The sequence below is a fragment of the Anopheles coustani genome, chromosome 2 (genome assembly GCF_943734705.1).
Source record: "Anopheles coustani chromosome 2, idAnoCousDA_361_x.2, whole genome shotgun sequence".
Lineage (NCBI taxonomy): Eukaryota > Metazoa > Arthropoda > Insecta > Diptera > Culicidae > Anopheles > Anopheles coustani.
The window spans coordinates 63,487,699-63,755,632 of NC_071289.1; the positions used below are offsets into that span (position 1 = coordinate 63,487,699).

At 42.9% G+C, this 267,934-nt stretch overlaps 9 protein-coding genes across 12 annotated transcripts; 4 read left to right on the top strand and 5 right to left on the bottom strand.

Moving 5' to 3' along the window:
- Positions 1–61,257: 61,257 nt before the first annotated feature.
- Positions 61,258–62,319, bottom strand: LOC131264798 (uncharacterized). The gene has a single exon (XM_058267064.1). The coding sequence runs from the start codon at positions 62,317–62,319 to the stop codon at positions 61,258–61,260; it is 1,062 nt and encodes a 353-aa protein (XP_058123047.1).
- A 4,167-nt stretch (positions 62,320–66,486) lies between these two features.
- On the bottom strand, positions 66,487–68,980 carry LOC131262627 (F-box and leucine-rich repeat protein 13-like). Its single transcript, XM_058264674.1, has 2 exons — positions 68,744–68,980; positions 66,487–68,661 (listed from the first exon to the last, which is right to left on the bottom strand). The coding sequence occupies exon 2, from the start codon at positions 68,652–68,654 to the stop codon at positions 66,930–66,932; it is 1,725 nt and encodes a 574-aa protein (XP_058120657.1). The 5' UTR covers positions 68,655–68,661; positions 68,744–68,980; the 3' UTR covers positions 66,487–66,929.
- A 170-nt stretch (positions 68,981–69,150) lies between these two features.
- Positions 69,151–69,807, top strand: LOC131262639 (small integral membrane protein 12-A). Of its 3 annotated transcripts, none has more exons than XM_058264690.1 (3): positions 69,151–69,187; positions 69,288–69,435; positions 69,523–69,807. In XM_058264690.1, exons 2-3 carry the CDS (start codon positions 69,306–69,308, stop codon positions 69,651–69,653), a joined length of 261 nt encoding a protein of 86 aa, XP_058120673.1. In that variant the 5' UTR covers positions 69,151–69,187; positions 69,288–69,305; the 3' UTR covers positions 69,654–69,807. The 3 variants fall into 3 exon arrangements, with proteins under 3 accessions (XP_058120673.1, XP_058120670.1, XP_058120671.1); XM_058264687.1 differs by having other exon boundaries at positions 69,162–69,187; positions 69,261–69,435; XM_058264688.1 differs by having other exon boundaries at positions 69,174–69,187; positions 69,270–69,435.
- Positions 69,808–69,959: 152 nt separating this feature from the next.
- LOC131262623 (transcription initiation factor TFIID subunit 2) lies at positions 69,960–74,261 on the top strand. 2 transcript variants are annotated; one of them, XM_058264671.1, is made up of 7 exons: positions 69,960–70,039; positions 70,111–71,931; positions 71,999–72,622; positions 72,694–73,086; positions 73,150–73,525; positions 73,559–73,894; positions 73,963–74,261. In XM_058264671.1, exons 1-7 carry the CDS (start codon positions 69,996–69,998, stop codon positions 74,194–74,196), a joined length of 3,828 nt encoding a protein of 1,275 aa, XP_058120654.1. In that variant the 5' UTR covers positions 69,960–69,995; the 3' UTR covers positions 74,197–74,261. The 2 variants fall into 2 exon arrangements, with proteins under 2 accessions (XP_058120654.1, XP_058120653.1); XM_058264670.1 differs by having other exon boundaries at positions 73,150–73,894.
- A 2,142-nt stretch (positions 74,262–76,403) lies between these two features.
- On the top strand, positions 76,404–200,566 carry LOC131262628 (cyclin-dependent kinase 14). Its single transcript, XM_058264675.1, has 10 exons — positions 76,404–76,893; positions 116,079–116,156; positions 162,776–162,970; positions 180,323–180,519; positions 187,564–187,655; positions 194,313–194,487; positions 197,658–197,919; positions 198,010–198,222; positions 198,328–198,507; positions 199,357–200,566. The coding sequence occupies exons 1-10, from the start codon at positions 76,647–76,649 to the stop codon at positions 199,431–199,433; spliced, it is 1,716 nt and encodes a 571-aa protein (XP_058120658.1). The 5' UTR covers positions 76,404–76,646; the 3' UTR covers positions 199,434–200,566.
- On the bottom strand, positions 143,493–144,633 carry LOC131262635 (venom allergen 3-like). Its single transcript, XM_058264684.1, has 3 exons — positions 144,594–144,633; positions 144,015–144,525; positions 143,493–143,895 (listed from the first exon to the last, which is right to left on the bottom strand). Exons 1-3 carry the CDS (start codon positions 144,610–144,612, stop codon positions 143,640–143,642), a joined length of 786 nt encoding a protein of 261 aa, XP_058120667.1. The 5' UTR covers positions 144,613–144,633; the 3' UTR covers positions 143,493–143,639.
- Positions 147,632–148,632, bottom strand: LOC131262636 (antigen 5 like allergen Cul n 1-like). The gene is made up of 3 exons (XM_058264685.1): positions 148,593–148,632; positions 148,007–148,517; positions 147,632–147,887 (listed from the first exon to the last, which is right to left on the bottom strand). The coding sequence occupies exons 1-3, from the start codon at positions 148,609–148,611 to the stop codon at positions 147,632–147,634; spliced, it is 786 nt and encodes a 261-aa protein (XP_058120668.1). The 5' UTR covers positions 148,612–148,632.
- A 4,819-nt stretch (positions 200,567–205,385) lies between the features above and the next one.
- Positions 205,386–218,549, top strand: LOC131262624 (puromycin-sensitive aminopeptidase). Its single transcript, XM_058264672.1, has 5 exons — positions 205,386–205,516; positions 206,449–207,026; positions 214,351–215,988; positions 216,587–216,864; positions 216,946–218,549. The coding sequence occupies exons 1-5, from the start codon at positions 205,435–205,437 to the stop codon at positions 217,514–217,516; spliced, it is 3,147 nt and encodes a 1,048-aa protein (XP_058120655.1). The 5' UTR covers positions 205,386–205,434; the 3' UTR covers positions 217,517–218,549.
- A 44,616-nt stretch (positions 218,550–263,165) lies between these two features.
- LOC131262630 (protein ERGIC-53) lies at positions 263,166–266,632 on the bottom strand. The gene is made up of 6 exons (XM_058264679.1): positions 266,392–266,632; positions 265,790–265,944; positions 265,532–265,704; positions 264,305–265,165; positions 264,117–264,242; positions 263,166–264,038 (listed from the first exon to the last, which is right to left on the bottom strand). The coding sequence occupies exons 1-6, from the start codon at positions 266,594–266,596 to the stop codon at positions 264,002–264,004; spliced, it is 1,557 nt and encodes a 518-aa protein (XP_058120662.1). The 5' UTR covers positions 266,597–266,632; the 3' UTR covers positions 263,166–264,001.
- Positions 266,633–267,934: the final 1,302 nt, after the last annotated feature.

Below are 267,934 nucleotides of genomic sequence, written 5' to 3' on the forward strand. Positions count from 1 at the left end.
CTTTTATAAATTTTATTTGTCAAATGATCTTATTATTTTTCGACATAAAAACCAAAATTCTCAATTCACACCAATATTGACACTATAACGCCCAACTTTATGTCACAGCACTTTGTTGCAGTTTGGAATCAAATGTGAAACACCAAAGAAATTCGGCATGAATTGTTTCGACAGTAAATATCAGAAAAGATCAAACGTTTTCACCTCGCCGGAAAATTGAGTAAGGAAAGGTGGCTCGGGACTTACCTTTCTCCGGTGAAATGTCTTTATTCTTCGCATTTCCCGTCCGTAACCACGGAAGCCAACGGTTTGCTATTAAATTTCAATCACAAGCTGACTAAGCGTTGCAAATTAAATGTCGTACTAACCGGGTTCTTGTTCGTGTATCCACGTCGTGCGGAAAATCAAAGGAACCGGAACGGAAGAATTGTGCAAACCGACCGATTGTGTTCCCGGTTTCGTAACGCGGCAACGTGTTCCTTGCCAATTTAATTTTTGTCATTCGAATGGTACGGTTTCTTGAGCCAGGCAGAGCGAAGGGAGTTCCACGGAGTAAGCGTAACTGCTCGTGAAAAGCGTTGAAACGATATCATTTACCACTTTCTCGAATATATTTGTAAACTCGAACGATTTATATCTTTTTTATTTGCATTATGTTTTCTCGTTTGAGAAGGTATGTTTGATGGAAGCCATTTGTCGATCAAACTGGATGAACTTAAATTGAACCCGGTTGTTTTTTCTGTATCGACAACCTCATTTGAATTTAATAACAACATGTCCTGCACAGTAATCTGTGCTGGACATGTGCTGATTTTTTCCACCAGCTCCAACATTGTACACAAAATCCTGCCCAAAATCCATCGGTCAACACATTCCGCATTGGAAAACCTTAATCCCTTGTTTGACCGGCAAAGCAAATCCGTTGCACGAGTGATTGTACCGGGAGGCGATCATGCGAACCATTTCTTCCGAAATGCTCTCCGACACGAAATCCTACACCAGGCTTTCCCAGGCGAAGGGTGGGTCGCTACCATGGCGCTTGTCGAGAAAGTGTAACTTTTCATATCTCATGCGTAATAACAAGGGTGCGACAAACCACGTGTCGCACTCCATTATTGGCACCTACGGTAGGCGTGCAGTTCTTACTAAGGGACGCACGGGACAGGGATACAGAAAGAGCCACAAATCCTCGGCAACAGTCCTTGGAAGAGGCACAAATCCTTTCCAAGAGGGGTGATGTAGGAAAAAAACGAAGGGAGTGCGTGTCATTCGGTTGCGGAAATCCTTCTTGGGAAGGGAGACACATCGATTTTGCTGCCGGTTGATGCACTTTACGGAAACCAATCATTTGTTCGATGATCCAAAGACACATGTAGCATTTACATGCACGCTTATTCCCAATCAATGCTCCCGGGAGACACGCTCTGGTTTATCAGCTCGGAAGTGTAGGGAGTCCAATTCTGTGCCCTCGGGCGTTCTTGTTTTGCAACTGACAGCTTTATTGTACTCTCCCTTTATTGTACTTTCTTTTACATAAATTAAGCGCAAGAATTAGTTTATCATTATGTGTTTCGTACTTAATTCAGGAATACGAGAATTAGAATAATTAAGGTAGAATTTTGCAATTCGATAGAAAAAGATTTCGTTTTATTAAGGTGGTGGGCATTACGTTTACTAAAAATCGTAATAATACTCAAAGTAAATATTTTCACAGAAACAAGCTCGCTCCACCAGACTCTGTGTAAGAATTATTATTATAAATTCATAACGAACCGTGGCAAACTTCAGTAAGTACATACAAACTCTCTGTCACAATGACTCTCTATTGCTCGGTCTCTCTGTCCCACTTACGGCCTGTTACCATTCTCGTTGGTCAAATTTTGCGTTCATGGAAGCATAACTTTTTAACAAGTGGAAAGATTTTTGTTGCAAGTTTATCATCGCACTTTCGCTGCCAAAAGAAAAACCTTCCTAAAGGCGGCAAGTGGAAAAAGAATAATAAAACAAAAAAGTAGCACGAGCCCGGAACATGTCGGGCATTCTGCAACAATTGGTTTGAGTGTCACTTTTAATTTGTTGCTCGAGGCCAGCGGTGTCGGAGTCCGCTCTCCCTGCCGGCGGAGGACGGAGGGCGCTGGAAGTGCACTGTTATGAAACGCATTATGGACTTCACGGCGTTCGGCGTTTTTCCGGGCACTCTTCGCGAGCATTTGTCTCCGGGAACGCTGGGAAGTTTTCGCCGGAATGAATAAATTCATCATCATCTCTCACGCCACTCGACGCGTGATTGGGATAAAATCCAATTAAAATTTATACAAAATTTCATCAGCAGCACAATTATACTAGTTGGATGCTGGACAGGCTGGTAGGAAAATGCGAGAAGCGTTGGAAAAGCGAGGTGTTACGTTGAATGCTGCGCATACAATAACTGGTTGGTGGTGTAAGTGTATGCATGGATTAACAGTGAACACAATTTTGTTAACTTTTTCCATCATAATTAATACAAGAGTAAGAAATTCTGATATCGTTGAAAACTCTTCAAATACTCTCGTCAACACTTCAATACAATTTTATTACAATTTTTTTTAAACTGCTTGAACACAGGTAAAATGTTATTAAAAACATATAGACTTTTTTTCAGAAATTTCATTATTTATCTTAACATAAACTATCTATAATTTAAATTCAAATGTGTAACCAATTTTAACACACCCATCATTTGTGCGCGTATTGACATGCGAACTCGTTAAGCGAAGCAGCAGTAATTTTGATCATTACCAATGGGAACGGTTCAGTGGAGCATAAACGATGAATCGTGGAAGTCGACCCAACCCGGCAGCAGATCACCATGGCAATGGAACGAGTTTTGCTAGTGACTGATCGAAATCAGATTCGAAACACGCCTCCCAGCCATCATTATCACTGTCGAAATATGTTCCCATGACAACTTCGGGTTGCAGGTTGTATTCGAAATGGAACAAAAACCCAAACAAGAAATCAACACCTCATCCACTGTGAGATGCGCATTTCGAATTGATGCAAAAATTAACGAGTTACGATGAAATTCATATCGTTTTAAATGTGAATTTGCTTTTTCAAAAGCTGTAAAAAGTAACATAGTGTAACTTAAACCAACCAAATTATTAAAAAAAAAACCACTGTACTGTTTGTTTTAATGTTTGTACTGAGTGATGCGCATTTTGAAATGATGCAAAAATTAACGAGCTACGATGAAAGTTATAAATCGTTTCAATTTTAAATCTGAAAAAGCTGTTAAGAGTAACCGAGTGTAACTTAAACCAACAAAATTATATCAAAGGAACCTTTCTACTGATCTTTTCAATGTTTGCACTGAGTGATGCGCATTTCGAATTGATGCAAAAAATAACGAGTTACGATTAAATTTATGTCGTTTGAAATTTAAATCTGAAAAATCTGAAAAGAGTAACACAGTGTAACTTAAACCAACTATTTTATTTCAAAAGAACCTTTCCACTGATCATTTAAATGTTTCATCTAATATTTGAACGAAAAATCGCTAGTACAAACATTTCAACTTGATGATGAAAATCCGTGTTGCACTTGAAATATATATTGCAGCTTTAAACGTAAGCACTGGACATTTTTACTATTATTCGTTTGTGAGTAGTAATTTTATTTCAGATACACCACAAAGTTGAACCGGCGAAACATTAAACCATCTATACTCAACACATCCTTCTTCGGAAGTGTTTTCAGAGCACTAAACCAAGAGCTGTAAAACGATACTATCTCCCTTTGAGGTGTCATCGCGTCGAACGGATTCGACTGATGGCAAAGATAAGAATTTACTCCCAGCAAATTACTGCCGCAGGTTCTAGTTAAACGTTCTAGAAAATCCCTTCAGGTAGCTGTTAGGAGCGTAAAATTTTGCTCAGAAAGATGTGGCCCCATGATTGCTATGAACAATATTCCATAAAATTTTAATTCCGTTTACCTTCGAAATGAGCCATCCCGTTTGTATGTCAACCTGGCAAAGGTTGAACCGATCCTGAAAAGGGCCAGTACTTCCCGGAATGGAATGGAAAGGTAAAAAAGCCGTCATTATGTTTGAGTGGCTCAGCAAATATACAAACTTACAAAGAGTATGGACATTTGAATCGAAAGTAGGGTGGAATGTTTGCTGGGTGTGATGAAAAATGTTCACAAAAGTGATGATACTCCAACAGCTAGAGAAATATAAAAGCTTCTCGATTAAAAAGTGGTTTATGGAAAAATCTTTGCTAGTTTCACAAGTTTTACAGTTGCTCTGTCAAACGATAGCGAATGTCATTGAAAAATAAAACTAGATTAATCCTAATAGATTGAAAAATAACTTGATTCCATAAATATTTTAGTTGAGATCTGGTCATTGAAATTAAAAGATAATCTTCAAATCACTGTTGGTTTCGTAGTAAAGATTAGCTATACCATTATAAAATCATTCATTGTACAACAAGCTTCAAAGAAGATTTTAAAAGATTACAAACCAAAAGGTGAATGAGAAGCAATCAATTTTGCGTAATAAAGTAACATCAAAATTGTCTAAAAACAATTTTCGAACCTTTCTTACCCGAATTGCTTTTTAACCCCTAATTTTTGTCGCAATCCTTTCAGTTGGAAAAAAGCACCACTTTCAATAGAAAAAAAACGATGCAGAAGCAGCCTCCAAAACCCCGATCTGGAATGTTTACCTAAATGATTTAATAACAAAAGTTTTCCCACACTTTCCCGCTCGTGCGAGCATAGGATTAAGCAAACAATAAAAAGGAGATTAAACTTACACCGGAAGGATAGGTTGGGCAAAAAGGCAAACATTTTGCCAAGAAGCGCGAGTGCGGGAAAGAAAAGCAAAAGTTGCGCTAGAGAAAAAGATTGACTACCGAGCGGTTGGCTAATTCCTCGGATTTTCTGACAGATGTCGGAGTGATTAAGTAAAAAGTTAAAGCATTAGAAGCGAAATAAAAGCACGAACCAGGAAGCATTGGGAGTCGTTTCACCATGCATAGGGACGCGCCATGCATGGGGACATACACAGGAATCCTTTGGAATCTAGTGAGTATAAATACCACGAAGAACTTCGAAGGAATGAACTTTTAGGTTTACTGATGATCGTTCAAACTTAGGGAAAACTAAATTGGTTAGGAACGAACGTTTTCAGCGACGGGTTTTGGCACTTCATATAAAAACAAAACGAAAAAAGTGAAGGAGAAGAATAAAATTCAAAGAAAAACAATTACCCCATTAAAAATCGATTCATGATTCAAAACTAATAAGTCGATCTGAAACAAAGACGTCCAAGAATTGAATTCTCTGATCTTTATAGTAGCTTGTGGATATGTTATGCCTTAAAATATAGCCGAATCAAAAAGAGAGTCCTCCTTTTTATACTCATCGTATTTACGATCCATGGTTACATAAAGCATCCAACAAAATAAAATGTTTTACAGTTTGCTACTGTCGTCATACCTTTTGATACATTTCATGGTGGAGACGTTCAGTGTACACGATAAATGTAATAGCTTCCTAGTTCCATGCCATCTATTATGGCAGAAAGCATCTTGCCATGCCAACAAGTACAACGAGCTTCCTTGCGCAAATCTTTGTCGTTACTCCTTGTGGTACTTCACGAGTTAAAAAAAATTATGAGTCATTGCTGCGTGGAAACAAGTCTTTCTCCACGCAATAAGTAGCTCATACAAAGCCAAAATGTATGGTCAGTTTCGATTATTGGCGCACCGAACCTAACGCACCCGCTACGTCGTCTCGAGAGTACTTTCGGACGTCGTCGTTAGATGCAGACATCGTCGTAAAAATCGGCACAACAAAAAGGCCTCTCTCACCATGGAAAAGTTGGTCATCGATCGGAGAACGCGTTATGTTGGGGGTTTTATGTTGTCACGCCCTCTACGTTTGCGTTTCTGCCGGATATAGTAAACGGTGTACACAATGGTGTGCAGACGACGCACTTCTTCTTTAAGGGAAATCATATATTTTGGTTTCCTTTGTCCCATATTTTGCCCTTCCTCCCAATGCCGAAGCGAAATGCAACAAACAAAGAACCTTTGATGCTGGTTTAATAACGGAAAAGCATAATTCACTGTCGGTGATCGTCTCTTTAACAGACGAGCTAGATGATTTTCCCGGAATGGTTTGAAATAGTCGATCACTTTTGACCTACACCGCAGTCGGAGTATTTTCTTTTGCTCTAGCGAAAGTTGGTTTACTTACAGCTTTTCCGCAATAAACATGTCTGCCACTGACGGCAGCTTGATGCATTTCGGTCTCATGCTGACTCCGGCAGGTGTGTGGTGGCACACTTTCTCCCACCCATGCTTAGGTGGTAGAGGGTGGATTGTGGCACTCTGCTAGTCTGCGAAGGTACAAAACCAATTTACTTGCACAAAACTTTTTTCCGTCCGAAACTACCAGCGTTTCACGGGAAGGAAACCAGGATGGAGTCGTCAACGACAGATGTTGTCGGAAGCGAGGAAAAAGTTGGTATGAATTTTCAAAGGAGGTAAACGGAATATTAGTTCATTGCTTTTTGTTCTGTAAGATGAGAAAATCAGTAACGTTTGCAGCATTGACTTAGCTTCAGCGGCTATGTATAAGAATTAAAATATTCTCTTTTCGAGCTTCAAAACGCCCAAAGATCATTTAAAGTATTATAATTGATTAATCTATTTAGATCATTTTCCCCAATCGTTTAATATTACTTCCTTACGGAAATGCAAACGGACCACGGAAGTCATGATTAAATTGAGTGAACTGTGTTTAATTTGAATGAAAATGCGTCCATTGTGGTGTGCATCCCCGGAACATTAATGAGAAACATTATCCTACGAAACATTAACAGCTGCGCCACAAGCAAGCACACTTTGGCTTAAAAGAAACCATCGAAAGAAAAATCACCCGTCGTTAAAATTTGGTGTTTGTTTATCTCCTTCCTCCGCGGGAAAAGCATACCGAACGTGTCGGAATCCAATGGCCAAATTCAAAGATTAAAGATAAAGGTGGTGCGTACACTGCGGTATCCTCTCGCCAAGAATATGAATTGGTTCAATTCAACGTTCCTTTTCACGGTGGGGAGGAAAAAAAACAAAGATTTATTAAATTTTATTCCTACATAACCATACTACGGTGGTCACGTGGCCGTGGCTTTTTCTCTGGACCCACGGTGCGGCCAGGATGGGTAGATGATTTAAAATTTATCACATTCTTCCCCTCTTCGGTAGCGAGTTTGGTATGCAATAAGAAATATTTGACCTTTCCGCGCGGAAGCGATCGGAGCACCACCATCCTCCACCTTTTCCTCCCTTCGGTGAAGCCGGAATTTTCTTAATGCTAATTAGTCGATCCAAACTGGGTAATCGACATTTACCAGGCGCTCGGCGAGGTTCGGTGAAGGTACCCCATCGGGAGGGAGAGAGAAAGAGGGAGAGAAAAAGTGGGAAAATGAGCAAAGTTTTCGCAGTGGAAAGTCAAACAGCGGGAAACGGGAAATTGAATAAAGTAAATTATGCGATGGACATAATTAAATTTAACGCACACCAAGCCACATTCGGAAAATTTTTGGGAAGTATTTAGAGCAGTGAATGTGGATGTTTGCATAACCTTAAATTTTTAAATTGTATTGAATAAGTTTCGCTTCACGCTTGATTTGTTCTTTTCCGTTACTCCGTTTTTGTGTGTAATATTCGATCATAGAAAAAAGCGTCTAGAACAGCTGTCAAATAAATAGGAGATTTCTCCATATGACTAACATTGATAAATTGCATTGTCTAGACCAAACAAGCAACAATAAAAAGCAATTCACATCAATCATATAGTACCAGTTCAGACCCCGCAATAATTCGTTGTTCATTTTATTGAAATATACAAATCGATTGTCATTTGTCAATATATCCCCATTTATCAATTTATAGATGAAAACAATTCAGCCTTGTGACTGAAACATTAAAAAATTTCGACTTGATGGAAACATCAAACTATAAACCTTAAGCCTATTCAGTATATTTTTATGATAATAAAAATTTACCCACAAACCTATAGATTTTGAGTATGCTTTACATTTCCGGAATTATTGTCCTTTCCCAATCAGAAGCGTGATGAATCCTGCCGGGCGTGATCGTGACCCACACCGAGAAGGCCGACCCACTTTGCACCACCCGTTTTGATTCGATGATGATCGAAATATTCAATTAAACTAGCTTTACTTCAATTAGCAATCAGCTTAAGTCGAGGAGATTGGAAAATAATTAGCATAAATCATACTCCAATGATGGTCATGCTCTTTGATTACCGGTCACCGGATGGTGGCGGTGGAGCGGAGGTAATCAATCGGTTCAACAAATTGCTTCGGTCAGCGGAACTTTGGATCAGCTTGTTGGGGAAGGAAGGGTAGCGGAGGCCATGTCGGCTGAGCAACATGCAAATGACCAGGATTTGAGTTTAATTAGCATTTTCTCAACACAAATACAATGTAGCGCTACATGAAATGCTCTGTTGACACAATAAATGGCAGTATGGTTTTACCGGGCAGGAGGATACGTTATTACAGAATTAATTATTGGGTCGTAGTCAAGCTTAAATGTTGAGAATTGAAATGGCAGTCCGGGGAGGAAGGCCAATTGCTAATTTTAAATTGCATTAAAAAATGTAAAGACGATTTAATGTATTTTGTATGACAGAAGATTCAAACATGGACTAATACACGAGTGGCGCGTGATCCATATTTATAAACGTAGGAAACACGGAAATTCGACATACACTTTTGGTTGCCAGCCCTGGTTCGCGTCGCTGTGAAAGTTCCATAAGATGATGAAAACCGAGGCTGGACTATAATAAATGTGAATCCGAGGGTCGTCTTTGGCGCAAGAAACACGCGCGCCGCTGAAAATCGAAGTCTGATTGTTTACCACCGCTGAGTTGAAAGTCAGAAAAATGGGCCTTCCAAGGAAAACAGACCAATAGAGAGATAGAGAGAGAGAGAGTACACAGATGTACACCGGCCGTATACGGTTTTCTTCAAGCTCAGGTAGCGAACACTCAATACAAATCGTAGATGGCGATCGAACTGAGAGCAATCTCGATGCAATGCGAATAATGATCAAAACGAAAAACTGATACATAAATACATAGGGTAACTGTACCAAAAGTGGTGCACTTAGTAATGTAAATACCAATTAGGTGTAATTTACGAGTGTTAAGAACACAATATTCTACATATTTGAATCAATTATGATCGAAACATGCCTTTTCTTCTGAAAAAACATCTATTTTCACCGTAAACTATACAAAATACACGAAAAAAAGCGTATTTTTCTTCCTAGTCGGTTGCTCCTATTATGGTGGTATGGTTCCTATAGTTGTGGTATAGTGTTCCTATAGTGGTGGTAGTACGAAAAACTTGAATATATTTTGACTATTACTTATTTTTGAAGCATATTTCAAACAGAACGTAAAATACTCCTTGGCCAATGCGTTGTGATTGAAAAGACTGTATTGTTTTACCGAAATATGTCCAATTTTAATTCATAAAAAAATGCTCTGAATATTACAGCTAAAACTATAGTATACGCTTTATAGCGTATCCTTCGCCCGCTTTCTTTTTTCTTTCCTCTGCTTCTTCTGCTGAGCCTTCTCTCCAGTTCCGCTTTGTTTATTTTGTAGAAACAGAATAAAACCTCTAAATTTACCTGATTATATTGGCCAAAACCGGAATAAAACTAAAATAAACTTGTGAAAAAATCTATGGCTACTATTGGAACAACTTGGGTTTTTGTGCCTATAGTGGCACTATAGTAAAAACTATGAAAATATAATAAAATTATGCTAAAATGCACTAAGTTCGAATAAATCAATTATATTGGGGTATGTCAGTAGCGAAATCATATAGTTTTAATGATTTTGCAGTTATTTATAGCCTTAAGGAAATCATGATATTCGTTATAGATTCTTGAGGAATGCAGCATGTTGGGACAACCTGTTTTGAAAATATGAATTTTGGAGCTTCTATATTACGGAATGAGATGGTTCATCTTTTTAACACTCCGCAGAAGATCAAAGAACATTTCATAGAAGAACAAATAACTCCATTGTATATATATCGGCGTAGAGCTAGGATTTTATTCCGCTACAACCACTATTGGTACTAGCTCCACTATGGGTGCACTTACCCTATGTCATTTAACTTACATTATTTTTTATTTTTTAGTACGTTTAAGGAAAAACTGTTGTTTTGAAAATTTATTTTTTCATTTAATTTATTTTTATTTGTACGTTGGAAGCTTCGAAGAGCGAACGACGCGTAATGAGCCAAGTGAGAATCTTGCTTCTCAACTTTGCGGGAGGGGTGTGGGAGAGGAATGAAAGGGAAGCAAAGTGAGCTGCTTGCCCATTTACAGATAGGACAATACATACAAATCGTTCGACGTACGCGAATACTCATTTAACGTTTTCGCTCAACTGCGAATAGAGAACCCATATCCCTCCAACTTAAATTTGTTTCTAAACCACTTCAAGGCTTCTGGAAACGTGGGTTTGGATACTTCAATAGTTTTGTTTTTCTTAATTATTGATGGATCCGTTTGGGCAGATTTTTTGGAAACGGTTTTTTTACAGATTTTGCCCGATTTGTCACGTGGATTGGGAAGGCAGATGGTGTTTTCTGGGCATCCGCCATTTTTTATGGCACACGGACTGTAGAACATCGGGCAGACATCACCTACTGGAGTAAATAAGGAGTTTACATACTCCACTGCATTTTTGGGTTTTAGTAAAGGTTTTCGACGCACCCCGTCCTGGTTGATACTTTCGATCATGTCACTATAAAATGGAAAGAGCAATGTTCATTAGTTCATCATCAATGTACACAAATCAGAGTAATACTAACCTGTCGTAGGTCAACCAAAAAAGTGTCTCATCAGTTGCGCCTAAATAATAAGCGCCGGTAACATTGCTGACAATCGTGCGGATCCGCTTACTGTGAGTATCTATACAGTCGATCTTGGATGTTTCTTCGTTTACGTAACAGAGTTCTCCAGTGGCGATCGAAACTTTTATATCTTTGATCCCTCGAGTTTCTAACAACAGTTCTGATTCTGACCCATCGAGATTCGACCATATAATCCTGCGTTTTCCAACCGTTCTGAACAGTTTACCTTGCAGCGGATTAACAGCGATTCTAGCATTACCATCGACATTGATCATCACCGTTGTCCGCAAGTCCGGGTTATCCATACTAGCTACCTCGATGATGTCCTTTTCGTAATCAACCCAGTATAGACGACGTGAGATCCAGTCTACTGCCAAATTTAATGAGTCGAGACCCTTGATAAAAGGTTTCTGATCCGTTCCATCGTACTTTGCACTGAAAATTGACTGTGTCTCACGTTCAGTCCAGTATAGACGGCCTTTAGCGCAATCTTTATCGAGTCCGCTCAAATATTTTGAGGCCAGGACCTCTCGACCGTTGAACGCTGTATCATCATTTAATGAAAAGCGCCTGATGCTCACATTTTCCTCTGAAGCTAGTACCCAAAACAACAAATCATGTTCAAAACGAGTCGCAGCGTTGCATTCTGTGTCTTTTTCAATCGTACCGTTACATGGCTTTAGATCCTTTAGCCGCTTTGCCGTGTTTGTATATCGCATGATCCATTTTCGATATTTGGTAACGTCTGTAAACACCGTAGGTTTGGAACTGTCACATAGAGTTTTCGTCACGTTCGGTCTTTTAGGACTAAATGACACTAATCCTCGTAAATACCACGTGGCATTAAGTTTGAAAAACATACCACCTCCGCTATCACCGTTGCAAGCACTGAGATTACCTTTTCCACCAGCACAGTACATTTTGGTTGTTAAGTATTTTCCATATGTTGCATTATCATACAAAACACATGTTTGTGAGTCCAGTACTGGTATCGTTGCCTGTTGAAGTGTGTCAGATGGTTCATCATCTTTGTCCAAACCAAATCCAATCACTGTTCCTTGCATTCCAAATATTTGATTTGCATCAGTATCAGCGTTCCAAATTGACACTGGCCGTACGTAGTTTGTTATTTTAATATCAGCCGTTAACTTTAGAATTGCAATATCGTTTGCAAAACTGGAGTGGTCATATTCCGGATGGATAACAATTTTTGCAACATTTAACTCTTGTAGATCTTCGGTTGTTGCATCTCTATATTTACGACCACCGAACACAAACATTTCATGTTTACTCTTGACACTACCACCATTAACAACACAACGAGCAGCTGAAGAATAAAAACAGTTATGAGATGTTAAATAGGTATTTCCATGAAAGTGCAAAAATATGATTACCAGTGAGGATGGTGTTGTTGTCAACGATAGTTCCCCCGCAAAGTCCATCTTCGCTGAATAAAATGGCATGCCAAGGCCATTGCCCCGGTTTAGCAACCTTGCCGTGTGCAATTCGTTTACTAGCGTCGTAATTCATAATTATTGATGGATCCGTTTGGTTAGAGAATTCGGAAACGGTGCTTTTACAAATTTTGCCCGATTTGTCACGTGGATTGGGAAGGCAGATGGTGTTTTCTGGGCATCCGCCATTTTTTATGGCACACGGACTGTAGTACATCGGGCAGATATCACCTACTGGAGTAAATAAGGAGTTTACATACTCCGCTGCATTTTTGGGTTTTAATAAAGGTTTTCGACGCACCCCGGCCTGGTTGATACTTTCGATCATGTCACTATAAAATGGAAAGAGCAATGTGCATGAGTTCATCATCAATGTACACAAATGAGTGTTATACTAACCTGTCGTAGGTCAACCAAAAAAGTGTCTCATCAGTTGCGCCTAAATAATAAGCGCCGGTAACATTGCTGACAATCGTGCGGATCCGCTTGCTACGAGTATCTATACAGAAGATCTTGGATGTTTCTTCGTTTACGTAACAGAGTTCTCCAGTGGCGATCGAAACTTTTATATCTTTGATCCCTCGAGTTTCTAACAACAGTTCTGATTCTGACCCATCGAGATTCGACCATATAATCTTGCGTTTTTCAACCGTACTGAACAGTTTACCTTGCAGCGGATTAACAGCGATTCTAGCATTACCATCGACATTGATCATCACCGTTGTCCGCAAGTCCGGGTTATCCATACTAGCTACCTCGATGATGTCCTTTTCGTAATCAACCCAGTATAGACGACGTGAGATCCAGTCTACTGCCAAATTTAATGGGTCGAGACCCTTGATAAAAGGTTTCTGATCCGTTCCATCGTACTTTGCACTGAAAATTGACTGTGTCTCACGTTCAGTCCAGTATAGACGGCCTTTAGCGCAATCTTTATCGAGTCCGCTCAAATATTTTGAGGCCAGGACCTCTCGACCGTTGAACGCTGTATCATCATTTAATGAAAAGCGCCTGATGCTCACATTTTCCTCTGAAGCTAGTACCCAAAACAACAAATCATGTTCAAAAAGAGTCGCTGCGTTGCATTCTGTATCTGTTTCAATCGTACCATTACATGGCTTTAGATCCTTTAACCACATAGTTGTGTTTGTATATCGCATGATCCATTTTCGATATTTGGTAACGTCTGTAAACACCGTAGGTTTGGAACTGTCACATAGATTTCCCGTCACGTTCGGTCTTTTTGGGCTGAATGACACTAATCCTCGTAAGTACCACGTGTGATTAAGTTTGAAAAACATACCACCTCCGCTATCACCGTTGCAAGCGCTGATTTTGTTTTTTCCACCAGCACAGTACATTTTGGTTGTTAAGCAGTTTCCATATGTTTCATTATCATATGCAACGCATGTTTGTGTGTCCAGTACAGGTATCGTTGCCTGTTGAAGTGTGTCAGATGGTTCATCATCTTTGTCCAAACCAAATCCAATCACTGTTCCTTGCATTCCAAATATTTGATTTTCATCAGTATCAGCGTTCCAAATTGACACTGGCCGTACGTAGTTTGTTATTTTAATATCAGCCGTTAACTTTAGAATTGCAATATCGTTTGCAAAACTGGAGTGGTCATATTCCGGATGGATAACAACTTTTGCAACATTTAACTCTTGTGAATCGTTGGTCGTTGCATCTCTATATTTACGACCACCGAACACAAACATATTATTTGCACCTATGACACTGGCACCAATAACAGCACAATGAGCAGCTGAAGAATAAAAACAGTTATGAGATTGTAGGGATTGAACTGAGTAAGTTAGAATTATAAGAATTAAACGAATTGACCGAAATAAATAATTGGTGATGAAAGGATTGCGATGCGACGAAACGTCAAATTCGAACATATTTTGGAATCATTCGCTAGATTGTTGGCAACGGAAATTAGGAGAGTGATGGCCTACTACTGAACCGAGATAGATCTGCATATTGAAAAACGAAATCGAATGAATCATCAGTCTTGGGATTGATTTTGACGAGAGTTAATAGTTTTCAAAATTTGATAGTACATTGGGGTTATTACATCGATGTAAATTCCTGAGATGTACAACCACACGAATACATTTGCATAACTTACGCTTTTTATTTCGTTTATTGCTATTTATGTTGTTTGAATACGGTTGCTTTGCATTCATATTAATGGACAAGGTAAAAGTTTGAATATTCTATGATACATGTATACAAGAACTCGATCTCTCCTCCTCCTAGCATAAGCCATGTGTCAAGCAATATTCGAGATACGCGGATTTCTCTGGTCCCCATTATCCCCGTAAGTCGGATATCGACTACAGTTGAATTTGGAAGCTGAAAGATATTTACACTGTACCCATAAAGTCAGTACACAGCAGGGTAAAACAAAAACAAAGGAGATTTACTTTGTAAGGAACCAATTTTTTTAAAAAGTAAAAATGAGGGATTGTTTCTTGCACTATCCTTTTCATTTTGATGTAATGTGGATGCGATACGAATTTGGGCTCCCGAGATATGGTCAAAATTGTGCCGTCACACCCTAAACACGCACCAAAAAAGTGAGTACACAGCAGAATGTTTCATTATGTTTTGTATTGTACAAGCTGACCCAACGAACTTCGCCTCGTCCCATATTAACAAAACAAAGTATTGAAACTCACGAGAAGCCCCATAGATTCGGTTCATGAAGATGTCGACACATAACAATAACAGATCCATCTTTAAGTCGCGGCATATCAGACAAATCCAAAGAATGTTTTAAAATTCCAGTGAACGATTCACGGCTTCGTGTTCATATTCAATACGATTAATCAATTTATATAAGCGCCATTTAAATGGTCCAGCTTGAGTCATTAGCATAGGTTTTTTAAGCAGCAAAAATTGTACGTGCGCTAAACCAATCGTAGTTTCGATACTATGGGGCATAGTTCACATAAACATTTGTGATAAATCATTTTTAGTTGAAGCGAATTGGCAAATATCGGGTTGCAAGCCCACGACACTATTCACCCCTGGTCACAGCTTTGCGCAACCGCATGCGGTTGCGTTTTTTCCCATGGGAGAGATAGGAGCTGTCATGGGCTGTCACCGCAGACGCAAGACCTTGCGGTTGCTGTACTAAAAAATCAAACGAGTTTGATTCTTGCCGCAGACTCTTGCGTTTTTATATGTCAACAGTAAATTTTGTTCCTAGTAGACTTTAATGAGATTGTATGCTCATATAAGTGGTATATTCAAACATTAAAGTATTATTTTTGGCAAAAAGCTGTGCTCGTTTGACAGATCAAAAACGCAACCGCATGCGGTTGCGGAAAGCTGTGACCACAGGTTTCACGAAGCAGAACATTTTTAATTCGACGATTGGTGTTGGCATTTGAATTTCAGTCGATAGAATCCTACTCATATGCAAACTCACATTTTCAATCAACACCTATGCTTTATTATTGATCATTCATTTTTTTATTCAAAATTTACCTTTCAAAAGCAATATGAAATATCTTCGGCGATGTCATTTTTATACGTATCTCACAATCAACGGGACTTTTTATGGCATCGTCGAAATAATCTTAATATTAAGTATAGACACTTTAGTTATTGCAGTTCATTCATAGATTCCAGTGATTATTATATTTCAGCAAGTATAACTGTGTTCTCGCAAAGTTGCAAACCATACTCATCGCTGTCCGCAATGGCTCAAACAAATCGAAGGTATTCGTTTTCGATGGGTTGTGTAAATTTATTCTAAAACAAAATGAAAACACACCTCTATGTCATTGCATAATCATTTCTCCAATGCATTTAATTTATATGCGAAGTAACTGCGAATCAGACAATAATCTCCGAATAGAATCGCTAAGCTGGAATGTTGTTTCTTGTGTTTTTTTTGCTTGCTGTACTCGTGACTCAAGAGTTCTTTGTAAAATCTTTAACCATTCTTCAAATAAACTGAACATTAAAATAAAAAACAAAAACTGTGGAATGCACAACAACGTATCGGTTCGTTTGATACTTATCTCATCTCCTTCAATGCCAAAAAAAACGCCATATCCCTTCAGGCGATGTTCCTGCAAAATTGTTTGATAGATTTCCCTTAACTTAAATGCCCAACATTCATATGTGTTTAGCAACAAAGCCCTTTTCTGGCAATGAACAAAATACATACAACGCCTATCAGAACCAAATATACGTGATCTAGGCTATCGCTTGTTGATTAACCGAGATGAAATTATTCGATGATCTGTGAATTCCGACTCATGATTTGTAACAATTTTAATCGGAATGAGTAAGAAGGAAAAAATCATCCCAGAGCTTCGTTACGATTGGCCAAGCGGTTTCTTAGTTTAAGTTATCGTTCGTATATTTGATTTGATTGTATGGAAAATGCAATTTTCACAAATCTTTCCATTTTCCGGCTTTTCCTTAGGGAATATTAAAGCTGTCTTTTCTTTAAACCTTCCATTAATAAAAACGAACAAATATTCTGATTACATCGTCAAGATAGGCTTAACTGATTTTGAGTTTTAGCATTAAAAACAAACTGATTTTTATAAGTTGAAATTTTTTTTAATGGAAAAAAGCATTTATCGAGTTTTTTGGGTTTCTTAAGCATTTTTCTAACTTGCATTGTTTTTATTGGGCCAAAAGAGACAAATCATCAGAAGACTTTGTTGGCATAAGTTCAACCATTTTCGTTAGAGAAGGAAAATTTAATTTTTTATAGGGAAAAAGCCGTTTATACCGAATTTTCCCATTTTCCGGCTTTTCCTTCGGAATTTTCAAATTATCTTTTTTCTTAAACCTTCCTTGAGTAAAAAGGAACAAATCATAAGAAGATGTCATCAAGATTGGTCCAGCCGATTTTGAGTTTTAGCATCACGAACATACAAACATTTATTTTCATAGATATAGAGAAGAAGAAGAGAAGAAGAAGATTTTGCTTTTGGTGTTTTGATGGTTGTTTGGGGTTTTATGACATAAAATCTGAACGTTTTATTCAGTTAAACAGTGATTGATAACAAATTCACACTTTGACCCAAAATGGCCAGAAAAGGAACTCCTTTGCGGAAGAGGTTTGATATCATCCTTATATAGATATGTGAACGGGGTATACATGAACTTAACACCCTTGTTTATGTCAGTTTTGACAGCTGGGAAATAAGGGAGATCATTCGAGAATTGTCACCACGTGCTACGGTCAAGTACTTGCAGATCCGAAATTTACAACTAAGAAGATAGGGGAAGGTGGGGCAAGAACCATTTCAAAAAGAAAACGAGAAAAAACCAGCATCTAATATTTTGTCACTATTATGTAAGGTATGGCATGCTTTGATATTATATTTTTTAAACGACCAGGCCTTCTTCTTCTTCTTTTTCTTCTTCTTCTTTTCTGGTCCGCTCACGGTTGAGCACGTCGTGCTGACATGGCCTGGTCACCAATCGTTTTCCAGGTAGCTCGGTCCATGGCTGCAGCCCTCCAACCCCAGTCGTATCCGATGTCTCGGTGAACTCCTCGTCGTCTCGTGCCGGGCGGGTCCTTGGTGAGCACCTTCTTGGTGGGGCATGAGTCCGGCATCCTCATGACATGCCCCAACCAACGAATCCTGCCGGCCTTCGCCACCGTCAGGATGTCCGGCCCACCGTACAGCTCAGCTAACTCGTGGTTCATCCTTCTCCTCCACACGCCCTGCTCACACACACCGCCAGAAATAGACCGGAGCACGTGCGGCTCAAAGACTGCGAGGGCGTTGGCGTCCTCAGTGACCAGAGTCCAGGATTCATGCCCATAGAGAACGACCGGTCTAATCAGCGTGCATGGCACACTTAGTGCGTGGGAGAAGCCATCTGGACCTCAGGAGTTTGTGGAGCCCATTGTAGGCACGATTCCCCTGAACAAAGAGCCTGCGGATTTTCGCAGCTTACGTTGTTGTCCGGAGTTACGACAGTGCCGAGGTAGCCAAACTCCTCTACTACCTCAAGTTCGTCGCCGTCCACTGATACACTGCTCCCCAGCCTGTCTCTGACACTATCAGAGCCTCCGACGAGCAGGTACTTTGTTTTCGTCGCATTGATCATTAGTCCAATCCTTGCGGCCTCGCGTTTCTGTCGGGTGTACGCCTCGCACACCGTCCTAGTGTTCCGCCCGATGATGTCGATGTCATCCGCGAAACAGAGGAATTGGAGAGAGCGGGTGAAAATCGTGCCAAGGATGTCGAAGCCTGCGCTTCTCATGACACCTTCCAGAGCGATGTTGAATAGAAGGCAGGAAAGTCCATCATCGTCCTTAAGAATGTTGCCCTCCTTGCCTCGACACATTGCGACGTTTGGCGTGTAGCCGCCTCGTGTCTTCTTCAACATCCTGTAGAACTGGCGAGTTTCCCCCGACTGAATTAGCTGCTGCATCAGTTGTTCATCCGACTCCTCGAAGCGGCGCTTCTTGCTTTCGAAGAGCCGGGTTTGCTGTGTCCTCAGTCGTTTGTAGTGTTCCACGTTCTAACGGATTTCGTGCTTCAGCATTCGGACGCGCGCTGCGTTCTTCTCGGATAGTGCCCGCCTGGCTTTTGGCCCAGTGTCTTCTCGGCTGTGCTGCTGATGACACGCTCCACCATACGCCAGTGGTCATCGAGGGATATCGTGGCGATCGTGTTGTTGTCCGGTAGCGCTTCCCCAAACGCTGTCGCGTAGCCCTCGGCAACAGCAGGTGTTCGCAGCCGATCCGTGTTTAGGCGTGGGGTAGGCCGGTGACGCAGTGTGTTGACAGCGCAGAGCTTCTTCACCATAACCAGGAAGTGGTCCGAGTCGACGTTTGCGCTCCTGTACGTACGTACGTCGATGATGTCCGAGAAGTGCCTTCCGTCTATGAGAACGTGGTCTATTTGGGAATATGTCTGCTGTGGTGATCTCCAGGTCACCGAAATTTATGAGCCGGAGGCCGTTGTCGTTGGTTAGTTGGTGGACACTAAAGCTTCCAATCGTAGGTTTATAGGCCTTCTCTCGCCCGACCTGAGCATTTAGCTCACCGATGACGATCTTCACATCATGTTGTGGGCAACGGTCGTACTCCCTCTCGAGCTGCGTTTAGAAGGCGTCCTTGTCGTCATCACTGCTACCAAGGTGAGGGCAGTGCACATTAATAATGCTCAGGTTGAAGAAGTGTCCATGTATCCTCAACCTGCACATCCTGTCGTTGATCGGCCACCATCCGATCACACGTTTCCTCATAGCACCCATAACAAGGAACGCCGTACCGAGCTCGTGCTTAGCTCCACTACTCTGGTAGATCATGCAATCGCTGCGGTAGCGGCGCTCTGAAACTCCCTTCCAGCGAACCTCTTGAAGTGCTACTATCTCGAAGCCGCGGGCTCTCACTTCCTTTGTGAGTATTCTGGTACTCCCGGGTGAGGTAAGAGACCTGCAGTTCCATTTACCGAGTTTCCAATCGTAGTCCTTCTTCCTTTGCGTAGGTCCGGCATGATTGCTCCAAATCGGTGACTTTTCAATGCAATCGAACAGAGGGTGGCTTGCAAGGCCTCTCCTCCTGCCTCCTATCTCGTCGTTGGAACAACGCATCCTAGCTGTTTTACGTCCCGTAGGATGCCAGGACAGGGTGTACAGCCGGAACTAACATGGGGAACAGACGTTGGTTTGAGCTGCTCCTAACATGGAGAACAGACGCTCACGGATGGACTACTAGCAGATAGCAGTCCATTCCACCTCTCAATTCAGCCTTGCTGCCCATCCACCCAAGGGGATGGGATTCCCCGTCTACCAAAGCTTGGATATTTAGGCGACAAATTACCGTTCTGTACGTCGCGGACGTATTGAGTAGGAGTTGAGGAGGAGAGCCTATGGTAGTCTTCAGAAAGCATCTGATCCAACCCTTTTCAGGAACAAGGCCTTCTTATACTACCTAATAATGGTATTTAACGAATTCCGAATAGAAACTGTTTTAAAATTCTTAACATTTAAAATAAATTACAAAAAAACGGACGGTCCTCAGATAGGGGCAAGATACACCGGCCGAGGTGGGGTAAGACGCCCTAGCATGGGGCAGGACGCACTATCAAAACAAGAGTAAATCTAAGTTCGGTGAACGGATCCACGCATTCTTGATTTAAATATGTCTTATATTGAACATGTGATTGAGTTTCATAGTAATGAATATGGGGCTGTATGGGTGCAAGAGGGGTAAGAAATCGGCAAATTCGTCTTCTTGGCGTAACGACCTCTTGGTCATGCCTACCCGTTAAGGGCTTACGAGACTTGTTTCCCTGTTGTACGTGGATAGTCAGTCCTCTCGTACAGGGGAGGGTCCGGTCTCGGTTGGGATTCGAACCCACGCCGTCGAGGTGGTGAGCCCCGGCGCTCATGGGCCGATTTTCTAACCGGCTCTACCGCTCGGCTGTCGCGGACCCCCAAATCGGCAAATTATAAAAGCCAAATTGATCAGTATGTCACCATAGATCTTTTTTTTTATAAAAAAAACATTTATTCAGGTGTGAACAAAAACTTTTCTTATATACTATTTGTTAATACTACATGTTGGACTGTCATTACGTTACATATACATATGTAGATAGATTTACAATGAACATGAGAGGACGTCTGCATCAATCGCAGCATCATTGTTTCCAATGATGTGGATGATGTAGTTTGAAAAAATGGAGAGTATTGCACTACGTATTGCACTATCCTGTTTAGAGCAGGCCAGTGCAGGTCGAGAAAACGAAAAAGGTACCCTGGAGCAACTCGTTGCAGTCGCGTTTGCAGAGTGTCCCACGCTAGAGCAACACGAGGACATGCTGCAAACTTGTGCTCCAGGGTCTCAACAGCGGGACAAAACGGGCATGCTGGTGTGGCGGCTCTGCCGGCTCGGTAGAGATGTTCCCCGTGTGGTATCTTCCTGTTTGCCAGCAGGTATAGGGCGAACCGTTGTGCTGATGTCAGCTTCCTGGAGCTTATATTTCCCCACACTCTTCTACACAACGTGTGTGGGGAAGCTCCAACCACCCTTGGGTCCGGTAGGGCGTCTGTTGCTGCGCGTCGCAGACCTCTTGTTGAAGGAGATCGTCTGAGGATCTCTGGCACGTACGCCAGGTGCTGGATAACCTTGCGGAGGCAAGGGTCCGCGACAGCCGAGCGGTAGCGCCGGTTAGAAAATCGGCCCATGAGCGCCGGGGCTCACCACCTCGACGGCGTGGGTTCGAATCCCAACCGAGACCTGATCCTCCCCTGTACGAGAGGACTGACTATCCACGTACAACAGGGAAACAAGTCTCGTAGGCCCTTAACGGGCAGGCATGACCAAGAGGTCGTTGCGCCAAGAAGAAGAAGAAGAAGAAGGCAAGGGTAGGACGACGGGACAGCGTTGGTGTCGGGTGGGTTCCCAGCATTGGCGATATGCTCAGACCCGATCACCAAGCATTCCTGCTCCGGAAGGTTCCGGTTTGTTAGCAGCGCCTGTGTGGTGATGGTGGGAATGTGGAGGTTTAGACCACGGTCTCGTGGCAACGCTAGCTGGTGGAGAAGTACCCGGATGCCACCAGATCCGTTCCACAACAGTGATCCAATAATGTGAGAGACCTTCGCCACATCCTGCTGCCGAGCGCCACAGACCGACGCAACAAACCACAGCCTAGGGAGCAGAAAGATGTTAAGCAGCAGCACCTTTTGGGCCAGGTTCAGGTCTCTCACACGATGAAGCCAAACCAACTGACGGAACTTCTGGATCACTACGTCCTAGTTGTGCCCTATGGCCTCGTGGATGTTGTTGGAGAATAAGATCCCAAGGAGCCGGAGACGCTCCTCGGTGTGTAACCATGGGACGTGGATCCTCGTTGCTGGAGTGACGTGTCCGATCGCGATGGTCTTCCCCATGTTCAGTCTGGCCCCTGAGCACAGGCCGAACGCCTCGAACGCCTCTCTGACCCGCTCGATTTTGGATGAGGAGGAAGTAATCACTGAGACATCGTCGGCATATGCATTGATCAGGTCATCCTGATCGGAGCAAATGCTTTCGAGCTCAGTGATAAGGGGATGAAGGTAAAGGACAAACAGAAATGGAAAGAGGATCGCCCTGTCTGACGGAACGTTGGATGGGGAAGGAAGAGGACAGCTGTCCATTTACCAGTAGACGGGAAAAAGACCGCTCTCCAAGTGACATCTCATACACTATTGTGAACACAGTTTTGAACACTTATATTGGACTCAGCACCCAAAATTCAATTCTCAATCATGCGCCACATCCGGTTCGATATGACGGTAAAACTATCGTTTCCCGATAAAATTTCAACACCGTGCTGGTTTTTCCGTTGATAAACCAGTCTATCTACTGTTATTTGGTTTATTTCATGTAAAATAGCACCTTCATGCTAACTTGTTGCTCCATTTTCGTTAAATCGGATGACATCGGACAACTTCTGCATGGGAGTTCCTTTTCTGGCCATTTTGGGCCATAAAAGAAGTAAATATATTATCAATCACTGTTTAACTGATTGAATCGTTCACATTTTATGTCATAAAACCCCAAACAACCACCAAAAATCCAAGCAAAAGCATAATACATTTCAAACCATGATGAAACATTCTGCTGTGTACTCACTTTTTTGGAGCGTGTTTGGGGTGCGACGGCACAATTTTATCTCGGGAGCCCAAACTCGTATCGCATCCAAATAACATCAAAATGAAGAGGATAGTGCAAGAAAAATTCCATCATTTTTACTTAAACAAATGGTTCCTTACAAAATAAATGGCCTTTGTTTCTGTTTTAGCCTGCAGCGTACTGACTTTATGGGTACAGTGTAAATAGAGAAATGATTCATGCAAATCACGACAGAGATGTTATATAGGTATGTCCCTAAAAGTGTAAAAAAATTTGATTACCAGTAAGAATTGTGTTGTTGTCGACGAAAGTTCCCCCGCAAAGCCCTTCTCCGAAGAATAACGTGGCATGCCATGGCCATTTCGCTGGTTTCGTTTCCACGCCGTTATGAATAAGCGGAACAATATTTGTTTGAGCTTGAGAATTACAGTTGCATAATGAAAGGAAGAAATTCATAAACTGCATGCAAGAAACAGCAAATTTTAGAAATTTGAAATTTCTGCAGGATGATATTGTCCAACGTTGCATTTTTTTCCAGTGTACACACTCTTCACTACCACCAAACACCGATCTGCACAGGTTGAAACCAAATACACGACTGGTGGAGCGTTCACCTTGAGCATAATAAAGACTCTACCACACTTGCCACATTGTGGAACGCTCAACTGGCAAAACTGGTTTCAGCGCTCGGCAATAAGTTCAAGGCCACCTTTTTTGAATAATTTATTTTGTTTGGAGATTTTAGCGTTTGAAAATCTATATAGGCTGTTGAACGTGGTGTGATAAAGTTAAGCATTAGAATAGAAATGATGTAGTAAATTTGATCGTCGACTCTGAATGGATGAACGGCACGAATTTTAGTTTCTTGAATTCAAGCAGCTACAACAAAATATTTTATCGAATACTTTATTTAACTCCTAAGTGTTTCAAAAACTTCATGCTGAAAAGGCTGTAAAAACAGATCTTCAGCGAGAAGAAAATCAACCAAAATCTGATGTTGTGTTTTATGATAAATAAAGAGCTGGATTTTTAGACGCTCAAAAGGACGTCAGCTATCATGACGAAGTTCTGCTATTTTTTGTAGCCTAATGTATTAACCTTTTAATTGTTATGCGAGGTTGTTTTGCTTGGCGCCTAATACGATAGATTTTGAGAAAATAACTATCGATGATAAAAAAATAAACGCACCTGTTGGACTCAGTTTGAATATGCAGGATGAGCAGGATATAGGATTAGAGAGAGGTTTAGTGACCACACTTACATCGGTCGATTCTGATAGAAAAAACGGGTTTTGACTCCTGACCATACCTGCTTTTTGGTATGCTGTAGTGTGGTCCCGCAGTAAAGTTCCAAACCAAAAAATAAAACATACTTCGCAATCTGCTTCCCGATCATCCCTCGATCATTTTATATTCGCAGCTCAACTCCGTATCGATCGATCGGATGAGAAACCCTTCCCGACCAAATGCCGTTGATGGTCGGGGCAAGTTTTTTCACCGCGTTTCGTACCGCGAAATTTTTATTAATATCTGTTAAACCGGATCTCAGGGGGCCAGAACTGGTCAGACCTCATCGAGCCAGATCTACAACTTGTATAAGAATTATAATATTTGTGCATAACTTCAAGATCAAAGCAGTAAACGTATGTAATTTGGTCACTGAAACGTCAAACCGCCGAAACATCAAACCGATTGATTTGTATCTTCACCAAAATTATACGTAGCATGTTAGCAAAACCAAAAAAGGCTTTTTTTCGAAAAGATAAAATTAGTAGAACTGGCCATGTCTCAAAATTTTCCAATGCTAATACTCTGATACAAAATTCTACCCCTTATACCCTTATTCCTAGTCTAGAATGTATCTGTAATCTTTGCCCAGACTTTTACTGCCAAAATAGGCTCTGGCAGGGCGTTTGACATAAAAATGATGTGCGCTCGTGTAATAACGCAAAGTTCCACAAAATAGGTTTTGCAGTTATTTTGTCATTTTCATGTTTGAATTTAGCGTATTGTTCATCCTAGAGTAATGAACAAAATCTGTTGCAAAAAGCAAAAAGTAAACGCCACTTTGACATATAAATTCCAGTCGAAAGAAAATCGGAACCGGTCGTGCCCGGTTCCGTAGGGTCCATTGTTCGGAAGAAAGAGACGACCAGCTGACGGACGCGGCTGATAAGATGATAAAAGGGGCTTCAGCCGGGACAATGGGGCTTTTCGGTTCAGAACAGAGACAGGAAAAAACACGTGTAATTTTTTAACATTCGAGTCGCTCGAGATAAGAAAAATAAAAGAGGACCAGTGTTTAAAAAACGTGTTAGATAGAAATAAATAGAACGAAAGAAAGAATCGGACCGAAAACCTGTTGCAGGACGCAACAAAGGGTATTAGTGTCATAATACTTGTTAACGCACTTTTAACCAAGTAGGTCCCGCGAAGGAAGACCTCCTAGCTTGGTTGTCGGTGTGGAACGGGAAGTTATATTTCTGCCGGCTAATTGTCAAAGTCCCTGGACTCTAATACTTTCCAGCTAGTTGCCTCTGCGTGTGGTGGAGGCCTATGCTTTGGAAAGGGAGACTGGGTGCTTCAAGCTTTCGGATATGGCAGTGAGTGAGATAAAAACCAACGAGGTTACTCTAGTCGGAGTTTGATTTAACAATAAATTTATTTCAAAATTGATTCCGTTTATATACCAGAATTTCTTCATGACAAATACCATGAAGAAATTCTGGTATATTATACAATACAATGTTTAATTCTGGCTTATACAATACAATGTTTTAAATGTATGTGTGTGGCAGATGGCAAGAAGGATTCGTGATCCTTATTTTGGGTTTTTCTTCCTATCCACTTTATGATGCAACGCATTGCCTAAATCAATGCGTCATGTCCCTTGTCCATTTTCTATGTTTATTTGGGATCAGGATCGCGATCGGTAACGGGAGTTTACATGTGGGTTTGTTTACAGCGCCGATCTACATATTGATTCCGTTGGTACATTGCGTAATCGCTGTTCCCTATGCCACGCGTTCGGTTCGTCCTAAACAAATGCGCGATCGACCCATGCGGTCGATGTATGTTGATTTGGGCATCTCGATTCCGGTACGTCGTGTCCTTCTCCGAAAGTTCTTTATTTGGACAAACGATCGTACTGGATACTGAAATGTTACAATTTATGGTGGGATTTTGCCTATCGACCTTTTCGTCTTCCTTTTGGTGCACCGTTTCTTATGTTTTATGGTTCTGAGCCGTTTGAGTTCAAATTGGCCGTTTTATTGTGGCTTGTCCTCGAACAATACTATTATTTAAATAAGAAATAGAATTCTATGTGATACCTTATCTGTCTTAAAGGAAAACTAACAGTTGATCATATGTTATTCTGCAAAAACCAAACCCAAGCAGTTGGTTCCTTTCTTTAATTTTTTTTCAAAAACAATTCCAATCAGATTGGGGATGATAGATGGAGTAAAATGCATACCATAAGACGTTAATAAATAGTACCAGGCTAATATCATGGTGGCAAAACAACTCTTACCAAAGAGCAAACTTTCGTTGCATGACCGGCCGAAATGAGCTGGTGTAAAGTGGGTCAAGAAGCATAAATCATCGTTTGCAAAGTTTCGAAGCCGATAACCGGGTCAAGTTGTTTCGTGGGAAGGATAAAACCTTACGGATCGCTTTCATATCATTTTATAAATATGTTTGGTCGTTAGGTTATGAAGCAAGAGAAAAAAGCAGATTTTAAACTTTTTCAAAACCGTTTGCAGAGCGTTCGATTTGTTTAAGCTTTTTTCCCCTAGTTTATACAAAACAACTTATAAAACATAACTTTTCGGATATCATCGACGACGCAAAAGCTTGAATTTTCCAGTGTGCATCATTGGGAATCGAATGCCCCTCAAGCCGAGTAATCCTGTTTACAAAGCGGAAGTGAAAACTGTCCAATGATTTACTATCGAACGCTCACGCAAACAAACAGCGGCCAAATTTCTCACGCCAGCCAGCTCTTCGTCACATGCCCACGGCGATCCGTGTAAATGCAGGTCCCACTGGACTGGCGTGTGCTTGGTTAGGCTCTGTAGAGAAAGCATAATTTGCATAATTTTCGCGCCGTATCTTGTTTGTCGGTCAAACTAGGCTTGAATGATTCATTTGCTTTTCTCGCCACCTCTCTCTCTCTCTCTCTTTCTCGTTTTTGAGTTTGACAATGGAGCGCTTTGCGTTTATCAAAGGGATTCCGCTGGTTGTGCCGGTTGGAAATGCAGCGTGATGCTTTGGGACACCTAACGGATTATTTATGGGTTGAGAGCATTGGAAAATATATGCTTTTCAGTTAGAAAGGACATTTCGGTGGGCATTAAACAAACGACTACACGATAGTTGGATGTACAATTATCCTTTTCAAATGTTTTCAGTTTCGGGTTGATCACATTTTTCGTTGAATTGATAAAATAGTATATTTTTTCACTTCTATTTTTACAATTTTAAATATTTTTAATTTTTTCCCGAATGAAACTGATTGTATTTTTCAGACCGCACAATTTTGTTTTGTTCTTTCGTGTCACCAACTCCCAATCAACACAACAGAAAATCCGCGTTCCCATTAGAACACATTTCTGCACCGATTTCCTCTCGGTTCAATTGTTTTAGTTTTCAATTAAAATCCAATTGCAGACGGAAAATTTCCTCCAGACTGCGCTGCGATGTGCGCACACAGGGGAAACTCGGGCGAAAATTGCTGCTAAAACAATGCCAAGACCGATTGCAATTGTTGCTGCTGAATGGTGTTGGCAAAGAGTTAAAAACTTTATTTCCAGTCCAGTCTACTAAGCCAAGACATAAAATGAGTGTCTATATGTTGTTAAAGGGTACATAAGTTTTATTTCTATTCTGCGTTATTAAAGTTCAACATGCGATTTATTGAATGTTTGCAATTTTTTCTGTTTTATTTACTAAAAAGATAAGACAGGAAAGCAATGGAACACGTTAATAAACACACTCCCTACTCAATGTGCTTGTTATTTGAGAACATTTGATATTGAAAAATGCCTCGTAGTCAGTATGTTTTTTACTTCATTTCTACTTGCATCAACAAAAGCTAAAAACCCACCCAAGGGAGAAGAATTTACGCCATGTCGCCGTGATTGACAGCAAAGTGGCAAGAATTGCATTATCACGTTACAGAGTCAAATGGCGCTGACTGAGTGGAACGATATGGCGTTGAGCGTCGTGTCATACCATTGGGGTTATTTTCTATTCCTTTTTATTTTTATCTTCCATTTTCACTCCAAAAATGGTTGCCCCTGACACCCTTGGTCGCTGTGCAGGAAATGATACGAAATTTAATTTGTAACACTCACTCAACTTTAGATTGCTGCTCGTTGCTTTTCGCGCGCCCTTATGGTGAATTTTATTGTACGACTGAAAGGGTACATTCGCCCAAACGATGCTGTGATTATACATGAATACTTGGAGGTTTTCCTCCTTACAGCTCCTTGGTTCAAGTAAAATACATCGATTCGAAATTTATTTGGAGTTTTCAACAATTAACACTTAATGCTCCAACAAACGAATGGCCTTTGAAACAAGTCAAACAAAGTGAAAACATTCTCATACAAAAGCTTGTGATTCGATTGGCCCAAATGGTAGGCTCGATGAAAATGAAATACCGATCATGGTAACCACATTGGTGGGCAATCTCTAAAAGCGATGAAAATGCTTTCATCGAATGCTTCGCTAATCTTTACTTTTGGCAAATGGCACAATAAAGCAAAGCTGCAAGTGTTGCTCGAAATAAAATATTTAAAAAAATGTAATCCTCCTAGAGGTTCCAGCACAGTGCTGTTTTCGATTACTTAATTCAGCTTTTATTAAAAAAAAAATGTTGTGCTCTCTGTGAGAAGTAACATGTTCTCTGTTAGAAAATTCGATTTCATTCGATAATCTTCGGTCAAAATCTAAATCGTTTCGTTCGATAAAAACAGCGAAACGTTATCTGGCGCTCAGTCCAATCCACCATCACGGCCTCGGACTGGCGTTGATGCCCAAAAACAATCAATTTCGCTTCATTCATTGCCCAGATCGCTTCCTGCGAAAATGGCGGGCTCGTCCAAGCTCGTGTGTCGTGTCTGGCCATCCGGCAGGAAAATGTCGCTTTTCAGTTATCCTCAGCTTTTCCCCCGGTTTTCGATTTTCGCCCGGACACTCTCGAGCACACAGATTCCTGGGCCCGGCGCCCTTTCCGAGTCCGACCGAATGGAATCCCATTCGGTTTGATCATGTGCAGTTTCGGATAATTTATGTATGAACAGACAAACAGGATCTCTCTCCATGTCCTCCGCTCTGGCTCAAACTTATGACGGCCAACGGCGATGGCATCGGGGCCGGATGTCGAGTGAGTATGGGACACTTTTAACGTGCAGCCGGGTGGCCATCCTTTTGTTCCATCCAACACTGAAACGTTTTCCGATGTGTTTCCCCCACCCCAGGCACCGAGGGTAAAGTAGAGTGGCCCATGAGTGTCGGGGTGGTGAGATGGCACTGGATCCAACTCGGGCAGCCGCATTGTTAGAAAACGGAAACATGTGAAGTGCTGTATTTTTTCATCCCTTTTCCGGCGACCACCGCAATCCTGCGGAGCTGTAAACTGCAGGGCCAAATGCCGCTACAACATGCATAATGAGGGATCGGCAAACACTGATCCGTGCTGACCTTCAACGGTACCGGATTCAACAACGATGGCGTTCTCCCCATCGACCTCGTATATGGAGACTCGTATCATTTTCATTATACTCACTTCCACGCCGTTCCACGCCGGGACGGGTTTCCGCTTCGATGCTCTTCAGTCACGAAAAACCCCCATTTTCGCTACTGTCTGTCTCTCGGTATTATTGACTCACTGCGATGGCGTCTAAAACAACTCGAAGTAAATTTCATCGATGCAGCATAGCAAACCTGCACAGGGCAGCGACAGAACCGACCGACCAGCAGCGTAATTAAAAGTCAATTATATTCTGTTCGATTTTCAATACACTTTTTGCCGTCCGCCGGTTTACCATCATCATAAGGATCATGCAACTTCATTAGAAACCATTACCATGCACTGCCGAGGGGTATTTAACATTGCCAGGGGAGGGGGGGGGGGGCATGGGCGTGTTCAAATAAACAACTTTTTCATGTCCCTTTAACGACACACCGTGGTAAACTTATCCGCAGGCAAACTTTTTCTCCCAAAAACAATTTCGGAACAACTTTACAAAGTTACACCCAACCATGAATTAACAATCCACCCAAGATCGGGTGTGGTTGCCTCCCTCTGGCTTTCTGTTATGAGCCATAGCAGTTTGTGTACTTTTTTATTCACCTCACTAAGACCGTGTTTATCATGTTTCTATTCGTTTTTATCTCGCAAAGATATAGTTGGCGTTCCAGACAAAAAGCAAGTCGTCGAAGAATGGAAAACCATAAAAGAGATGGCACTTTGGTTCAATGTGTGTTTGTATTTGTGTGACTCCACGTTTCATGAATGTTTCGCAGCATTCGAAGTAGTTTTTCTCAATTTATGGTGCGTATCGGACGGCATAGATTAACATTTGAATCGGTTTTTATTTGCTAGGATTTCTATTGTGCAGTTGTGCGAGTAGGTGATCACTTCGTTTTTTCCAGATTTCTGTCGATAGACACACAAAAACAACCTCTGTCATGTACTATTTCGAATTCAGCTGGTGGATAAAGAAAATTCAATGCGCTTTGGCTTAAAATGCTTTAGGAAAGATACTGTTAGAACATTTGTTGTACTCTATGTTGCGTTATTTAAATCCGATTCAGATTCATAAATTTAGAATCACTTTATTTAGATTTTGAAATTCATTAAACAATTTTTGAAATAGGTTCATAAAAAGCCCAGAAAGTGAAAAAAATAGAAGAAAAGCTCCCCTGGTTTTTGTTTTTGTTCTCTCAATTTACGTCCATCCCTAATGGTTCATGAATCAATCTGAATAAAGTTTCGGCGAATGATTCATATGAAGATTCATAAGAAGCAACACTAGTTTTGTATAATAATTCTTTGTAAATATTTTAAAATATTGAATTAGTATTAAATAATTAAAAAATATTGAAAAGTTATCTGAATACATGAAGGTCATATTAGAAAAAAAGAGAATGTTTGTTTCACCGAAATCATTCTCGAGTAACAATGTTTCGAGGAAAATGCAAACTTCATCCCTAATACCACTTTAGACGCAGTTCAATGAGCCGTACAGTTGCCAGATACTACCTGCCAATTAGTTTGCGTTGTAACGCTTTGATCAATGATGTCGAAAATCAAAGCAATTGAATATGCACTGGAAGCGATGATCTTGTGCGTCTGCTACTATGCAACGTCTGAGACTGACACCTTTGAAACAGCATTCGAGCAAGAGTAGCTTAGCATATTGTCTGTCGTTCAGCATATTTTAGTAACAAATGAATTAATGTGTAAGGCGGAAAATATTTCCTATAACTGTCAAAAATCAAATTATTTTTGAAATTTTTGCATATTGTAACTTTACTATTGGAGCAGTGTGTTTTCTTATTTTATACATACGGTTCATGGTAAACTTCAACTTTAACGATACCTTTAAAAGAACCGCTTAGACGTGCGACAAAAACGTCACTACAGGGAAGTAACGCTGGGCTTCTCCGTGCATCGCCCGATGGTTCCGTTTGAGCAACTAATGACGACGATGACGTGGCGCATCCTGGAAAGGATTCCTTCCCAAAACCGGCAGAATGCAGATGAAAGTCACAACCTACGCGGCCCCGTTTTTCTAACGCTAATGCATTTCCGCTGTGCCAGCTTTTCATGTGCTGCCAGAAAGAACCTTTTACACACCCACACCCACACACACACACAACAAATAGCCATCGACCCGGCGAGATTCTTTGGCGAATGTTTTCCCTCGCGATGATAATGATGCTGACGAGGCGTTTTATACGGCGCTACCCGAACTCGCCTGCATGCCGAGGAGCGTGCTTTCTGATGGAAGGAAAAAACAGCATTACTGGAAAACTACATCGTCGGTAAATCCAAGTCACTTGTCGATAAAAGGAATCTTTCGGAGAGAGAGAAAAAGAGAGTGAACCAACAAAAAAACACGACGACAGCATTGCTTGATTGAGTAAATTGGTTGGTTTTTGCTTGGTTGTTTCAGCTCGACCCAAAGCCAAGATGGAGACGGTCTGATGCGCGTTTTGTAGCTCAATTGAATGAAGGGAGCAATAAAAGCTTCCAACCAAAGCACGAGAGCATGATGTAAAAGGAAAAACACGATGCCTTGATACGATCAAACGTTTCTTGTAGTAAAACTAAAACTGTGTTTTATTCGCCATGAAATTTCAAAACAATTTGAGTCTTTGTTTGTGAGCACGTCCACGATGAGTACAAGTTCATTCCCAATTTATCATGGGATGTTTTCCCTGCACAACACAGCTGGTGTCAAGTAAATCTGCCAAAACTGACTTTCGCCTATAAATCGCACGTGGAGCGGCAACTGCGACACAAAAATCATCGCTTCACTGGTCCGGGTCCATCGGTTCGCTAGTTTCTTCGCATCAATGGAAATTTCGGTAGCTGAAATGTGATGGTGTCGGCTACATGATGCACAACCGCAACATGTCTTGCATAGATTCGAGAAGCATAGGTCCACAAGAGGAACATAGCGTAGAAGTTTGGCGGCCCTTGGCTAGGCAAAGCGTATGACACAATTTTGCCAACAGCTGGCTCTTTCGGTCCAAAATATTGCCACCGTACCGTGTCACGGACCATGACATCGTGAAAATGTCACCCGCGTACACGGCTGATGATGCAGAGTGGTCTGAATTCCGACAAATAATGTAGTTCGCAGAGGTTGATGGTCCTTAAAGCTCTGTGGAGGGGTTTAGGACTCGACAAAGTTTTGCTCGAAAACATTCTGGAGGACAATGTTGGATGAAAGTATGACAAAATACAATATTTATTTGATAGAATCTTGTAAACAAAATATTTCATAATATAATAAGTGGTGTTTAAAACACACAAAAAATAAATATTCACTATTTATTTTTGTACCGATTTCGTCTTCCAACCTTTTATCCCATTCCCTTAGCACCATTTCAATCGTACCGAAAACTCTCGTCTGATTCATTCAAGCTGTGACATTCAAATCTGCTTAGACAAGTTCGCCCATTCTGTAACTGCCCTGGCTCGTTGGCTCGAGCCTAAACTAATTTCTGCTTTAGCAACAATCGAGTGAACCGTAAAATGTCCACTGCCTTTAGTGCCTTACAACAAGGGGTATGGCTGGTTCGGGTCCAAATACCTGTCGGCATGATCAACAGCCACCGAGCGAGCGTAAAACTCACAGGGACGGAATAAACTGACACTTTGTTGCTTCCTGCTAATATGATTACGAGTGGCGTAGACGAGAATCAATTAGTTCTCTTTGTTGGTTTTAATTAGATTGCGAGAAAACAGATTGAATTTCGAGCAGAATTCGATTTGTGTGAATCAAACGGTGTGTTTCAAACACATTATGAACCGTGCATTCACAATTTCCATTTTACGAATGAGAAACTTTCCATATATTGTTCATGAAACCTGCAGAATTCAAGTACATAAAATCAAATTGTAGAACAAATTTAGTTTTCATAATGTTTTATGAAGTTAATAATGTTCAACTCATCTAATGTAATAAATGAATTTTCCTGTAAAATGGTCACCCAAAAGTATTGCTTTTTTCAAACATATTAATATTATTATCACAGAACGCATTAATACAGCCCCATTTTAAAGTGGTTTATTTTCCAGTGGCTCACTTTTCGGGCACGAATCTGGATCATCCACTCACCACACTTGGGATCCTTTTTCCGAGCACAAACGGGCGACACATGTCAGAACATGCTCGCCTTATACATCCGAGACGAGGATGTACCATGTTCCATATGTATTTTCCCATGTCAACAGCACCCGGAACAGATTTTGTGAACGAACGCCAGGACATTGATAATCCTGCCGCTAGATTTTATTTTATTTTGAGTCTTCAGAGCAATCTTTCTTTATTCGCAGTTCGGTTTTTATCGAGTGTTCGCCTGCGGTGTGATAGCCGTTCACCAGATCTGGTTCATCGCCTGACGATGATGCACATTTGAAGCCTTCTTGCAGTCTGATGCATAAAACATGGTATTCCTTAGCTTGTGGATGAAATTGCCTGAATATTAAAGATTTGCATCGTAAGAGACTGAGATTGCAGTGTTACACAGTTTCAGATGAAGGTTAGAAACAGCTTTGATTATTCATTTTTTGTATACTACTTTTCTACAAACTGAACGACAGTGAATTCAAATAGTTATAAAACTTTGGTTTTAATAAAAATGAGAAGTTCCTTTGCAATTTCTATGCTGAAGTCAGCAATCCATTCTCGTTCTTTTTATTGTCGTCCTCGAACGCAGAATGTTTTCGCTATGGAGTTGAACTTATTGTTCAAAACTAAGTAATACGTTCCACAACCACCAAATCGAATTGGTTTTCCCTTTTTGTCAACAAAAACAATCCTCTGGCTGGATTCTCAGTTGATAAAATCCTCTGGCAAGATTATCGCGCTCATACTAAAACCCCTTTAGGAAATCAGTCGATTGTAATTTGAGTTAATAACTTAGAGAGCTAGCAAATATATTCAAATTCATGTAGTCTAACGAAAAAGTATACTACTACATACTAAAAAGTATATTTAATACGTTGAAAAACTACGTCTATAGCCATTTGTTTAAGGATAGGACATATTTTTGGGAGCAAGATTGTAACAATCGTGTTCAATCATCAATCCTTTATTATTTTGCGCATTGATGATTTATGCCAACATCAATTTGTCGTCAATTTATAGGAATTTTCAGAAAAGAATATTTGATAATGAAATATTACTGATTCGTTTACTGTAACTCACAATTTATTGTCGCGGAACAATTTCAAATCGCAAAATAAATTGTGAAAACCAAGAAACGATTCCCTCCCTAACATATCAAACATTTGACACAAAATGAGGTGAAAATTAAGCAATCGGAAGAAAATGAAGCGGCTTCCATCTTCCACCCTCTCGGGAAAAGCGGGTAACAAAAAAAACTTGGTTTCATCAGATTGCCCCGAACGCGAACCCCTCACAAAGTCACTACGTTTTCGCATTTCCAGTACCATTCAGCACCAATCAATCCCCCGTGGAGAAGAAATGGGTTCCCGGTTGGAAGTTGATGAAATGCTTTGAACGAAAGTTGAATCGAAGTTTGACACGTTCGCTTTCACGCTGAAATGTGTTTTAATGACACCTTATTCTGCTTCGCTGTTTATGCCAAGTTATTAATTTGGAGAAAACTTCATGAGCTTAGGGAAATAAATCGATTGATGCGAACGTATCCAGTGTTAAAAAATATACTTAATTGTGGTAAAACAACGAAACCCTTCGACTTTGAAAATGTTCAAAAGCAAACTGATCAATGGAACAAAGTTGACCCGGTTCGTTTCACGACACATTTTCCGGGTGAAATAATGCGCGAGAGAGGAAGCAGCTTGATGCCATTTTCCACCACGATGAAAGTGTTAGTTAAAAATTAATAACAATAATGAGACTCTTTGTCGCACCGAAAGATGAAACCAGCCATCTTTCACAAAGGGCGGACCTTTGTGTCCGTACGGTCGGAATTTCCGTCGGCGCGGAAATGGATTTGAAAATGATCCCCTTGACACCGATAGCACTTCCGCAGTGCAGTGTTTGGTTTTATCTTTTATCTAGCGAGCGAGAAGGGGTTAAATTTACGGAAGCGGATGAGATCACGCCGTCCTAGACAGTGTCTCTTAACGTTCAATGGAATGAGAAGTTTGCGCAAACATAAATCGTATCATGGTTTGCAACGAAGCTTAAGAAGTATTTAACCTTGATTCAGTAAGTCATGATTTTTTCGCATTTTGAATCGTTTTGATTCTCACTTTTTCCGCGTGCAACGTCTGTGTTATTTAGATATTTTGTTCAAATCGTTTCAACCGACTAGGGAAGTGTTTGCGAGAAAATAACACCCGGACAAACTTTTCGACACCTCGACCATCAAAAACTTTGCGATGCACTAAATTAAAAGTTCATCCGACACCCGGGACGCGACGACATAAGAAGCGATATTGGGAAACTTTTATTTATTTCGAAGCAGTTTCGAACCGATACCACCGGACGCCTCGTGACGGACAGCCAACGTTGGCTGCCGGGTTTGGTGGTGTATGCACGATCATCATTAATTTTGAATTTTCCACAACGCCATTTGCAGAACTTTTGGCCCCGGCCAAAAGGAGAAGCGTAAAATAAAATTTTGGCACAATCGGCCAGACGGTGGTGAATACTTTTGCATGGAATGAAAAGGACATCAAACACAGACAAACGCTATACAGTAGCGCCATCAACACCCGTACACATCACACAACGGTTGACCGAACCGTCTACAACACGAACCCGTACAAAGCGGATGACACTTTTCCTCTGGCCGGATTCTGAAACAAAAGTATCCCTCTGCACGGAAATGAGCGGTGCGGTTCGGCCTGACGGAGAGCGGTTACGGGAAATGAAAACCCTTTTTCCTGCGGCGAACTTGTTTGCTTTCACGGGCATACCGATCGCCGTATGGCGAGGTGCGGTTTGGCTGCAAAACCGAAAATATTCAACTTTCCAACGTGCAGCGTGCCGGGAAAGGGACGGATCAGGTGCAAAATGGGCCAGGGCGACACTTGGCTGGGGTTTCGGTTCCGCTTCCGTAGCGTGGACAAAGTAGAGGAGAGAAATGAGAAAAAGGTCTTACCGTTGGCGTGGAACGTTCTTCCTGCTTTCCTCCCGGTATAATGATGTGTCGGGTTAAATTATTTGCTTTTAAAGCTCGAGCACAAGCTGCTTGGGGGAAGGAAATTAAGTTTATTAATAATTTGCATCCCTCGCTCGTCACAAAACGCAAGGCGTGAACAGATCAAACGGATGCTTGTTTATTTTGCAACGTATAGCCTTTGTTGTTGTCCTTTGCATCTTACCTTTTTCACGTTCGGTTAAGCAGCGTTTTGCTAGCGCCACTTTCTAACGACAAAAGGTCATAAAAATCTTAAAACAGTAACTTATGTAATGAAATATGAACCGTATCAATGAAATATAACAAATGTTTAATTTAATCACTCAAATAATTGAATCCCATAAGGTGAAATGATAGGTTACTTTTACGACGTCACGCCAAAGAACCACCATAACTTTCTCTGCTTTTCGTTTCCATTGATTTGTGCTGCAGAAGCTTTGTTTGGCATTTCAAGTGTCTCTAAACGTCAATAAAGTACCACCATAGCACAACCAATGCCAAAGCCAATCGAGATAAATATAGAATTACCAACGAGCTAATTCCTTAGCGACGGCTCGTTTTATCGCCGTTCTTCACTTTGGTAGTTTTTGTTTGGCTGTCGTCGGGAAGCGTTAGAATGTGAACTCGGAGGTAATTCCTTTTCTGCAAGCTGTTTTCACAACTTGCGAAATGTCTTCACGGCAGGCAACCCACCTTCGGTCGCTATTGCTCGTGAAATCTCTTCACGAAAAGCTCAGTGGAGGATTGATTTCTCTAATAAGCAATGTCACGCATCGAGCAAGTTGGGGAAAAAACGCGAAAGGATTCGTCTAAGATCAGTTTTACTAGGAAAAGTGACTGAAGTGAAAAACAGCTCAAACTGTGAAATAGATATGTGTGTTTACAATTAGATATTTGCCATCATGTAGAGTTTTGTAGTCAGTTTCTTTACTGAAATGTTTTCTTCTGGTTTTAAAACATAAAAAGTAAAACAATTTGAGATAGTTAAAAAAAACTATTCCTAAACTAAAATGTGTTCGTTTAATATATTTTAAATAAGCTTATATCGTAAATATTTTATTTATTCAATGAGAAACAAAATGACCTTCGGAGGTGAAGGCCTTCATTTTCACAATCGTTCCGCAAATAAGTAAAAAACATTCTAGGAAAACTATCACAACAGTACCAAAATGTAGTTTTTTTTACAAATCGCTACCTTCCTTTATCATGGGAATGATTTCATAATCCTTGTTCAATCCATAGTTCAACCATTTTATTGATCACAAAGTTGTCCAACCCATTTCGAAAATCCCTCGGGAGTGGAGTCAAAAGTTTCTTTTCACACATTTGTGCCAGCATATCAGTTGTTTCCCCTCTTACAATATCCGGTTGCCTCGAACAGTTTTTCGAAGCGGAGATAAAATTGGATTGCCATCGATACTTAACGGTAATGAAAGGTCACCAAAAACTTTTAAAAGCTTCAGTGCTCTCAGAGCGGCAGTATTCAACCGTTATTTGGGTTGCCATTTATTTTTATATTTTATGCCCACAAGCTTATTGGAGTGAAGGATAAGGAACGAGTGTAATTATATATTTTTTTGTAAAAGGCTTCTGCACAATGTTTTCTGTTAATTCAATTAACTTGATAATGTTAATTTGTAAGAAATGGTCATTAGGAGAACATGAAACAGGTGGATCAATAAATTGTATTTTTGTAACAAGTATTGTGTTATTCACAAAAACACTGACCAAACTTTCTGTAAACAGTCACAAAAGAAAAACAAGACACATCAGCATGGTGAAACTTTTCCATAAACAAATCGTTTATAAGCAATGCTCACCAATAAACATCAACAACCTTGGCGCTCAAGATAGACCAATATTTACGAACGGATGTAGCTACACTTTCCTATAAGATAAATATTTAGTTTGATCAATCTGCTAGGACAACTCAACACCGACGACGGCTTGTGAAAATTTTGCTTAAACAAGAAACGAAAACGCTACTCCAGCGTTCAACAATGAGTACCTCAACAATGAAAGTAGATTGGGGAAATTTGAAACCGCCCCCAAGAGCATGGTTCTTAGTAGATAACAATTCTCTAAGGCAAACGGGACGGTTTGTTTGACTGTTCCGGGGTTTGTTTTTAATGAGATAACTTTCTCCTAAGTTCTCGCTGGTGGGAAAAGTTTGAGCGATTTCCTAAAGCGTGGAAAGAAAGAAAGAAAGCAAACTTAGTTGATCAACTATTTGATGCTTGAAAAGTCATACATTTATTGTTGCTTTTTGTTTTATGAAGCTCGCCAGGCTGGCGGCAGCTTTGGCAAGCAAGGATTTCTCCTTAGAAATGAGGGAATTTTATTTCGTTCCACTTGAAATTGTGCTAAGCTCATATTCTGGTAAGAGCGAACTCGAATTATTATTGATGAAGAGGAAGAAAAGTTTTAAAAATAATGCTGCTGCACGCCCTGGTGGATCTTTCTAAAGCACCGATAACAAATGGAAAAAGAATTAACAAAAAAAGTGGAATATGTGCTGTGACTCTTTGTCACATTCCTTGTCCCTAGTGTGGATTGGAGTAACTACACGGGCAAAGAATTGACAGACGATGGGAAAATACTTTCATCCTGATAGACAGTAAATTGGCTACGAGTTGTGCTGCCAGGTTGCAGGAGCGAGGATTGGAAAAGAAGCCAAGGCAACATTCATCCATTCAGTTTTGCAGTAAGCCTCCGAAAGGTGACGGCAAGGAATTTCATTTCGAATTCTGCTCAACGTTCTTGGCTCTAGTTCGTTGTAGACACTTCGCAAAATGAAGTGCAAATCTATGGTTCACTTCAAATCAAGAATTTATTAGCGAAAGGAAATCGTGAATGATTGAAACAAATGAAACTCTTATCTTCACATATTGAGCACGTATTGAAGCCTTAAGGTTTCCTATGTTATTGCTCTGGAGCTCGAAACAGATTTACCGACTACATGCATTTAAATCATGATGTGTTCTCTTTTTTGTGTGCTTGGAGTACCAAAATAGGCATTAATGGAGAAATAGTGGTCTATAATATGCTATCCAATCCATTGAAATATTGTGATATTGTTACTCTAGTTTCATATGATTCACAAACCAGTTCATGAATTTCTATAATTGGAAAAGTTTTTGGGTTGAACTGGTTAGTTAACAAATTCTTATTCAAATTAATAAAAATATGGTTATTCTAAATAGAACTATTCACCATCGAATTCACCAGCGAAAAACAAATTTTTAAAAATTTTTGTTCTAGATTGATTTTATTACAAAAATGCTTGTTAAGTGTAAGATCATTTTGGCAGTTCCGTGATGAGCGTCGCGAAAACCATTGAATTACCTTTACACGATGTCGTGATGAAGGATTGTTAATCACTAAAATTTAAACGATGGGTAAACACGCCAAGCAGTTTTTTTTATGTGGTATCAACCATTCCCTTCTGGGTCCGATAAATACCAAGAATCCGTCACAGCAATCTACGGCAAGATTAATTGCCGTATTTATCGCGTCGTCGATAAGGTTGACAAATACTAACAGCAGGCTGGAAATAACTCTGACCTGGACTTGCTAGTCTATTAAATAAGCCTAAGAGCGGATGTACAATGATTGGGCTGCTTCCACACTTACATTGAAGCGTGCGTGAAACGGGATATTTTTAAAACGCCTGTGTAAGAAAAACATGATATCAAAAGAAGTGTTGCAAAAGAAAGCTAGTAACAACATGCTCCCTGCTGCGTAGCGGTTGAGAATGTTGTGTAATGACTTAATTCAACGTACTTTGTTTGGAAGGGAATGTTCTTGTTCTAGCCGGAAAAATGATCATGCATGTGTTTTTTTATTCGCAATGGTCACAAACAGGAAAGTTATTACGGTCTCAGTTTTAAATTGAAGGGTTTGACAACAACATTAAACACGCAACGAATTCCCCTACCATGGAAAACTATGCAGACAGCCGAGAGGGATGTGTTTCTTTAAAATTGATAAAAAAAGTTTACAAGTACTTATTTTAAGTAGTTATGTTTGTAAATTTTTACAGATTTTTTTAATAAATTAGTGCATCACGTGAAAAAAACAAAAAGGTTTGTAAAATACATATTAAGACAACTAAAGAATCAAAGCAAGTATTGAAGAATATTTCCTTCGAATAAAACCTCAAGCCGATTGCCTCCCTTTTTCTATCGTACATCAAACCTTAAGTTTGTAAATGAGGGTTTCCAGGATGACTATAAATGACAGCCTAAGCAAGTGGAACCTAGTCTCGAGAGATTGCGTTTTACGACAAGGCTTAGATTTCCGAATGCGCACTCCGCCCTTCCTGTGCAAGGGAAATGTTTTTCCCGGGCCGGGGGGGAAGGATGCATTTGCGGAAGGGATGTACAAATTGCGGTTTGCGATAATTACCGATCCCTCCGGTGAGATAATCTTTCTTTGATGCCCTTCAATTAATATTCATGAATTTTTCAACGTTCCTCACCGACGAAGGGTCCGTCCTGCGTAATGTGGTAGCGCAGTGAAGAGATAAATAAGCCATTCGAAGGGCAACAGGAGATAGAACCATGGTGATAAAGAAAGTAAACGTTGTGCACATGTTGTTGCATGTACTAGATTGGATGCCATAACTGTCAACTTCAACAATTGATATTTTAATCCTGTTCCTGTTGTGCTCTTGCTTGAAGAACTAATGTATGCAGTTAAGTAACGTCGAGAGAATACACTTAGGAAAATCACATCAAACATCCTTCAGATCACTATCACAAGTTCGTATGAACGACCAGTCAGACCAGGTCCGACCGATAGGTTAAGCAAATATTTGCGCCAAACATGTTAGCTAGAAAAAATACTTTAAACCCCTCAACGAACCCAAGAGCCAAAATGGTCCAGCTCCAAGGATACCAAGGAAACCCTCCACTGAGGTCGAGAGTAGAGTAAACCCCATACTCCCTTGTCAGGTAATTTTCCCCGACATGATCCATCGCCCGAGGGCCCGAGGTTTGGAGGACTACAAGAAACCTGAGCATCATCATGCGCAGCGAATATGTTGAAAACCAATTATCACGCTCACCCAGGACGGATCCAATGGATAGGAGTTGGTGGGGAGTGGGGGGTTATGTCCCGGCTGCCATAAAGCATAGGAGCGAGTTATAATCCCGGACCGAATGTTGTTTACCCGAGGCTCATTGATTTTCGGAAGTGCTGCTCGTTGAAAATGCGCCACACTCCAACGGTAGTAAGTGAGCATTAAATTTATGTAAAACGCCATGATGAGATACTACATCCGTGCTCCAAACGCGACACCAGAGGCAAAGCGACCGCCACCGGGGTTTGTTCGTTAGGTGAGCACGTTGCGAGGGTTGGTTTGGAAAACAAGACAGTTGTTCGCAGGAACGCTTAGTTATGGGGTGGAAAAGTTAACTCTCCTTTGTCGTTTTGCTATTTAAGGTTCACCGGGAAGCATGTTGGGGCGTTTGTTTGATTCAGTGTAGAATATTAGTAGCTTGAAGTGTATTTGCTTGCGAGGAATGTTGCAACATATAGCTTTAATTATAATAATGAGATTTCTTCCTTCAGACAGCTGAACTGTTGAGAAGATATGTATGTGGATACAATAATATATTTTCTCGGCACACGACAAAAATATGCATTATCTTTCCTTCCGAAATCCGATCTCAACGGCTTAGATCAAAAGAAAACTTTTCCCCATTAAGGTTTAGTTCCGGTTATGAGAAAAGCAATTCTTGTGGCACACCAAAAAAGCGACACGTGTCTCACCTGCTATGACTACCAACGTCTCGAAAGACAATACGATACAGTTGAGAATTGAGCAAGGATCCTCAGACACCGCACGAGCTACTTAACCCACTCGAATGTAAATGGAAGTAAACTGGTGAAAATGAAACGCTTGTCGCCGATCGGCAACGAAAGTCATCTAAAATTCTTTCGAAGGAGAAAGCCATTCAACAAGTACACGGTGGCGCTTCGGCTGCCGGGTTGAGAAATGCCGGGGAAAACACGCCGAAGATGGTACGAAAGATCCGCGCATGCCTTTCCGAAAAAGAGCAGATGGAACTAGACTGAGCGTAGGATGGCGTGTCTCGCCGAAATTTGGAATCCATAGAAAAGGTGTACAAACCGGAGGACATTGTGTTTCAGTTTCCGTTCGCCATTGAAGAAGTAAAGGAATTGCTTTTCTAGGTAACGTCTTCAAATTAGAACTGAAATATGGTAATCATGCCTTGAACCTAAAAATCAAGATCGTGAATCTACAAGTGCAAGAAGTTATTTCCAACTTTATAGTTGGAGACGTCCTTCGTAAAAAAATGTAGCATTTCGATAAACAAAGGATTCCCCATCTACTTACTCTTTCGAAGTACAAAACTATAAGACCACACCAATATTTACAAATAAAGGTGCATCAACCTTTCCAATGTTGAACGATCTCTTTGTAAAGACGCTGTGCTTCACTTTAACGATGTTTAATGGCCATGATGACGCAGCAGAATCGCAAAGTTGGCAGAAATGGAAAATGTGCATCAATAAAATGCTGTGTCAAAATTGTGAAAAATGATTCTCCAAGCCAGATGCATATCATCCGTCCACACACTATAATTCTACGATGTGGATGTTGCCGGCCAAAGAAAAGAAAATGTAACGTAAAGCTAAAAGCTTAAATTCAGTAAATAAAATAAAGTATTTCAAATATCTATTGGGATGAATTTGATTTAGTTGTTAAAATTTTCAAAAGAGACGTAAGTGTTCTCATCAAATGTGCTCAATTTCAGCTTTGTATTGCATGGCTTTGCGCGTCTTTGTGTCACTTTTCAAAGTCTTGGCTTATCTCAATCTTCGACTTTATGAATTTGTAAAGCACTGCAAAGCGTTCTGCAGTAGTTTAAAAATTTATTAAATTCCAGTCATAATATTCATTATTTTTATTCCTGTCGTTAGCTTCTCAGAGTGGAGTCAGCTAGCCCTAACCGCATTGCAGTTCTCTATCGCAATCTCAACGTGTATTTCATTTTTATAGCCAAAACGATGCTGATAATTTTTTATTCAAAAACGATAGCATCCGAAGATGTTCCGATTATATGTGGATAATCGTGTCGAAAAAACAGCACGTACTACACATGTTCTTTTAAAACAGGGAAGTTTGGGATTTTATTAGAGGAATATGGTGGAGGCATCGCATCCAACTATAGAAAAAAAATCAAATATAATATGTTTAATGCATCCGAAAAACATATACTGTATGTAAGTCATTTCTAATATCGCACAACCTGAAGTTAACTATATAGAAAAATGTGGTTTTTACTTAAAACATTTCAAACAATACGCAAAATAACAATAAATTACATATGCTCTTGCAAAACCTATTAGCCTTAAATTGACTTTGCACTAGATGCAGAATTTACGTTAATTATTCGCATGCAGATTTGTGAAATTGTTAGCGAAACGAAACAAAGATAACTCAATAGCCCTAAATTTGAAAACATTGAGGCTCATCGACTTTCGACATTGGATAACGTAAATTATAGGAGCAACAGAAAACCATGCTTTTTAAAGGTGCACAAGTGCAACCCATGTGTATTTTGAAAAGCACGGTGTATTGACCCGTAAACGAATTGAATTATAATCTTTGGTTTTCAAATAATTGTTGGTACAAAAAAATTTCTACAACTTAAGCATGGTAGATTTGAAAAATAAATATTCACGGGTCACTGTGATGTGTTTCAGTTGCTGACTGTGATTCAGTCAACTCAGGTATAAAGTTGTGTACCATCCATACACTCTACGGAGCAAAACATTATTTCAATACCAACTGAACTTGTTTTCCCGTATCTTCGACCGAAATCCTTCAAATGACACCTGACCAAACTGTACCGAGGAAAAATGCAAAAATGCTTATCAAGCGGACAGGGGAGCGAGGAAAACAATAGCCTCCATCACCAAGTCATTCGAAATCTGTACAACATGGCTAACACACTCGTCGGTACTGATGTCGATGCATACACATTGCGAATGCATAGAATAAAACAAGTTGTCGATAAACGGAAAAACGGAGCCCGGCCTAACAATAGAGTTTTCCAGGTGCCTGGTCCTGGACATGCTACTCGAGTGGCTTCCTGCATCGAAGTTTGTGCTTTTTTTTTGAATCCATGCTGCATCGAGCAGATAAACTATACTAGGGGCCCGGAATGATCGAAATGCTTCTGTTTGCTTCTACTCGGCGTTGAGAGGTGAACGTAGGCGACTGCATTGGTATGGCTCTCGGTATGTGGAAACGAAATCGGTAGAATATCTTAGTGTCCGTTCAATGGCGAGACTCGACGATGGCAAACAATAGATTTTATCTAGCACAATAGAACTGAATAGATCGGCACGAAAAGCAGCGTAAGGTTTTCAAATATCTGCTCACAATTTACGGTGGAAATCTTCTAATATGTGAATTTTTGTTAGTTTAAGTTTGGTTCGAAAGTAAACTTATTCAGCTCGCTTTCTTAATTTGCTATAAGTTTGAAATGGAGAAAATAAAACAAAATGTCATCAATTTCACCAAGCAGGGCAACTGAATGAACATCGATAAAATAATTAATTTATAATTTATTTTCAATTTTCTAAAACTATAATAAAGAATCATCTTTTCGTGAAATCATGAACATATGTCTTAAAGTGTTGTTGGCAAGTAGGTTCATTTCTCTGAAAATTCCCACGCCCGAGATCAAAACAAATTGGTTATCCAACACATTTCCCATCTCGCATAAACATCTTCTGCAAAACATCTTTTCCGGGACGGTTTCCCTCGGGCGACGGGCTCGAATATCTCCATACAAAAGACAAATTGTCTGGCCACGATCACGACCGAAGCCTGCCTGTGAGACGGTGCGGAAAAGAGGCACCAAGCGATTCTTTAACTTGTAAACAATCTGTAGTACGTGCTGTGGATGCTAATGCAAATTTGTTGCTGCTGGTAGCTCGACTCGGCTGCTTCCCATTTGTTGATAATTTTTCACCGACTTTTTCCACCCGGCTCCAAGCTTCGCCGTACGTCGTCGAGCCTCGAGTTTCCGACCACTTGAGGCACGCATTTTCCGAATGCCGCAAATGGCTTTGGATCTCACTTGGAGCCAGCGTCTTCGGTTAGGCATGATGTACGGAAATGCTTTCACGTGAAGAAGGTAGGATAGGAAGGAATATCATGTAATGAAGTGAACCTATAAATGACGACTTTTACTTTGGAAGGATGTATTTTCTTATGCTTTCCATGTCTTTCGTGAATTTAATCTGTGTGATGATTTTTTCTGTGTGATGATTGAACAAGCTTTTAAAATAACGTAGAAAGTAATTATGCAATTTTCAATATTATCAGCATTCCTTTTCGATGAAAATAAGTGTGTTTTATCTGATCTCTTGAAAAACGTGGTAGCTCATTTTATTTTTTTTCTGAGAAATAACATTAACTCATATATCAATCAACTAAAACCAATTCGAACCGATACCTATGTATGCTTCGTCCCTGTTCAAAGCTTTTCAAATCCGTTTTAAAATATTTGGCAGTCACCTTCCGAATGTTTTAACTGAGGAAAACCATTTCACCTTCGAACCTTAGATATCTTGCTAATTCCCTTCGTAAACCTGGTTATGGACCATTCATTCGTTTAGCATTACGCCACCTTTGGACGATTTTCAGCATGCTCTCTATGTATTAGAAATTCGTTTGAGATTTTCAAATCACCAAAACGCATACAAACAGCGAAGGTGCGAAATGCAAATCCGTTAATCCTTTGCTGGTGAATACGATTGTTTAAAACCAGCCAGGAAAAACTGTCCATGCAATGATGCCCTCGGCCAGCGTTAGTAGCTGAATAGATAAACCCTTCCGGATTACCAAGCATTTCTAATACATGGTCCATGTGTGTTAGCGATGGTGGAAAACCTTTACTCTGTTCCCATCCGAAACAGTTTTTTTACAAGACACAAATGAAAACAAAAGAAAGGACAGTGAAAAAAGTATCTTTTTGTGTTTTGAATTTAGTTTAGAAAATTTGAATTTGCAACTAGATAAATCCTGAATTTAAGACTAAAATTCTTTAATATTCAACAATTCAAGCACAAAAATCCGTTTTTTGATACCGAAGATCATCGCTAAAATTCCTTGTGATAACTATAAATCATATTGTTAATAAATAAATAAATAGTTATATGATGAATAAAGACATGTCAACATTATCAACAGAGTATGTAACATACACAAGTGGCAAGAGATTCCACGTCGGTTTCACAGTTATGACCGATTTTATTGTACCGCTTATCATCATCAGCTCCCGATGGCGATGTCAATAAACCAGGCAAAACTAATTAAACTTGGTTTGAACCATGGCCTTACGTAATCCCCAGTCGATCGGTTCTACTTCGGTCTGCAATACGAAACCGAACATTTGTGCTGCTCCGGTGCCGGCATGTGGTCATGTGTTACGTGTGTCCCTCGGTGTCCGGGTGGTCCGGGCCCGACATGACACCGAGCATACAATTATACATCACCGGATATAATCTCTTTTCCAATCATGTCGAGCATCACTTCGTGCGAGGAATACACCGGAGGCTCGGCCGGCCTCCTTCCAAACACCTGCACCGAAGGTTGCCCAGTGCGTTTAACATTGATTATCATACATCCTTCGACGCAAGGACGGGAACGAGAGCGGGACTTATCATTTCTGCGGCCCGCTGTATGATGTTGTGCAGGTTTTACGCTTTCCGCGTGTCTTCGATAACAAATTCCCTCGTGCCGAAGGTGCCGGACTTGTCGGCTAACGACACCGTCAAGGATCAAAAGGGAGGGGAGGGGGAAGGGGGGTGGGATTTAATAATAAATTGATTAGTTCTCCAGTTCATACCTGACCGGGAAATGATCCAGGCAAATGGCCAATGGGCAACCACTTCCCAAGTGGCAACGTCTTGAGTAGCTCTCGAAGAACACGCACCCGTTTCTGACTGAGCCGTTCCGAAACGGAAAGCGGAAACGATCCGCAAGGCTGGGAAAACAGATCGTTACGATGGTCCCTTTCCCTCGGGCACCATTCGCAACCGACTGGCGAGGGAGATCGAGCGGAAAAAGGAGTGAAAATAAAGTCTTCAAGACTCACCACCATCCTCCACAACGCCGTACCGTAGACGGGCGAGGAAAATCAAGCATGGCAACACGTAAGAGGATTATCGCAGTTGGTACGAGATGCACCCGGGCTCGTGCCTCGTTTTCCGACCTTCGACACCGTCCGAGACGTTCCGGGAGGAAAGTTGTAAGAATATAAAGTCTACCATAACACTAACGACTCCATCGGCGAAGCGCATTCGGTGCCGGAAAATGGTCGGGCCTGATGTCCGATAGAGTTTCCCGATTTTAGCTCTCCCATTTCGCCCCGCGGCAGCGAGGCAGGATGTAGGAGATTTGTCGTATCGATATCCGATGGCGAGCCGGCTCGAGAAGATCGATGGCAGATTGATTACCCGGTTTCACCCGAGGCGAAGCGGACGGGCGATGGAAATCTCGGAAAATGCATAATAGCCAACAAGATGCTCTAACAATCGGTTGCAAAGATGAACGATTTAGTGTGGTTATATTTTCCAATCGCAGCACTAAACCGGAAAGAGGAAAAACATCCTCGAAGATGTTTTGAGAACAGGAAAAACCAATACAGCTTGATTGATTTTAAGATTTTTGTTTTGTGTTAATATTTTTGTTTTGTGATGATGTTAATCCTTTTGTTTCTCGGCATTCAAAGAAGATAACGTAATATACAATAAATGTTTAAAAGTCACCAAATGAGTAATTTAGTTCTTAAAAAATAAATCTTGCCTATTGCCTACAAATCTCTCGAGTAAGATGTTGATCAACAGCCATTTCTATAAATGAATCTCGGAAACTCCCATAGGATGTTCATTATCTTTGAACGAAACAAATAGTTACCACTTAATCTACACCCGAGCCAAGTTGCCACGGTTTGCAGAAGGCATCAATTTAATTTATCCTCCGGAAATGGAGCTCATATAGCCCGCATTCGCTCACATGTGTGACACATTTTCCCGGTACGAGAGTTTTCCACCAGGGCAATCCCCCGGAATGCCGAAACGGAAATGAGCCTATAAAAAACTTTCACCGACCGATTGCGGGTCGAAACACTCCCATCCTAACGCTTATCCCCGTCGCAAGGGTGGATTTTCCGGGCTTACGTGACTTTTCGTTGCCGCATCCGCAAACTGTGGGGCTATGGCGACACATGTGTTGCAATGAGAAAAAAGGAAAGTACTTTTTATCTACAATTTTTCCCTTCTCGGGTATCGAAAGGAAAGTGTTAACCCGCGCCGCGGGTCACAATTTGCACGAAGTTGGCGAAATAATGAAGTTTTTCGCAACAGATTGTTTCAATCTCTTTCTGGTGCTGAAAGTGTTTCTTAGGGCTCCATCGATCCAAGGAGGTGATAATGTGATTTGTTTGGAAATTTTTCGTTTGGAATTTTGCGAAGAAACAAAACTTATCCTAAAAATTGTATTCACAAAAGATCCAATGAATTTGCAATGAAAAAGTATTTTTTAAATTTTGCATTTGTTTTGAAATGGATTGTGTGGAAACGTATCTATGTTATTCAATAAATTAACGCTTAAATGTGTATAAAACCACGTTACATTTTTATTTGTCATTAACTCTTGAATAACAAAGTTTGCTTATGTCAGGTTAAGCATACTATCCAAAATATAGAACTCACATATAAACAGTATTGCTCAGGCAGTTAGAGCAACCTAGATAAAACAAATTGTTGTAGTTTAATCAATTTCATATAATTCCTCATAATAACAGTAAAACTCCTTCTACAAACAGTAAAATGTTCCACATCAAGATTGATCAAACGTAAATTTTAAACATCAACAAAGCGAACACCAAAAGAAAAAAAAAGCAAACTCCAAAGGCTCGTGGAAGGACATCTTTGCTCCTTCGGGTGCTTTTCACTTGGTACGTTAGCACCTTCACCTTTCATTTAGCATAAATCCTGAAACTGCTTGCTTTTAAATGTCACGAACCATGAAATTAATTGCTGTGGCGCTCTCTGGTTTCCTTCACGACTCCGGTTTCGTTTGAGGGCAACGTTTTACTTGCTATTTGTTTTTTTTTCTTCCTACCTTCCTTCTTTCCTTCCTTCCTTCTTATCGTCAACAGTCGTCCTGCCATCGTCGTACACGTTTCAAGTTTCATTGCATCCGCTCAGTCTTTTCCCAGTTCACGAAGGGTCGTTTTTGCGAAGTAAAACTGGCTGACTGCCTTCGCCGTCTGATCCTACCTTGGGCCAATAGATTGGCTTACAGCGAAAACAAAAAAGGAAATACTAAAATAAAAGGTGAAAAGGAAACCATTTCGGTCCGAGGACATACCGGGTCGGATGTATTTGTTGGCCCTGTATCGCCCTCGCACCCTTCCCCCGCAGCGGAAAGCTACACCATGAGTGCATCCATGAAGGGAAGATGGTTGGATAAACACACAAACACGCACGTACACGGAATGAGTTTAATATCCACTCTGTCACATACATGGTACCGGACTTCCGGTTTCAGGCTTAAGACAAATCTCCGGCCACCTTCAACGGTCGATTTTCAAGATTCCAAAGTTCGCAAAGTGCGAAGCGGAGTCGTAGTTTTTCCGGCCGCAATCTGACCCTCGGTTCAATACAGGAAAATAAATTACTCTTGTGTTATCGCACTCACTTCCGGCCTGTCTACGGTGGGCCGATGCAAGGGAACGGTTGTTTTTCCTTAACAAGCGGTTTTCTGCACGAATCGTTTGACTTTGCAGAAGATCGATGGAGGTTGGCATTAAAATAATATTGGACACATTTTATAAAACGAAACTCAAAAACACATAACAAAAGCTCAGTTCTTTGCACAAAAAATGAACCGAATAAGTTCGAACATTACTTCACCTGAAAGCAATCGAACCGCGTGACATCTTAAAAAGTTGTTTCCGGCCAATATTCTTTCCTCATCAATTATTATGAAGCCTATCATAATTTATGATCTCTTACGAAGCACTGCAATTACCACCCGGAAAACCAACTTTTCGCCATCATCCACCGACAATTCGGAGTCGAGTGAAAATGGCATTCCGGGTACGGGAATGAAAAATAAAACCCGAACCGGATCAATTAGTTTTCTTTCAAGAGTGCAAGCTTTGCCAACTCGCTCGCTGTCAGGAAGCACTTAAGATTTTATTACTGTCCCCCCGAAAATAGCTTTATGAAACGGGTCATTAATTTAATGAGGGTGCAAGGATGCCCTCGATGCGAATGGGTAACGTGCCACATCGGGAGGGACAAAGAGCGAACTGGCTCGTGTATTCCTTGGAACCTTGGAAAAGCTCCACGGAACACAACGATGCTTGTTGGGGGTGAAGTTGATGGCGCGAAAACTTTGCAAAGACTACTAAAGTAAGAGTCGTAAAACATAGTGCATTATTGATGTACCACTTTGTGGGTGCTGTCGAAATTGATTTTTATGTTTAGCATCAATAATAACTCACTGCTGGATTCTTCTGCAACGCGATATACGGGCTCGTACTTGTTGGAAGCTTGTGACTCCCATGCACTTATGACATTTCAGTGGAATTAATGTCTAATTCAACAAGGAATATTTTCTGTTTTAAAATCACATTTTAATCTCCAAGTTAATTATGCTGCTGATGGGTTCGTAGATTTCAATTATTTTATATTACAATTTAGAAGCGGTTTTGTTACTTATAAACCTTTCCTTAAACAAAGACATATCAGGAAACAAAATTTGTAAATTAAATTAGATCTCTTTCAAAAAGTATTTCGATCCAAATTAACATGGAATGTTATGTTATGTTCAAATTTCAACATTTTTTACTTTGCAAAATCTACCTGTCCAAATAACGCTCTTCAAATTATCCGACAACCAACAAACCCGGCCAAACTTATAATAACGACCGTTGGCCAGAAGAAAACTTTTCCTACGGAGCGTATGGATCAGGTAAAATTAAATACCTTGTGTTTGACACTGACGTAAGTTTCGTCTGGACCGAAGTTGTTTTCGTGGGCGAGCGGGGCGACTATTGGTTTCTGCGGTGTGCGGCATCAAACCCACGTCAAGCGGGAACGTATTTGTCCAACGCTAAGCCGTCCAACGACCGGTACTTATTTGCGACCCATCGGACGCTATTAATAATTTTTCAATAACTTTGCCAAGTTTCAAACTGTTTTTGATCGCGCGTAACGGACACGTTGGCATCTGTAGACTTTGCTGAGACGGAATTCAAATTTAACGTAACATTGGCGATTTTTTTTCACACTTTTAACCTTCGTTCATGACGATAAGCAATAGGTTCGGCTATGGTCATTCATCCGGAAATGAGTTTGCCTCATCAGTCGATTACTTTATTTATCTTTACACGCGTGCGGGTGTTAAAGCGAACTCAAACAATTCGCCGTCCGCTAATTTCATGCATTATTTATCATAACCGTTCGGCTGCAGACTAACGAAGTGATTTTATGCTCTGCTTGATGGATTCATTCATCGAATCCTACTGCGAGGCGAATAAATATCATCCATCATTGCGTTGCAGCGTTGGTTAGGGTATCGAAACGATAATAATTGACAAACTAATTTCACCGATGGCAGTGTATTTACATTTTGCAATTGTACGCTTATTTTCCCTTCGCTCCTGGAGCCGGTCGGGCATGTTTTATTCATCAACACACGACGTGATAAATCGTGCGGAAAATTCAACAACCTACGATGTACTGTAGAAAGCTGATTACTGTGTGATTTGCATTAGCTGAATAATTTAATTTTTTTTTTTCATTTTTCAAGCAGAGATAGGAAGCATCATTTTCAGGAGCACCTTTTGCATGCGAAAAATATAGACTTAAGGGAACTGGAGCGACTCGGAAGTTGTCCTAGTTTATGAAAACGCCCAAAGAAAATTTCAGGCTCCGATGTGGCGAGCATAGTATCACGTCTTTGAGGCAAACAACAGCATAACATCACGTCCCAAACCGGTTGGTGTTTGCCCGGAAGGACTTTTTTTAGATGGAAAAATATTTATCAAATTGTGTTGTATTTTTTCCAATTATCATGAAAAAAACGTTATGTTCGAAATTCCCGACAGTTTTACCTTAATCAAGTACCGTGTTTCTTTTTCGGCTATCTTTATAATGAATGTGGCCTACGGTCAGGTATTTTGAAGGTATGTTTTCCTCTTGCCTCTCGCATCTAATTACCTTGCATTCCATAGAGCAACGACTCTTCATTATAGAAATACATTATTCTCAACATTATATAAAACATCATTAAGCGAAAGATGCCGACATTCTCATTACCGCGACAAATAATGTGTTCAATAACTCTTCAAGAGAAGATCTCGGTACCTTACCCTAGCTTATCAAGTTTAACCAGCGCCAAATTAGTTGACCCGAATTAGCGGTCCTTGATAGCCCGCACGCTATCAAAGAACGCCACCATCGGCTTGTCCATATGTGGCGGTGTGTGGCGTGTGTGTCAGGTTGATTGAAATTTAAAACATCGCTCCCACGTGTGCGAAATGTGTGCCGACACACGAACTCGACCGCGCTCTCGCTGGTCCCCGCAGCAAAAGAGCAAACGATTGCCAAGTGCACCGACATTATCGTTTAAGGATGACACCGGAGCAAACCCGGCGTGGCGCAAAAGACTTGCTGCAGCATAACCTAATTGAATTTATGCACTCTTACGTGGCGGTGCAGCAGCAGCACCTAAATCCGGTATATTTTTTTCTTCCACTGCCGTTTTTCTCACCCTCGCTTTCGGTCTCATTCGCGCCAAACCACGAATAAACCACGGCGTGGAATGGGTGGGTGGACGGTGGAACTCAATAAATCTTGTGCCATGCACATTACTCCCAGCGCTCCCATTCCGGGGCCGGGGATGCCCGTGCGGTCGTTAGGATGCAAAATATGCTTATCTAGTGCCATTTTTTCTCCACCACACGCTACGACCGGCCGGCCGCATCGCAAGCCCCGGCAGAACAACATTTCGATCTACCGAACACCACGCAAAAGCACCGAGGACTCGGACTCGGTGGGCCGAGAAGAAAACGAAAACGTACGCCGGCAGCAAGGTGGGAAAACAAATCAACCTCAATTGAGACAGCATGGCAGACATTTTTATAATATATCCTTGCCTTCGGTCGGTGTTTTGTTGGACGGGTCATGACAACCGGCGCGAAGCTATCGATACGTGGTTTTTACCCCCACGAATGAGGTGGATATGGTCGGAAAGAAATTTCATAAACTATATGTTTGAAAGTATATAAACAATGCCAACTCAGGACAAATAATGTAACCACAAAAACTAATTTAAATTCAAACCAATTCCAAACCAATTTAAATATCAATAAATAATTTTGCCTTAATTGTCTAAATTATTTCGTTAAGGCATTGCATGTTGCGCTCAAATTAGTATATTATTTTGAAAAAAAAAAAATTATTGACATAACAAGTTTATTAAAGTTTAAAAAAATAGCTACGTAATATATTTACACATTTTATGTCTTGTATGTTTTTGCTGAGGAAAGGCAATAGAATTAGAAATCTTTTTCAATCGATCCTTCCCCTTGGAGACGACGCCGTCAGTTTGCAGAAATATTTCACCCGAAAGAAGCTCCATTAGATTGCTTCAGATTTTAGCAACAAATGGGAAGTCATTCGAGACAGGATTGGTGGAAATGGTCGATCAGCTTTAGCAAAGAAAAATGCATCAATTTGTCTTTTCAAAAGACTGGTAGCGAGCAACAAGTAAACCACTCCTGGGAGATTGTTTAGAAGTGTAATAAATTCATATAATTTAACTTTATTGAAACCCTTTTCAAAAGTGATGTGTATTAGCAAGCGTAAACCTTTTTATATGTAGTTAGAAATTGTATTGAACAAATAAATAAAACGAAGCGATTTACGAACGAGTATGAATACGATCGCAAACACAAACAGGTCCAAAACAGTTCCGGTTCGTTATCTGGCACCAAATTGCAGTGAAGTGCCTGTCAGCTCCGGACTGCTCCACACAGACGTAGCCACAACGACAAATTGATTTCATACCGATGGAAGCAAGCAGGGAGGGGAAAAGCAACCTGGGTAGATATTTTGTTGATCGTACCGATCAGCCAAAGCCGGAATGATTGACGCGATGAAAACAATCTTTTCATGTCACTCCCCCAAGCCCAAGCGTGGACATGGCCTTTTTCACGAGCGTTATCGAATTTCCGTGCCATGCAATGTGCATAGGTGTGAATGGGTCCCGGGTGCACGATTCAATGCAGCTGTATGGCGTGCTGATGGAATTGAAATTTGAACGTCACACCTTCGCCGGGCGCTGGCCATAAGCCGGTGGAAAGCGATCGATACGCATCCCGATGGGTGAGTGCATTATTGCCGACGTGGCCTTTGCCGGGTTTTCCTGCACTTCAACTGGACCAAGGGAAAGCAGGAAAAACGGGGCAAAAACTGGTCAACTCACGCAACTCCATTCAGGAAGCTTATGGGTGATTATGGGTTGACGAAGTGTGTTTCATATGAATTAGTTTAACAGAAAACATTCAGAAACAATTTTTCAAATCGAAATTGACAAACCTATTTTTATACTTTTATTTTTACTTCACTAATCGAGATTTTTCAATCTACACACATAGTTAAAAACTACAAATAACAATTTCAAATGTTTACGGACTTACAATTTGTCTTTCTGGCCAGAATTCCACAATTATAAAGATTTAAACTAGAATTGTGTAAATCTGATTCATATTCATGAATCTGAATGAATCTCTGCCTTACAAGGGATTCATGAATTTTCGTCGAGAGATTCATGAATCCGAAAGACACACCAACTGATGAAAAGTCACCAGCCAAAAATGGGTTGAGGGACCCCCTTTTTTTTTTTGGTCGCATTGTCCACGCCTAGAATCGGGGAGAATCGTGATAGATCCATGAAAGATTCATTAAGGTTTCGAAAGAATCATTAAGAATCCATCTGAATGAATCTTAGGTGAAAGATTCATATGAATGAATCTCACCAAAACTGACTCGCTAAACTATTCAGCTACATCCAAGGTGCATGTAAATCAACCGAACCAATCATATTTTCGACAAACAAAATGCATTCATTTTATAATATGCGGGAGTACCGAATTTTAAGACCGCTTCAACGATTTTACTTTCTTTGTGACTTTGACAAATGTAAGCTCGACAATCAGGGAAATAATACCCAATATCCATCCGTAGCACAAGAAATAAAATACTGGCACAAGATCGCTAAAGAGCAGCACAGACGAAACGTTCAGTTCTGTAGGCGTTCGAGCAAGTCTCCACGCTTCACGCATAATTTTAAGAATAACTCCATTGGCGTATAGCTGACCCAGGTACTCTGCAAACTTGGCCTCAAACCTGGACCATACGCTAAAGTAGTAGCACATTTGAATCTCCATTAGAGGTTCATTTAAAATATAGAAGTGGGACGAATTAATGAGCGATTCAAACGAACGGTGGTTGCGGACCATATCCGCGGCATACTCCGTGACGATGTAGGCGTATCCAGGCTCATATGAGAACGTGTAGTTACTGATACGTGTACCAGTTATCTTTTTGCGCATACGCTCTGGGAAGTCTCCAGGAAGTGTACTTATGAAGTTATCGATCATGGATGGCTCGTTCAGTAGTGTTTCCGATTTGAAAAACTGTTCCAGTGTTTTCGGATCCTCTTGGTATCTCAGCAGAACCATAAACGATGTCACCTGTCCCAGGTATGCTTCCAACAGGATAAACTTGAAGATTTGAACCGCAACGACGAGCACGGCCTGAAAACGACGTGATTGCTGCCCATCGCCAAATATAATAACCATTATTATATTCAGCTCCAGCTGTTTCCAGAATATCCAATTGAGTACGGCGGCAATTCCAAGAATTAACAAAAACATATACCAGACCGCCGGTTGGTAGGGCTTAAGGAATTGTAAGTTATAATTGATCCGCTGCACTCTGGGCATCAACAGTTGAAACTTAGAGCGATGCTGTAGTGCAGGGATCGGCACACGTTTTCCAAAAAGGGCCAGATGATTTAAGAAAAACCGAAGGCGCGGGCCGGATACTTTAAACGATGCTTTCATGTTTTCAAACCCTTTTTAATGGAGAGAGGAACTTTCTAAATAGCAAAGTTACATTAAAAGTGGGAAAAGATAAAGTATTTAAAATGTTATCAATAAACATATAACAGGAACACCTCGTTGAACAATTTTCAACTTCATTTTTGGGGAAAAAACAAACCTGGCAAATCCGATAACAATTGCGATGGATTTTTTGTATGAAGCACTAAAATATTCTTACGGGCCGGATAAAACCATTTGGCGGGCCGGATTTGGCCCGCGGGCCGCACTTTGCCGACCCCTGCTGTAGTGGGACCTGGGGTATTTTCACCGCCTCGTTGCATGCACGTCGCGTCAGGTACATATCCATAGTTCCATTATGAAGCATTCTATAAATATTGCGCAGGTCTAATGGGTTGAGGGAGGAATAAGAAATCTGGACACCCATCTTACGGGCAATAATGTCTGCAATTTCCACATCAACACCCATAACGGTTCGATTTTTTGTCACAATCGTATACGGCATGCTACTCATGAGCTGTGTTCGGAATCTGAGGCCCTTCAATCGTCCAGCGAAGAGCGAGCTAAATTTAATAACTGATGAAATGGGAATGTACTGAGAATCTTTCATGTACCCAATCGATCCATCAATCTCTGCAGCCGATGCGTGTAGTATAATTACGTATTCTACCACACTCACGACGTTGAAGAAGTATTCAATTTCTTTGAAATCTGTCTTTAGTCTCACATTGTACTCGAGCAGAATAACGAATTTGGCTTTGTAGTGTTTTGACAAACCAACAAACGCATCGTTGAGCTGTTGGACGAGATTAAACTAAGTAAGACCAAATTATTAAATATACCTTCTAATGCCTGTGTTCAAACTCATTTCCACTTCCATTTGCATACCTTTGGGCCTACTTTCAACTCTAGGAACACGAGGCAACGCTCTCGAACGGATGTATTCATTCCACTCGCACTGCTGAATACGAGTTTCGGGTAGGGAAGCCGGTGGAGAGCTACCAGCGCCGTATTGTCAATTCCCCACAGGATCAGGGTGTCCATCCTTTCCTGCGTGGCTTCGCCGAAACCTTTGCCAAAACCTTGTTCGGCGATATGTTCCAGCACTTTTAAAGCTGACTGTGATGAAGTCGGGTGGAAACACCGTAGTGACAATAAAAATAAAGCAACCTTTATTCTTGACATCTTGCTGCCAAATGGCTGGTGTTGGCCATGTACGGAATTATTTGTAGGTTGAGAAATTGTTGCCGTGAGCAAACAACTAAATAGGTTAAAATGTGATCCAGTATTGACAGAAAACATTAAGTTGGATTAAGAAATAGTTTACCTTCGAGGTTGTTTTGAGCCAAGTGAACATTCATGTACCACCCTCAAATGTCAACTCCATGTAGGCTCCGGTTTTTCCCCTTACATCAGGTGAAACACGGGAAATCAAAAACACTAACAAAAACATTGCTGCATCCCGGTTCAAATTTGTTGAATTATAGCTCGAATGATGCGTGTTGCGCTCTGCTCTGCAGTGGAAATTAATGACGCAAACAATACCTCACAAATTGTGCACTTCTAGGCAGATGGAAATTATGCAAATCGGTTTTGCTCCAAACGCAGGCCAACACTCGCCAGCAAACCGGAATGGCGTTAGATAGTGCCGGAAGGACTTGTTTGATCTAAAATGCCGCATGTGGTTAAAAGGCACCGAATTCTAGACGCACATACACACACATACACACTACTAGGCGGTAGACGGGTGCAAAAGCCAAGCCAAGCCTAGGAAAATGCGTGGCATGGTTCAACAGCAACAGCAGCCGATTATGGCACGGTGACACAAACCCGGTCGATGCCCACCTGATGATGTATGGAAGCATCCCGGTATTTGTTTGGCAAACGCCAACAGCTGAACCATTCGATTGCTCCCTTTTCCCATTCGAATTTACGGTTCGGGTCGCAAATTGTTGCAAAACTGGATGGAAAGCGTCCGATGGATGCTGATACGAAACTCAACGAGGGCGAGACAGCACACTGTTTGTATAGTTCCTTATATTTGTTGGGCGTACTAGATAAGTACTGTTGGTAGGTTGATTCCGTTACAGTCACAGAAATTCATGAAAAAATAAGAGACATAAATTAAAGTTTACATAAACTAGACACTTAAACATTCCTATAGATTATTAATTTAATAAAGAGAGCAGAACGATCAAACTTACGTGGCTAGAAAAAGCTGAAAAATTAAACTTTGAATAAAGACAAATACTATCGTGCCGCAACGTTGCAGGTCATCGAGAAATTGATAGGTTTCAGACAAAATAAAAATTGTTCTTTTAAAACTTTTATCGAAAATTCAATTAAAGTATGACCATAACTAAATTGAACCAAAGAAAGCGCGCTACTGTGGCGCCTCTAGTGGCGTCAGCCGGAAACTAATATTTTTAGTAGTATTAGTAAACAATAACAATGAAGTTGTGAAAGTTTCAGACCTGTACTATTTTTTTTCGCTAAATGCCGTATAATGGAAATTGATCGACCAAAAATAGCTCCGCACAAATAACTGGAAAACCAAGGCAATTGAGCAAATTGAATAAGCCGGGAACCCATAAAAAAAAACAATAAAAATGACAAGTATTTTTCTTTTGTACAATTATGCATAACGATTGTTATAAAAATAGGTGTTTAGTATTCTAGTGTTCACTGTCCTTATAAATTCACGTATTTTGTGTTTTGGTTCCTGCGCTCGTATCGTGGAAAGGGACACCGTTTTCGCAACGTCCGTTCACTTCTTCTTGCCAAGAACATCTCTAACTGTTCCAACAGTTCGTCTAAAATGAAGTTTTGTGATTGCCCAGAGTTTTTCGATGGGGTGAAACTCTGGGAAATTTGGTTTTGGTACCAAGTGGATCTTATTGGTCCAGTACCACTCCAAGACCACCTTGGAATAATGGCAGGTCGAAAAATCAGCAAAATACTTCATGTGAATTTATAGGAACAGGGAACATGTAAATAGTAAAAACCTATTTTTAAAACTAACCTTATGTATAACTGTGCAAAAGAAAAATACTTTTAATTTTTCTTTGCTTTTATTATGGATTCCAGGCCTTGTCAATCTGTCCACCGGCGCTCCAGTGATTTGTGCGGAGCTATTTTCGGTCGATCAATTTCCATTATTCGACATTTCGCGAAATAAAATAGTACAGGTCTGAAACTTTCACAACTTCATTGTTATTGTTTACTAATACTACTAAAAATATTAGTTTCTGGCTGACGCCGCTAGAGGCGCTACAGTAGCGCGCTTTCCTTGGTTCAATTTAGTTCATACTTTAAATCAAATTAAAATTCTATGTAGACCGATATTGAAGATTGTAATTTTCTGTAAAGTGCAACATCCGCAAGACTATAAGAAAAATAAGACAGACTTCAACTATACTCGAACAAACGTAGATATTCACATGAATATATTCTTCCAATACTTCAACCATTGCGATCAGAATACGTTGTCGATAGTCTCAAGAGAAATTAAACAGCTGACAAAACAAAAGCGTCGCAAGTGAAGAACATAGACACGGGGGCACACAACACCGGAATGTTAATAGAACGACATGTTATAAGAAGACTGCTTTCCGAAAGATCTTAGAAGATCTGCTTCCCGAAAGACCGAAAGAACGTAGAATATTTTGCATCAAGGCGGCTTAATTTCCATAAGACAATACACGGCTTGTGGAAGCACAGTCTTTCCCATTCGAGGCAAAGTGTTGGGCAAGACCGTTTCTCGAATCGAAAGTGAATGCTCAAAACCAATTATCACGATAAGCGTATCTTGCAAAGGGATAGTGTAGTTCTTGGGTCGTCGGAGCACTAGGACATGGGATGTTATTTAAAACAAGCGAGACTTTTAGATGAAGATGTACGAAAAGTGAGACTGGTAGGAGGAAATCGATCGATTATGATAAATTTGTGATGTACGAAACACAATAGTACATCTAATACCAGAATTACTAGTGACGATGCAAGAGCTAAGACTTTTTGCTATTGAACATCTTCATGTAGTGGTTGGTGAAAGTAGGAATTTCATAATCAAACATAGCAAAATAATTTACTTACATTTCAATTTGAAAGCCAATGTTTAGAAGAGTTCCCTTTCAACATTATTCCATCCCGATCAGTTTCTTATGCTCTCAGCTATCGATTTTTGTGATAATATTTTTGTATAGAACGGAACCGGCTGGACCACATCAGTGCGATGGAACAGGCCCTTCTCTTCCAGAAACCGTGGCTTTGGCAGGGCAGGTCGTTCGTTCAGGTAGTCCACGAGATACTTCACCGATCGCAGGTGGCAGATGTCTCGAAACAGTCGCTCCAAACTCATCAGATGCTCCGGTACGTCTGGCTGTTCCACATCTTCACCGCCTTCGTGCGCTTCTCCGACCGGTCGAAGTTCCCATGGCAGCGCACGGCCGAAGGCAATTCTCGGTCCGGTTCCGCTTGCCGACCACTTCCGGTTACGGGCGCGAACTTCGGCGATCCGATAATCCAGGGCCATCTGTGGCAGATTCCACTCGGCAGCGACCGACTCCGCCACGGCTCGAATCTCCTTCGGCGCAATGTTCAGTGCACGCGACGTTTCATCGGTCGACCCGCTGGAGAACAGCTGCTTCACGATGTCCTTCGTCAAGGTGGACCGTTCCGCACCGAGTCCGTTCATCCAGCGGACGAAATCATCCACACCCGCGTCCATCTGTTGATCCACCCGTTCCGATGCTTCCTGGTTGCACGGTTCGGTTTCGTACCGCTTCGAACGCCACAGGATGCGCTTCCGAGTCGGCTTCCGGAGAAAGTTGCCCATCCAATCTTCCACCCGCGGTGGCAAGGGACGCGGTTTGCTCTTTGGCTCGATTGTCACCTGCATCTGCACGGCGGCACGGTCCGGTTGGGAAACCATGTCCTGTGCTTCGTGGCCGCCTTTTGCATTCTCCCGGTGCCAGCCGAAGGGTGGTGATGAAAAGTCCTTCCTCCTTACCGCCTCGATGCACCGGTTCGTTCGCTCGGTCAACCGGCGGGACAAACTTCGGTCCATTCTTCGGTCGATTGGGTTTCGCTTCAGCAGGGTGATGAAGTTTCGCTCGAAATCGTCCACCATTTTGCACGTTTCCTTCCTGTCCGTTCGGTCGCTTCGTTCGTACCGCGACGGACGGATACGGATCTTCGACACTGGGGTGGCCATCGGGGACACGTATCCATCCATTGGACTCGTCGACGGGAGACGCGCTGTCAACGGTTGAGCTCCGGATTGCTACGATTGGAACATTTATCTCCACCGGTCGCTCTGCTAATGAAATGGAATTTAAATTGGAGGTTATTGCAAAACAATTTCATCACATTACGGTTTCGAGTTGTTGCGGTAAAATGTATCTCACATCGACAAGTAAGATCGATTGGAACTTTCAAAGTAAACCCATGATTAAAAATGGAAAGAAAGCAACTTTTTAAAACATTAAACTGACGGCGAATTGTTTCATAATTTTATTCATTCGTGTACTCTTTCTATCCAGAAGTTATAGTTACAAACTGTACATGAACTGTATACAAAATTTATACTGAAAATAAGAGATGTTTTAAGAACAAAATATCGTTTATGTTTCGATCACTACGAAACAAAGGGAACACAACAGTCAGCAAATAAACCATTGGAGCAATGCAGAAACACTAGGATGACACAAAAACAAATGTGATCTCTTTCTCTTGGCAAAGGTTTCACGCTGCAGGCACATGGAAGACAGACCACAGCGGGTGAAAATATAAATAAATATTTGCCTACAAAAAATGCCTCCGGAAGCTCTTTTTTTTTTTAGACCGACAACGAGAAGCGCTGGTATAAGAGAAAAAAAATAGAATATTATTAGCGTCAGCAACAGAATTGCAATTTTCAACAGTGAAAAGGAGCTGTGGACGTATGAATTTCAATATGAACAATAATTAAAGAAATTTGTTGCGAACTCTCTTGGATTTAAATTTAATTGAAGTTGCAACAGTTTCAGCTTGAAATGTGTATATTTGTTGACTATTATTATGTTCATTGATCCACTATGAAACTTGACGAAATTAAGTATAGAAACATCAAACAAAGAATCTTTATGGTCTTTGACGCTTGCGGAAAACGTTCTTTTTCGATTAAAAACATTTTTCACACACGGTGGAAAAACTTTCAATTGTCCGACGCACTCTTCCACCTATCAACGTGTCACACTATCCTTAAATAGATGAAGCATTCCGCTCCGTCGTCGTCCTGGTAGGGGAGCAGGAACCAGCAGAATAACTTCTTGATTGGAATATTTCACAACTTCTCACCTTACGACGGGCAGCGCACCCGACGCTGCCGCCCGGAGCCATTCCAGACAAAGTTTTTATCTATATGACCAAACTTTCGTGTCGAATTGGCCACTTAGCATCAATTGCACCGGTGCTTGACACTTACATTGTGGACAATTTTCTCCATCTTCTGCATACTTCTTTCTCAGAAAAAGTATACCTTCAAGAGTGGGTTACAGTTTAGCCTGCGGACACTTTTTCATTCTAGAATTTCCCGCTCCCGATTTGTTTGGAAATACTTTGTTGTGCTTGGAGCGAATGTTGATTTACATCAAGGGATGGAAATTTAATTACACTGTAGACCACGATAATCTTGTGCGGTTTCACACTATACCACACCGTATCCTTTATATCCATTCGATTAAAACAAATAATTACTCCGTATCGATCGATAGAGGAAAGTGTTCTTTTGCATATAAGGACCGTAACTTTGCAGCCCATTTCACTTGTCGATACTTTCCGCGATGAACAAGACCGTACTATTTACCCTTTTACTTTTTAATTTCTACAAAAGAAAGGAAGAAGTTGTTGAAAGTTTGGCGAACGACGCCATCAACTCACCACTCCACAGTATACGCCAGATTTATCAAGTCAACGATCGGGATGATGCGGGGACACGGTTCAGTGAGTTACTTCCGTCGGTAACCCTGCGAGGAGTGGGCAGAACCAGATGGCCAATTGAAAATGCCATAATAATCGTGAGGACAAGCAAGGTAACTGTTGAGGTTTTCTTCCAATTATCAGCTTTCCAACATTTGTTTTCGAATTGCAGAGTTCATTCGGATACGTGCTTGAAAACCTTTCCAAATCGATGGTGGATGTCGAGAAACTGTTTGTGGTGGTTGATCTTGAGCTTCTGCCAGCTCCAAATCGTTCGGAGTTGGTTGTTGAACAGATTGGCCACATGCTCTTTCGTCGAGGGATACTAAACTACTGCGTCTTAAGTGCCTCAACGGTGCCACCATCGGAGAGTTCCACCATCTCCCTATCAAAGTATGACGTTCTTCTGAAACGCCTCATACTGTACAACCCCAACGCCACATCCTTTGAGGTGCTTTTCCCTCCAGTCCTTCACTCCCTGCAGGGCCACCACGTAAAGGCACTTTTTTTCCGACAACTTTCCTTATGCCTACAAACTCGACGGCCGTTGGGAGGGAAACGATGTGTACTTGCTAAGCCTAGCAAAGCGTCGCTTTCGGTGTCGTGTGGACCGTGCGGTGTTGAACATTAACCGTGCCAATGCGTTGGGCCTAATGGAAACGGTTCAGATGGAGCTGGAGAAAGGAACGGTTGACCTGCACATTCCGAGGGCGCATTACACCAGAAAGAACACCGGCATCCGTCAAGCACCGGCGTACGAATGGGAGTCGCTGGTGCTGGTGGTTCCAAAGTCGGACCAGCTGAACTTGGGCAACATCATGCTGCAGCCGTTCTCGGTGGAGGTGTGGACGATGGTCTGTGTCTATCTGCTGGCGAGAAACTGTTTCAAGATCGTTTCCTTCTTGAAATACAGAAGACTTCGTCCGGTGCGGTTTCCCTGCCATTGGTCTCCATCATTAGGCAGCGTGCTTACCGTCGGCGTGGAGTTGATTACCTTTCTTCTGATCGAAGGCTATCTCGCCAAGATAACTGAGTTCTTGCTATACTGTCGCTTCAAGCAGGACCCGCAAACGCTGGAAGAATTTTTCCTTTCCGACATTCGCGTAGTCATACCGGAGTACATGGATCCACTGGTCGCTACCTTCGAGCCGCACGTGGCCACACAGCTGCAGACTAAAATGGTACGTCCTCGGGAGTTCGCCCAGCTGCCGGCTAGCTGCTGCGCCCGTATTCACACCCTCCAGCGGGCGGAGTACATCATCCGCACGCACAAGTACTGGAACGAGGAGGTTGGCCGTCGGCAACTCTACATTCTACCAGATTCCCTGAGCACGATCTCGATGAGCTACCTGCTGGGGCCAAACTTTTCCTTCCGGAACTCCTTCGAACAGTTCATCCTACACGTGTACGAAAGTGGCCTGATGACGCAGTACATCCGAACGCAGCGGGAGTTTGTGGCGCTTTTGGAGCGGAACCACGTTTCGAAGGGCTGGCTTACGCTGGAGGATCTGTTTCCGTTGTTTTTGCTGCTGGTCTGTGGTTGGTGTTTGAGTTTCGTGTCGTTTGGGTTAGAATATTCTTCCTTAAGAGTAAGCCGATACTTTTGTCGCAATAATGTTTGAGACTGCACACCAGATAGTGTTAAGGATTTTGGGCGTAGGCTTAAATAACACAGATTGCAAAGGATGCTGCATAGTTATTATTTCTGTTTTTCCTCCATTAAACCTTTGCTGTTAACCGAATTGATACTCGTCTTGCAAATACCAATTTCACTAGATGAATTCAAATGCGATAACTTTTCCAAAAGAATCTTTTCAAATGTGCAAATTACGCTCAATATTAACCAAAACAACAAGAGTAAATGATTTAAAGAAACTGAACGCTGTATTTAGCATAGGAAATTGAAACAGTTGAATGATAATCGCTATGAAAAAAGGCGATCGAACGCTCGAAATTTCACGGTGTTTCTGAAGTAACACTGAAGATTTGTTGGAAGAATTCAGAACATCACAGCGTATAGCATAGCGTTATATTTGATAATTTATCTTGTACAAATTTAAATAAATCTTGATCTTGGAGCTAGAATGTTTATAGTGCTATCATCAGCTTTGGCATTCAAATTACGTGCCCATCATGGAGTTTACTTTTCATTAGTGTGTAGAATGCCATCCCATTCCCCAGACAAAACTAAACTCCATTTACTATTTGTTCACATGCTCGCTCGTTCCGATCATCACCGAGCTGTGAAATAACCATTGGGACCCTGTTTATTTGCTTAGGAGCATTGGAAGAACTTTGAATGCAAGGCGGCTGAAATACCCTTTCGGTTCTTTTTTATGGTTGGATTATCAATCTGGACATTATATGACTGATTCGAGCGAGAAATGTTAAAACCTTTCGAATGGAGAAACACAACTTTTATTAAGAACGAATTTTATTGTTTATCGTTTCTCGAAGGAAAAAACGCCTCCCCGCAAACACTTCTAAGAAAATTTATTCGGTTAACCACAAAAATATATATATGAATATATGTCTTACGCTAAATTCATCTAGTCACGATTGCTACTTCGGTTCCGGGTTTCACGCTAATATTCACAATCGCCAAACAGAGTCAAGCCAAACGGGGTGAAACAGCCAAGCGTATGCGTTTTACATCTTTTTGTATTTTTAAATAGTCGTCATCACTCTAAAACAGCATTCAGTACGTTGGGAAACGTGGGAGGGGAGGGAGAGGGGTCTGCATCGATCGGCGATGCGATTATTGTTGTCTGCACCAAACTTCGAATGGCGCTGGGCCATTCCAGGGAGCCTCACGAACGGCGGGTTGGTAGGGGGCGGTCGGGCGTGCGCCCCGTCTTTGTGCAATCACGTCTCGACATGCTCGTGTAGTGATCGTAACGATCGTAACGTGCTCAAACGCTTTTTCGCCTCAACCGTCAGTTGCGGACAGTTCAGAACGTTGAGCCACACCAAACTCCGGCAGTAACGCATGATATGTTCCACGGATAGATCCGTGATCGCTTTGCAGCCCTCCAGGTTCAGAAGCCTTAATCCTTTCAGATCTCGACACAGAAACAGTACGGCATTGTCGCAGATGCGCTTGCACGCGTCGACGAGGACGTACTCGAGCAGGGGACACTCGCGTACCATCGACTCGATGCCGGCCTCGGTGATATGTAGCCCTCGGAGGTCGATCTTCTTCAGCAGCGGAAAACTCAGCGCCATTAGCGTCTGATCCGACAGATCCCGACAGTGGCTGAGGTTAAGGTAGCACAGCTTTCGCAGGTTGGCGATCGGGTAGAAGCGTATCCGCTCGAACGGCATCACAACGGTGTCGAACACGTCACGGTTGAAGAAACTGTCGCCAATGTCGAACGTACGCTGGAGGTTCAGGTACTCCAGGCCCTTCAGGTGCGAAAATGCAAGCTGCAGATCGTGAATGTTCTCGTACGTGCACTGGTACAGCGTAAGGCTACGGATGTTGGGGCAGCGCTCGAAAAACCGCGGCAGGATGTTGCGCGAAAACGTGGCCGCCGAAACGTACAGCTTCTCCAGGGCGGGATTTTCGTACGCGCTCAGATCCAAGTTACCCTTGACGTGCGTGGAGTCGGTAATTTTGAGATAGTTGAGCTGTTTAAGGTGCGCCAAAAAGGACAGGTGCAGATTCATGATCCGGGCGACGCGCAGCTTGATGCGTTTCATTTGTGGCAGGAAGGCACTGAGGGCTCGGAGAAATTGTTCGTTCGCCGAAAAGATGTTGTCCAGGTTGAGGTGAACGATGGACGGTTGTGCTCGGGCCAGCTCCAGGATGTCACGTTCCTTCAGTTCGTAGCAGGACTTGAGGGAAACCTTCCGTAACCGGAGCGTCTCGATGCGCCCAATCTGCTGGAGTATTGCGCTGTTAACCTTGGTGTAGCTCAGTGTGATCGCCTCGAGCGTTGTTCGGTGATGTGCCACAAAGTCAACCAATTGTTCGCCCCAGTGCTCGTACGAGGAAAACGTTAGCTTGAGTGTCTTCAGGTTGGGACTGATCTGTTTGAAGGCGCGAAACAACTCGTCATACACGAACGACGACCGGAAGGTAAGCGAATGCAGTCGCTCCATGCGGAAATCGAATGGCACCTTGTCGATGCTGTAAGTAAGAAACTTGATCGATTTGAGCGTCAGCGACCGGAGGGTGGTCCGCGTGCAGCGCATCATGTTGATAAGGGTTTCCACGTCGTACACTACACAGTCATTGAGCGTTAGTTCCACCACGTGGTTCCCCACGGACCACCACAGGCTCGGGGACCAACGGATTTCGCATGCCTTCAGGCACACCTTCTCAAAGGTGCTGCGGGTGTTCATCAGCATTGTACACTCGGTGCACCCTTCGTATATCAGGGTGCTCCTTAGCGAAAGCACGAAACGGTTCATCAGCGAACGATTGTTGGTAACGATGTCGTACCATTGCGGGCATGTCTGTCGCACCGAGGCCAGATCGGGCATTCGCAGGTTTTTGAAGATTGCGTACAACACCTCGGGCGGAAGCGACTGAACCCCACTGGGTGCACCTCCGCCAACGCTACTATTGTCGATGGACACATCCATCGTACGACTGCAAGTACAAACATGGCCTTTTTATTGTGGATAATATGCTTTGTGGTGGTTGCGTTTCGACGTTCTTCGTACTCACTTACCCCCAGCAACTGGGAAGGCAATGTTGTAGAACTGTAGAACGCAAATACGACCAAATCAGCACGATTGAATAATATCGAACAAAGAGACGCAAAAAGTACGTACTGCGAGTTGTTTTCAATCACAACTTTTTGCAGCCCCATTTATGTTTACGAACTGGTTTATGAGTCTTGTTTGAATGTTTCATAGTTACCCGTGTAGTGAAACACATGGTCAAGATACTTTTTGGCAGTACATAAAGCGACACGTTTTGCATCAAATAAAATTTACGATAGTAAAAGATACTGGGCAAAGACAAACTGCCTCAGCTTTGCTTCAACTGACCATATGCTGTAAACGCGATTTATGTTCTACCAGCTGATTGTCATTTGAAAACAGACTGACAGCATCCTGTTAAAAAATCAAAACATTGCATTGCAACCCGGACCGAAAACAATCTTCTCAAGGTAAGTTTTATTTCGTCATTTGTGATAAACTTGTGCAGTTTTTTTTCCAACGAGCTAATCTCTTTGTACGCAGAATCAATAGCATCCCATTTTGTTGAAGAGTATTACAGAAACGACCATGTGGCCACTGATTATGCAATTCTTCCGGTCAAATGCGGCGTACATCACGCTTCCAGTGGCAACAATAGTTGGTGTAATTGGCTACAACATTGAAAGCCTTCTTTCGGATAAATATACCCCGTACAGTGGTGAGTATGAAATTATTCAAAATGGTGTGATCGAGCAAAAAATTACTTACTCTATATTAAATGATTAACAACCAATGTCGCTTGTAGGTTCTATTCAGGAAAAGCGAGCTGAACGTATTACTGATGAAAGTAAACTAAAGGATGCAACGAATGTTGAAAAGCTTGTATACAAAGAGAACGTTTTAGGGCGGAACCTTTCACCATCGTTAGAAAAATAGAAATGAAAAGATGTTTATTTGATAAATGTAAGCCCCCTTGCACTATGTAATTAAAATATAATCGCCGTTTGCATCGACGTTCCTACTAAAACCTTACTATCATTTGAAACATAATGTGAATTGTATGGTTACGATCTTCATCCAATGGCATATTTACTATATTATGATCAAATGGCTTTCAAAATCCTAACAAACATATGGTGCACCTGCTTTGGTATACGGCACTGTGTTTTGTGAAGCTGCCAGCATTCACAAAAAACTGACAGCTTTCATCAGCATCAACATCAATATCGCGTCACTTGTTTGGAAAGATGTGTTGTGCGTGTTATTGCGGCTGAGAAAATGAAGAAAGAAAATACAGAAGTGACCGAGCGTCCGTTTAAATTATAAGTATCCTTATCAACTGCCACCCCCGCGGATATGAATAGAAGTCTGATAGAGTTTTTCCATTGTTTACAGCGCATCAAATTTTGAGTCTGACCGGCATCAACTTTGAGCGCAAGAGCATCATCGGCTTCGTTGAGCTGACGATTGTGCCAACCAGCGATTGGCTACCGGTCATTCGCTTGAACTGCCGCCAGTGTCGCATCTATCGCGTAATCTTAAACGACAGCTACGAGGCCGACATACACTACTTCGATCCGTTCCAGGACATCTGTCAGGGGGAAACGAAAAACAAATCGTTGGAATTTTTCTCCAAATGCCATCTGGATGTGGCGCGCAAGACGGATGCGGACGAAAACAAGGGCGAACTTGCGGTGGTTGTGCCACCGGAAGCGAAGCACCTGATCGGCGATGGCCGGGGTTTGCGCATCGGTATCGAGTTCTCGCTGGAGGACCCCCCCGGTGGGGTGCACTTCGTCATACCGGAGGGCGAAGGTACAATGGAGGAACGGGCGGCGCATATGTTCACGTACGGGCATGAGAATTCGTCCCGCATGTGGTTTCCTTGCATCGATAGCTATGCGGAACCGTGCACCTGGAAGCTGGAATTTACCGTGGACAAGAGCATGACGGCCGTGTCGTGTGGCGAGCTGGTGGAGGTGGTCATGACGCCGGATCTGCAGCGTAAGACATACCACTACACCGTGTCGGTGCCGGTCTGTGCGCCCAACATTGCGCTTGCCGTTGGACCGTTCGAAATCTACGTCGATCCGCACATGCACGAGGTGACGCACTTTTGCCTGCCCCAGCTGATGCCACTGCTGAAGAACATCGTACGATACCTGCACGAGGTGTTTGAGTTCTACGAGGAAGCCCTGTCGACCCGCTATCCGTTCTCCTGCTACAAACAGGTGTTTGTGGACGAAATCGACAACGAGTGCAATGCGTACGCCACTATGACCATACTCTCGACGCACCTGCTGCACTCCATCGCCATCATCGACCAGACGTTCCATTCGCGAAAGGTCATGTCGAAGGCTATCGCAGAACAGTTCTTCGGTTGCTTCATCACGATGGAAAAGTGGTCAGACGCGTGGTTGGCGCGTGGTATCGCCGAATACCTTTGCGGGTTGAACTCGAAAAAGTGTTTCGGAAACAACGCGTACCGCAGCTGGATCCGGGATGAGCTGGACGAGGTGGTCCGGTACGAGGAAAAGTACGGTGGAATCATTCTCGACTGCAGCCAGGCACCGGCCCCGCCGGCCGTATCGAGCATCAGCAACTCCCCGGCCGCCCCGCAAAAGGCGTATAATGACAATCCGTTCTACTTTCCCATCAAAAACCTTCACACCATGTCGCCGAAGTACATCGAGATGATGCGCAAAAAGGCGCACCTGGTGATCCGCATGCTGGAGCACCGGATTGGACAGGAGCTGCTGCTGCAGGTGTTCAATAAACAGCTCGCGCTGGCATCGAACGCCGCGGGCACGAAAATCAGCAGTGGTCTGTGGGGCCATCTGCTCATCTCGACCAACGTGTTCACGAAGGCCATCTTCACCGTGACCGGTAAGGATATGGCGGTGTTTATCGACCAGTGGGTTCGCACCGGAGGGCACGCCAAGTTTACGATGACCTCCGTGTTCAACTCAAAGCGTAATACGATCGAGCTTGAGATCCGTCAGGATTGCGTCAACCAGCGAGGCGTCCGTAAGTACGTTGGGCCGCTGCTGATTCAACTGCAAGAGCTGGACGGCACATTTAAGCACACGCTGCAGATTGAGAACATTATTGTGAAGTCAGACATAACGTGCCACTCGAAGAGTCGACGTAACAAGAAGAAGAAAATTCCCCTATGCACTGGAGAGGAGGTGGACATGGATCTGTCGCCGATGGCGTAAGTAAATGAGTAGTTAGTTAACCTTTTAAGAAATGCTAACAAGCTTAAATTGGTTCCATTATAGAGAATCTCCAGTTCTTTGGATCAGACTGGACCCCGAAATGACGCTGCTTCGCTCGGTTAACATAGAGCAGCCCGATTTCCAGTGGCAATTTCAACTGCGCCACGAGCGTGACGTCACGGCTCAGCTGGAAGCCATCAAGGCGCTGGAAAAATATGCCACGGCCCAAACGCGCCTCGCGCTTACCGATACGATCGAAAACGAGCGCATCTTCTACGAGGTGCGCTGCCAGGCCGCCCTCTGCCTGACGAAAGTGGCCAACGCAATGGTTACATCCTGGCAGGGCCCGCCGGCCATGCTAACCATCTTCAAGAAGTCGTTCGGATCGTTCAGTGCGCCGCACATCATTCGGCAGAATAATTTCACCAACTTCCAGCACTACTTCCTGCAGAAGACGATCCCGGTGGCGATGGCCGGGCTGCGGACGGCACACGGTATCTGTCCGCCGGAGGTGATACGATTTCTGCTCGATCTGTTTAAGTACAACGACAACTCGAAGAACCATTACTCGGACAACTACTACCGGGCGGCGCTGGTTGAAGCGCTGGGCAACACAATTACACCGGTCATTTCCGTCGTCCACCAGGGAAGGGCGCTATCGTCCGAGAATTTGTCTGCCGATGCGAAGTATACAGACTTTCTGCCTTGGTCCACGGTTCCAGTGAAATTAATTTGATTATATTTTTTCGTTCTACTAGGTTGGTTCTCGAAGAGGTCACCCGTATTCTGAACCTGGAGAAGCATCTTCCATCGTACAAGTTTAGCGTGTCGATCGCGTGCCTCAAGGTGATTCGAAAGCTGCAAAAGTGTGGCCACCTACCGACGAACCCAAAGATCTACCGAAGCTATGCCGCATACGGGCAGTACATCGATGTGCGCCTGGCCGCGATGGAGTGTCTGGTGGATTATGTGAAAATCGACGGCCGTTGGGAGGATCTACAGCATCTGATGGAACTGCTGGAGAACGACCCGGATCCGATGGCGCGCCATCAGCTTGGACGGTATCTGATCGATGCACTTCCGTTCGATAAATCCAACCGCCATCGGTTGGATAGGGAGGAGTTGGCATTGCGCATTTGGGATAACATGAAGTATGCCAAGGGTAAATAGTTTTCAAAGGAAAAATATTTAACTAAGATTTTATTTAATTTCAGTTCGAAGCTATCTCATGATACTCGTCTACGGTGCGATATGATTGATTTATACTACACCCTGTACAGTATCCGGCTGCCACACTGTCTGGCTAATCAGGAGCTAGAGTCCATACTGCGCCCGCAAAAGCTTGCGTCCACCTTTGTTTCCAGTTCGTCGTCCTCCGATCGGCCGAATCGACGCAACTCGTCCACAACGGACGATATCGAGGTCGGTCCTTACATGGTAATGAAACGGGACCGTTCCGCTACCCCAGAGCCACCGACGGTGCCGAAAGAAACGTTCGATATGATTGAAATCGGTGACACGCAAGTTATGATACCGAGAAGCCGCGAGGAGTCACCGTTTGGGCGGACGGAAAGCAAGATTCAGGAGGATGCGGAAAACGAACGTGTGGCACGCGAAAATCAGCTCATCATCGAAACGGTCGAGGCGAGCATCAAAACGGAAGTGGTCGAAACTGAACCGAAGCAGACGGGTGGCGTGAAGGAAGAAGTTATCGATCTGGACGAACCGGATACGCCGACGCCAGCGGGCACGGCGGACAAGGAGCCACCGTTGAAGAAGTTAAAGACGGAACAATTCTACTCGGACAATTCCATCTCGCTGCCGGGAATTAACACCGCAGGCATGCAGGGAACGGGGCCCACCGGTTTCGAGCCGGGTATGTTTGGCAGCATGCCGAGCGCATTTCAAGATTCATCCGCACTGGCTGATTCGAACAGTTCCAAAACCGACGGGAGCAAGGTGAGTAGCGGAAGGCTTTGTGTGTGTGGCAAGCACATTTTAATGTTTCTCCCTTGTTTTTGGCACAGAAAAAGAAAAAGAAGGACAAGAAAAAGCATAAGCATAAGCACAAGCATAAGCACAACAAGGATAAGGACCGCGATCGGGACAAGGACAAGGACCGTGAACGGGGCAAGAGCAAAGAGAAGGATAAGAAAGATCCTAATATTGTGCGCGTCATCAGGGAGGAAACACAGGAGACGCTTAGCTCGGCGGATAGTTCCAGCCGGGACAGCAATCCCACGATGGATTTAACACTCTAATTCGTATCTTATTTTAAATTACCCAATAAATTTGTCGTAAATATTTGCTCCGCAATCCACGAATATTAACGAACGAATTTTACGAAATTTGTTTATCCGGTTCAATCTAGTTTGAGAAACCCAACAAAACTCCATAACCCTACAGTATGAACGGAAATAGTCCAGGGGATTTAACTGTGGCAGTTCCAGAAATTTTTCTCTCTTTAGATCGACTAGTCAGGAAATCTCTAGATTGACTATTTATGTGACTAATTCGACTCAAATCATTGTGAGTCGATTCAAACAGTTTAGGAACAAGTCAGAATCGAATCAAATCGAGTCCCAAACCTATCAAATCTGATTCAAATCCTAATCGAATCAAATCGTTAGAAACCGTCAAATGGGATTCAAATCTTTAGAATCTGTCAGATGGGATTCGAATCTTTGGAATCCGTCAAATGGGATTCGAATCTTTGGAATCCCTCTAGGGATCGAATCTTCAAATCTTCCGAATCCCGATTCTGCCAACACTAGTTGCGTGCTTCGGTCGATATGACATTTCTGTCGTTGGTGCTGCGGTGTGAAACAGCAGAGGAATTAGCAGCACCCTCGTTGTTGTCCTGAAACAGTACGGGTACTACTTCTTCGAACCGGACCGTACGGGCCACATAACAACAATTATCCTTGGAGTGGCAGATCCAAGATTGTTACGCAGAGATATAGCCAACCGTCGGTGTCGGTGCATCGTAGCCTAGTGGAACGGATGTTGCAGCTGATGGGGCAAGTTTCGACTCTTCTGCAGACGCAGCAAGCGGTGTAGTTGGTGGGCTGTGCCAAATGGCACCGTGAATCGCGTATTTTGCTGCATCCGCGTACCCACTGACTTCAACTGGTGCGTGTGTGTCGAGGCTCCGGTGCAAGAACCGGAATGGCGCTGTAAGGTTTCGCGTGGCCAACGTGCGGGCACACTGCCAGCTCTACGATTCGGTCGACTTTTGCCCGTTTCCGTGCGCTGCTCCAGCATCGATTCGCTGCGAACGGACAAGCGAGGGTTCCGCACGTAATTTTCGGCACTGCATCGGCCAGATGTGAAGGTTCACCGAGCGTCCAAGAGACAAATTGCTTTAAGAGAGGGGGAAGGCATAGCGGCGTTGCCGGTGCGGGTCAGGTGATCGAACAGGTAACGAACGCAGAGTGGTGGGCATCTTTCGGTCGCGCAGTAAGGTGTCAAATAACGCTGCAAGGAGCCTCGAACCGCGACGAAGATCGCACAGGGAAAAGAGTGTACCATCGGGTGAGGCGTGTGTGACCCTGCTGCTGTCGTTTCTGGCGTGGCCATACCAAATGCAAAAGAGAACGAACCGGAGGGCATACCCACCGCGTCAACCGTTGCCATACAAGTTCCAGCAGCGAAAACGAAGCCGCTCAAGACGAAGACGTTGGCGACAGTAAGAAGCTGCGAAAGTAAAGCAGCGAGAAGTGATGCTATGCTTGCTTTGGCTCGGTTTGAATGTCATGCTGTAGCGGGTGCCAGAGCAAGACCGGCCGACATTGGAAGTGACCGAGGGTGTGAGCGAGAAGTGCAAAAGAAATAGCAAAGTGCACCGCTACCAAGTGGAGCAGATGACAGCATTGGAGGGCGCCTGCAGTGCGAGCGAGATGGAGGAGCCATTCCAAAAAAGCGAAGAGAGAAAGATAAACCCAACAAACCTTCGCTGAAAAGAAGTTAAAATAATACGAAACCAGCAGATTTTAGATCTGCTGCCCGTGTGCTGGTGGTAAAGTGGTACAAGATTCGGAGGATTTTTCTTCGCCACTATCCGGGCGAACCCTGCGCTATGCAGGGTGTTGGTTAAACGATTCAGGTGCATACTGTTTTTGTTTTGCTGCAAAGGGAAACAAAAACGGTCGAGATCCGTGCAGGCAACCTTTCCCAATGTGCAACCGGGCCAGAAGAAGCGGTGAGCAGGCAGTCAGTCAGTCGACCGTCGGAAGCTGGTTCTTGCTGTTGTTTTTGTTGGCCACGGTATCCTGTTCTTTTTCTCTCTGTAACTCCATTGGACGAATTCCGCTCCTCCCGATGAGCCTTTCGTCCTGTTTTCACTTCATCCTTCAGCCTTCAGGCGGTGCTAGGTTGTTCACAGCCTGAGTGAGCGTGAGTCATCTTTCGTTCTGATGGAAGAATTTTCCAGTGTAGGAATTTGGTGCATTTCGAGGCTCGCAAAGTGTTGTGTGTTTATGCGTTTGTGCTAGCGCAGCCTACTCATTCGCGTTCCACACCATCCCGGTTGTTTTTCTTTCTGTAGTGATTCTTCTACGGTTATTCTTTCCCATCTTCAGTTGGCGACGATCGTGTCCTTAGTTGAGAGTGAATAATAATTTCAAGGAAGGCGGGGAAGAAAATAGCAAAAAATAAATAAATCGGGTAGAAGTGTGTCCGGCAAAGGTGTTAGTGGTAGCAAAATTCAAGAATGTATTGCAACGTAGATAAAAGTCAGTCTACGGCCGGCGGTAGTGCTGGTAGTGGCAGTGTTCCTAGTGTAGGCGGAAACGTGATGATGAGCGGTGTGCTGGGATTAAGTGGCAGCATGGGTGGCGGAAGTGTGGGTGGTGGTGTCGGCGGTGGCGGCGGCGGAGGTGGCGGTGGTGGAATTGTCGGAATTGGTAGCGGAAATGGTAACACTGTACCACCCAACAACATGAAGAGTGCTAAAGAAGGTGAGTGATTTTGCTTGTAAACTTATAAAAAAACTTTCATTTTTGGGTTTATTTTTCAGTTTGATATTTAATTTTCAAAGGCACGACATAAGCTTTCGACTGCCAGAGAACGTTCTTAGACGTAAAAACCACATTTGGTACAAGTCCGACAAGACACTGGCTCACGTTGCTTTTATCGGATCTAACGAAGCCAGAGATTTTGTACCTTTTTTCCGTTTCAACCGAATTTGTCAAACCGTGGGTGGACCCGCTTAAATGTTGTGTCCATAAACATTCGCGCAGCGTAGTCGTCAAGGTTGCAGATGGCCGTCCTAGGTTCAGACGGGCCTCTAAAAGATGTCAATCTTTTTTTCCTCATCGTCGCAAATGTCCATGACGATCGTATAAACCACGGAACCAACAACTGGTGTCCGCTTGGCGTGTTACGGTTGATTGAATCGTGATTTACGGTTTCAATTTGTTGTGCGTAGCTGTATTTGTTGCAAATTTGGCAACTTGTTAGTTACTTCCAAAAACCGTCGATTATCTTCTGTGTTCCAGTTAACCGTTCACCGCTTATCGTTGGATTTCGTCTACAATAGTCCTCTTTATTCGTACCAGACTTCTTTATCTAGATTTCACTGTATTTGTTCTGAATTTTAGCACCAGGGGAAGGTGAAAATCGCCCACCTTCTTATCTCACCTTCTGCGATAAGTTGGTATGTCAACATCCGCCCCGATCAGCCTGTTTTCTTCCGGCTTATCGAAACCTTGGCCTCGATAAAGCGATTTACCGGTACCGTTTTTAAACGAAAACCGCCCCGAGCAAATGTAAGCGCAGATTTTTTTCTGTAAGATAAAAGGGCTAGTAGTGGCGGACCATTGATTTCTGTGTAATTTTATGTGATTCAGAATTATCGGTATCACAAGTTACTTAAGGCGCAATGGAGACGACCCGAGAAAAACCCGGTATACCTTCGGCCACAATTGTCCACGTCTAGCCGGTTTGCAGGGCCCAAGAAATATCGAAGACCTGTGGGAATATGTAAAAAACAACGCATCGGACAAAGAAACGCGGATCACGCAAAAGAAACTGCAAAAGTGAATGAATCGCCCGTTCGCCATTTGAGTCATGTGAGAATCCGGATTCTGGTTTCAGCGGGAATTCTACACTCGCCGATGATCGCTAGCGTCAACAGACGGTATCCGTTTTGTTTTTTTCTTTCTTGCCTTTCTTGCTTGGCTGGTGGAGAAAAAGGGCACAGACAGTTACCGGTCTCGCTGAAGCCATGGTCAGTTGTCATGGACTTCATTGTCCGTTTTGTTACCTCACTATGTTTTCCCTCGTTCATTTTTCATACGTCGGATGTTTAGTGTAATTAAAAAAAACATTTACCGTGCTTTAGAAACAATTGGATACTTTTTCATGTTGTACTTAAATGTCTGTCAAGTAAACCTCTAAAATCATCTGATGCAAACAGCACAGTTTATTGCTCCACTAGTGTGAAGATCGTGTGCTTATATTGCATCGGCCGATCGCTGTCGTTTGCAGAAACTTGAGAGCCTTCTTGCTCGCTTCCTTGTCGTCTTTGCTGCTTGCGTGTTTGGTGCAACCTCGCGCAAAAGAAACCCGCATTCCGTTTGCCGATGAGCGATGAACTTGACCGGACCGGAAATTTCTCAAATAATTACCACTTCCTTAGCGAAAGAGGAGAAAAGTAAAGCAAGGATCGTAATTCACTAGTTATTTATTTTACACGACAATGTATTGTCAAGATGCATGGCAATAATATTTAGGTTTGTTAATATGGAATTTAAGTTCTTCCGTGAAAATGCAATGTATTTGTGAGGAATTTAAATTGAAGCATTTTTAATGATGTTGTTACTACATGGTAGGTTTTATTTTCTAAACTCACCTCAAAGCTATGAGCTATAAGTTCGCTATAGGTACAAAGCGTTAGGAAAGCAAATAGTTTGCGATATTTGCTAGTAAAATTACTCAAACATTCTAGATAAACACCCGACCATTTGTGTATGATTCGTTATTTTTTGGAAGAAGTAAATTCGTGTTGGCTATTGCCAAACTTTGAATGCGTCACGTGGTTGGAAATTTTAAAAACTTTTTTATCGAACAAACGTGATGGGATGTACTGCCGCATTCAATGGTTTTATTTCCCTCCAATCTCGTTTTTGTATGTTCATTTCCGGTTCATGCTTTTTGTGCTTTCATTTCATCGGATAACCAAACCCTACATTTCCTTCTTTCGGATTTCGAGGCAGAATGGGGAGGAAAATTGATAACGAACAACAAAAAAACACACCCCAACTACACTGAGCGCGAATGCACGGAATGCAATATTCTCATAACGATCCAGCTGCATTCGCTGCGGAACCAGAACAGGCGGTTAAAACGACGGATACGACAACCCGTGTTGCCCGTCGCTGTGCTCATAACCGCTGCCAACTGCACCGGAATGAGAAAATGCATTCAGTTTTGCATGCACCGATCGCTATCTAATCCATTTGGCGGAAAATTTGTGCCCGCCTCGTGCGAGATTCATTCCCCCAGCCTTAGTCTGTGCCTTACGGAATCAAAAGTGCCACGTGGAGCAGAATGTTCTTCACCACCGACATCCATATCTTTTGGATCAAAGAACGAATTAATCAAATCGAACTGACCGCATGATTTACTCTAAGCACACACTAAGTGGCACTCCAGCCATTCGTGTCGTAAGGTTCCGGTGAAAAGATTTATTGAAATGAAAAATTCAGTACCACGGAGCAGCGGATTAAGGCTTACTCAGCAGCCGGTTGCAACCACTTCATCGATAAATGCACCTTTCCACAAACCCAGCAGCAAGCAGCAATGATAAAATTTGAATTGAAAGTTTTAATTCAATCTCTGATTCGCTGAGTCCTCTACTCTTAAGTGTGTATGCTTTGCGTATGCAAAATGATTGGCAAATAATAAAGGATCATAATCAATTTCACTCAGCATCAATTATCGTTTTATTTTACCCTCTGATGGAATACGTAATTAATCCAGACTAATTTGCATGCCAAATGTCAAAGGCGACACTGTAACCGCGCCACAAACTCCCGATGCATTTGTACCTGTTTTCTGAACGAGTGTTGCATTACGCAAAGATGACATTTGCTGCTAATTTACATGCAGAGTATCACCATGTCTATATTTTTGTTGAACTGTTGTTTCTGTTAAGTTTTACATAAAGCTGCAAAATGAAGTTCCTCACCATATCAGCTAGCGTAATTAATAGTGAACGGTTTTTAACAAAATATCATTGTGCGATAGAAATGCATCATCTTCCAGAAATGTTTCCCTTCGTTGCAATGAGTTTTTGGCCTGCCCTCTGTACCGATAGGATGTCTCCGTTCACGCATCATTAACTGCACGGAATGGGAACCATTTTCCTGACCGCGCAAACACCGCACGCCCACCCCACACCCCGGTGTACCAATAAACGTCAACCGCAACCCCGAGACATTTTCACGCCTAATGTGCGACCACATTGATGCCGAACGGGGCGGAAATCTTTCGTCGTTAGCGCCCTTTGGGTGAAGTTTTTGATTCGGTTCCGACTGTTCCGGTGGGATTGTATTTTGTTTTTTTAGTTTTTACTGAGTACGATTTGTTTTTTTGCTATTCAACCACGATATAATTATCTCTACCGTGAGAACCAGCTTCCGAAATGCAAATGGTCGACGAGAAAGGGAACATTGATATCGGCTTTTCCCTTTGGGCAGCCTAGACGATGGAAAACAGTACGAATTCCTCTGTATTTTTGTCGGTCCAACTTTTCTAAAAGTGACATTTTTTAACGCACTCCGAATCGACCTGGTGAGAGACGGTTTCTCCAAAGGAATGTTCTGCCAGCTCCCGGTTGGCGCGTTCTGCCGGGGAAGCTGGCGCGCGGCTCAGTATTTATAGGCCGCACTGTGTCCACCGAGCGTTGGTCGCGCTAATTTTCCGATGGGAAGAAATTAACGGGCGGTTTATTTTTGTCGGTGAACAATTTACGCACACGCACACCGATCCGTTCCTTGCCACTGGACGGGGAAAACCCAGAAAAACAGTAATTACTTAGCATTTGTCTACCGTAATGGTCATGAGCATGGCTTGGGAGTACGTACAGCTTGTCATGTCAACACGTGGCTATTTTGTAAGAACGTAGTAAAATAAATTTATTTATTGTTTATTACTCTATCTTGGCTTATTCCTTACACTTGCATCATACAAGAACGTGTCAAAGTTATCACAAATTATCGGACCAAATCAGTTGCATCAACATATCTGTTCCACGTGATAGCCACTGACGTCTGTAGGTGGTTTTCTTATGCGAGGAAATTATATTTATGCCTCACGTTCGATGATCCTGAGCAGTTGGTCACGAAATGCAAATCCAAACAGACCACCATTCTTACCCATACACTTACCGTCAAGTCGATCGACAGCAAAAAAATGAGGAGGAATATCACGTGCCGTTATACCTCGCAAACATCGCGTGACAAAAGGAAACTTTTGGCCATTTGTCTTCATTTAGTTTTGCCAACAAAGGTGAAACAACGAAAGTTTCCACGACGGTGGTAGACAGTAGGAAGCAAACTTTTCCGTAAGCCATCACATCCATCCTGTGGAGGAAAATCTCAGCTCCTTAAAGACTGGAATAGTTCTGCTGGAAGTGTTTTTTGCACATTAATCATTTCACTAGAATGACCACAATGATGATGATGATAGTAATGAAGTAGGGACTTGTAGTATCTAACAAGTAATGACCAGTAATTGGTCAGGTGAAGGCTTCGAAAAACATTTTTACAAGGTGTTTACTTCGTTTAATGGTAGTAAAAAATGTTAAATTAAAGTAAACTTGATAATCATTTCTAGTCTTATCAACAGTAATAGAAATCACAGAAAAGTAACCAGAGTAAACGTAACAAAACAATAAGTAAACGTAACAATGTTGATCTTAGAGAGCATTCAGGTGGCCACCATCCTTTTGCCTAATTCTTCTTCTTCTTGGCGTAGCGACCTCTTAAAGTCATGCCTGCCCGTTAAGGGCTTACGAGATTTGTTTCCCTGTTGTACGTGGATAGTCAGTCCTCTCGTACATGGGAGGGTCCGGTCTCGGTTGGGATTCGAACCCACGTCGTCGAGGTGGGGAGCCCCGGCGCTCATGGGCCGATTTTCTAACCGGCGCTACCGCTCGGCTGTCGCGGACCCCCAAACCTTTTCCCACCATCCTTTTGTCTAATTAGACACATAATTAAAATAAATAATTTTATAAGATCGATAAATGTTTGAGTAGAAATGAAATAAGTAGAAAATTTTCAGTCTAAATGCCGTTATCTGCATCTATAAAAAAGCAAAACAAATCGATGTTCAATTCACTAATTCACTAATTCATAGATAAAGTTCAAAAATATCTTACCGGTGGTTAACGATGTCTTGATGGGCTAAACAGGGTCCCAGACCAGCTTGACCATTCTTTTTAAGTTTAAGGGGACACTCGGCAAATTTATGTTTGATCTACCCATTTAAATACCCTGTGTACTGATCTTTTCGACACGTACACCGGTTAAAAATACTCCTTTATACTTAGCTCCGCGAAATAAAATTACGGTAATTGACTGATTGCACTCTTGTTTTGACATCGTCACGTTTTACGCTTCCTGATTATTATTTCTTGTTTTTTGATACCTAATACATGAACCTTTCCAGTGCTGCCAATGTTTTTGTTAACATTTTTACGCTAATACGAGAAATATTTTCGCAAAATTACTGCAAAAAATCGTCACACACATTGTAGACGAAATAAACATTGTGGTACGCTCAAGCTACATTGTGCCCAACCTAGGCTCAATAGACCATGAACGGTTTCGAGCAGATCCAAAATCGATTATCAAGTTTATGGAGCGCATCGATTCCTGAAAAGATTGCTGCTAGTTTCATATTCTGTTTAGTTCGATTAAAATTGTACGCATGACTAACGCACTCAAAAGATGATGGATATTTTGTTTTCAGCTCTCCTGTACCGATTTTTATTTACCTGACTAAGGATCAGATAAACTCTATCGGTATAATCCCATCGATCCCCATGAGCTAAATGTGTGTCGGAATTTGTAATTGCCTTGGGATGTTGACAGTGACTTCCGAATGCGTTTCGCAGTTGTTGCTGTTGGCAGCATCCGATGGTTGTTGTGTAGGCAGTGATTAGCGCCCGACACTCCCGTCAATTTCGTGCTAAATGGTCCGTGCGGTTGACCGCAGTGCGAGTGCTGTTTGATTGGTATTGGATGTTTCTATTATCAGCCTATTTGTTCAAGCGGACTAGCAAACATGGGAAATTATTTAGAGTTGCCAGGACTGGTCGAATTGCGCAAACACTTTAGATATCGCTTAAAGGTGCATGCTATCGTTGTTCCGATCAATATCTAAGTAATTATATTGCGCGAATGCACATTTTGTGAAGTTTAAAATAGAGAATGTGAACTTTGCCTATATTGATCAACAATTATTTCATGTTGAATTGCTTTACTCTTGGCCACATGATTGTCTTTCTTACTCCATGTCAGTGTAATGAAGTTATCGTCACAACTAACCATGTTTAAAACTGGCTTTCATCGTCAATAAAACTCATCCAGGCTGTAGCTGAAAGCTTGACGGACTAAATTGGCCTTTGTAAATTGTTCAGCACTGCTGGAAAAACGTTAAAACTTGTGTGCTCGAGGGAAGATTGATTTTTCTTTCACCATTCCCCGTTGTGAATCACAACGAACAACTCAAAGGTAAAGTTTCATACAATCCACACACACACTCAATCCAAGTTATTTTAACCCGGGATAAAGCCAACAAAGAACTCACTAGGCAAAGTCCAGCGAACAACAGGGTTTCTCCCTTTTCCGTTCGCTCGGTGGATGCCATAATCTAATATGGACGGTAAAAAACAAACAGCTATCTACTCGGCCATCAGCGTGGGTCCGAAAAGAAGTGCCCGGTTCAGATGCTGTGGAACGATGCTGAGCCCTCAAAAGCGGGCTATCCGCCTTCCGCTGGGTGATAAGGCCGGTCCAAAGTCAGCCGAGTTGGGCTAAACGGTTTTCCGGTCCAGTGCTTTGCTTTGTTCCGGCCAACCCTAAAAAAAAACAAAAAACAAACAGATGCCAATGGGCCGTTCTCGCTCGGTACGATGGAAAATGCAAGGATAGGTTCCGTCAGTCGAAAGGAGGGAACAAGAGATTGGAGGCCGGTACATGTACTTCAACTTTTGGGTGCTAACCGGAGCAGAAGTGAGGCGGTTGTAATTGGAGCGGATCCTTCAGGAATCCGTAGACATCCGGAGAACGGGGTGTGAGTTAGGAGTGTGTTAACAAGTCAATTAATAATTATTTTGTTTATGCCACAGACCTATCCTTCCCCGTACTCGGTGTTAAACTGTCAATATGCCTGACCAACACAGTATTTCTACTTCTGTTTTACTACATTTTTATTCAAAAATGGTTTACAGTTTTTGGTCATTTAAATTTATTATGTTTTTACCATTGGAACTGGCTTCGTTAGAAGAGGTTTATATAAAAAATTTAGAGTTAAACTCATCTTGCAAAAAATAAAAATAAAAGCAAATCTCACTCACTAAATTTTTTCCTGGTATTTTGATTAACCCATCGGGACATTCCTAGTGGTATTTCTGTTTTGTTTCAAGTGGGTTTCCAATCTAGTCTGGATGCGTTTGGAACTCCGAGGGAAAAAAAATACAACAAACAACTTTTCACCGCCTCGACTCTGGTGCATCGGATTTCGGAATTCGGTACTCTGACATAAATTCAACCCCGCTCTATCTAGATTTTTTAACGCACCGGAATGTCACCGTCAATCGGTCGGTTTTTGTTACGCCTCCGCCGGTCGAAGGATAAATGGTTTTGACAGTGCGCAGGCAGGAAAAGGTGTGGGCCACTGGCGACATTTTCCGGCGAGAAGTTTGTTTTCGTTGAACAGACCGAACTGTCACGGGCGGAGATATTTTCATTAGCCATTTGGCCTCTTCGCTTGTCAGTGAATTTGTGGAAACGGAGGGAATTGTTAAAATACTAACGCACACAGGTCGAATGGAAGACCTTTGGAGGATTTTAGTGCATCGTGCTAAACCATAAAGTTTATTTTCCGCTTTCCCTCTCGGTTTCAGATTGACCTATGTTTTAGATGGGAGATAAATATTTGTTTTGTGTTGAATGTTCACGAGGATCGTTTTATATTTTTTAACTTGATTTGATTTTTCCAAACATACTCCACCATGGGATGTGATTCAAAAACTACGCATCAGGAAAACAGTGACCCTTTTCCCAGTTTTTAGTCAAAACATACTCTAAACTCTTCCGAGAAGCTGCCCGCTTTTCCCTTTTGCCCACTGTGTTCGCCCTGTCAGGAGCAATAACGCTTGTCCTCGGAGAGCGAATGGAACAAAATTTGGGTTCATTTGAACACAGCTGTGTTGCATATCCACTCAAATGTAGGACACTGCAGTCTGCACATCGTTTTCGCAATTATGATGCTGTCCCGTTGTTGTCGTCATTCACACTTTGCCCGGGAACCGGGGAACGTATCCGTGTTGCTTTCCAACTCTACGGAACGCTACGGAACGAAAGCTGGATGCCCTTTTTATGACCGGCGGGGAGAGCAAGCTCCCTTGGGAAACCCGATAGGAACGAGACTAACGCGAATGGACAGCTTACTTTAGTTCCGTGTACCAGGGGGATCGTGTAAAAAACAGACAAGTCGCGTGAAAAACTAACATCAAAGCACTACAGGAAGTTTTTACATTTGCTCGCGATTAGGGTAGCAAACATTGCCATCGTTTTGAGAGTAGTTCGCAAGGGTTAGAAGACGCTATAAATAGAGTTCACCTAAAACTGGGGCATTTTTTCACTCCCAACTAATTAACTCACACTGGTTATGAAAAGTAAAATAACATTGTCACATAGTTCGTAAAGTAAGTAAGTTTTTGAGCAAACAGTATCTACTTTACTGTCACAATTAACTTTATGGTTTCAATTTTTTTTTTACTCTACTTTGTGTTTGAAATTTTCCACTCCGTGAACATTCAGTTGTAGCATAGTTTCTACTTAAAAGCACTCCGTTCATTCTATACGGTTTCAGATTGCCTGTCTTAGAGTTCCGTTTCAGGGCCTGAATCCTGTACAAATTCTGTTTATTCCAGCATCAAAAGCAACTGCCAGTGTTGATGCCACTATTTTGTGGTGTGGAAAGTGACATAGTTCATTATCGGATCCTTTCAGGATTTGACCACTTCATTGATCGAACTATCGATTCTCGTTAGTGGTTAGTTGTTTGCAGATGCTGGAGATGGTGGTTCAGTATGGTTTATTAGTTTAGCTTCGGTTGGTAATTGAATATTGCTTCTTGGATCAAATATGGCAGTATGGCACATTTATCCTTTGGAATATGAAGAAGTTTATTCTCGTAAGCCCTAAAATAAGCTATCTAACAGACTTTACCCTGGCTCGAGGCAGGTAATTAAATCATTGTACCAAATAAGAATAAAAAGATAAGCAGCACATGTTCAGCAGCAGATGAAGATTTTACACATAACACTCTCTTTATATTGGAGATACCGGCTAGTCATGGTAATGAATCGAAAAAAAATCATCTTATATTTATCATTCATCATTACAACATTCTTAAACTTCATTACAAATAGATAGGTTTTTGCAAATTCTATATAATTTTAAACTAATTCTTAATTTTTTTATTCGTTTCTTTACAGGTAATCAATCGAATTACATATAGTATCTAGGAAATCGAATCGTCTGCATCTAGGATAAGTACTTTATGGTATCTACTCCTTATCTCCATTTGATCGCCGTTACAGATGTGAACAACATCTGGCACATTTATTTAGTAATCAAATATTTCGTCAAGCGGAATAACCATTCTCATGAATGTTACCCTTTCTAATCTTTAAGTAAAACCCTCCCACACCCCTTCGCCAAATGGCAACCCTCTTCCTTTGCCGCCGAGGAGAAATTAAATTAATTTATATTCATCCTAGGTCCACCGTTCGTTGGCGGGTTACGGCGGTGCGTGGAAAGAGGGTTTCGAATTTGAAAGTTATGACAGTTTTTGGTCGATTAGAAAAAGCGTGTCGGATAGTGTTATCCGCTACATGCGTCATTGCCTTGTCGTCTTGTTTGTTTTTTTGGTACATCCCACGTGAGCCAATGTTTGCAGATGACGGTCTCGGTCTCATCACTCGTGGTAGCATAAATTTTCCACCGGTCTGAACCTTTGCGCGGGTTTAGGATTCCTCGCCCCTTGGTAATCCCTTTCGTGCGTCTCCTTGTTCCAGGCCCCGGACAGATCGGATAGACACGTGACAGGTGGCAGGCCAGGAGATTGGGTAGCTCTTTACCCTCTCTTCTTCGCATTCCCCTACAGTATTGCATACTCATGGTGCTCTTTAGTTAAATATGTCCAAAATTATGGATGAAATCGAACGCACTTTACAAAACTTAGGGTTGAAAGGAAACATGATTGAACGGATCGACTGACTGCAAGCTGACAGGTGGTAGTTTTGTATTTGAGCTTCATTGAATTAATTTATTCAGTCGTTCATTTCCTCTGGGAATCGAATATTTTTCACTGTTAAAGATCACCCTGCGCCCTCGGGGAAAACTTTTCTCCACTCGGTGGAGTTCATCCACAATAAAAACCCCACCCCTTCAGTTGCAGCAAGTATTGGTTGACTTGCCGACTGTAACGACATTAGCTACAATACATCTGTCCTTTCCACAAATGGTAATGAGGCTTGCGCGAGTGTTCGTATTGCACTCGGGGTGGAAGATCCCTCGTCATTCTAATCTCGCTGGTCGTAGACCCGGACGGATGCTGGCCATGAATTAAACGTCTCCGCTTTCCACCGGTAGACATGCATATTTTATGGAAATTTGTAATCACATGAATTCCATCATCAATGTAAATGTTTTTCCACCATCCACTTTATCCTTGCGTTAAATTTAAGCGAAGCTGGGTTAATGTTTCTTTTGTACAATTCCTGTTCTCTTCGCTGTGGAATTTCTTTTTTTTTGTTTCGTTTTGTACATTTGACTGTACTATTGAGCATAACCGTGGGATGAATTAAAAGTTTTACACAAAATCTCAGGAGAGGACCAAATGGTTCAATGCATCATCGCAACTGGTTGGTAATAGAAAAAATGGAATCTACCTTAGATTTGTTTCAGTTTTGCTTGCGTCTACTCAAGTACTTTTGTCCTTTTAAACATGTACGCTGTTCACTCTGAAAGCTTGAAATACACTCCTACACATCAGAAAATCCACTGTAAAAAGCAAAGGTGAAAGAATAAAAAATCGAACAGCGTTGTACATGTTTTTATCAAAATACTACAACCGTCCGGAGCTATTCTTGTATCCTATTCTGTACAGCAGCAACCTGTTCAAAGTGGAAAAATATATCAACTGTTTCCAGGTAACGCCGGCAGGCAAATGTTCGTGCCAACGCCATGCAAAAAACAACCCCGGTTAATCCGCATGTCGAGGCCAGCTCTCGTGGATTAGAGTGGAAAATTTGAAATCGTTATCCAGTTTCCTTCCTATCCCAAGGAAATCGTCTGCTGTCAGAAAAAATAACAATTTCTACCTCAAGTGGACTTTGACTCAACATTAAGGACGCTTACTAAATTGTATTTGCCCTCCTTCTCACTACACTTTTCCGGAGGGCGGCGCTTAGAAAACGATATGTTACCCGGTTAACGGAAGTGCGCATCGCTCGGCCGTTACTCATCTCGGAACATCATCATTTATGCTAGGGTTAGATTCATTTCGGTGGTCTACGGACCGAGATGGGATGGATTGCGCTTTTTATAAGCTACCTAAAACCCTTCCTACAGCCCTACAATGTAACTTTCACCACTCGAGTAGCTCGAGAAGCTACAAAAATCCAATAAAAGGTTCAATGGCTGCTGTTCACGGAGAGAGTAATGTTTTTTTCATTTCGTCCCTCTAGCGAAGGGAAGCTTCGAGGTGGATGAAAAATTAAGCTTTTTACGATCTGCCAAAATTGAGTTCGAATGAACCGAGGCCGTAATCTAGACGGGGCATGCGTTATCTAGTGTAGGATCATAAATTCTTACAAATATACCGCAAGGTGTCCCATTTGATTGAATTGATTTAATGCGTCCAGAAAAGGGAATAGAATGGATGAATTATGTGTGAATGGTTGGTAAAAAATACACCATTTTATGATTAAATGGGTTCCAGTTAGAAACTGGAACTTATAAAAACAAATTTCGTAAAATGTTACAATGTGGCGTACAAATTCCGTTTTTGTTACTCTTGTTACTATACGTGTTTTTTTCTATACGTTTTATAGTTAAGGCAGGCAAAACGCTAACGGAAAATCATGGAACCTTTGCATCAAATAAATTGTACTTCAAACTAACCCCGCGGGTGGGCCTTATATTGCTCGTTTTGTGCAAAACATTGTTGCACACTGACCGACAAAGAATGCCCGTTTCTAGGTTCTTTGCTGGTTATTGTCGCTTTTTCGCTTCGTTCTAAACCACTTGCAACCCATCACGTGCCGTTGCAGTACCACGGATGTTGATGATGGCGATGGCGATGGCGTGTCGTGACCATTTCACCCACGTTTTGCATCACGTTTTTGGCACCGTCCGATAAGTACGTGTTAGGCACCCCAAAGCGCACCGAAACGGGATCGATAAGTGGAAACTATTGGCCTCGATGGTGGTGATCGGTCGGGGTTAGTTTTGTGTGTTTAGTGTAGGAAAAATTCATAACGCAATTTGACGGCACGATTCGTCACAGTAAAACTGGCTAATTGTTGTGGTGTTGAAAGCATGAAAATATAAGGCCAACTGGAGGTATGCTATTCAGTTTAAAGTTCATGAATATTTTATATATATTTTATAAAGTCTATTTCAGAACCGTAATTCGTACGTGATACAGATGACTCTGTAAAATAGAGAACATATTTTTATGTTCTCTTTGTGATTTCTTATTTCTTGTTATCCTTTTCCGCTACCGAGAAAAGATGTTAGAAAGATCATGAAATATATGAAATTTCTTCACTCTATTTGACTGAGTTTAATGTATCAGTTTCATTTATTCATTCTTTCTTTTAACTCTCATATCGCACCATCTCTATTACGTTGCGGCATCGCATCCATCAAAATGTATTAGAATCTTTTTCCAACAATTGGATTCGATTATCATTAGACAGTGCCGCGGCTCGCAGTAACCTACCCTACCCCCGTCCACCATCACAGTACGAACGCAAGCGAGGACTTTTCCGAGCTTCGCACTTTGCAGAATAAAATTAGCGCGAACATTAGCGCACTTGCACCCGAACCAGCACGGGAAGTAAATCCATAATGATGTTCGTTCTCGCTCGTAATAGCTTAATTATTGGCGACATGCCGCTAATTGGATTCGTTTACACCATCCACCCACCACCTGGTGCTGGTTTCCCTAGTTTCCACGAGAGTGTGATTCGTCCTTGCGCTCGCTCCAAGTCAAACGCGAGCTAAGCTTTTGGCGCACATCGCGCCTCTGGGGTGGTGGGAGGTTTTTCTTTGCCGCTTGGCATCTTTGTATCGAGGATGTGAAAACTGTAAAGAATTGGTCTAAAGTTAATGAGCTATACGGGTATGTGTATGAATACGATCGTTGTTATGATTGATCCATAACATATGGAGGGTATTTTTCTTTCTACAAAATACAAAGTTAAGACCGATACAAAGATGTCTGGTATTGTACTCAGTTGTTGAAATTATTGTTTTTTATTAAAATCTCACTGTTTTTTTTAAATATTCGCATCACTATTTGTTGTTACTTATCCAATCTAGAAATTTACTGGAATTAATTATAAGTTGTGGCATTTGAAAAATGTTATGCTTTTTTCTTGCAAACAATAGAATACAGGTGACTTATCATTCCCTTGTGCTCGATCCTCCTATTGGAATTGTATTTGCCATCCTTACCTCTAATCAAGTGATTAGTTTTATTTCCCACAAAGTAAATGATCGTCGACCTAAACACGTTTGTTTACGGTACGAGTTATAAAATATAAAACGATTTACAATTTAGTAGTGTTTTTTTGTTGTTTACTAGATTAATCAACTTTAGCGTATCATAAAAATGCATGACTTTTTGTACATGTATCAATATTTGATGAACCGTGACCTAATTGAGTTTATTTTGGATCAATGATTTATAAGATAGAATTCTTCCTAAAGGAACACACGTTTATTCAAATCATTCCTTGAGTCCAGTATTTATTCAACGAAAAATCTTTTCTCAACTTCATTTAATTTTATTTACAAAATCTGGCTCACGTTCGTCGGATTTATTTTGCATTTTAAGAAACCCATCATCATCATCTTCGAGTTCAAGAAAACTGTTTCGCGCGAGTGCCGTCATTCAGTTCGGCGCGGGGGTAGCTATTTTCTTTGGCGTACGGCCGTCACTTGCACGTGCAGCCGTTGGCAACGTGTCACCGAAAGGGAAGCGGAACGGGATAGTTAGTTTGTTTTTCTTCCTATGACGGCCTGTCTGCCATTGACTGTCAACGCGCGGCCCCGCAGGACTTTCGCAAAACGCGTCATTCGCTCGGGAGAATAGAGTCATCCCGTATGTGATTTCCGAATTCCACCTTTCCCGGTGCAAGCTCCAGCTGATAAATATGGCATTAGGGATGAAGATGTTCAGCTGAAGACAGTGATTTTGCTTATAATATTTTTTGCACGATGCCTTTGCCAAACCTGGTGAGGGGTCATTTATTCAACTCGTGCGCACTCACGGATCGGTTGTTGATCCGCGAGGGGGTCTCCCGCCATCGATCCCCAGCATTGGCGCGATATTTACGCAAATGGGTTTTCGATCCGACATCTGGGATAGGGAAAAGAAAAAGAAACTCCCAAAAGGCTCATCCCACCGCGGTCTGGGAAGCCGCGGTTCAATCACATGCTGGTGCCACGGCACGACGGGAAACTATTTGCATGCACGCGCGCACTCAGACGGAAATGGTAAATAGTATGTCGCATGCAAATGCGCCCGACGCTCAGCTCACCTCACTCAACCTTCCATCGGCCAATACCTGGAGGAAGCAGTGTCATTTGCCGACGAACCGGATACCGGATGGAGTCGTCATCGATACGACGGGAAGGTTTCTTTTTCTCTTGTGTGTGCTTTATGTTGGGTTACAATTTTTCTTCTATTTTCTTACCCGACATGTTTCGCGAAACCACGCTCGCAGATGTCCAGCAACAGCCGAAACGTATTTTGTTGATGCAAATAAAACATAAAGTACATTTTTGTGTAATGTGTTGAAGTAATGCAGATGCTGCGATCATCTGGGATTTAGTTCGTTTGAATATTTCCTACCGTCGGCGACGCACGGTTTTGCCTAGACTTTCAACGTCGCCGCTTTGTTTCTCGCAAACACCTTATTTGCTGCAAATAAAGCCCTCGCCACACTCGCGTGCGTAAGCAACAGAGGTCAGAGGAAGAGAAATGGCACTTGGAAGATGCAATCGGATGGTTTCCGGAAGGTTTTTCTTTTTATTTGCAAAGTGTCTGACGTTCTTATGCTGCTCTCCCCCGGTTTGACCGGCAACACTAGAGCCGAAGACGAGCTCGATAGTCGGAACGATAGAAAAAGGTCCAGGTGCTGCAGAAGATATGGTAATTTAATATGCAAACAGTATTCTGGCCCTCGCACTCTAGCCCCTTAGCAACGGAATTTTGATTTGTACGATGATGATCATCACGTGCCCCCCTCCTTTCAATTGCTTCCCCTAATAGTGCAAAATGCGAAAAGCAATAAGACGGGTTTGATTCGTTTTTTTCCCTATTGGACGCCAAAATCAGACCCAGGAATAGTTGGCAGGTGATTTTGTTGAACTCCCAACATCGTAATGCTACGGTTTTATGTCTTTATCGAGTGGGCAAATGGCGACAAATTGTTTCCTGCTGCTTTGCTTCCTATGCATAATAATGGTGTCCATTTCGTTAAAGACAATTTATGTGTGGAGTTTAGGAGCTAAAAAGCTGTTTCTTTAAGCTTTTATGTTTTTCAAATCTGTCTCGAAGGGAGATTTTTTTTTGCAATAGGCTTAACAAACTGATCAGGCATATTTATACTAACTCTAGGTCACTTTCATGTTGGGGACCAATCTTTCTAATGTTGTATCTTCGGATGAACAATAAATAACAAAATTGTCATCTAACTATAATAACACAAATGTCATGAACTCAAACTACACAACTGACTAAAATATATCAATTCTACATACTTTGCAATTTCTTCATCCTATACACCCCCTTCTAAATCGTCCATTACCGATGTCAATATCTTCACAAACAAAAGCATACGTTTAAGCCTGATCAGGGTCAAGATCAGATCAAATTCTAGTATCTAAGTAAATGTAGAATGTAGGATGTATAAACAAATCGTTGATGCTCGTTTTGCTCGAGTTTTTAAATTGAACAATTTTCCCACTGAACTTCATCAAAATGCTACCTAGGCAACATACAATTCCAATTGGCTCAAATGTTCTTACAATTAATGAGGAAATATGAGATCGAACTCGTTAAAAAAATTGTTATACATGTTATAATGTAACAAAATGAATTAAACGTAAATATACTGTTTCTACTATAACTGCTACTGTATTTTCGGATTAACTTCTAAACATTCTCTACTGTTTCTCCATTTCTAAACAATTTGTTACAGAATTTTGTTTTTGTGTGTGACTTTCATTTAAGTTTTTAATTTTATAATTCATCATTTTTTTATACCCTACTTATCTATTTTTACTTTTTCGCTAAGACGCTAGGAATAACTCCTTTGCCATAAGCTTCAACAATGAGTAACGTAAGGTTCAGTTTTGTCTATAGCTTGGGTCTTTTTAGCAATTTATGTGATTATCTCCTAACATATGGTTCTCATGCTCACTTGTATTTTTTTCATTTACCTTTAAATTTACCTTGAGCATGTCTGGCATGTCTTTTATTAGGTTGCTTGGTAGTCTGTCTTGCAAATCAATTGACTAACAAACAATGACAATTGTAATGGTAACCATTTAACGCCCATTAACCAATGTTATACATCATTTGCACATCCATTATAGTAATGGATTGTCGATGGAAACAACCTTCCGAGCAGAACCGGATGGTGCTGATGTTGCACTATTCGGTCCGTATTGCACAAAAAACGGCTACTCACACTGTACCATGTATGTGGATGCTGACGTATCTGCTGCCGATGACTATGCAAAACCGCCTACAGTATCGTCGACGGGCGCGCTGCTTACGTACGTGTAGTGGGTCGCCGTCGACCTAACATTAAATTATGCACCCAATGGTTGCGAGTCGTGCCAAACTTCGAAACCGGCATCGGCAGCAAGAACATAAGCACGACTTGGGCGCGATCCTGATGGATTGAAGTGTGATCTATGTGACTAGTTGTGTATGCTAAACGATATGGGTTCGTGTCTCATGTGACACCGGTGCAACCAGTAGAGAGGGATAGGGGAGGAGGGAGGGAGGCTGCCACACGGCGGCAAAATGAAGTTGGCTCATGCTATCGTTTTGGGCAGCGGTCACGGTGGTCTATTTATAATTTGTGACAAGTTTTAAACGTTGCCAAATAGACGATGCCCCCGATGTAAAGCGACACGCACCTCCACACACACCTCCAAATTGGTAAAGGGCATGGCAATCGGATTGATGTGAGAGAAAACATGGGAAAAGTGTTGCAAAACATGATTAACCAATTAAATCGGTATGGCAAAACATGTATGTTTTTTTATTAATGCGTTCTTTATTCTACTGCGAACTCGAGGCTTCAATTGGCATTTTTGCACAACTATGCAAAGGCGTTAGTTTTTGATTTATTGCAGCTGCTACGATACAATTGTACTAGAGTTGTGACTTATGAATCTTTTGAAATGAATCTCACATTTATATTAATCTTTCACCAAAGATTTATTTAAAACATTGATGAATCGTTCTAAACTTAAACAAATCCTAATGAATCTTTATGAACGATGTATCTTTAGGATTTATGAATCTCTTATTTAAAGATCAATGAATCGTGTATCCAAAACATAATGAGTCATTCAACTTCATGAGTCTGAATCTCTGTAACTCAACTCTAGAAAACATCTGTATTCTTTTTCGCAATCACCTATTCTTTCTTTTCATTAATTTGTATTCGTCTTTATTTTGAAACTTTTAGGACCGGCAATTTATCTTTTAATGTTTGTACATATGTTCGTTGTCTGCTTAAGATCTCTTGAATCTTCAAAACAGCTGCTATTTTATTTATTTTCACTTTTATGTTCTCCTATAAAATATACTTTATTCGTTATTTTATTCGTTGCAGCGCAATGTGTACATTTTTTACCAACTCGATCAAAAGATGGAATGTCATTCGCTTTCTTTTGTTTCCCCGAGAAAAGAGAAACCCATACTCTCATGGCCATCTCCACGTCCATAACTGCACGCGCACAAATTTATGCTGCGGCAGGTTTGCTCGAATCGTAATTCATCATCGTTCGTCCTAATTTATGCACATCAAAATCAGTTTTGATGAGTTGAACAGGTGAGGTAGGCACTCGTAGTTCAAGAGAAGAAGAACAAAAAACCACAAAACACCACATTCTCTTACACAATGCCTGGGCCACGGCTACAGTCGACACTTTTGCGCCCCTTCACTCTTCCTCGTTGTCCTGTTGTACAGTTCTTGATGACGTCCTGCGTGGCTCTTTTGGACTGCTGGCGCACATCAGGCTGCCACCGAATACCGGTATTCCTCCCTAACCCAAAGGGATTTTTGCAAGGAGAGACAATAGGACAACTGAGAGTGCTCCTTGCGTCAAGTGAACCGCTGGAAAATGGGGGAACTAGAGGGAATAAAAAAGCGGCCGGATATGTCGCGTGTCCCTACGTCACGAAAACGCCTTTCCCTTTGGTCCGTAGTTCGGCCCGATGTCGTAACACCGAGGTCGGGTGGTGGTGGAAGTTTGTTTTCGCTCTTCGTTGCCTGTTCGTGCATTTTCCTTTTCCACGTCAGGGAGTAGGTTTTCCACCCATACAACCGTGCGAATGGGATTGTTCCCCTCCGTGTTTGACAGACTCCGAAAGGACTCGCAGTGGTTTACCCTTTCGGGCGAGGGGTGTGTGTATATGTGTGTGTGTGTGCGATACGACCACCACCGTACGACGTTTGTCGGTATAGAGTTGCGTGGGTACGCTGTCTTGTCTGCCAACGTGTAGGGTATGTCTAGGGCATCTAACCCCCGGGTGAACTGAACAAGGGTCGGTCGGTCCTACGCTGGATGATTCATAATATACCGCGCTTGCCCTACTTGAACTTCGTGCCACGCACGAACACAGGTATCGTGAGCAAATTTTGTTCGCTTGTGTAGTAGTAGTGTAGAAAGAGCACACATCCCTATGCTCTCCGCTTCTCGATTGTTGCAGCCTCGATGGGAGATTCACGCTCTGTTATCGGTATTTCTATGCTGTCGACTCTCCCCGTCTTCAGTTCCTCGCGTGGGTGATATCAGCTTCTGGTAGCAACATGCCTCGCTAAGACCTAATGCTCCCCTGCGAAGCCCCTGTTCGGTAGAAAACGAGAGAACTCCAACTCCAAGAGGCACACAAAGGCTTGCAATCCAGGGGCTCCTCGGAGGAAACTTCTCCTTATCGCCGCATGGACCGATAATGTTGCAACAGTGCATGACGTAAAACATGGTTTGTTTACCAACTAACGTGGAGGAGAAAATTCTTACTTCAATTCTGAGTAGCTCTGAAGATGGTTACCTCTAGTATTACCAGATGGTATTTCATTTCTCGAACGTCTATCAAAGGCTGGTTGTTTTCCCCATGAAGTCATCAAAAGGTTGGCACGCAATCCACGCTAGCTGGGATACCCGCCAACTCCTCCAATGGACCAGTGCCATAAGCGCGCTGTTCGCCATTCACCACTTCCCTCTGGAACGCACACTCTGCTACTCTTACTTTCAATTAACCACGGCCCCACGGATGCTCTCCCTTCAGCTCAAACAATCTCGCGAGTTCGCGGAAGAGAGCGCTTAGTGTGCTGCTCTGCTGCAGAAACAACGCGCCGCTGCGCCGTTGTTTATGTCCACATGGTGGTGTTGGTGCCGTCGCTCCCCCGGGGGTGGGCCGGACCGACATCATCACCGTTCGCGCGCGGGTGCTTCGGCCCGAGTCAGCACAACGCTCCGGTCTCAGTTCGGTCTGGCCTATCGACAGCTTCTGGCGTTTTGTGGCGCGTCGTTGCAGCAGCAGTAAAGTGCGCTCAGTAGCGAGTTGGTTGTCTCGGCAAGCTGTCGTCGTCGTCGTCGTCGTCGTAATAGTCGTTTTCGTGTGGCACAGTTAGACATCCATATATCCCCCCGACGTCGGTGTTGAAGCCCTTTTAGTAGGTCGTCGCTGCTAGGTGCGGAACCTATTCAGGTGTGTTGCGTGTGTTCCGTTCCGTTGCCGCACAACGAGCGGTTGGTGCGATGCAATAGGAAACTCCGAGTGCGAGTACTACATACACCCCTTCTCATGAAGGGCGTCATATCACGCCATCAGCATCGCTTCTTTCTGTGGCCACTTCGCCAATTCTGAAACCCTCTTGGTGGAGAGCACCGGACAAGACGGGGCAGAATAAAGTGAACCCATTTGTGGACAGCACGGCTATTACTAGCGCCGTAATTCGTGCAAAGTGAAGTCATCGTTGTCAGGCCTGCAGCGACCGGGGGAGTGCGTGAGCATTCATTCGAACTTTAGCGGGGAGGAGCGAAGAGGAGCAACCCGACAACAATCTAGTTTGACAAACTGTTGGACTATTCGTTACGATCCCTCCGTCCAATTCCCATTCGGTCGTGCAGAGAACGGTTTGTTCCTGGTGGACAGTTGTCCTCATACCCGTCAGTATGTGTGAATTACGTCAATGGGAGCCACTAGTGATTAGTATCAAACTGCTAAGTGATTAATTAGAGCCTGCCGGAATCAGATTTCTGGAGCAAACGAACTTCCCTATATCTGAAGTTCGTTCTTATAGTTCTTAACGCAAAATCATAGTGCTGTGAGCAAATCAAGAATTTTAGTCCGAAGTGGCTGAGCTCTATTAAACAATTTTAGTGAAAAATACAGTAAGTTTAAAGGTGTATTCATTTCAAGTGTTCCGATAACAAATTACGGCTAGTTTGGGGCGTTGCATCCGGGATCGGTCCACTCCGGAGTAATCGAAATTAGTATATCAATTATTAAAACTTGACGTTTGCGTGTCTCCATTCCTGGTGGGATTGTTGTGTTTGAATTCTTTTGAGAGAGGTTTTAAAAGTTAGATTGTCCATTCCCAAGTAAGTAAGTTTGGCGTGCATGTGTATCTGTGTGTGTGCGGGTGTATCTGACACGCTTCCCTCTTGTGATCGTGTGCGTGTTGTGCGTTCGAGTGAATATTCATTACAACACAACACAACCGGACGATTTCGCGTCCGTATTTAAAGTGTCCTGCATCATAATCATCCCGGGTTCTGCATGGAAGTGATGGGCATTTTGGAGGGAAGGTGCTGAAAAGTCTACCATATCCGTTAACCGTGATTTTTCCCCCCTTCTAGTTTTCATCCCTTCCGACAGGTTGTGGCTCGTGCCAGACCCCTTCGGGTTTATTTTTTCGGGGAAACAGTGAAGTTTGGGCCTAGAAGTGTGCGGTGTGCGGCTATAAGGGCACCAAGTCCTGAACGGAATTCTCGTGTGGAAGTCCCTTGCATTTTCCACCCCTCCGTTCACCGATTTGTGTTGTGAGTGTCAGGTTCGTGCGATACCTAGCGTTTTCGACGGCGGGAAAAACGAGAAACCACGCTATTCGCGAGTGTGTGTGAGAGAAAGAGATAGAGATTGAAAGATCCACAGGGGTTTTCCTCGTCGTAGCAGGCAGCGACGGTTTTCGATTGTGGAAAATTGGTTTTCCTTCTTCTGCTTGCGCGGCCCCTCCTGGTGAACGTCAAACCAAAGTGAAGCCTCAACTCCCCTCCAGTTTGGTTCGTTGCAGCATAAAGAAGAAAGGGGTCGCGCTCGGCAATATATCCCCGTGGCCAATCGGCGTTTATCGTGGAAGGAGGAGGGAGAAGAAAGAGGAGTGAGTCGGCAGCGACAGCGACCGCTTTCACCCTCACCCCGTGAACCCATTTGTCACACCGAACCGCCGGACCACCCCGTGTCCAACACAATCCGCCAGAATTGAGCCGCCTATGTACATCAAGAAGGATCAGAAAAAGGAAGGTACGTCGACCGGCCTGCTGGCTTCATTCTTTTTCCTCAGCCCTTTTCCACCCAGGGGTGGCCACCGTTTTTTCCTCCCGTTTGCATGCAGTTGGGATGTGATAGGATTTCGCGTCGTATTTTGCATTCCGTTGTCTCCAGTTCCAACCCGCTCCGTGCCGGGTTCGAATGATGAAAAACAAAGAAGTTAGAACCCGCCGCACCCGGGTAAAAATGCTGCTCAGTATCGTTAGGTTTGCTGATGGTAGAATTAGAATGTTCATTGCGCACCCCAACGAGGGAGGGTGGATTTGTTTACAATTTATCCGCGAGTTCCCTTGCATCTGCTTCGATCAGACGCGTTCCAGAAGACCGAGGGTTCACAGAAATCCAAAGCGAACGAAATCGAGGTTGATTACGAACGTTCTCAATCGACACACGCTGGCGGCATGGAAACTCCAAAACGGCAAGTTATGTTTCCACTCGTTGCTCTCGAGCCAGAGTTCACAACGGGAACTGGTGAGCTAGAGGAGTCTTCCCTCGCGTTGTTTTCTTACTACGCTTTACGCCGGTCACTTGAAAGCCTATCGAACGCATGTTTAGTATCCTACCGAAAGATGGACCAATGACAGAGTAATGATCTCACAGTCGGGTGTTTATCATGCGGGTCCGTTGTTCGTTTTCCATTTTCTGTGTTTAATTAACGCATTTCATCAATTGAGGCACTCGATTTGTTCTTCCTTTTTCGCAAAAGCGGATTGCGTTGGAAAAGAGCAGTGACTTATGAGTCTTTCGGAAATATTCATTCATTTCATCTTTTATGCTTTGTCAAAGATTCGTGAATCTCGAAATATACATGTGTCTGGCGACCTCACACTGGTGAATAGATTTATTAATAAATCCAGACTGTTAAAAGTCATTCAAATCCGTGATTCTGGATCAGAATTTCATAACTCCTTTTTAAATTCAAAGCCTTAAAAGAGTTGGACAAAATTTAAAAACGGGATAGTACCAATTATTTGAGATAATAAATTTAGAGCACAGCTTGGGGAATCGAGTACAGTACAGAAATTACCAATAAGTATTTGGTGAATATTCTGTAAATAATTATTACTTCTCGCTTCAAGTGATCAAGTGATAGCTATGGAAATCCCACGCCATAGCATTTTTATAAAGAATTGTCCTTTTTCAAAACATTTCAACCAATTTTTCATGTTTTTCTTACTGCAACACCAGGGGTTTAAATTATTTAAAATTGCAATCCGTAGAATGGTGTGGTATTCGTTTGGACTACGATGTTTGCATATTTTGTTGAGTTTAGATATTATTTTCATGAACATGTTTTATTCTTGGCGAAATCAGTTTGAACGCTTGCTTGTGTACTAAAACAGAATGATATTAATTATACGAAAATTTGCTTCACTTTTCACTCATTGTAGATCCTATTGTTTACCAAAATAATTCAATTAAGTTCGAAAGTATAACTTATCAATTTTACTGTTTATCAACCTCAAGCTTTAACAAACTCTATGAGACTAATACAAATAAATTTGAATATTACATTTCCTTATCTTAAACCATGATTCTCCAATTTGTGAAATTGTTGGTTTCGCATACAAGTAAGTTACATCCAGTGTGTTTAATGATAAACATAATCCGCCACAGAAACAGCTGGTTTCACTTTCCAACGAATCGGAAACATGATTTACTGTAATTTGCCTCACCAGGAAGCGGAGTGCAGCTAGCTCTGGCTTTGGTTGGCTTGGCGGCGTACGCCCCGGATACCGTTTCGCCAATTCTGGCCACCGAAGGGGCGGGAACACATCTTCCGGGTTCACCGTCGGTCGTTTCGATCAACCTGTGTGCGGTAGAAAATGGCTTGGTTGCCCGTATCTGCACGACTGGATCGCAGACGCACCGCATACACGCACACACAGCGTACGGTGCTCCATTCTCTGCTGGTCGTGGAACGATCGATTAAGCCAGATAATTTCCACCATTGTATTTCGTGGCGAAATCTTCAACTAACCGCTCGCCTCACGCTGAAACCTCCTTCAGCTTGATCCAACGCAGAGTTTACGTAAAATCGCTCCACGGTGGTCTTCTTTTGTTCCTTCCCGGGTGGGGGAAGGTGTTTGGAGTGGGTTTTAATCTGGGTTCGCCGGCAGCAATGCGTCTTTGCGTGTGCATTCGGCCTGCGACGTAGGGCGAGATGAATTTGTTTTGTTTTTCTTAATGCGCACGGTGAGAACTCACTCGGGGAAGGAAATGAAACTCGAACTCGATCCGGGTTTCTGTTGGTTGGCGTACTCCAAGCTGCAGAAGCCAACACCACTGCTGTCTGCGCATGCATGTATGCTCGGAGGTCCGATGCTTCCCATTTTCCTCCGCTTCGTAGGAAGGAAGTCAACACCAGCCAGCGATCGGCCGGTAGCCCTGAGCGCGGGTCGTTGAACATTGAACTCAACCTTGCTCACCTTAGAGCCGCTTCGCCGCCCAGCCGGCATCCGCCAGCCCAACCGTGCGCCGCCATCTCTGTCTGTCCGCAGGCGAACGTCATCGTCGTTATTCGAAAGACGAAAGGGACCCGTTTCACACGTTCACACGCGCGCGCGGACCATCCGTGTTCGGACTTCTTCAAGACGGAACCGGCGATGGTTCTTTTGGCCGGTTTCTTTTCTTCCCCCGGTGCCAGGTGAGGTTTGGGCTCATCAGCATAATAAAATCGTACGTGTGACTGGCCTGCGGCTAGCGTCGGTCGACCGACGTTGACGACAGTCGCGACTTTCGGAGGCAGTCGTGTGTGGAGTGCTAAGTCACAACTCTTCGGAGTGTGCAAAAGAGACGAAAGCGAACCCATAGGAGATGCTTAAGATGGTGCAATAATTTTTATGCTCACAGCTTGCACGACTTGGGTTGGGAAGAACATTCGTTCTATTCGTTTTCTACTTTGTGCTAAATCAGGGGTCGGCAACATCTGGCCCGTAAGAAAATTGTTGTCCAGCATAAAGAAAAACAAACATCTTAATTATTGTCAGATTTGTTCACTATATCACACTTGCCTTCAAGTTTAAAAAAATCGTTGAAACTTTTGAACGAAGTTTTCAGTACCAGGCGACATCCTCATATCCTTTTATTTGACTTTTTCGATCGATTTACTATTTACCGGTCTACATTTTCCCAGTCCCGCGAATCTCGTCCATAATATAGCTAAAGTTTATTTTTCTTCCACAATAACTATATTCAAGGAGTACAGTTTTCGACACCATTACAAAACGAAATATGGTTCACAATATTCAAAACATCCCGAAGCTTGGGATCATATTGATCGGTCGGTAAAACCTAGCTATGGCAAATAATTAGAGTAGATGGCTAGTTTTTCAGCATAATAAAAGAGATTTATTTAAAACATAACAAAAATATATTTTAAAACATAAAACAAAGACCCAAATGTTGGAAACGTACGAAACTCAACGAAAACAAGTATAAAAGTAATTGGTTGAATGTATAAATTTTAAATATGTTTTCGTATGTGTATGTTATTGCCAGATTAGAAATTTAATAATTTATTCAAAAAGAGCTCAATATTACTTTCAAAACATTAAATCGTCTAAGGTATTTTTCCTTGTCCTTTTCAGGAAACTTGTGCCGACTCCTGTTCTAAACAATATTTTGTTAGTTTATGACAAGTAACTATGTAGATAGTGTTTGATTCTTTTTGTTTTTTAACTGATTTTGGTATGCTCATTTCAAAATAAATGTATATTAAATCAAGGCTGGGAACAGATGGAATATTTTTCTGCCTTTAGCAGCAGTGACTCTTGACATATTTTAAATTTCATTTAGTTCGTCAACTGTTAATTCCTCGCTGGTGTGTTTTATCCGACATCATTCGTTCACTAACGGTTGGGTTGACATTATTTAATATTCCCCTGTTTGAGTGCTTTTTTAAACCGCTTCTGTCCAAGGCTTGTTTTTGAACCGTCATTAAAGTGCCTTTTTATTTTAATGTGTGTGCATCTTTCGGCCGTGGCCAGAATGTGCACTTTTCCGCGATCCGAATCCGCCCGCGGCGTAACATTCGACGTGGCTTGGGGCTTATCGAGCCGTTAATCATTCGAATAAAAAGGCGAAAAAGATGAATTATGAAATAATTATTAACACCGAGCACGGTCCCGTCCAGCCGACGCGGGCGAATCATTTCCTCTGCCCTCACCGCTCGCTTGTTGTGGCCTGTCGGCGGCGATCTTGGTGACAAAAAAGTTAACAGAGTGAATAAACCCTGCAGGCCGGAGGAAAAAATGTTTCCCTACTCTGACCGGCGCGGGAGGCTGACTTTTTCCAACTTTCAAAAGCAAATTAATTATGACGATGGCAAGTACGATGCCGGACGTGCAACGAAATATGATTTTCCTAAACGAAATCATTCGCCTTAATGGTCCGGTGCGTTAGTTCAAAGCTTGGCGGGGGAGGGAAAAAATATATTTGCGTCAAAAGCAGCTGAATGCCCGACTTTTTGTTCAACTTTTTTTTCACAACAACAACCGTCGAACGAAAGTATTTGATTCAGATATGTTCTCCCAGGGCCAGGAGGGTCCGGCATTGGCGACGGACGAAACGAACGAGAGAAATTATTAGTTTTTTGTGTGTGACATGATTATCAAACCGTTAAGTTCGCTTTTTGCTGCAAGAAAAACGATAAAACCAACGCTTCGTCGCTATGGAAAGTTGATGTGAGATCACTGTTGCGTTCATTTTCATATGAATAACAACGATGGTGGAACTAGTTTCTGTTTTCCCTAGTACGTTTTTTTCTCACATCATCGTTTCGTCTCTGACTGTTCATTCATTGGTTTTGCTCGCGTTGGAAGAAGTGTTAACGAATTGCTGAGTGGATGCTTCTTTTTTTCCCCCGTATCATCCATATTTGCTCCGCTTTGCTAATTGAACGTCTAATTAAAGCTAATCATTTCTCGGCCCGATGTTGCGCCTATTTACGCTGCTCTCGTCAAGAACTGGCGAGTAATTAGGCCCGTGCGCCAGATTAATGGTGCACCGTCAGCGGGTGCGATCCCGGAAGAAAGTAAGGCCCAGGCGTTGAACCTCAAAACATGTATTGCGAGCCTTTTTTCGATTTAGATGCGAATCGCATAATTTTTTTGGCAATGTTTTTGGCATTCGTATGAAAATAAATAAGTTTCTGACTGATAAGTGTTAAATTATGGTTTGTTGCAAATTGGTGAACATTCCTTCCAATGTATAATCAATCGGTCACTATAGGTTCCTTTTTTATTTTTTATTACATTATAAATAGCATTTTTCATGTATGGATTCATTCAGTCAATCATAACCTAGACTTATACACTGTGTTTCAAAATGATAGCAACACATAGTTTTCTTGTGTTCAGGGCTTATGCGAAACATAAGATGGTTTTCAAACAATACACAGATATTAGTGAGTATTTAGTGAATAATTTTTATTACTTTTTTTTTATGAAAACGGAAAACATCCTTTTGGTATTAAGAAATTAAAAACAGTGGAATTCCACAGTTATTGCAACACCTAGGGTTTTAATCAAATAATGCGTAAATGGATAAAAACGTGAAGGTTTAGTAATCAGTGGTTCGTCCATTACGATATATTAGTTGGAAAATTCTTGATGGCATGTTATTGGTCAATTTTCCCAACGTATAAACTAACAAGGACCACCCATTATTTCGGATAGCATCTTCAGCCTATGTATGTGCTGTCTGATATTTTAATGAACCTTTCCAACTGACATTCTCCAAATAACGAATAACAAATAACATTGGGTTAGAAGATGCGTATATAATCTTGGATCTTTCAAATATTTATCATTTTTGTACGCACATAGCTTTATTTTTATTTTCTGAAAAACAGAACTGAAACATTCTATTCCATTAAGAAATATGTTTCTGTTCCTTTGTTTTTCTTACAATCATTTACATTAACATAAGGTTTAAAATTACTAGGTGATGCTGTAGTTATGGAACGCAGTGTAAAATCATATTTTATTTAACATTCGAAGAAAGAAAAACATACAGCCATTCATTAATCTTCTGAAGAATCCATCCACACCTCAAAGAGTAAAAAATAGGACAGTAATCTAGTTGAAGGCCATGTTCCGACCTAAAGTGTGCCAAAGACCGCGCAAAATTTTACTTCCCTGGACCATTTTATTATCATCTACCATCGTGCCACGGCGCAATATATTCGTAGAAACGTCGGTCTGAATAGTTTAACAACATTTTTTCTTCTGTCCACTTCGTGACCGGTGGTGCATTGGCTCGTTTGGTTGATCTCTTTTTTCCGCACTGTCCGTATTTCAGCCACTTTTGGGAAGATCCCAGGGCATACGTTCCAAACTAGCGGGAAAGATACAACCCTCTTTAGATCGTGCCACTCCGATCGGAAGCCTTTTCGTGTGCTTTCCGTCATGTTAAATTGCTTCACGGGGTGGCTCCTCCGTCGCTACCAGCTGGTGTGGCATGCTTTTTCCTATCAGGACCGACTCTCATCCGCCCCGAAAGTGCGGTCTTCTTGATGCTACTTTTTTTGTCAAGATTTTGACAGTTCCCAAACTTCAACTTTCAGTTCAACGGCAACCTGACGTAACCGTGTTATAGGTCATCATCACCATCATCATCATCATTAGTGTCATCCGCTACCGAACATCATCTGTTCGTTCTTGTACCCCCACCTAGTCCGTTTCATTCTCCTACTTCCAGAGCGAACATCTTGGGTTTGATTTGCAATTTTGCCAGTAATGGCTCATAATCATCATTAGCCCGAGCTTTTGCGGGTTCGCTGATGCGGATTTTTCTCGCTCGCGTTCCGTCACGAATTGTTGCGCTCGTGGTCGCACTGCCAAGTGGTAGGATGCCCTACTTTACCGGCAAGATGATGATGGTGGTAGTCCTCCGAAAATCCAATCAGCTCTTGTTGGGTCACGGTTGCATAACGAAATTGGTTGAAAAATTGAGGCGATAAAGAAATTTACTACACAGCAATAGTAACCGATTGGAATGTTTCATGAGACTTTTCTTTTCATGTTTTTGGGTTTTGCAGAATTTTCTTTTGGTTTATAAGTAGTCTCGAAGTACAATATTTCTGATCCCTTGATATCCTCTTCTCAGGGTGGCCACTCAACCGGGAAAACCGGGAAAACCGGGAATCAACCTTGAATTCAATTTTACCGGGAAAAAACCGGGAAAACCGGGAATTTCGCCGAAAAAACCGGGAATATTTTTCATATAATATTTTTTTGAGATTTACATATTTTATTCTCGTAGCGTAATTATATTTTCATGTAAAATTGTCACTACATTTCAATTGTTAAGGGCGACATTTGTTGTCAACTGTTTGAAGGTCCACTGTATCCGTATTGCGTTTTCGTTTCTTCCAGTGGTGCCGGCGTAGAGGCAAAGCGAGAAAGCATGATGATTTTGTCGCCACGGAAGCAATGTGTACGAAAGACAAACGCATCGAGGGTTAACATTGGTAACATGGTAACGGGGATTTCCAGTTGAAATTGTAAATGCATTGATCATCTGTTTAAACACTCGCTATGAAATAGCAATGCAACCAAATGTCTTTGTATATGCTTCAGATAGTAGCCAAAACAGTTACTTTAAATCTAGTAAATCTACTAGCTGAAAAGCTAATCGCTTCCTATGATATTGTACGAAAATATTCACAGCGTTCAAATCCGTCGTTTGAAATTTCGATTGCAAACTCCTGTCCTTCTACCAATATTTCCTGATGAGATCCTTTATCCTGTTGAGTTTATAAGGTTGCTTGTTTCGGGACGATCGCACGCGGTGCAATCTCTTGCTTCACTTGTTATGAATGTGTCACTATGGATGTACCTTTCGGATGTGATCTGATCGATTTATATGCTTGCAGATATACGGAAATAATTATGTATGTTTCATTCTATTTGTCAGCAATGGTTTGATATGGATAAAGGTTTTTGTTTTACCTTTAACTGTTAACCACTCTCTAGCTGGTGTATTGGTTGTTTTGGTATGGGATCTCATTGTATTGCGGCATTCGCTAGACGAGTGTGCTGATCAGTTTTTATTCTTGGTGAAATGTAGCTCATTTGAGTTGTTGGTGTGTTTGCATAAAATTTTGATAACGTGAATCATTTGTATCGACGTGTTTATGAACGTGTCTTTTGATAGAAATATTAGAAGATGTACAACAGGTATGCTACATCTCCCTTCTTTTGTTGAAAAATGTTATGATTAAGCAAATTCTATGAGCGAAGGAAAAACATTTTTCGTTTCTAATTTTGAGCCGAATTAAAAATTAATTTGTTATTTATGTCATTAATGAAGTTGTTCTTTAACATTTTTATAAGGATTTTCTTTTAAAATATATACGCTCAAGCAATGTGTGTTGTTGCAATGAAAGTTCAGTTTACGATGCTCTATAATCCCAAACCGTATGTGTTGTCCCTGTTTTCCTTCGGTTTTTCAATAGTTTTTGTTTTTGAAAATTTTGAAGTTATTTCCTTAAAGTATTCTTTAACACATAACTTACATGCAGTTTTGACCTACCTAAAAAACCATAGAGACATATAACAGCCAAGTTTATCTACTATAAGCAATCGAAATGTAGTGAACCTGCATAAACTAGAAAAAACCGGGAAAAGCTGGGAAAAAACCTGGAAAACCGGGAAAAAACCGGGAATTTGAAATCATAATCTGAGTGGACACCCTGTCTTCTGAGCATTTCGTTCTATTTGATTTTTATATGACCCAGACATTGTTTTATGGCATAGAAATAATCAAATTATTGAACAATATTCCCGAAGATGTAGTATATCTGAACGTTGACTAACCATAGTGTAACAAATTTATTACGTAATCTATTCATAAATATCCTTAACCTAGACAATCCAGTCGCATAAGAGTTCTAGGCTTGTGTTTTTCACTGATGCTCCATCCCTTCCGGCATCGGTATCAGCTGGAAGCGTCTCTGGTCGTCGTTGTCCGGCGACTGAATCACTCCGACGTGTTGGGTTTCCTGCGCGGCGCAAACATCATGGCTGCGCTTCATCAGCCGCACGATCGTTTCCTTCGGCTCGCACACGTAGATTTTCTTCTCGACCAGTACATACCCTCCACAGCCGCATCCACCGCCCGCTTTCGCATCCGTCGCGTACGTGTCATACACGTTGCGCTTTTGGGGAATGGAGTTCTCCAGCTCCGGCGGTTGGGGTAAATCTTCTGGTCGCGGTACTGACTCCATTTCCACGTGGACCAGCGAGGTTTGCTGCTGGGACGAGTCGGCGTTGGAAGCGACCGGCTGTAGGTCCTCCTTGGTAGCGGTATTCGATGCTCCTACGCCGGTGGTTTCCGCTGTTGCGCCAGATCCGGTGGTGGCCACATTAGACGACACTTTTCCCTTGGGTTTCTGCTGTTTCTGCTGAAGAGGCAGCGGTAAGGGAAGTGTTTGGGCGGCCGTGGGCTGCTTGTTGTGCACCTGCTGCTGCACCACTTGTCCTAAGGGCGTGGGCTCGGCAGACTGCGGTGTGGTAAGGTAGGTGACACCAGGGAGCATAGTTTGGCCGGAGCGTTTCACTATCGTCACCTCCTCGGAGCTGTCAAAGTCTTGTAGACCGTAGGCGTACGGTGCTGGTGGGAGATCCCGTTGAATGAAGACCGGATTGGTAGGGTCTGCCGAGGTGCGTCCAAGTATGAGTCCTCCTATTCCTAGACAAAGGCTTAGATACACCAGAGCTGATGTACTCGTCCTGCGTGTTGTCCACCGCGTTCGGATGAGTCGTTGAATGTGAGTTTGTTTCATCGCTCTAGCGGGATATTTAGTGCCTGTATTTCTCATCCTTATTCTCCTCCAGGGACGTTGTTCTAGCAGCACTCGCTCACGGACAATGTGGACAACGTTCCGCGGGGACCATCTTTAAATATTCGACCCTTCGTCCATACGGTTATGTAGCCACCAACTGATAGCCTGAACCTCATCCACTGTATCTAATGGCTTTTGTTGTTCGGTTCACCGAAAGCCAAAAATCCCATGAGCCGCTGCTAGTTTCTGGCGCGCGCGGTGTCTTCGTTTGGTTACCACACTGCCTGACCCTTATCTGGTGAGTGGCGTGCGTGGAAAACGTGTCTTTTTCATACGTCGTCGCTGTCGTCGTCGACGAGAGAACGCTTGCCCACCACTTTGTCCTCGTTCGACGATTACGCAATCTCACACCGAGAGTCGCTAGAGCTCGACGGTACTTGAGCGACTACCCGGCGACGTTTTGGGTTAATGTGTGACGCTTATCGTGTGGGTAGGCGTTATGAATGCAACCTAGGCTAAATTGAGCCCCGATGCAGTTTTTCTCTCAATGGTTTTGAGGCGAACCTCAGGTGCATGACTTTTCTGCGCAATGTGTGAATGTGTCGCGATATGAGATTGTGTAATGCTGCAAAACCGGTGCCCTCTGTAGCATGCGATTAGATTATTTCCTTCTGAACGAGATTGGTCTCTTTTGCCGCGAACAATCGCTGACCAAAGTTCGTTCTTTTTAACGATTTGTTTTTCTTTTTTATCTACAAAGGCTACAGCCAGTTTTTTATCGTTTGAACTGTTAAAGTTTCAAAGTTACTAAAGACTTTCACTCCATAAAAACAGACTCCATTTTATCATTCAGAAGGGCCGAAACATGTCAAATTCATTCATTCAACTAATTATTATACAGTCGTTGCCACCTATGTTTGCCTTTATCCCATCCATGATTAAAATGCCGCATCAACTTCTACCTTTAACGCATCTGAGTTTGTCTCTCACTCGTCAGTTTTTGTTTCGTGTTCGTTTGGTTTTGTCTACTGATTCCAATTTTATCCCTATTCATAAATTTGGTTATTTAGAATTAAAACAAAACTAAAGATTGTAAACAAACAAAACAAGAGACGTTTAGCAGCTATGAAAATATTTGTATATCTTCGATTTAACCCCTTTTTCGGAACATTAATCGGAAAACCGACAAAAAATTCTTGGTTATTACCATTGTTTGTCAAAAGTTATTTTAAAGCATAAATTAGTTGATGTTTACTTTTCATAAAGTGTACTTATCAATGAAAATGACAATGACTTTTATGTTTTTGTGACAAACTCAGATGTATTAGAGACAGAAGTTGATGAGCTACTTCAAAACATGGTGCCTTCGAGTAGTGGCTGTAAGTCAATTAAAAAGTCTTCCGGGAAAACAAGATCGTTTCGATAGACTTAAAGATGTTGTAAGTGTTTTTCTCAGTTTATACTAAACTAGCTCGAAGCCCCGGCGAAGCTCGGGGAGGAAAAATGTGACTAAAGTTTTTATTCTTGGTTCATTTTCTATGCTACATTCAGATTGCCTACAGACATATAAGTAGCTGTGATATCACTCGGAAATTTTCTTTCATCAATAGTCTAGGGGGCAAAGTGCATGGGTGTTGTTCCGGAGGATCGGAGTTCGAATCTAGGCTAGGAAAAACTTTTTTGTTGACGGTTGTAAAAATTTTTTTTCATGATTTTTTTTAGATATTTAAATTACTTTTTCAAATCTGATCATATTTTGTTACATAGATTTCAAATTATCATAACCATTATTAAATTAACAGCTTGGTGGTTCAATTTATTTACATAGCCATATGTACCTGTATTTTCCCTATGCTAATCAATCGTACAACTGGTGTACTGGTAGTGGTGCTCGAGCCTTGTATCAGAGGTTTGGTGTTCGAATCCCGAATGGGACTATCTTTTATAGTACGAAATAAAATTTTTCTTCAAAATCTACGTTTGCCATTCAAGTACCGATATTTCCTCACTATTCCTAACTTGTGCTATGGTTCCTCGGCAAGACTACGGCTTCGCTCTTGGTAAACCCGTGTTCGAGTCCCGTTTCCACTTAGAGTCAGATTGTAAAAAGCATGCTTCACGTGCACTGTAAAATAGTAGGGTTTATTGCCTCATCTCATCACGGGACTTTGAAACTGAGATTTATAAAAGTAAAGATTGACGATCTAATTTTGCTCACCGCTCTTCTTTACGTTGTTTGCCAATTTTATCTCAACAAATCTGAGAAGATGCATTCGTGGAACTTGATTTTGTAAGCAAATAATTTTTCATTCATGTCTGCCTCAGCAGAGTTGAGTTCAACTTCACACGCTGCTCCGACTGTTTACGTAATGCTTCAGTTTCGACTGTTTATGTTCCCCATGAACTCCATTATCATCACCTGACACCATGCTCATTTTTTTTTCTTCTTGTTTCCGACGTCAACAAGAGGTGAAGGCAACGTTCGTCTGTCTCGTACCCCTTTTCCCTCATCCGCGGGGCATTCCTTCCTCTGCACGTTGGTAATGAGTCATAAAAACTGGCCAACTCTTATCTGTCGACAAATGCCATCTTCGTTCGTGCTTCACTGCAGCTGGTCGATAATCGATGCGAAGGGATTTACTCTGTCTGTCGATGGTTTTGACTTTTGCCTAGGTTTTTCAAAAAGCGAACCACTGGGTTTCACAGAATAGTGGTTTAAATGCGTGTGTTGGTTAAGTCTCGCTCAGAATTGTCCAAATTGGTCAACAATCACGTTTGAAAGGCGGTTCTGATATCTACCTAGCCTAGGAATGTAGTGTTCCTGCCGGTTTTAGCAAGTTTATCTTACATCTCTTCGAACGTTCCAGCGTTCAGTCATTTATATATCGCTGGATGTTTTCAACGCCTCACCTCGAACCAAACGGACATGCCATACAAATGCCATTGTTCTTTCCAAAGCGTACACGGAAACCTCCGACAGTCACATAATGCTGCAAAAAATATTCACAATTATCAGCCCGATAAAAATCTCTCCAGTCCTTCCTCATGCACCGTAACTATTCCGCTTCGTTCGTGTCGTTCTTTTAATTCATTTGTCGCTGGCGCGTTCCATCTTAAACGATGCGCCATATTTAATTAAAGATAGTTACCCACAATGAAGCGGGCTACTACCGGGAAGAGGAACTCAACAGAGGAGGCGATGGTTCGCTAAATTGTCGTGATGAGTAAACTTCTCTTCGTCAACGTCGTTGAACCGGCACCGACCGAGTAGTTCTCTGTGGTAGCTTCTATCTGGTTGATGGTTGCAACGCTTGATACACTTGCCCCTTGCGAACGGGTAATCGCGAAAGTGCATCGTCGTGTGTTGCGGAAGGATGCCTCACGGCGATGGCAGCGAAGCCCGTTATCGGACGAAAAACAAAATGGATCGTTAGCAAGTGATGTGATAAGACAAACTTACCATCGTCCACCTAACAAAGGAGAGGTTGGGCATGTAGTGGAGATCGACCCGACGTTCAAGAGGATTCAGCACTGGCCGGAAGGTGTCATGCACCGAAGGTACTTATCAGCACTTTCTCGGTCAGCTACTGAACCATCGCGACTATCTGTTACCGGACCCTTGCCGTCCGTCATCCTTTACCCTCGGCTCAATAATTGCTCGATGAAGTTGATGAAGATGAAAGACTCTTGGCGGATCGGTCTCCTCGGGCCACTCGTTAAATGGGTTTGACATAGGCTTGGAGTACACTTGAGAGAGTTCAAGAACACACCATCACCGTTTCGCGGGTTGATAGTGTTACCATTTCCCGTGCAGATAGCGATGACTGGCGGTTGGCATCTAGTGGTCCAATGTCCCTTGGCAAAATGAATCATTTCAACTCGTCATAACCCAAGCGAATAAATTGAGCTCTTCGCGATGCCTGAGCACGCCCAAACGTTTCCGTTCTTGCAACAGACATTTCTGCATGGCTTAGATACTGCGAGGTTTTAGCTTCGTCGTTCCTTCATGTTCTAAATTAAATAGTATGTAGTACGAAACCTTAGCTCCAGGTTATACGGGCTCCAGTTCCACGAGGTGTCGGATACTCGTACGTCCACATCTCCCATTTGTATCTCGAAACCATTCGTGTCGTTCTGTTGTGGGGGAGAAGGTATCAGAATCACCATCCACTCGTGGTCGTTCGTAATGTGATCTGCCTGTTTACTGTTTATGTTTTCATGCTCCGCCAATGCCCTGGGAGAACCATTCCATGCTCTTTGATCTCAGCCCCGATCTTCGCACCAGACCGGCCGGTAGAACAACAAACGTCGTTTGCCAATGCTATTGAGGATCTTTATTTCGTATCGATCAGAAACACGATCCAGTATCGTTTCGTTTGGATTTCCGGATCGTAAACACGGCCCCGGCGAGACGATTGCAAACGGAAAGCGAATGGCATCGTAAACAATACCGCGTGCTGCGCTCGGGTAAACAATAATATTTTGCCCGTGTAGCCATTCGCACGTTCATTCGATGCTCCGTGTCGTTGCGTTTTATACTCTCGGCATTGTCAACTCGGCTAGCCTTGTGTTTATTACATAGTTCTTACACATTAAATGAGTTATCTCATCCACTGTGTTCAATATTATTGTTTAGCAATATTTACTTTCATTTTATCAATGTTCAACAACGATGAGCTATTATTTTCTTCAACTCTCCAATGAAGCTTTTTTACATAGTTTAAACATTTATGCAAGCTTGATTAGAAAAATCAATTTAAACGTTTGCGTATTTCGCTTATCGTAAACTTTATTACTGTTTCTCAGCATCAAACTAGAATTTTTAAACGCAATTTATCATGACATCGTTAAATGTTTCATTATCATAACTTCTATTGGACTTACCAGCTCTACATAGTTAATTTATACGTTGTTATCCAATTTATGTTTTATTTAATATCCACAAAAACCAATTTGCATTAACAATTTTTCTATAGTTGAATTGCATTTTTCTGATAGCTTAACAATTCAATACAATTCTAATTGAATTTGATTTTATTTTTATGTGTTTGAATATATTTCAAGCAAAATAAAGGTAGTATGCTCTTATTTAGCTTCCAAAGCTTGCGTGTCTTTCATTCCAGTAAAACTTAACTACAAGTACATCTATCTTTCCAAAATAGTAGTGACGATAATTTTTTTGAAAAATGGAAACATTTTAAAACAACAATAATCTATAAATTTAAAATATACAACAAATCTTTTGTAAAACCACAATCCGAAAAAAAAGGAATTTATTTATCTAAATTGGATTTTGTAAGTGCTCGATGATGATGTATGTTTCGTAAAGCAGTTTCCTTCGTTGTGTGTTGTTAGCCAAATTAACAACCCTTACGGGAAAGATTAGACGTATTTATAGACTTGTCTTTTCAATTACTGGAATTTATAGCGCCGATTGCGCCTTTAAATCTAGTTTTTTTTTCAACGATCATGTCATTGCGTTTAGATCGACAGTTGCAAACCTAGCAAAGGCTCTCATCAAACCACGTACAATACTGCCAGCAGTTCACAGCCTGGCCACGGACCGCCGTTTGTCAATCAGCAGGTGACGGCCGGAGCAACACGTTCGACCTTTGGCTTTCGGTTTACGCTTTAACGGTGGACGGCGCGGAATGTGGACGGGCGGGCGAAATCGAACGCGAATGGTGAAGGTGAGATGGGCAGCAACCGTGACAGAGAAAGAGGACCGAGGGCGGGGGGTACTGGAGAGGTCACACACTGTTTGGAATTTGAAATTGAAACTCGACAATTGCTTCCTTTTTTCGCCACCGTGAGTCGTTTTAATTCATCGCACGACGGCGACGACAATTACGCGGATCGCGCCGCGGATTTGTGATTGCATTCATTGGCACATGAAGTTGCAAAAAGGAAAAAGATGGAGGTAACGAAGTGTACGTGTGATACCGCTGCACCGGGAAGTTGTGCTGTGTCCGTTCGCGCGTGTGTAATGGAGCGATTGCGTTCCGTTCCAGCCAAGGTGCATGTGATACGTCACGCCGTAATGCGTCGTGGCACGCACGATGCTGCCACTGTTCCCTGGTGAGGTGGTAAATTTGGGATGAACGGAGTGTCTTGTTTTTTCTTCTTGCACAATGTTCTCCCCTAAGGGAGAGAGAGACCTACATTTTTTTCCCTCAAGTTCATCGGGTGTTCCGCAATAATTAGCTATGAATGGAAAACAAACAACAGCAGCAGCAAGCTAAGCGGAAAAGTTATGGCACGCATATCCATCCACCTTCACATGGAGCGGTACGTGCTTCATGCTGATGCCCGTTTTGTACTCGCTATGTACGATGCGGTTTCGAGCGTTGGCATGCGAGGTGACTCAGTTGAGGCGGTCTTGAACAGAAATGGAGGAAAAGAAACTGGTTCCACTTGTCAGGTGAACGATCTTAATAGTGACTAGTTGAAACATTCCTCATGTAGATTATTTACCTTCAATGTAACGTATCAAATGCTTATTTTCATTAGTTATTTTTGTTTGTGTCTCACATGTTTTTAATTAATTCAAAAAAGTTGTACCAAGACATTTTTATGAAATTGTTGTTTCAGAGAAATGCGATGAAAATACTGATTACGTAACAAGCAGAAACCTTTCTTAATGTGTTTATTTGTTTACGCTTTCATGCTTTATGTTAAGTCTATTCCCGTTACACAACGGCGTTCTATTACCGGCACGGTATTTTTAACATAAAGTCCAATGGAAGTTTTTTAGAAAGTGGTTTGCTGGCAGCCAATTAGAAGAAAATCATCCAGTTGGAAGAGTTTAATGAGCGGTTTCATCCCACAAGTGTCGGTTTAAAGCCGTATTAACATACCTCTCGATATCAAATACAGAGAGAGGTGTTTACTCAAATATTAGATTTTACTTTAACCGGTAGTATAATTAGTATAATTTTTACGTATAATTTTTACGATTACAATTTTTACGATTTACTTTTCTTACTAATATGTTAATGCTTCTTCTTCTTTCAGGAGTCACTATGCGTGAGAAAAAAGGAGGTGCTCTGCAGAAGATCAAAAAGCGGTTATCGCACAGCTTCGGCCGATTATGTAAGTAATCTCAAGAAATGTTGTAGTTGAATCTCTGTGCATTATCCTCGATATAAATATTCAAAAAGTCGTTCGTATTTATTCCGAAAAGATGCACAATTCTAAGAATTTTCTGTGCGTAGACAAGAATATCCAACATGCATAAAATTTCGGGTATTTTTGTAAGCAATGTTTTCTGTTTTCCCAACGCGGATGGAGGATTTGATTTCCGTTGGTCTGGTGTTTTTCAAATCGCTCCCAAATCTAGGTCATCATAGTTGTGATTGACATGAGGGAAGAAATGAAATGAGCTTCTCTCAAAACGACGTGGTGTGAACCATTGAACAAGGGAAAAAAAACATCGAATCGATTTTCATCCATGCAGCATCGACCGATGTGTGTTTATCTTCAGCTGGGTTTGCTGTTAGTATTCTTTCCTGTTTGTGTGTGCTTGTGTGCGAGATATTCAGTATGTGTGTGTAAATTTTCCGATCGAATATGGACACGGACTGAACCAATTTACATTCCACCCTAAAGAGTCAGATGCCACAAAATGTTTGGGGTATTTTATGCCATCCTTAAAAAGTACACTCTACTTACTTCTGTCTCGATCTTCATCGAGTACCCTTTTTTTTGCCGAAATCAAAGGGTGAAAATTGGCCGTCCAAAATCAAACCAAACTTTCCAAACCACATACCACGTAAGCAAAAGTCGACCCGGACAGCTGCTAAGCTGAATCTGAAAGTGAGATGGAAATAAAGAAGCGGCTGTGGTGGAATTGAATCAATAAAACTGTTTATTTATAAAATTGTTTCGTACCACCTTTTACCACCCTTTTTTATCTCCACCTCCTCTCATGTTGCTCGTGTAGAACTCGCCAACGAACGGGCCGAGAGACTTTTAAACTAACGAACGCACGAGAAAGGATAGGATCGCTTCGGTTAGTGGCGTAAAATTGGCCGCAATATTGACCGATAGTGTGTTGGTGTTAAAAGTGGCCAGTTCCGGTTTCACCCCTTGCTGGCGATGTTTGATAGTGAGGAATGGTCTTTAGTGGTAATACCATGAAGTGGAGATCGCTTTTTTTCTGATTCCCTTGAGGAAAGTACTTGTACGGAAATTTGTCTAACATTTACATGGGTTGTGCAAATTATGTGAGCGTATACGGAAAAAGTAGGGTAATACATGCGAGCAAGAAAGTAAAAATCAATACTTTTGGAATGTTTAATGCTGTAAATTAGCAAAGTAAATGTTTTGGTGAGTGTAGTTTGTAACCGTCGTTATTATATTTATTGGAGTTTGAGTAAACTTATGTGCAGCATTATAAAATGAATTTTTATTTAACCTCTCTCGAAACTGTATTATTTTTACTTGACTTGATCATCATACAATCGTTTCAAAACTTTTTAGTCGTGTTTCAGTATTGTGATTTTGCAAACGCTGGTCTAACAAATTTTCGTAAATTACAATGTACGGTATGTATTCAATTACACGGTGCAATGATTTTCCAACCCTTGTTAATTGTCCGCGTGAGCCACTTGCTACATTTTTGGTAGCACGAGATGGGTAAAATTTGCATGTTGCAAACATAATCATTCGTATCCTCCTTTTTCCCTCTGGTTTTATGCTACATGCTTAATTTTTAGCTCCGTTTTTTTTTGTGGAAACCCCCTATACTGTATAACCATTTTTAATGTAATGAACTATACTTTACAAGAAAATATGCACAAACTAAAGAACTGTTGAGAAACCTTTTTCTGTGTTCATGTTTAACGTTCCGTTGAATCTGTTCATCATCACCAAAAAATAAAGTATCAAAACCATGTACAATTTTTTGGTGGAACAGATGTCGACGTGACGACAGGCAACATTTGATTGGTGAGGGAAAAAAGCGATTACGCTGAAATGGATTTAAAAACAGCCCAAATCGACTGACCCGCTCGGTTCGGTTAATGGAAATGATCCCCGCGGTTCCCGTTTGATTTTCTCTCGGGTAGTGCGAGAAAATGGATTGCACGTTAGTACGCAAATTGTTAACTACAAGTTGATTCCCTCGTCTGACGTGAAAACATGTGTTGTTTCATTTTTATTAGCTCGTTTGTGCAATTTATTGTTGTAAATCGTTTTATTCCTCTCTCTCTGTAACTCGTTGAGTTTTTCATCATGCTGTTCTTGGTATTTTTTTATATAAATTATTTTTATGTATACATATTTTGAAATTTACAAAACGATTTATTCCTTTTCTTTTCTTTTCTTTTTTGATATGGTTTCCATTATAGCGCACATTTCAATTGTATTTAATACCCTTACCATTTATCACCTAAACTATTTATGCTGCCGGCTTATGACCCCTTTATTAATCAAGAAATGTATGGTAATCCGTATTATGTGCGCAGCTTATAGCGCAGTACTCATACACACCTTTGTTTGCTTTCCATTGGCTTCTGCTCTAAGAACTTTCCCGTCGCTGCCTTGCCTTGCACCGAACCCGTTCGCTGCTGATGAATGGTGTGCGTTATTATCTGCTCGTAGCATCCTCTTGTGTTTGTAAATTACTTTTTAATTAGTTTCACTTTGTTTGCCGAACTGGTAATTTCATTTCCCCGCTAAACGTATGCCACCGCACGCAAAATTGTGCGGAAATCAGCACAAATCAGAGCCCAGCAATAGCGTCGGGCGAGCAGACGGGAAAGAGTCTCGGTCGCAGTCGGATGATCCCGGTGGTCTACCTTTCGCTTTGCTGCGCATCGGTTTCCGAATGAGCTCACCGGCAAAAAGTGGAAATTGCAATTTTGCCGTCAAATTTTCCCTTCACGCCGACTCCAAATGCTATCCCCCCCAAACGACCGTTCGATGCGCAGGCTAACGTTCGTGCCGAATGATAAGTTGGAACTGACGGAAGGGTTTTTTTTCGGATTTTACCAGCACGTCACAGCCAGCAGTATGATGAGGGAAGCTTTTCGTTTCCATCGTAAAATTTCACTACCCATTTCCCGCAGCGCGTTGCAAGCTGCGTGTGGATAGCCAAAGTTCGCTTTTATGAATCCGGTTTTGTAAAATATATTTCGATATCATTTTATGAAGCCAGGGAGCCGAAAAAAATAACACGAACCTAGTTCCAAATCCTTCGCCGGTTTCATAGTAATTGACGCGAAAATGCACTTGACCACGGCCAGCTTCCGGTTTGTGCACGGCTAGACTGGCTTGCCACTAGCATTTAGAGATAACATATGCACATGGCAGTGTGGTGTATGAGAAGAGATAATAACACACGCGGTAGGGATAATGTTCTTTCAACCGAAAACGACGGAAATGAATGGTTGAACGGACGAGCAAACTGTCGGTTGCAATGACAAGCTGGAAGTAAAGAGTAAGCTTCTGTCCATAGACTATCAGATTCGACGGGATCTCATTTGCCATTCTTCGACAAAATTTTCCCACTAATGTTATGATTCGATTGTGCGAAGCTATTGGTAAAACAATGGCTTAAATCGGACGAAAAATTAATCTTTAAGTTCATAACTTGGTTACACAATTATAATTTAATGTGTTTGTTAACAAGATAGAATTCGACAGTAGTCAATTATTTGAAAGAAACTTCATTTAATGTGAAAGTTTTTGCCTGGCGTCTGAAAGTTTGAGAGTGTCGTTGGCATAAGATCTTTATTTGCATGTGATGTTTAGTTCCTTCACACTCGAATACTTTACTCGTGAATCTTGCTTGATCGTTTTAACGGTATTTTTAAATAGTTTTTGAACACGTAAATGACTGTTTTGTAGTATATTTGTTTATTTGTTTATTTGTATAACGGACAGTCAAGGTCTCAATTAATATCCAAAACTAGTGTAAATGGAAGTAAAAAATTATAAAACTTATATAACTTATTAAGCTTATGTAAAATAGGGGTCCATTGTAAGCCGCAACTTAAAATTGTTGGCTATTTTTTATGTTTTTAGTTTGTTGATGAACCTCTCTATCATTCCGCTAGCTCGGTGTGAAGCAAAAACGACCAAAATGACCGCTACAAAACATTCAAACATGCTCAATTTGGTTCTCGAAACTGGAACAGAACAGAAAAATCTGATTTGGATTTGGATGTAGCTTAAGATTTTAATAAAATTCTTGTTTTGTTTTGAAAAAATGATCAGCTGATATTAATTCAGACGACATTAAAAATGAAAATTTTATATAGGTCAAAATGTGACCTATTTTAATTTTGATATAAAGTTATATAATATTCCTCGTACTAGGTTGTATGAAAAGGTTAGGTAAACTTTGTTTTTTTTTTTAAGATTAGATGTTTAGATTTTATCTATTTTTCTGTGCATTATTATCAGTTTATGTTTTCTTCCTTTACAATTTCTCGATCGATTTAGAGGCGAGGTGAAATATTAGCTTTGAATCTGATGTAAGATTAATATTTCTTCTCTTGGTTTTACAGTATAAATTTATTTATTTGGCCTCAAAAACAAGTTATTGAATGCTCTATTATATCATTGAGAATCATTTAATGCGATAGTTCATTTCTCGTTAATATTTTCTTGTGGAAATTTGAAAGTTTGGTTGATAAAACATTATTATTGACAATTTTTCTTTCGTGCATGAACTTTGTAATGCTCTTCCAGTTTCTATGAAAATGCAAAAGGTAATTTTTTTACTTTCGATGCTTTATGTTTATCTTTCCTGTTACTCTTATCGTCGATGCATACATATTTATTTCATTACAAAAAAACCCTTTTCATGGTTTTTGCACTACGGTGTGTGAAAAACTGCACTGTTCTGCTTTTTTCGCAAGAGAAAATGTTTATTCCGAACAAGTTGAAGCACAAGTACCACGATTCGGAAGCGGACAGTTTTCTCTCGACACGTGGCCCGTGCAGATGCAACGTGCGCGCACTTGCGAACCAATTCGGGTGAATGGGCGGGAGGGAGTGTTGTTAAAGCTACTGCTGCAGCAATGGTGGCGATGAGGCTCGTTTGCATGCAAGCAGCGCTGTGGTCATCCTAGCGACACAAGTGTTCAAACATGTGCAAAAGGGTGGAAAAACGACAAGGTAATAAATGCACGAGAGTCGGATTTTTTGTTTTGCTCCTCTACTTTTTTCATTTCGCGAAAGATTCGAGAAGTAAGAGTGGTGCATCGGAATGTGTATTCGCTACATTTCAGGAGTTAAAAAAATATATTGAATGTATGGGAGTGGTGTTTGGGTTGGGGTGTGGATGGACCGTGGGTGGTACAATATTCCTCCCGATTCCACGCTCGCCAAATGTTCCACCATGCCCCGGTCCGATCGCCACCAAACGAACGGCACGATGAAGCGATTGGCAGTAAATGAGAGCAGAGACAAAATTTGTGTAAATTATTTTCCACCACCACATCTGCCTGGTCGGGAACTTGCATGTGCATCAGCGGTCCTCCGCTTTGCCAGCCTTCTCGCCGCCTCGTCGCCCTCCCTTTTGCTTGGTTCGGAGATTTTTCTCGTGAACGATAGGAACATGTGTATACGAACACGGCGACAAATGGACCCGATGCAATATATTCATCGTAGAAATGCTGGAAGCGGAACATAATAAATTGTGCACGATGTTGCCGTTTGTACGTTCGCGTGTACCTAGAGGAAGGTGAAAATTTTCCCTGCGATAGACCGAAAGACAGACGCAACCGTGGGTGTGTGTGTGTGTGTATGTATATTACATGGGGTGGTAGCGATGGTAAAGGGCTGGATATTCTCGTAAAGCGCAACGAATGGAAACACCTGCACACAAAGTGCACAACACACTCCGGAGTTGGGTGGACGCGTTCGGTTGAGTGCAGTTGCAGCTGCAGTGCATAAAATGCGACACCAACATGACACCCCACCGTATCCACCCCATGTGATGTGCTCTGCCGTGTCGGACAGTATGCAAACTCCCTTTCTGCTGGAACATTTTCGGGTCGGTCGGGTGCATCGGGAAAATTATTCCCCAGGGGGAAGGAGCGGTTGCATACGAGCAAAGACTAAGGAAATGAAGTTTCTTTGATGTTGTCCCGCTAGCCGGTCTTAGCACGTGTTTATGGTTGTATATTTATGTGTGCTCGAGTGTTGGCGAAGAGACGGGAGCAAAGTGTAGACGCCCTCGGCTCAGCGCGGTGTTGAATTTAGGTTCCCTGAGCCGGACTATTTGCTGTGCATTTTATGCTTCCGTGCAACGGTGGGAAGCATGGTGAGGCTCAGTTTGGTGAACTTCATACGAACCGGGGCCGTTTGTTTTGCCAGTAGATTGATTATAGGTCTTAGCGTTCCGCGGTGGTTGGGTTGTCGTGCACGGGGAAAGATTTTCCTGGCGATCCAGTTTAGTTATTGATTGTATTAGAGAGTTGAAAGGAGAGAGGGTTGATTGAATACTCCATTAATATTGGCTTAGGTTTCATGATCCTAATGAACGGTTGACTAGTTTAAAAATGACTTTCAAATTATCTTTACTAAAATGTTTGAACATTTCTTTTAGAACATATTTTTGCATTGTTTTACAATTAGTGTAGGTAAAAGCGACGAGAAAAAAATATTTACAACGTTATGCTCTACTTCTGGTGCCTACATTTGTGTTATGCATATGTTTTCCTTTCACTTTTTTTTATTTTAATTTCAATCATGGTGAGCAAAGTTCTTTCACTGTTTAATTTTGAATTGATTACATTTCTCTAGAAGGCTTTTCTTACTGAACAAAAAAACTTAACATGATATTCTATGATTAGATATTCATGACAAAAAAATATACACTTCTGTTATCATGTTTGCATCGTTGCCTCCTTCAAAATCACCGTTAGTTTACTAATAAAAAATGTAAATTTTGCCAAAACACTGCATCATTTGTGCATGTTATTTAAAGGAAGTCACACACTAGAAGCACTGTGTTGGAAACGTGCCCTATTTTAGAGTGAGAACGTGATCCTGCATGAAAGTAGTCTTCGTAAGTAGATATTCTCCAGCTCGAAACGCAGCAAAGATATGGCGGAAACTGAAGGCCGGAGGGGGTGACGTTGAACAAGATTTTTGGTAAACCGACGCCGCACGCACGGTGGATTCGTTGTTCAGGTACGCCATGTGAACAGCGTGTTTGCTCGTTAGAGGTACGGCAGAAATCACTCTTCAAAATCGTGTACAACATTTTCTACCAGTTTTGAGTCGCTGGTGTTTGTTTTTGTGCAGCGTAAGAAAACATGTTGAGCGTTCCTTTTTCCTGCGTTAGAGCGAGGATGTTTTTCACCGTTGTTTTATTAGATCACAATGCTGCCAGCGAAGGCTCAACGGCGCGTTGTGAGGAGCGCAACCCAACCGGTGTACAGTTTCACATTATTTTTTTCTTCTCGAGCCTGCGGTGGCAAACATGTGTTGACTTTCTTTGCGCAGGGCTAGTAAACATTTCACTTAACCGCTTCGCAAAGCTTGCCCGAGCTTCCTGCTCAAAGCCACACGTATACTTCATGATGATGTTTTGCGCCCGGTTGTTCTCGGATAAGATTTACGCCATGTGCTTGCATGTGGTGGTTGCGGTCTGGGAAGGATCGCCGAGAACTGATTCGAATACCGAGTCACCCGCTATTCAAACAGATCTGCTCCTTCCAACATCCTACCACCGTTTGGTGGAAGCGTTGCGTTCGATCGAGACCTTGTTCAGGACATGTTTATCATTCTGCTCAGTTTGAAGCGCGTGATTTTGGTGGAAATTGTGGTTGTTTGTTATGTTCTACCGCAAAGAAGACCCAGAGGACATGAAACGTCTACTGACGGTCCAAGGGGATGCGATTATTTGACAAGTTTTGGTGATGGAACTTCGGTTAGGAATGTTGAACTAATTTGGACCAGCTCTTGATGTCGTTTATTCTTCAAAATAATTCGAGGAAATGATGCTTTCTTCAAACAACATACGGTTAAAACAATATCAGTTCAATATCCCTGATATCCTTACTTAGTCTTAATGCTTATCGACACTACTCCAGCATCAACCTGTGCCCACGTTTTTCCGACATTAAATTCTATTACCAGTTTGAACAGAATCCCACAAGCGACAGCAGATAGCAGAAAGGAGGAATTGGGTGGAATAAAATATTCAAAGCCACGCACGCCAACTCTCAACCATCTTCCATTTTGCGTATGCCAAACTGTCTGTCGAACCCCGGTCACGGCGTTCGCTTCAAGCATCTACATCCATATGCATACAAATACTCTACCACCATGGTCGCCGCCATGCCTTTGATGTGTGTCTTCAAATTATGCTACATCATAAAATATTGATTGCGCAACAGCGAGACAACGGAGCGCGTTTTCCTCTTCCTTGCATCGCTCGACGAGCGGAACATTCCTTAGCTGGATGGAAACCAAACTGTTTGAGTGGATCCTCCGATGGTTTATGCTTTAAAGGGCACAATCTCTCACCCTCCCCCTCTCTCTTTGTTTCCCTATGGAATTGGTTCGCTTTAAGTGTAGCAACATCGCGGTATTGGATCGTGGTGGATGTAAAACCGCGGCGTAGGCAAATTGCACAATATGACCCACGAACCGATGCGCCTGCAATTATGCATTTTCAATGAAGCACTTAATTGGAGAAATGATAAACTGCTTTACCACTTGCGGTTGATTCGATAAATTATGTCGCAATTGTTGTAGCGTTTGTAGCTTTCCATGTACAATATGTTGTAGCTTTGTTTCTTGAAATTACTTTAAATCGTGTATTCAAATAGTTTATTTAAAAGAGCTTAGCAATAAAACCATCAGGTTATTGTGAAATAAAAACAATTAAAATGTTCCGGCAGAATATTTGAATTGAAAATAAAAATAAGTTAAAATAATTCTTTCGGAATTAAAAACATTATTGATATGATCATTTAACACCAATTATATTTTTTATATTAGATATATCAGTAGTAGGTGCACTACTTTTTTTATACATTTCAATATATAAACGAGAAATATTCGTGTAGTAGCTCACAAAATAAATCGTATGTCCTATCCGGATTAATATTTTGACATGAAACTTGCCAGAGAAGTCAAAAACACTACTAAAAAAATAACAATTTGCCAATTCTTTTAACGCGCACAGTTTGAGTACTAATGTCATCTAACGTAGTAGTATGATTTTGTAATCAATCTCCTAGCTGTAAATTGCCGAATCAGACACTTAATTTTTTATCATACGGTCCGATTTTTCTTTATAGTTAAGGCAAAGTATGTTTGTTTCATGTTCCACTCATCAGTTCTAGCTGAAAAAGCAAAATCGAAAAGTTTGCAACATGTTGTGAATATTTTATGTCACCTGCGATCGCAACGCAGTCAGAGTGCGGTTCTGGGCTTCCTCGCTTTCCCAGGCAACGTTGGTTTATTATTGGCCCGGTACGCTAGGCGGGGCTAGATAAAATCGAAATATGTCCAACTCCGAACCCCCTTTCCTTCCTGCGACATTCGGAAAAATGTTTGCACACCTACGTACCGTCCCCCAGATCCTTGCAGCGAGAGTGAAATGTATCACTGGAGTGTGAAAATTGGCACCCCATAAACACACGAGCACAGCTTTTGCGTGTTTTCCATGTGTTTCCCCGGCGATAAAAGGTCATTGACAGCCAGAGGTCGGTCCAGCTCAGGCGAATGCTCGGCAATGAATTCCCCAGTGTTACGTGTGGCAGGACTTTGCATGCAAATGAGTCATGGAGAGAGTTTCATTTATGCAAACATTATGGTTAGAGTGGAGGTCCGGAGTTCGGCAAGCATGCCGGGTTTGTTTTATGTTGCTTGATCAGTGTCAATAACGCTGCCAGTGTCGAGCCCCTTTCGTTCTAGGTGGGACGAATGCCCTCCCGGTTTTTGCATGTCCACCGCTGGATGGGGTATTGCAAATGGAAAATTATATTGACCTCTGGAGAGTTCGCTTTGAAAGCTTTTCCGATATGCCGGCTGAGTTTGATTGATTGATTTAGCGAGTGATTGAAGAGTGCGGTTCAGCCATTCCGGTTTGCTTAAGCAGTGGTTTCAATAATGTCGTTATTGGTTTAAGGTATTATTGTAAAGGTGCACTTTGTTCGGTAAACATCTATCGAAATGGAATCAATCAATACGGACAGCATGATAGAAAGGATCGAACCTCACTCAGTAGAGTGCTTTTCTGATATCGTATCGATCTTTTGCCCTGTTGAAACAGTCTTGGAAGTTTTAAATTTCGGAATTCAATCAAACCAATTTGAAGTGAAATTTTCCATGAGAAACTTTAGTTCAGGCGTGGCCCCAATGCATGCATAGCTCTATGATTTTGTAATGGTAATTTCGGGGTCTTAACTATTGCAATTCCAGCCGCTTTTTCCCATAAATCTCCATCCTCCTGTCAAACAAGTTCTTTTTTAATTTGATCAACTACCGGAACTTAAATGTTGAAAAACGTTTGAAACAAGCAAAAAAAAAAAAATTTCAACCAGCAACGACGCAACCACAAGGATTTCCTTTCTCTTTTCATTGGTGACGCTATGTTATTGTCTGGCATTTTGCTTCACGATCATCTTCCAAAATTCACCCAACTTTCGCACGGCGACACTGGGCGTGCCCGGTTCGATTGGTTCGAGCTTACGGGAAAGTTCGTGTGTGCGCTTGAATTATTCATGACAGCCCGACGATCGGCTTTGTGTGTTGGTAGACCAACTAAGAAAAAAAAAAACACTCTCCTTCCTGTTTTTAGTAGCTAGAAGCGTAAAAATGAAAATGGCATGGCGCAAAACGAAAAATGTCCGCCTTGTGGTACAGAGAAGAACAGAAAGCAAAGGGCAGACGAGCTTTCGTAAAAAATGCCAAAGATACGGAAAGATAAAAATCTCGCCTTGTGCATTCAATCTCTCCGCTTATTTTTTCCCGTTTGGGTGCGATCGGTGGTTAAACTAATAGTTTTTGACAAGCTCCCTAGCCGTACGGTTGAAGGGACTGGCTTTTGTTTTTCTCGAAAGTCGTTATTGCATAGAGTTTCCATCGTGCACTACTGGTTTCCAAAGAATGCGAAAAGCGTATATTTTATTGGATTAGTATCGCTTGGTTGCGATTTTTCATCAAAGCCACGTTCATGTTTCTTTTGGACGTTCCTTTGTTTTCTCTTTTCAACTGAGTGATGTTAAAAAAAAATTGTATGGCATTCTTTTCGTGTTTTTGTGTTATTTAAAAACAGAAGAAAAAATTAACATTGTAGTCCTCTCCGTTTCCCGCCCATCCATCAAACACCATTATAATACGTGTCGCTCGTCCAATGAAGCTGTCAATAATAATTTTCATTCCCGGCGGAATTTTCCCCGGACACTTACCGTGCCGGTCGAGAGTATCTTTTTGGCTGCTTTCTGTCCTGCATTTGACGGCCAGGAATCGTTGGATGCCATCGGCTCACCGCACATTCCTCAACGTTATTGGATAGCCAATGAAGTGACAAGCGGGTGTCAACTCGTTTTCCCACCGGCCGCAAAAGGATCGCAAGTATCATCCTTCTGCAGGAACAGGCCGCAGTTTGTCATCATCTGTTCAGTCGATAAAATGTGTACCGCTCGGGGTTGTTCCTCGATATATCGTGCCTTAATGCGATTTTAATGTCAAAAATATTTATAATAAAGCTGTCGGAAACCGATCTGGAGAGATGCAACGTTGACATTGTGTGGTTAGAAACATACATAGATTTAATTTTATGCCAACGAATAACTTTGGCTAGAAAATGCATCGAATATATCATGAAAATTATTAGTTTTGGTGGTGTTGGTTTGTACTGCTTTTTCATTAATAAAAATTTTTGTTGTGAAGACACCACGAACGAAAATGATTATTTAAAGAGCAGAACATCACTTTAAGCGGAAAACTCATTTTTCCTCGTGTCAAATCCATCTGGAGGAAATCCAACGTCTCGCTTCACCGTTTCCGCCTCCCTGCCGGGTATTCGTTTCAGGGAACTGAGTTGAAAAACTTTTCTAATTTCACAAGTGAAAACCCGTCGAGTGACAATTGAAAAGTTTTCCCACCCGAGTACTGTTGCTGGTGTGAATGGAAAGGAAAGAAACGGTGAAATGAAACATCCATCGAAAGATGAGAATTGTTTTTCGGGCTACAAACAAAAATAAAAATGAGCCAAAATGTTGCGAACAATATTTTGGAAGCCATTTTCGTTTTTGCCTTCCGTTTGGCAACGTATATTTTTCGCACAAATTCATCTGAAAAGCAAGCCTATTTGGCTCTTTACCCTAATAAAAAAATTCACTGAATAACCTTGTATAAATTAGAACAAAAAGACATTTAAAGAATAAATCTTCAAATTTACCACCAGGGGTCGGCATTCGTTTCCTGCAAGGGGCCAGATGCTGAAATGGAGTCCGCAAACGCGGGCCAGATACTTAAAACGATACTTTAATGTTTTGAAAGTGATTTTACACCATTTTTGGAGGATTAATTTTTTTACTAGGAAAATAACATAAACATTTGGAAAAATTTATAAATTATTTTATTATTAAAAAAAATCATCTGGCGGGTCGAACTTTTCAGACCCCTACTCGACTTGATTTATGTGGGATGAACCTCTGTTCATAATATTTTGTATTATGTTTCAAGGGTAAGTTCGGTTTTATGCTCTCTGAATAAGTCAGCTATTTGATTCCGGTAATGAACCCGGAAAATTAATTGGGAGCTTGTCAGCTCGCAGTAAATTGGTCTTGGCGATATCTTCATTCTTTGAAATATTAGAAATTGAGAGAGGTTGTAAAATGAGCTAAGTATAGGAAATTTACGGGCCTCATTCAAATTACAATGCAAGAATGTCTCTAAGATAGACACCCTACCATTACTGAATGCTGGAAAAACGATGATGTTTCCTCGTAAGTAATTATAAAATTTATTTGCTTCGGAGATAAATAATAGACACTTGTTACCGTACTGAAATCACCATGTGCCATAAAACATCCTGTTTCTTGTGTGTGGTGTTTATAAAATGTGCCTTCGTCTTAGATTATGCTTCACCGCGAATATAAAACTGGCGATCCGATTAAAACCCATAAGTATCGAGTGATGAAGATGTTCTCCGCGTAAGAATACGATCAACCCGGTGAGAGCGACGTTGTTTTAAGAGCATCAAGAGCATCGGCGGCAGTCGACAGCGCCAAAGCAAGTGCGTCGGGTTTATGGTACATTCTAATGACGGCGTGTCACATCGAGGGCATGTGGTAAGAATTTATGCTTGCACAGCATATCATCTTCCGGCTGTGCTGTAATGCAAACCACATTAAAACGGCAGAAGGAAGCTGCAAACAGCATGTTTGTTTCTGTATATGTGGTTTACTATGTAGTCTTCCCCATCATACATACACTAAATTTATCTCCTGTACCGGTGCAGAAAAAATGCAGGAAAAGATGAAAACAATTAACTTCCACCATCTTGAGCTAATGGTTTTACGCTCATTTTCCTTCGTGCTCGCATTTATTCCGGTAGGGGGAAATGTTCATGTTCACTATAGGTTTTCTGAACATCGTTCTTGGTAGGTTTTTTCTGTGTCAGCTTCAAATTTAAGCCCCACAGCAATGTACCTATCAGATGTGGTTTTCTCTGACGCATACCGTTTTTCGCCTTTTTTCGGTAGCTTAACGCCGTGTGGAAGAGATCTCACGAGATAAGTTAACAGCGGTTTTGTATCTTCATCAAACGTCAACGAAACATGCCGTGCTGTGTGAACGTTTTCGGAGGTTATACGGAGTTGAATATTTTGGCATTTTCAAACCTCGCTAGGGAAAATCATCTTGATTCATTTTTCAAATTTTGTAACGCTACTTTTACAATGCGTGGGAATTTATTACCGTCACCAGTTGGTTTGGTTTAAAAAAGAATTTAACCTACATCACATTTATGAAAGATATGGTTTAAGAAGATGCCACAGTACCATTCCATGCAACAATAAATAAATATTGTAAGCTGTTTTGGAACGTTGTAGAAATTTCAACTGGACTGCTGTCATTACGCAATCCTGCGTTTTTCAGTGCTTCAGAAAAACCCTCGACCGACTCAAAATGATTGATGGTAGACTCTCTTTTCGGCAACAAATTCATCCTTCCCGTCTGGCGAAATGGAAAACTTCCTTTTCTTTTCCTTCGGAATACCGATTATCTTCATCTTCCCTTCTCGCCCTTTTGTAAGTTAGCGAATGGTGCAGAGATCTAGGATCGATTTAGGAAAATCCTACCTCCCTTCCTTTCCTTACCAAGGACAACGTAGGCGAGAGCGGTGGACAAACATTTTCATTCACGTAGGCTGCATTTTCCTTCCCCCATCGATTTCTGCGTAAGGCTTGCTGGCACAATTGTGGGAAGGTTGGAATGCCGGGAAAGGGTCGGAACAGCCAGTAGCACATTGAAAACATCCAATGAAAATTGTGTAATAAATGGTTTTATCTCCTGTCGTGAAGTCGTGTCGGGCGGTGAAATGGGATCGATGAGGGGCAACTTTTGGCAATCTGGTAAGGATCCTTTGTGGGGGAGGGAGAGGAGAATATCCCACACGGTTTCTCGTAAGAGTCAACGACAACAAGCGTTACAAGCTAGGAAAAGTTGATTTTCTTTCCTCAGCCGCTGGTTTATGGGAGCGGAATTCCAGTCACCCTCCGAACGAACGAACGAACGTTTTCCGTCCCCCATCTTTTCGGTGAATGGATGGATCTTTCCCTCGCGAAGAGACGAATGGAATAGGGGGGTTAAACCCCATGAAGAGATTTTCACTACCCTTCATTAAATGATAATCCGCGCTCATCATCGCGGTGCCATTTTTCTTTTCCTATTTCCTACAACGCTCTCGTCTGCAGGCGCTCCGCGGGGTATGCATGTTTTATGGGGGGGGGGAATATGCCCGTACGTTCGCATTTTCGGGAAACCCTGATCTTTTACACTACGAACAACACCTCCAAGAGCATGATTGAGAAAACGAAAATGGAAATCGTTTCATTTCGACCGATTTAAATCGATGAAAATGTATCCAATGAAATGTTTTCCCTTCCTCATTGCCAAGCTTATTCAACCTTCGTCGATACTGTCAGCGAAGCGATTAGTGAATGCAAATAATTGTTTATCCTCCCAAGGAAAAAAGGATCCCGCTGGTTCCATTGTTTTTCCTTAAAGCATTGCAATGCTTGCACTGTTTAAAATTTCCAATCAATATTTACATATTCTGTTTATTGTAAGGGGAAGCTGTTTGAAACTTTGCCTTTGTCTGAGTGGGAGTTTCATCTCTTTTGTTTGCTTTTGTGTGAAATCTTAGAAAATGATTGGAATTAGGAGAGCTTTAAGTTTCTTTTGATTGAAATTTATTTGAGTTTCAATGTATTCTTTTATTTGTATCATTTTAATGTTGTTGTTTTAAAGGCACGCATCTGGTAAATCGCATTTCACTAAACCCTCGAAAGTCATGGACCGGTGCCAGATTTATTATAGATGGTTGTGGGTGTTTGAAAGACCCTTCTCGACCACACCAGTTACCACGGAGGGCACATAACCACCCCCGGGGGGTGATTAGTGAGGGATGATAATTATCATAAAAGAGTCATTTTTCAACCTCCAGAGAGCCACATAGCTTCGGCTGTAGGTGTTGAAATGAATCGTCTTCCTCCCGCTCGGAAACCGATCGGAAGGATTTAAAAAAGGACCCTTGACCGGTCGACGCCAATTGCGTCACGCTATCCCTGCTCCCAACCGACAAGGATGAGGCTTTGGTTTCCCTCTCTCGAGTCAACTCTGATGGGGGTTGAGGTTGGGATGCAGGAAAAAGGATTAAAAGTCACCGAGGCACTCTCCATTTTCTAGCCTTGCCGCTTTCATCCAGGGGGGCAATGTTTTCGCAGGCTGGCAGGCTTAGAGCAAACTGGCAAATGAAAAATGATCCCAATGATCCACGTGACGCATTTATCATGTTTGATTTACTTCGCTTGGAGGTTGCCGTTTCGCTTTCGGTTTCCTGTTGTCCAGTTGTTTAATGGTTGTCCTTTATCTTGCGGACATTTTATCTTCACCAAATGCGACGAGCGAATCCCTTCCCGCAGCTTTACAGTTCCGGTCGTCCTTTTTTCCTTTCAAATATCGTTTTAATACATAGCCTGAAGAGGCGGCCTGTTTTCGTTGCATGTATTTTAAAGCTTAAAATTAATGTGAATATATTGCTTGTGGTATTCGAGCTAAAGTATTATGCCGTGTACTTCTGAAATCTGATCAAATGTAGCCTTACATACTTCTTATTCTCGGTTTTCCATCCGTTCTCAAATGATTGTTTTCTTTCGTCGTAAAATAATGGTTATTTGGTATCGTTCGTGTGGAAATATAGTAATTTCCATATCACGTTGCTCGTACACGAGTTCTTAACTAAATATGTATCTAGAGCAAAAACAAAACAACAATGGAAGGTTTCGATTTGCAAAGCAGTTTGAATTATTCATGAATACCACGTTATCCATTGCCCATAGCTACTTTAAGATGGATGAAAAGTGTACTGTTACGAACTTTTTTTTATAACATTGGTAATTGCTGTAAAAATAAATGTCCAAAGTAATAAGTAATACATAATTTTGAAGCAGCAAAAAAGACGTTACACGACCATTACCCTGCAGCACCGTCATCATCACCATCCCCAGCGGTTACTTCCCAAAAACAATTGTACAAACTCATCCGGAAGCATCTGAGAGTCGAGTCGTTCAACGTTCAAATCGTCCGTTCCCCTCTGTGAAAACTGAGTTCCACCACATGCTCCGACGATGATCTTTTCCCACGTTGCCGGGGTAGGGAAACCTTCCTGCTTTACCGTCGAATCATGTAGCGCGTGTTTTTGGCGACATTTATTCCATCACTCCACTTCCCGCCCTCGTTTATGAGGCTGCAACATTATGGGAAGTTTTTATTTTTATAACACGCGTACTGAGCAACGTCTAATGGGCCCATCGTATGCTACCATTTGCAAACACCGCTCGATCGAGAGGGTGTGAGTGCTTTCCATTTCTTCGCGGCTTCGATGGAAAATTGCCGTCACTCGTTGAACGATTTTCTCGAACCACTATCAATTCGGTTTCGTTTGCTAGGGATGAGCGGAAAGTTGTGTGTTGCGCTGGCTCTTCCCGTGTGTTGAAAGGGGGAAAAGGGTTTCCGTGTACATCCGTGAATGCTCCTCGGGGTCATATATTCGACCCTCATCCGTGCGCGATATAAAATTCCTCGAACGATTGATAACAATCATAGCCCTTTCCTTCATTGTGAATCATTTTTGTCGTTTTTGTATTTGTATCTACGTGAAACGTGAAAATTCAACCTTCTGTAAGAACTAAACATGGTAAACATCATTTGTGGCACTGGTGGGTCATAATTGTAACTTCTGATTGAATGGATTAATCGATACTTGTTCTGGATTTAGCTCGGAGTTTTCCCTTATAGCTTCAGTTAAGCCCTATGCTGCTGTTTTCCATTGATTTTACCTGGATATACGTTCCTAACTCGCTCAGAAAATCTCTCTTCCGTAGTCAGCTCGTTTCAACACATACTTTCACAAAGGTACGCCGATTTCATTTAAATCCATTTCCAAACATCACGGCCACTTCTGTTGCCACATGTGCCTGGGAATTGGCGGTGGCCTGCTAGTATTTGCATATTTAACTAGTACTACCGATCTTTATCTGCTTGCCAACACGCCCTCAAACGCGCTTCCTAGACCCTTGTAGAGCTGGTTGGTGGTTTTGCCAGGAAGAGCAATGGTGTGTTGGGAGCATTTAAATACGTTTCGTTACTCCTGAGGCAGATAAACGCTTTTTTGTTTCGTTCATTCATTATCGCTTATCTTGGTTTCAACTTCGCCCCTCGCCGGTGGCTCAAAGTTTCCGAAAACCCCGCACGTTGTATCTTCTGTGCTTTTTTTTTGCACTTCACGACGTTCGCGGCTACTTTGTTTACCTTGAATGAATTTCCACCTGCTCAAGGCGGGCGGTGCTAAATGTAAAGAGATGGTTTTGTGCAAGAAAGTAAAAAAACACACACATCCTTAGTGGCTGCAGCGGTAAATGGCGGAGGTGTACTGCTCCAAACAGCAAATGGTTCAGCTTGTTGTCTGTTTGTTTTCAAAAGGCATAATTATCAGGTAATTAAAATTTTATCGCACACTCTCCTCTCCTGCAGCGTCCCGCAGGGTGGCTGTTTACAAGTGCCTGAAAGAGCACTTTCAAATCTAAAGCAACGTAAGGTTTAGTGGGGAAAAGGAAGGCGGGGGAGGTGTGTAATCGTTAAGTACATAAATTAGCATACATACACTAATTTGAAGATCTAAGATGATACCGAACTCCGAATTCGAAGTTAGGTTCTTGTAGCAAATTAAACGATAGCTTCAGTTTCTTCGTTCAGTTTCATGATTATGCAATTAAATAATTTGTGTTCGTGCAAACGTTGTACTGTTTTTTAGTTTACAATAGTTTTCGGAAGTACTTAATTTGAATTTCTTGTCTCTAAAACTACTCGCGATGGTCATTTAAACATTGCAGAGGTTGAATGAACAAAATACAGACTAAAATATCAATAACAATCATGACATAATAACAAAACTAATTATGTCGAATCTGTTTTTTCCGAACAATATCTGTTCGTTTAAAAATGTATCCATACGGAACAAAGGGATACTTACATGTAGTGTAACTAAATAATTATTTTTATATTTATTTTTAAATCAACGTATATCGAATTATTTTAAAACAAGTACTGAAAGTAGTCAGTATAAAAACAGTATTAAGCCAAAACATAAATTCGTATGCTCTTTATTATAGTTCTGATCCTTCTTTTGCTTTTTTTGTGACGCACCTTTAGATCCTTGCTAAAACCGTACCCGCAATGATTCACTGTAGTTCGATGTGTTTTTCCACTCGCTTTGTAAAGCTGTATATTTGCGGTTACAAATGACGGAAAAAAAATCCACAACCACTGCTTGGGATAGACGGCGGCTGTGTTTGCGGCTCTAAATTGAACTCGCTTTGCCCGAGTTGGTGATGGTTTTTGTACATCCTATACGCGGTACGGAAGTTCGCGACGACCCTCCCTTGTGACATGTGTGACGTAGTGGTCATGTAACAGAGAACAGATTCTCGACCGCGCTCGGGCCCTTTCCAGAGGTTGTGCCCCATTCTTTTCGGTTGATTGGCAAATTTATGCTAAAACCACCTGTGCGCGCACCAGGGGTTGTTATGTTTCACCCAGGGAACGGTGGGCCGATGCTGATCGTTCGGCGTTGAAGTTGGTGTGAGCCCCGCTCCGAGCATTCACTGTGGTTCATTTGTGGCGCACTTTTATGCTTGGGGCAACGGCATCGTGCTGCGGTGTCTGCGTTGCACCGTTCTGCAACCCGCTGGTGTCTAGCATAAATTTGAATTGAATCAATTTACGATCACCTGCTGTTGCTGCTTGTTGATTGGGGGCGATGCCGATGGTGGGCCCCTGTTTAGCCGATGGTCGACGCCCAACGGTGGGGTTGTATTCCAGCTCCAGCCTGTAGGTACCTATGCAGGCGTTGCAGACAATTGTGTCGTTTCCGGTGGCGCATAAATCCATTTAGTTCCCGGCTCGCTTGTCCGCGCGCCATGATGGCTCAACGCAACGCAACATTTGAGCGCGCTTGAACACTAAACTGAAAAAGAATCCCTACCACTCCTGACTGGGGTCGCCGTTGCGTCTAATCCGCTGTAAAATTTATTAGAAGCATGTCCTGCAAAATTGATTTATTAATTTCTCGTACCATCCGACGCCGATGACTCCATCGACGGCCATTGAAGAGCCAGGCTCCTCCCCCGTGGGGATGGTTTTAGAAATGAGCACTTTCGGATGAATTTGCACTTCCATCTCCCCGAATGCCCTCGGAAGGGTAAGCAAAGACTCACTCCATGGCAATGTGAGTCGTGATGGATCTCCAGAAACCACACACTTCGTCGTCCGCATGGCAGGAACGTGCGTGTGGTGTTGGAATATCGGTATCGTTGTGCAATATTCGGTTTGAGAGTTGATTAAACTCACGGATGGATTGGTCGATTTCCCCGAAGTCGGATTATCTCGTTGTACAAGGTTCACGAGTGGAAAGTTCACCCAATGCTAGGAGAGAGACTTGCCGCACGGTGGTGAAACTTGTGGATTGTGGTTTTGGAGTGGAAATTAGTAATTTCCATCGTGATGGCATCACGCGACATTGCACCCTGCGAGGGATTATCTCCGGATCGACACCGCGCCTACAAAGTCAGGTTCGGTTTGGATTTGTTTCGCGGGCCAGAACAGGCCGTTTCATTGGAGCTTGGTAATTAAAACGTCAAATTTGATCGTTGTTGTATGGATGGGTTCTCGGAGCGCTCAGGATAAGTTATAGGGTAATCTGTTGAAGCAGGATTATTTGTTGCCGAGAGATAGATCAACCGGTTGATTTCGTTCATTAATTATCCAACAAACAGAGCTTAGTGGTTTAGATTTTATGTTTAGTTAGAAACAGTTAGCGGACAAAGCGATAAAAAATTCTTTTGACTTTGCACTAATTTTATTTGTTCCTCTGAGTTTACCTACGTGTACATGAGTAACTGTTATTATAGGGCCATTTAATGCACTAAACAAAACTCATCTTTATTATTTTATTCAAACGAATTTCTGCGCTTTAATTTTCTTTCTACTGAAGTGGTGAAATCGTTGCCTTCGGACATATATTTAACATCATTACCAATAAAATGCTAAATTGACCAAGTGCATTTGTGTCGTACCAATAATCAGCTTTGGTAAACGCGATGAGTGCAAATTGACGCTTGTGAACGAAAGCAGATGAGAGACAGTGGCGTCAAGTGTTCTACTTTCCTGCCGGCAGAGGCACATGTTTCATTCGACCCTAGAACCGATGCGATATTGCAACTGTATCGTTGCAGGAGCAACTTTTAATGGAATTTTAATTGTGCTGAAATGGCTTTTCGCTCTTCAGTGGAAATTGTGCATGCAGTTCCATCGGGAGAATAAACACACTGCACTTCATTTTTCCATCCGAGGAAACGAGTCCCTTTAATTGCGGATCGCAAACATGCGCTAATTGGCGGGTGTTGAAAAATGTTTCTCCATGGTTGTGCAACTTTATTTGAGAAAACGTAAAAATTAATAGCATCCAGCAACAAAAGAAAGTTCCAACTGGTGCTTTCAGCTTGTTATCGTTAAACTGTAATTTTTCAGTCTCAAGACTCAACTGTAAAAAAAATCTCAAAAGATAAAAATCTTCATTCTAATACACCCGTGTACATCATTTAACATACTCAATTTTCCATGTTTAATTGTATTACACAAATATTGGAAGTCAGTTTAGGAATATTATGGATTACATATATAATACTAAGTACATTTTTTTATCTTTTTTGTATGTAAGTGTTTCTTACTTCTGTCCTAAAACATGGCATACATATTGTATGAGTAATGATTAAATTTTTCTTTATTTTGCATTTTAACTTTATCCTTTTTTTGTATAAAGATAAATGTTCACTATTTTTGCTGCTATACCATCAATCGGATTACATAAATCCATTTCAGTTACCCGGGATTAGAATCGATATTATCTTGTATGTTCAAGAGTTCGGGTGGGTTTCGCTGGTGATCTTTTTCTCAATTGCACGGTCGAAGATTTTGGTCTCTGGAACCATTAGAATTCAAACGCAATATTCCCCGCGGGCAAATAAAATGCTTCATTGCCAATTATTGCGACTGAAGGCGGGATCGGAAGAAGAAAATCGGTCTGGGTTAAAGAAGTTTTCATCCTCAAAGTGACAGTATGGGTTGGCAAAACTTTTCCCGCCCCTTTCGCGGGAATGGTTTACCATAATTCAATTATTACTTTCGTCTAAGAATATTTGCCCATCTAAATGGGCTTGTTTGAAAGTCTGCGGGGTGAAGGTTGATGCAAGTTTAGCAAAGTTACAAAATGATTCTATATTCTATCTACCGTGATATTCGCTCGTCCGCGTGGTGTTGAGCTTCGAATTTTAAAATTTAAATAAAGCGGATATCTACCATGCAGTGGAAGCGAGTATAAGTGATGAAAGCTTGGCATGAGTACCCATGTTGCGTCAAATATTGTGTTTTACTAAAGGAAAACACGAAACCGGTACACTAACCTTACTTGGCTCAATTTAGCACGTTTCAACGCCATGTCGGAAACGGTATTATCACGGTTCGAGCGCGTTGGTTTTACACCACATGAAACCACTTGCGACACTTGTTTTTTTTGCATGTAACAACCCGTCTTGAAAACGCTGAAATATTACCGTTGAAAGTGTTACGAAAGAAAAACGGCACACGCGCGTTTAATACCGCACGCAAAGCTCCCTAGAATCGTCAACGCTTACAGTTACCCTTGCACGCACGCACACGCCACCAAGATTCCGTGCCTCCGCCCCACTCAAGGACACGACTGAAGACGACGGAGACCTTAGATTTTATTTCCTTCCGGCTGTCATAAACAGTGAATAACAATGAACAAACCCCCCTCTGCATGTGGAAGGAGCAGCGATGTCGCTTGCAATAAACCACATTACTTGAGTTCTTATGTTAAATTAGCATAATAGTAATAGCGACCCTCGTGAGCGAAGGGAAAACGCTCACCCCGACCGAATCAGCGTTTCACTTTCACGTCCAGGATGTACAGTAGTTCCCATGGAAATCGTCCTAACAGGAATGACACAAGTATCGACTGCCGTTGACAAAAGTCTTGGCTCCCGTTGAGATGAGGTTGCTAAAGTTCTCCCCTTCTAAAACGCGCCCCGTTTCAATTTTAGATCCCGGGCTGGTTTTTGTCTTGCGATGACACCACGATGGTGAAATACTTGCGCGACGTGTGGGAAATCTTTTGCATGGTGGGATTCAACCTTTTCGCCACCCAGAAGCTTTGGCTTTGTATGAACGGAAGCGACCTAGCGCCATAATACCGTAATGACTTGTTTTCGCTTTCCCTGCCATTATAAGGCGTTCCGCGTGCGTGATCTTCTGGGAGCTTTGTGTCACAATATAACCCTGGGAGGAATTCTCTTGTGCGTCTGGTGTGTTCTTCCACGAAGCGCGACTCAGTATGCTCTCTTTCTCGAAACAACACACTCTTCGCGAAAAGGAAGCCACTTGATTACAACATTAATGGGGCGTTTTTTCCGCTTGGTGTAGTGTGCCATTTTAGAGTTCCGAGACCGTCCTCCCGTTGCTAGACGAGAGAGAGTGTGTAATGGCTCATTTAGTGACACCGGCTCAACGCAAATGGCACACCTTTTTCACAACCTAAAAGACCGATTGCTCAGGAGGTTTAGGGGGAGTTAATTCTTCGCACCAAAGTTCGCTTTTTCAGCAATCTGGCTTTTGTCGTCCTGTTGACTGTGACATCTCGCATCTTTTATGCGAATAAAACCCCACCACATCCGTGAGTTCTGGCATCTGGAAATTGTCCTAGATGTGTCGTTAGAAGCGATGGTCTTAAATCAGAAGACCATCTTCTACCTCTTTTCTGAACTTCTATTCAATACTTTGCTTTGTTTTTTTTTACTTTGCTACACATTTAGATTCAGCTCTGGAAATGAATAACGTTTAATGAATGACGCTTTTCTTTTTTTCTTCCTTTCCTTTTTTCTCTAGGTGAGTACCAACATTCTCTCGAGGGATCACGTCTGGAACTGGGAGATTATATGGTATCAGTAACGGAGGTTTGCGGTGGCGTGAGTTATTTATAAGTTCGTAATTTTGAACCTCTCTTCTTATAACCCTTGTCGATCCAAATGTCATGTACATCTTTTATGCATGACATACGAGCATCGATGGTTTTCGGTTTCTATTTATTTAAAAACCAAGAAATCCCGAAACCCCAAACTTTAAAGTATCCGTTAAAGAATGTTTTAGGCTAATTTTTATTACTGTTCATCTCCACATAGCGAACTCTCCTCCGTCGAACTGTCGAACTCAGTTCCCGCAACAGCTGGGAAACTCGTTGGAAACTGGTAGGAAGCTCTTGACAGCACTAGCAAAGCCCCTCGTTCTGACGTTTAATAACTGACGGATTAAGAAGAAGCGAAGAAGACCGAAACAAATGCGTGTCCACTTAGCGAACTCGGGAAACTCGAAACTCCATACAAGTTTGACAGGAGTTTCACCAGAGTTTCCTATGAGTTCGCTATGTGGAGATGAACAGTTACAAATAAGCGTGTTGCTTGTGATTTAGTTTCAAAGCGAACAGACTACTAGTTCTTCCTGGGTGTAATGTCCACGTATGTGGAATTTCACTAAAATGTATGCATGTGAGCATCTTTCAATCGTACAAAAGTAAGCACGATAAGATAAACGGTTTGACTTTGGAAACCCATCGAAGAACCAACAAGCAAATGTTAAGAAACAACCGTTGGCCACAACAAAGGTGCCGCAGCTGTTCCAATAAACATTGATTGATCTAATCAAACAATAGCGGCAACAAAGGCGACTTCCAATTTCCCTCCCAAGATCTGCTTTACATCGCCGATTAAATGTGGCTGTGTAACGACAGCGAACATCTGTTGGATTGCCAGGGAAACTTTGCGGTTGGCTGGGTTTCGCATTGGTGGTACTGCCGTCGTTGCCAATGGCATCCCGAGGTCCTTGCAAATCCTGTTAGATGTTGGCAGACGTGAGAATCACCCACTCACATCAGCATGCGTCCTTATCCTTTCCTCAAGTACAGATTTTCCTTTGCGCCCTAGTGTGAACAAGAGCGTTTCTGAAGTATCAATATATGGTTCCACCGAATCACATCGAAAGTCCTGTTTCCACTTTGCACTGGCCATTGTTGCACAGTTATGCAGGCGGGGTTAACAAAGGGCGTTAGATTGTTTCCCCCTCCTTTCGAAGCGTTCGTTTCCGTTAAATCGTTTGAACGCAACCTTTAGCATACGCTCCCTGGATTGATTGATTAGTTTGTCCGTGAACAACAACGAAGAGCGCATTTCCGAAAGCCACGCCGAAGCCGCATGTTGGCCTTTCTTTCAGCAAATCTTTCAAAGTGTAGCCGAAAATGAATCCATCCATCATTTCGATCCCAACAGTTAGTTAAGGTCGTTTTGCTAAAGGCTTCTCGCTTCGCTTTGAGCCGACAGTTGTTTCGTTTGTTTGCCGGCATCCAATTTTGCTAATTCCATATGCTTTTATGTTTTCCGGGCCGCCAATGTTTTGAGCTCCGTTTGCTTGTTAACAACAATCGTTGCAGCTTCCGTTTGCAGGCAATTTATCAATTAATTCTGCTTGATTAGTCAGCAAACGATGTGCATCATGCTGGATTGGGGTTTACGTTTGATGCACGAACAAACAGCTGAAGTTTTCTTTTCGACCAATTCTTCACTGTGCGAATTTTATGCACCGGAAGAGGGTAGTGGTTTCGAAATTTGAACCCGCATAAAGGATAGAAAAATAAGCTGCTAGTTTAATTATTCTATGGGTGAAAGGAAGTGATGATAAAAATGGCTGAGGATTGAAGGTTAAAAGGGTTTTTTTGTTTTTTGTACAAGTTTGACCACGGCACAGTTCAAGTTTGTTATGCGAGAATCAGTTGTTTTAATGTCATTCTATTTTCTTATATGAAACGCTACTCTCTATCACAAGGAAGTGGGATTTAACGTCGAGCTTGGTTAACGTCTTCAGCAATAGTTCGCGTTCCAATTGTCGCCGTACGGCTATCACAATTAAAGCGAACCGGCGTTAAGTCGGACAAATTTGACTTCTCTTTCCCATCATTAGAACGTGCTTGGAATAAGTATGCTCTCAGTGTACGGGTCGGTTGCTGTAAGACCATATTTCATGAAGCTTTCTGCTTGCTTATTTATAATTCGTTCACATACGCAAAGGTTGGAGGACGACAATGAGCTATCGGCTTTATTCGATCGAAGGGCAGGTCCAAATTCTGCAGCGTTGTTACCTTAGCCAGAACAAAAACGCGGTGTGCCCTTCGGCTGCGATTACCGTTTCCTGAAGTTGTAAAAATCCAGCAGGTCTATACACTCAGTGGACTAAACACAACACAACTACAGCAGCCAATAGCACCTTCTTCGATGTTGGCCTTGAAGCACGTTTGGCATCGTTGTTCGGAATGGTGGTAGTATTATTAATGAATTGTGCTGCCACGATAAGGAATAACGATAATAAACCATAGCCAATGCTGTTCGCGTTTCTTGTTTCGCGTGACACGTTATTCACTGGAAATATACAAAACATAAGAAAATCGATTGTATAATCTGCAATCACTAGAAAGTTCTAAGGGAGCAATTGTTCTATGCATCAGAAATCTTAAGATCTTAACAACGTTACAAACTTTTGACTAAAAAGAAGTATTTTAATGAAAAAAAACTCATAATGACCCATATTGACCGTCTGATGTTGCATGCTATTTTCTTAAAATGTTCGATGTCGTTATGTCTCAAAAGAAGCAACATACAAATTATATTCGAACGATCTCATACCTTGTTTTTTTTGTTTGTCTTTTTGCGGCGCAGCAAATTGACTCCATTCGCCAGTTGACGTACAATGTTGCAATACGGATTCGCTTGGGGTGAAACGTATGGAACGGTGCAGAGCCAGATGATCAATTTAATCTCTAAGCGACGCCGCACATAACCGGCGTCGTCGTTGCGGTTTTACACACTGTCGAGAGATTTTTAATTAAATCCGTTCGCCACAAATGTCGGTAGATTCGGCGACGTGTGATTGCTGCCGGGGTGCTTGGTCTGGCATCGCTACGTGTAGGAATTTGATATCAATAACCGAACCGCGGGTAAGGATGGAAACCGCTCCCATATCCTGACACGAGGATGACATTTTGGGATGTCGCGCAATACGTTCCATCGAACGGATGGCGCCTTGATTGCCAGCTGTGGTTGTGGAATGATGATCTGCTGGTGCTTTGCTGCTTCATCTGGCATTCCAAAAGTGCAGCTGTTGGAGCGAAATACGACGCAAAGGATGGTTTACGGAATTTGAGGAGCGCGATGTTATTAATTAGTGGGATATTAGCCGCCCGAAAACTTCAATGCATCGGAATGCAATCGGTGGGAGTCGTTCAATTTGCTCCTTTCCTCGTAGCCGTCACGAATCATTCTTTGCATATGTTTCAATAATGAAATTCTTGATAATCATCAATTTTGGGAAGTAGTGATTGGAAAGATAAACCCACAAATTTAACATATATTTGCTTCAAAATTGACAAGAGTAATTTTCTTGCCGTTACCAAAATTTGATGAGAATACTGTAACAATTTACAGTTTGCTTTCAGCTGTTCTGACGTCAATGAAGTCAACAAATTCTACAAGATGGCGGTCTTCTACGGTATACCTTGCGTGGCACATCTTAACTCAAGTTTATTTCACATGTGCAAATAAGCCTTCGCACCTAGGCTTTGCGCACATTTTCATTAGTAACTGGTGTGAAAACTGATGTGTCTCAATTTTGGGGTTTCTTAACCTACTCTGCATCTTAGTTAGGTACTGGTTTGACAACTTCCGTCGGCTTGCATAGTCCGCCCAGCCCAGGGCTAGTGTTGACTCCCGTAGTACAGTTGGATGCGACGGGACCCTGCTTGTAGACCGCACTGCCGATCATGTTTGTCAACGCGTAGTCACAGACGAGGTAGTACGTCTCCCACTTATTGTCCTTCTTCCAGTACTGCATGGCACATCCGATTCGGTTTGTCTGGTCGCTAGCCATCTGGGTGAAATGTCCGATGGCGGGACTGTCAGAGTGCAATAGAAGCAATAGAAGAAGTGTGTACACGAAAATTAGACACTGAACATTTTGGGATAACTAGGAATAACTTGGCGGCCGGATCAAACGCAATGCCATTGTACCTACCCAGTGTAGCCGCTAGGATACTTGTCGAGCTGCCCCTGCGTGGTGTCCTTATACTCGCTCCACCAACTCGCAATACCCTCCGTGATCAGAGTTTCGACAGTCTTAGTCATGCCGTAGAAATATGAAATAGCCAGGTTCTGTCCAGCATAACTATACACAGCCGTGTTGCGGCACTGATCGTGCTTGTAATCGCAGGAGCGTGCATTATTGCCAGCCTGTTTGGAAAGTTCGGCATCCCAGGCGAGTGTTGGCATACGCTTGGCAGGCGCAAATGGTGAGAGTTGACCCGAAGCCAATTGCGAGCGTCGCGTGTTGTGCTCATTGAGAATCAGCGTTTGACGAGCCGGTGTCATTTCGATGACAGCAGGATTTTTACCGGCGCAGAGCGGTCCGCCAGTCAATGGTGGAGGGTTGCATCCCACGTTTGTTCGACCTCCGGTACAGTAGCTGGTGGTACAGTAGTTAGTTTGCCCTTGTAGAGTACCAATTACACCGCACAGGGCTCCGAGAACTACAAGAGAGATGAAATGATTAGAAGTCGGTGCTTCGAAGGTAAGCTGGTGCAGCCGAAGTACTTACCGAAAATCCACCTTGCCATCTTTCTATCTGCTCTGCAACAACGGTACTGCTGGAATAGATACTTCTCTATAGTCTGACACTGGCACCACTGATCTGTTTTATACCCTAAGCCCAGGACGCATTAGAACGATCTCTAAAGAGAGGTGTACGCGTGTCGGATTTCTAACACCCCGCCTATCTTAGTTATCAGGAACACTTGGGTAAACTTTGCAACCAGTACAAACCTTATCCTCTGCTGTCGTGAAGTACCCGAAGTTAGTTGGTGTCAATGTGCCTTGAAAAAAATGATCAAAACAGAACCGTTACTAACAAACAACCGGAATATCGACTGTTTGTATACACTTGAGTATTCTGTATTTTTCCTGTGTAGGAGAACTCCTCCTCTCTCGTTCGTTTTGAACAGGTAGATGTTGTCAAGTGAGAAGTAGTAACCTTCATGAAACAAACGAAGGTACGTCACATCTTCCTTACAACCATTCGGGTAAAATCATTAACAGTGGTTGTTTGTCGTAACACGTTCTAGGGGAACCCCATTGTATTAAGGCCAAACCCTCTAAGGGTCTATGCAAACATGTTTCAATAATGTTCTTATTATTGTATGTGTTTGTTGTGCTAACCATAGACAAAACGTACGTTCATTTTTTTTTAAATAAAATGATATCTCTGATTACCATTCCCTAATAAGACTTCGTTTATTGAAACACTATGTTACAGACGTTTACAGAAGATATTTTGTAGGGACTTCATAAACCGTTTAAGTTTTTTGAATGGTTCATACTTGGCCGACTACAACGTTTGACATATGTTGTGCGCAAAGCGCAAGTCACACTTCCTTCTTATGTCTGTTGGAAATGTAAGATGATTAATTTGCATACATTATGGCGTTCATCAATGCAATAGAAAATGGATCATGGAACAAGGAATAACGGAACATTAGGAACTAAGTCAAATGTGAGATAAGCTAAATGAATTTGACAGATGAATAAAAACAGTAGCAAACTGAAGCTCGAGATGTAAGGTTTCTTTACTGCACTCCGAGGAATTCTACAGTTAGTTCTTCGAACTGAATATTTTCGGGCATTGAGTGAAAGTTTATACTCAATAATTGTTTCACGAACAATTTTATTGGTCTACTTTGGCGACGTACTCACGGAAAATGTCACACGGATAATTGTTTCTTCAGCGTTCACGACGTCAACATCGCGAAGCCGGCCTGGTTCAACGCAAATACGAAAGAGTTTTGCCCATATTTATTCATCAAGCGCGTCGTCGGTTAACCCTTGGAGGAACAGCAAAAAAGCGAGCAATGAGAAATTTAAGTCAAGTTCAAGAAAACATGATCAAGCCGGCCCAACTCAAAATACTGATGGCGTTGAAGAATATTAAATCACCGTAGCGTTTTATAAAAGCGTTCTCCACGGATGCTGAAGCAGAGATTCCGGAGGCATTGGAAAGGATTCAACGGCACAAAGAGGATTTCTTCACCACGATGGAGGAGTTAGAAGAGTTAGATGGCAACGATGATTCGTTGGAATCATGCATCACAGCTAGGGTCGGCATGGCATACTGGAGCGATCCCGACGGCTCAAGTCCTTCCTCAGAGTGAATCTTTCTAAGGATTCAATAGTAATGGGCAACGCAGCGCTACCATTGCAAAACATACCGTCAACTAACGAGAGTCAGGCGCTGCAAGGGAAAGTGATACTGAAACAGTATGATGATACGCATATCAAGGCGGCCGACAACCCTCGACAAAATGCTTCACGGCTAGCGAAGGATTGCAAGTCGGACCAGTCCTGTCGCACGAGCGTGGAGCGTCATCACTCGCTGCTCCACATTGCTTTGACAATTTCGATGGGATTAAATTCGGAATATGAAACGGCTTTCCTAGAAACCGCAGTACTACACCCCATCTTTGATGACTTTGTAAAAAGGCACGAGGCAACAGTGATCTTCGACTCTGAATCGATCTCGGGAGTGTTCGCGTGGCAATTGTGTCTTATTTGTAATTGAATTAAATATCAGTCGAATACTACCTAAGGTCGTGTGTACTTGGGATCTCGCATTCCTAACTGTGCATACGCTGTTTCTATAGAATTTGATTGAATTGTCCGATAACATTGTACAATTAAACTTGGATCTTTCGAACGTGAACCTGTTCGTGATAAATCACATCAGTTTTGAAACTATGAAATCCACATCATAGAAACCAATGATACTGTGATTGACATAAACGTCTAGGAATGTCCGTGTAAAGAGGGAATATAAAGTAGTGATGACCGGCTCGATCCGAACCTGCGAGTTCGACACATTGACGACCCGAACTCGTTGCACCAACGGGTCGAACTCGCATATGATTAGCTGCACCCACCGGGCAACCCGAACTCATTTCAACCACAGGTCGAACTCAATTCTTCTAGAGACGAACTGGATGCCGGGTCTTTCCATGAGAAAAATCGTATATCTCATCACTATTAGAAAGTGTTTCTGTTATTCCTGCCATTCAACCATTTTTACCCGAGTTCCGAACCATGTGGAACCGCAGCAGCAACACGCTTGCTAGATTGGAAGAATATCTTTACCGGTTGTAAGTTGTGGGAGTCCTGTGAAAAGAGGTTTTAGTTAAAATGACAATACTTTCCGTAGTGCAAACAATTATTCAAATAAATTTTAGTGTAAAACCATTAACTATGGTAATTGTTAGAAAGATAAACCCACAAATCTAAAATATATTTCCTCCAATATTGTAAGAATTTTGTCGACAAAATAAATTTTCATGCTGATACTAAAATGTGATCAAAACACTGTACCCACTTAGAGTGTGTTTTTCTGCAAATTCTGCAAGATGACTGTCATTTTGCACATACTACGAAACGTTTCATTCATTACGATATGACCCAATTTGGCGCAGCACATCTGAACACGTGTTTACTGCACACATTAACGTTCACATCAAGGCTTTGCGCACATTTTCATTAGTAATTGGTGTGAACAACATTTGGCTCGCGATAGAAGGGCTCCTTAACCTGTTCTGCATCTTAGTTAGGTACAGGATTGACAACTTCCGCCAGATTGCACAGACCGCTCAGCCCAGGGCTAGTGTTGACTCCCGTAGTACAGTTGGATGCGACGGGACCCTGCTTGTAGACCGCACTGCCGATCATGTTTGTCAACGCGTAGTCACAGACGAGGTAGTACGTCTCCCACTTATTGTCCTTCTTCCAGTACTGCATGGCACATCCGATTCGGTTTGTCTGGTCGCTAGCCATCTGGGTGAAATGTCCGATGGCGGGACTGTCAGAGTGCAATAGAAGCAATAGAAGAAGTGTGTACACGAAAATTAGACACTGAACATTTTGGGATAACTAGGAATAACTTGGCGGCCGGATCAAACGCAATGCCATTGTACCTACCCAGTGTAGCCGCTAGGATACTTGTCGAGCTGCCCCTGCGTGGTGTCCTTATACTCGCTCCACCAACTCGCAATACCCTCCGTGATCAGAGTTTCGACAGTCTTAGTCATGCCGTAGAAATATGAAATAGCCAGGTTCTGTCCAGCATAAGCATACACAGCCGTGCTGCGGCACTGATCGTGCTTGTAATCGCAAGAGCGTGCATTATTGCCAGCCTGTTTCGCAAGTTCGGTATCCCAGGCGAGTGTTGGCATACGCTTGGCGGGCGCAAATGGTGAGAGTTGACCCGATGCTAGTTGCGAACGTCGCGTGTTGTGCTCGGTGAGAATCAGTGTTTGACGAGCCGGTGTCATTTCGATGACAGCAGGATTTTTACCGGCGCAGAGCGGTCCGCCAGTCAATGGTGGAGGGTTGCATCCCACGTTTGTTCGACCTCCGGTACAGTAGCTGGTGGTACAGTAGTTAGTTTGCCCTTGTAGAGTACCAATTACACCGCACAGGGCTCCGAGAACTACAAGAGAGATGAAATGATTAGAAGTATGCCTTCGGTGCTATGAAAGTAAGCTGGTGCAACTGAAGTATTTACCGAAAATCCACCTTGCCATCTTTCTATCTGCTCTGCAACAACGGTACTGCTGGAATAGATACTTCTCTATAGTCTGACACTGGCACGACTGATCTGTTTTATACCTAAAGCAAAGGACACGTTAGAACAATCTCTAAAGAGAGGTATATGCGTGTCGGATTGGTAACACCCCGCTCATCTTTGTTATCAGGAACACTTGGGTAAACACTGCACCCATGCAAAACGTCATTCTCTAATGTCGTGGAGTACCTGAAGTTATTGGGTGTCAATGTGCCGTGGCAAAAATGATCAAAACAAACCCTTTACTAGCAAACAACTGGAATATCGACCGATTGTTTATATTTGAGTGTTCTATATTTTTCCTGTGAAGTAGAACTCCTCCGCTCCAGTTCATCGTAAACAGGCAGATGTTGTCAAGTTACCTTCATGAAACGAACGAAGGTACGTCACATCTTCATTACATCCATGCGAGGAAGATCATTAACAGTGGTTGTTTTGTCGTAACGCGTCCTCGGGGAACCCCATTGTGTTTCAATAATATCTCTATTATTGTTTGTGTTTGTGGTGTGACCATGCCCAAAACCTACCTTCATTTTTTTAATTAAAATGATATATCTGTTTACTACCCTCGATCTGAATATTTTTTTAGTCAAACAAGTACGAGCATTGTATGCTACAGATGATGTTTTGTAGGGAATTTGTAAACCATTTTCTTTTGATTGGTTCAAACTTGATCGACTTGAAATTGAACACGTTGAAATTGAACAACGTTTGAAATATATTGTGCGCATTTTCCATTAGTAAGGAAAAACCTTTCTTGCTTGTTTGTGGACAAGGGATAAAAGCTTCATGTTGTATGCTGTAGTGCAATATCGTGTTGCAATCGAAAGCATTTCAGTGCAATCGAAAACTGGGTGGTGGGGGGTAGTGCAATAAAAAGGCAACAAAAACAATAGACCTACCACTGAGCGGATCTGAGCCCTTGAACTATGCACCATTGTCGGCGTTTGACATAAATAAATTGATTCACAGCAATTAGACTAATTAGACTAAAGTTTAGTTATTTGTTGCATTTACATCACTCGTGCGACAAGCGTGCGAAGAGATCGAGCTCGGAGGAAGAAGCGCTCATTCGTGAATCAACGCAGGGATACAGCGCAAAGGGATGTACCCATTAGCGGCGAACAAATGGGTGACCATGAGCAGTTTGAGGGCAGCGGGGGATTGAAATGGTTTAGCATTAGGTTTACTTCATTTGTGTTTTCACTTTAAATACTTCATGCGCAATGCCATATTGGTGAGTTTGTGTAGTTGATTTGGTCCCATATTCCTACTACGCCAGAACCAGAGCGCTGTTTATCGTAATGTTCATCCTTAGTGCTGTAAACTAGAGCATGTAATTTAAAGTAAAAATGTTGCCTTCATGGCTACGCCACGAAGTCGCCGGTGCGCTCTTACATTGGGTGACAGGAGATGGGTTTATCTCGCCTGGTAATTTTCAAAACAGAAGTATTGACCAATTTAGCACTGGTATTGGTTTTGTCCATACATTGAAAGAGAAAGCAAAGTCTGCATATTGTCGTCAACTCTACCATGTTCTACTAAGTACATACAGCCGCTACCGGCCAGCACGGTCGTCCTCAACGCAAGACTGGCTCCGCAGCCAATACGGTCAGCTACTGCTACGGTTGCCTTGTCTTGCTTTGTCTTGCTCGCTGCTGAACAAGGTGACCAAACCAAGCTAAACATATGGCGAAGGTTTATAGAGCACAGAAGTCAAGGTGTATGGCTTTGATGTCCAATGGCCGTCGTAATGGCAGTAGAGTTGATCGAATTAATTATTTTCATACACTTATTTAATCACTCGAATAAATCTTATCAAAATGCATAAACTTTTCAGTAATACTACCATTAAGACGGCCATTGGTTTTTTTTTGTTGGACATCAAAGCTAAACTAAGTTAGATTAGTCTTTGACCTTTTATTCGCGCGGCTATTCCAAAATTCGTAAAAGAATTCCAGAATTCGTTGTTTTAACGAACACAACGTTACTGTCTCCCAATTTTCTGTCTAATTAATGTCTTTTGATCATGTCTGAATTGGATTGGCTTACTTGGAATCCATTATTTCACCCAAAAGCGTAGGGAACTATGATATCCGATATATTACTTAGCGATCCTTTACCTTTCTCGTGGTGTTATGTGCAAACGTAATTTTCAATGAGTTTAATATCAGTCGAATGGTTGCTAAAGTCATGTGCGCTTGCGTTCCCAACTATGCATACGCTGTCTCTATAAAATTGGTTTTATTTTTCAGTTAATATTGTGCAATTAAACTTGGATCTTTTGACCGTGCACCTGTTCGAGATAAATGAAATCAATTTTCCAACTATAAAATCCACATCATTGAAACCAACATGTAAATAGTTGTACGAATTGCAAGTAGTGATGACCGGTTCGATCCGTACCTACAGCAAAGCATATGCGAGTTCGACTCGTTTTTTTCAGCTTGGCCCGCAACGAGTTCTTATCGATCCGAACCTACGAGTGGAACTCGCATATGCTTAGCTGCACCCACCAGTTAACCTGAACTCGTTGCACCCACATATCGAACTCAATTACTCTAGGAACGAACTCGATTCTGAGTCAACCAAGGAAAAGAATCGAATCATCACTAATATAAAGTGAATTTATTGAAATGATGATATTTTGATTAAATAAATTAAAAACAGTTATTGTTAGGTTGATAAAAACCAGATTGTAAAGAGCTGGGGTCCGCGAAAGCCGAGCGGTAGCGCCGGTTAGAAAATCGGCCCATCAGCGCCGGGACAAACCACCTCGACGGCGTGGGTTCGAATCCCAACCGAGATCGGACCCTCCCCTGTACGAGAGGACTGACTATCCACGTACAACAGGGAAACAAGTCTCGTAAGCCCTTACCGGGCAGGCATGACCAAGGGGTCGTTACGCCAAGAAGAAGAAGAAAAAGAGCTTTCAGATTTTCTCGAGACTCAATCTATTTTCAAACAAGACAAGTTTTTCTAAATTTTCAAGAATTTTTTGCAGAGTAGTGTAGCCAAATAGAGTGTGATCTCAACTGTTGTACTTATTGGCTAATAAGGACAAATTTCACTTGAAAATGATTGCTTGTCTACCCATACATCTGAAAACTTCAAATAATTTCGCGATCTAATAATCAACTGGAATATCGTTCGTTTGCTGCTGTGGTGCATCACTTTGGTTCGGCTCCGGTTTGATATCTTCCGTTGGCTTGCACAAACCGCTCAACCCTGCGTCAGTGTTGACTCCCGTAGTACAGCCGGATCCGACGGGACCCTTCTTGTAGACGGGGGTTCCGATTACGTTTGTCAGCCCGTAGTTACAGACGAGGTAGTACCTGTCCCACTTAATGTTGTTCTTCAAGTTGATCCAGTACTGCATGGCACAGCCGATTCGGCTTGACTGATCGCTGACCATTTGGGTGAAGTGTCCGATGGCGGGGCTACAAATATGAAGTAGAAAAAGTATTTGATAGAAAGAAAGATGCAGACAAAAATGCGGAATTCGGTGGTCATATTCAACGAAACACCATGGTTCCTACCCGGTATAGTCTTCAGGATAGTTGTCCAGCTGGGCTTGCGTGGTAACATTATTCTCGCTCCACCAACTGTTGATGCCCTCCTTGATCAAAGTTTCAATGGACTTGGTCATGCCGTAGAAAGACGAAGTGGCCAGATTTTGTCCAGCATAAGGATACACAGCCGTGTTGCGGCACTTATCGTGCTTATTGTTACAAGAACGGGCATTATTCCCGGCCTGTTTGGCAAGCTCGGCATCCCAGGTAAGCGTTGGCATACGCTTGGCAGGTGCAAAGGGTGACAGATTACCCAAAGCAAATTGTGAGCGTCGCGAGTTGTGCTCGTTGAGAATCAGCGCTTGGCGAGCCGGTGTAATGTCGATGACAGCAGCATTTTTACCGGCGCACAGCGGTCCACCACTTAAGGGAGGAGGGTTGCAACCCACGTTTGGTTTGTCTTCTTTGCAGTAGCTCGTGGTACAGTAGTCTTGCGCCTGTAGACCACCAATTAGACCGCACAGGGCTCCGAGAACTGGGAGAGATACGAAATTAAGGTTTTTCTTTAGCACTCAAAAGCAGGCTGATGAAGCGAATTACTTACCCAAAATCCACCTTGCCATCTTGCTATATGCGCCGGAACAACGGTACTGCAGGAATAGACACTCCGCTATGGTCTGACACTGGTACGACTGATCTATTTTATACCCAAAGCACAGGACAGGAGTACAACAGCTTCTTCAAAGAGATGTAAACGCGTGTCAGATTTCTAGAACCACGCCCATCTCTGTTGCCTAGGAGCTGCTTTACAGTTGGGTAAATACACCAACCACCCACAGCACCATCCTCTTCTGTTGCAGACTGTCCATAAGTGGTGAGTTTTACCGAGTCTGGACAGAATTGACCGAAGAGGCCTATCAAGCGGGGAGTAGTGACCTTCACGAAACAAATTGAGAAAACCGTCTCTGTATTGAACCCGTTTCTAAGAAGATGATTCTCATGTCGTTTTGCAGTAAGACGTCCTCAAAGAACTCCATTGACTAGGCCGCACTCTCTTGGATGCTGGAAAGCCTTGTTTAAATAATGCACTGCTCCAGAAAAGGTGATCTCATGCGAGTGTCATTGAGTATGTGTTAGTGTTGCTTTTGTTATTCTGTAAACCTGCAACTGAATCAATTTTAGCCAAATTCAGAAACATATTCAACTGTAGCAGCAACACGCTTACAAGAAAAAGGTATCTCTGTACACCACTCACGATCGGGTTTTTTTACATTTAAATGGGTTCGACCATTGTATATGATAAGACTCTACAGATGATATTTTGTAGGGACTTTGTAAGCCATTTAAGTTTTTTTATTGGTTCAAATTTGACCGACTACGAAGTTTAAAAAATTTTATGCACAATGCGTTAGCCACAAATGTTTTTACTTATTTTGTCTCATGCTTTATGATGTAGTGCAATATTGTGTCGTACATGCGGTTTCAATGCAATAGAAAGCTTGTCCATGCTTGATTGACTGGTTTGATGCTGTGTGTCACCTGCTCGTAGACCTTGCCTGGGGTAGAATGCTGCAGGCTGGAACGAGAGCCAATGTGGAGCAGTACAGGGTTGCCAGAAATAGGCTTGTTTTGGTCTTCAGGAGGAAAAAGAACGCGCAGGAGCATCGATCTTCTGAGGACCCTGGGCAGCTCCACCGGTCTGGTGACAGCCTAAAGCTCTTATTACCCGGCAACGTAGATCTGCTGAACCTGCCATAGACATGTGCCGGGATAGCGATGGTGAACTGCTCACCAGCTATGGTGACCAACATTTTGAAGAGCACCTAAACGGGGACATTATGAACAGGAGCATGGACGCAGAAGTACCACTTGGTGCACCTGGGTACGATGACGATTTCCCGATTCGATCTCCGCCTGAAGTAGTCCAAGTGATGCGGAACCTTTAAAACGAACGAGCTATGGGAGATGATTAGTGATGAGCGTGTCGACTCGAATCTTCCGGCTTGGAGCCATCTATAACTCAACGAGCAAAGGAACTGTAAAGCACCCCATGAATGACCCATTGACCCTCCCAATACGGTTCCATCAAGGAGTTATGCACCTAAACTTATGAACAACAGACACAACAATTCATGGATGCAAACAGTCCGTAAATACAATGCCGGGCGTATCTGAATAAGCTCTCAATGAGTTGTTGAACCTTGGACCGTTGGAAGCGACCCGGAGCGATTCGGGTCGAATTCCCAATTTCAACTCACTGGTTCAGGTTGACCTGTTGGTACAACGACTTCCGATCGATTCGAACCTACGAGTCGAACTCGCTTATGCCTAGCAGCACTCACCGATCAATCCGAATCCATTGCACCCACATGTCGAACTCAATTACCCTAGGAATGAACTCGATTCCGAGTCGATCCACGACAAGAATCGTATGACTCATAACTAATAGACAGTGAGCTTATTTGTGTAACGTTGCAGTAAATGATATTTTGATCAAAAAAATTAAAAACAGGTACCAAAGCAGCTATTGTTAGGTTGGTAAAAACCTGATTGTAAAGATCTATCACATATTTTTCTCAATATTTAAACTATTTTGAAACAAAACAAGTTTTTCTAAATTTTCAAGAATTTTTTGCAGAGTAGTGTAGCCAAATAGCGTGTGTTTTCAACTGTTGTCCTTATTGATTAATAAGGACAAACTTCACTTGAAAATGACTGCTCGTCTACACATACTACCAAAAGCTTCAAATAATTTCACTTGTAAAAGCGAACGTTCGAATTTAGGCTGTCCACGTATATTGCTATGTCAGCGGTATTTTTCGCGATCTAATAATCATATGAATATTCGTCCGCTTGCTGCTGTGGTGCATCACTTTGGTTCGGCTCCGGTTTGATATCTTCCGTTGGCTTGCACAAACCGCTCAACCCTGCGTCAGTGTTGACTCCCGTAGTACAGCCGGATCCGACGGGACCCTTCTTGTAGACGGGGGTTCCGATTACGTTTGTCAGCCCGTAGTTACAGACGAGGTAGTACCTGTCCCACTTAATGTTGTTCTTCAAGTTGATCCAGTACTGCATAGCACAGCCGATTCGGCTTGACTGATCGCTGACCATTTGGGTGAAGTGTCCAATGGCGGGACTACAAATATGAAGTAGAAAAAGTATTTGATAGAAAATACGATACAGAAAAGAATCGGTGGCCAGATTCAGCGAAACACCATGGTTCCTACCCGGTATAGTCTTCAGGATACTTGTCCAGCTGGGCCTGGGTGGTAACATTATTCTCGCTCCACCAACTGTTGATGCCCTCCTTGATCAAAGTTTCAATGGACTTGGTCATGCCGTAGAAAGACGAAGTGGCCAGATTTTGTCCTGCATAAGCATACACAGCCGTGTTGCGGCACTTATCATGCTTACTGTCACAAGAACGTGCATTATTTCCGGCCTGTTTGGCAAGCTCGGCATCCCAGGTAAGTGTTGGCATACGCTTGGCAGATGCAAAGGGCGGCAGATTACCCAAAGCAAATTGTGAGCGTCGCGTGTTGTGCTCGTTGAGAATAAGCGCTTGGCGAGCCGGTGTAATGTCGATGACAGCAGCATTTTTACCGGCGCACAGCGGTCCACCACTTAAGGGAGGAGGGTTGCAACCCACGTTTGGTCTGTCTGGGTCACAATAGCTCTTAGTACAGTAGTCTTGCGCCTGTAGACCACCAATTAGACCACACAGGGCTCCGAGAACTGGGAGAGATACGACATTAAGGTTTTTCTTCAGCACTCAAAAGCAAGCTGATGAAGCGAAATACTTACCCAAAATCCACCTTGCCATCTTGCTATATGCGCCGGAACAACGGTACTGCAGGAATAGACACTTCGCTGTGATCTGACACTGGTACGACTGATCTGTTTTATACTCAATCGCCGGACACGGGTACAACAGCTTCTTCAAAGAGATGTATATACGCGTGTCAGATTTTCAGAACCACGCCCATCTCTGTTGCCAAGGAGCTACATTGCAGTTGGGTAAATACTGCAACCACCCACAACACCATCCTCTTCTGTTGCAGACTGCCCAAAGTTGGTGGGTTTTACCGAGTCTGGACCAAAATTGACCGAAACACAGCATCGTTACTGGCAACCAACTGAAATATCGAGCGATTATTTGTTCGATTGAGTTCTTCATGTTTCTTGTGGTGGAAAGCAGTTCTCCTCTTCAGTTCATTGTGATCAGGAAGGTCCTATCAAGCGGGGAGTGGTGACCTTCGCGAAACAAATGAAGGAAATCTGTATCTATATTATAACCGTTTCTAAGAAGATGATTCTCACTCGTCGTTTTGTAGTAAGACGTTCTCATATAATACGATCAACTAGGTTGTACCCTCTTGGATGTTTAAAAACCTGGTTTAAACAATGCACTGCTGCAGAAAAGGTGATCTCATCCGAGTGTCATTGGGTTGTCATTGTCTTCTCATGCGAGTAGCTACTGTTATTCTGTAAACTTGCAACGCATCCAATTTTAGCCGAGTTCAGAACCATGTGAAACCATGCTTGAAAGGTTGGACCGGCTGTAAGTTGTGGGAATCGTGTAAGGAGAGTTGTTTGATAACAATAGTTTATGTGGTACAAACAATTACTCAAATAACTTTTTGTGTGAAACCACAAACTGTGATAGTGGTAGGAAAAAAAAATCTACAAATTGAGTATATATTTGAAATTGGTGCCTGCAAGATGGCTTGTACTTTACACATACCAGGAAACGCTGCATTCGTTATGGTATGTTATGGCACTTGAGCAAATAATTTAACGCTCGCTCCAAGGCTAGCGGTGTATTCTTCATAACCACTGGTGAGCGAAATGTGTTCTTTTCGCGATCCAAACGTTCGATACATATTCTGTCTGCTTAGTTTGATAACGGTTGGATAAACTTCCGTCGGCTTGTTCATCGCTCGTCTAACTCACGGGAAGTGAACCAAAACGACTTCTTTTAGTTAGAAATTATCCCCTTTTCTCCCATATTTCATAATTTTTTTCTAATTCAATTTTCTAATTTTTCTGTCTTTTATCCATTTAAAGTTCTACAATTTTTAAAATGTCGATTGAAATTTGCTTCTCAACTATTTCATCGTGATGATTTTGCTGTCTCGGTAGATTTCCGAAGCATTTTTGTTGTAATTCGACATAATAACCTCGTTCATTGAAATTGAAGTTAAAACTTATACTCACGTTGTACACTCAGTCCTGAACTGTACTTACCATTCGATTGCTCCAATATAACGACATTAGCACGTAGCAACGGCGTATTTCCTATTTCTTCCCCTCGACAATTTCAACTTTGCTTCTCCAGCACGAGTGTTAAATACGATTGACAAACTTTTCATTTTACATCATTCTACGTGCCGGTCGGTCGGCTGCCGCCTCGCTGCAAAGCCGGGAAGCCATGTTTTCCCGTTATTGAATTTTTCCGTCTGGAAAATCGTTTCCCATCAGGGCAAATCTTTAGCGCAGTGTGGCTTGTGTTGTGGCATGGGTAGCACTGTGTGGCAGGGCGGCTTTCCTAGCACAGGAAAATCCCCAGCATCAACAGCCCACCGCGAGACTGCTGATGGGAAATCGTTTGACAGTGGAATCGTGTAATAACTTTCCCGCCGATCCCGGCGTTCCCGATCTCCGAAAGCGCTGCCACCGTGGAACTTTTCCGACTAAGTGGTATTACATCTCGCAAAACATTGTTTTGTCTCGCTCGTTATGGAAGCCGCTTCGCGGTTCGGTTGGTAGAGTTCCACCACAGCCGTAAACCCGCGTAGGTTGCTGTTTTGTAATGACTGTAATGACGCCTTTTAATACCCGGTTCGCGCCGCCATTGCCTGCTCCGAAGATGGCTCCGTTTCAATGTCGCCGTTGCCCGCCCTTTCGATGGGTAAGAAACTTCCCAAAACGCCAAACCGCAAAGTGGGAGGGGGACGGGCTCGACGACGGCCAAAGAAGCGAACCGAGCAACTTCACCGTGCAGCATGTCGCTCATCCATTCGGTGCGGTAAACGTTACGAATGACTGGTTAATTAAAATACAATCGTTTGACAGCAGTTTTGTGAAGTTAATTTTCCGCTTTTCAATTAAATCTTTCCGGCCAGCTAGTGAACTCTGGCTAGCTTTTTTGTTTTCTTGTCAAGTTATCGGCCCTGTTTTAAGACGATGTGAAAACAGACCGCGAACGCAAACATGGTGGCAAATTCCTCGAAACGAGCGCCAATGGAAACCTATTGTGTAATATTTTAGAAATGAGTGAAGCGTCTCAAAATTATAATCGCAAGACCGTCATTTGCTATGTTGGACTTAAAAACTGGATTCGTTTTGATTTCTTACCAACACATTGCATTTATTTTGCTTGTACTGGGACAAATATGTGTTTACATTTATTAGCTTCACAATATGAATGTCTAAATGTAAGACCACCAAATTTACGTGAACCATTTTAGCAAATCAGACTTGTGGCTTACCCTGACCATGCTCACTTCCTTCCTTCTGGGACCGACTCTTCTATAACGAGAGAAATAACATTGAAGAAAATATTCACGTCCAGACACCGTGTCCCCCTGGGTGATCCAGCTTCTTCTTCTGTGTTCGCATATAAAGTGCGCCAAGTGAGGAGCAACGTCTTTTTCATCTATTGACTGAACTGGCAGATTGGGTTCGCTTCCCGGAAGGCATGCGGTGATGCTGAACTTGGTGCAATTTGTAGAGCAGTAGAACCTTTCGAATTCGGCTATCCACATCACGTCCGATATGGCTGGAAATGTGCGTTTTCCTTTTCAGCCTACGATCAAATCGTAGGAAGTCCGTTTGTAATTGTTTGGTGCACTGGGCTTATCCGAGTTCAGTTGTTGGTATGCAGAAGACGATTCTCATGTAGTTTCTTACGATCGATGATTTTCTTTGTTTGGTATTTGCGATGTGAAGTATATTTGTATTCATAATTATCTATGCTTTATCGGTTAATTAAAATATAATACATAGTCTGAAATCAAATCGTAACGAAGCACCACCGGAAGACTTTTACAGTCATTGTATTTTAATGAGTAAACTCGAACATTTCCTTCCCGTTGCCTGCAGCGTTTCATGTCCAATTTATTTCCAGAATCGTTGGTCAACCGTGCTCATTTCTTTGTCATTCCTCCCCAATCTTGCTCGAGTTCTCTTGGGAGCCAGAAACTCTGGTTATCAAAATGCACAAGGTTCCACATTATGAACAACCAGCAGGACTTCAGGAAAAGCAAAGAATGCGACGCTGGAGACGAGCGTCCTCAAATTAGTCCTGCCCGAGGAACATCAATCGAATCGTCAGTAATTTAATAGAGGATTCTCTTTGATTTCAAAAACTCCTGCCGGACGTCTCCGTGCTTCCTGCGTCCACTCCAGTGGCCGTCTCCCCACCCACCCCATTATCGGAGTAAAACATACTTTTGTTAGTTAACAATGAACCACATCGAGACTCGAACAACCGGAAAGCCATAAAATGGACGTTTCGAAATTTGATTTCCCCACTCGTTTCCTTCAGTGTCGCTTCCAGGATTCCAAGCGAAAAGTTGGACATTTTTCGACCATTTCAAACGGAAACTAGTTTTCCCCGACAAAAGATGAAGTTGAAGGAGCTTATGAGAAGATACGCATACATAAAGCTACATGGCTAAAGTCGGTTGTTTCACCCAACGTGCAATAGTAACGGTTCCCTAGTTTTGTCGAATAAAAGGCTCCATGTTTGCCCTTTTGGGTCGGTGCGTGTGCGAACGATTATTAGATCATGTTTGCCGTAAGCTAATAAGCGGGCTGAACTTTATTGAGTTTGCACAAGTGTTGTTTATTTTGTCCAACCGATCATCCCACCTTTCCGGTGGTATTAAACTACGACTAGAAACGGCCATTTCACAATTCACCGAAGGGCTTCGCGGAGGGTAGCTTTAAACGAGAGCAGCCTCATCCATTTTACTCGGTTGGGCCGGCAAATCAATTATTCACCATAAAGCCTCCCTCACGACATGATTGCAGATTCTTTTGGGCGCTTTAAATTTCCATCGTTTCGCTACTTGTCCGGTTGTTTCTGTTATTCATTTTCCAGGGCTTTTCTTTCATCAGAATAAATTCATATCAGCAAAAACCGACACAACACCCACTAGGGAACTCACTTTGCCTTGCCTGGCTTTTGCTGCAGTTTGTTCATTTGACCGAAAGACTGATCGTGTTTGGATAGGTCCAACGTTGACTCGCCTCCCTTGCCACTTCCCGTTGGCTGCCTCCCTTGGTCCTGGCCGAGTGTGTGTTTGTTTTCATTCCGGTTTGATGAGCGGCCCGACATACGATGTAAATGGTGGCTCCAATGCATGGTTTGGACATACCAACACACACACACATGTTGTCCTATTTTTTGCCAGTATTTTCCCAATGGTATGGCTTTACGTAACGTGGTGCTATCAGCAGATTTTCCCCTTTCGCACTATGTGCACCTCACCCATTGCACGGGACTGTCGGCGGCCTCATCGTCCTTCCCTCGGTTCTATGTCAAGGACCGGCGGAGTGTTGAAAATGAACTGCATACACACCAGCAAAAGGCCGGTAGCATTTTTCCGTAACGGAGCCTTTACTCTTGATGACGTTCAGAATCGACCGAACTTCCGGAAGCGGTCCCTTGTAACCATGGTCGTTTCGCTTATGACGGTAACACACCTAGCACGCGGGGGTAACGGGGAACTCGAGCAGATGCAATGACACACAAGCCTCCTCCGAGCCCTTTTCAACCCTCCACCTTTCCCGCTAGATGATGGTGTAAATCCATTTAAATTTAAATTTCCATCAACCTAATACCGGCACCAACATCTGGTTCAGGAGAAAGGTTCGCCCGGTCACAGTCTCCCCACAGGTTTTGTCGTGCGGAAGGTGGCCACCATCTGGCCAGGGGCGTTTGATGACTCCGCAAAGTCGCCCATTTGCCAGGGACTTTCGCTCGGTTGTTAGCAGTAATTGACCCAGTTTTGGTTTCCGCACGGTCACGCCCCTGGATTAACCTGACCCGGGCTTCCGGGATAGCTGGCTGCGAGCGCCGACTTTTCCAGAAGATCACCGGTTATGAATACCGAGCATCTCCGGGGCCGGTGGCGGGTGGTGGGACACGAGGTTGCTGCAGACCCGTGAAATCCCTGATAGGCCAATTTAGCTTCCCCAGGTTCTGCCGTATCACGCTGTCATCCCCAGGCTAGTCTGGTAACTGTTGTGGCACGGCTGGAGAAGGCACAACGCAAAAGGAGAGGATGGTGCTGGCCATTTTCCATGAAAAGCGCGATTCTCGATTGGTCCGTGGAGACGATTATTCATTCATGCACACACTCCAACCGGTGGCCGCCGGTGTGTGTTACCTTCCGACCCGAATGTCGAACCTCGCGATAGTGGTGGTGGTTGCTAGGTTTATCTCGGCACACATTTAAATGGCCCTGGCTTCTGACAGCCTTGAACCGAAGGTGATATGACACTTTCCTTCCACCTTCCGAGCCCGGGAACTAATCCATTTCGTTTTCTTTTCCTTCGCCAGCGCTAGAACGTCGACATACTTGACCAGCGTGCCTTGTTAGTGAAGAATTCAGTCGCATTTTACGTCGCTTCCATTCAGAAGGTCCATGACGAGGAAAACTAAACTGATGAGTTTGTAAACCATGTGAGAGGGAGTGACTCACTCGTTGCAGTAAAAAGGTTGTTTATTTGTCTATTCATCCCGGGGTGACAATCCTTCAAGTCAAGAGTCTTTTTTCTAGAAAGACTCGAAATGTCCTCAGGAACGTATACAGAATATAATGTTACTTCTATGGGCATAAACCGACGTTGCGTTGGTTCTTCTTTTGTTTCAATCCTGTGCGAAACATTTCGCTTAAAAATCCTTAAAAAAATAATCTTGTTTAAACACATCTTGTTTAATAAAAGCGTAAAGTTATTGTCACCTTCGAGCGTTCCGTTACGCAAAACTCATCTACATCATCCAGCAAATGGGGGGCTTTCTGACACTGAGGGACATTATGGTTGTGCCACTTGGGAGGAAGTGTCATTAATCAACGTTATTTCCTGGAGCATCGCAATTCTTGTCCGCACAAAAACAGGAACGCTCTGAGCACGGGAACGACGAGAGCAGATCCTTCAGGCGTAAAGTAAAAAGTGGGGCTCATCTCGCTAGCGAAAGACACATAAATGCGCCGCCCGGCATTTCTGTTTTCCCCACTCTGTGAGAGTGACGATAATTATTTCCCTTTGTGTTCGTTGCTGACATTTGTTTCAATTGTGCTCGACTGGCTAAATGGCTAATAGAAGATTGAGGCCTCTGCGCGAGATGACACTCGTCATTGTGCACCAAACGGGAGATTGTGATAATTCTTCAAAACATAATGTTGGCAACGTTATTCTGGACGTAATGGGGTAATTATTGCCTTTGAAAATAGAAAACATGTTTTGCTAAGTGTTTATTTCTCGGGGGTTTTTCATTGTTTTGTTGTATTTCTTTTAAAATGACTGTCCTAAGGATAGACTTGCAGTACATTTTCCTCAACTTATTGGGTCTTTCTTTCTATTTTATTCTTTCAGCCATATCGCGCGAGGAAAGCGACGACTCCACCCAGCAAAACAATCACCACCAGCTTCCGCATCACCACCACCATCACCATGGACATGGTCACAATCGTGGCGGTAAAGTGCCCTTCAACGGTTACACATCCGAGGAGTACCTCGATCGACTCGAACCAAACGGCAACATCCCGGCCGATAAGTCCTACAGCAAACGTAAGTCAATCTGCGGCGGTGCGAGGGTACCTTTTTCCACAGGTTTCAGTGCCGTTCGTTTTCCGCTTCCTCCCGCACATCGTCCGTGACAGCAGCAAAGTGTCACGCAAGTGGGAACTCCCGGGGAAAGTATCCTGCCCGTGCTGACAACTTACCTGACAGCTCCTCAGCTGAGACGATGAGGGGGTGGTGTGTAGCGAACCGAACCGAAGGTTCCATCAAAAACACGATGCCCCATCGTCACCATCGCTTCCGGTTTTTCCGGGTGGGGCTTGTTTGTTCGGCCGCCTTAAGGAAGATAATTTTTCCCGATACCAAAATCACGCCCCGCGGTGTGAGAATGTTTGCTATTTTTCTTTAGTAAAAGTTCGAAAATCTCCTTCCGCTGCGGCTTTCACAAGCACGCGCTCCCCGGGCCAATCACCCTTCCTTTCGCGCACTATACGTGATGGTGGTTCTACCCATTTTCCTATCGACTGTGGAAACCTTCCCGGCCGCCGCGTCGGAGAATGGCCTGTCACGTTAATCTGTTTTCATGCTTAAACACACCGTTTTTGTTTGCGGAGCCATTTCTGTGCGACGTGAAAGAAAAAAACTGGCACGAAAGAAAACAAGCCCCTAAGATGCATCAGAACACAGGCCATGCGCCAGAACTTTTCTCGTTCAATTTAACGAACCTGGGGTAGGATTTTTGTTTTTGCCTTGCTTCTTCGTTGTTTACTGAGTTAGAAAAATACGAGTAAAACATGGATGGCATACGAGAGTGCGGCAGAAAGTAAGTGCTAATGGGCTTTCCTCTACTTTTCTTACCGTCTTTGAAATGTTTCCAAAACTTGCCCTGTCCTCCAAATCCGAGGGTTTCCTATACATCGCTGTTCGGTATTGTCTTGTTATTCTAGCCAAGAACAAATTTTAATCGCTACTGCAAAACAAATACAAGTTCCATTTCCGGAAGTGAACACACAATGACTTTCTCTAGGTAATACGGAAATAAAAGAAAATATCAAAAACCAAACCATTTGATGACTTTTCGAGCCAAGTTTTTTGGGCTAATCTTATGCATTAGCAATGTCCCAAAATACATTTTCTACTATATTTCCAAACTTCGAACTTTTTATGTCTAATTTAAAGGGTAATCATTTTCCTATCGTCCTATCGTCATATTAAAAATGTATCTAGGAAACAAATTTGGGTGTTAAAACATGTAAAATTTACTGATCCAAAACTAGACTATACAACGTCGTTGATAATAAATTAATCCAGAATAAAAAATTTTGAATAGGAAAATCAATGTTTACTATTTTATAATGAGTCAAATATGGTTCGTTTATTTCGCGGTTCATGATCAGGAGTGGTGATAATTAGATTACCATAAAGTTTGTAGCAACAATTAATTCATTCCGCTCATTGTGAAGCTTGGTGGATGCTCAACATATTCAGTATTAATTAAATCTATCACACTCCACACCGACCCGTCGTTGATTATTTGTTGACACTGCGGTTTTTCGCGAACACATATTATGCTTATGATCATTATGAACGCGATAGCGCTCGGTGGAATATTAATTCAAGGCTATGTGAAATTTCATTCGCTTTCATTCCATTATAGAAACCCGCACCGTTTGAATGACGTTGCCATTGGAATCAAATGAGAAAATAGGAGCCTATCCCGGGTGTGGCGATCGATTTTTCCAACCGAACACATTATGCATAGAGAACTATATTCGATCGGTACACCGTCGAAGCCATCGAACGAATCGGGCCACACCGAAATCGGCCACGGAAAAGTCATTTGAATGATTTTTTCCTCGATAATAATATTGCTCGACGGAGGAACGCCCGTCCCATTCGCCGCCGTTATGTTGCTGAGCGTTGCTGTGGTTTTGTGTACGAGTGTATGGGTTGTGTGCAAGGGACGGTTGGATATTTTTATCCGAGCAAATAAATTTATGATTATGGTCCGAGCCACATAACTTTATCGTAGCAGCAGCCTCGGCACACACACACACACACACACACACACACACACACACACACACACACACACACACACACACACACACACACACACACACACACATGCTGAAACGTTTGCGTTTTAGGGCAGGGCGTTTCAGGAGCTTGCGCGACCAGAAGGGATCAGGTTCTAGCCTCGAAGCAGTCGTTGATGTCGCGCCAAGAAACAACGACATTGCGCCGTCTTTGGTATGAGGAGTAGGAGAGGATACATACTTCATCCTTTCTTCGTCTAGGTATGCACACATACACACACGCCTTGTGTGGTATAGCTAAATCTAATGAAAGTGAATGGGTGACAATATTTCATCCCAACTGGCAAACGTACGTACAGAGGCCAAGCAGGCGAGCTTCGGCGTATGCTTCGGTGAACGTGAACCTCGTGCCCAAGTCACAACAAACGCGTAAATAACTGGCGTCTGGCGGTCCCATGGTTGTCGTCGCTCCGGCCGGAGGTTTTGGTCATTGATTTCTTACGTCATTTAGTGTCAACAAAACAACATAAAAATATATCAAACTAGTTTGATTCATGGTCAGCTCCCTCTTTCCACCATTTCTAAAGCAACTAGTTTGCAAGAGTAGATTTTTTGCTTCAGAAGAGATTGTTTTAAATGTGTTTCGGTACTTTTTTGGGATATAGCATATGGGGTTGAAAGTACAGGCAGTCGTAATAGTTGACAATCTTTGGTAGAGTTTTATTTCTACTTTATGTTATTTCGCTCCAGACCATAAAGTTTATGGATTCAGTTAGTTGACTTAAGGTTTTAGGTTTATCTTCTTCTTCTTCTTCTTGGCGTAACGACCTCTTGGTCATGCCTGCCCGTTAAGGGCTTACGAGACTTTTTACCCTATGTGTACGTGGATAGTCAGTCCTCTCGTACAGGGGAGGGGTCCGGTCTCGGTTGGGATTCGAACCCACGCCGTCGAGGTGGTGAGCCCCGGCGCTCATGGGCCGATTTTCTAACCGGCGCTACCGCTCGGCTGTCGCGGACCCCATTTTAGGTTTATATGTGTACCTAATAGGCTTTTAGTTTATTTTTATAACAAACAAGTAAAATCAAACTTGTTTATTCCACTGAGAACCGTGTGTCCTAACCAAAATTTATTTTTTTACTATTGTTCGGAAATAGTAAGTTTTGGGCTAAATAATGTATTTTTGTTCCTTCGGTTATCCTTAAAGTTATGTTAAAGCACAAACCTCGTTTATGCCCCCTTTCCCCTTTCATATTTGCGAAGTAAAATATGTATTGTTGCTAATGCTAGAGGGTTTTTAGATAACTTTACTGTTGTTGTCCAACCCGTGATAACAAGGTCTTTTTTATTATTTCGCACTAACCACTAACGTGGTCGATCGTACGAAAACCCCATACATTGTCGACCTTGTTTAGATGAAGCAGTTAAAAAGTATCGTTAACGTTTAATGGGTGACTATTTGCATAAAGTATTTAGCGGACACTTTTTTCATTTCTTACAGGTCTGAAATTTACGAACGCTTTCCTGTTGCTTGGTCATCCTCGGGATGGAGCTGACTTTTTTTTCACACATTTTTAGAGACCCGGCAGTAAACGCGGTAACCTTTTGGGTTTTGCGCACCGTGGAAGTTGTCTATTCGCTTCCCATTGCTGACTGTCATCGCTAAGCAACCTGCCCGAGGTTATCTAAGCACTGCTCCGCGCTGCTCTTTTGCGTTTGAACTGGAAGTTATTTGCCGCGAAACGTCGCTAAAACGAAACGGCAGCCGGGTCCGTGCGGGTCGCCAGATTTACGGTGCGTCGTTTAGGTGGAATTTTATTTATGGTTGTTTTGAACAAGTTTTCACGGCGTCAGGTTGTTTGTGGGTGGGGGTTTTCCTACCCAGGTTCTGGAAGCGCTCGGTTCGTTCGGGCGCTCGTTACCGCGTGGACCGACCCTTTACGCACACCTCTCGGTGCGTGAACGAACGTCGGACGTCTTTGCCGACGCTCAACAAGTTGGAAAAGCCGCCACATTTTGATGGTCCATTTTCTTTCCCGTTTGGAAAGATCCTTTTTTTCCACCCTCCCCCCGAATAAACGATTTTCACGTCCGCCACGCTGGAAGAAAATCTATCTGCCATCATTTTGCTGAAAACTGCGAACGCATTTGACCCGTGGCCAATGTGCGAGTGAGATTTGGCGAACGTTGTGCGTTAATCTGTTCCGAAAAGATTTGTTTCCTTTTCCACGCGCCGGACCGGAGGTTCTTTGTGTTGTCTGCACGAACGTGTATTTGTTCCATTAATTTAAATTAATCACCTTCCCGCTGCTATCCGTTCCGAGTTAGTGGGCGCGTGACAAAACCTTAATCAAATTGCCGCTCAAAATCGTGTTGGCTGGAGCACGCGAGCTACTGTTTTTAAGTGATTGGGTAAATAATGGAGGCGCCTGGTGTCGCGTGAAACTTATCTGCAGGGACGATGGTTTTATGTTATTCAATTTTTCATGTAATACAAATTTTCATGCAATTTGCCAATTACGAATAATATTCTCTCTACAGGTTTGTTAAACTCAAATCAATTAATTTCGCAGAGTTGATGTTATTGTGATATTTTATCGTGATCTTTAAACATTGTTTTTACAAAAACAGTCCATTTTTCCACTCTACATGTTTAAATTTTTTCAATTTAATTTTATTTGTATCCGCTTTACGCTTGGCAAAGAAACTGCCTTTTACAGAAAGGCTATTTCGTGCGACAATAAACGTTTGGTTTAGCCGTCGGTGTCGCCATTAGTGCTACCGGTGATTAGTTTTAATCTTCCACCGTATGCACACCATATTCCATTAGTTACACATTCATTTTCGTTACCGATCGACCGTTAAAACTAACATTCACTTACATTATGCTCGACGGGGCGAAGGCATGGGATGTGTTGCTCAACTTCCGGTTATTGCTCGAATCCATTTTCAAATTAAAATACAGTCCATGTGACTGTATTTCTGAACGCGTGTGTGTTTGTGTTGACTGTCGCTGTTACAGTTTCATCGGTGGTCCATTTTGAATAGTGTGGAGCAAAAAGTTTTTCCATCCCAAAAAATGCTCCATTTCGACGGCGTTCTTTTCCTGCTTTGGAAAGTATAAAAATGCTGTTCCCACATGTGAGTCCTTGCTGGATCGAAGGACTTTTTTCTGGCAAGTAAAACTTCGACGTTCGGAGCATAGGGAAAAATTATCAGATATGCCAGCGCTGGTCCAGAAGTCCATTTGGTCGGCACTCGTTAAATATACATGTTTCCTCGTTTGGGCGAAGTGAGCAAAAATCGAAAACTACTTTTGATGAAGAAAACATCCTCGGTCCAGTGGAAAGCAGCATCATTGGGGAAGGTGCGAGACGGTGATCCCGGAGGGGTTGGTAGAACTTCAAACGAGACTCACCCGCCCCATAAAAGACACACCCTCCGCGCTTTGGCAAACCTTTGCACGTTGGCGCATAAAACCGGTCTAGACTGGTTTTATGTGTTGCTGGGCGGGCTTTCGTGTCTTCCATTTTCTTCCCGCTGCCCGGTAACTTTTTTTCTTCCCCCGACGTGACAGTTCGTAATGTAATTTTCCACTGTCATGTAATGAAAATCAGAAGTTGTTTGTGCCACTCTTTTCCACGGTCGCTGCTTCGTTCGGTCCGTTCTTGTTTTCTTGATTAAAGTACCTTTCGGCGCTTCAGCTCTCCGTTCGCTTCCGGGAATCATCATCATCCCTTTAGATGGCATTTATTTTTGTTGGCAAATCTCGAGCATCCGTTTTGGGCGCTCACTCGACGTGCACCCGTCATCCGCCCGGTCGAAAAAGCACTCGTCTACTCTAGAGGACACTTGACAAACTGTCAAAATGTTGTCTGCTGTGTCCTGTTTTGCGTATCCATGCGTCCCGTTTCGGCCCGTGCTCGAGCGACTCCCCGGATGCTTTGGCATTGTTGTTCCTTCAAGACGACCTTCCTTTCTGGGGGAAACTTATTACCTAAGTACTTAATAATCCGCTGCTCTCGGGAGCGGTGTTTTCCAAGAAAAACTTATGCCACAGAGGCGCCAAGTTGGGTTTTAAGCTTCCACTCAAGCGGCCCGGTGTAAGCACCGGCCAAACTTGCTCTTGGCCCGCAACTGATGTCAAGACGGGAGAGATGAATGGGTGTGATGATTATGAAGAAAATGTTTCCCTAGCTGTTTTTGTGAGCACTTTGAACGTTTGGCTAAAGTGTGAAGTGCTTACCATTCCTGAACATTTGCAAAGGAGCGTTAGTGTCTGTCGCCTTTCGGCACACTTGTTCCGAATAATAAAATTGTCTTACAGCATGCAATTGGGGAGCGTTAATTTTAAATAATATTTTTTGTAACCCTGTCGCTCCAGAAACTTTTTGGTCCATTGTCATGGTTTCGGAGTGGCATTTTCCGGTGAAAAATGAAATGATGTTTTTAATTTACTTTCTTTTAACTTGCATGAACATACATAAAATTCATGGAGACTTATTTAATTTGTTTTTTTTATTTTGATTCTAATAAGAACTAGATTTTTTTTGCTATTTATTAAAATATGTTGCTAATAACATAATGTCTCTCCAAATGGTTTCAGTAAAGCAACAAAAATATCCCAAAAAGCATATGCCAACAATGTAAACATTGCTTGTCCTTGAACGGAAAATTAAATCCACCACATCAATTATTCATCGGATCAATCTTTATTAATACGCACTTTTTGACACGTGATTTGCGCGTCGAACAAGACAGCACCGTGATTGGCTTTGGCACGTGAACCGTAACCGACTTCTCCATCCCCCAATCCTCCTACTCCAATCTTTTGCCAGTTCTTATCCCTGTTTCCAATTTAAGCCAAATACAGTGTACGATTTTCGTTCGTCTCGGGCATGCGGCGGCCTTTTTCCCCCGAGCCTGCGAATAAGGCGAATCGATACGAATTCGTCCGTGGGGAATTTCGTGGAGCCCATTTTCTGCGATGTTTCGCACGCGTCGGGTTTCGCCGTGACGGATAGGTTCGACGGCTCAAATTCAATTCCATCCTTTGCCGGTGGAAGACAAAAGTTTCCGGGCTCACTGCTCCAGTCTGTTGCTTTTCCTTTTTTGATTTCCCGTTCTACCTGCACCTGCGAGATAGACCATCCCATTCCTAAGGGAGGCAGATCTTAAGCCCGGCCAAATGCACTGTGAAGGTATGTTGTTCGCTGCCCGTGAGAATGCGGGGTGAAATATATTTCCAATCCAAATAAACCACTCCATGTTTTCCCATTTTGGGTAACTTTCACTGGGACCGGTACTCCCGCGAGAATCGATCACTCAATTGAATTGATTTTGGGTTGCTCGTTGCATGCAAGGGGAATCACGGCCACTCCAGATATATATGTGTGTGTATGTGTATGTCTTCGTTTGTGGCGGTATTCCCGCAATAGTTGTACATAATCTAATCAGTAAAATGTTGCCCTTCTGCTTTTCGCTTCCAATCAAAATGGAAAAACTATGAGAATCAGGCGAAACCGTAGCGCACATTCTTATGCTTGATCAATGATAAATTGAAAAAAAGGTAACAATGTCTTTGTCTGTGGATGTGTGGAATGTGGATTGAAGATATACAGAACAATGGAAAAGATAAGATAGTTAACATTCATGCATCGGTCTTTGGTTTCCGGCTATTTTTGAATTGCTTTACAGCATGAGGCATTCAGACGATACACTTTGATAATGTTATTCATTTCACGCAAATATTATAAATTGGGACACAATTTAATAACCAGTCGAATAAATTATCTTTTGACTAGCATTTTATGTTTTTGTTTTATTTGAAATCATTTTTATGTATCTTTATATCTGGCTGTTTTTGTCCTTTCGTGGCGAAAAACGCTGAGAAAAAGCAAAAACAAATTATGCTTCCCTGCACTCAGACCGTAACCTTCATAACGATGTGTTCATCAAGTCTGCTCGTAACATGCCCGTTACACATTCAAGGATAATAACAAACCATCGTTAGTTCACAGAAAATCGTCTTTGTACTACCTCCCTCCCCAATGGCCACTTTTACCCTCTGATATCGTCACGAAAGTCTCTCGAGACTGTGGCAAACCGCCAAGCCTCATCATCGCCAACAGGACCAACGACGTCAGGGCATGCTTATGAGTTACAATAATATAAATTTTAATTTCCCACAAATTATCCGATCAGCCCAGGAACAACACACACCCTACGGCTGGGCGAAAGCTCGTTCGTTCTCGGTGCCTTTCCCATCGATAGCGTCGCCAACGGCAACAACAGGGTCGTTAAGATTGTAACGAATGATATCGGAACGGTCCTCGAACGGGGGTCGATTAAGGGAGCGACCATGTCGCCTTACGTCCACGAAGTACCAAAGTGACCTCGCCCTATGGCATCGCTTCGCGGAATCTATGTGATACCGATCGATTTTCATGTAAGCCCGGCGAGGTTCTAGCGACTCGATAGCCTTTCCCCCTTGGTCTTGTGTGAAGTATTTCCATTTCCTTGTGCGTTGTTATATGTAAACATTGAAACATTATACAGCGCACTGGACGTTGCTTGATCGTTACGAATGTTTCATCGTAATCATTTGCCGTTAGCGTGACGCAATTATGATCGACACGACCAGTTTTCATCGATATGCATGCAAATGAGATTGTTCTATCGTTTTATACATTGTTTATTATCGTTTTTTTATTTTAAAAACCTTGCACAACAAGAAACTTAATTTCCAAGGTTTCCACTAAATATCTGGTTTCAAGCAATCAAGAAATATTAGTTGTAATACAAAAATGCGAAACTTTTTCGATAAGATCTTCCTCTACACAACTTGTTATTTACACCACATTTCTTTTCACATTGTAATCCAAACCCAACATTTCACTACCAAACTTTGCACACTCCTTTATTTATTAAGGCAGATGAAAGGCAAATAAACATCTTTATTGCTGTGCGACATAAAATAAAATGTTTCGTAACCACTGGGTTGAAAGTGGAGCAAACGCTAGCAAAATCAAATAAACCACCGCTACACGGTTGCTACAATGGTAAACTTTTTGCAAAACAACTTTGATACACAAACTGTAGCAAAAAACAACATTCAAACTCTATTCGGATGCAAAAACTGTACAGCTGCTACCGACGAGAGCAGTATAGGAATTGTGCACTGAAGAAACAATCGTACATCGGGCTACTTTACGAGCCGCATCTTTTTCGCGAGAAGCAGCAACGATGCTGCAGCAGTGGAAAATTAAAACCGGCGCCGCTTTATCCGGGGGCGCTTTCGAGCGTGCGTTCGGGTATCCGGAACTAGGCGACGGAAGCTCTGCAGTGGATTGAACAGCAGTGAGAAGACAATGTAAGGCATCTTAATAAATATCAGAATGTGTGTTTTGAATTTGTTTAGACTGATTCATACGAAACAACATTGTTGCTGAATTTTATTTTATATTAAAGACGGGGAGTGTTTTGAAAAATTATCGCACTTGATTGAACAAGCTTTGAAAATGGTATTTTTGTTCAGACGTGATCCTGAGCAGTTTTGTTCTGTGTATTTGAATTTGTGTGTTTTGAATTTGTTTAGACTGATTCATACGAAACAACATTGTTGCTGTATTTTATTTTATATTAAAGACGGGGAGTGTTTTGAAAAATTATCGCACTTGATTGAACAAGCTTTGAAAATGATATTTTTGTTCAGACGTGATCCTGAGCAGTTTTGTTCTGTGTATTTGTTTACCACTAGAATACATTGCTCTTGTCCGAAAGCTTTTTAGCGCTATTTATTACCACTCTTTTTAAAATGTCGACATTTTTGAAGATTTTTCAAATCCGTAAACGGCGTTTTAAATTTATGGCGGCATTTTTCATTTTAAAAATATGAAATTAATTTTTAAATGTGCCTTAATGCATTTGCTTTCTGGCGCACACTTTTTCTGAATTTACATTTTACATTTGAAAAATACTAAAGTAAAAGACAACTCAAATTCGATCTTTTTTGCTTCACACCGAGCTAGCGGAATGAAGAAGAGGAGGAATGAAAACCCAAAAAACCCAAAAGATCTACGAGTCAACAAACATTCTAAAACTCAACCGTTTACGGATTTGGAAAATCTTCACAGATGACGAAGTAGCTGAATTGGACGAGCAGAAAAATCTGAAAGTTTTTACCTTGAATTATAAGAAAAGCCTTGGTTTTTTTTTTTTTGAAAATATGTTAAGCCAAAACGGCTTAAGGCTGAGGCATTAAAATAAAAAAATGTGCAGCGGTTTCAATTACCGCTGTTTTGGATTTTAATGTTAAAATTATGTCAAAGTAAAACTGCCAACCTGGCATATTGTAAAAATTATGTTTAACATGGGTTTTGATTTTTTTTTGTGTTTACTAATAATCACATCCATGTAATTCTCATATTGATTATTTTTCTAAATCACAATAATTCCGCTTCGTATGTTCTACAAACTTTTCTATCCTTACCATCACTTCTGTAGTATCCTTCCTAGCCTACAGCATTCGTTGCCCGATCTTCTTCGCTTGCTAATAAAACAACTCTTTTATTGCCAAGGTTCGCTGCTTGTTATGCATACACCGTCAGCACAAACCCGTCCTGTGCAGTTAGTGCAGTTTCATTTCGCATTTTCTTCCACTGTACGAAAATTGTGTCAAACGTGCGCCGCTTATCCCGCTTCGCCGAAGGCAAACTCAGCCAACCATCCAGGCTCTCCCACAGGAGATGACGTGGTTCGCGGATACAACGACGACACTTTTCACTGGCGCACCGCATTGTTACATTCTCCCCATTCGAGCGATGCGTTCGTGAATGCAAACCGGACTACAAAGCGTGCATCAGGGCCTGAGAGTGGTGGTGAATTACGATAGCAAAAAGTCCACACTGCTTCCCATGGGAGCACGTAAGGGGGAGTTGGCTCTCGAGGGAAAGCACTTCCGGATGGGTTTCCGTCGATGGTTGTTGGTTTTTTTTACGTTTTGTGCATTTGAGTGCATTGAAATGTTCCAGCAATTCCGGCGTTGGTTGGGGATGGTTCTGTTGGAAAGTCGTTGTCCTTTCGCGTATGGCGCCACTACGTGGGTGGGTAAGGAAAATGGAAAGTGCGACCCTGTGGCGCGTAGTTTCGCGATACCGTGGAGGCAAGTAGAGTCCTCTAAAATACGACTACAACAATGTCGCATGGAACAGTGAATCGAGATGAATAAAATAAAGGAATTAAGCCAACACTACCGGAACAACTTGACTTCGAAACAGGGTGAATAACATGAAAACCCGGAAGCTCACACTAGTGACCCATTTTTCTCATTGACCGGAATTTTCTCCACGTCACGTTGCTCTCGGTAAGGAATTAGCCATGCAAATGAGGTTTGCAGACACGGCTGTTCGCGATATTTCCCAGGGAAAGCGTCCAAATGGCGCGTTCAAAAATTAAATAAATCATAACCACGTCGGCTCAACACTGTTTCGCGCGTTGAAACTTTGTAGTATCGCCTTATTAGAGCACATCATAAACTGAAACACTTCCTACGGGCGCCCTGGAAACTGGGTAACTGTGCGAGACCGTAGCATCGTTCGTTGTTGCGAGACACGGTAATGTTCTATTCCATCATAAGAAAGAAAATATTCCCCCATTACGTAACCAGACACGGCCACGAAGGAAAGTGGATTCAAAATTCGTTTCTTTTGGGAGGGTTCGCAAAATGTTACCACTCAAAAACCCTACCGTCCTTCCTACCTTCCCCCTCCCCTAGAGCGAAACCCGGGCCGGCCTGACTGAAACAATTTGTATGAATAAATCATGCTCATTTCCGTTTATGAACCTTAAACTACGCTTCGTACCGTTTGGGTAGGAAAACCTCCCACCGACCGAAAGTGCACACCATTATTGTGTGTTTTAGAAGGGAATTCTATGTCCCATGTTTGGCCACATCCCGCACATTCCCTTCGCTACTCCACCGAGCCGTGTGTGAGCTTTCTTTTTTGTTTCTGATTCGGTGCTTTTTGACTCGCTGGTTCAACGGAAGGCATGCTGTTCTTCCGTTGTGTTAGTTAAAAGGATTCTCGTAAAATGGGTTGATCAGCGTTAGACGAATGCTTTATGTGCTTTCGGAGAAAACTTTTCTCCTCCGTTAAGCTACCAACGAGGAGTCTTATTTTTACATTTCTTTTTCCAAGGTTGCTTGCGAAAAGTTTCTTCACTTTCATCCATAAGCACATTGTTTTTGTATTTCTTACCATGTTTTCACGCCTTCTGCACAGCCAAACCCTAAATCTATGCTGATCAAATAAGAAAAAGCATGTAATGAGATCTTTCGCAAGCTTTTGCACCGCCTTACACCGATTTTCTCTTCCTAAAGACCATCGCAGGAAGCTAAAGTTTCAGCTTTCCCGTTCTATTATGCATGCAATTACTGTTTTGCATTGTGCCTGAATTATTGTTATGCTCGTCGTTATGCATGTTTTATTAAACAATCGCTTCCGCAAATACACGTACCTGAGACCAATTGATCTCTAATTATCTCGCGTTACTTCTCCTACGCACAGTAACACGAGAACGATAAATTTTTGAGTGTATTTATTAGTTCGTGGTTGTTTTTTTTTTAATTTAAGTTTAAATATACATTCAAATATAATTTTTAATTCAAACAACCGCTACCAAAGTTTTTCGTGTGGCCAACAAATGCTACCTACAATTTTTCGAAATTACTCCATTTAGGGGTTTTGCCTGGGAAACCCACAAATACAACCTGGTGATTCGTTTACTTTGGTAAAAAAGGCCACTCTCTCGCTGATAAAAGTATAATGTTAGGTTTCCACGTGGGACTCCATATTTTGTACGGCAAATTTGGCTTCGGCTCGTTCGTACCGCAAGATGCGTCACGGGTGCTACTACCGACCATTATGCGCCACCGGGTGCACCATACCTTAGGGAAAACCGCACGCGATGGAATCGCCAACCGAAACCCCCTCCTGGGGGAGGGGAACGAGTAACTTCCAAAAGGGAAACGTCAAACGTGCATATCGTCGGTGTGTCATACCTTGCGCGGCCCAGGACGCGTCGACGACACGGAATTCGCCCTTCGTTAGGCAACGCAACCAACCGAAAACATGTCGTTTTTCGCCTCATCCACTCAACCCCGCCAGCAGCGGGCTCGAGACCTGGCAACTGATAGAGATTTTGCGTTATTTATTCTTATTTTTTTTTGGGTTTTAGGCCTAAGGTCAAAGGTTGGCGAAAATGTTGGATGGCGAAATTTTCCGCAATTTCTCAACCATTTTCCGCAATATGTTGGGTCTACCACGAAGTGGCTTGTGTGTTGTGAAAAGTTGTGAGCCGCAAAATAAAAACTCCAAGAATGGGGTCGAAGTAGACGAATCGTGGTCTGCTTTAAGCGATGGCTAGAAAACAGAACTCTCCCACACCCTCCCGTGTCCGTTTTATCCCCCCACTTTGAGGTGGTCATTCGGGTTTTTTCTTCGTTACGCTAACGTTGGGCGCAGATGGGTCGCTAGGAAATTTGGTAGGACGAGAATATAACGCTGGTCCTCGTATCCCTCCATTGAATGATTCAGAAGAGGGGTTGGAGTCGGCGCGTCTGTCGCGCCATTGAGAATGACGTGTGAAGATGATAGTCAGCCCATGCAACAGAGGGAACAAAAACCCACCAGCGAGCCTTCTTCTTGCCTTTGGTACACAAAAAAAAACCACAAAACTGCTCCAATCTTTAACCAACCATGGTCAATGTCCTTCTGCAGCGTGCCATCCTGGTGGAATGCTTCCGAACCGAGCGACATTCCCTGGTTGATTTTCATTTTCGTTTCATTCGCCCCAGCGGTACAGAAAAAGATCATTTCGAATGACCATTATTTTTTACAGCACCTTGCTGAAAGGAAAAAGAAAATTTGGAGGGTTGGCCGAGGGACGCGGTTGGAATGGACGGGGACCACGACCTTCGAAACGACGTCGACTGGTCGCAAGGGAACGTCATCTGCGACCGAAAAATGGGCAGAACCCAGCGTCATTAGGGAAAACGATTGATGGGCTTGTGAGAGAACGAAACCTTGACGCAAAAAATCTCAATCGAGCGGTTTTGAACCTTTAAATCATTGCTGTTATTTGAGTTTTGTTGTTTTACCCTAAAAATCCTTTAACATGATAAATAAAGTTTTTTAAAAATTTACAATTTTTCTTATTTATGTTTAAACATTTATTTTATATACTTTCTATAAAATAATAAGAAAGCTCTGCGATGCACTATAATGTTATTGTCCTTTTTCACCCAAACCTTCCGAAGAGAGATACATTCTTATGGCGATGCCATTTAATGTTTATTTAATTTTAACGATGCCATTCGGAAATCTCCTCATGCGGGATCTTTTCCGGTCGTCCAGTCCAACTTATTTACGAAGATACAGCACCTTTTTCGTATCCGTCCCCATTAAAGAAAAAGTGCCTTTTTTGTTTTGTTTTTACTTTCCAATTCCCGTTTCACCTTATCTCCGCTTTTTCAAAAGGTATTCAGTGGACAAGAAAATAATGGAAAAAATCCTCCCGAAAACGAGCCTGCTGTGGAACAGATGCTCCTTATAGTGTTCCAAATGTTGTTCCATGAATGTTTTCTCTGATCCGGCTGAAAATCGGGCGAAAAAAAACCTTGCGTCATAAGGAAGCTGAGATGGAAAATGGAAGCAAAAAAGAGACACAGCCACTTTGCTTTATGGCAATCATTTGAAGGCACATTTTCACTCCACTAAGTGCTAAGTGGCAAGGTTTTTATTTTGAATACCATATCGAGCAGTTTGCGTTGCTGTTATCGCCCGGAATGGCTAATTTCTGCTCACAATAAAAACGTGTCTATTGAAATTATCCATTTCCTGTATCTCCATGAAAATGGTATTTTATTGAGGCAAAAACAAAGCCGAAAGTAGGTCAATCGGCCCTTTTGCCTGGTGGAGCTAATAACTTCTCGTCACGACAGTGGTCAGACCTGCCAACGTTTATCAGATCGTAAGGAATGGTCCCGCAAGAAAAGTAAATTATCCGATGTACTAGCATACGTTACGTTTATTGTAATTTTCATTGCTCTCCTGACTGGCTAATTTCCCGTCATGCGTTGAAGCTTAACAATAGAGGAAAACTTTTTTCACTTGGTCCATTTCTTGTGCGTATCACAAAATACTCCTTCTTCCACTTTATTTTGCCAAAGTTGATTCATCTTTTCAAAAGTATCGTTCCGCAACGTTCTACTTTTAATGAGCGAGGCGTAAATTATTCTCCACCACTTCCATCACAGATGGCGTCTTCTTATCGAACGATCGATCTGCGTTGATTGGTTTCCTTTGCCATGCCATGTTTCCCCTTCAGTCCGTCACGCACGGGATAAATGCGAAAGCGTAAAATGAAATCATCAATAAATTGATCCAATGCATGGCAAATGGACGACAAATTATTGCTGTCCAAGTTTCCTGAAAGCCGAGATAATACTCAATGAAGCGTTCTCTTCATCCTCTTCGCCGATCGCTCCATTAACCATAAACATATTCCACTTTTCACTGGACGGAAGAAAATTGCATAAGAAAAGGGAAAGAAAGTGGGAAGAACGCAGAGAAGTGCGGAGGCGGCAGTCGGCGGAAACATTAAAAATTAATCAATATTCCACGGTAATGGAAATTTATTGAGCTTGGATTCGCAAACAGTCGGACCTGAGAGAATACCGCGGGTTCCCCGGGATGGTTTAAACTAAATGGGCAGTGAAATTGATTTGCCGGTCGGTTGTTTGAAAGTATTGCGTGGTGCGTGTGAGTGTACCATGTTTTTATGCCGCGCCGCGTAAAATATGCTTCCATAATCCAACCACACCCCTCCCCCTGCTCCTTCACTCCGGTGATTAATGGGCTGATGCTGGTTCGTTTATGTTACGCGGTTTAGATCATCGACGTGCATCGATTGTGGTTAGCTCAATACTCCGCGGTGGTATCTTTCGATATCATCCACATCGATTAATTTCACACTTAATCGAGTTTCCAAATGGTTGTGCAAGACCATTTTAATTTTTTTCAATTAAACAACTTTATCTGGTTTTATTACAACAAATCTAAGAAAGTATTCATTTACATCAATTAAGTTCTGTTGTGAGTAAGCTATAACATATTTATTATTCATATCCACATTTAATTGGAAATAGATGTTGATACAATGCTATACGGGATTTCAAAAATTCTAAATCTTGGTTTTGAGATGGAATACGTTTCAATAAACATTTTCTTAAGATAAAGACGGTGACAAAACATTTTCTCCGGGACAGAGAGAGCGAGAGGGATGAAGAGAGACAAAAAATGGAAAAGCTACTGTTGAAAGCTCCTAGCGTCAGATTGAATTTCCATCTTCATCAGCATCGTCGTCGTGGATATCATAATCCGGTGTATCGGCGGGAAGCAAAAATGTCCTCCGAGCAAACGCTCGCAGAAATTCACTTCCGGCGACAGCGGGAATTAAATTTAGCTCCCTTGTGTGCCACCTACCCGCTGTCTTGGAAATGAAACGACAGACACAGGATCATGCAGTAATCCTAGGGTATAGCAGTAGCAAATGCAATCGACGCTGGAAAGTACTCTTGTATTTCGGTGAGATTGTGGAGAAGGGGCTGTAAAATGTTATTATAATACAGCTACCGTCTAACAGAGATTCCGGACCACTAGCATCCACGAAATCCATTCCCGTCGGTAGTTGATAATGCAAACAAATTAAGTTGAGTGAATTTTCTTACCGGATTGTATGGCAAATATTTACTCTGCTGCTTCGGAGTAGTTTCGGAAAGCTCGATGCAAATTCTCACCGTTATCGAGCTGCTGCTCAGCGAAACCTATCGGTTTCCTTTGAACAAACTTTGCGTTGATGATGATAAACTTCACAGTTTCCGATGAGCTGTACCCGCAACAAGAGTGTGTAATCAGCAGGAGCTCTCTATGGAAGCTAAACTTGTCCGTCTTGCGTTGAACACTGTTTACCTTTGAATAGTTACAGCAGTAAGTTCGGTGTAAATAAGACGAAACTTATCCACTTTTCCCATGCGGGCACAAGGATGACTTTCACCCACTCCAACCCGAAGATGGCTTTTTGATGACGCGAAACAGTTTTGGAAATTGTTTGGTAATGGCCGAAGAATCCAAAAGATGTTATTTTGTCATGGAGAAATATTGTTTATTAAAACTAGTGACATATCAACGATTGCTAACATTAAACAATAAATAATTTTCATTTAAAAAATACATATTCCACTACAGATTGAAAGCAGATAATTTTATTTTGTTGTGTTTGCTTCTCTTTATTCGCTTGCAGATTGGAACAGAGTAGGCGATCACGAGCGAGTCCATCGGCAGCTTTCGGTTTCGTCCGACAGCAAACTGCTCGACGACGACATCCGGGAGGAAACACGTGTGATAATGCGACCTAAGAAGCCACCCCGACCCAAGTCCGAAGTGTTCCTGAACAAACACGACCCGCACCCAAGACGGAAACGGTTTAGTGCATTCGGGGTAAGTTTCCATCTGAAATACAGTATGTTCTGCATATCGTGGTATGGAAAAAGAAATATCCACCAAAGACAATCCTTTTTTGGGTGGCAACATAAACGATGTCAAAATATTCTCGTAGTCTAACAGGGCAAAAAAGCAACATGGACATTTTGTGTAGGCTTAAAAATGATGTATGAACATTCTAAGCTTATCTGTCACGATTCTTCATTCGCTTTGCGACAATCTGCTAAACGTTGCAGAGACACTTTCGTTATTAATGATTTTCTCATTCACACTCTCAAAATTTGTATAGTGATTGTACCGATAGGATAAATAAAAACGAAACACTGGTTAAACATTCAACCAAAAGTCCAGATAAAAAGGGGGGATTGGTATGTAACAACGGTTGCGTCAGTACTACACCCTGGTTTTGACATGTTCCAAAGCTGTGCACCATCAATTTTACTAAACATTCACATTTATCTCTCTTGCTGTCTATGAATATATTATATTACAAGAAAAATAATGTTCTCATGTTTCAAAAGCAAAATGGTTCCGTTTCGATGCAGAAAAGACCGTTTGATTTGCGGGTTTAAATCGCCCCATCTTTCTTGCTCCTCAAATAGAAAAGGTGGAAGCTAACCATGATGCTCATCTAACGTGGAAAGCTTAAACTATATATATAAACTGTTTGGGAATATTGAAGTAACGATTACGATTTGTTTTAATAGTTAGTTAAATTGTGTTTCCAACCATTTTTATTCTTCCAAAGATTACAAATCGCGTTTACTGAAATATTTCTTCTCTTTCTCTCATAAAATTCCTATTCATAATCCCAATACATTATTTGAAGTGGTGAGAAGAATCGCAAAGAAAACGAATGTTACTTAGAAAATGCACACCAGCATATGTGAATTGATGATGCCTTGCTTGTTGTGCTGCTAGACTATGATTTATTCTACCATCTGTTTGAAATATGAAAATGCATTTTGCTCCGCGTACTTGCACTGCGCTGCAGAGCCCCATACATCAGCCACACCTTTTCAATGAACTATGCTTACTGCAGAAGGCAACAGTAGACGGTCGAGGCAAAAGTTTTCGGACGTTCATTCAATTGCACCAAAACGTCCACAAATCATCCATTCACGGGTAAACAGCTCAATCAAGCACAATTGAATACTTCTTTTCCACTGCACCGCCAAGAGGTTCCCGATTTCGGTTCAAAGTTCAACTTCTTTTCTTACACTTTTCTTTACACTTTTGCCATTCTTCTACCTCAAGCGGTGTAAAGTTGTAACCGCTCAAGCTTTTCCAGCTCGATTTCCTACTGGCGGATGGTGAAGCAATGCTATGGGTCTTTGAACGTTTGAGGAGTTTTATCCTTTCTTCCGGGGGCGCTCTCGTGATCAGCGGGAAATGAATCGCTCGGGTAACGTTATTTGGTCGCGAAAGTTCACGTCATCAGATGTGCAACTTGTGCAAAGTTCGTTTTGGTAAAAATTGCAATCGAAGCATCAGTTTGCTAAAGTAAAAGCAAAACCCAAGTTTTTCGCCGAGAAAATTCGATGCACACGTAAAGACATTGTGATGTTTTTCCTGCTGAGCAACCATAGAAGCGTTTTCGTGGTCCATGATTTTACGAACTATTTGTGAACAAACGAATAAAGACAACATAAAACTTGCAACATATTTCTCAGTGTTCGTTGATTTTATATTCAACGATCTACTGTGTGGGTAATGCTGATATTTAAATAATGTTTTGTTTACTTATTTATTCTCGTATGATGGGCTTTGATTTAAACAATGTAATTACAGGTTTAACTGAAGCCACAACTTGACTTCTTGATACAGTGATTTTGTTTTATAATGGAGACGCCTGGTAGTTCACAGCGTATAAACGTTATGTGCCTTTTGAAAATGGGTATGAGTTTAAACATTACATGTCAATCATTCTTACATTGTGTTTACATTCATTGCGGTATTCCATCCTATAAAAGGATGTTTGAAGCGTCGTTAATAAAACATTCAGCCCGTTCCTCCCAAAGCATGAATGTTTCGTGGCGCGCTTAACAGCTAATTTGAGAAATTCATAAACTCCGAAACAACGGTGGTGAAGTGGAAATGATCCGACGGGTGGTCATGATAATGGGAAAGTTGTATCCACCTCCCCTCGGGCGCTGGGAAAACCAACCACCCGCGACCCAGACCGCGCGAATAGAAACGTATCCGCCGGGTCGGGTGCTCTCGAAGGTTACACTTGTCAAAACACAAATCCCTTGAATAACGATTATAGTGCTGCCCCGGAGGTGAACGTTATGCTCTTTTTATGCATAATTTTATGTCCGCATGAAAAGGGAACGAGGATGGAGCGAGGGCAGTCGACTCAATCTCGAATGGTAATGACTCTTCGCTGGAAATTGCCGTAGGAGCTTAAAGCACCCCGGCCACACCTAGAAGTTTCGGGAAGCAGGAAAACGGAAGCCCGGAATCATTTCCAATCAGAGCCTCTCTCGCACCCTAATGCGCGCTTCTCAACCCGTGCACGTCTGTGAGTGTCTGCACGGATCCGTAACGCTTTTGCCGGTGACCTATTTTGTGGCCCATAAGTGAGCGATTTATCCTTCTCACGGACACTTTCACACCCCCGAAACGGTCCTTGCTGTTCGCCCTTCGGTGTCACACTTCACACCTTCAACTCCGAGCTATGCCTCAGAAAGGCTCTTTGCGGTTTTCCCCGGTAATGGTTTGACGTTCAGGTTGCGGTGCGTGGCGAAGAAAATTAAATTTCACTTCCGCTGTTGATGATGATGGAACAAAGTTCCCTGGCGTGTGTGCGTCAGTGTTGTATGAGTGGGGCGCAGGAATTTCATCTGATGTTCTTTGAAATTTTCCCATCCACACAAACGAAATGCGGAAAACAGTGACGCCTATCGGACTGACGTTTTCGATGTTGCAAAATGCGCACAAGTGAACGTCATCCGAACCGAAGCCTGACACATTCAACTGTGACCTTTCCAACGTTTTACCTACGGCAGAGCTTGAGCGGAGGAAAGTATTCGCTTCCATTCAATTGGATATGCTCTTTCATAATCGAAAATCTGTGCTTTTTGCAAAGCTACCTACGCTATTTGCAAACGTCCCGAACCTACGGTGCTGCTGCCAGATGTTAAACATACATTGTTGCTTTACTGATTTTTAATGAATCTCAGCAATTAGTCACAAAACCCTTTCTCGTTTATAAAACCTTTATTGTTGAGTGATTGTTACTGTTGGAAAATAATGAACTTTGAATTCATCGAACATTTTTTCCCCAAAAAAAAATAAAAAATCGTTTATTTCAATTTGGTTATCGATCCGCTTCCAATCGAACGTCCAATTATTTCAATCAACATTCGAATCAAAACATTTGCATAAGTATCATTAAGCAAAACCCACCGCTGCCGTATTTGATACAATTGACCACAAAAACGAAATGAATAAGCGTCCCAATGGCTGGGCAGAGAAAATTAGCATTTTCATTACTGTTTCACTTTGTTGCTAATTTTAGCCACCATTGTTAGCACCCAGTGGTAACCACTTTCGGGCCCTGGAGCGGCAGCATCAGTTTTGTGCCGAATCCATCCGATGCGGAAAAAAAGATGAGAAAATCATTTTCGGACTCGGGTATAATTTCGTCCACTTCTGCGGACGAAAACTGTAACCCTCCACGGTTGGTGAAGTGATTCGCAATTTCATCGTACCGCCCGTGGCAGTTCAGTCCTGTGCTGGCTTCATCCCTTGGAAGGTCAGCCATTTCGGTTCGGACCGTAGAACCTGGGGCTCCACTCACCCAGGAGAGGACGGTGTGAATGCATGCAAGCGTCAAACTGTGTAATATCATTTTACATAACTTTAGCGAATGGATCCTTGCTGAAGCACTTGTGAAGCACCTCTGGACGGTACTGTACCCAGAAGCGGTAAAGTACCTACCCCCGGATGAATGCCAATGAACTGGATGTGAGAGTTGAGCAATTGAGTTTTTGATTTTTCTAATAGAACGTGGAATTGACAAGAAGTACTCTAAAATATAGACCTCAGGGGGGTTTGTTCTTTCTAGTGCATTCCTAACAATTCTTGATGATTCTTTCTTTTACATTGCTATAATTTAAACATATCATAACATAACATATTCTGTCCGTAAGGTACAAAATATTAATAAATCAAATCTCTACTCTTTTACATTTTGATGTTGATTATTTTCACTTAACCACTTTTGATTTTCCGTAAGAGTATTGAAAAATGTATTATTGGTTTGTTTTTCAACCTAACTTTTTCCATTCTCGTTTAATTTACTACCATACCTTTCGATACTGATATCGTAAGTAAGCTCAGTCGTGCAAAATCGACTGTCCAAACATTGTCCTTGTTGAGAAAAGCACAAGAAGCAAGGCGCTTCCTTCTACCGCACACCCCTTCACTCCATTGCTCCGTTGTGCAAACTAACCTCAAGGCGTTAATATCTGGACAAACAGTGGACTTTACCACCCGGTGGAGACGTTTGTCAACGTAACACACACGCAAACCCACCCATACACGCCCAACGATACTGTCGTCGACATCGTGTTACATTGCACCACATTGTCGTCGCACGAAGTGGAAGTAAAATATGTCTTCCCCTCAGTAGTTTTTATTCAAGCGGAACCAACAAAAGCTCGAAGAAAAAGAACGGAAATCGGAGATCTCTATCCGTGGGTATTCCGGTCATGATCCTTCGCCCTTTCGCGACGACCGTCAGTAGATTCTGCAACGGATGCAATTCCTAGCTTTTTCCGTCCACTTTCGCCACCGATGGTGCCCTTTCCCATCGATTCCCGAACCCCAACCAACGGGAATCGTGGAAATACTTTATCGAAGATATATTTCCTGCCTTGACAGTGTAAACCCGTTGGTTGGGTAAACTAGAAGAACCGAAATAAGTTTCGAAAGTTAAACATTTGCCAATCGACGTAATAACAGCACCAGAAAACTTAGATTCAATAGCTTAACGTGTTTGCGGACGAATGTCGCACTGTGTTTGTATTATTTTCTGCAAACCAATGTGAAAATAGACCACGTAAATTAAAGAAATTTTAAATCATTTTTATTCGAGTTTTGTTAAATTTGTTCTGATATGAATGTTTTATTTTGGTTTATTTTAAGCAAAACTTTTATTCTAATTTTACAATGTTTTCAAATGAATCTTTCTTGTAGTGCATTTTACAACGAGTGTAACGTATGCAACATTCATAGTTCCTACTGATACTAATACTATCGTATTCCTTTTGTGTTTCCGTCTGGTATCTTCGTCGTGAGTTCTAGATCTTTGATGTTTATTTTACGTCAAGGTGCAATTTCATCTCGCCTCCCCACGCCACCCGTTTCTTACCCTCGTGTCGTTTCAAATACTTTTCTTGCATTTACGAAGCGACCTGTGCATTGGTAAAGTATCCCGTGCGGCATTCCGATTCTCGAGAGGAAGTTCTTTTCTGTTTTGTTTGCTTTGCCTAAGCCCACAAGTGGTGGCCTCTTTTGCGGGGTTGAAGTGAGCGAAGTTTTCTTCCTTCTTCTATCCACCATTTGGTGTGTACCGTGGTTGGGTTTCATTTTCTTGCCATCCCGGGGTATTTTGCGCTTACACAGCCACCCGGAAACGGAAGTAATTCCGTTGCTACAATGTAGCAGTGTAAGTAGACCACGCGGCGAGGGATCGGACGACATCTAACGGGCAACGTGCGCTCAAAGAAATTGTTCAAGACAAGCAGTTAAAAGCAACTGATTTTATTGTTTGAATGAATGGGTGAATGTCGAATCAAGAGGCTTAAAAAACGTAACGGATAGTTTGCTGCATATAAAGTGTTCTGCTGGAAATGGAAGCACGTTTGATTTTTGTGTTCCTGAATTTCTTAATAATTATTTCTTAATAAAAATTCTTAATAAATAATTTACATTTCAAATCCGCCCTTTCTCAGAGGAACAATTTAGGCTGGCAGCATGTTTCCAATAAACAAAACGATTCTAGTTACCTCAGGTCCTCTTGTTACAGACGGCATGGGCTTACCAATTAAGATGTCCTTCCGAACCCTCGTCGCTATTTTTCGTTGGTTCCAAGAACGGCATTGTTTTGCAGACGTCAAATGCACGACGAAAGTCTATGAAGTTTTTTTTCGTAACGGTCTTAGTAGAATACGAGATGTAAATCTTCGTTTGTTTAAATTTGTCGGTATTTGGACCCATGTTCTTGGAATTTTTTCGGGTTTCCCCCGGTGGGCTTAAAGTGCGTTTCCAGCGGCACCAGAAACCCCCGAAGGTACGGATCTGTCAGCTCAGTTGACCCAAAGTTCGTCCCAGAAAATACCCGATGCGAAAAAGTAAAGCGACAATACCGTTCGGTTGATCGTAGCTCCGAAACACAGGGGAGATGTCCGAGGCTTTTAAGAATTTAACTTTATTGCCCAGCGTCTTGTCTTCCTGACACCGTGACCCTTAATCCACCGAAGCGCATCGACAAGCCTTACGTTCCGTTACGCTATGCGGTAACCGGTTTTCGTTCGGCTTAGAATTCTTTCCCTAACGATGACGTTAGGTATTTCACCTCGCGTAGTGTTTTATTTTTCTACGTACCTTTTTGTCCGTTCGCTCACGGTCTGTGGAGAAATAAAAATCATCAAAATACGGCGTACCTGTCGGAAAGTGCCTTTAAAAGAGTCGCTCCACCGTTTTATCCTATCAAACTGTATATCCTACATCTGCTGAGTAGTGGGTTTGCGGCAAACTCAAGCAGCGTAAAATTGTCCATTTTATTCCAAGAGTGCTTCGTCGGCGGAAATATTTCAATAAGACTGCCAACCGGTTATTACCGGTTTGTCGTGAGAAATACTGGGCGCCTCCATTAATATTTATCGTCAAACTCAAGTAAAACGTATTGATTTTTCTGACCGGTACAGATAACGAAATTCCAAAATTATTAAAAATTCAATATCTTCAATTCCTCTTTGTGCTTATTCATGTGTTTAATGAAATTTTCTCCCATTTTTTCCCGCTCCACAGGGTGACTCGCCATTCGGAAAATCGGAAGCTTATATCAAACTAGAACAACTCGGTGAAGGATCCTACGCAACGGTATTTAAGGGTTATAGCAAGTAAGTAAACCTCCGTACTATTTTTCTTCACTTGTTCTATTTTCTTTTCCAGCCTAGAAAATGTCCACACCGGTCCTGCACAAATTTCCCTATCACTTTGATTCGCTTTAATGGGAAATCAATTCGACTCGACAAAACAACCAGCCGGAAAAGTCCTAAAATCATGCTACCCCTTTCGGTGACGTGACACGGTTAACTTTCGAGTCGATCCACTTTCGTTAAAGAAGAAGAGAAAATGGCTTTGCGGGAAAAAAACAAAACCCTGCCCAAAGGAAAAGCAGCCAAATAAACGCTCTTCATTTTTCGCATCCCCCTCCCGTCAGCCTTTGTACGTGGCGCGTATGTGCGTTTGATTGGCGTCCGCACTTTACGCAACGGACGAACGCAACGAAAGGCCAAAAAAAGGGAACCAACGGCGGGGGCCCGAACGTGCCCGAATGGTGAACCTAATCCGGGACAATTTGCCAACGATATTTGTCCACCGGGTATCCTCCCGGGGGAGTTGTTTAGTTAGGGCAATCGGCGATACGGGGGCACACGGGGTGATAAAACAAAGGGCAAAATCGAACGAGCCCTCCGTCCCGAAAACCGTGGTCCCTGGACCGAGGCCGAAAAGCGGCGAAAGTAGCCATAAAGAAATTTAAATTTTATTGCATTATTTATGAAAATCGACCGCCATAAAACGTGGAACGATGTAGTCTGAACGCCGCGCGGGCAACGCTTGGTTTGGTTTTCGTCACACTGCGCGTAATGTGTGTTGGAGTTTTTATGTGTTTCGCGCTAGATTTTTTTTAATATGTCAATTGAAAAACTTCGAACCATGTGCTGCTGTCCGTGATGTTGAAGTTGTGAAGACACGTTGACAAAATCTTGTTGAAAATGAAGCGCCCTTGTTGACGGAAATGTGTTGTTTTGAGTTTCACCCATGTGCATGGTTGAGAGCGTTGGAAAATCATCGTCATCGTACGAAGACATGTGTTTACCGTCTTTGTGGCAGCATAGGAAAACACGAAAACCTCCGACTACATTTTTCGTTTTGTTGTCTGTACATTTTTCGTTTTGTTTATACAATTTCTGTTTTATGCTCACCAACCATTAGCTGGTCGAGTGCAATTTCCTCCAAAAAGACATCATAAATTATGCTCGTTGCTCGTTGCTCGTTGGATCTTCTGGCAGTTGTTTTTATTTTCCTTTCTGCCCCACGAGTGCCGTTCTACAGTTTTCCGGTTTTCCCATCTCGTTATGTATGGAAAATACAAGAAAGAGGTGCTTCTAGACAGCAGTTTCCCGGCACCGATTACACTCCATTCGCTCTTAACCGGGCACTTGCCACGGAGTGTATGAAACACGAACGATAAATCGTCTACTATCCGAGAAGAATGAATGTGGAATTTGGAATTTTAGGGGAAGAATGAAAACATTGGGAGATACGTCGACCAATTGTTTTTTTTTTTTTAACGGTGGCGGGAGAAAACAAATGTAAATCCATTCCATTCTGCATCGTTTAATTTATCTGTAAACGAATGAGTAATGAATCGGGGTTGACTTGCAGCGATTCCAAACGATTGCATATTTAAATCATTTATTTTCCAAACACTAACACTACAGTGAAACAGTCAGACGAACGAGGCGAGGAGTGGTTAACAACCCTCCATTGCAACATTTACAAATCAAAGCCCGACAAAGCACTACGACTTTGATCGATTGATTAAAAAGTTCAACAAATCGCTAAAAAGATCACCCCCAATCAACTGTGCACACAAGAAACACAGCGGGCACGACCTTTAAACGATGAATGTTTCGCTCCCGGTTGAGAAGCGGCACGTTCGCCGAACAATGTTGACGTGAGCCCAATTTTTATGTCCTCAGCTTTGAACGCACGTCATTGGCGCTCAACGAGGGACAGCATTAGAATTTCTTCAGCCTCCGACCGATACTGACCTTTGCGCTGGCTTTAACTTTTTCTTATTTGTTTTAAGTTGTTCCACCTTCTCATAAAACCAAAAGGGTCTCGCTCTACAGTGTGCGTTGTTGGGTGGCGACACAATCTTCATCTCCGAAGACATTCAGAGCCAGAGTGCCTTGGTCTGGCTTATCGACCGGCAACTGTTAGCGTGTGAGCTAGTGTGGCAACCATTCGTCGACTCTTGCTACTCTCGCTGACCAAAAGGTTATCACACAAAAATACAATTTCTCCGAAAAAGCTACTAAACTTTTTCTACAAGCGAAACACATCTTCAAACATCGGAATTGGCTACCTTTTATATCACGATCCGCTTTGCTTCGCTTTTTTCTTGTCCTTTTCGCTGTTTTATTGGACGATAAACTTTCTTTTGTTTAAAAGAACAAGGGAAGTTTGGAAGAATTTTTCATCAAGATGAACTGGTGGAACGGAATATAGCTTGTTGCTAGTTTGCTGCGGAATTTAAAAACTTTTTTCATCGCTTGAGTTACGTTCTCTCGACCGTAGGTTTATAAGAAAAAAACATTGTGTTCAACAGAATCGTTTTAAAAATGTTTCTCACGCAATAGTTTTTATCATATCTATTAATGTTTGAAAGTAACTTGGTTTGCAGATGTTTTAATCTTGACCGTTATCACAGTTTAGATTCAGATATAGAATAATCAAATCGTTCATCAAACATATTCTACCTTGCTCTGTGTTTTTGTACAGACTTAAACCCTGTTTGTTCTTATTTTGTTTAACCCAATATCAGGCTTTCAATTCCACCATAACCATGAAAAATCCGAAGCATTTGTCAAAATGCTCTTTCTCGCCTTGCTGTTTCCATCGATCGTGTAATGCTAGTAAACCAAATTCATTTTGGGAAATTGATATCGTAGTACCGCACGTTCATTGGAAAGCGGTTAATGACAGTTTCGGCTAGGGACATTGCGATCTTTCTCCCTCTAGGGACAAACCATCGTCGTTCCCATTTGCGTCCGGTTCACTGTGCTACGCCCTCGCGGTAGATTAAAGGATACTCTTCCCAGCAGTAAAACAAAAACAGTCTTCGGTTTCGCTTTCTGTATCAATCATGGCCGAACCGTCTCAGCGTGACTGTTGGCATCCAGGGCCGGAAGATTTAATAAACGAGCTCCCATCACTCTTGCGGCGAACGGTAACGAGTAGGAGACATCATCATTAGGACACCTGGTCGTTTAATTAAGTATTTAAACACCGGGGTCCGCCCGGTGGCACCGTTCCATTATTCTCATTATGCTCTCGAGCGTTGGGTGAGGTATTTTCTTACGTATTCACCCAATTGTATCCAGAGATTTTCCATTTTCTTCTCGGATTCTTGTTTCTCTTAGGATTCCTACGCAGATACTCACGTGGTGTGAGAGATAAAAGACTGGCTTTTGTTTTTCGGCCCATGATCCATTTTCACCCCAACTTTGGGAAACATTATTGAACTCCTTCCCTAGCGTTAGGTCTTCGAGACAATCAATACTATAAATAACAATAGCGAAATAATGACAATGGTGCCCACTCGTGAAGCAAGGCGTACAGAATGAGGTTGCCAAAGAGGACCTAAATTAATTCCGCTCCTTTCGTGTTACGTATTTTACCCGCCCACCCGGAAAGGCGACACCTTCGAAAACAATATTCGTTGTCATCGTCGACGTTGGTTCGGGAGGAGAACGAAAAAGCAAGCTCAAGCGGAGAGTAAATGATAACGAACGCCCTAAACGAAATCATTTTTCTATCCCGTCGCCGAATGCTGGTGTAGCTTTCGAACTCGCAACGGAAAGCCATCGAATCGTTCCGCTTGGTCGATAATGGACCCTGTCACTGGCTCCAGTTGATGACTATGTTCTTCCTGCGAAAGAAGAACACTCGTCCCGTATCTTTATCCACCAACCAACCAACCAAGCAGCAGAAGCACCCGAGGATTCCCTGTTGATTACTTCCAGCAAACCCGATTAGAAATGCAATGGTGAATCTTTTCTGCCTCGCGACGAACTTCTAATCCTCCCGTCTACCAGCCGGGATTTAGGTGCCCAGCCTTCCGAGCTTTCCGCCCGGATCGGCGAACGGGATGGGAGAAATAATTCATTTAATCCTCTATTGACATTCGCTCTCCGGACAAAGTCGCTAAATCTGGCGAAAGGCCGGTTTGTTTTGCTGCCCGAGCGCAAGGCAATCGGCAGGACGAAACAACTCCGATAAGCCACGTCCGTCGCCTTCCGTTGTTTTAGTGTGTCTAGACCCCCGATTGGGTGCTTCAGTCGATGATTATTGGTTTATATCACTGTAAGGAAGGTGGGACTGGGGGGTGGGGTATTGCGATGGACTTGCGTGGCTTTCCGTTTTTCTCGCTTGGTGGAAGTCATTTGGCTATTATTATTGTTGCCCGGGCGGCGCCGAGATTAGCAGAAAGCCAACGGCATTGCGAGTATTAAGGGATTAGGCAAGTAAATGAGATGTAGTACGTTCAACTCCGGAATGCGGCTGCAACAAAATTTGGGTTGTTTTCGTACACCTGTTGGGGAAAACAAAACGTTTTCGCATAAGAGAATAAAAGAATGGGAATAGGAAAACAAACTGGTTCTGAAGGTGAACTCTGATCTGGGACTATCGTTTTGCGTATTTTAATTAATTTAAGTTCAATACAGTTTTAACATTTCCTTGAGGATTTAATTCCTTGGATACAAAAGATTGAATACACATTTATTTTCATTTACCACTGTGTTATCACTTCCATTTTGAAACACACCTCATTGAAGTAAAACATGCCAGCTCGTGTTCCGTTTGCTAGCATGTTGTCCTCAAGATGTGTTCGCATTTTCCCAATCATTGGCTCCGTCATGGAAACTCTTTGAGATTGGTTTTCCTATCGAGATAAGCATCATTCGTTCAACCGATCTTTTCCTAATCTTGTTCCATTTTTTGGTCTCCTTCTTCAACTCCCTCTCTCTTATCCCTTACCTTCCTTGAATTGGAATGTGCAGCGGCAGCATCCCACTGACCTACTTATTGTCAATCGGTCGGAAAAGCGTTCCACCCATCGCCCGCGGCATGCACAATAAACCACTCACCCGCCGGCGAGGCGGCTACGACCGTCGAGAGACCGAAAAGTTTCGCATTTCGGTCCCAAAACAGCAACACCCTCCATCGTACGACCGAAAAATACATCGAAGGAATGTCGGTCTCCTTACCGGCCACGGTGACACACACACACACACACGCACACATTGTGAGATTCCTTTGGCAAAACTTTCCTGTCCTCTAGCCTTGTCTCTCTCTCGTTGCCTTCGTTTCGTTCGCTTTTGGAATGGTTTTGAATTCGGCATGCAGCAGCCAAAACCCGTCGCGCGCTCCGTTCAATAATCCCTTTATTTTCTGGCCTCTTTCCCTATTTCTCCACGACTGGGGGAGGGGGAATTTTGGCATTGGGAAAATTGTTTGCCCCTCCGTGCATGGGGTGTGCGTCCTGCACGTGTTGCTCCTCGTCCCGGAGTCGCTCGAAAATCGATAAGTTTGATTCCATTCTGTGATGTGAGATGGTTCGCTTTTCTTGATTTCTTTTTGGGACATTTTTTTTTCTCTCTGCTTATTTTCTTCACCGTTTGCCAAACGCATTTCCTTTTCTTTCGGGTGACTGCTGGCGGTGCTCTTCTAAAACTTTTTTGTTTTCTTTCTTACCTCCTATGTGTTGATTTAGATGATTTTTGCCCGATACAACCTTCAACAAGCAAAGTTTTTCTTTCTACCCTAGATAACGGGAACAGTTTGTGGTTGGGTTTTGGCGTGACGGACAACATTTTCGTCGCATAAACCAATGCGGTTGACAGAGGGTTTGATGAAAGTTGACAAAAATATAGAGAATAAGTAAAAAAAATTAAAAGAATAACCTAAACAGCATTTTATTCGATCGCTCGTTAAAGCAAAGTCCCAAAAACAATTGGTAGCAAAAAAGCTCCAGAAATCAAAATGAAACGTATTCGTTGTTTCTGACAACATTGCTATCAGATTAACATAGAAAAAAAGATACAGATAAAATCCTTCGATGTTTTTTTTCGAATAAACAAGGGAGCGTTTATAGTTAGAGCAAAAATCATGCTAAGGCTAGTTTCAAAAAGCGCAGAAAAAATGTGTACTTTAAGAAGACTGTGGAAAATGAACGGTTTTTCGTGTCGCAAAACAGCTTCCCCTGCGAAACGGAATACGCACGCACAGCTCAACATAATTCCACAAATTGAGTTTGCTTCTTTAACCGCCCCGAAAAACTGGACATCTTAAGCCATTTTTCTTCCGCTTCCACGACAAGACAAGAAGACGGACGCACATAGTCCGTCCCGGGTGAAAGCGGCCACAATTTATCTCCGAAGCAGCCGCCATCAATCCTAAAGTGTTCTAATCGAATTTAGGGTTGGATAAAGGATAACACCGCTACACGGCGTGGATAGGCCAGGTCGTACGTGGTCGTTGAAGCTTGGAGGCCGGCGTCTTTCCGGCCACCGATGAGTGTGTTCTGGTGCACGGAAAGCGTCAGCATCGAACCGAGGCGGACACGTAACTTATTGTCTACCGGTGAACCGTATTTCATCTCCACCAGTACGCGACCCAACCACCGGCCCCCTCTCCTCCCCAGTCACCATCCGACGAACGAGACTAATCCATGTTCTTTCGTGTTCTATTTTTCCCCACAGTTTAACAAATCAAGTGGTAGCGTTAAAAGAAATCAGGTTACAGGAAGAGGAAGGTGCACCGTTCACGGCCATCCGCGAGGCGTCCCTGCTGAAAGAACTGAAACATTCGAACATCGTGACCCTGCACGACATCGTGCACACGCGTGAAACGCTCACGTTCGTCTTCGAGTTTGTGGTAAGTAGACATACACACACAGGTTCCAATAAATCCATCGGTCAGCGGGGCCAATTGATCGGCGTTTCATGCAAACGCGCTCTCCTCCCCTCGACGCCAGCTAAACTTTTAATCCCGTCTCCTCCTGAACCAAGCCGTGGGACGTGCCCCAAAGTTCCCCGCTCGGGATGGTGTGGCGTACGGCCGGAATTATTTGCCCATTTTCCACCGCAAGCCTTACTGCTTATTTATTACCTTTTATTAGTTGTTGAAGTCATTCGTTTCGCTGGCGGAAGGAGCGTTCGTTCGTTCCATAGACGATCCTCCGCGTGGCAGAAGGACCTGCTTTCTTCCGGCGAGATGTGGCAACTTCTCTCGGAGAAAGCGTGTCTGGACCGATCAGCACATTTTATTTATTGCCCCCACCCTCGAAGAGCCGAAGCTTCGTAGGTATCCTTCCGGTGGAAACCAAACGCAACAGGAGAGGAGGAACGTCGGGGGCACGAGTCGGGTGGTGGGAATTCGTCATGAATTTCTAAGCGCTTTTCTTCCTTCGTACCAAACTCCCCTCGGGACCGCGACGGCGTGTCTGGCTTCCTCGGCATTCCGGCCGGTTCCGTATCAATTTTCTTCTCCCTTCCGGTGTGATTTATTATCTGCTGTGTGTTTGGTGTTTCGAATGATTGCCGGCCGCCCTGGAACGAAGAAAAGACATTCTATCCGTTCCATCCGTTTGGCTCCGTTTGCCAATCGGCTCGAGTCGCTTGGGACCCAAGGGTTTTCTTGGGTTCTCTTGTTAGAGTACTGTTTCACTCTTTCTTTTTTCTACTGGAAAGATGGCGCCCGTTACCAAACATAAGTACGTGCTTTGGTGTGACTGATACTGACTGATTGTGATATATTTTTTGTCTCTTCAAACCGAATTTCTTCATTTATTGCTTTCTATCATTTGTTCAAAGTCGAATATATTAAGCTTTTATCTCTAAATTTTTTTATTTCACACTCTAGTATGTTTTACTCAACAATACATTCCTTTTTCATGTGTAGAAAACATTTTATGTTACGTTCTGCAACAGTTTTTCGGTCCGTTTCTTTCTTTCTTTCTATTTTTTTTAATTTACACGAGTTTTCTTGGTATTGTTCCGAGTCGAAAAACAAAATCCCGTGTCCCAACTGGAGTTCCTTTTATCTTCTTTTCAGCCGCGTCTGTTAGCTGGTGGTCTCTTTCTACCGCAAAATTGACCCTACGGTCCTTGATCAGCTAGCGGACGTTGAATATCACCACTACTGCTGTCCTCTGCTCACGCCTCCAACCTGTTAAATTTAAACTGGTTCCGATCGGACCGTTGTTTTTACAACATATTACTTCCAATCGTTTTATTTCTGACGACACTGCATATGATCCAGCATGTTTTATTTGATCGGTAAAACATTCACACACGTCACACACTCGCACCGAAAGCAAACCACAGTTTTCAATTGATTGTGTACCAAATTATCACCACAATGATGTATGAACATAAAATCACTTAATCCCGAGCAAATATGCTCGAGCGTCAAATACGATTTTTGTTTTGGTTTTGGTTTTTTGCTTCCATTTGCTTGGTTAACCACTCCCAGGCGGAATTATTGCGATACACTCTCACCGTTCATCTCTTGCCGAAAGATTTGTTTGTTTTTATAACCCCTAATAAATCAACACAATCCTTGCAGTGGTGGAAAAAAAAACAGCGGAAAAGTGTGCCACATGGTGCGCCACCTCCCTCCCTTAGCCATGTTGGTGGTCCGTTGTTCTAATACCACAGTGGCATGTTCGGTTGGTTTTCGAACAAAATTTCCCATTTCGATGCAGCACCACAAAACACTCACAACGTTCGTGCGTGTGCAATAATTCATCGTTGATGTGTCTGGCCGAGGCGAAAGGTTCTCTCGAGGACCCGACGCTGCGTTCACCCACCAAAGCCGCCTGGTCAGGGGGTTGGTGGTGCAGTTTGTTATTATCCATCGTCATCGCTCGATGGGATGTTCCGAAAACACAACCATAAACAGAAACGGTTCGCCATCGACAAACGTGAGCAATCTGTGGAAAATGGAGGAAAAACTACTACCTTCTTCGCCGGTTCTGGATGAGTTGTGTTCGGGGACGGGAAAGAAACGAACCCATGGAAACGGTGGAAACAAGTACATAAATTACAACTTTGGCTTCCGAGAACAATCAGTGAACAACACTCGAACAAAGGGCGTTCAACAAACGCGTACGATTGCATCGGAAGCTTCCTGAGGTTGCTCTTTCTTACATTATTATCAACAGCGCACCTTTTCGCATCTCCCCCTGCGAGATGCGTGAGTATGCGAAACTCCTGGAAAGTGATAAACCAAAGCGGAAGAGGAAAAGTACCGGGAAAGATCCTCCCATGGCCGGATATGCCATTTATCAAGCACCTGTTCCATCCCGTTTCGCATCGACCCTTTCCAACTTGTGGCGCTCGGTTCGTATTGATTCTAAGTTGGCTGGCGCAAACGTGGACCGGGCTCCCTTTGTAGTATCTTCAGGGTTTGGGAAAGACCGCACACTGCGCCCTGGAAAAGGAAGAAATTGATACACAGTTTCGAAACGGGATACACTTGCTTGCCTTACTCTCCACCACTGCCCTTATTTCATGCAGTCGTCGTCGGGGCTTACCTGTAGGATGGTTATCGGCCGTCGAACGTCTACCGGTGGCAACAATTTATTGAATTAAATTAATAATTAGGCCACCGGCACAGTCCCTTTCCCCACGGCAGGTTGTGCTCGGTGTAAGGTGCACCCTTCGGAGGAAAGATGTAATTTATGGTTCTGTAAAACAACGGTAGGGAGTATCCTGTTTCCTATCCTCCTCGGGAGGTTATCCCTGAATCGTCGGTACCTGCGTCACCGTACGTTGTAATTCCAACGCATTAGTTCTCGATTTAATTATTTATGCTAATTAGTTAGTGCAACTGCCGGGAGGAAATTTGATACAATAAAAAGAGCACCATGGACAGTAGTGATAATCTATTTAGAATAAACGGTAAAGAAAGTTTAGGGAATGGATGCGGGTCAATGAGAAACACTCCACCATTTGTGTGTTGCCTGTAAAGGGATCTTTTAAAAAGATACACTTGTTTGCCCATTTCTAAGCTTGTAAATGATTCCCTTTTTTCCCCTACAGAACACCGACCTTTCGCAGTACATGGAGAGGCATCCGGGCGGGCTCGACCACCGAAACGTGCGGCTGTTTCTGTTCCAGCTGCTCCGAGGGCTCTCCTATTGCCATAAGCGTCGAGTGCTGCACCGGGACGTGAAGCCGCAGAACCTGCTCATCAGCGAGATGGGCGAGCTGAAGCTGGCCGACTTTGGGCTCGCGCGTGCCAAGAGTGTTCCGAGCCACACCTACTCGCACGAGGTCGTCACGCTATGGTACCGGCCGCCAGGTAGGCATCGCTCGTGCTGTCAATTTGTTGGGAACATACAGTTTACCAAACACGATTTCATTTGGGTTCATTTGTTCCGTTTTCCTGCAGATGTTCTCCTGGGCAGCACGGAGTACTCCACCTCACTGGACATCTGGGGCGTCGGGTGCATATTCGTCGAGATGATAACCGGCATGCCGACGTTCCCCGGCATCCGTGATACGTACGATCAGCTGGACAAGATCTTCAAAATTCTCGGCACGCCTACCGAGGACTCGTGGCCGGGCGTAACGCATCTGCCGGGCTACAAGCTACAAATGCTAGGTAAGACGGATGCGGTCCTCCACGCGGTCCGAACCTCCTGCGTCGTCGTACTGTCACCTCTGGGCCGCGATCGCTCACACGTCTCTTCCACTGTTCCACGCGCAGGCTTCTTCAAACCCCGCAAGCTGGGACTGAGCTTTCCACGGTTGTACGACATCAACGAGGGCGAAACGATGGCCACCTCGTTCCTGCAGCTGAACCCGGACAATCGGATAAGCGCGGACGATGCGCTGCGCCATCGGTACTTTGCCTCGTTGCCAAAAAAGCTCTACGAACTGCCGGATGGTAAGTGCATTGCAACACAGTTTCGGTCTTTCTTTGTGGTTTACAGTTAGTTTTTTAACGTAACATTTTTAGTAATAACTAATTAAATTAATAGTAATAACTAATAAAAAAATAGTGAATTAATCAAATAAGAGGAAGGTGTATGTAATCACCTTCCGATGAATCTATGTTGCTAATTCTCCATGTTCTTGCACCTTAAATAATTGAAAATAACAAAATGTCGTGTATGTCACCTCCGCTTTTATCCAAGATTATTATTTTGAAAAGCAAGGATGGTAATACACACGATTCAATTCTTTTCTTTAAGGAATCTTTCTTATGGATAAACAATGTTTTAAAAAAATCACAAAATAATTGCAAGCAGTTTAATTGCCTCTTCTTCTTCTTCTTCTTCTTCTTGGCGTAACGACCTATTGGTCATGCCTACCCGTTAAGGGCTTACGAGACTTGTTTCCCTGTTGTACGTGGATAGTCAGTCCTATCGTACAGGGGAGAGTCCGGTCTCAGTTGGGATTCGAACCCATTAATTGCCATACAACTAAATAGAAAATGTGCTTAAAAATCTCTCTCGAAATGAAATAGACTTTGTAAATGGAAGCTACAACTCCTCTATTAATAACATGAGCATTGTGAGACTGAGATTGATAAGGATTTCATAAACTTTTTTGCATACATTAAACTTTAAAAAATTCAAAATCCTGGGGTAGTGTTCTACATAGTTAAAATTATACTTTAACATACACATAGCTGAAACTATGGGTATGCCATCTAATATTACATGGAAAAGAATAACTTACCTTGCTCAACTTCGGTTTCAAATCATTTCCTCATTTACATTCTTCGTTTTAGAACTGTCCATCTTCACCGTGGAAGGTATTTATTTGCATCCGGAGCCGAACCGCCACCACGCGCACCCGCGCACATGAGAGTTAAGACAAAGCAAAACCCTAGATGCAATACGTTATTATTGTTAGTAGTTAATGTGATTGCCTGCGTTGCTGGCTAGCAGAGGGCGCAGAAGCTGAATTCGACAATTATTTGCTAAGCCGAGTGCGGCTAGTAAAAGTAATTCAAAGTGGCAGCCGATCGACCGTTCGTCGGTGTTGGGTGGTGGACGCAAACCTCGAAAACATCCAACCCTCACGTGCGTGCGACGACCCATCAAATAACCCCCCGTTCACTGGGCAGAGTCAGCAAGGGAAACTATTGGAGAGGAGTGAAAAGAGGATCAATACAAGTTTTGTTTTCTACTGAAAGGCCAAGGACAAAGTTAGACCAGAACGGTTTGGGAGGGGGGTAGTCATAGGAAATGTTAAGGAATCCCTGACATCCACAGTGGAATGTTTGGCTACGCATCGGAATAACCTCCAAACTAAATATAAACTAGAAACTGGATACCCTTAAAAATTCTTGCGGAAGAAACTCGAAGGGTCTCTGAGGCTTGCCTGATGACCAAACGACGCCTCATGCGCTTGACTGACAACGCAAAAAGCTATCCTCCGGAAACCAAAAGTGATGCTAAAGGATGTGATCATTCGTGTACTGTCTCTTATTGCTGCATCGATGTTTATTCTCTGTTCACACAAGATCATTCAAATAGTATTACGAACAGTACGCAACAACAGGAAAAAACACAGTTGGCCGGGAGTCGTTTGGCATCATTGAATTCATTTTCCTTCATCCCCTCCATTCTGAATCAATCAAGGGAGAGAAAATCACGATCAATGTTTTCGTTTAGTTTTGTGAATGTTTTTCTATATTTTTTTTCCTTTTGTAACGCGATAGTTCGATACAAAACATTGTACAAAACAGCTCTAGGTCCAAACAAAGGGTCAGCTACAAATGATCATCAATAGTGAGGGGCAAAAAACATGCTTAACATAAGCAATTACGATATTATTTTACACTAGCCACAGGATTCTTGTATCGATATGAGTAGGTTTTTTTTCATAATCATGTTATATACCAAGCTATTATATTTAGTTCAAACATTTTAGAAAAATCCCGTTCATCAAAGTTTTGTTGAATGAACTTATAAAATAACTAAACGAACGTTTTATCCCCATTTTCTTTTGCGATTCTATGTTCTTACCTGCCGGTATGATTTATTATCCGCGTTTCATAGTTTCCCTTCATAGCAGCTGCTCCTCCCGGGGAAGATCGGTAAACACCTTGATGCTGTTCTGCGCCACCGCAGGCTGTGAGTCCATTATATACGATTAGACCCATTTATCCCACGGATCACCGCTTCACGAATCGAACAATATTACAACACGGGCCTAACACGGTATAACGAACGGAAATGGCGCAATGCAGTTTGATTGTAACGCCTTTGGCACGATCGTGGGGAAAACTTCATTCGCCTCCGAGACACGGAATTCATAAAGCAAAAAAGGCACATCACGATGTTGCATTTAGTAAGGAGCATCTGACGGAGCGTGCAAAGTGTGGCATATTTACCTAATTAATGGACGATTCGATTTGGGACACTCGTTTTTGCTCCTTCACTCTACAAAGAAACAAACAAAGCATGGCTTGCCGTTTCGTTTTCGACGACCTGTAAACTCAGCTTCATTTAATTAACCAACTATTCGCATATTTCTTTATTTTCGTGATCACACAGTCTCGGTTATGTTTTCCCCAATACGTGATAATTCACATCTATGTTCAGTTGAAGGAAAGCTATCGAAAAAAGTATTGACGTTAAGTGTAGGTTTTTTTTTTCTTTTGTTCTTCGTATGGTTTTCAGTTGTAATAATTAAAATAAGCAAAGCCTATTATAAAACAACGGATCAAACTAAGGTGCAACCCTTCGTTTGAATTAGCAAAAATACAAGACATGAAATAAACAATCTTTAAATGACGTAGCTTACAACATTTGTTTTATTTTTTTCATTAGTGGTTGTGTTCTGTATTTTATTCGTTCCGTAACAATATTATTTATTTTTTCAAAGTTATTTCACCGATTCCATTTGCTGTTGCAGGAAATTGTCGTTGCGATTCGAGTGAAATTATTTATTCTCTCAGGGATGAGATGGTAACAAGCATAGGTTAATTTTGGTTTGTGTTAAAACGATCACTAAACTCCACACATTGGTAGACCAATCACCAAGCGATAATCAAAATATGTGAACAGGAAATAAGAGCCCCTTGGTACGGATGTATGGTACAGTCACAATCTCCGAAGGATTTCCAAAACCAAACAAACAAAAATAGACTCCTGTTGTAGAAGAAGTTTTAGTCAACCCAACCGAGAACCATAGGTGAAATATATCGACCGAAATAAACTAGAAGTATTGGTTTAACGTAGCCCATTCATTGGCTATTTCAGTTGTTGTTCCGTGTCCGTTCATAACCTGAAGGTAGGAACAACCCGTAACAGTACGTAGATTGGCGGTAGTTGTGTAGCCAACATGACAAATGAAAATCTCTAAAACAATAAATGCAAATCAAATTTCACGTAGCCAAGTAAAATAAATCGTAAAAACAAGCTAGTAAGAGAACACAGAAACAAAATGAAAGATACTTTAAAAGTAGATAAAACGTAGTAGTTTAGAATAATTATAACGGACTGGTAGAAATCAATGGGTTAATTGAAGAACAGTGACAACTCTAGCCGGAGCGAGATGATGGAAAAGCAGTTTAAGGAATGTAATAAAATGAACTTCTTAAAGAAACAAAATCCAATTAAAAATCGTAGAAGTAGCCCTCATCTTAACAGTTCTAGAGTAAATAGAGCAAACGAAAGCCACGACTTGCCGACGTTCCAAAACAAACTTAAAATTTGCACCTCGTTTTCATTAGACACCAATTTGTCAGACACCGTAGATTACCGAAAACCGGCATAGGAGGGAACTTTCACTCTGTCTTTCGCGCCCTCTTTCTCGTTCACTGTCTGTCTTTCTCTTTAGGAGTTCAGTTCCGTAGGAAACCAAACCACAACTGTTGCTTACAACACGTTTTGTGTGTGTGTGTTCGAAACATACGAAAATTCCTCTCACAAGAACGCCAGAAGGCAAATGGATAGATAACCGACAAAGCAATTCTTCACGTGCACCGAAGAAAGGCGTACACCTCAATTTGGCGTTAAAATGAAAATAGTGTTAGCGAGTAGAACTAGCCTAGCGCCCAGCAGCCAGCCGTGTGATGAGCAAAAGGAAATAGGCAGCCGAGCTATTTCTTTCGGTCGTTCGGTTACTCGAAAAGAAACAAACTAGCAAGTAAAGCACTCCTCCCAATACTAGCCGGGCTCTAACTCTAAACGTCGTACGAATTAGGGACGAACAACAATTGCATAACTAAAGCCGAACTTTAGATGTATGAATGTTTGAATTTTTGATAGTTTAATAAGCATGGTTTGGTTCTGAAGTAAATGTGATATTGAAGCAAAAGACAAGCAGAAACAAAATAACACAAAAGCGTTTGGTAAAGCGGACGACTAACGTTCGTAAGGATAAGTAATCAAATTGAATCATTAACAAGAACAAACAAATTTATAAGTATTTACGATACCAGTAATCAAAGTGAGGGTGTTGTAGGCCACATGAACCGATCGGGCCCCCCGACTGGTTGGTCTGTATTCTCCGTATTTTTCCGACAGCCGAAAAAGGCTGTCCAATGGAGGATGCTGCTCGGGAATGGGGTTTATCTGTGGTTGGAAAACTAAACTTAATGGCACAAGGCGAGACGATTGTGCAGGCAGTTGCCCGAGAGAGTGAGCGTGTGTTTTGATCGTACGGAATATGATTTTCCCCCAGTTTTGCATTGCTAGTTTTGAGAAAGAAGTCACTCTCGATCAAGTCTTTAAATCAAAGTGACTGTAAAAGCGAGCAAGGAGCAAAACTTAAATCTCAGTCAAATAAAACGTACCGGTGTTAAAGCACGCTGGAAACAATAGAAACACAATCGCAGCTGGGGTCTAGCATCCCGGTTGTTTAGCAGTTAAAAAGAACTAACAGTAGAAAAGAATTTACCGAATGCAAGAGAAGCATTCCTAGTGAAGCGGCAAGATGTTTTATGAAAAAATATAAAGCGAAGAACGAAGATTTGGCATGAGCATTGGAACGCTGAATCTTGCTAGTGTAACCACTTAGCAGCTGTAAATCATGTTTAAAAATTGGTTATTTTCTTAAGCTATAAATTGTACCTTAAATATGATTTTTCTGTTCACTTTGTGAGCAACAGCTAAATTTTCTACAATCCTAATACACGGAGATTTGAGGTCCTATAGGGCACACGGTCTTGGGTATGACTTTTTTTGCTCTTAAAACAAAAAATGACATGTTTCAAGCAAAAATAGTAGTGTTTTAACGGGTTCAAACAAAATAGCACTTACATAGGATTGCGGCTTAGATTTCAACACGACCGATACAAAATTAGCCGTTTGTGCAAGTCTACAAAAAGGGTAGATCATTAACACAAATTAACAGATCACAGATTTTCACCGTTGGGTAGCATTTGGTAGAAACTGCACTTAGGAAAATCTATCCGAGACAATTTTAGCTCAAGATTCCATACTTTTATTTCAATTTATTTGCCTAGTTGTACTGCAGCGGTTAAAAAAATAACAATAGGATTATTAATTATCTCCTCGAAAATTTTGTCGCTTCATCGTTTGAACGTTCTTCGATAGCCTATACCGTCCCTCGGGAAAGTTTAAAATGGGCGTTACGAGCAAGATGCCGCTTAGTTTCGCGCCACAACCCATTCTCAGCCGTTGGAAAAGCCTTATTGTCTTTAAGAATATGCATGATGGAAGTATCGATAATGGAAAGAAGAAAAAACAACGAGCTCAATCGACTCCATCTTGAAGAGAGCATTAATTAGCGCGCTTGTAAGAGAATGCATTTTTTTAAACGCAGCACGCACTCTGAACAAATTTGCACGTCCCATCCCACAAATTTCGTCCATAGTTTAACTAAACACATAGCATGGCAATTAACAATTTAGCAAAGGTTATACGCGGGAAAAGGTGGACAAGTTGTTTGTTCCCTACTTAGCAGAAGGCAACGCATTTGGTGTGATCGTGTTCCGCAGTTTGGTGGAACATCGTCTTGTCGCTCGCTTCAGGCGATGGTCTGGTTTGGAAGTATGCGAACATTTCCGTTTCCCATTGTTTCAACAAGGAATTGGCCTTTCTGTTCAAACCTTTTCTAGAAAACCACGAGCAAAACAGTATGGTGGCTAAGACTCTTGTCGCAAACTTATTACAAACCGAAACCAAACTAACATAAATTAAATCAGACGCAAATCTTAGGAGTAAAACAAGTAAGCCTACCAGAAAGCAACACACCGCACGGTGTGGGTAGAAAAACAAAACGTGAACAAACTTTGAAAGTTTTCATATTTTTTGTAAATAGTTTTTAATACATTCAAAACGGAACGCAACGCAAAACTGAACGGAATGGAAACAATGGAACACAACGCAGCGGAAACAGGAAATGATAGTGACCGAACGTCGGTGTGCAGGAGAAACAAGGAAACAAAACAGGCAAATATTGTTTATTTATGAAAATTTAAATAAATTATATATTACGACTAAATCCATCTTCGGGTGTAGCAGAATCCGGTTGGATTGATGCAGGAAAATAAATAAATAAACAAATAAATATGAACAACTAATTCTAGTATGTTGTCCTGCGGTGAACCCACTGCAAAGAACATGGAAGGCGTAACGAATCATTTGAAAGAACGTATTGTCTGGCGTTTATGCGCTTGGGTTAAGGGATTCAGTAACTCGCAGCTGATCAAAGGATGCACTCCGCGATGTTTTGTCTGTCAAGTTTGTCGTCACAACTCCGGCATCATGCATCACGATCTTCGTTGTTCTATTGGAAAGAGGATTTTGTAAGACAGGGTTTACTAATTTGTTTACAATGTACTGACGTACATTGAGTACATGCTTGAATACTCACCGAACAACAAATCATGATTAAATCTGTTCTTACAATACGTGGGCAAAGTTTGCCGGCAGTGATTTCTACACCTGTACAACAGCACCTACGTTTAGGTAAGTGAATATGATAAAGAAGTGTAACGTGCACTTTTAAATTTAGTTGTATACGATTTTTGAAACGTGAAAGAAACGGAAAACAACCAGTTTGGACCAGGTTTCATTAACAAAAGCAATATATGGTCCAGGGGAGATTTCGCTCTGTTGTGTCCCAAACCGGCACAATTTGTTTTGTTACGCAAGTAGTGCCATCGCGTGGAATGATCTGATAAAGTGAATCGAAACAAAATTTAGGTTTTTGCATACTGATCCTCGTGGTTAGAAGCTGGTCATGTAGAAAAACATAATGTTTCGTTTTCATTTATTCAATTAATTTTCCCAATCTAAACATATTCCATGACCAAACAGAATTGCACAACAACAGAGAGCGAGAGATTTGATGGAGAGCGCGTTCTTTTTCGGCTTATTCTCTCTCACTTGCCAAAGTATGTAGAGCTCAGTGAAAGGTAAAGGAAGAGAGAGAATATTGACACTACAGTCAACAATAAACTTTTAGCGGAAATCAACCAAGTACGATTTTACACACCGTATGATTTTTTAGATGATTTAGTTTTATTTGATCAACCTTTCAGCTTACTTATTTTGAGCGGTTTTTTTTCGCTTAATGTAATTTATAAATGTACTGTCAAAAAACATACACGCCATTTTGCCTTGTGACCTATACCTGAAAAAGTATATAAACACTGGGAAGGAGCCTGCGAGATTTTCTTCTCTTTCTCAGACACAGTTTGACAGCGCTTCAGTGCGGATCGCAGTGCTCGGTTGTCCTGGATTAGGTCCGTTTTCGCGGCTTGTTGTCTCCGGTCTGTCGCTCATCCTGAATATCGCTCGATAGCCGTGTGCTGTATTCCGCCCGCCCCTCAAGCCCCTTACCCATACGTATCGGTTTCATCGTGCTAGTTATTCACTTGGCTTGCTTCGATCCGTAGTGTCTCAGCTGGTTACGAGTGCCGGAGGCTGCTCGAGCGAATCCATTGCCCATTTTGAACGCCATCGATTGAAGTGTTGTTTGCCGTCGTCAGTCACGTCACCAAAGCCAACACGACCAGCAGCAGCGCAGTGGAAGATATCAGCTCGAGAAAAAAGTACCGTCTCATCGACCGTCTCCAACAACGCCGCGTGGCGACAGTCACCACATTGCACCGCTGCCACCGCTATTTCTGTCCGCAGCGGCATTAACGCCTTCGACACCGTAGTGTCTGTGAAACTCTGCCGCCGCCTGCGAACCGCTGCTCTCCATCCGTGGTCGTTCGGTGCTCGCGATAAGGAAGTAACTGTACTGCATCTGTGGAACGATTGTCTACTGCAGCAACGGCGCACCATCACCACAAACAACAACCCCGGCAGTGACGTGTCCGAAACAAGTGAATCCAATATGTCGACCACCACGGGCAAACCCGAGTTCCAGCGCTTGCCGAACAACGTGCTCCCGGTGCACTACGAGCTGTCCCTGAAGCCCGACCTGACGGCCCTCACGTTCGAGGGCACCACCACCGTACAGCTGAAGGTATGTAGTAGTACTTGAAGGTGTGTCCGCACCTGTCCTTGGTCGAGCCCCCCAAAATTTCGACTACATCTGCAATCTTTTACCGAACGGTTTGCTTGCCTCCGTTTCGTATGATGCCATGGTTTATCAGCAGTGTATTTATTATCAAAGCCAATACCAAAGATTTAGTCGCCGTTTGTGCGGAAAACAAACCGATTTCTTTTTTAGAACCATCACCACGTGCAGCATCCATTGATGTTGATGCACTCTCAAAGCGATCTAAAAATGAATGTCCAAAATGTGTCCTTCGTATGATGGAGCCGGCATCGCATCTCCGTTTCACAAACACCCTCAAACAACTCGCTGGATACACGATACAGAAACGTGGTTATCACGGCAAACGAGATAACGAGCGTGCATGGTTGCTTACGGGTAATTGCTTCGGCACGATAAGATGCAATTTGTTGTTTCCTGCCATATATTTGGAGCTTGAAAAACACATCGCTTGATGATGTTTGGCTAAGGATTTACATTTTGAGCACTTATTTTTGTATAAATTCCGTCTCAAAGACTATATGCACGAAACAGGAACATTTTGTTACTGTTTAGGTCTATATATAAGCTTCATTTTAATATGAATTTTTATTATCTTAAAACATTCCACCTGAAGTGTAGTTTGGTCTTATTTTAACGCAAAACAATCATGCGTACGTACGCCCAAAACCGTTCCCGAAAGGTCCCGAGGACCGCCCAACCCCCGTTAAAATCCCCTCGATATCAGGTCGTTGACTCGAAAATGCCGCCGAACGTCCCAAATACGTCCCAAACGGTGGTGGTGTCGTTTTTTTCCTCATTTTCGCGACCCCTTTCGCGCGGTGTAAACAAACGCTTCGTCCTGCAAATTTTCGGCCCTGCCGAGGGAACGCGAAACGGTGCGCAGAAAATAACGGTTCAACACAAAGAAAAGCGCAAACAATTTTTCTTCTTCGTCTCGTACACCCGGCTTCCCCAGTGGAAGGAGGAAAATGAAATGCAGTGCATTTTGGTGCATCGGCTGACCCAGCAGCGTGCTGTTTGACGTGGTTGTAGTATGTAAATTCTTCAGCAACATTGGACGACAAAATGATCAACTTCGATCGTTTGAAATGTACGTGAAATGTGTACTGCGCGTTGAGAAGGTAAAACCTTTCAGCAGTGTTTTTTTCTCATCGTGGAACACTCAAAACCATTCATGTCAAATCGGTGAACAAATTTGAAATGAGGAGTTTAACGGCGAAAGAATTGAAAACGAACTAACAGGTTTAAATTGTTCAAACCCGTATGTTATTTTTTCTTTATTATTCTGTATAGAAATAAAAATTCAATTCTGTCGATAATTTGAAGCATGTTTAAAATATCTACAAAAAACTAAAAATCAACACTTTGACAAGAAATTTTAAAAACAATGGGTTTGAATAAGAGTGATTTATAAAACAAACAGGTTTAGGAAAACATACGTGATTAAAACATTAGAGTATCGACCCACGTAGGCTTCCATAAGTTACAGTAAACTCCATATCCCAGCGTGCAAAATCGTTATGCTATTTCGTTCCGTTGTTAACAGTTGTCAATTAGACAGAACGATCGTTCTCGTTTCTCGAGAAAGCATGATGATTTTGCATACTGGGATATTTCGTTGAAGCAAAACAGTTTCGCCATATCTCGGGAACGAACTCTGTACAATGGTGCACACTTTCTTTGGTATCCCGCGTTTTGATGACTATAGAAATGAAACTTTTTACTAAACACATTTTTCTTCCTTTGCAAAGATATACCACAGTCAGCCAACTTAATTGAACATTATTTAACGTGGATTCATTCAATTTATGGAATAATCGCGTATAATCGAGGGTCTACTGTGCTCAAAAAAAAAAAAAAAATGCCCGGAAGAATCACACAAACCACGGCCTTGGAGCACTCCCAATAATCTTAACCTTTTCCAAGCTCTCTCCAGCATATACCAATGTGCAAGTTTGTCGCTTACCTTCCCTGTTTTTGTTCGCTCCACCGTCTTGACCTCGGTATGCAAGATTGCATGCCCTTCGGACTTATGCCGTGCCATACCGATGATCGACCGCCTATAAATGCCTTCGATCGCACAGTGAAAGAATAAGGGAGGAAAAAACTGCGCGCATAGACATCGGAGGATTGCAAATCACGAAAATAAGGGCACCGTTAGGGGAGAGGCGAGTGTTGAGACGCCCGGCGGTACAATGAACGGGCCACATGTTGGTAAATAAAACAACATAACGGTACCGGTTAAAGCCACGAATTAGCATAGCAAAACAGATGGTATACTTCAGTCGCATCGTAACTTTTGTGTTTGTGTGTGTGTGTATGTATGTATGCGTTAGCAAGCATATAGGCGGCGGTAAGTGGGGCAGTTGAGCCTCACGATTCCACCCGTCCCAACATTGCGAAGCCCATGATGCAACGTTTGTATGTTTGGAAGTTCGCGAAAGGAAAGGTTCGAGTTTCGATCGGAAAAAGGGACTTCCCGAAGGGGTGGGTTGGGACACGATCGGAGGGATCGTCGTTTTATTTGTTGTTTTCCTTACTTCGCGATCGCGATCAAGCTGTCACTAGAGTTAGCTTTGTGGTCGTACGAATTGAAACTCTGATTTGATCCGACAAATAAACCGCTTTAGTTCCTAGTCAGCAGTCACGTAATATTTTGAATAACCTTATATATACCACTTGTGGATAAATATTGATAAAACTTGTCGATATACATATTATACATTTTTATTATGCTTTAGCAGAACACCGGCCTTTAAACCATTCGACTGGTGGATGTTTCAAATAAGGGTATGCTTAACTTTCCTTCGCAAGAAGTCAAGCGAGTAAGAATAGAACAACATTCACCGTTCCAACTAGCCAACCTACGGGACCGGTTCCATCGGGTACACCCCATACTTGTTCGTCCAACACGGAATCCCCAGCTTACATTACGGAGAACAAATCATTTGTTTTCTCCCGACACACGTCGTAAAGCGATTCGATTGCCCCTTTGCTCAAAAATGTCACCCCCGGGAATGGAAGCATAATTCAAACGTACCAACAAACCTCAGTCGCCCGGTCGCGTTGGAGTTGGCTACTGAAAAATGGGAGATAAAAATAACAGATACCCAATCGATTCGCTTCGCGGGATCTAATCTGATCCGTCCTCCGCCTATTAACTGGTCCTGACGGGTGTCCGGCGAAGAACGGTTCGATTCATTTCCATATTCCAACGCACCACCGGCGAGGTGCCAACGAGAGCGAACGTGAGGGAGAGAATGTTTGAAACCTCGGGCCCCCCGTTGAATCGATCACAATCGCGTTTATGGATAGACGGGCTAACGGGAGCAATTAACGGTGACAACTTCCTGGACGGGTCGGGCTCGATCCGCCTCAAACGACGGAGCGCGTGCGAACGACTGGGTTTCCGTTTTCCCGGAACGAAAGGGTTTCTCCTGCAAACGGCTCATTTACCGCCAAAAAGGGACGCTAATTTGCGGATGGTTGAATTTGTGCTTTCCAAGTTCACTTTCTACCTTACTGCCGTGGCAGTCGAGCCACGTGTAATTTCACTGATCGTTATTTAGAGATGGATGGAAACTAAAATCAGACAACATTCGAAGCTAATGACGTGCGACGGTGGCTGCTTTGAGTAGTCCTTCGTTAGAATATAATATTAATGGAGGGTTAGGTGGACCTGAACCGAAATGGAACGTCGATCATTCCTCGTATTAGTTTGGGGATCATGCAAATAAATGGTCCACGAAAAGGGGATTGGAGCAGGACTTTTTTTCACCTGCTTTCCGTGTGTTTCGACGATATTTTACCTCATTTTGTAAATGAGGAATACTAATGAGCTACCAATGGAACTGAACACAACACGAAAGTGTTCTTCACTTCTCTAAACGTTTCGTTGTTTAACATAGTACAAACATTAAAACTACATAAACTTTATTTCGAACAAATTAGGTAAACTTTCACCACGATTTGGTCACGACGTGGGGGTGGTTTCTTCCTGGTTCCTATGAAGGTTGCATCAGGAAATGCAGTGCCCTCCGGTAACGCCGAAGATCAAACACGATCGATAATGATCAATTTCATAGGCAAGCGAGAGTATTTTCCCTTCTTTGCCGTCGCCGACCAATCTTTCTGCTCAATAAGAAAAATACCTTCCATTGCAGTCTCGATGCGGAGAGAAAGGTTGAATATGATTTTCCCTCAACTCCGAGCAAATGTCTTCGTGAAAGTGGAGGAGGTGTTCCCGTTGGAAGTTGCGATCGAAATCGCGCTGCGCCCCCAGGAAGCATTTTCTTGTAAAGTTTACCTCCCGAGAGCACGCACGGAAAGAAAGCTTACTTACCTTTTTGTAGGCCGCTCTTTCTAAAGCGACGGCTAGACACAGCGGTATTCGCACGAATATTCCCGCCGTCCAGCGGGAATCCCGCTGGACGACGGGAAACTCCATATGAAAAAAACGGATTTCGTTCCCGCTATGTTTAAAAAACGCGAAACTACGACCCGGCGGGAACGGACGCATTTGCTTAATTGAAACGTTTCATGAAAAGTTTCATTCGCTTGCTACAACAACGTCGGTATGGGCAACGTATATGGATGCGGCCGAAGTTGTTGGAGAGAAACCAAAATGCGAGTAGTCTTCGACGCAAAATTTTGGAGGAGGAACTCAACAACACCATTCATAAACTTTATATTTGATAATGACTCACAATTCCACTTTTACCTGCCGCCAATTTAGATCACGTAAACAAACTAAAACGTAAACAAAGCTTCACTTTGACAGATCGGACGAATAAGCTCGTTCCCGCTGGATATTTTGTCGAATCTGGGCTACTTTTTCCCGTTCCCGCCACCGGGAATTCCAGGCAAGTTTAAACAGCGGTTAATAGTTCTTTCACTTTCACAATCCCTTTGCCGATGAAGTCCTCGGTCAGTACGGAATGACTTTGAATGGGGGCAAATGAAAGCAAAACACAAATGGAATGGGACAGAAAAAATCTCCTCGCCACGTTTCGTTTAAAAATGCTTTCGCATCGAAATCCATACCCAAGGTTTTTGAAAACCCCTTTTTCTGTTTTCTATTTTTTTTGTGCCCTGCCGCTGGTGGTCATAAACAACCGACAAAAATCCTCCACTTCCTGTTCAAAGTTTGCATCGAGCGTGAGAAAATTAGCGCGTTTTATTTATTTTTTTATTTTTTAAGGTCCATATCCACTCGGTTCTGCAATGAATACCAAGCACACTTCGTTTGGTTAAGGTCATCCTCTTGAAAGAAAAGAAATTCAAATCGCGCCTTTTTAGCATAGAAATGCTACAATTTTTGGACACCGATGTCGCAGCAACAACGGCGAAAAACAGTTATCTTATCTCCTATCCAAAGTTTGGTGGAATATCCCTTACGAATCTAAATGATGAAGCAGTTAATTCAGGGTACCTTAATGAACAATATGTGGGTAAAAATTAAAACTCTTTAATTTAAATTAATTTTTGATTGCTTTTGGGTAAAAATGATAAGAAATTACCTATATGAAATAAAAGAAACATTATTGTTTTTACATGATTGATAAATGTTTCATACAAAGGCGATTTTGTTGAATGTTCAAAGTCATGCTCCCTTGGAATCCTGTTGACTTTCAAAATGGTTGAATGAAGTGATCGAAGCGAATAACATCTTTGCATCGTATGAGATATTTTAAAGTTCGTGAAATAATGTTCAGCACCCAAACCCGAATCGACGACGACTGAGAATAAGTGCAGAATCAGTTAATAAGATCATACAATACACGACATAAGGACAGGTTGTCGATCGTACCGAATAAAAAGGTCCTCAAAACAGGTTTTTGGGAGGGCTTTTTAACCGAATTCGCCCGTCATATAGCGGTCATCTTTGCGCGCTTTGTGGCTGACTGACTGACTGACTGACTGTGCCTTCCCATCGGAATTCGATCCGTTTCGAAGCGCGCCGCGGATCGTCCATTAACTCGCTAAAGGTTAGACCACTCCGCCCAGTGTCCGCGTACCGAGGAAGGTACACGCGATCCGTGTTTCGCGAATGCAAGGAAGGAGAAAAACAAGACACAAATCACTGTACATTTAAAGGCCTTTACCAAAACCGGACTACGGGAAATCTGAACGCGAACGTACGGCAAGAAATGAGGCAAGAAAAGGAATCTGACGATCGGTAAAGAAGCAACAACCGATGAATGAAACGAAAGCAAAAGTCTACAACCGCGCGCACCGGAGAGAGACATTCGCTCCATGTTTTTCTACGAGTTTCCTGGCCGATTGGGTACTCGTAAAAGTTCTGTTTGGCGAAAGGTATTTAACAGTGTGTGCTAGAAATGTAGCTACATGGAAGTCTAAACCATTTTTACAGCTTACTAATTTGGGTTTTATCAGAAGATGTTGTTGGTATCCCGCTCAAATACAGTCCTCATGTTTCAATATTTCATATTGCATCGAAGACTTGCAACCGAATTTAAAGTATATTTTGAACAAGAGCAACTTTCAGCGTAACGCTTAACTAATTAGCACTTGAAAATGCCGGTGCAAAAGCATTATGTTTGGCGGCAACGTAAAATGTTGGATATGCACTTTTCACTAAACTTTAGGAATTTTTCTATTTATTGACGGAATATCCTTGGACTGATGAGAGCACACTCTGTCATTTTGAACAACCCGAGACTGCTACAAGTCAAATGGATTTCATTAGAAAGCTCTGCAAACTTTTGGCATAAATATGAAGAGAGTTGCTTTTTCAAGCCTAAATGAAGTATTGTGAAACTCCATCAAACTTTACGTTTTTTTTACAGCTTGACATCCCAGCTCCTGTTTATGTACATTGTACGTGGCCTTTTTGGAGACATTCACATCAGAGGCCATGTTACGGCCATAATTTGATTTTTGTCGAGTTCGTTTCCTGATTGCTTAAATCACTCGTTTCGAGCTCACTGAACGACGTTCTAATGATTTGATATAAGGGAGCGTACATTCAGACGTTTAATTTTTCATCTTAGCCCAGAAAATTTTAATCTATTATTATGGATAAATAGTGAACGGTAATCAAACAAAATTTTCAATGGCTTGTGCAAACACAGTAGAATGTTAGAAAAATATGTAAAAAGTATATGAGGTGCAGTATCTTCACTACGCCTTGATAAAATAAGTGTATGGACATAGTGTAAAAAAAAGGTTTTAAGCGTTAATTTTTTTTGATAGCCTAACTTTGTATTCATTTTCTATTAAACAAGTGTAGATACATCAATAATGTTGGTTTCTTTCCATTTTGCAGGTCAACGCTCCGACGGATCGCATCACGCTGAATGCGCTAGACCTAAAGATCCTGAAGGCGACGGTAACGTTCGGCGAAACGACACTCGACTCGCAGGACATACAGTTCGATGCGGGCCAAGAGACGGCCTGCCTGGTGTTCGGCACTGAACTGCCCGTTGGGGAAGCTTCGCTGGCCGTTGAGTTCACGGGCGAGTTGAATGACAAGATGAAGGGCTTCTACCGGAGCAAATACTTCACGGCCAGCGGCGAGGAGCGGTACGCCGGTGTGACGCAGTTCGAAGCGACAGATGCGCGTCGTTGCTTCCCCTGCTGGGACGAGCCCGCCCTAAAGGCCACCTTCGACATAACGCTCACGGTACCGAAGGACCGGGTGGCCCTGTCAAACATGCCGGTTCGCGAGGAAACGGTCGGCGGTGACGGACTGCGGGTACTGTGCTTCGACCGCACGCCCATCATGTCCACGTACCTGGTGGCGGTGGTGGTGGGCGAGTATGACTACGTCGAGGACAAGTCCGCGGACGGGGTGCTGGTGCGCGTGTACACACCGGTCGGCAAGAAGGAGCAGGGTCGCTTTGCGCTGGACGTCGCTACGAAGGTGCTGCCGTACTACAAGGATTACTTCAACATCGCGTACCCGTTGCCGAAGATGGACCTGATCGCGATCTCCGACTTTTCGGCGGGCGCGATGGAGAACTGGGGCCTTATCACGTACCGCGAGACGTTTGTGCTGGTCGATCCGGAGAACACGTCGCTCATTCGCAAGCAGTCGATCGCGCTGACCGTCGGGCACGAGATTGCGCACCAGTGGTTCGGCAACCTCGTCACGATGGAGTGGTGGACGCACCTGTGGCTGAACGAGGGTTACGCCTCGTTCGTGGAGTTCCTGTGCGTGGATCACCTGTTCCCGGGGTACGATATCTGGACGCAGTTCGTCACCGACATGTACACACACGCGCTCGAGCTCGACTGCCTGCGCAACTCGCACCCGATCGAGGTACCGGTCGGGCACCCGTCCGAGATTGACGAGATCTTCGACGAGATCAGCTACAATAAGGGCGCCAGTGTGATCCGGATGCTGCATCACTACATCGGCGATGAGGACTTCAAGCGTGGCATGCACGTGTACCTTACGCGCCATCAGTACCGCAACACGAGCACCGAGGACCTGTGGCAGGCGCTGCAGGAAGCGAGCAGCAAACCGGTCGGCGCCGTTATGTCCACCTGGATCAAGCAGATGGGCTTCCCGGTGGTGCGCGTCCTCTCGTCCACCGATCTGCCCGGCAACAAGCGGCTGCTGAAGATCGCACAGGAAAAGTTCTGCGCCGACGGATGCCAACCGAGCGAACCGTGCCGCTGGATGATCCCGGTCAACGTGTCCACGCCGAAGTCGGCCAACGCTGTCTCGACCGTGCTCGAGGCGGACACGGCTGACATCACCGTCGAGGGTGTCGGGCCAGACGATTGGGTCAAGATCAACCCCGGAACGATCGGCTACTATCGTACGCAGTATCCGGCCGACATGCTCGATCAGTTCCTGCCCGCCATCAAAGACCAGTCGCTGCCACCGCTCGACCGACTCGGCCTGATCGATGATCTCTTTGCTCTGGTGCAAGCTGGCAAGAGTTCCACCGTTGATGTAAGTCTCAGTTGATGTCGGAAGGATAGGAAATTTTGAAGTCCTTCTTTTAAAAATCATAATCGAACAAACTAGAGTTAGATCGTTTTTTTCTTTCAAGTGAATTTTAGAAAATTCCTAAATATTATAGAATCCCTAAATATTCATAAATTTTTTGCTTAACGTTTCTAATTCGTTGATTTTGTTGAAAGATGCATTCAGATTCATAAATCGGACTCTAGAATGATCGACTATCAATTTACAATGATTTAGGTACACCTTATAGCGCTTAAAAGCGTAATCCTTAACGGTTCGTTTTACAATCCGTTCAAGTTGTTTAAGAAAAATATTTTGAAGTTAAACGAAGCGCTAAATGGGTTAAATAATAACTATTCTATTGCACATAAAAGGGAGTATAGGAATTAACTAATAGAGAGTCGTAGAGAAACAATCTACTTTGAGTTCATGTTTTCACACTTTCATTAACTTTTGAAAACTGTTTCAACAATAACCACAAACAGAATTTGCATATTTTACACATACATATTTAATGACGGCAATTGAAAATAGCATCGGAATCTGAAACCAATTGTTCATTTCTCCTTGTGCTTCTTTTTAGGCCCTCAAAGTGATCGAAGCGTACCGGAACGAGAGCAACTATACCGTTTGGGCGTCGATAACAAACTGTCTGGCGAAACTGCAGCTCCTACTAGCGCACACACCTGTCGCGGAGGAGTTCAATGCGTACGGAGTTCGGCTGTATCGTCCGGTCGCCGAAAAGCTCGGTTGGGACGTGAAGCCGGACGAGAGCCATCTGGATACGCTGCTTCGCTCACTCGTCCTGGGCCGCCTGGTTTCTTTCCGTTGTCCAAAGACGGTGGCCGAAGCGAAGCGAAGGTGATCAATCGCGCCGCATACTGGTGGAACCGTTACGGACTTCAAACTCACTTTCCACTTCATTTTTCTTTTCCATCACAGATTCGCAGAGCATGCGCAAAACAAGAGCGTTCTGCCGGCGGATCTGCGCAGCACGTGCTATAAGGCGGTCCTACAGAACGGCGACCTCGAGACGTACAACGAAATGCTGCGGCTGTACCGTGCCACGGATCTGCACGAGGAAAAGGATCGCATTTCGCGCGCCCTCGGCTCGATCGGTAACGTGGACATCCTGCGCAAGGTGATCGAGTTCGCGATGTCGGAGGAGGTGCGCGCCCAGGACTCGGTGTTCGTAATCGTATCGGTGGCGATGAACCCGAAGGGACGCGACATGACCTGGGAGTACTTCCGCGAGCGCTGGCAGGTGCTGCTGAACCAGTACGAGGGTGGGTTCCTGCTCGCGCGCCTCATCAAGTACCTGACGGAGAACTTTTCCACCGAGGAGCGGGCACTCGAGGTGGAGCAGTTCTTCCGCGAGCACGAGTTCCCCGGAACCGAGCGGACCGTGTCGCAGTCGATCGAGACGATCCGGCTGAATGCGGACTGGTTGCGGCGTGATCTAGACGCCATCCAGGCCTACCTAAAGCAGCAGCAGCAACAGCAGCAAGAATAGAGCGTTGGAAGCGAGAACACCCGCCTCTTTCGATAACCTAACGATATCAGCAGATCTGCAGTGTGCCATCGTTCGCACCGGCCAACAACTTCCCAGCCGGGATAGTCCTCCGGTACGAACGGGAACAGACAAACACCAAATGAAGGAACATTAATTGCCTCAACCAACACCCACCACTCGGACGTTGGGCCGGACCGGTCACCGGCAGAAACAGAGAGCTTGTGTGCGCCGCTAGGCCCTTCGACGCACCCTTGAACTTCATCATTTAACGGGGCCAGATGGAAGCAGGACGCTAGCCGTAGAACAACATCAAACACTGTGTACGTGTGTGTGTGTATGTAACTTTACTGTACTTTTTCTGTTTTGTTATTTTTTCTGTTATGTCTTGTTTACGTGTTGCTGCCATCGGTCGTACGCAGACGTTGCGGAAGCGAACCGTCTTTATACGTTCGTTTGTTAATTTGTAGGTTATCATTATCTAGTGCATTTTCGTTCACCGTTCTCACTCCCGTTTCAATCACATCGCGAGGGGAACACGTGGGGTTGGAATGTGTGCGTGTTAAACCTTTTTCTTACCCCATCGCCCACATTTGTTTGTTGCATTTAAGCCAAAGTTTCATGGGAAAAAATTGACTTGTCTAGCCCAGAGAAAGGACAAGGTAACGACAGGATGATAGTACCGTAGACGTGTATCGATTTGCGAAACCGCAATATCTGTTGCGTGCATTAAACTCTTAACCGTTTCACTCCTCAATGAGCAAAAAGAGGTTCACCAGGGAGAATGTAAGAAGCGTATTATGAACGTATTATAGAAAGTTCTCTAACTTTACGATAAACCTGTTTCGGTAGGCCCCCGAAAAAGAATTAGTTTTGACACCTAAATATCACGAATCATGGACGATTATTTGCAAACGTTATTATTTGCACCGATTGCGCCAAACGGCGCACTTTGGCCAATGCCACTGTTCTTATAGTTTAATGTTGTATTTTAATAATAACAAGCAATAAAACTACGGTACGTCACTAGCAGCAATACGATCGTTGGAATCGGTTTAATACGTGTAATAGTAAAGACAAGGTTGGACAAATTGAAACTACCCTTTGTCCCTAAGTAAGTAAGTAAGTTTGTTCCTAAACGAAAGTCTATATCACTGGAAGATCTAAGCAGTGTTTCCTTTGAGATTATTTGTAACATGTCATGAGTTCTGGCCTTAAAAAATGTATGTACTGATATTTATTGAAAGTCAAACAGTGTAAACCACTGATTTTTTATCAGGAAAAACGTTTTTAACCATCTATATTCAATTTGAATTTGAATGTGTGACCTTCAAATTTGAACCGGTTTTCATTGCATGGCGAAATATTTCGTTGTACCGGTTCACAATCAACTTGTACACAAGTTTGCCTTCAAATTCAAGCCATCCGTTTTTGTAACGGACAAATTTTATCAACTCAAAAAAAGATCTGCGTCGTCTGCCTTCAAATTCAAGCCATCCGGTTTTGTAACGGACGAATTTTACCAACACAAAAAAAGATCTGCGTCATCCAACGGAAATCAAATAATATTACAAACTTTATAACTAGATTTTCCTGTAACTACTACCGCAAAACCGGCCGATCTATAATACACCTCTTTTTGGCCACTGTAAAGCTCTGCGTAGAGAGGCCTAGTCTCACTACAGCATGTTGTATCTCCAATTAAATGTGTTCACAAATATGCAACTGAAACAAACCCTGTATTTTGAATATACAGTAAATAGCTACGGAGGCTTCCAAGCTGGGAGAAAACTCATTTTGCGAAAGTGTTAGTCATTGACCAATCCTACACACATGGTTGAACTGAAGCAGAATGGTTGGAATTCGCCTTGGGTTCAATAAAAAATCCCTCAAATGTGTCTTGCAACTGTTTTCCTGGTAACGAAGGCATGGCCTTTTTTGACCTTAAAATTTGTTTGTGGAAAAATTATAAAATATATGCTATTGCTATAAGTTTTGCTTTACTGGGCTTTACTTCCAGAGAGAAGTCAGATAAGCCAGGCATAATATTTTACTCATATCGATAATTGAATGTGAATAAAAAAAAACTACATTGTGTTTTTTAATACACAATGTAATGTTTACTTAAATTTGCTTTATTGGCAAATTCTTTGTATTTTGTCATCAAATTATGCTCTAATTGTGCAGCTTAGAGATGAAATGCAACACATATGCACACAGAAACTATTATGTAGTTTCTTTTACGATGTTCTTGAAAAATGCTTTATTGATTCTGTGATTTTTCATTTCATTCGAATGCTTTTGAAATTATCGCCTAAACTAATAAAAATAACATTTTCTCAAGTGTCCTCAAGTCTGCTGGATTTGTATTATTTAGTAATCTCGAACTTAACTAACGCCACATGCCAAAAATGTACAGGGTTCTTTTGGACCAACTTACTCCTTTCTGTTTGTGCAATTCAATTCCCCATACTTTGTACTAAGAACTGGAAGAAATAAGGGAACATGTTTCTTGTGTCATCAAATAATGCTTACCTAAACATTCAGAATTTTCTTTCATGTCGCATATACTTTGATCAATTTATAATAATTCTTTCATCTTTCTAGAGGTTTTTGTTTATACATTTCTTTCGTTTATTTATTCTATTTATTTGGTTCAATGTATGTTGCCCAACACAAAACACACCTTTGAAGTCAGGCACTTTTATCACCATACAACGCTGTCATTCTTGAACACCCCCGTTTCGGATTGATCCGCCGCATCCTAACGAACACCAAACACATTCACTTCAAGCCGATGATCCGGAACCAAAAGCGCTGACTGTCGATCAATTATTAACTTCGGTATGCTAGCTTTATGACGTTTAAAGTGCACTCATACAGCTAGATAACCAAAGAGAACATTGACGAAAGGTATGAAGAATCTGTCGGTTTGACGGTTCCTCGCCGGAACGCGATGAAAACTGTGTCATCTTCACCGAAGCCCCGCTCCGGTTCGCGGCCACTCGCACACACCGCATATCGAACGTTTTTTACAATTTGTTTCAATATTGACACTTCAAACAGGCGACGGTTTATGTGACGGCTACAACACACTGTCGATGCTTGGCGAACGAAACCAGCCCGGCTGTTAAGTTTCCGCTTGCCGTTTGCTGGCCGATTGGTTCCTGTCCCCTTCTAGCGAACGCGGGGAGTGCTAACGCGATGCTAATATCTGCCGGGTTCCAGGTCCACCGGATCGATGCTATTCCGGTGTGTGGTCGACTCCATTGACACGTCGCCGCCGGCCATCTTTGCCAGTCTTCGACGGCGTTGCGCTTCGTTCGTTCGCTCACTCGCGGACTCGCGCTATCTCGCGGATCGTCCGGCACGTTTCGTTATCATCTTCCGCTATCGACAACACCTACAGTCGCTCCCTCACCTGCGGTCTGTAATCAACCCCGTGTGTGTGGTTGCGTGTGAGTGAATGTATTTATTGTCTAATCAATACTTTTTCTTTCGCCGCTTGTGAGTGCGCGACCGGGCCAGATCGGCCGATCGGCTGATTACGCGAAACACATCGCAGCCCAAGCAAAGGCGAGCAAAGCGACACCAAAAGAAAAAAAAACACATAATGTTATATTGATAAGCGAAAACGAGCCCTCCATCTGGTCGTCCGCGTCTCTCGCCCTCAGTAACACCTCTTCCCTTTCCTTTGGGGAAGCTTCCTTCATGCCGGATGTGCGTGTGGTTCTGCGGGTAAACACTAGGGAGTTTGAAGGCCGACCTGAAACGTGTCTAAATGAAGAAGAGAATTGATGGGTTAAATAAAACTAGGTTTAGCTTAAAATAGACCAGATTGCGAGGTGTTAAAGCAGAGAAATAATAATTTCAATGTCATGAGGGAAGGAGTGCAACAAACGATAGCATCCACGCAACGTGAGCCCACGTGCTGTGTTCGATGAGTGCATCCCAAGTGCAGTTATCCGCATCATCCTTGCTCGACGGCGTCATCGTCGTCATCATCAGCTTTCCAACAAAACGGCACTCGTAATCACGTGTTGGCGCACAGGGCTTAAGGGGGGATTGCTGTTTCTTTTTCATCTCTACGCTACAAACAAGATAAAGAAAATGTTAGTTGAATTATTCAAATGTGGCACAAACATCGATTTTTTTTTATCGTGATTTGCTCTTTTGCTTTGCTTTGTGTTTGATTTATCTTGTGTGTAATTTATTTAAATCAACCGACCTTGGACATTGTCGCTTACAAATAAATCAGACTCGCCTCGTTTTAAAAATTAAATTGTTCGTTTGTCCCTTGCTTGTCTCTAGAGTTGCAAATTAAAAATCGTCACTTGTAATATTTCTCAGATACTGGAAGTATACACTTGTAATGGAAATGGCGAAGACACATTTTAATGCCTATGCATTTTATTCTGATGTTGACAAACGCATTGATTCGTATCCGGGATATGCGATGGAATAAATAATTTGCATCGATATGTACCTGAAGCGAGAGTAAAACTGTTTCTATGGCCTCTCAAAGGTATTACAGTAAACGGAATATAAAAACATGAGTAATACCTGTTATTTTATCGTGTTTTTTTTCGATAGATGGTTATAGCCTTCTTTGAAAGATTAGGTTCACTAAGAGAGATTTAGTATCAACTAAACTTTTAACGCAAGGTTAGTGTAAGCAGTTTTTTAGAATTAAAGTTGCAAAAAAATTGCGTGTAGTTAAAAAAACATGTCCAGCAGTCAGTTTCTCTAAATTCGCTTTTCACCAGTGATCAGCGGCTTACAATTCCATTCCATGGCAACGTTTTCCGGTAAGGAATGTTCCTATTTTTTTTTTTTTTTGTAAAGAAATCGAACGATCGAAGCGACCGTGACGAATGTCGCGCTTATGAGGAACCGTTTGCTTTGGTTTGGTTTTTTTTTTCATTCAGTAGAGCGTCATTTTTTCGAGCATCCAACCGCGAGTGAATGTTCACGTGTGAAAGAACACACGTTCCAACGGCGTGAGAAAACCAGATGATGGTCACCTTTTTTTGTTTTATTTTTAAGTTCCTCAAAGCAACCAACCAGACCACCGGAAGTGCCGTGGAAGCCGTAGGAAAATAAAAAAGAAAAACCACCGAAATGAAAAAGAGACCACGGTGGAAAAGGTGGCGGGGAAGGGGAAAAACCAACTCACGAAATTCCACCCGTGTGTGTGCTTTTCTTGCACGGAATGGAATGTAATTGCCGTTGCCGGGACTCGGACCATGAAGTAAATAAAAAGGAAGAACAAAACAAATGGATGGAAATGGACCAACCGACGGGGAAGAGGGGGTTAAAGCTGGAAACAGTCTTAAGAAAGGAGAGAAAAACACCACCACATACACTGACCATCCGGTGGCCCGGTGATCAAACGTGGCCAAGTATGGGAAAAAGGGATTGACGGCTTTTTAATTGACATGCCGCCGCACACAAGACGCACGGCGCGCGCGATCACAGGTTCTCGAGCTTTTACGATGATCAGACGAGGGGGGACAACCCACACACGGAATTCCTTGTGATTCGGACAAACGCCACATGCACACTTTTCCGCCTTGGCCTTGGTGGTCGTAACCGGTCGACACGTAAAGGTACGGGTAACGTATGGGAATATCGGCCGATTGGCGGCCACTCCCGGAACTGAACCGATTCATTCGACGCTTCGTGACCGGGAACTCTAAGCTTGCTACAACAACAACGAAAACTCCTAGCAACGGCGTGGAGGCGACAGGTGAGATTACTCAGGTGGACAAAAAGCGCATGGTCGGAACCACTCCACGGAGACGATGACGGCTAGAAGTAATTAAGATTCACCGTCTGTCGTCATCGTTTACACGGAATTCATTCCTACTCTGGCGGTCAATTGATTGAGCCTATGAGGATGGGTAATGTTTTATGAATCACTTGCACATCACACACACACCCGGAAGGGGAAAGGGCCGATGGGGAACGGAGAGAAACGTACGAGTTGCCAAACGGGGATTTCTGACATCTTCAGCCGTTCGATTTCGTCATCTTGCGTCACGTGATCGCAATGTAGGAAACGAAACTTCTCACATCTGGACAGCATGCACACAAGGGGGGTGTTGGGAGGGAAAAGAAAACGCCAGTTTCACACTCCCTCCGCGTCGTTACTTAGCGAAGTAAACATTTCCTTTTAGCAAGATCTCTCAAGTTGTTTAGAGGATCATTGTTGCGTGAACCATAACCACTTCAATCAAGTATGGTATCTTACATCTGCAGAAACTCCAATTGGGAAATCCCATGCCTGAAAAACGGCCACAACGGGGACAGCGTGATTGATCGAGTGGTCTCTCGTTAGAGTGTCCTGATGCCGGTAAGCGCGGTACCTCTCGCAATCTTAGGTGTTTCTCCATACACTTTAATTAAAGTCCACCAGGCGAAGGCAATGGTCACGAGAGATTGAGGTATATACGTACACTATACCGTAGGCGTCAAGAATTGCCAGCCAAAACGGACAGTGAACTTACTACTTCTTGGAATTGACTCACAATGTTACATCGTGCGGGACTCACGTCCCAGAGTCAGAGCAGATGGCGACGGCCGCGAGCGTTTTGTGGCTGGTTCTTCTTCACCGAGACACTCCAACGCCATCCGCCTTCCCACCGGGTACACTTAAGTATGCAGATCACAGAAATTAAATGTGAAATCGCAACAAATGCTTAACGGACCGTGTGGGCGAGCTCGTGCAGGATCGAGTGGTGTCGCTAAGACGTGTCCGAGACAACGACGACATGCTATATTTATGATCGCCTTCTGATGTCGAACATTACCCGAACGGTGGTATGGCAATATTTCAACATCTCCGATGTAGATAGGAGGACTCCAGGTGCAATGGACAATCTCCACGGTAAAGTTCAGCGGACATTGGACTCTTGCAGCCACCTACAGAAGGCCGCCTGGGCTTTAACGGACATCGATCACGCTACTCACAGCGAACTCATTCACGAGTTCGTGTCTAGACGGCGACTACGAAACCCCCGTTAAACCGTTAGCCATTAGCTGGAGGGTAATCGTCTTAGAAGATGTAATTAGCACATTCACTTTTGTCATCCCTCTCTCTCTATCTCGTCACCCTTAATTACCCTAAAATCTGTACAACGTACAGCGCACTTTTGACCAGAGCTCTGCAAAGGTTCAATTTCTGGGATTCACAATTGGGTTACCTCGACATTCGCACGAATTTCACACCTTTCACAAACAACTCCTCTACGAATCAACGAACAATAAACATTGATCTTTTAACAGGATGCTAGAAATTACTAGCACGGGATATGACGTTGAAGATCAGGATCGTTGTTAGGAATAGAAATATGAGAATCATTGCTCGGGACTTCTACCTGCTATCAGTATGGCTTTCCAACCGAATTTCCAGTGGGAAAAGGAAACAGCTGTAACTCGGCTACCCATGGTTGGAAATCCCAAAAGCGAAATGAATCAATCAAACACATTGACTCCTTCGGGGATCATTCACTCCCGAATCCCTGTGGCGAGGAAAAACCCAAAAGTCACTCTCAGATCGGACCGGAGACGCGAAAGTCCATTAGTGGATCCGGAGGGGTACAGTTGAGGCGTAGGCACAGGTTGCAAAAAAAAAAAAACAACAATCAGGCTAGGTAGAGTTCTGCTTAACCCGAGAGTGCAAGGAATTGAGAAGATAGCCATCGGACGCACGCAGGTAGTCCACGGTCTGGAGAAACCCAATCCCTCAGCAGGGCAGGTACTGGGTGTAATTAGTTTTTTCTTTCAGGAATCAACCACCGATCCCAGACGAGAATCCCTGTGACTGTTGCGAGATAGGAATCAAAAACCCTCGAAACCCCTTAAAGTCAGGTACCCCAGACACACCCCACGGTGATCCCGAAAGGTGAACCCGAAGGGCAAAGGAAAAACACTTGGCTCGGGGATGGCAGGAGTTTTACGGGCTCGAAGGGTCTATTCTCCTTCCTTTCGTGTTGGCGAGAACATTGGTTGGAATGTGAAACGATCGTTTCTCTTTTCGTTTTCATAGCACTACCTAACGGGGCGAAGTTAATTTTCGGTCATTTTTCATCCCACTCTTATTCTTCCTACCCTGCCCCCGTCATCCAGCGGGAGGTCCTGATTGCCATTCGGTGGGAAAATAAAGGAAGTCGATCCGGCGGGAAAGTTCGTGTTCAGATGATTCAGCGCAACATATGACGATCCTAAGAATCTCCAGAAATAGCTCATGGCCGTAGCGTGATTGTTCTTTTCATTGGCTGAACACGTCGGCAGGGATTGGTTGTAGAACCCTTCTGGATCTGGATCGTCTTTTCTCTTGCGGTGTGTGGACGGGAATCGGTCTAGACCTGGGACCCCTTTTTGGGCGACGGTAATCAACATCCTTTTGCACTTTTGTGTTTTCTGGGAATAAAAATCCATTTTCCCCGGCCTTCCGTTGTGTACCTCGCTGTACCTGTACTCATTCAAACCGACACTGGACCGTTTTGTCCGGCGCAAGTACAGGTGAAACCGGGGTAAACGGTGTATTGCTTCCAGACCTCATCTCATTTTTCATCCGTATAGCCTGGGGAAATGGCCAACGAGGCATAGCACACCGGCCAGACAGGCCATTGGAAGAGGAAGTGTATAGAATTCTGCATACCGTTCTGCATTATGCACCACCGAATGCACCGTGAATTCAGATCACCAGACAGAATTTTCACACACGGCGATTGTGTTCCAAGTGCTTACCTCCTCTCGATGGAGCAAAGGCGAAACAGGGGACTATGGAGAGTTTGTGTCCACTGAGGTAATCCTTCCCCATTGCGACAGGAATCACGAGTGCTCAGGTTTCACACACAGCTCATAAAAGATGTATGGAGGATCGTCTCGCATCGACAATGAGCAAGGAGTTCGTTCGCTCGGGCGATCGGAATGAATCGTAATCGAAACCCGCGGCAAGAAAACCGCAACCGAGCAGGGAATAAATAAACCCAAAAGGTACATCGGCCATTGAAGTGCGGTGGGCCACAGTTGTCCACCGGGCGGGACACACACGCACATACACATGAAAAGAAATGTGCTATCGGAACGCGCCTCGCAACACATTATGCATTCCGATGAGCGCTCCCGGTCCGACGGGATATGTTGAGATTTTATTCCTGTTTAATATTTTGCATTACGCAAACCTCCACAAAGGGCCGCCCGAGGCTGGCGTAACCGATGTTCGATGCCGATTGTCCACCGGTTCAATCGGTCCACTCCAGTGAAAACCCTCGAACAGAAAGACATCAACATGCGGGCAGGCAAAAGTGATCGGAATACTAAACCGAATCGAATTGAACCTGATTTCGGCCGGTGTCCCAAAGTCCTCCCCTCGTGTGGCCCACCACGAGTTCGAAGGACCACCGAAAGGCCTCAATTTCCATTAATCACACAACGCGCATCTAACGCATGTAACCTTCTTCAATGGTTTGTCTGTCTCAACTGAAAAAGGAAAAAAAAGTCGAAATGAAATACAAAACCGCGTAATCACGCAGACACCTATCCCCTCTTTGTCTCTCCGTGGTGATCGATGGATCGCCGTACCGGTACGACTTGATCTCGGACGGGACCTTGATGCCTCCGGTGCGCCGGTTCGGGTTCGATTATTATGCCTCCCTCCATTCCACCGCTTCCACAACTTCTGATTTCTGACTTCGACGGGCAATTACCAAAAATTAAGTGTTCAATAAAGTGTGTCCGCCGCAACGAGGTTTCGCAAATGCCACCAAAAGCCATAACCGCGGACTACTCGATCGATCTCTAGGTGGACTTTTTTTTCTTCTTTTAAATGTCGAATAAGCAAACATCCTTGAGGTCGGTTGGAAGCTACTGTAGCGCGTACCACAAATTATACTTCGAATCGAAGTAGGTTACGAGACGTGAAGCCAAGGCAATGGTAACTTGATGCTGCCGCTTGTGCTTCAAGAAGGTTACGTTCCTCTGAACGTGGTATGCCACTACCCGCAGGCCTACGGGAAGGTCGATGAATGCGAGATCTCCTTCGGCCATGAAAGCATGGATTCCGCAGCGTGGCTTAAGAGCGTTGAGCACAAAGGCCTAGCACGGAAGTGCACAAAGTCATGGTTTCCGAAACGTGCCGCTGTTCCAAGGTCTGCCGGAAACAACGCGATCGGCCACGTTTCACTTACGTGTCACAGGTGGGAGAAACGTCTGGTTCAGACGTGCAGCAACTCGGCGCTATCTCATCATGTACCGCGTGGAGATAGCACACTCCTGGTACTTTATTTTAGGAACGCCCCAACTTCTGACGATCCGCTCTATCACTCAGAAAAGAAATGGAACATCTTTGACGTCGGAAGGCGACTGATATAGTCCCCGAGTGACTGACAGCCCGTATCAGCCCTGGTCGTGTACATCGCAAAGCCTTATCGGAAAATGGTCCGGTTTGATGTTATAGGTACATCAAAGAACTTGCTTTTGCTTTTCCATTAACCAGGCTCCTTCCTTTTTGGACGTCATGTACGCGCATTCCATTTTATGGAACGAAAAGAAGCAAAAAGTAAAATACAAGCACATACATTGCAACATCGAGCCAATGCCGTCGTAGCCCACTCACCTGCTACCGATGACGATGGCCAATCTCTTCTGGTAAGAAACATAATTTTCGATTCTTACCAGCTTCCGCACTCATCTTTCAGGCGTGCGAGTGTGTTTGTATGTGCGTTTCTTTTTGACCATTCTTCCGAAACCAAATCCGACGGGCCGTTTTTGGCCAGAAACAAGCTCCTCTTCCTACGCGCTTGAACGGTCGGATGATCCACGTTCGCGGGAAAAACTCTGGGAAAACAATTTCAGAGGTTGGCTATCACTTTCTCGACATTGCTTTTAACCCATTCTCTTCCTTAATGATGCACTAACATTTTCCTAATGCAAATAGTGAACTCCTTTTTGCCATTCCAGGCATCGACCATCTTCTCTTCTGCATTCCAAACCCTTCTCAATGTTTCAACTTTTCTATTAAATGTTTTTTCGGCTCGAATCTAATGCCGGTTAAGGCACAGCACTTTCAGGTGTGCTTTGTTTTATCTTAGCTCTCTTCTCATTCCTCCATTCTCATTTCAACCCTTCATTTGCTGAACCGGTCGATACGGTTCTGCGGGTCGCTGAGGGTTAGAAAGATCTACACGATCTCCTCTTTTTCCTCCCGTCCAATGTGGGTGCATGGAAAACCGAATAGAAAATGTGGGGGAAAAACCAAGCGAACCTAAAGTGAAATAAAAGCAGGTGGATGTGAACTTACTGGTCAAAGAAGTGGCACCATCTTCCTCCATCGTTGCGGTGGTAATAGTAGCCCGCGGCGTTTGTGTGTGTGTCTGTGGGTCTGTGTGTGCGCTTACGGTGCTAATTCTAAGCACAAACAGCCTACGCACGCAGGTATGCGTCTAAAATGGCCGGTCGGTGGTGTAATGGCCGGACGATGAAAGATTGTTCTTCTAATTTACACTTTTTTCTTCACTAGTGTAGAATGAAAAAGTAAATGAATCGCTTCGTACGGCGTTCCCTCGCCACAAGATGGGTTAGATGATAAATTAGAAAGCCTATGCTAGAACGCTACGGAACGCTTCAGCTCGCGGGGGAAATAATGTGGAACAACATCCTGGTCTTTCGTGACGGGTGCTAAAGTCTTCGGAAAGCACTAGAAAAGAAATACTAACGACACTGCAAGGAAAGGAGACACTTCCTAGCCTATTTGGCAACAATTCTGAACCCTAACGAGATAAAACGTTCGTGTTGCTGAAATGATTCACTTCAGTTTAAAGTTAAATTTTGTAACATTGGCGCCATGATTGCAATGGCGTCTTGCCTTGGTCCTCTCCACGTTGAAAGACACTGGATTTTAATCATCTTTTACTCTATATGCGCGATTTATTGACACCGCAGTTGAACGAGGATCTACTAATCGGGCACCGGAATGGAGGGAAAAAAGGCACTGGCAACGCTTCCGAACGCCCGATCGGATCCCCTTGTGGAAGCTGTCCTTGCAACGCGGCTAGCTGGCGGACACTAACTAACTGACACTACTGCCTTCAGCTGGACACACTGGCACACGGTTTGAGATGGCTGCAGACCCACGGCGGAAAGCCAGCGAGTCAGCAGCACACTTGCGCACCTTCGCACGGCCAAAAGCAAACTGACTCAAACTGGAACGGCCCGGGCCGTTCGGAGCAACGTGGACGCGGTGGTTTGCCCTCGGTGTGCCTCCCCTCCTTTCCGTCGTTCCGTCCGATTGCCGTCCTTCCACGTGCCACGCTACCTGTGCCTGCCGATTGCTCACCTGTGTGTGCGCTCGGCAACGTGTGTTGGTGGGTTCGCGCTTCTCCGCGAGCCGATCGAGGCAGGCACTGATGCTCGTCGTCCCTCATGACTTGCTTTTGCTTTGGGATGATGAAGCTTTAGCGCTTCTTCGCGCCATTCGTGATCGTACGAGATCGAGTAGTACTGGGCTATTTGCTGATCGATACTTAGCACACGCATACCAACGCGTTGCTAAGTGGTAGTTTGTTTCTTCCTTTCATCACCTTTTATCCTCTAATGGTCATCCCTTTCGTGTGTGTGATCGTACAACCCCGGTCCTTTGTGCTGATCAGCTCTAGGTTCGACATTTTCGACAATTTTGCATTTCTCGAAAGGCCAGCGGTTCTATTATCTAACCGGACCGGCCAATATCGACGCAGATTTTCGCATATGGAAACAAATCCAAGCAAGCAGAACCTACTGTGAAGAAGAAAATCTCACCGTCCGTAAATTCCGATCTTGAGCCACGCTGCAGAACGAGCCGAAACCACCACGGCGGAAGAATCACGGAGATTCAAAAATTTGCTACACCATCGCCCCGAACACGCGATGAGAAAGGAAGGTGGAGTAGACAACCAAAAAACAACCAAAAAAAAACCTGATGAACCGCATACCGTGGTTTCGGGGCTTAGAAATCCTGTTTCTTTGCGGGCGAACACTCGATCGCCTTTCTTGGATCATAAATTTTGAAACTCGTTTTTGGACAACGCGCTGGTTTTTGAGGTGCTTCGCCACCATCATTCCCCATTCCATGCCGCTGCTCATTTTTCGCTTGATTGCGCTGCGTTTGGCGCGCTTTTGGCTGGCAGATTTGATTTTTGTTTTACTTTTGACATTAGTTTGGCCGAAATCGTTCTTGTTTCCCCCCTCCCCCTCCACCCCACCCCCTAAGGATATATTATTTCTGCGCCATTCAGCGTCCAACAACGTTTGTTGCTGGGAGGCAGAAAACTCGCAAATACACGCGTGACTTTTTCAAACGTTGTCGGTGTATTCGTCCGGCATATGGCAGATTTCCAGTTCTCGAGCACACGTATACGATAGATGAGCTTAGAAAAGAAAAAGTATCTACCAGAGGCTGCTCTACGTGATTGTGTTACTTTTCTGCTAGTTGTTTTTGGCAGTTTTTATTTGCTTCGCCTTTTGCCGGGTCTCGATAGCGAAGCTGATCGAGGTAATTGGAGCCAGGTGCCCAGAAGATGCCGATTATGTTTTGCAATGTTCGTATATCGCTGCAACGTCCTTCCCGTAACATTAATCCTTGTGTTGTTTTTGTGTACAGCCAATCTTTTCGTCGGGGTTTAATGGCTTTCGATTGGCGGGCGCCATTGGAACCGAGTAAGCAAAACACCTTATTGGCATAAAGAGAAGAAAACAGCGTGCGCGCACACACACATAGTGTAATGGAATTCAATAACATTCAGTATCGCAGTATCTTTTTTCGTTTCACCCCCCGCAGCATTCAAAATAACCGGTTTCGAGTGTTCGTCCGATCCGGTTCGCTGTAGTACACTTTGACAAAGCAAATTCTAACACCAACCAACCCTAGCACCATAAACTTGGATTCTAAGCTGATGTCCGTGATCCAAGTTGCCGGTGTCGGCCAGCACTTGGTGATACTCGACAGTTTACTATGGTGTTTATTCTTTTCAATTAGTCCACTCAGTTCATGTTTTCTTAGTAGCAAAACCGATTATTTTTCACATATCTGCTTCACTTCAAGTGAATCTAATGCTAAATCACAAGAATGCACTGTTGGCTTAAATCTATGCGCCAGAGAGTTACAGTAAAGCTCAGTTTTCAAGCATTCAAAAAAAGCCATAATAGCGCTCGTTAAGATGATCACAATCGTATCTCCAGATGAAAACTCTATTCATGCTCGAGTGCGCCGTCAGGAGCGGTCGTATTACCGTGCAAAACTTACAATGAAATATGACACGATCAACTGCTTCATTAGGCCTATAATGGTGCGAGCATCGTACATCCGGTTGACTGGATAGCGCTAGGATTGCCGAGGATCGATCTACCACGAGGATCGCTCGCCTCAGGCAAGCCTGTAACCATTTATCACTGGGCTTTCTACATACTGTTACCTCCCTTGGTGGTATGTTCGTTGGTCAGCTGAAAAGAAGGAGTTTAGTTCCACCAAGCCAAACATAACTTGACACGCAATGGTCGTGCATCGTCCGCGAACCGGGGCTCATGTAATACTGTCCCCATTAGACCAAAAAGACCTCTTGGGACTTCTCTTAGGCAACGGTCGCGCTGCACTCGTAGGATAGAGTTCGTGTGCATAAATTATTCCACAACTGCGTACCGCTCCAGTGTCACTCTATGGTCAGTGGCCATTAGGAGACGGGACGTAAATTAATCCAATGCATCTTGCATGGCCCTACCTGGAAATTGGATCGAACCTCAAACCAAACCAAAGGCAGCCTCTGCGTCCGTCTCTGTTTCGCCATGAAAGGATAGCGGGATTTATTGGCTATGGTCAAGAAATAATGATTCTTTCATCTAAAAGCCTACCTCTAAGTCGGAGAGGAGAAGAGAGCCGTGGAATGTTGTAAAGCGGATGTAAATGTGTCGCATAAGGCCCATGCTGGGCAAATGTATTACATTCGCGTTGGTGCAGTCCATGAACCCAGGATAAATGGCTCAGAAATGATACTCATTTCAAAAAGCAATAAGTTTCGCTTTCTGCGCGTTCAAACTGAAAAGGAATGACTAACTTCTAGAGTGATTCCTTTTATTCCTTTGTAAGGAAATATCACAGCACAAGAAATAAATAATGGCATACACTTGTCTACTGGAACCGTAATACAATCCAAACTCTTGTTATAGATCCTTACAAGTTTTGAAATTCCGTTTCCGTGTATGCCTATATTTGGATCAGCTTCGGTTTCCACACAAGTGCAAAGAACAGCCAAAGTGAAGGCAAGACCAGCTCGTGATCTTCTCGAACGAGTGCAGTAAAGTTTACAACAGAACGCAGGGCGGACGAGTACGGGAATGGAGAAAAATATAATCATACTAATCGTCAACAATCATTATTAAACGAAAATATCAAATGGAGGAAGACGAAAGAGGGAACAAAATAATGATAATTCGATTCAACTCTTCGCCGACCGAAGACTGCCTTGTCCTGCGCCGGCTCGAAGGGAGCCCGAATATTCCGTTACCGTGGCGTAACGCCGCAACGTCCCGGGTCCACAACCGTACGGCCGGAGTCCCGAACGATCTTGGACACTTCACGGTCAGGGCCGGACGATCGACGTTCCGAAACGTAAAGGGTTCCGTTCCCTGTCCGAACCAAGATGCTGAACGAGTTGAAGATCCGTGCTGGCCCGGCATAAGTTTCATTATATAATTTATCATCCACCCCGTTGCGGGGAACGAGTTTGGCTCGCTGCCGAGGTTCCGTGGGTCCACCGGTTGTTTCGACGGTCCGAACCATTATAGCCCTCGGGGCAGCTAAAAGACATCCGCTTCGTCCCTCCGATCGCTTGCCCAGCTGCAGGCTAGAAATGAGGAAAATTTGGCTCCACCTCGCGGCCAGTGGGTTGGTGAAGTGGCGTGAAAAGATCAGAACAAGTTCATCATCTCGACAAGCGAAAGGGTAGAAGCCGGTTTTCGAAAAACATAAACCCAAAAACTGGACTCCGAGTAAGGGAAGAACGCTGGAGCGACGGCAGAAATTAAATGTATTTTTTATGCACAAGCTGGTTTTCCCCGCAAATTCATCGGTGATCGAATATTAATACTTTCCGCCGCAGGAAATCATTCATTTTTGTTCTCCATTCCCCCGAAACATTGGGAGATAATATACGCCGCGTTTCCTGAGCAGTTCGACCGTTCTTAATTTCTTTCTGGCAATAAAAACAAAGAAATTGAAAATTTGAATTGAAAGTCCAGTTGGAAACGAACTGGTTTAAAGACTTCAGTCAAAGCATGTGAAGTAAGGGAATTAAAAAAATATAAACACAGTCGTAGGTTCCTTGGGTTAACAGCAGAGTAATCCAGAAACTTTCCCACAATCAAGCAGGCACAATTTAATATCGTTTGACTTTATCACGCCATTCCGGTCGGTTTACTGGCCAGTCCCATATAATATAAATAAAACACCGATGTTTTGTTGCTCCCTCAGATAATCTCCTTTTATTTCCAGGACTCCCTGCTAGTGCTCCTTTTTTCACGAACGAAAGGACTTTCGTTGTTGGACTTTCGAACGGCAGTAAATGTTTATGGAAGGAAAAGGAACTTCGGTAACGATCCAAGAAGAAAAAAGAGAGAACCTTACCACCGCACGCTATTTGCTGTTTTCCACCGAAGAAGCGATGAGGAAACGATCCGTTTGACGAAGAGAGTATTTAAGAAACAAAAAATCAACATTCAAAACACCGGGAGAGAAGGAAGGCTTGGGAAGATGGAAGGGCCAGGGGTGGAAAATAAAATAAACGCTCCGGAGCCATAAACACGGGCCCGCATCTCGGACGCTCGAAAGCGTTTGCAAAGTTCCAAAAATAACACCGGCTCCGGCTCCTTAGCAACCGACGAAGCCGAAGCTTCACGGCACGGACGGCACTCGAAAACTGGTCATGAAGCTGGCCGCCCCAAAAGGTACCTCTTGGCAGCGAGGCAGAGGTCAACCAAGGGAGGAAAACAGAAAACTCACCAGCAGAACTACACGCCCTTTTCCTTGCCCGGTGTAAGTTTTTCGTCTCGCGATCGATCGATCGATCGAACGATCGGTTGGACAGAAACATGGAAGAGAAGAATCTGAACAACGAACGCCCTGGCCCTGGCTCTGGCTCTGGCTGTGCGGTAGCCCGGGACGACCCGGTTGACCTGACCGATTTCGCGAAATAACGTTGATCGCGGCGATTTCCTTCATTTTCCCAGAACACGGTACGATGGGATGCTCGTACGGTTTTTCTTTCCTTGTTATTTTTCCTGTTCCACCGATTGTCGCTCGATAAAATATGTGCAGCACAAATTTACAATTTTCGAATTTTTCGTTTACACGAATTTATACCACGGGGCGCAGGGATGCCGGACCGGGGGGGCACTTGACCAAAGCTGGCAAAGGCACCATCTCCAAAAATCCCAGCATAAGTGCACGCCACGCACGGACACGGAGGACAAGCGAAGGAACAGCAACAACAAAAAAAGGAAACAACATGAAGCCGGAAGAATAACAAGCAGGTTCGCCAAAACATGGACATCCTTTTAGTGCTCGGGCATACATTATGTGCCCAAAATAAACGAACCCGCGAACCGTTGCGGATTGGGCGGGCTCGAAAGGATAACAGGTAACCTTCGGCCCGGCAACGGCATCGAATTGGAAAGGCAGCCCGAAACGCTTTTCCCACTTTTTTGTGCCGGTTGCCCGACACAAGAAAGACACTGCATGTTCGTGCAGGCGAATAAATTTCCTTTCCCGATTGTCATGTATCCTTTATCTTGGCAATATGTTGTTTTTATGCCGGAGAACGGGCGCTTTTAAGATTCTGAATGATTCATGGACAAACCAACGAACGAATAAAATAATACAACCAAAAGTGAAAAACTCCCGCTCAAATAATTTGCTAAAGCGCTGCAATAAATGTATGCCTCAAATGAATTTCCTACTAAAATAAAATGCTAAATATTAGATAAATTGTTATTGTCTTCAATATCAAATAAGTAAGAAGTTAGTTTCTTGGTAACTAAGTAACAAGTAACAAGTAGCTTGTAACTTGGCAATAAGTAAGAAATCACAAGTATCTTGGAACAAATACTTAGTTCTTAAAAAGAGTTTAATATCTGAGTAAAATGTTTCCTGTCTTAACGAGCTCATTACGTTTCAACGTGTACTTTTGTTAGTTGTTAAAGCCTTGCGGCACATATTACAGTTAAAAATTAAAATAACAACTTCCTAGTCCCAAATTTCAAATATTTTAGATTACCACTGGCTCATAATATTAAAAAATATGATCGAGAAATTTAACCACAGTTTCAGCAATGTTTGTTTTTGAAATCAAGAATTTCAGTTCTCCTTTACTTACAAAATTTGGGTATGAAGTTAATTTTCATTAAGTTAAGTATCAAGGCCTACCTTGTTGCCTGCTTTTGCTCAGAGTTTCTTTATTATTAGGCATCTTGCTCATGGTAGCGGCCTACTAAGCCATTCAATTCATTGGGGTGACTTGTTATAGCCTACTACAACACGTGTTTCTCTTCAAACATTCAATAATTTAACATTTTTGTCATTTTGTGATGATGCATTTTGATGCGCATAAAACGCTCGTTATTGCATCGCCGACCCTTAAATGATTACAGCAGAATTAATTGTGTTTTAATGCTTCCAATCCAAAGACTACAATTTTTCCTCCACCCAATGCACCAACGGTTGTCCCGGTGTATTTACGTAAATTAATCGATGTCTCCCATTTCACCGCATCCGCGAGATAAACTTTATTGGGTGTAATAAATCAAAGAAACGTCAACGGGATATTACGGAAACACCAAGCACGCCCGCAATCATCCGAAGGTTCGGTGATCGGGGCCGGAATGTTCTTCTTCCCGGTGATTGAAACCACTCTCCCATCGCTCGGTGACGGCTCCCTATTGGGACAGATCAATTCTTCCTCTAATGACTGCCGGAGGGAAGGTTCTATCACGAAATCTCGAAAGGAATGGCCTCGGGGGAGTCTCCCAAAGCCATCGTTAGCGCGGACGCTTCGGTGGCGGTGGTGGGCGCAGGAAAAAGATAATAATTCCAACCGGACTATTCTGACAGCTTTTTCTTAGATTTCGTTTTTTTGACAAAGTCGTTACCATAATCGGCCGAGCACAATCGACGACGTGGCTTTTCCCAGCCGCTCCCATCCGATCAAAACAGAGGGCGAGAGAAAATAAATAAATGCTCGAGGTTTTACTGCCTCTACGATCCCGGGTCGCCCCCCTCCGCCTTGGATCTTCTCAATCGATCTTTCGATCTTCGATCGGAAAAGCAGCGTTCGTCGTTAGCTTGGGGGTAATGAACTGTTACCGAATGCTGGCCGCCCTTGCCTCGGTGCGACCCATTGTTTTTGGACAGGTTTTTCAGCCTGTGCTACCCTCGTCCGCACCTTACCTCTCTCCTCCCACGCATGGGACGCTTATAGGAAGGAAAACTCCACCCAACCCGTGGTGCCCATCCTGTGAGATGGATCCCGAAAGCCGTTTATTACTTTTGCATCCCGCTTGGGTTTTCGAACGGGTTTATCCGCTTGATCCGCTTTCCCAAAGAAAGGTCTGGCCGCGGGAGAAAAGACGCTAGAACCACGGATCTGTCTCCTCCCAGAGACCGATAGTATCGACGTGTCAAGTTTCCTGTAACCAGACTATGTCAGACTTAAGCCAGCGAATTCTGCTTGAAGCAACGGGAACCATTTTTCGTGCGCAGATAATTTTTTATTCATGCACACACCCATCACCCCATTAAATTGAACGCCATCGTTCGTTTTTCTTTTCGTTTTTTGCTCCCTCACATTCGCTTCTTCGCCCATTCTTTCGCTTGATGTTGCGCTCGCAGTGCAAACGTTGAAAACGATATGAAAGACTTCAACGTGCGCACAGGCAACGAAACGTCGTAGCGAAATGGGGCGCGATTTGCATGGAATTTTTAAAATTTAAACTCTGTATTTGCAGCTTTTCATGTGCTCGCTCGTGTGTTGATTTCCTGTTCTTCGTTTCTTGTTTTTTATTCGCTTTGGCATGGATAAAGGTTTGTGACAGTGTCATATTATCACATAAAAAACGGACGACAAGTAATCGATCCGGATTAGGTTATTCTACACAAGAGAAAGCACTAAAATCTTTGCTTAAAACATGGCTATATGAGAATTCTAATGGCCTTTCAAAGAAATGGCCCGATTAGGCTATATTATATCCACACGAGTTACCTTTTTCTTAGCATACATTTATCAGTCCTGAAGTATCTTCCACGCCGATCTTCCACCAAAGATGCATCCCAACCTCCCCTTTACCTCTGTTTGTGCCGCCCGTGGCCATAATTGAAGCCGTTTGTTTGTGCGCGCCAGTTTGCTCTTCGGCTCGTTCGCATTAGCAAATGGACTGGTGGCACCGATTTGGGCCGCACTTAATGAATGATGCTCATTTCTTGCGCATTCTGCCACTCTCGATCGTCTCGAGATGCTGCTTACTCATGCTCGTCGCTGCGTCCCTGGTCCCGGCCCCGGAGATTCGGCGATCCTTTGCTCGGCTCCTTTCCGTTCTGTTATCGTTTGAGCGTTCCCTGCGCCGACGTAAATTCATCTAATGGCATGGAATTTTTCTCTTCCCTCTTACTTATCTTTTTATCTTTTTTTCGTTAACAGAAATCCTGCGCTTTTTGCTTGTGATTTCTCATTTGCTCATCGTCATCGAAAACAACAACAATATTGTAGCAGCAAGCAAAACGAACAAAACATTTAAACACATCTCTTTATTCATTTTGCAAATCCATCGGATCCTCCTTGTGTGTCACCCTCCCTCCAGCCCCAACGTCAACAAAAACCCTCTGCTCTCCTTCGAGATGTTTCTTTTTCCTCCTTCGTAGATATTCGTTTGCAAAAAAATTGGCAACGGTCGAGTCTGGAGGCCGACCCGTTTCATATGTTATTCTGCTTCAACGGAAGAGTGAATTTGTTTTTGTATTTGGTTTTTGTTTGTGTACGTTTCGAGACCACGGCTCATTGGTTTGCGGGTTAATGGACAATTTCGTCTGTTTGATTTGGTGCTCAAGTGACGATTAAAGTTGTTACGAGCGGTGGACAAGGAGCAAAGTCGTAGAAACCGCTAACAAATTTGGGACTAGGAGAAGCCGGATGGTAGTTGGCGATTTGGAGAACGAAGTAAAACAGTTAAAATCATCATCATCGTTAATTTGTTCGTGTTTAAACTTCAGTATTTATTTCAGTTGTAATATGAAATAATTTCCGGGTATGTTTAAGCGTGTGAAAAATTGGTTTACAAATCTGTAATCGTTAACTCGAACACCAAAACTATATTATAATAAAATAATCTTGATTTGAAACCTTTGTAATAAAATTTAAAACCACAAACAGAACAATTTGAAAAGGTGGACCATTATTTCCCTTTGCGTGTCTTATCAATCCTTGCCCCACTCTGCTGGCTTTCAATCACTGAAAAGCACCAACAATTGGCGGCAATCCCTGCGGAAAAGCAATTCGACATAAATTGAACACCATTAAGAGCTGGACGGATCCAAAGCCCCTTGAAGAAAGCGAAGACGTCGGGATAAGAAAGACCAACGGCAAGAACACTCCATTTTGCAACATTGTTGCGCGAACTTCTCCGTTTCTCCGACGCCCATTTCGTCGATGTCCCACCGGAATTGCTGTCGGTAAAATCCTTTTTTCACTCAGCCAAAGAGCGAGCCATCCATCTATCGAAGCGCGAGGCCAGGGAAACATTTGTGCTATTGGCGCATTGTTGCGAACTCAACGGGGACATGCCACGATTTTATTCAGCGGCAAAGCCATCGGTGAAGTTGCCATGGAGACCGAAGAAGCTGCCATCTTCCTTTGAGAAGAGTAATGATGACCCATTCGGGTGGACGGGCCATCACGGAAGGAGCACGAAACAAAAACACACACACACACACACACACACATTGGGTGCTGAGGAAGGACCAGGTGATGGGGCGCAGGGTATGCGACGCCCGAGAAGATAATGGCGTCGACGTTTTCGCCAACCGAAATCGCGTCCGCCGGCTTCGGTTTCACCTCGATTTTTGCCTTTTTTCTCCCATCCCTCCTCGCCGTTGTTGATTGTTGCCCGCGGGAATCGTCGTTGCGCTCCACGGGACTGCGTGCCCATGGTGTGCGTGCGTGACTCTGCACACACTTGACCTTTTTCCACCGGACTGTGGCCGGCGACGGTTGATTTTTGCGCAACCGACAAACGCAAACCGCGAACGAAACGGAGCCCAACGGACGGCAAAGATGCCAGGAAGTCGAAGTCGCGCAAAAGCGATTCGCGAAAGAATTTCGCCACACACACACACACACGCGCGCACACACACTCACACGTACGAACACGAGTTGAAAATAAAACAAAAAAATCCCGCACGGGCAAAAAGTGGCCGAAACGTTATGTGATTATTTTGAATTGGTCAAAGGAAAAGGGACGCGACGGAAAGGAGGGGTTCGGGAAGATCGGAGCCGATGCGATCGGGGGCGAGCTGAGAAGTTGAGAACCCCCCCGAAACTGGAAATGACATGCCAAAAGGCAACACACCACTGCGGCCAAAGGCGAAGCGCACGAGATCAATGACCGATCTTTGGCGCTCACCATTTTTTGGCCCAACTTCTCGAGGCTCCGAGCTGTCAGTGGATGCTGTCACGTAAATGGGCAGAAACGTTGCAGCGAACCCTTCGATGAGCAAAGGATTTGCTTAATGGAAGGTTTTCAAAATTCAAACCGGTCAATTTACTTTAAACTTTTGCATTGCATATAACATACGATCGACAACCGTGAAATGTTGATAAATTATAATGTTTATGTTTAAGACTCATATATTGTACTATGAGGTGTTTAGATTATCATTATTGTTTTTTATTATATTACTGTTTTAGAAACAATATTTTTCTCAAACCCAACCAAGTATCGCTTTATTTATCATCTGAATTTTAATTATTTCTAGAATTTGCTGTATGAAAATTCAAAGTCGAAATGTCTCAACCAAACTAACAAAACAAATGGCTCTTGAAGGGTTCCGAGTTGATTGGAATGAAATAAAACGTAAAAGGAAACGGCATGGGAAAAGCAGTGTAGATCGAACAAGCGAAAACTACAAGACCCGGGCAGATAATGCATGCCAAGTCACCAACCGAAGCCTGTCATGCGATCGTTTCTCCGGCGCTGCGTTTCGGTTTCGACAAACACAAAAATATCCTTTCTGAAGAAGGGTCCGGAGCCGAGCTGCAGTGCTGAAAGTACTGAAGCAAAACCCACTGTGTCGGATGAACGAAGCTTGTTTGATTCATCGCGACATCGCAGCAACTTTTTTCTTCCAACCCCCATCCACCTTTCGGCGGGCGGGTGGGCCGGAAAACCGTGGCACAAGGCAATGGCGAAAAATTAAGCCCAAACTGTCACAACGCCTCTGCCAGCTTCTTCGTTCCGTTCAATTTCGGTGCTCCGCTGCCGTTGTGCGGAGTGTTTGCAGTGTGGAGTTTAAAAGCATCGTAAACTGTCGTTTTAAAATATCATCAACAGCAAAAAAGAAAAAAAGCGGAAACGACTGTGCACGACGGAAAGTTTAACGGGCGACGAATATCGACAGGCAGTTAAACTTTGACTACCAGAAATTATATTGATTATCGGATGTATTTATGGACCCTCGTTTGTGGACGTTTTTCGCAGGCAAAGAAAGGGTACCTTTTTTATGTTACATTTAATACCCGGTAAGCTGATTATTTGGCCAGTGGAGCCGCCTGGTGAGCGATAATGCAATTAGTAAGTAAAACTACATTTTCTTTATTTTAATTTTTACCCTTGAACAGTTATGTTCAAATGCTTTCGGGGATGTTGAGCTCATTAAAGAAGCTTTCCTCGTTAAATCAGACCCTTTCAATAGGTTTCTTTAAAATGTGTGAATCCTATAATAACATTTTAATTTTCTTTTCATTTCAACGGATTGTTAAAACATAATCTCGTTTGCATGAAAAACACACCAAAAGATCTTCTGAGCTGCAAATAATTCCCATTAAAAATTTGCCTTGGGGACACGTTTCAACCGGAGAAGGTTGACGTAATTCGATCCCCTATTAGATCACCCAATAGTCAAATTCATCAAGCCGGTCGGACAAGAGCAGCGAGAGTTTTAGTGACAGAAAAAAAACGACAACAACATCAAACCTGTTGAAAGGCTTTAGAGAACGGGTTTTTAATGTTCTGATGAAGGAAAATTCCAACCATCCCGAAGGGGTGAGAAGGGGCCCAAAACGGTGTGTAATAAAAAAAGAGCACACCCTAACTGACTGCGGCTATCGGATAAACGTCCGAAATGAGCCCACCAACCAACACCACCCCCCTGGGGTCCTGGCCAACCGTCCCACCCCTCGGCCATCCGCCCCGGGGGCGAGTTTCTTCGACCGGTGAACGTAAAAATGGCGGAGACCCCACATAAAATGCGGTTAGCTGCGTGCGGTGGCGGCGGCGGCGATCCGAGTAGGCGTCTCGTTCTCCGTCGTTTTGAATGTCAACGAGCACGGTAATACGGACGACGGTCGTGCGTGCGTGCGTGCGTGCATGCGTACGAGGCGGGAGTTCTTGAGAGGAGGACAGGAAAAAACATGAATACCAAACCTCTGCGTTCGAGACGAAGGAAGGCCGAAAATAGAAAAATTAAACCCGCTGCGAGGACAGACACGCCGCTTTACGAGCATGACTCAAGGCCTGTGTCCGGGGCGTGTTGTGCAGACCTTCGGAGACGCCGGAGTTCACGCTCCCGGGCAGGGCATCGTGCCTGCACTAACGACCACCGGCTCTCCGTTCGCGGCCACCAGCGTGAAAAGCGCTTGCGACGGTTTGCGTCAGCAAGAAGCTGGGGTGCACGAGATGGCGCCAATCTGGGGGAGGGGGGAAGCTATTAAAATGGTAACAGTCTTAAACCAACAAACAGCCACCGATATGTTCGATGCAAACGACAAGGCTTAAGCAAATCTACCTCTGGTGCGGTGGGGCATTTTATTTTTCTTTTTCATTTAATTTACTATGCATGAGAATGATGGGCGCCTGGCAAAAGGTTGCACAACGAAAACGGTAAGTAATTTTTCACTGCCGATTCTTGTTTCTAGAATAAAATTTATGGAACCATGCCATAGTTCTTTCGGTCGTATTTCACCATTTTCTGTCACTGTTTGTGATTTATTGCATTTGTTTGCTTTTAAGCCACATTTCTTTTCTGATTGCCTTTAAACATTGAAAAGAACTTGAAAAATGGCTGCGCAGAAAAATGCTAATTGGTAACCAAACGCCCGTGGCAAGGAACGAGTTTCCACAGCGGGTCTGTGTGTCATGCAGATTTTCTAACTAGATTAGATGTCCTCGTTTGCGTTAAAAAAAGCACCAACATGGATAAAACATAAGTTATTTGTGTCTTAAGAGGATAAAAATAATGTGTGCCGAAGAGTCAATATTTCTACATGAACTTTTATTGTTACGGCGAAGGCCAAGCCCGACTATTTACGAGCTCCTTACATTAACGGCTCAAAAACATATCGAACGCAAACCGTTCGGCGTGAAGATTAAAACTCATATAAAAGTGCCTTCTTTCGTGCAATCGACCCATTCATTTAATAGAGACACTCTCGTTAAACGAAACCGACGGCATCGATCGTTCTTTATGATCTTCATAACTCAGCATGAGCGTGTTCAAGGCGAAAGGTAATATGCCGGCCGAAGTTGAGTGCGGTTCGTGATATAACCTTACTCCTCGTCTGCAGAATACAATCATTAAAACGAAGCTTTTATTACAGGATTTTTCTGTTGCCCGACAAATTGGCTGTAAAAGTACGAAAACTCGATCTCGGCTGCACTTGGCGGTGTGAAAAGAGGAAACGGTGCCGAAAGGACATTCCCATCGTTAGGGAGTTGGATCGTTAAAATGGTATTCCACCGTCCGCAGTACTGCCGGGCGTGTGGAATGTACCTGGCGTGAAGAGATGTCAACAATTTAATTAGCATTCGCACGGAAAGAAAAACAAACACTCGCGTTAGAGTGTCGGTGAAAGAGATGTTCGTAAAAGCGAGACCCGTTCCATAGCGCCCCCGGGACAAGGGCAAAGCAGTGGATGGCAAAGAATAAGGCCGGGATTCGAAGGAATTTCCAACTGGCCAAGACATCACGTGAGCGGGGTTTTAAATCGTAATCAACAACATCGACTACGGCTGCAATTTACGACGGTCGTGCGGAAATTTATGTGCACCAGCCCGGCCGGCCAGCGAATGCGTTTGCTACTCCGGCGATGTGCAATGTCCACACTGCAACGCCTCTGCAACGCGCTGCGCCTCTGCAACGCTGCGGCGGAAGACGCCAACCCGCGGATCCGATCCAATAAACGCACCGGGAACGGGGGCGGTGTCCACGATTTTATTTATCTTCTCCGGGGAACATTTTCATCCCGCTCGAGCAAGAGTGTTAGTCACGCACGAGTGGACAGAGGCATGCAGGGCCGTTGACAAACACTAGAACGGCACGTAAAGTGCATTGCGCAGGGTTTTATGAGGGATTAAATGTTTTGTTAAACCCATTGTAATCGCTTCATCGAACGACCAAATGCGCACCAGTTCTGCAATTATGGTGAAAAGATGAGTTCTTCGACGTTAAGTTCTCAAATCTTTCATGTACTTTAAAATATCATTGGATAAGTTGTTGGGTTATTTATAAGCTCGAAAGAAGCATCCAATAGGTTATTTATGATCTTCCAATCGTGAAACTGATAAGAACTTTTATTTCCAGTTCCATAAAACAACTATTATTACACAAACTCTTCTAAAACTAAATTTTGTAGCCAAACAAATATTTCGTGTTTAAAATTCTTGGCAATTATTCTAACTTGTGATGTTTTTAAAAACTCGTCTCAATTGTAAACGACAGTAAGTTTACTTAAATGTTTATACAAAACTGAAATAGGAACAAAACCTTAAAGATGGAATTGTAAAATGAAGTATAAAGTTAAGAGTTTATAGTTAACAATCTTTTCATTAATATTAATGTACTTACATTGATTACAATGATTATGGAAATAGTTTAATCGGATAAAACACAATGTCTAATAATACTTAATTTAAACCAAAAAATAATCCGAAAAACAACACTTTTTGTTAAACAACTTGAAACAATTCAAATCTTTTTTAGTTTGCAGAAAAGACACATTAAAGTGGAACCCGTCTACGAACTTTACAGCCAAGGTAAACGGACAAGAAGGCAGCGCAGTTTTATAACAACTATAAAATTAATATGGCTCCAACGGCGACTCCAACAACGCGTGCAAACTGGACAACTTCATTCCCTGGGAACCTTCGGCGCTAAATTGGGGCCAAACGGGCGGCCGACGCTCTGTCCCTTATAAGGATCGCTGCGCGGAATTTACATACAATCCTCGAGCCGTCGATCGGTGCAGTGAAACAAATAGAAGTGCGTGAGGGAACATGAGCCCGAGTGGGTTACAGGCTAAAAGAAGCGGACGATAAAACACCCAGTTTCCACCAGCTCGTTGAACTCTAATGCCGCATTCTGCATTCGGTTACGTTTTCTTGCGCTTAGCTCCATTCTTCAGTAAAGCCCCTCGGCGTTTGTGTATTTGTACTTGTGCACGCAGATGTTGCTCGATTAATCTTTGCCTGCAAATGGGAGTGTTTTTCCTCCTGCGATTCCTCCGGTGACGCATACGCACAGAGTTACGCACTGGATGAGCATACATGCTCTTTTAACGGACGCTCGTAAAGGTAAGCAATCTTTTTTTAACAGTTCTTACCACCCGAGGACCTCAACGGTCACATCCCGTAGCGAAGCCAATGGTTGTTTCTTATGTCGTGCGCATTTCAAAGCGGTCCACGGTCAAGGTGTGCGTCGCCTGTGACATTGACTATCGGTCACCAACCCGATCCGGGATTCTAACGCGAACCAGTCAGATCTTCTGGGGACTCGCTGGCAGTCGGAGCTATTTATAATCCACAGCCACAGCCAACGCCATCGCCGCAGGCAAACCTGTAGCCTCAACTCCCATCCTAGGCGGGCTAGGAGATGGATAATAAAGGAAAATAATCGTACACCTAACGAACAAATCGTTAACCTTTTCATCAACGCCCACATGCGCCTACTCCGTCACTGTCTCGGAGGTGAGTTTCTCGAGAAGCATGACTCGCCGATCGGCTAGAAGGCCCCCTCGGGCGGTTGTTCACTTGATGACGAGAGCTCTCCAATTCTCAACTGTGCCTACGCACTCCCTCCCCAGAAGCGTCCAACGACTCCGACGCTCTGAGGGGCCAGATGAAGTTGAACTGCGAGCCCTCCGAAGATGTCTTGCGGTGGTTGCCCCTGGGGAGCTTTGATGGCTTTCCGGAGGATCCGTTTTGCGAGCATTTCGCGGTCTTATGTTGCAAATCGGTCGTCTGTCTAACGTCACCCGATGAGGGTCGAACAACTCTACACGATCGAATCGCTAAATGATGGAACTAAAGAAGCTGCGGGCATAGCTGAGTTGAACTCTAGCATGACCAGCATGTCGACTAAACACATTTAGGATACATCGTGCTTTGTGCGCAGGAAGTGTTCTGTTCAACCTGATTTTTTAGTCTCTGATCATTTTTATAATCAAGCTGTACAAAAAATCCGAATTCTATAAGCTTTACATTGTGGGACTGAATTTGTTAATAGTGTAGGTGTAATTAGTATATCTTAGTATAAAATGGTCGAACTATTTATTCAATTTCAGAAAAGTACGAACCGGTAACTACAAATTGTTACAGTGTCTTTTTTAATCAAACTGTTTGGTTTTAAAAAGAATAGTGTTTAATTTTAATATTAAAATGTAACAAAGCCTTATCTTCAAATTTCATTTTTTACAAGTTGTTTTGGGCAACAAATTAGATTTTTAAACACAAATTCCATCCGAAAGGTACGAATGCAACATCAAATCTAAATCATTTTGCCAACGAAATATGTTCCGCTCCATCGCCGCGTGGAATCAGCAGCAGCGATTTTACGGGCATTCATCTTCCATTATTTTCCAAAGGAATGATTAATGTCCGCCCGCATTAGTGGTGTACAATTATTTTCTCCGACGCGCACCCCCGTTCTGGGGCACGTTGAGACGAAGGGCGCAGGATGGGTATCTAGGAGGGAGGTGGATTAAAGGATTGAGAGCAGGCGGCGAGCGAGAAGGCGAGAAGGCAGCGACCGCGAAGAACCGAGCGTCTTAAGGAATGTGAAGGAGGGTTCTAAAGTTGACGTCTTGAGTGGATCAACGGGACGTCCCGGAGGCCCATCCCGGAGCAAACCCGGATGACGTTTGAGATCTTTTCGTCGTAATGCTCTCCGGAATGCTGGGCAGAATGGAAGCGACACGGGAGATAAAAATAAGGAGTGCGCAAAGGGTGTGCGTGTGTGTGTGTGTGATTGTGTAGCGCAAAGGCGACGAGCCGCGGGCAATGGTAAAAAAATCGTTTCCTCCGATCGAAGTGATATTTATAACTCTAATCTTTAAAAAGGGGAAAAATTCAACCGCTTTCGGGACTAAAATACCCGTTGCGTGCCATTCAGTTTTGGTTCAGTTTGATTGATTTGATAATGTTTGTCGGTTGTAAGGAGCTTTTAATGCCGAATAAAGAATCGAAGTGGAACGGGAATGGAGTGACCTGGACGAAGGCATTTCTTCGTGCTGTCACTTGTCGCACGGATTGATGTGCGTTCTGAATGAAAGCCATAACTCGTACCGTGGCGACAAGGGTTGTAATAAAAAGATTACGACAAATCAGGTTCTGGCCAATTCTGGATTACTTTCGATAAAAACCTTTACCTTTTTAGGGCAGAGCTTGTTAGCTTTTCTGTAAGACGATTTTCATAACTTCAACGCATGAAAAAGTATAAATTTAAATGCAATTCAAATGTAACAAAAGTAAAACTTTCGTGCAACGTGAATCAAATCTTATTTGTGACTGTATTCGACGGCAAAAGACGAAACAAATGACTTCAATGCCTTTTAGCGTACATCGTCCATGAAATGAGAATATGTTTTTAAGCGACGAACCCGGCAAATTAATTTATTAACGCTATTTGTTGGAACTTAGATTTAGAAAAATGTTTAAATGAAATGACAGTTTGTGCAATGAAATGTAATTTTGAGCTCTATATTACTACCAGAAAGGTAGTTTTAAAAATAGTTACTTCTTTGCCATTTTTCGAAAATTGATGCTGTATACATGCATCCAACAGAACTGCTTAATAATTACAAAAATATTTCTAAATTTAGCATCGATTAGCACCATATTCGATGGAATATTGTAAAATAATTTAAGATACTACTCGTTTTCTACACTTTTTAATTACATTTTCAAACAATCTCCCGTAAAGTATAAGATTTGAAATTTTAATTGGAACTTTATTTTATTTAAACGAGGTTCCTTCATCACAACCGCACCATCAAAGCGCACCTGACACACTTTTCCGGCGTACCTTCTTGGAAACTCGCCGACGAATACATAAGCTAGACAAAACCGCCCAAAACCAACGGATCGAATATCAACCGTTTGACACAATTATCGATCGAAAGAGATCTACCTCTTTTGGCATTTCCGGACCGATCACGATCCGCGGGCAGCCGGATATCGAAGATAAGCAAATGGACACTTCCGGGTGGAGCACGGATCGAGCGAGGAGAGCCTCCATGCGACGAATGGCGAAATGAAAACATATTCATAAGAAAAGCATCCGTAAAAAGTTCAACTTGCAAAAAAAAGGAAATCATCATTGAGGGGCTCAACTTTCGGATCCGCCAATTTCTCCGAACAACCCGGATCGGTTCCTGGACAGCCTGGTCCAGGCTAGCAGCTCATTCGACGTTCGTCGGTTGACATTCTGGGTCGGCTAGGGGGGAAGCGCGCCCCGAAATCATTTATCGGAAAAAGTAAAACATAATAAATAACACACATTAGCTGGCCGCATCCGGTTCGTTGGGGGATTTTTTAATGAGACGCAGAAAGGAGCATCGGGGAGGAACGGGCGATTGGGACCGGTTTTTTATCCACCGCCCAGGCCTACGTCTTCTCCAAAAACCGCTTCAAAATGGCGGAAAGTCAAAACCCAACACGCGTTGCACGTCGCAGCCGATAGCGAAACATGATAGCATTACTTTCTTCCTCCGCACCCATTCCACTTCACCACCCGACCCTTCCCTGTCGAAAGTGTCAAGAACTCAACTGCAGCGAGATTTGATTCTTTACTACGGTGTGTTTTTCTCGAATGTTTTTTCCCGCGAGTAATCATACCGAAATAATCTCCGATACCGGTTCGAAGATGGTTTCGCGTTTTTCTTTTACTTTTTGTTTAAAAGAGTTCGGCTCAACGAAACGGCGAAAAAAGTACGATCACGACAGCGTGGGATCGGGTTTGAGATTGAATCCGATTCGAATCCTCCGAAAGTCGCCTGGCAACAGGCAAGCGAATGGCAATCGAATGCTGCCCGAACAACGGCCGTACGACGTTTTGGAGATTGTAACTTTTGTTTTAATTTGTTGCTTTCCTTTTTTTCTTAACCTTTCCAGCAGAACTTTTGGTCACCCTGGAAAGGCGGTAAAAAAGAGACGCCAGCATCGAGAAATATACACGGTAACTTGATTCCATACCGGTTTCACGTTGGGTTCTCGTTACGTTAAGGCAGAATATAGGCATATACAAAACCACGTCAGGAAAACAAAAACTTGAAAAATTAAATCAAACTGCAAAACTCAGACAACTGTAGTGCTTTGATTAAAACACTGTCGCAAAGGGCCACTTTTGTGTATTTGTTTGCAATTCTTGCGCCTCGCGGGAACTTGTACCGTACCAAAAAGGGATTTGAGGCAATATCTGGCATTTTTCACCCAAAAAATTTAACGAATTCAACGCCTGCTAGTTGCGTTTTATAAGGGACGATCGTGCGCTGTTCATTCGAATTATTCTTTTTTTTTTACTTGCAAGCGACGAACCCCTTCGAACGGAGGCGATCCATACGATCGGACGGCGGTAGCTGCTTCCGTTTCGCAACCACGCAATATAATCGAACGCACCGTTCAGAGCTCGCATCGAACGGCAGTGGGATCCCGCATTGGGGTTCGAAAAAAGTCGAAACATGAAATTTCCATTTTGGTCCAATTTTAATTTCATATGCTTCTCCTCGCGCATTAAATTGATTTTGGGAAGCGGAAAACACAATCCCCTGCTGCCTGTGGGTTGCGTACGTGGTCCTTCTCTTGAGCACGACGCCGGAGAAACGCTCCAACAATTGCAATGCTGGCCGGTGGACTGCAAAACGGGAAGAAAATCGACCAGGACATGATCGCCGAATTTTATTGCAACGCTATAGTGAAATTGTCGAATTAAGAAAAAAAAAGATAAGCTGCTGGAGCCAAAAGAACCGGCTTGCAAGCTCCTAAAAAATGCACCCATACATGGACCAGTACACAGACACATCGTGGCAGGATTCCATAGTTCAAAAACAAAAAAGAATAAGAAAAAAAAGAAAAAGAAACCAGAAATGACCGGCCGGCCGGCCGGCTTATAAAATTATAATTTCCAAACCACCTCATCGAGAGAAAACGTGTTCGAGCAAGCCGTGCGCCGGGCACACACACCCACCTTCACCTCCTTCATCAACTCCGCTGTGGAAGCTGGCAGATCGTGGCCCTCCAATCCGACCATACACATTGCCTACCATGTACCTTCACGAAGTTGTGGGAAGGGTTAAGTGCCGGGAAGTCTGAAACAGGACAAATAAACCGCCAAACACACACACACAAACACACCGGAGTTTGTTTACTCGTTGACCGCACAAAGAGACCCAGGGCGTATTGGAGTTGGAGTCAGGAGACGTCCAGGAGTACGTAAACACGAAGAATAAGTCTACGGATGACTCCGAAGGGCGAAAGCGGCACAGGAGGGCGAATGTCGAGTGCGAGTGGTGACCAACAGTGGTGGATGCTGCATGGAAGCGTTATCGACACCCGGTCGTGTCCGAATGTTGCTGAAATGATACCATTCCTGTTCGGAGGGTTGATTTTGCGGGTATGATTTATGCATCGGAAATACGGATGAGAAACTAGGGGCTTTAATTTCGGTACCGGGAAGCAAGTGACGATATTTCGCTGCTTCGAACTCTAAATCTGTGGTTGTATTCCTGTATAGTATCGTTGATTGACCTGGAACTAAATCGATTCCTTGCAGTGCAATAATTATTCAATTTATTATCAAAGAGATTTTGTGCGAATGATTTAAGCATAATTATTAATTTGAAAATTTAAACGAAACCTAACCTAATCGATTATTTTTAACAACTATATGAATTCAAATCGCTAAAAGTTTTATTGAAAGCCTACTTTGAGCAACCTATGTCAAACAAAAGACTTCAACGCTTTTTTGGTCGGTGTGCTTCATATAATTTCTCAAGCGATGAACCCGCTCAAACCTAGCAACGAACTAAATCTTAATTAACTTTGGCCTATTTCGAGAGAATTGTTTCGATGGCCAATACGAAGGTAATGTGTTCACCCAAAAATGGAAACACCAAACATTTTTCAAACAATGTCCCGCCTCGTAGTCTATACCGAGTTCCACTCAGCGTCTCAACGAACTTTTCTTGGACGTACACTTCCAGAAACTGTTTGCTAAAACCAGCTCTTGTTCTGGCCTACGACCCACGCTACCCTCTCGACGTCACCCTTTAAACATCCTTCCCCCGGCCCGTTCCCTTATCTTACCCCCCGTGAGGCAGCACGAAAATAAAAAGAAAACGAGTGGGTTGAGCTTGATGTAGGCATATATAAGCACACAATCGAATAAAATTGTGGCCGAAGACGTGTTCTCCCTGCGCGCGAAGAACGCATCGTCAAGCCGGTCGCAGCACTTCTTCTCGAAGCTCCGGCTTCGCTGAAGCGTTCTTCCTCCGCACAGCCACACACACTTAGCGTCCGGCAAGCGGACGGTACATGCGCCGGTGCTCCACGGTCCACCCGCGCCCACCCCAAACGCTGGAGAAGAAAATTCTAAGTGGATGATGCTGGATGATTTGAATGCTTCGTGTTTGGCTCGGCCGGGGCCTACTTGAAGCGTTCTCTGCACGGCCAGCACAGCATCCGAGCGTGGGTTTCCGTGGTTCTGTTCCAATGTGTGTGTGTTCGGTGTGCGTGGCTTCGAGGGGGGCTGAAGTAGATCTCGATTGTCATAGCATCATCAACATCATCCCGAGGAGATCGAGACAGAAAGAGAGAGCGAGAGAGAGAGAGAGCGAAAGAAACGTTGAAAGACAGAACAAAGGAAGGGAGAGCTCCCGTCCCATGCTGCACCATCCACACCATTCCACACTCCCTTGCGAACCGGCAGGTAAGCTCGGCAAAGCGGGGTTGGCAGGGGCGATGGAAACGACGATGCTGTGCCTCGAAGGAAGAAGTAGATAAAAAAAAACACAAGATAATGATACAACACCATCCTTTTGTCCGGATGGTCCGACGCAAAGGAAGAGCTGGACAAAGAATGTCCAACAAGATCGCCCCGACCGCTCTTTCCACCTTCCTTCCAACCATCCGACATCCCTTTCCGCCCTACCACGGTTGCAGATCGTGCCCGATTTTCTTCTCTTTTTATATTCCCGGTGAAGCTGCTTCACTGGTTGTTGTGCGCTTTTTTTTTTCTTTTTATTAACTTTTTTGGTTTTTCATTTCATCTCCCGGTTGTCTTTCTTTGCATCATTTTCTTCTCCGCTGCGTGGTTGTGCAGCAAACGAGAAAATTGACCAAACGATGGAACCGAAAACCGTGTACTCTGCGAAGTAAAGGAACGAAAGGACGGTCCGGCGGACACCACGATCTTTTGAGGCGCGAGTGGGTGTGCGGAAAACCTGGGAGGATGCCAAGGGAGACGGCGATAGTGTTGGAACCGAAAAAGAACAAAGAAAAAACGGCACGGAAAAGAAAAACCAACCACCAAGCGATCGGGGAAAAGAAAATCCTGCCACAGCATCGTCATCGCGTTTGCTTCCCGCAGGCGATCTCTTCGGGGGATAGAGGAGCATGGATGGGGTCGTTGGGTGGTGGTAGGGACCACCCGACCATGGTAAGCCTTTGCCAGATTGCACCCTTTATTGTTTGGCTGGGTCGGTGTTTGTGTAAGTTGCCAGATTGCTTTGCCAAAGCTGGGGTGGGATGCTGCTTATGATGCTGCGTGTTTCTTCGTCGCTCTGTTATGTTTTATAACCGATTCTTCTTTTTCCATATTCTCCCTGGGTGCTGGCCGTAAGTGTTCAGCCACCATGCCTTCCCCTTACTAGCTTTTTACCCTTCCCCCAAACCACCACACCAACACACCAGCATCTTCTTGACTTATGTTACCGGGACGCTTAATATTCTCTCAAACTGGTCGTTTCAACTTTTTTCCCTCCCCCTCTTCCAGCTCGTTCCCGGTGCCCTCCCGGTGCTTTTGATAAAACCTGTTTTTATATTTTTACATTCAAAAGTCAGTCAATTTATTGTACAAAATCCCTACACTGGCGCGCCGTGTGTTGTGCTTTTTTTTCCCCCATTTTTCTCTCTTTCCCTCATCTTCACATAATTCGTGTCGATCGGTTCGATCTTTTGTACTGTTTTTTTTCTCTTCTCCCTCGATTGTCTTGTTTGCCGTGTTGAGGCAAAAAAAAAAACAAAATAACCCAACGGCTTGCCCGAAGATGCTGCGAGAGAAGGGACAAGTCGGGTCAGAAAATAACGAAACTCTCGATATCGGACAGGCGAATCTTGGTTAACTCTTTGGGCCAAAGTTAAACAGTAAAAAACGGATAAGGGAAACAAAGTTTTAATCGGAAATATATATACTTGTTGTGAATTGTATATTCAATTATCTTTTTGTCTCTGCTTCTGCTGTTATTGTAAATCCTAACCTTACTCTAAATTATGAAAACAAAACTAGGAAACTAAAAACTTTTTCGGAGTACGACTCCTTTCATTTTGAAGGAACTTATGAAGCTAAAATGTAACAAAATGTTTTCAGATATTCCTTCTAATGAGCTGCGTCGGCAGCAAACAACACGTAAGGATGCGGTGGCCAGCTTTTCTTTCATTCGGTGAAAAATGTTCACAAATAGTAATCCTTTTGCGCTGGCAAACCATCCCATCGACCCGAATGCCAACAGCCAACCGACGTGTATAATTTATATTAACACATTTTTCATCCTTGCCGCGTGTTTTCGCATCCACCTTAGCTACCTCTACCCGCCCATTCGACGGAAGAAATAAATACAAAGTTTCTCACCTTCTTCGGCCCCGGACCGATCGGAGATAAAAGGGGTGCCCGCAATGCCGGGCGACAGCGATTCGGCCCAGGGTGGGGCGTTTGCCCGCGAGTCCTAGCCTTGCGTTTCAATAAATTGGTTGCTCTGACAACTCAAGGTGCGCACGACAAGAGGCAACCACGAGCAAACCCTCCACGGTGCAGCAGGAGGCCACCGAAGGACCACAAGAAATCTGCCGACCAAGGGCTTGCACAAGCTGCACCGCTTTTTCGCGCTTCCACTTAGCCAATCTTCCGATCTTCCGATCGGTGAGGCCAGTTGACAACTAAAGAAAGCCAGAAAAAAGAGAGAAACAGCGGGGAAGCCGGGGGGGGGGGGGGGGGGGGAGGGAACTGCCCTTTTGCGCAACCTTCGAGGACGGGTTATGAAAGGGTTGTGCTTGGCAGGCGGCGATAAGATTTATCCCACTTTCCGACCGCATCCGACAATTGTGCGAAGCGATGAGTTATCGCTTTTATTTAATTCGCAAGAGCACAAAAAAACAGCAACAATCTCCTTTTACGGGAAGCGCATAGACAAACCAGTGCTGAGAACGAAAGCGAAAGCCCGGATTATCTCCCGAGGGCGACATGAAGGACACCGGGGGACAATGCGTCTTGTAAGTAATCCGCGATCCGTTCTTTGCGCCGCACACGTCAAGGTTAACCGGCATGACCCAAGGCAAGTGGTGGAGCTTTCAGCTCTGCACGGCTGCAGCTGGGTTAATGGTTGCAATAATTATTTATAGATATGCTTAATGAAATTAATGAAACAATTTTCCCCTTCCAGCCATCCGCAACCCGCGCTGAAGAGTGAAACCGCAATCGATTGTCGCTTCTCCGATGGGTTTTGATATTTTCTTAGGCTACCGATAATATTCTCCATCCATTCCACCTCTCATCGGTCGAAGGATATTGTCCTTCGGTGGAGGTAGTTTGGGGCATGGTGGACCGGGTATTGGTCACCCTTTTAACAGGGACATGAAAATGAGCATGGGAGTAAAAGAACACCATGTAAGAGATGGCGAGCCGCTAGGAGTGGGCTTAAGGCGGGTTCGTCGCTTGCAATAAAATCATTGATGTCGTTTGTTTCACGCAGCCAAGCGGAGAGTAAGTGTACCTAGCGATACCTTGCAGGCTCTACTCCGACCGTGTGTCCTGTTGTTGGACCTTTTTTCTGCTTGCTTGCCGACTGTCTTCCTTAGGTTTTCTGCTTTGCTATTTTCTCTTTAACGCAAAGACACGCTTTTACGCAACGAACGGGAAGTACGTTCGGTGGCACGATTGTTCGACTTTTGTGCAAATATCTTCTCTGCTTCAATTATCCTTCCACCGTTGTAGGAAAGGGGTGATGTACCAAATTCGAGTCTTTGGAAGGTTCCTTTAAGTTTTATTTTGTTTAATAAGGATTTGTCATGAAAAAGGGAAGCTTACCAAAGGAAGCGTACTTTTCTATTGAGGTTATCAAAGTTTATCTTACTGAAGATTGTGTTTGAAAAAATGTCCATTGTTGTTATCAGTTGATTTCATTAAAAATATTATTGAGAAACTTAATAAGAAGAAAATTTTAGTAAATGTAATGGACTATACTTTTTTTTCAAAGACAATATTTGTATACTAAAATTGTAAAATAACTACAAAAATATAACAAAACTCTGAAGGTTGCGGTTTTACAGAACGGTACATCACTGAATGGCAATCAAACAGATTTGCATCGTCTTTTTCTTCCCAAATCTCGTTCCAGATCCGGTTTGAAGGGGAATTGAATCATGAATCCAGACTGGCTGGGAAGTCCTGCAGTGGCCCTTTTTGTGCACCATCTCGCATATCATTGTGTTTACACATCGGGGAAAGGTGAATCGAAAAAAGCCACCAGACATGCTTGACGGAGGCGATTCTCGCAGACGATCCTCGTGGCGGTATGGGGTGGTGAGGTGTCATTTTTTCCTCATTTGTTTTGGGTTTTTTTATGTGCCTGGTCTTACAAACGTCTTGCAAGAGTTCGTTGTGGGTGAAATTTAGTACATTATTTTTTAGGAATAGTAATTTTTTTTTTTTTACTAATGGATGGTTGTACCAGAATTGCCAACCATAAATAAAAAATTTCTATTAACTCGACATTAACATGTACATTTAAAAAGCTATAGAATATTGTGTTTACTTTCAACTTGGAAATCGTTCATGTAATATTATAGGTGTTGTTTTTAACGAAAATGAGTCAATTGTAGAAAGTTAACCATTATACACCTTTTTCTCCAATTTACATAAATTCGTTTAACATGCAAAACATCCTCGACAATTGAGACAAAGTGTCATCTGTTAAACATTTTTGTCAACGTGTAAAATGATTTTTTTCCTTTACGTTTGCTGCATCAATAATACTCCATCCTTCTCTTGAAGATAATGGAAATAGGCAGCGTAGAACCATAACGAGGAAAAGTCAATCAGCATAAACCTTGGCATGACCGTCGCCAAGAGTGACCCGGGTAGAGTTTCCCTTCGGGGCAACCAATCTTCCTCGGAATGCAATCTGTTCTAGTGGCGCAGCATCCATTTCCATGCATAGCAATGATTTACAACCGATCGCCCTCGACGGAACGCGAACGACGCAGGGAATCGTAAATTTAAACTAAAGCATAAAACCAAAAAGCCAAGTATTTTCCGCCCCAACATGGTGGAAATATTTACCCCTAGCGAACGTTGCTTCGTGCGGCTTGGCATCTATTTTTATCTGTTGTTCTGCAGAAATACCTAGAACTTGGTGACATGGTAGTTCGTTTCGCGGGGTACGACTCGGGGTTGTTTTCCTTTTTTCTGTGGTAAAAAATGTTAACAAAACGTATAGAAAAGGTATGGAAACTCTATCCGCAAAGTTCAAGTGTCGTCATAAAATGAATGAAAAATAAGATAAAGTTCCCCCATTTGAAAGGTTCCTGTTCTATCCACCGTTCAAGTCTTTCGATTGCTTGGCGGTTTCGGTTGCTTGGCTTCTCGAAAGGGAACTCAAACGTGGTTAACCGATCTCCGTAAACCGCAGCGGAATGCTTTTCAGCATAAATTCACTGACGCAAAGTAGTTTCGTTTTGGAAACCGTAAAACCAAAATATCAGAAATACCAGCCCGACCGGTCGGGAATGTAAAAATGTACCACGCATTCCGTCGCTTTGCCCCGTCGCTTCCCAAAATCCCGGGGCAACCGACGACGGGTGTTGCAAAATTAAAAATTTACGACCGCAAAGAGGTTTTAATTACGGTCTTATCACCGGCACCGCGGTGAACCCTCACGATCGCCCGATTCCCAGCACATCCTTTCACCGTTCCTGCTTGATGCTTTTCGCTCGTTCATTCTCCATCGTTCGCCGTCTTCCATCGCCTGTCCCGGTTTGCACCAACCCTCCATTACACCTAATCACGGGCTGACCATTTCTCGATTCGAGCCGCCGTGGACTGTTGTTAATTATTTTACTACCCATCCTGGCGCCGATTTTCATCGCAACCCCTTCCATCGAACGTGTCCTTACGCCACGTACAACCACATTCCTTGCTGACACCACGGCAAGGGCCGAAGGATACATTTTGCTCATTTGTTTCTGCTGACAGGTTTCGGCTTTTTTTTCTTTTCACCATAAAAAAAGTTTATTACTTAACCGAGCCGTGTCTTACTTTCTCGCTGCCGCTCGTTTCGTTCGGTTGTAAATGGAGGCATAAAGCCTATGTGTCCATCGTTCGGCCAATTATGAACGACATGCATGTTCCCTTCAAGCAGTCTTTTCGTTTCCTTTGCGCTTCAGTTGAGAATGCCTTCCGAACGGAATATCCCATTTTCGGGCAGAACGCAACAGAGTGTACTCTGTAAATCCTTTCCCCACATGGCAACCGAAAGCAACTCTAATGAACCCCGCTTCGGCACCACAAACCGGATCAACACTGGACGGAAAATCGCCACCCGTTCTTGCGGCGCTCCTGTGGAAGATGTTTACAAGCAATTACTACAAAATCGCCAAAACGAGCCGGACGGTTTATAGGGTGCGTCCTGCAGGACCGAACGCATTTTGTTCGTTGATCGTTGCTTTCGAGCAGAAAAACAGGACTATAAACAAGACAATACGACCATGGGGCGGTGTATTTGCTGCTAAACGTCTCTGCACTCGAAGAGGTCCGTTTTCCTTAAGGGCACCAACATTGGGTGATAAAACATAGGAGGAGAAAAATTTCGTTGTTTAAAAAGGCAATAATTTAAAGCTCTATAAAATTGTCTGTACCGAAGACAAACGTTTACATTGTTCATACTTGCAGGCAAAGCTTTAAACGAATTTTTCCTCCTTAACATTCATCATCCAATTGTAACATTTTAAGACGCAAGAAGCATCCACTTTGCTTTACTTGTGTATTGTATACTGATGTTGATGATTTCTCCACAGCTAAGATGATTATTTTTTAAATTTTTGCACTACATGTGAATGACGTTCGCTTTGAGTTATCTGGTTAACCTTCTAAAAAATTATAATATACTTTTACGTATAGCAGCAAGAATGCTTACGATCGTCAACAGTAAAACGGACGTTGAATAACAAATTATCAAATTCAGGTTTTGAACTCGTTGTTTTCAAAACTGTGCATACATATAAACGATACAGAATGTGGCTAGAAAATAAAGAAGTATGTAAAATTGAGCATAAAAGGGTTATATATAGCAGTATTACCATTGTATTCTAACCATGTACAATGATATTCGTAAATCACTAAGTTTATCTTGTTCTATTTTTTTTTTTCTTGCTTTAACGACCTCCTGTTCATGCCTACCCATTAAGGGCTTACGAGACTTGTTTCCCTGTTGTACGTGGATATTCAGTCCTCTCGTATAGGGGAGGGTCCGGTCTCGGTTGGGATTCGAACCCACGCCGTCGAGGTGGTGAGCCCCGGCGCTCAGGGCCGATTTTCTAACCGGTGCTACCGCTCGGCTGTCGCGGACCATCTTGTTCTGTTACATCAATCCATATATGATCAAATGAACGGGCTAAAATTGGAAGAACACTTCTGAAGGCATTAATAAAATGTCAAATCTTTTTCCCATTTTAATCTTAACCTATTTTCAATGTTGAAGGTTTTGAATATAATGTATTATTTTTTGCTAATGCCGGCCATTGTATAATTTTTTGACTGAAATAAGCCGGTTTAGTTGAGCATGTTCAGTACATTGCACATACAAACATATTTGTATTGAACAAGAAAACATTTAAATAACTTTAAACTAAAAATTGTGCATTATGGATTCATTAAATAATTCTTTACTGTAAAACATTATTAGCGAATTCTTCACTGTCATTTAAAAAATTATTATAATAATTTAATCAAATTCAATTGAGAGCAGCTTCTACTTTAGAGGTCTCCGATCGACCAATTGCTTTTCCAACCCACATGGCTATCGATTTAGCTGTCAATCAAAATGGCTGAAATTAATCTTCTATGCAGCCCTTAAAACTAAAAACCTTCTAACGCAACAGCTTTTAAGAGGCAAATGAGTTCGCAGCACTCATCAATGTCAACGATAAGCGCATAATGTGACCATTAAGAGCGCCCCATCGTTCCCCGCTACATCCCGCTCCCAAACATGGACACCACGATGGTTATTTGCAAGACGATCTTCATTATCGTCCTTTCTCTTAGCTCAGTCAACGAAGCGCCATCGCACTAGCGGAGGGAAGGAAGTGGATTCGCTCGTAAATCAGCACAGCTCGGGCGTTGGTTTGCGCGAAAAAAAGATCGGGTGGAAAATTAAGCCACCCACCGCGGAACGCTGGGCCACATCGGGCCACATGTCACACATGTATGTCGGGTTGTGCGAAGGAAGAGCGAAGGGAAAGCCGCACCTTCCATCCTCGGCCTGAGCTCGGGACGAATTGATACTAATTTCCAAAGCCCACGCCTCGCGTTTCGAACGGAACGCCATAAATAGTTCGCCATTACTGCTTAATTAAACATTTCTCAAGCACCACGCCGGCCGAAACACGGCGCGAAACGTGGCCGATGACCCCCTGGCCCACCGCGCAGGGTTTCCCTCGATCGTGGCAACATCGGGGCTGTCCCTTCAAGCGATCCAGCAGAAGGCATGGGTGACCTCCGAAGCTTCCCCTACCCTCCTTCTCATCTGCCTCACGAGGTGCATTCCCACTCCGAGTTTTGTGGCGCCTCGGCAAAGACCACCATTTTGGCCTCCGGGCCGGTCAATGGAGGTCACCGGGGTGGAGCGGAGTGGACAAAGAAAACCCGAAGCAGAATAAAACTGGACTATGACTAATGCCCTCCGGGTTGTTTCTCGTCACCCCGCTCCCCCTCCCCTACCTCTCCACACGGCGGAATTGGGTACGGCATACGTTGCCTCGAGCTTGGAACTCAGCTTTCGGGCAAGATCGGCCACTCGCCAGCCCCAAGATGACAAGTGGAGTCGAATGTCGCTACGAAATCGAACGGGAGCTTTCTTTTGGCAACGTCTTTTGGGTACGTGTGTACGTGTGTGAGCTTGCCGACATAAATCATATCGTTTTGGCCACGGGGGGAATTGGATTTTGGACTCGCCTCCAACCTCCGCCCTCGCGCCCTCTCCCACTTCCAAAGCCACCCCCCGTCGGATGATCGATCGATCGGACACGGAAACGGTCGATCGGTGCGCGCCACGTCCCGCTGCGTTCGGGATTAAAATAGTCCTCCAGTTCGACCGCCCGATTTGGGACGTCCCCAACCCACCGCTGGTTTTGGTTGACCGGCTCGGCCGATGGATCGGTACGGCGTACGAAATTTGCAACGGTTTGAGCAACCAAAACGATTGGAGACTCGGAGCCCTTTTGCGAATTTCCCGCATACTGTTTTCCGCGTCCTCCCAGCGGCCCCACACACGTACACACCTCCCACTTGAACTTGCTCGAACGACACGCACCCGGTAATTGATTGGAAAGTCCGCCGTACGAAGGTAAGGTCCCGAAATCTTAAGACATTGCGAAGCTGCGGGAAGAAAATCCGAACAGAAACGAACCGAAACACACGGAGGCGAGCTGGTGAAAAGTCGTGCCAGCGATAAAAGCGGTGACCTCATGGGAGTGGTGAGGCGGTTGATTGAGTTTCTGTGTTTTTTTTTTTGCTTTTCATCATTCCTTTCTTTCACATGTCGTACCGTGTAAGTCACGCTGCCCGGGAGCCGTTGCGAATCATTGTTTTTTTTTTTCGTTGGCCTTTTCTGCAAGTAGAGTGGAATGAGGCTTATGACGTGCGGATTGCGAGAAAACTGTAAAATAAAGATTAAAAAATTAAAGATGGAAGGGCCAGCGTTCGTCGAACAAAGAGCAAAGTTCATCTCGGCCTTCAACTAGCTGGGAATATGTTACATGACGTATATCTTAAAAAATTTACTGTAAAAGCCTTGCACAATTACGCTGTAAAATATAACAAAAAAATATCATCGGAAGAAAACTTAACACAGCTTAAATAATTATACAGCATTAAAAACATGTTTCCAAAACGTTAAAATTCCACAATAACCAGTCCCTTTTCCGGCACGACTTTGGGGTAGAATCCTTCGAAAAGGTCAGCATAGAGAAGGGGAACCTAGCTACCATAAAACTTTTTCACTAATTTCTGCCATATCCGGCAACCATAAACTTCTCAAACCATCCCATTCCCATCCGATCCGGGTGTAGCAAAGTATCAGTTTGTTTTTATAGGTTTCACGTTAATTTTTGATCGCAACATCTTGAAGTCGATCGCGTATTATTATCGCCGTATCCTCCTATCCGCGCCGGATCGGTTCGGTAGCCCGGTGGTTCAAGAATCTACTGCTATTTTTAATCCTTTCGATGGCACGATCGCGACACTGGCACCATCGACGGTGGGCGAATGGAGAGATTGCTCGAACGATATGGCGGACCGATGGGAAACTGGCTCCGGTGTTACTCTCATCTCCGCTAGATTGCGTCTTTTTAGTTCACATCGGAATCGTTTTAGTTTTATTTTATTATTGTCTCATCCTACTCCGCCTTCATTCATGTTCTTGCTAAAGCCCATATGCTAATAGCATCCTTATTCGCCTCGTTGATCGTTATACGAAGAATAGTTCTTGCGCGCTATCTTATCTGTTTCCTTGAATCCCAATGAACTCGGTTGGACGTAGCCTAATGAATCGTATTTATTTGCTGTGCGCATCTCATTTCGAGCCGAATCGAGAAAACCTAATGAGGATAATTTGGTTTGGTAACCATCGATGCAACCTTTACTCATTCCATTTTTTCCCTAACTCCCTGAAAGTAAATCAATAAAATCGATACATTATAGATATGAAAGGGCACATGTTTTGATTCTGCCCCCGATACATCATGCAATGTAAATGCCTTTATAGCTAAATCCCATTCCCACAGTAAATCATACCCTGACGTTGAACTCATTTTGTCAACTTAATTGGGGATAATTTATGTTCGAAACAAAGTGAAGTGTCATCAGATTGTTATATTTATGAGCATGAATGACTAATTCCACTGTTTGTCGTTCGTTTTTCCTTCGTGTATATTAATTTATGCACCCTTTTCTGGAAAATTGTGGAACGAAAAGAATATGATTTCAAGCTTCGACCAACGATCAGCCGCAAGCATGGTATGGAATACTTGTACGCAAAAAGTAGTACGCAATCGAACAAACTTGTATGCTTGTTGTGTACAACTGTTTTTTTGATTTTCACACTACGTACAATAATAATAGGATAAACTAAAGTTTCTACTTTAGCAATAGGAAACCACATACTCGCACATCCCTTCATTTGAAAACCAAGAACAAGGTATGTGAATAAGTTCACAGAAATTGTACTTAAGAAAATTTTGATCATTTTTGGGGCAAACAAAGTGATGGGCATGCGATTCCTAACAAAACATAATTTAAAATAACTTTTAATGAGTTTAATTTAGGGCAAAATATTCATAATAATCAAGCGCTGCTCTTTATAGAACTATCATATCCACGACATCACTTAGGATTGCGAGAATTGATCCATTCATATGAATTTTAATTTGGGCTCCAACTGCTTGAAATTGAACTAACACAGCCAAAAGGGAAAATTATCTTAACATTGTAGAAACAAAACCTCTGTAAATAATTAATAAATTCAATTTTTTACAAACCGCATTTATTTGGATGCTTTCCTTTCGATTTCAGACAGACCAAAAACTGACGGAATGCGCACGGCTTTCGAGCAGTGTATCGAATTGCTCGTCCCCTAACAAAACCTCGCATTGAAGGTCGATGCTTAAGATGCTGTAATTTTTTTTGCTTCAAACACTAATCGTACATACAGCTACAACAATAATATTGGGCCGTTAAGTATGCTCTTATTCATACGGAAAGTATTTGTTTTAAGTAAATCAAACGGTACGAAATTTCTAAACAAATTAGCTACACCCTTTCATTTTTGCTATACTAGTTTCCACAAGATCTTCGGCATGGACTGGCGGAACGGTCTATTTGTTTTGCTTTGTTTATTGTGTTTCTTTTCTGACTATGGTTCCATAATATTTATGTTAACTTTAGCAATACTTCATGTTGGAAGCGATAAAGAAATGCACACAGGTGGAAAATATATATTACCTTCTTTTACGTCTCAGTACTTTTGAAACCAACATTAAAATTGGTTGTATATAACAACAACAACAAAAAAGGACGCGCTAACTAAAGTGCTTTGACTCCCTGAACTGTTCACGTCGTGTCGTGTCCGGATAAAGGATGCGATGAACTGATAGTTCCTATCGACTTGCTGCTTTCGTTTGCTCACGGTTTTGTTACATATTTTGCGTTTCTCCTCCATGCTTGAAAGAACTTCATACTAAGCATGAAACGAAGAAGAAAATGATAAGTAATGCCAAACATTAAAAACACGACTGTTTCGAGTGGAAGATTGATGATGCGATAAAGAGTGTTTTGTGTGCCTTTTTGGCTGATTGAGGGTTGATCTTTACTATCAGCTCAAAATGCTGCACCCTTGCCGCAGCGATCGACGAGCAGCCGAATCGTCGGTTTTGGGCTATCTAGTAAAACTTCTTCGCCTGAGCCTCTCGACTATCTCTGCAATAAGACGAAATACGACATGAACATTTTATACAGGTTGGAAATAAAACACGTGTGGCGTTCTTCGATACTTACTTGTACATACTGTAACCTAGCATCACCAAAAGCTGCACCGCAATAACCACCAGGAATGCCGTTAAACTGAGGCAGCTCTGTGTAGGGCATCCTGTCATGCCTTGCGCCTGTGGTTGCGAATGTAGCCTGCAAATAGAGTATACGTTAATTAATCTTGTTTCGCAAACGAAAGCAGTGCAATTTCTTACTTTTGTGCCACTCCTGCCACGCCTTGCCGGACCTGGTTCATACCGTCACGCATTTCGTTCATCAACGCTTGCACATCGTAGCCACCGGCCTGCACTTGAGCCGTGGGAGCCCGCGCCTGATTGGTGAGAATAGAGTCCGTCCGCGCGTGCACCTCACCGATAATGGAACGGATTTCCCGTACCGTCTGAACCATTACGTTCTGATTTTGTAGCAACGCATCGACCTCGTGTCTCATGATGGAGCTACCGGAAACAGCACCTCCGCCAACCTGCGGAGGAGGCACACCGGCGCCACCCTGAGCCGATACGGACAGCAAACCAAGCGTTCGTTCCTGACGACCGATCACCTCGTCCAGCTTGCTGCCCAACACTCGCAGTTGCTCGAAGGTGTTGGTTTGGGCTTCCCAAATCTGGCGCAGTTCGCGCTCGTTAAAGTCCTCGAACAGACTGTCCAGATCGTCCTTCTGCTCGTCCGGATGCTCCTTACGGTACTCTTCCTTCTGAAGCTCCAACTTCTTCTGGTAGTCCTGGTACTCTTGCGTTAGCTTGGCCGAGTCCTCACCCGGTGCCGGCTCTTCCTTGAACTGACCGGGGATATGCAGCGAGGTGGTCAGGAAGTGGAATACGTCGTGATCGTCTGCCAGTCCACCGGTGGCTGCTGATAGTCCGAAGTAGCCCGTCTTCGGTAGGATCACATTCTCTGCCCGGAAGCACATTTCGTAGTTCTGGTCGTTGTTTGTCATACCGTTGTGGAACAGTACGGTAAGAATGTTGTTGTAGTACTCAATCTTTGCCCTCGTCGGGAATGGTTTGTTACGGAAATCACGCAAACAACCAGATAGAAGCTGTGTCGCACCATCGCTGGAAAAGAAAGTTGAAGCATGATTCTTACTTCTTAAAAGTGAATATTCGACACATGCGAAGATTTTAAAAGATTCTTTAAGGAAAAAAAAAGCGCGACGTACACGTAACAGACAGTTTCTTACCATCTAATTGGCATTGAAGTTGTGGTGTAAGAAAAGCAAGGAACCCACACCGACACTACCGAAGTAGGCCACAAATCTTTCGCTACTGGTAAACAATCCCAGCGTGTTTACATTTCATCAGCGATAAAAAAATTGCTGACGAGAGCGGGTTTTGGAAAGGTGCACACACGCGCCTCTAAGGCCAAACGTGACCATTTTCCACGCAAATGCCGGTCGAAGCATCATCACTGGTTAGACTTACTTTTGATGGTCGAATTGTCGCGTTCCGTCGTTCAAAACGGCCGAAATGTACGGGTTGTTGTGCTTGTTGTCGTTGTCGAATGAGTCGAAGAAAATTCCCAAACCCTGCCAGCGGTCCGAGGAACCGAACACGTCCCCGACGTAGCTTCCTTTGTCGACAGTGTACCAGAAGGCCTACGATGTGTCGGTAAGAAAGAAGATACGTTAGAGTAATTTGCGGTTGTGTAGAAAATTTACACCATATGCTATATTGGCTTACCAAACCGTCGGCACCAACGCGGCCACGGCCAGATACTCGGAATACTATTTCCACCTCCCACCAGTCAAAGTTAGTCTTTTGCTTCGTCCAAATAGCTCCCTTCTGGCTTCGCAGGGACGGTGCAATGCGCACATTTTCCGAGCTGGCGATGGCATCTGAAAATAGTACAATAATATTTTATTATTACAAAATTCCCCGTATCCTCAGCAGGTAGTTAAACGGCTTTGCACTTGTAAACGGTAGACAAGTATCACTTGCTTCCTAATTGTTGTCCACGAAGGACACTTTCACTGTTTCAGGTTTCATGCAGAAACCGGTCACCATTGCAGCAATTCCAAAAGGGAATGGGACAAACGATTTTCCTAAGCTTTGGCTGATGCATTTCTAATCTATTCAGTTATAATGTCCAGCAGATTGGGCTCTCTGGACCCTGTAAATTCGACCACCGTTGGACAACCTGTCACCGTGTTGTCGGTCCACGAAAAATGGTCTGACGTGTAACTGTTTGCTTCGGCAGTTAGTGCTATCTCGCTCCCGCGAACATGAAAATCTGCCACTGCCGTCGGAAATCAACTCCGACGGTCCCCGCGACGAATACTTACGGCCACCATACTCCCAGAACGGAACCGTGCCATCCTTCTGTGCCAGATACGGTGGTTTGAAGGAGTATTTGTACTCGAATCGCCGGTGCACGAGGCCTGCATTGCCGCTTACGCCGTCCAGATTGGCGCTGAGAGTAGCGATTAGCACCACCAACAGCAGGACGACGGACTCGCCGTTGCCACACGTCAACCCGTGGAGAGCCATTTTCGTAAACTGTCTAATATTGCGGAGGAAGTCGGAGGAGCCGGACCTGTCGTATCGTATACGTTGCCAAAACTCCAGCTCACGGTTACTGGAACGAAGCAATGCCTGCTTTCAGCAACCTTGGTGCAACTATGACAGCTGAAGTTGACAGCAGTATTGTCTGAAAGACTAGAGTTGTGTAATTCAGATTCAGATTCATGAACATCGGAGCGGACCGTTGGTGTGTACGGTTTCCTGAAATAGTTAGTGAAAAGAAAGGTTATCTCGGCCGCACGGTGGAGCCGCTGAGCTGTACCTCAAGTCAGATAAATCCTAGCCAACGCACATCTCGTGCTGTTTGAGTATCCGAGCGGATCACCAGATTCGTGCGATCTGACAAACGGAAGGAAACATTCCTTTCGTAACGACGGGTGAACAACCACACTTTAACTGTGCACTAGCGTGGTTGGTTAGCAGTGCTCCTGGCCGCATGGTGGCAGTCAAAATGTGACGCCCAAAGAAAATCTGAATAATCACAGAAAATCAGGACATATGGCCTTGTTAGCCGTTCCTTAACCAATAGAGGTCTATGTCTCCAGGTTAGCTTGCGAAGGTCCAGGAAGCTGGATTCATTAGCTCGATTGGAACTCGATTCCGACTACGATCGGGTCGAATTTGATCAACACTCAGTAAAACTGAAATCTGTGTGTTTATAGCTCATATGCTCAAAGTTTCCTTTGACGCATCGCTTATACATAAGGCGGTCAAGAGTTTAAATGAAGTGGATGGATATTTATTTACAAATGAAGTCGTTGGTAATCGTTTCGATAATTTTTTTTTTTTTTTTTTTGAACGACAAAATATACAAAATGATAATAAATTCGTAAATAAATATAAATAGTATCCTCAGAAAACCCACTAATACTCTTTTTTTATAAGAGCCCTCAAATGTACGGATTCATTGAGAAGCTGCGGCTTAAAACCTAGTGAATTTCTTCCCATACAAATGGGAACGAACGGATTTGCGAAATGAGATCATTTCGTTCATATTCAAAATGACAGGTAGAATGAACACACTTAAACGGACGTGAGCAAATCTTGACAGCCAGTGAGTGACCAATGACAACACGATTCGAACGAGTTTCTACGATCGTAGTCAGTGCTGGGCGTCAATGTGACGGATTTCAGTTTAATAGACTCGGGCGTTGGTCAGAATGAATAGGACATAGATAAAGGTTTCTGCACGATTTAACTCGAAAAACATTCATCAACCTATTTTTAACGAATAAATACAGTAGAATGTCGATTATCCGAGGTGTTCTGCCTTTACATTTAGCTCAAGGAGTGACGAAGATTGAG

Coding starts and splice junctions, on each gene's coding strand:
- LOC131262635 (XM_058264684.1), bottom strand. Junction 143,896..144,014: donor TATCCTAGCGGCTACACTGG/GTAGGTACAATG, acceptor GCACTCTGACAG/TCCCGCCATCGGACATTTCA.
- LOC131262628 (XM_058264675.1), top strand. CDS start 76,647: ATGTATTGCAACGTAGATAAAAGTCAGTCTACGGCCGGCGGTAGTGCT. Junction 197,920..198,009: donor GCTATGGTACCGGCCGCCAG/GTAGGCATCGCT, acceptor GTTTTCCTGCAG/ATGTTCTCCTGGGCAGCACG. Junction 198,223..198,327: donor CTACAAGCTACAAATGCTAG/GTAAGACGGATG, acceptor TTCCACGCGCAG/GCTTCTTCAAACCCCGCAAG.
- LOC131262627 (XM_058264674.1), bottom strand. CDS start 68,654: ATGGATGTGTCCATCGACAATAGTAGCGTTGGCGGAGGTGCACCCAGT.
- LOC131262623 (XM_058264670.1), top strand. CDS start 69,996: ATGAAGAAAGAAAATACAGAAGTGACCGAGCGTCCGTTTAAATT. Junction 71,932..71,998: donor ATGGATCTGTCGCCGATGGC/GTAAGTAAATGA, acceptor GTTCCATTATAG/AGAATCTCCAGTTCTTTGGA. Junction 72,623..72,693: donor AATTTGTCTGCCGATGCGAA/GTATACAGACTT, acceptor TCGTTCTACTAG/GTTGGTTCTCGAAGAGGTCA.
- LOC131262624 (XM_058264672.1), top strand. CDS start 205,435: ATGATTAAATCTGTTCTTACAATACGTGGGCAAAGTTTGCCGGCAGTG. Junction 215,989..216,586: donor GCAAGAGTTCCACCGTTGAT/GTAAGTCTCAGT, acceptor GCTTCTTTTTAG/GCCCTCAAAGTGATCGAAGC. Junction 216,865..216,945: donor GTGGCCGAAGCGAAGCGAAG/GTGATCAATCGC, acceptor TTTCCATCACAG/ATTCGCAGAGCATGCGCAAA.
- LOC131262636 (XM_058264685.1), bottom strand. Junction 147,888..148,006: donor TATCCTAGCGGCTACACTGG/GTAGGTACAATG, acceptor GCACTCTGACAG/TCCCGCCATCGGACATTTCA.
- LOC131262639 (XM_058264690.1), top strand. CDS start 69,306: ATGTGGCCACTGATTATGCAATTCTTCCGGTCAAATGCGGCGTACATC. Junction 69,436..69,522: donor TAAATATACCCCGTACAGTG/GTGAGTATGAAA, acceptor TGTCGCTTGTAG/GTTCTATTCAGGAAAAGCGA.
- LOC131264798 (XM_058267064.1), bottom strand. CDS start 62,319: ATGGCCACCCCAGTGTCGAAGATCCGTATCCGTCCGTCGCGGTACGAA.
- LOC131262630 (XM_058264679.1), bottom strand. CDS start 266,596: ATGGCTCTCCACGGGTTGACGTGTGGCAACGGCGAGTCCGTCGTCCTG. Junction 264,243..264,304: donor GTGGCAGGAGTGGCACAAAA/GTAAGAAATTGC, acceptor CTCTATTTGCAG/GCTACATTCGCAACCACAGG. Junction 264,039..264,116: donor CTAGGTTACAGTATGTACAA/GTAAGTATCGAA, acceptor GTCTTATTGCAG/AGATAGTCGAGAGGCTCAGG.